This window comes from Mesoplodon bidens (assembly GCF_964165515.1).
Source record: "Mesoplodon bidens genome assembly, chromosome: 19".
Taxonomy (NCBI): Eukaryota; Metazoa; Chordata; class Mammalia; order Artiodactyla; family Ziphiidae; genus Mesoplodon; species Mesoplodon bidens.
In genome coordinates, this window is record NC_138179.1 from 56,623,404 (window position 1) to 56,911,761 (window position 288,358).

General features: G+C 40.6%; 5 protein-coding genes across 19 annotated transcripts in view; 3 read left to right on the plus strand and 2 right to left on the minus strand.

The window, feature by feature from the left end:
* Positions 1 to 24,252: 24,252 nt before the first annotated feature.
* Positions 24,253 to 160,639, minus strand: SPAG9 (sperm associated antigen 9). 5 transcript variants are annotated; one of them, XM_081218298.1, is made up of 30 exons: positions 160,141 to 160,639; positions 115,747 to 115,867; positions 100,216 to 100,286; positions 95,449 to 95,543; positions 88,906 to 89,056; positions 71,671 to 71,878; positions 71,029 to 71,128; positions 66,163 to 66,284; positions 59,463 to 59,520; positions 57,610 to 57,762; positions 57,090 to 57,141; positions 54,941 to 55,071; positions 52,268 to 52,324; positions 50,783 to 50,956; positions 50,108 to 50,237; positions 49,285 to 49,374; positions 48,867 to 49,034; positions 48,256 to 48,427; positions 46,098 to 46,316; positions 45,619 to 45,769; positions 44,092 to 44,217; positions 42,799 to 42,879; positions 42,035 to 42,102; positions 39,956 to 40,104; positions 38,784 to 38,955; positions 36,750 to 36,863; positions 35,356 to 35,394; positions 34,259 to 34,435; positions 30,250 to 30,399; positions 24,253 to 27,900 (listed from the first exon to the last, which is right to left on the minus strand). In XM_081218298.1, the coding sequence occupies exons 1-30, from the start codon at positions 160,441 to 160,443 to the stop codon at positions 27,785 to 27,787; spliced, it is 3,918 nt and encodes a 1,305-aa protein (XP_081074424.1). In that variant the 5' UTR covers positions 160,444 to 160,639; the 3' UTR covers positions 24,253 to 27,784. The 5 variants fall into 5 exon arrangements, with proteins under 5 accessions (XP_081074424.1, XP_081074422.1, XP_081074423.1 ...); XM_081218296.1 differs by having other exon boundaries at positions 45,619 to 45,814; XM_081218297.1 differs by lacking the exon at positions 35,356 to 35,394 and having other exon boundaries at positions 45,619 to 45,814.
* Positions 160,640 to 180,812: 20,173 nt separating this feature from the next.
* On the plus strand, positions 180,813 to 194,056 carry NME1 (NME/NM23 nucleoside diphosphate kinase 1). The gene is made up of 5 exons (XM_081219991.1): positions 180,813 to 180,897; positions 188,649 to 188,778; positions 191,800 to 191,901; positions 192,947 to 193,059; positions 193,754 to 194,056. The coding sequence occupies exons 2-5, from the start codon at positions 188,653 to 188,655 to the stop codon at positions 193,869 to 193,871; spliced, it is 459 nt and encodes a 152-aa protein (XP_081076117.1). The 5' UTR covers positions 180,813 to 180,897; positions 188,649 to 188,652; the 3' UTR covers positions 193,872 to 194,056.
* Positions 194,057 to 195,310: 1,254 nt separating this feature from the next.
* LOC308607764 (nucleoside diphosphate kinase B) lies at positions 195,311 to 198,816 on the plus strand. Its single transcript, XM_081219990.1, has 5 exons — positions 195,311 to 195,432; positions 195,713 to 195,842; positions 196,773 to 196,874; positions 197,668 to 197,780; positions 198,557 to 198,816. The coding sequence occupies exons 2-5, from the start codon at positions 195,717 to 195,719 to the stop codon at positions 198,672 to 198,674; spliced, it is 459 nt and encodes a 152-aa protein (XP_081076116.1). The 5' UTR covers positions 195,311 to 195,432; positions 195,713 to 195,716; the 3' UTR covers positions 198,675 to 198,816.
* A 4,962-nt stretch (positions 198,817 to 203,778) lies between these two features.
* On the minus strand, positions 203,779 to 266,782 carry MBTD1 (mbt domain containing 1). Of its 10 annotated transcripts, none has more exons than XM_081218183.1 (18): positions 266,703 to 266,782; positions 265,748 to 265,811; positions 261,892 to 261,989; positions 243,750 to 243,951; positions 239,235 to 239,374; positions 237,627 to 237,741; positions 236,966 to 237,051; positions 226,234 to 226,351; positions 223,704 to 223,838; positions 223,343 to 223,431; positions 222,899 to 223,133; positions 221,796 to 221,851; positions 221,354 to 221,458; positions 217,121 to 217,268; positions 216,046 to 216,128; positions 215,406 to 215,640; positions 214,835 to 214,912; positions 203,779 to 204,967 (listed from the first exon to the last, which is right to left on the minus strand). In XM_081218183.1, the coding sequence occupies exons 4-18, from the start codon at positions 243,901 to 243,903 to the stop codon at positions 204,849 to 204,851; spliced, it is 1,896 nt and encodes a 631-aa protein (XP_081074309.1). In that variant the 5' UTR covers positions 243,904 to 243,951; positions 261,892 to 261,989; positions 265,748 to 265,811; positions 266,703 to 266,782; the 3' UTR covers positions 203,779 to 204,848. The 10 variants fall into 10 exon arrangements, with proteins under 10 accessions (XP_081074309.1, XP_081074307.1, XP_081074308.1 ...); XM_081218181.1 differs by lacking the exon at positions 266,703 to 266,782 and adding an exon at positions 266,419 to 266,680; XM_081218182.1 differs by lacking the exon at positions 261,892 to 261,989.
* Positions 266,783 to 267,101: 319 nt separating this feature from the next.
* Positions 267,102 to 288,358, plus strand: part of UTP18 (UTP18 small subunit processome component) — a 42,467-nt gene continuing 21,210 nt past the window's right edge. For both annotated transcript variants that reach the window (XM_081218186.1, XM_081218187.1), the window contains exons 1-7: positions 267,102 to 267,529; positions 269,171 to 269,283; positions 272,015 to 272,113; positions 274,131 to 274,198; positions 278,618 to 278,706; positions 280,240 to 280,365; positions 281,184 to 281,358. In XM_081218186.1, coding sequence (XP_081074312.1) covers positions 267,197 to 267,529; positions 269,171 to 269,283; positions 272,015 to 272,113; positions 274,131 to 274,198; positions 278,618 to 278,706; positions 280,240 to 280,365; positions 281,184 to 281,358 — 1,003 coding nt within the window. In that variant the 5' untranslated portion in view covers positions 267,102 to 267,196. The remainder of the gene's footprint in view (positions 267,530 to 269,170; positions 269,284 to 272,014; positions 272,114 to 274,130; positions 274,199 to 278,617; positions 278,707 to 280,239; positions 280,366 to 281,183; positions 281,359 to 288,358) is intronic.

Sequence of the window (288,358 nt, forward strand, 5' to 3'; positions counted from 1 at the left end):
CCTGGGGCCGAATGTGAGACCTCGGCCACTTCTGGAGAAGTGTCCCCTGACTTGACTTCTCCGGGCAAGGCCAGGGCTCCCTGAGGCCCCAGATGCAGAGGGCAGGACGTGTTTCCCAGGCCTAAGACAGGCCCAGTCTGTGTCTGCACAGCACTAATCAGCCAGACAGTGGAGGCATCCGCACCGTCACCAGAGAAGCAAGGAGGCTGCCCGTACACAACGGGGCGTCTCTACAGTGTGCTGCAGACGTCCCCAGGTGGGCGCTGACTCCTCCAGTAAGGTGTTGTCATTCCAAACCAGGAAGCCCTGTGCGGGACTAGCTTGACCAAGTGTCTTTACTTCATTACTTCTTGAGGCCTTCAGTCTGCTCAAGCACATGGAGACTCTTCACAAGGTGCACTGAATGCAGCTTTTACCCAAAATAGGTGACTCGGGAGCCCTTTCCTTCCAGAGCCTCTCAGGGGCTCAGAGCACTACAAACCAACGAGCTAGTGAAGGCGGGAGATGGACGGGAGGCGAAGGCTGCACTGGCACAGTTTGGGGAAACTTCAGAGGAGCGTGATGAGGTACAGGGATGTGTGGGGGCCACGGGGGCCACCTCATCTGTGAGAGTTGAAAACTAGCGGTCCTGACAACGAGGGGCACGTCTGCCAGGGCAGGCACAGGGAGTCAACATTAATCTGTTTCCTCAGAGCTTGACCCCCTGCAAACGCGCATCACAAGCTCACGTACAAGCCTGTACTCACACAGCTGGCGTGCAGGCAGGCGCACAGCACCTCACACGAGCACACCCACTCGTGCACACTCCCACACACCCCCTCACATACATACAAGCAGGCTCACCACACATGAGAAGAAGAGCACACTCCCAGTACACACCCACACAAACCCTCGTGCCCAGGCAAACCCACGGGTGCTCACGCACAAGAAGGCAAGCACACAAAAGACACCAAAGCACAAACAGGGTCACACGCGTCCACACACACGCCAGCACCCACCCACGTACACACACGTGCAGGTGAACACGGATGCCAGCCCGCTGGAGCTGCTCAGGCAGGCGCACACAGAGGACACACCTGCATCTGCACGCTCATGCCCTCATACACATGGTGGCTTTCTTTTTTGTTGTTTGTTTTTTTTTGTGGTACGCGGGCCTCTCACTGTTGCGGCCTCTCCCGTTGCGGAGCACAGGCTCCGGACGTGCAGGCTCAGCGGCCATGGCTCACGGGCCCAGCCGCTCGTGGCATGTGGGATCTTCCCGGACCGGGGCACGAACCCGTGTCCCCTGCATCGGCAGGCGGACCCTCAACCACTGCGCCACCAGGGAAGCCCCACATGGTGGCTTTTAAGGCCATAGCAGGTTCCCTGCTTCTTCTTGCAAGTGGGGCCAGCGGGTGTGGAGTGAAATTGTGGTTTAGAGGGAAGCTGAGGGACTCCTAAAGCACATTTAGCAAAGCAGTTCACAGAGGCATATGTCCTTCGAGTATTTTTATCTTTAGCACTCATATGTCTAGCAGAGTCTGGGTGGCTCAGTATTGCTACCAGGAAGGAGGACAAGTGGCAGATGGCCTCTGGTGCAGAGAAAGGATACCCCTTGCTCCTCATCACCCTCCCCCCACACACACCACAGTGTTCCCTCCCCCAACCGATTGGGTTCCCCAGAAGCCTGCCCAGGCTGCCCCCTTCCCACGAGGAAAACAGCCAGCAGGGCAGACTCTCCAGCCCCCACCCAGATGCCTGGAGAGAGGCTCAGCCAGCCCCGTGCCCCCCGCCTCAGGAGCTCAGGTCTCCAGAGCACTTGGGGCCATAACCATCAGCCTTGGGCCTGGGCTGTGGCTGATTGTGGGAGGCCTCTCCCCAGTTCCCCCAAATGTATGCATGGATGGTGTTTTCCACGACTCCTGAGCTGGCAGAAGGTCTGGGCATATGCCCCAGCCCTCTGGCTGGTTGCAGACAAGCCAGTGGACTTCGAAAGCTATTTAATCCCTGGGTTCTGACACACCCAGTTCACCACCAAGCAGGATCTAGTGCCTACGGATCTGATGTCAGAGGGCGGCCCTGGCACAGCTCCATCCTTCCTGCCCACATGAGCGTGGCGGAGCCGACAGAGAGAAAGAAGAGCCCCAAAGCCTCACCTTGTGAATCACAACCATTTGCTTCACGCTAGGCCTGCAAACATCAGCACCTTCTAAAAAATGATGCTGTGAAAGAATAACAGCAAAAGGAAAAATAATCAGGAGCTATCAAGTGAGGAGAGCAGATAAGCAAAACATTATGACCTTGTGTTTATTTTAAAACAATACTAAATGTATTTAGGCAGAGAAAAAATGGAAAAACTAACAGTAATTATTTCTAGAAATTTATCATTCAACAAATATTTGTTGAGCACCTAGTATTTGTCAGATTGTTTTAGGTGCTGGGGTTATAACAGTGAAGAGACAAAACCCTTAGGGATCTTGGATTCCTGGGAGTTAACAGACAATAACAAACACCTAAGCTCAATATAATTAATTAATTAATATATATATGTTAATATATATATGTTAAACCGTGATGGGTGCAACGGGAAGAGGGCAAAGGAGAAGAGATGTGGGTCACTGGGGAGCTGTAATTTTTAATAGATTTTATTTTTTAGAGCAGTTTTAGATTTATAGAAAAATTAAAATAGTACAGAGAGTTCCCCCAAATCCCTCCCCCTGTACACAGTTTCTCCTGTTATCGACATCTTAGAATGGTGCATTTGTAACGCTTGATTAATGAACCAATATTATTATTAACTAAAGTCTATTGTTTATTCAGATTTCCTTAGTTTATCTAATTTTCATTTTCTGTTCCAAGATCCCATCCAGGGCACTACATTATACTTAGTTGTTTTGTCTCCTTAGTCTCCTCTTGGCTACGAGTTTCTTAGATTTTCTTTGTTTTTTCTTTTGTTTGTTTTTTTTTGCGATACGCGGGCCTCTCACTGCTGTGGCCTCTCCCGTGGCGGAGCACAGGCTCCGGACGCGCAGGCTCAGCGGCCATGGCTCACGGGCCCAGCCGCTCCGTGGCATGTGGGATCCTCCCGGACCGGGGCACGAACCCGTGTCCCCCGCATCGGCAGGCGGACTCTGAACCACTGCGCCACCAGGGAAGCCCAGATTTTCTTTGTTTTTGATGACCTCAACAAAACTATGAAGTCCTGGTCAGGTATATTGTGTTGGAATTTGCCTAATATTTTCTCATGATCAGACTGGGGCTATGGGTTTCCAGGAACAAGATCACAGAGGTAAAGTGCCATTTTCATCACATATCATATCAAGGGTACATATTATCAACATGATTTATGGCTCTTGATGTTGACCCTGTTCACCCGGCTGCAGCAGTGTTTGTCAGGTTTCTCTGCTCTCCCCTCCCCTCTTTCCATACTGACATCTTGGGAAAGAAGTCGCTTGGGAAGGCAGTGAGTGCAGCCCACACTGGAGTGAAAGTCATGCTCCGCTGCCCCCATGTAGGGTGAAGTATCCACGTCAATTATTTGGAATTCTTCCACATGAGCGATCGGTCTCTTCTCTCCCATTTATGAATTTACTCAACACACTTATAATGGACTCACAGATATTTATTCACATTTGGGTTACAAAATCCAATAATACTTCATTTTGTTGTTCAAATTCTTCCAGCTCTTTCACTAGCTCCTGTGGCCCACTGACATGCCCCCATCATTTTTTTTTTTTTTTTTTTTAGCACTTCCTTCCTTACTCTCTGGCACAAGAAGATGCTCCAGGCTTATCTTATGTACTTCCTGCCCCAGTCCTAGAATCAGCCATCTCTCCAAGAAACCCTGGATCCTTTTATTGTAGAATGATACTAGAAACCAAGATCTGGGTACTAGGTATGCTCTGTAATTTTTAATATGATGGTTAATGAAAGCTTCTCAGAGAAGGTAATATGTGAGTGAAGGCCTGAAGAAGGTGAGAACAAACCATAGAAATATTGGGGGAGGATCACTCCAGGAAGAGGAAGACTGCAAGTGCAAAGGCCCTGAGGCAGGCATGTGCATAGTATATGCAAGGAACAAGGAGGCTAGTGTGGCTGCAGCCAGATGTGGGAGAGGTGGGGGAGGTGTAGATAGAATAGAGCTATCACGAAGGGCTGTGGCTTTCCTCAGATTGACAGGGGAGCAGACGGGCAAAATGATCTACTTTGATTTGGGGTTTTTTTTTGACACACCACGCGGCATGAGGGATCTTAGTTCCCGACCAGGGATCGAACCTGTGCCACCTTCAGTGGAAGTGCAGAGTCCTAACCACTGGACGGCCAGGGAGTTCCCCTAAGTTATTTTTGAATAAAATCACTCTGGCTATTATGTCAGGAATAGAATGAAGGGGACAAGCAGGTACCATTGTAGGAATCCAACGAGCAACGCAACGACGTTGGCTTAGATCAGGTTGAAGCAATGGGGGTGGGGTAAGGGGCTGAAATTCCGGCAGAGCTGACACAGCGTTTTCCGCCAGCCTGGATGCTGGGCGAGAGCTGGGGGCCTGATCATCTGGAAGGAGGCCGTTGTGACTAGTCCCATTTCGGGAAGACTGGAGGAGCCCCAGTTTTGGCAGGGTTTCAGGAGCTCACCTTTTGGACACATTAGTTTAAGACGCCCACTGTTCGTCCCGTCTGGAGCTCGGGGGAAGGGTGGGCTGGAGATATGAGATGAGAACAAGACCCAGGCGAGAGCCAGGTCTCCAGCCTCTCAGCCCAGCACTGAGACGCTCATTGATTTTAGCCAGTCGGAGCCTCAAGGCCATGGGCTTAGGCCTGTTTGGGGCCGATGCCACTCAGCCCAAGCTGAACAAAGGACCAGGAGCCACAGCCCTCAGCCATGCAGGGGCGGAGGAGTCCCTCAGCGAAGTGGCCCCAGATCTGGGTGAGGGCTTGGCCAGTTCCCAAAGAACCCTTGGCTTTGCTTTAGACCAGGATTTACCACGCATATCTGGGGCTCAGGGCGTGGAAATGCTCCAAGTGGGGGTGGGCTTTCTCTCCAGCTGGGTGCTCCCCAGGGTGGGACTTGGGAACCACATTTACTTTTTCCTCAGCACCCAGCCTCTGGGCCCCAAGCCAGTCATCAGATCTGCCAAGCGAATGAAGGACATACTCTGGTGGGCAGCATCTCTGGTCTGTGGGCCACAGGTCACTGGAGCCCTGAAACAGGAGGGATAGAGGAAGGGAGGGAAGGCAGTGGAAGAGGGGTGAGGTGAGGGGATGGGAGACGGGGCGAGGGAGGGGGCAGGGGTGGTGGGAGAAGGAGAAGAGAGGGGAGGCCGGCAGCCCTGGGCCTCTCAGGACTCGGAAGCCTGGGGAGGGGGCAACAGCCAGGAGCCCTGCTTGCCTTCTCCCTTTCTCTCACCCACCCTCCTACCCGTCAGCAGATGCTGTGGGCTTCACCCACGGCTGGACACGCAGTCAGACCACCCCTCCCCCGACTGACTGTCTCCACCCTGTCCAGGCCACCACTTTCTCCTATTTGTGCCTCTATAAGAGCTTCCTCCTGCTTTTGCTTCTACAGTCTGTTCTCCTCAGAGCAGCCAGACTCTGCTTCTAAAACAAAAACAAGGTCAGGCCATCCCTTCAAAAACCCTGGAATGGAGAGGCCTCCCCCTGGCTCTGCTCGACCTGCCTCCACCCTCCCGGCTTCCCTCCAGGCCTCTCACACTGGCCTCCCCAGTGACCCTGACACCCCAGGCCGTGCCCGCCTTGGGGCATCTGCACTTGTGGTGGCCTCTGCCCGCCCGACCACTTGCCTCCACTTTCCCACGTGCCTTTCCCCCTCATTCTCTTCAGGTCTCAGTTCAGATGTCACCTCAGGCCTTCCCTGGGCACCCTCTACCACTGCTGCTCACTACCCCCTTACCCAGCTTAGTTTTTCTTAATACTTATCACCGGTTCATATATATATTTAAATTTAAGATTTCCCCCATGAGAACTGTTTTGCCACCACTGTATCCCCAGTACCTGGAACAACTCCCAGACAGGTAGGCCCTTCATAATATTTGTCAAATAAACTAATGGCCATCTCTCACCTCAAGAGTCCCCCAGGGCTGGTGCAGGCCGTCCTCATCAGGTCTGACCACTTGGCTCTCAGAAGTTCTTAGACCTAAGTAGAACCTGCTAAAGATGGGAAGGAAATGCACCAAAACCGCAACAGAGCCAATCACACCCTCCTGCAAATCTGCAATTCCACGTGAGGCTGAAACCTCACACTTTCCCAGAGCCTCCTCCTCCCCTAAGCCTTCCAGCCAGCCAGGCCCCAGAGCCTACAGGTCACCTCCAAAACGTCTCCTCAGCCCCCCTCTTGTCCAGCCCCATTGCCCCCTTGCTCATCAGCTCAAAGCCTCAAAGCTTGCACAGGAATCCAGAGTGGTCTTGCTAACAAGCACATCAGGACTGTTCCCTGCCCCTGCTTAAATTCCTTCTGTGGTCATCAGGATAAAGTCCAAAGTCTGGATGCATCTGCCTCTAGCCCCAACCTCCTCTCCAGCCGCCGCCCCCCGACCCGGGTTCTCCTTCCTTTGAGCTCCTGTGGGGGATCGGCCCCATGGTGCCCTCCCACGCCCCCTCCCCTCCACAGCCCTCTTCTTCAGTGACTGCAGTTAGTGGTGTAACTGTCATCCTGCCTTCCCACTTTGAGTTCTCAGGGCTCTGTCTTGAGTCCTGTTTGCATGGCAAGCTGGCTGACCTGTTTGGAAGTTTGCCAAGAGCGGCTGTGATGGGTGAGGGGGGCGGTGGAGGGGGGGACCGTGGAAGGAGGAGACCAGGACGGGTGCCGAGGCCCCTGGTCTATCCCTTGGCATCACCACTGCTGACCTGGCGTCAGACCCTAGGCTCCGTGGGCAGGACTGGGTCTCTCTGCTCCAGGGCCTGATACAGAAGAGGCTCTTAGGAAACATCCATTAACTGTTTGGCTGAATGGATGACTCCAAGTAGTAGCTTGGAGTGATTTCTTCTTTTCTATGTTTCTGTATTTTCCAATTTTTTAAAATAAGGTACATCCCTCAATATTTAGAATGAAAAACAAAAACTAACCTTGAAAAATCATTCTTATTAAAATGTTGATTAAAAAGTAACACTTCCTGTATCTTCCAAAGCTGAAGAGACGCACATCCCTTGCCCTGCAATCCGTCCTGTGGGCATATACCCAACAGAGATGCGGCCCTGTAGTCACAATAGGTCAAGACTAGAGTGTTCATGGCAGCCGGGAACTGGAACCTACCCAAACACCCACCAACCGTAGAATGGGTGAAAACGTTATGACGGGGTCACTTGGTGTTCAGCTACCAGCCATGAGGACTTAAAAAGACTTAAATAAAACATAATATTGGGCAAAAGAAACTAGAACAGAAGAGCACATGCTGGGCTTCCCTGGTGGCGCAGTGGTTGAGAGTCCGCCTGCCGATGCAGCGGACACGGGTTCGTGCCCCGGTCCGGGAAGATCCCACATCCCGCGGAGCGGCTGGGCCCGTGAGCCATGGCCGCTGATCCTGCGCGTCCGGAGCCTGTGCTCCGCAACGGGAGAGGCCACAACAGTGAGAGGCCCGCGTACCGCAAAAAAAAAAAAAATAATAATAATATAAATAAATAAATAAATAAAATAAAAATAAGAGCACGTGCTGTATGGCTCCATTTCTGGACAGTTAGTGTGTACGGTTTAGAAGCAGGCCTAGGGGTTTAGTTTAACTCTGGGGATAGTAAGTGAAGGTGTCCTGAGGGGGGCTTCTGGGTTCTGGTGAGGTGCTGTTTTTTGATCTGAGTGCTGGTTCCGTAGGCATGCTCAGCTTGCGCAATTTCATCCAGTTGTACGCTTTTGAGCTTTACAATTTTCTGTATGTGTGTTTAACTCCAGAAAAAATGTTAAGGAAAGAAAAGGGCATGCATCCTGGAATGAGTTAAATCCGCCTCTATTTTCTGTCCAAAGGGAGGTAGAGTGCAGGTGTCCAGGGTCCCTGGTGTAGTGGCCTCTCACCGGTGCCTCCAGAGTTCCCCTCCCGTCTCTGAGACACCCAACCCCGAGACTCGGAGATTCTGTTTCCATCAAGCCTAGAGGATGCCCAGAGCTCTGGGGTCAATTCCCACCATCACAATTTAGGACCTAGAAGCAGGGCTCTGGGCGGCTACAGGCTGTCCCTCCCTGGCTGGGTTATTCTGGGCTTCCCTGCCACCAGACACCAGCTGTGAGGCAGGGCTGGGACTGGGGGATGGGGGCAGGGGGCAGGGGGCATGCTTCGTGTGGGAGGGCAGAACACAGCACAGGCCGCCTGGGTCCTTGAGTCCTGTCTGGCAGCCTCGTGGCACCCCTCCATCCCTGTAGGGCAGCCTGGCAGGAGCGGCTGTCACACTTCAGTGCCTCCATCGCAACCCCCATCTCCAGCAGAGGACAGGGAGCAGGGCACCTGCTTCCCTGCACCCAAGGGCAAGGGAAGCCCAGGGACCTCATCTGACCTTGTACTTAGCCCCCAGAGGTCACCACATCGGGGCTCTAGGGGCTCAGGTCGCCACAGTCAGGACGGGGGAGAGCAGTAATCCGTCCTAGCCGAGCGGCAGCCCGCGGAGGGGCGCGGATCCAGCGCTGCCCTCCGCCATGGCCGCCAGTGAGGTTATAAATAAGCACCGCGGGTCGCGTTACCTCCTGACCTCCAGCTGGAGCCCAGCGATCCGCAGCGATTAGCATCTCCTCGCTCGCCGCCCGCTGCGAACAAATACCCCTCTGTGTGCCTCCCGGGCGCCGGGCCTCACCGCTGGGGCCGCAGGAAGCAGGATGTTGGCCCGGAGTCAGGCACCCCAGGATCCCCCCCCCCCACCTCCCCGGCCTGGGTCTGCCCACAGGGGTGCCCCCTTCAAAGCCAGTGGGAAGGAGGCAACACTGGTGACTGGACCCCCTCCTCCCAAACGTTTCTGGAGTCACACAAGACAAACAGCATTCTCCCCAGCAGGGGCCCACCTTCCTAGATAGCAGCCGAAGCTCAGAGGGGGATGTGACTGGTCCGGGGTCACACAGCCATACATGGCAGATCCCCTGCTCCTGGCGGACAGGGAAGCACCCAGATGTCAGACGTCCTAATTTTGAGCCTGAGTAGCCGTTGTAAAAGGAGGCTGGGGATGGGGAGATTGGCTTATTCATTCAACACATGTTTGCTGAGCATTTAGTAGGTGCCAGGCACCGTTCCAGGCAGAAACCCTTACCCTTGTGGAGCAGTAGTCTAGGGGACAGGGTCACTGACTCCCTGGAGCCTGGGGTCTCTTGATGGAGCCATAGTCCAGGCAGCTGCTGAGGGCCTTGAGGCCCAGGGAGGGAGACTGGGTCAGGGAGTGAGAGGGCCAGGCTGAGGGCGCTGTGGGCAGGTGGCCACGGCCAAGTGAGTGTAACATCCCAAAAGCTACGAGGGATTTGTCTCATTAGTGGGCGCCCTCCCCCACAGCATTTCAAATGACCTTGCACCCAGGGCAGAGGGTGAGGTCTCACACAGTGCCCAGTCGCGGTGTTCGTCCTGGGGGAAGCCACAGGACTGGGACTAGTTGAGGAGCTGGCTCTGCCCAGTGCAGAGAGGAACTGAGTCAGGAGGTTTGCAGAGGCCAGCGGTGAGGGAGGGGGCGTTCTGGATGCTTCCTTCCTTTTCTGCCATGCTCGCAGACACTTGGAAGCACTTGCAAGAACTTGGGCTGTGTGACTTCACCATCTCCTTGCCCTCTCTGGGCCACAATTTCCACAGGTAGGAATGAAAGGGTCTGGCTGCCTGGGGTCCTGTTCTAGGGACTCGGAGATGCCCCACTCCGGGTCAGGCTCAGCCTGCGCGCGTTCCCCTTGCCCAGTGAAGCACAGGGCAGAGGCCAGCGGAGGAGTCGGGTGTGGCCAAGTGGCTGTGGGTAGCCAGTGCCGGCCAGCCCCCCACACCGTGTGTGCAGAAGTACCGTGCACACGTTGCCTGTGTGAGCGTGTGGGACATGCTTGCAGCTGCGTGCGTGGGAGTGTGCCTGGTGGGCCGGTGGCTGTATAAAGCACGTGCGCAGAAGGGTGTGTATGTCCTGGTGTGTGGGCATAACTGTTTGCGTGGGGGAGGAGATGGGATAGTGTGTGTGAGAGTGCGGAGTGTGCGGGGTCACTCGTGTTGGTCCAGGTGTGCACACGGAGGGCAGTGTGTGTCTTGGCCGGGCTTAGCTTGAGGCGCAGGATGAAAGCCTGGCGGGCGCTCCCGCGCTCTGCAAACTCCCTCTGCCCACAGGGTCAGCCTGTGGCCGATGGGCCCTGACCAGTCGATGAACTCAGGGTCTGGAAGAGTCAGCAGCTTTTCCAAATGAGATGTCAGCACAGAGGCAGGGGTAGGGGTACAGGCTGGGGAAGGTGGCAATGACTTTGTGACAACTGGCTGCTGGGCAGGGGGTGGGGAGCTGGGCCTGGCTGGAGTGAGGAAACCTGCCCCACTGGCCCCTGTTCGGAGCAAGGCCTGGGGACCCACTCTGGGTGGGAGCAGCAGCCCAGCCCCAGGCTCACACTTCTTGGGGACCCCTTGGTTCCCTTTGTGGGGGGCGTGGTTATGCCAGTTTCTCCCAGGAAGGCAGGGAGGGGGACCCTGGAGCACCGAGCACCCTCCAGGGGCTTTCACAAGCCATCCCATAAGCTTACAGCAACCCCATGAGGTAAGGACTCTTATTCCTCTTTTGCAGATGAGGAAACTGAGGCTCAGAGAGGCAAAGGGATAGAAGTATCTGAAGCCATGCAGCTAGAGTAAGCGGTGGAAGTGGCCTAGAAACGTGGGTCGGTGTGTCTCCCACTCCACCTCACCGTGACACGGGACGGCGGCAGGGGTAGCCCTTCAAACTGCTCCTCTGTGAAGGCCTTGAAGTTTAGGCATTGGACCTTCTCTGAATCCTCAGACCCTCCACGTACTTCTCTACAATTTGGGGGACAGTAGACATCACTCACCATGCAGTGGGGCCACCACAAGTAATCAGAACCCTTTCTCTAAGCACAGGTGAGAGGCTGGGCCCTGTTTTGAGCACAGGGCCTTGGTCCAGGCTGCCTTGACTCACAGGGATCAGGCTTGCACTGCTCCTTTGTGGGGTCAGAGGGGCCCCAAGATCACAGACCCAGGGGTGGGTGTGAGTACCATCTTTGCACCCAGAAGCCGAGATCACCTTTGGGGTGCTGTTTCTTCAGCCATTTACTAGTTTCTCATAATAATAACTGCCCCTGCCTATGCCTTAGAGTTCATAAAGTACTTTCACAAGCATTCTCTCATTTAATCCTCACACCTGCCCTGTGATGAGGAGTTAATATACCCATTTTTTGGAACCAGAAACTGAAGCACAGGAGGTTCTGGGACTAGTCTCAGCTCTCATGGCCAGGAAGTAGCAGCCACCCAGCCTTCCTGACCCCTGCCCAGACCCGCTCCTTCCACAGCAGCAGCCCTTCCCAGAGAAGCGTGGTGATCATCCGACTTCTCCAGAGGCAAGCCTGCCCCACTCCCCGCACTGAGACCAGACAATGTGCTCTTTTCATCTGGGGCTGTGTGAAGACTGGTCCCCATCCTCCCCTCCTGCAAATACTGGGGGCTGGGATGGTGAGGAAGATGTAAAGAAGCAAAAGTGACTGCTGCAGAAGAGAGCTGGAAGTAGGTGCTGGGGAGGGGTCCCCACTGCCCTTGGCATTGGGCCCAGCAGAGGGGTGGCCGGGACCGGCGGTTCCCGGAACATGAGCCCTGTACAGCTGTTGCCATGTTCCCACCTGCTTGTGGCAAAATGAGAAAAGTAAGGACAACATAGTGGGGTTTTCATACAGGTCAACCTGCTCAATCTGAAGGACCGTCCTCTTACCCGAGTTGTGTATTTTCGTGTGCGTGTGTTTGTCTGTGTGTTTAAAAGGACTTTTCCTTTGACATTTCCTTTTAATGTCCTTAACTCAGCAAAATGAAAAACTGGTGACCATGTCAGAATCTAAATTGTTGTTTTGGAAATATTAGTGACCTGAGAAATCCTAAGACTGGGAGCCACTGAGCCAACTCCTAGTTCTTGGTGGGACCTGGCATAGAAGCTGTTTTTTAATTGAGGGATGATATCTGAACAGCTGGAAAAGCCCAGGGGGCAGAAGGGGCTCGGCGGGGTTACTGCCCAGACTCAGCCCCACAGCCCCCGAGCCCAGGTATCCCCAGGAAACCTGAGCGGAAGGCACATTTGAGTGACGCACAGGGAATTCTGAGAAAGGCCTCAGGGCGAGTTCTCCATGCCACACGCCCTCAGCTTCTTCTGTGGTCCAGAGGCAGGCACAAATGTTCCCCTAAACCTCACCCCTGCCTTCCCCAGCCGTCTCAAGGCTGGTTCCAAAATAGCCCAAGCCCTGGAAGAGACGTCATGGGTCAGGCTGGCTGCCTGCCCCTCAGAGAGGGCACATTGGTAATGCCAAGGCCAAATATAGAGGGACCCAGGACACCGATGGGGGACTCCGGGCCTGGGGAGCCGCACCAGCTTCGGGCGCCGAGGCCTGTACCCGCTAAACCCGGGCAGCTGGGAGGCAGTGCCTCCTGGTCTGGCCGAGGCCCAGGGACATGTCCTAACAAGTCCTGACGGGAGCTGGAGGGGGGCCGAGGGGCGCCGGCCTGGGCTGGGTGTGAGCGCGGGGGCACTGCCTCCGTCTGGGGTCTCTCAGCGCTTTTATAGGCGTCATTTCCCACAGGCTGTGCCTGAGATCAGGAGACTCAGGGGACCGAGGAAGTGGGTGCCTCCCAAGTGGGAGCACTCCTGCCCTCCTTTCTTCCCAGCTTCCGAAGGAGACCAAGGCCATAAACCCAGGGGTGGGAGGCAGAGAAGAGGGCAGGCAGCCAGGCCAAACCCCAATAAACTGCTTGGCTCAGTCGAACTGCAAATAATTAGTCCTGATCGCCAAGGTTGCCTCCACCCTCCACTCCCGGGAATTAAAAGTCAAAGGGCAGAGCTGCTGACGCAAATGTCAGGGGAGACGGGTGCTTTGGAACAGCTGGGATCCTGCTTCCCGGTCTCTGCTACCCCAGTGCCCTGGGCACGGCGTCCTCCAGGCCAGGGCCCGAGAGCCCAGAGTCCACGCAGGGAAGGGGGTCCACGGCCTCTCCCTCTTCCCGATTCTAAGGTGAAACATATTTGATTGGAGGTTAATCAGAAATTCCCATGAGGGCTTCCCTGGTGGCGCAGTGGTTGAGAGTCCGCCTGCCGATGCAGGGGACGTGGGTTCGAGCCCCGGTCCGGGAAGATCCCACATGCCGCGGAGCAACTGGGCCCGTGAGCCACAACTACTGAGCCTGCACGTCTGGAGCCTGTGCTCCTCAACAAGAGAGGCCGCGACAGGGAAAGGCCCGCGCACCGCGATGAAGAGTGGTCCCCGCTCGCTGCAACTAGAGAAAACCCTCGCACAGAAACGAAGACCCAACGCAGCCAAAAAGAAAGAAAGAAAGAAAGAAATTCCCATGACATGGCATTGCCGATGCCTGGGGGCCTGGGGAGAAGCAGCGGCTCAGCATCTTGTGAGCCCCTCTCCTTCCCACGCCTAAAAGAGAGGACGAGAACTCCGCCCTCTCTACCGGGGGTGGGGGTCGGCTCCCTAAAACCCGATGTGCGTCCTGCCAGGTCCACCCTCCAGCGGGCAAGCCCTGGGCAGCTGCACCGTGGTCTGTGCACCAGTGGTGACCCCCAGTGGTTAGTGTGGGACTTAAACTTGGGCTACTGCAGACCCAACCCTGAGCCTCAGCCCAGAGCAGTGGCTGGGGAACTCCGGGGTGTGCAAAGTTTAGGGATTTGGTTTTGGTAAGAGGGCTGTTGGCATTTGGAAGTACTTTTGGATGTGCTGATTTTTCCTAATTGAACTGTGGCTGGATCTAGGCCTACAGGTCCCACTGTTGGCGAATCAGCTTCAGCATGTCTAAGAATGCATTCATCTGCTAGCCCTGAAACTGCTCCTCCTCACTTCCCTGTTTCTATTAATAGCATCACCACCCTCCCAGTCCCTCAGGGGCTGAACCTCGAGCCTCCGAGTCATCTTCCACTCCTCCCCGCCCTGGGCTGGGTGCCTGGTCCTGCCCCTCCTCACTCTGCAGGTCACCCTTAGCACCCTTTTCCCTGGTACTCATGGCCGCCGCCCCAGTTAGTCGTCCTATCGCCCGAGCTGTCGCCACCCTCAACAATGCCTCTGGGTCAGACCTGGGTATGTGACTGGTCCTCCACTTACTCGCTGTGTGACCTTGGGCAAGTTACTTACCTTCTCTGAGCTCAGCTTCCTCAGCTGTAAAATGAGGATAATAATTACAGTCCCCACCTCACAAGCATTGCAGAAATTAGATGACAGAATGTACATAAAAGAGCCTATCACATAGGAAATGCTCAATGCATGTGAATTATTAGAAATCATCCATCCAGTCCAACTTCTCCAGTTTAAACAAGTAAACTGAGGTCAGAGGCTGGAATGAGAGCTAATGTCTGGCACTGAGTTCCAAGTGCCTTTACAGCACGCTCCAGTGCAGGGCGAGTGGAAGTTCCTGGAGTCTTGAAGCTCCTCCACCACCACCCCCATCATCATGTTCTAAACCCAGAACCAGAGGCCACCTTCTGAGTTCACTGGACCCACCTGCCTCCTTCAGGGGCAGGTATGCCTGGTAAGAGTTGAGGTCACTCAGCCATAGCAAATATTTTTTGGGATGAGACAACTACAGATCACGTCCAGTGGCTGTGAGTCAGGGCGACCCATCTACAAGGTGCTGAGTGAGGTCCAGCATGTTGACCTGGCCTCCTTGGGGTTGCTGGACATGCAGGGCTGTGGCCATACAGCAGAGGTCAGAGGAGGGCAGGCTCCTACTCTTGCAACCCCGCCCTCACGTCCCTCTGTCGTGGGGGTCTCTCACACCCACCCCACCTCCAGGCCCCTCGGGACTTCGCTTGGGGCTCAGAGGGAGGGCAGGCTGATTCAGCCAGCTTCCCATCTAGGCACAAATGGGCACCTGGCATCCACAGCCTCATTAAAATTGAAGGTGGGACCCTTGTTCTGGGAAGAGATTTTCAAAGGGACTTTTAAATTTTTTAATAAATTTATTTATTTTTGGCTGCGTTGGGTCTTTGTTGCTGCGTGCAGGCTTTCTCTAGTTGCTGCGAGTGGGGGCTACTCTTCGTTGTGGTGCGCGGGCTTCTCACTGCGGTGGCGTCTCTTGTTGTGGAGCACGGGCTCTAGGTGTGCGGGCTTTAGTAGTTACAGCACTCGGGCTCAGTAGTTGTGGCTTGTGGGCTCTAGGGCGTGGGCTCCGTAGTTGTGGCACATGGGCTTAGTCCGCGGCCTGTGGGATCTTCCTGGACCAGGGCTCGAACCCGTGTCCCCTGCATTGGCAGGCGGATTCTTAACCACTGAGCCACCAGGGAAGTCCCTCAAAGGGACTTTTCCCCACAAAGAAGCAGCAGCAAGAAAAGCAGATGACCCAGGTTCAAACGTGGGCCTATCCTAGGGCCCTCGGACACCTACTGTCTAAGACAGTGGCTCTGGAAGAGGGATAGTTTTGTTCCCGAGGACACCTGGCGACGCCTGGAGACAGTTTTGGTTGTTATAACTGGGGAGGGGTGGTGTGCCTGTCCTCCTGGCATTTAGTGGGTAGATATTTAGCAGTCAAGGATGCTGCTAAATATCCCATAATGCACAGCACAGACCACACGACAGAGGATTACCCAGCCCAATGTCAACAGTGCCCAGGTTGAGAAACCCTGGTCTAAGAGCCATCTGTCCAGCAGGGGAAACCTTCGCCTCAGAGCTGCCTTGAAGATTGAGGGAAACAATGCATGTGAAGAACCACGACTGGACCTAGCTCATGCTCCATGTCTGCAAGGGACCTTCGTTTTCTGAGGCCTTTTCTTGGCCTGGGATACCCTCGCTGGTGGGCGGAGGTGGAGTGGGCACACCCCCTCACATGAGAATTGATCTTTCTGAATTGATCTTGGTGTTTCTGCCCCACCCAGCCTGAAGCAGAGTTTCTAGAACAGTCTGGTGCTCACTTGCAAACCCTTTCAACAAACAGAAAGCAGGCTCTGGAGGAGGAGCCCACTGTTTCGGCAGGTGGGTTCCGTAGGGAAAACGGGCACTTGCCTTTCCACCCGTGCCTCTCAGCCCTTGGGCTCATCAAGTCTCCCTGTGACCCACCCATCCACCCCTTTCACTCGAGTCTGTGAGGCAGAGAGAGGGGAGAGGACAGGAGGCAAAAAAACACCTCCTCCAAGCTGTCCTCAGGCCTAGCAGATGCCCAGCAGGGAGGAAGATTTGTTTAGAAGCAGCCCCGCGCAGAGGCTGCTGTGAAGCACAGTCAAGGATCTGGCCAGCCCTCCCTGCCACTCACCTCAGCTGGCACCTGGCTCTCCTTCAGCCTTAACAGCCGAGGGGTCAAGTGTCTTGTCTACAAAAATCGGTCCCAAATAAATCATCACCTTCTCCTCTGCGATGGGACTGATGAACCCCGATCAGAATCCCCACACCCTGGCCCCTGAGCTCTGCTTTGCTGGTCTACCAGCTCAAGCATAATAGATTATCGGATTATAGCCCCGATGGGGGTGGAAGGGTCAGGCCAGTTGATAAAGATGGGACCCTGAGACCCCTTCTGGCACTGCTCATTTGTGGGGTCTGGGGGACCTGGGGGATTAAGATCACACCCTCCTTCTCTGGGTCTCGGGTTTAAGGCACATGTTCAGTGGGGGACACCACCACCTTCCAAACCTCACTGACGGCAGTAGGCCAAGCTGGGGGCGGGTGGGGTTTCTGAGTCTGGAAATCCAGACTCCAGGACAAGCCCAGACACACAGCTGTTCTCAAAAAGGAAGCAGCAGCAGTGGGGGAAGGGCAACAACACACCGAGAAGGGGGGAAAGAGGAGACCCAAGAACTTCCGACTGATTGAGCACAATTAAAAGGGCCTAACGAAAGATCTGTTCTGAGTCTCCAGGTCAGAGCTGCCTCCTGCCACAGGAATCTCCTTCCTGGGGAAACACTGGTTTGTTTCCTTTTCTTTTGGCTGCACTGCTAGGCTTGTGGGATCTTACTTCCTCAACCAGGGATCGAACCTGGGCCCTCATCAGTGAAAGTGCAGAGTCCTAACCACTGGACCCCCAGGGAATTGCCTCTGGGGAAACATTTATGGGCTTCCTGCTCAAGGGGTGATCCCATCATGAAAGTTCTAGGCTCAAGCTGCTCACCAAATGTTCCTTCCAAGGACCCTCATCCCTCTGGCTGTTCCAGCTTCCAGCTTTCCTGTCACTTTTTTTTTTTAAATAAATAAATAAAGTTATTTATTTATTTTTGGCTGTGTTGGGTCTCTGTTGCTGCGCGCAGGCTTTCTGTAGTTGTGGCTACTCTTCGCTGAGGTGCGTGAGCTTCTCATCGTGGTGGCTTCTCTTGTTGTGGAGCACAGGCTCTAGGCACGTGGGCTCAGTAGTTGTGGCTCGTGGGCTCCAGAGCACAGGCTTAGTAGTTGTGGCGCACGGGCTTTGCTGCTCCATGGCATGTGGGATCTTCCCGGGCCAGGCTTGAACCCGTGTCCCCTGCAGTGGCAGGTGGATTCTTAACCACTGTGCCACCAGGGAAGTCCCTTTCCTGTCACTTTCTAATGCCACAAACTTTCTGACATCCTCCCCTCCCAAACCAAGCTTTTCTCCCAAGCTTTTCCCTTCCTCAACTAGCTTTACACTGGGTGCCCCCAGATGGTGGGATCTGGCCTGTAGCTTGGCACAGGTGGCTGGGCAAAGATGGACAAGCTCCGGGTGGTATGTGGATGGTAGGAGCTGTCTGTCTCTCTAACCCCAGGCAGGAAGAGGGGGAGTGAGCGACAGAAACTGTGTATGAGGCCTGTCGGCCCCTCATACCCACCCAAAGGCCCTGGAGCATCCCTGAGCCCTCTCAGGCACTGAACTCCCCAGGCCTGAGGATGGCAAATATCCCTCTTCTCCAGGTGTGTGGCTACTCCCCCGTTCCCGTTTCACCTGTTTTGTGTGTGAGTGCGTGCACGCGATGCGTGTGCACACACACTGACTGGTCTACAGCACTTGAAGGCCAAGGGGGAGGTGGCATGGGTCCTTTGCCCTGTGCCCTCCCTGCCCCATCCAGGGCAGCTGCGATCCCCCCCCCCGCCAACCAGTGTTGGCTGGCCTTACCTCCCTCCTTGGGGCCCTCACCTGCCTCCATTAGTGTAGTAAATATCTCACAACACCCCTTTCCCATCAAGAGGATCCCGACAGATTCTTGCACCGGTGGGGGTGGGGGTGGGGGTGGGGGTGGGGTGGGGGTGGGGGTGGGGGTGGGGAATGAGCCCTAATGTCCACTCTTTGGCTCCTAATGTTTAGAATCATGGGGGCAGAAAGGGATCTTGAACTCACCCAACCCCCTGCCATTTTACAGAATACAAAAATGGGGAGAAAATGACAGCCTAACGCTTGAGGCTACTCGCCGCAGCTTGGGACAGGGGTCTGAGTCCCCTGGCACGAGGCCCAGAGTGTCTGGATGCACTGTAACTCAGCAAGCCCCTCCAAGAGTTACCCGAGTGGTGGTGTGCAGGAGAGGCAGTTGGAGATTTATTCCAGTCACACAGATTCTATCCCTCTAATCCTCACGCCCTCCTCGTTTCCTTTTCAGCAGTGGTTATAAAATCCAGGAAATAAATGTGGATGCATGGCCTATAAAGGGCTGAGTTGGTGCTGTGACCTGCTGAGTTCTGTAACTCCTATTTCTCATCAGCCTGGGATGCAGAAGTTTCTTATTGAAGCAACGCACTAAGCTGATTCCATGCTATTTCTCTTTGCCTTGTTCAGCGGCGGCAGTCGCAGAACTTCCTTTGCAACTTCAAACACCAGAACTAGGCGGCATGGATGCTTCCAAAAATTCCCTTCTTTAATCCTTTGGGCCAACGTTTCTCTCTTACCCATAAAAACCCCTGCTCACCTCAGCAGGGTCCCAGGCTCTAGACCACCTGCCTTCCCCTTGGGTTCCTGGCCTATAGGTTGCCTTGGCTGCGGAGGCTCAGAAACGGTGTTTTCCCTGCCCCTGGTGAACGAAAGGAGTGAGCCATCAGGGCTCTGAGGATCTAGAGAGAGTCCGGTAGAAGGAACACTTCAATCTCTGCTGTTGGCTAACAGCCACTCTGGGCCTCTGCTTGCTTGTTAGTAAAGGGAATCAGTTTACCTTATGTGTACACTTTGACCCCCAGTAGGCACCCTCCTTGATCTGGTCCGGCCTGGTGAGGATGAAGGGGAGGGACGAGGGGCCGGCAGTCTTTGGAAGGCTAAGCCCACCGCAGCGCCACCTTGTGTCCAAAGGGCAGCAGAGCCCAGCCTCTCCACAGCAAGGCCACTTTCCCAAACAAGTTCATTTCCTGTTCCCCCCCCCTTTTCTGCTCTGGGAGGGGGGCTGGTACTGGGAAGCCAAGGATCCTCCCTAATTAAGCACCACTTCTCAGCCTTTCTCTTTTTTCCCCAAGTGATGCCACAAAAGGGCCCTAGTGAGAAACTCTCTGAAGGCTCAGCTGACATTCTAAAGGAGACTTTTGGAGACCTGTTCCCAGGTTCAGGGAGGGAAAGATGGACACCCAAGGGAAGCTCAGGACCCACAGAACTCAAGTGTCTCTCTTCTTAATAAGACATATTCCTTCCATTCATGGGAGTGATACTCTGATGCCTCAGGGACACACTGGTGCACAGGGACAAACCGGTGCATCAAAGCAGTTGGTTTTACCAAGTGGTGTAGGCTACACGAATTCCATTAAGGGTCTGGCTGGGCATGAAGGCTACTAGTCCACACAACTCAAACTGCACATGGCACAGATGAGCCAGCCTCAAAGAATATCACCCTAGAAGAAGCCTTAGAGCTCATCTGAGCCAAGTCCCAACTTTTACAGGTAAGGAAAGCTGAGGGTCCAGGGAGAGCGATGACTTTTGGTGGATCCGTAGCAGGAAAGGCCAGAACCTTTGGTTCTTTAGGTAGGAAGATGTGGCTTTTGAGGTGTTTTCTGGTTCCCATCATATCACACCAGAGTGGGCTTTCAAAGAAAGGGCTGTCACCTTGGCACCCCAGAAACATGGACATAATAGGAGGCAGAAGAGTCTGATAAACCTTCAATTGGGTAAAAGCCCAGGACTGGGTCTCCAAATCAGCCAAGGTCTGCCTTGAGGCATCTGCCCAGTTTCTGCTTATCTCCAGCCAGGCTCCTCCAGGAAGGAAGGATGTTTGAGATGCCTCTTAGAATCAATATTGGAGTCTTTTCTGGTGAAGAACATGCCAAACTTTTGCTCCTAGTTCCTTATTTACAGCCCCAGGCAAACTCTCCAAGATAGAAATGTAGATTTTTCCTACAGAATAAACGCCTGTTTCCACAGAAGCATAGTGGGCCAAAATACAGCAAAAGGCCAGCAGCTGAAAATTCACTCCAGGATTTGTCACTTTGGGCTAGCCAAAGGTAAAGAAAAGTAAGTTTAATGAGAAAGGACAACAGGAAAAGAAATTGAGGCCTCAGTGGGGAAAGGACACAATGTTTGTTTACTGTTGAGTACATCATCTCATTTCATCTTTCCAACAATCCTTTGAACGATGTATCATTACTACAATACTCCTGAGGACCCAAATTCAAGTTTTTGAAAGACTGCTCCACTCTTTTTGGGGATTTCTGTACCTGAGATGGCCCACAAAAATCTTAACAGATGAGGGTTTGTGATCTTCCTCGGGCGGAGTAATGCTAAGCCTCTTAGTTTTGTTTTTTTAAAAAATATTTATTTGTCTATTTATTTGGCTGCACCAAGTCTTAGTTGCAGCACTCGGGATCTTTTAGTTGCGGCATGCGGTCTCTTACTTTCGGCACGCGGGCTCTTAGTTGTGGCATGCAGATCTAGTTCCCTGACCAGGGATCGAACCCGGGCCCCCTGCATTGGGACCGGGGAAGTCTCTCACCGCTGGACCACCAGGGAAGGTCCATAAGCTTCTTAATCATGTAGAGAGCATATGATCCTCCCTGCCACCACACCACACCCTGCTGGGCATCAGATGTTAATATTTTATTTAGTCCTGTATGTCTTCTTTCTACCTGTTTATATGCAGTGACTAGGAGTTTAATTCTTGTCATAAAGCATTATGAGCAACAGATACTGGAAAAATACGTTCTGATGGCATCTAAAAATGTCAAGCTTACCACTGTTTTCATGTTTCAGCATGTCCCTCGGTGTGCCTGCCCAGGAATGAAATGCACTCTTAGATGAAAAAGAGAATATGGATCTCCTCCTGTGTTTAATTTTCATGGAACACTTCTTTCCCTTCAACTGGGGAGCGTCGGGGCAAGAGAGAAAGGCGTTCCCTGAAAGGTCCAATAGACCTGAGGTAACTCTGTTTCCTAACACAGTTCCTTTAGGACAGCCAAGGTCTAGAACACTGATAAAAAGACTGGAAATAAGAATATTCTGTACTACATAAGCACCGAAGACAGTTTTCCCCTTGTTTTTACCACATTACAAAATAGCCAGGCAGACACCATACCGGTATCATTTTTCAGCTAATGCCTCAACGAATGGCCATAATGCTTGACTCCACTTTACCATTTTCGTGTCTACTTTCCTCTCTTACCCTAATCTCCTTGAAGGTGTCTTACTCATCTTCACACACCTGATACGTAGGGACCGCCTGCCAAAGCCTGCTGTTGAGTGCCTAGCGGGGGTAGGTAATGTGCCGACTGCCATCACAAGAACCCTTTGGGATGTTACTCTCCTTTTATAGTAAGGAAACAGAAGAGTTAAGTGACTAGTGAAGGCTCGCAAAATTAGGGAACAGTAGACTCAGGACTGAACCCCAAACCTCCTGATCTGAGATCTAATACTTTTCCCAACACACTTGCAGTAGCCTCTAGCGTGGAGTTAGTCTGGTTATACCTCTGGTTATATGAGGACCCTGGGACTTCACTTATCTCAGCTAGACCTGTTTACCAACGGGCAAGGCCCCTCCTGTGGCTAGGCCTCTGGTTCACCTGAGGACAATAATATACTCCAAAGGGTGGCTCTGTGGATCATCTGTGAATTTATGGAGTAAACACCTTGAGAAAATTATTAGATGTTATGCATATGCGAGCTAGTCATAACAACTAAGAGGTTATAGTATTTTCTATGAAAAAAATAGCCTTACCAAATGAATGGAGATGAAATATTCCCTTTAAGCTTTTAATGTAGCAGTAAGTTCAAAGTACCCTAAACTTCAATTATCCATAAATCAAAGAGGAAAGAGCATTGGGTTGAGTCTGGGGTGAACCTGCTGGCAGGTCACCATGTGCTGGTAATAAATGGCTACTAAGAATGAAGCAGCTTTGTGCTCCTGGAAAACAGATGTTTGTGAATCCAGCTGGGCTGCTTGAGTTCCTCTTAAGCAGCTATTCCCAACAGCAGGATCAGGATCACCAGGGTAACTGTTTTACCAAACACACTAGTAGAATCTGATACTCCTGAGGTGAGAGGAAGAAGGAAATAATTTCATTCTGGAACTAGCTCCTGGGTGATTTTGGCCACACCTCCCTCTCCTGGCCTGGTTGAGAACTACAGCTTTTCTGTGAAGTTGCTGCCCACCCTGAGCCGTGACTTACTGGTCCATTTCTCCCTTGAGGCCTCAAATCAAACCATAACTACTTTCTGTCTGTGGGTGGGAGCCAGTGTTCTGCCTGGACGTAGAAGCAAGGAGCTAAACTGTCTCCTTTTGCACAGTGACGTTCTGATAAATTGGATTTCCACAGTAATCAAATTCCACCTGGACGGGGCAACCCTGGACCTGCAAGCAGGTATGGTTGGTGTCTGTATAGACAACACATCAAGGCAAATTAGAGACAGGGTCACAGAACCAGAAAGGTTAGAGCTAGGATTTTTTTTAAGATCACCTGGATACACCAACCCTCCTTTAACACATGAGAACTAAGGTCCAAAGACGTTAAAGAAGAAGTCCTCAACCTAAGCAACACGTCATGCTTACCTATGACACTTTACAGATGCCTGGGTCCAGACCCCATAAGAGAGTCAATTCAACAGGCCTGGGGTAGTGTCATGCCTCTGTGGGTGGCTGTGGAGTACTGTGTTAAACTGAGTGGCCAAGGGTCACAGTAGGGGCAGGGCCTGCTCAGGACTTACTGCCTTCCTTCCCACCAATACCACTGTCTCTAAAGGAAGTGAGTTGTAAAGCTGAACTGTATTAATTACCAAATATTTAAGGTATTCTGAGAAGTTCCCTAACTACAATACCTTTCCTAACATACTGGCCACTGCTGAAGATGCAGTCCGTGCTTTTGTGGTCACCAGGGCTCTCCTGCCCACACCAAGTGTGGGAGGCCTTGGGGCTGGTGAGGAAGAGCTTGGAGGTTTAGGCAGTATCTTTCCACTAACTTTTGAAAGAGAGTCTCACCACTGGGTGGGACTGAGGGCTACAGTTCCAGGTGAGACTACAGGGCTCCTGTCCTGTTCCCTCAATAAAATTAATATGAACGTTTGCTGTCCTGGGCTGTTACTCTAGTCTCTCACTAGAGACTGGCTGAATCACGGACATGATTAAATGAGGCTCAGAAAAAGCTTCCAGAACAGTGACTTGGCAGGCCCCAAAGGACTAAGGGGCAGTTAGGTTAGGTCCTGTAAAGTAGGAATGAGACAGGCTATTCATTATATTCTAGAGCATGCAACCCCACTGGATAGGTGGCTGTGCCTTCAGCTAGTGAACCGTCCTATCACATGCCAATCAGGACTACTTTTACTATCGTGTGAGAACCCCACCATCTTGTAAACAAAGCACGTGACATTAGACTAAATACCACTGTCCTGAATATGGACTCACACTGTGCTACCACGCGGTCAGTTTTACAATCATCCTTCCTTCCGGAGTCTCTCCCAAGCAAAGGGGTCACAACAAGCACACCATATTATCAACATCTACATTACAGCCTGCCTCTTATTCCTGAGTAATCTGGCAAATGGTAGGCCTTGGTATCATGTGTGGGTTGTTACTCAGCTCGCCCACATTTCTAGAAAGCCCTATTGTCTATTATTCATATGTCACTTAAACACGTGAGCCAAGCGAACATGTTCTTCATGTATTGCTCACTGCTTACCCTCAGCCAGTGCCAAATGGCGACAGTCCTGACCCTTGGAAATGACATGTTTGATGGGAGATGATTATTGGACTTCCAAATATAAATCAAGGTCAGACCCCTAGGAAAGGCAAAAACAAAACAAAACACTCCTCATACATGTTTCATATACATATTTATATATATTTCATGTACAAAGTTACATTCCGAACCCCAGGGATTCCATAATAGAAATAAATACTGAAATAACTACATTGCTAAATGAGCTTTTTGCTCATAGAAATGAAGCATCAGCCTCTAAAGAAACAGCAAGTGGGACCCTCTAGAACCCATTTTTAAGATTATAGAGGCAAGTAAAATTCTGAGTAAAATGTCCTGGACAAAAAACAAATTCAGACCATAAAATGGCTAAAATATATTCAAGTGTTGAGAAACGTATGACAAAATTAATAATAAAAGCTTAATTTTTTTTAAAGAAAAGACAAGACATTTAGTGTTACAAAATAGCATAACCCTGTTAGAAAAGCATTTATGATTTCCACATTTAATTCTCTCTTCTCTTCTCTTCCCTTAGTACAAACTGGGACCAAAACGAGTCCCTTTCTCAACATGATCAATTAAGAAGAGCCCTAAATCTGGTTGAATCCTTTGGTAATGGTCATAATACTCACAAGGAAATAAATATTCAGTTCCACAGCATTTGCAAGACACACGTTCTTTAGGACAGTTAGTATTATGAGACAATTGTTTTGCTTTGTTCTGTCACTAAGGCAACCTATGTTAAAGGGTCCATTCTCACACGTAGGAAGACCTTTACAAGAAATGAACAACACAGAAACTGAGAGAATGTATTTTAACCTTTTCTATGCAAACACGCTTCATGTGAAAAGTTATGTGCTGCATATTTTGTACTCAAAATGTTTTACATTCTCAACAAGCTGCAGCTATTAAGATATTCATTCCTATTTAAAAAATTTAGATCCACACAAATTAGAAAAAAACACTCAAAAGTGAATTCCTAAAGAATATTATCCCTTTGCCTCACAGGGATTTTAACCTGCATCGAGCAGTGAGAATTACGTTGATGTATACGATACTGTCATATTTGTAAATCAGCACTGTTGGAACATCGGCAATTTCACATGGTTCAACATCACACATAACCCAAACGTAACAGAATGAGAAAATTCTCAGGTATTCCTTATTTCTTCCAATAGGGGTAATTTTTTTTACATGGAGAGACCAACCTGAGGTACTCAAGCCTCTTCTTTACCACCAATGTGGTAGCTACAGGCAATTACACCGACCACTCGCTGCTTACAAGAAGCTTACATTTTGGCATCTTCTTTCTAAGGCTACCACCTTGACCAAAGTGAACGCTACAAGAATATAAGCCTATTGTTGGGGAAAAGGTGGAAGTAAAGCAATCTGCAAAAAATATTTAACTGAAATCACAAACATAAAGACAAAAGCTCCTAAAACAAAGTTTACAGACATTTCTGTACTCTCTAGTCCCTGAAGTTAACAGGGCCACAGATAACTGACAGTTTCAGATAAAATAACTACACACCCATATTCCTTAAGTTAAAGCCGGTAAGCTTAAAAACAGCAATAAACAACCATTGTAACATGTTTGCATTTTTCATCTTTAACTCCTGATTTCCTAAATTACAGTCAGTCATAGAAACATGTAAAAGACCGAACAGTACATGGGGTCTGATTCTGGGATGTTTACTTCTTGGGATTAAAATTCCCGAACACTTTGGTGTCTCTTTTTTGTGAATTTATACAACATTCCTCCAAAATATTTAATAATGTGGGGTTTTTTTAAGGTATTGCCAACAATGGCTCAGATTTATAAAATAAAATAAAATATAAAATAAAATAAAAACATAGCTTATAAGCTATGGAAAAGTGACCTAAGTTTTGGTGCCCTGAAAAAAGTGACTAAGTAGCTCAAGTAAAAAAATTATCCTTTTAATACAGCTTTTACCAAAAGAGTTTTTTTTCTCCTAGCCATCTAAAGTGGCCACAATTGTACTGTGTACATAATGTGCTTATAGACACCTGTGGCCAAATGGATCCAAAGGCCTCCTCTGATGCATTAAATCCTGTGTACTTTATAATCTAGCCTAATCATCTATATGCTTAAAACACACTGGTAGTACTTTTTACAAATATCTTTCCATTACAGTTCAGAAAAAGAGTCCTTGGTCCTTAAGGATGCTTAGACAATCTGAGACTTTTGTTGTTTCCTTTTCCTGAAGCAGTCCTTCCGATGACTGGGGGGCCTTTGTCCAATAACTTCATATTTTAAGACAGTGCTTAAACTTATATTTAGTTTTGCTTAACATAATGGATTAAGAAGAATGATAAATCATAAATTTTCAAGAAGTCTGAGAGGGAAAAAAACTGCAGCATAATGGTTTTTTAAAACTTATTAAACAAGAAAATCAATTATACCCAGACTCTGTTTTTTAAACGGGCAATTGTGAGTGAAAAGACTGTAATGTCAACTTTTACTTTAGGCTGTTTTGGCTTTGTCTTCTTCTCCTTCAAAGTCTTCTTCATTGAGGATGGCATTTTAATCTCACAAGGGCACAAAAGCTTAAATACCATTTACATACAGAATATCAAGTACTGGCAGTTGTATAGTTTTATACAGAACAAGAGAAAACACCGTTTCTAATTAAATCTCTCGTTCAGCTCATTAGGCCATTACTCCATCACCACGACAGCTTTACTCTCACTAACTGATAAGAGCAGTCCAAGAACAACTGGTAAACAAGTGAATTTTTTACACGGAAAAAAACTCATCCAACCACGATCATCCACTGATACAAGAAATCCAAGACACAATTTCCTTAAAAAAAAAATCCTCCCATTGCTGAAGTGTATCTTCTAAGCCTTATAAATAATAAACCTTTCAAACATGTCGGTATGAAAATGAGTGAGACTAGTCTCAAAAACAAACAAATAAGCAAACAAAAAAACACAGACTATTCAGAGAAGCAGGCCTCATAAACTTTAGAGCTCTAATAAGTCAGAAACAAGAAACTTTTATTTAAATAGTGTAGTCTTAATTTCTTTAATATAAAACCCCCCCCCCGCAAAATCTGATGAAAACAAAGCTTTATATACCATATAAACAAGATTTGTCAGATTTGAAAGTGAAAGTTAAAGTAATTTACAGTTAGCTTTTAGCCCTCTCGGGACATTTAGATAAATCCTGATAATCTACCTGATATTAGTTTGTGTCAATTTTATAATACACTGGGGAAAACTTTACTATTGTACTTAATGGTACAGTTTCATTTATCAAGTGTTTCCATTAATTCCATTATGAGTGATAGCTAAAAAGTGACCCCATCAAATGAAGTAAGTGACATTAGCTGTGGCAGAGTAAACCACAACTGGATTGCTTTCTAAAATTCACCAGTTTGCAGAAAGTAAACATTCTTTGATTTGTTCATAATATACTGAAATTGCCTATAACACTGGTGCAGTAAAACAGCTAGTTCCTGTACTGTTACAGTAGGACAGATTTTATAGCATAGTTAACAGAAAAAAAATGCTCATATATTATGTGGTGAAACTTATTTTACAAAGAGAGCATTAAATAAAGGGAAAAAGGGAAAATAAACCATGCAGAAGAGATGGCTTCCCCATCGCCACCTGTTTCCTATGGGTTCACTCACTACCATACATCACTTGCCACACTATCAAGTGACTCCTTTCCGCTTTGGTGACAGAAGGTTCGAGTGGAAGATCCTCTCCAAGAAGCTCTGATTCTCCACCTTCATCACCTGGTGGATGAAATGGAGACTCCGGTTAAGCATTTTGAAGATACAGGCTGATGCACATCAGACTCATGGTTAGTCCATGAGCAGCATGCATAGAACTTGTCTGACGCCCATTTCAGAGAACACAGTAAAAGAAATGCCATGCGTCACAATCTTCACTGCCTAACTTCTGAAAAAGACTACTGTGATCGATTTCTCATAGTTAAAATATTACAGGATATGAAAAAGGAAACGGAACAAAAAAAAGATCAAATTCAATTTTTAAAAAGTATACTTACTATTAAAATCAACCTATGCTTTAAGACAAATTCTGCTTTTCAGGCTGGATTACCTAGAGATACTGACAAACCTGGTTAAGCAATTTTATGTTATTTTTAGGAGCCAAAATGGAAGAAATTTTTAGTGGAAATGAAAAGACCACATAAAGATTTTACTGACATACTCTTTAGTATGGTTCAGACTACCATATTGCAATCGAAGAAAAAGTTCCAAAAATCACCCAGCCGAGTGAAGGCCATCTCTCTCTATAAAGGAATTCTGCACCAACAGTCAGTTCACTTTGAAGTGACTCCATTCCTACTGACACCACCATTTCTAAACTTAACATTAAAAGCCCTGCCTTAAATATGTGTCAACAAGCCTTCTGCATCAGAAATTTTAGTTTATACTAATTACATGTGGCACACTGTCATTTATATGACCCTAAATTTTATATTCTTTTTTTTTAACAGAATTAAAACTAAAGTATTAGTCACCAGTCTACGACATTATATTCTCTAAGGCCTTACGTTTAGAAACTTTTTCAATCATTGTGATTTTAGGCCAGTCCAAAAGCTTCCTTTGTTTATAGCAAATAAATAAATTTACATCACAGTGCTTTACAGTTTACAAAGCACTACACTTTCACAAACATCAATTCCCTGTGTTTTCTTTGAAACCTCTCTGGCCATTGCTTCTTAGATCCCTTCATAAGCTCTAATGATTCTTTAAATGGAGGATTAAAACAGGGTTCTATCCTAGAACCTTTTCTTCTGGCCCTTACATATTCTCCTTGGATGAACTCATCAACCCTTGTGACTTTTAGTACCACTGCATGTCAGCAGTCCTCATATTCCTCCCTCCTGAGATATGAAACCCTTATACCCAAAAGCCCGGTGGACATCGTCCACCTAGATAACTCCCAACTTCCACGCACTCCAAGGTCAGCATGTCCAACACAGAACTCCTCATTCCACTCCCTCCAGATCTGCTGCTTCTGTTCTGATAGTCATTAACTCTAAGTAAATGGATCACTACCTCTTCCTTCACATTCTGTTAGTTACCAATTCCCCATCATAGTGCTAGTCTACTCCTACTGTTTCTACCTTACTCATTTATTTTTTCCTAACCCGTTCCCTACCTCTAGTCTTACACCTCTAATCCATTTACACACACATCTAATCATACTGCTCTTCTATTTAAAAGTCCTCCAATAATTTTCCTTTGCTTTAAAGTGCAAACTCCTTAATGAGGTATATAAAGGCCTTCCATAATCAAGCCCCTCCCTCCATTTCTAGATTTATCTCTGGTCAAATTTATATTTGCTTCTACTCCATGCTCCAGTCATTTTTAAGTAGTTGTTCTTCATCTAAGGTGGTTTCACATTTCTAAGCCTTGGTCAAGCTATCTCTTACCTTGGAATGCCAGTCTCCCCAGACGTCCCCATACCATCCCCACCCCAATTCTTCAGACTCATGCTCCTCAGTACTGACTCATCTCAAGCATCATTTCCTGACTTCCTTCTTCCCCTACCCCTAGGAAAAACTGACTACTCCCCATCAGAGCATCTGTAACACTGTAACTTATTAACATGTTTCTATCTCTGTATTGTTCTATAATTTATTGGAGGGAGACTTTGTCTGATTTGTTTTTGTATCTCAAGCTCAAGGCTAACAGGTACACAGTAGATAGTTATTCTTTATAAGGTGAGAAAATGAACAAATGAAATGAATTTGGTTACAAACAACACTTTATGAAGTATTTTTATTTCTCCACTTTGCAGGTGAGGAAACTGAGGTTCTGGGAGGTTGAATGGTTTCCCCAAGGCCTTCTGACTCCATGTGCTCTTCACATATACCTCAACATACGACCAAACCCTGCTATTTTCTAATGCTCCTTCAAATAAACACACCTTGGTATAAAAAGGAAAAAAAAATCATGAAAGTAGGGAAAAAAGAAATATAAAATCATTTTCCAAGTAAAGAGTTCAAAGAAAACCTCTTAGAAATCATGTATCTGAGTTTCTTGCTTACTGTGGGTGAAAATCCACATCATGGAACAGTGGAAACGAAGCCCCCAGAACCAATGACCTACCCATTCGGAAGTCAATGTAGCCCTCTCCTCCACTGATGACAAGCATAGACTTCAAGGGTGTCTGGCTGCCAGGCTCCTGTGCAGATGGCCCTGCTCTGTCAACTGTTAGATCTGTGCCACTGCTGCCGCTTTGTGGGCTGATGACTTGACCTATTTATACAGGAACAGAAGTGAATATTACTTATCAAGCATTGGGGTGGGAGAGACTCATTTTTTCTGAATATTTTCAGAAAGCTGAACAAGGTAAGTACATTCTAATACAGCCAAAGTACTGGGGATGTTAGAAGCCTCTGCATGATCAGAAAACATCTATAAAGGTCATGAAAGCCCAATTTGAAATCCAAGTAAAGCTATTTTGTACCAAAACAGAAATAGGTCCAGAATTCAATATGAAATCTGTATATGGCTCAGCTGGTCTTAGCTGCCTGCTTCAGACTATTATAATCTACATTGTTTTATCTGAGGGGTAGTGGAAAGATCTCTCCCCTGGAAGGGTACATGTGTGTTTATGTAAGAGACTGAGAAAAGTCTTCAACTTCAGCCTTAAGAATTTGGATATTCATAATTAATATTTGAATTGATTTCAAATCCATGGTTTCCTCATATTTAAGAAAAGTACATCTTATTTTTAATTTAGATTATGCAAATAAAATTACTGGGTAATGTGTAATTTGTTCTAACATTTAAGTTCTAATGTAGAATCTTTAAGCATGAAATGATAGAGAGAAACCTTGAAATATCATTCACACTATAACCTCTATGAGTGTGGGGTATTTTTTCTTGCCAGGTCTGCTGTCCTTTGGTCAAACTACACAGACCATGCTTTTAGGTGATAACAGGACAGAGTCCCATGATGTGAAACACTTTATAAACAATTAATTTATGTTGGACATGGATAGGACAGTTTGATTTATTTTCACAGTGCCTCATTCATGCATTATTCAATTATACTCTAGAAGAAATCAAGCCTGCTAGAGATAACTTCTGTTAGCAGACTAGTTAGTTTTGCCACAGAAGCAAGAGCACAGTGGTATGATATTAAGGCCATCCTGAATGGTTTAATCCTTAGGGCCAACTGGCCAACAAACAACAATGTTGCCAATTCCACTTCCAGATTTATACCCAACAGAAAAGTCTCTCCCATATGCACAAGAAGGTCTACTGCAGTATTGTTCTTTAATAGTGGAGGGAAAACAGAGAAAAAGCCTAGAAGTTGATCTACAGGAGAATGGATAAAAGGTAGCATATTTATTCAGATACTAGATTACCACGGTTAAATGAATGAACTAGACCTTTATGCATAAATATTAACAAATCTCAAAAATGAGAAATAAGTTGCAGAATAATATATATGTAACATAAGACTTAAAAATACCAAAAATACTACACATTGTTTATAGATATGTTCCAATGTAGTAAAAATACAAAAACATGGGCAGAAGGATACATTTCAACTTCAGGATAGTGGTTACAGATAGACAGGAAAGGAGGAAGGGAAGGGGATTAGAGAAAATACGAAGGAGACTCAAAGGGGACTCTACGGCATTCTTTTTTTTTTTTTTTTGTGGTACGTGGGCCTCTCACTGTTGTGGCCTCTCCCGCTGCGGAGCACAGGCTCCGGACGCGCAGGCTCAGCGGCCATGGCTCACGGGCCCAGCCGCTCCTCGGCATGTGGGATCTTCCCGGACCGGGGCACGAACCCGCATCCCCTGCATCGGCAGGCGGACCCTCAACCACTGCGCCACCACGGAAGACCCCCTTTTTTTTTTTTTTTTTTAAAAGCAAGAAAAGGAACTTCCCTGGTGGTCCAGTGGTTAAGAATCCATCTTGCAATGCAGGGGATGCTGGTTCGATCCCTGGTCGGGGAACTAAGATCCCACAGGCTGCAGGGCATGCGTCCATGTGCCACAACTACTGAGCCTGCACGTCACAACTACACAGCCTACATGCTCTGAAGACCCTGCGCCACAAATACAGAGCCCCACACAATCTGGAGCCTGCATGCCACAACTAGAGAGCCCGCACGCCACAACTACTGAGAAGCCTGTGCACTGCAACAAGAGCCCGTAGGCCGCAATGAAAGATCCCACGTGCCACAACTAAGACCCAATGCAGCCAAAAAATAAATTAAAAAAAAAATTCCGCTTCTAGAAGTTTATTCTGAGGAAATAACTATACAAAAATATACATGTACATTTCAAGAAGTTCATTACCATGTTGTTAAGAATACTGAATAATTGGTTAGGGTACCATGTGCCAACCCTATACTATATACATTTAATCATTTAATCTTTGGAACATCCTAGGGAAAAATTATAGTGGCTAATTTTATGTGTCAAATGTCTTGGCTCGGGTGCCGAGACATTTGCTCAAACTCTGTGAAGGTATTTTTTAGAAGTAATGAACATTTAAATGAGCGGACTTTGAGTAAAGCAGATTACTCTCCATAATGTGGGTGGGCCAATCAGCTGAAGGCCTTAAGAGAAAAAGATAGGTCCCTCAAGGAGAAGGGAATTCTGCCTCCGGGTTGCCTTTACACTTGAGCTGCAAACATCAGCTCTTTCCCAGGCCTCCAGCCCGCCAGCCTTCTCTGCAGATTTCAGACTTGCCGACCCCCATAATCACATGAACCAATTCCTTAAATTAAATCAATCTCTCTCTCTCCCCCTCTTTGCACTCGCTCGCTCTCTCTCATACACACACACACACACACACACACACACACACACACACACGAACGCACACACTCACGCGCACATACCCTATTGGTTCTGTTCCTCGGCATAACCCTAATACACTGAGATACCACCATGTCCAACATCACACAGTTGGTGTGGCAAAGCCAGATCTGAACTTTGTCTAACTCCTAAACTTGCCTCTTACAGGGAAAAAAAACCCCAGACATAGGTCCTGCTTACAGATGATCAGTAACAGCACTTTAGTATTCTCAAGAGACAGAACATTTTTCACTGGACGTCATCACTGCCACCTTTCATCTGGATGGTGCTTTAGAGTTCCCAAAGCCCTTTCATTAGTCTTTACAACAAATGAGGTTGGCAGAGCAGATATTAATCACATCCACTTAGGAAATAAAGAAATGAGTATCAGAGGTTAAGCAATTTGCTCAAGACAACAAGGCAAGTGGTAAAGGCCCAGACCCCGGGACTCCTGCTGTTTTTTGCCACAGCGCTCAAGGTATCAGAGCACATTTTCCATCCCTTCCTGAATATAGCCTTGATGATAGGGACTTCTTTCTAGAAATCTCCTTTATGAGGCCAAAACCATTTTCGGTATTCTGCAGTGACAAAATAATACCATTGCTTTTCAAAAGTAAAGAAGTCTCCAAATAAAAACCAAGTTTGGGGCTTCCCTGGTGGCGCAGTGGTTGGGAGTCTGCCTGCCGATGCAGGGGACGCGGGTTCGTGCCCCGGTCGGGGAAGATCCCACATGCTGCGGAGTGGCTGGGCCCGTGAGCCATGGCCGCTGGGCCTGCGCGTCCAGAGCTTGTGCTCCGCAATGGGAGAGGCCGCGACAGTGAGAGGCCCGTGTATCACAAAAAAAAAAAAAAAAACCAAGTTTGTTTTTGGGGTAGAGGAGAGATTCCAAAACAGCTTCTATCAAGTATCTCTATAGCACTTTATTCATACCTCCGTTATAGAACATTTCATGTGCTATATTGGAATTATCCGTAATTTCAGTACTTGGTATTAGACTAGGGAGAGGAACCAAGGGACAAGGCAATTACAGTTGGCCCTTGAATAATGCAGGGGTTGGGGCACTGACCCTCTGCGCAGTCAAAAATCTGAGTGAAATTAATAGTCAGCCCTCCATATTCATGGTTCCTCTGTGTCCACAATCTGCATCCAAAGATTCAACCACATGGATCATGTAGGACTGTAGTGTTCACTACTGAAAAAAATCTGTGTACAAGTGGATCAGTGCAGTTCAAATGCACATTGTTCAACAGTCAACTGGACATACAACTTCTCAACAGAAAAATCTAACTCACCTGGGACTGCCACAAAGAATTTCACAGCATCCCTGTGCCCATGGAAGCAAAGCTGTGCATGTGCCATTGAACAATAGGGTATAAATGTCCCTGGTGTCACTTTATCACTGTTTTCATCGCCATATACACGGATGACACTTCCAGGACGATTTCCTGATGCTCCTGAGGTTTTATTTGCTGCAATAGAAAACCAAACACCAAATATTTTCCCCTAGAAAACAGTAATGATGCAAGAGATTACTGGTTAATCCTTATGATATTATCTAAAAGCTACAGCCAGTTGAGATAAAAAAAGGGCAGCAATGCCAACTCAAGACAAAGCTGGAAAAAAAAAGATATACAGCATGCTAGTTATTTTTAAGTTTCTCAGTAAATGGAGTAGGGGATTTTGCCAGTCTAGCAATAGTTAAGTTTACTTTTTAAACATATCTATTAATTAAAAAAAAATCATTTTAGTTAACAAAAGAAAAGATTCCTTAGGTATGTCTGTTTTGTTTTTTAATCCTCATTTTAGAAAACTAACCAGTTATATAGCTTAAAGTAAATAAGTATATTTTTTTAGCAGAAGTTTTGTAGTTTATCTTTTGATTTTTTTCTCCCTTCTGGTAAGAATATCTCCCTTGAGGGGTAGTAAAAAGTTGTGTTTAAAAGGATCCATCCAGTACAATAGAGTAGCTTTTATTTACACCAGACTGATGGTTTGCTGAATTATTTTAGAATGACCAGACTCACAAAACATCCCCATTCCATGGACCAGTAAGTAAATGAAAGAAACATGATTGGTAACAGGAGTAAACAATGTAGATTAATGACAGTTTTCAGAGATGTTTCGTGTTTTTATTGGAGGGAAAACAAAGTCTGAAAGAAAGGTCAGCTGCAACAAAAGATGATAAATAGACTAAGCTGCTGAGCAGTAGCTTGGTGGCCATGTAACAAACATTAAAAAAAACAAAAACAAAAAAACACCTGCTGCAATGCAGTGACTGCAAGTGGATGACATTTAGGAACATTCAAGAGGGTATCTAGAGACGTGAGAACGGCCTCACGGTGGCCATGAGAAGCCAGAAGGAAGAGTGTGGTTCAGGATCTGCACTTACCCCTCAGCCCCAGTAAACGTCCCTGGTGGAGGATTACGGCTAAAGTGAGAAAGGAGGAAAGGGGACATGGAGAGGTGCATGACAGGGAGGAGAAGGATTACTATGAGATGCCACTCTCAGCGCCTTCTATCTGGCAACTCGGGAGCTCAGAGCTCCTAACTACATTAACAAAATCCAACTTGGTGTAATACCAAGAAACACACAAAGTCCTTACCAAAGCCTCTAAAGAATATGTCTGCTCGAAAAGGACAATTTTATTTACGGTGGTTTTGCTTTTCTTAATTATAAAGCAATTTAAGTGAATGAGAACTTACTGGGGAACGTTTTCTAAATGCTAATATTTCCCCTTTTCTTTAAGAAATCCCACACAAGTAACTCTGCTAAAATGGAACTCTCGTCTATAAAGAACTGAAATGAACTCTGGGGATCCTGGAATCTCTTAAGATATAAGAAGTGATCTAAACATGTAGATTTATAAGTAGGTGTAGAAACTACAGCTGGGATTAAGAATTTAGGTTCTTTAAATTGGTGGTCCAGTGGTTAGGGCTCCTTGTCTCCACTGCCAGGGGCACGGGTTCTCTGCCTGGCTGGGGAACTGAGATCCCACAAGCCTCGCGGTGTGGCCAAAAAGAAAGAATTTAGGTTCTTTAAAGGCTCCAGATATACCACCATCCAGTCCTCCTCCTTTCCCCTGAAAATTCTGAGGTGTTTATTTATTGACTTATTTTATGGACTTATGGCACTTTTTTTTCAAATCATTCCCTGCCCATGAATTTTGCAACACAAAAACACTTATTTAATGAATGATCAATGTAATGGAACATAATATGAAAAACACACAATGCACATTTTGTTCACAAAAATAATAATAATGAAGCAAATATAAAAAACATACAATGTACATATTGTTCACATTCTTTTCAAATAGAGGTAGATGGCTTGTCTCCAATGTCAGGAAGGATTTGCTGACCTCCTAAGAAACTTCTCCCACAACTCTTAAGCCAAATGGAATATCCTAAACTAACTGCCACAGAGATATGGAAAACTAGGATATTAGATAGTTAGGTAACGTTTCTGGATACTAGTACAATAAAGCTGAAAGAAATAATGGACAGCAACCATTATTTGAGATGAAATAGGACCATGATTCCTGAAATGAGAAAGAGTTTCTCACAATGAAAAACTTTTAACTGTAAATATTGGTCCTGATATACTTGCTAGAGTCTATAAATTTCATAGAAAAAGTGAAGGAACAATAGTTAGATCTCTGCCATCAGTTTGACTTTCTGAATTACCACAGATTTGCCAATAACTAAACAATTCCTTCTACCTGAATTCCAGACAAGGCTGTTCCCCACAACTCTCCTGTGACAGTTACCTAAAAACGTACTTACTTTCTGTCAATGGGATGGAGATAATGACACCGTTTCCTGTCCCTACCCACAAACGATTGCAAGACACCATAAGAGCTGTGATCCTCACAAAAGAGAAGCCCAGTTTTCCAGTACCTGTATGATGGGAGAGAAAACATTTTATTGAAAAACTAGAGCAGATGATGTTTTAGGTTCCAAGTCCCTAAGAGTAGCTGGACTAATATAGCAGAGAGGAAATGTGACCAGAGCTAGTTGGATGTTTCCTGAAGAAGGTGCACGTCAATCAAGGCGAACTCTCATTTGGCTTTATCATCTATCTGACAACTCATGGTTAATGAAAAAAGAAAACTCTAGAAGTGGCTGGCATTACATTATCATTCAGAAGGAAGATGCTGTGCATCAGGAAATATGATACAGGATTTACTTAAGGAGCTGCAAAACCAAACCAAACCAAACCAAACCAAACCAAACAAAAAAACCTCAACAAAAACAATTTACTAGATTGGGGAAATTTAAATGTCCTTCCATTTTATAAACTGAGAGAGTTCTTGCTTGCCTTAATTTTCTTTGCACAGGTAAGAAACAATCTTTGCTAACAAAACCTATATTCTTTCCTTATTTATATATTTGAGTCTAAAGCAGTTTAGAAATTTTAGGATACCATATGCACGTAATTTAGGGAGAATAAACGCACTTTTTTATTTCAAGGGAATTTTTAAACTGATCTTATTTTCAGGGATTTGAGAGGCAAAATTATGAAACAGATAATACATTTAAGACAAACAGCATCTAGTTACTCTTAAGTTCTACTTACCAGACATGGGAGTGTGATCATAGAATCACAGTGTTAGAAGGAACCTTAACTAGTCCTAGCTAGAGACCTTTAACTTAGGGGCAAAGTATATTCCTGAAATTAGTTTATGTCTATGTGTATATATGGCTGATCCAAGGGAGAGGGCACATCAGGTTTCCTGAGGGCGATGACTCTAAAAAAGTTAAAAACCACTGATGCAGTTCAACCTCTCTTCATAAAGAAACCATCTGTGACATCCCTAACAGTCATACAGCACTGGCCTGGGATGCTAAGGACACTGCAAGGAACAAGGCAAAGGTAGTCCCTGCCCTTCATGAAGATTAAGTTCTGTGGGGGAGAGAGACAGTATGTATGATACTGGTACAACCACAGTAATGACAAGCCCGTGAAGAAAAAGTATAAGAGGTCCTAAATAAAACTGGGAGATCAGGAAAGGTCTCTTCTGGATGTGACACATAAGCTATGCCCTGAAAGCCAAGTAAAAAGGGACTAAGAAAAACTTCTCAGACAGAGGATACAGCACATGTGAGGGCCTTGAAATGGGAAAGAACCTGTTGAGTTTAGCTCCGTGTGGGCAGAACAGAGTGAGCAAGGGGCGCGGCCCAGACCATGTAAGTTCTTCTGATAATGTCACAAAATGTCATCTCACCTAAAGACAAGAATATTCTGAAAGTGGCTGGCATTACATAAGTGGAGGTATGTCACAGTGATATCTGCACACTGGTTACTATGCAGAAAACTGACTGGAGTGGAGATAGGAAGACCAGTTAAGAGGCTCATAGTCGTCTGGGGAGGAAAGAATGGTGACCTGGCCTGTGGGAATAGTGGTGGATACAAAGGTGTAGCTAATTTAAGGGAATTCCCTGGCGGCCCAGTGGTTAGGACTCGGCAGTTTCATTGCCAGGGCCTGGGTTCAATATCTGGCTGGGGAACAAAGATCCCGAAAGCTGCATAGGGTGGTCAAAACAAAACAAAAGACGTAACTGAGTTAAGATATTCTGGGGGAAGACCTGACAGTTCCTGCTGATGGGTTAGATGTGGGGAACAAGAGAGGAGTCAAAAATGATCTCAAGTTTCTGCCAGGAACCACAGGGTAGATGGAGCATTTGCCTGACACTTTCAGTGATAAGAGCTCACCATTCCTGAGGCAACTTACTCACTGGTTCAACCCAGCATTTGAGACCATTTAAAAATAAACCGTTTTCTTTGACTGACAAAGATAAAATGCTTTACAAGCTTACCTAGCATTTTGCTTACATAAGGCTCAATGTCCACATCCTGCAGATGTTGATAAGTGTGTGCATGATAGAGACGGAGTGTGGAATCCAAACGAATGGAGACCCACACACCATCACCCACCCAGGCAAGCTGCCGCACTTGGCTCTCCTTCCTGGGGTGTGCATCAAATGATTTCTAGAAAAGATTGTTCAATCACAATGTTACTTTTATTATGCAGGAGTTCGTGTTTACAAACTGTGCAAATTTGCACAATCATTTGGCCGACTATATATTAAAAGAGGAGCCTAAATATGTTTACTCTTATATACACAATTGCTATCATCCTAGACTGCAGAACGAAATGAAGAACTAAAGGATGTTGGGTTTCAGCACTGTGCAGGACACCAACTTATGGAAGCAAGGCTGACACATCCATTCTGTGTAACAGCGTTCAACAAGAAGATGGAATTTAACCTCAGGATTTTGTATTGTTACCGAGCAATACACAAAATAAGATCCTGTTTATAATTAAACAAAAAGGAACCTACAGTGCTGTATGTGTGTGTATAGATATCCGCATGTAAGGAATACATCTAAAAAATAAACGCCAAATGGAACTTCTAGGGTTGGGAACAGGATTTGGGACAGAACTGGGAGAGAACTTTCATCTTAGAAATTTCCTACTGTTTTTCTTTTCTTAAACAATTAGAATAAATTTATGTGTTGTGGCAAAACTTTTAAGAAAACAATGCTAATGCTAAGAGGTTTTTGTTTTCCCAACCAATTCCCATCGCAATATTATTCCTCAGTCTGTGACACATAGACGGATTTGCCTGGACACACACTGAGTGGTGGGGGAGGCTTGAGAGTACTGCTCTCAGACCACCTCTACATACCTAAACATTTCAAGAACCATGTATTCAAATAATACATGTATGCACCTACGGATACTCAGACACACATTTAGTCATTCATGTGTGAATCCTCCTTCCTTTTTAAAAAACCTCTTCCCCTGCTCATAGTCAAAAGCAGAAGGAGAAGTAAAGTAACACAGAAAGCTGAGAATTCATCCAAAATATCACTGGAGTACCCCAAAACACGCAGATTCAGATAACAATTTCTAAAGAAGAAAATAAGTCTTAGGGTCTTCAGGTAATACAAATTCAGTAAGTACAGAAAACATGGGTTAACTTGCCTCTATTTTCATGGCCTTTGGCTGAACCACATAAATTTTGTTCCTATAGCCACACCAAACTTTGTCATGTACCACAGTCATGCATCGGATGGAATGGTGAGGTCGTCCAAGATCTAACAAGTGATAGTTTGACAAATCCCACTGCCCGTCTTTAAAATAAGAAACAGATGATTAGTTTATGCACACTACCTTTTACTCAATTTTAATTCAAGAAACATTCTATTTGGGTGTGTAATTAAATTTATTGATGAAGCATCCCCCGGATACCATGGATTCAGTGTATATTTACAGAGACTGAATTCTTTTGTTCTATAAACTGCGAAGTTGGAAGAGACCTCAAAGGTCATATGGTTCAACCTGTCACCCAGTACCTGGACCCCCATGCTCTCAACAGCAGTGATGTGATAAATCAGTTATAAGTTACCTGTTTATAATAATATTTTAAGAATTAGAATGGATTTAAGGTTATTTGGGGGATAATACTGCTCTCGCTCACTTGCATTTTGATATATCTTCTTGGGTAGAAGTCAAGGGCAATGCACTGCTAACACTTTAGGAATTATGCATACTCTAATTTTAGTGATGACAGAAATACATACAAATGAGAACCAACCACTGTAAGCTTGCTCTGCTTGAACAATTTCAGTGAAAGAAAACATACTACCTCACAAAGCAGCTGTTCCATTGTAAGAAAGCTATAGTTGTCTTAAAAATATTCCCCATACCTAGCTAAAGTCTGCCTGCCTTCTTGTATGTAACCACGCATTAATCTATAGCTTTGCCTAATGGAAACACAGAATAAATCCAGTCCCACTTCATTGCTACTGCCCTGTCTTCTCCTTTCAAAACCAAGCACACCACAGTTTATGGAACCTTCATCCTAACTCCGCTTTGTCCAGATCCATTTAATGTTGATCTACTAGAGTGGAGCAGGATTATCACCAGCCCTGCTCTGGACTCTAATTTCTATGAGGCTTAGGATGTTAACTCGTATTCAGTTTGATATCACTCTTCAGACATACCTCCTCCATCTACTCTTCTGAACCCAAATGTAGGACTTTACAGGTATCCTTAGTAAATGTATTTTGTTTATCTTGTTCAATATAATTTTGGATTCAGTTTACCAAAATATTTATTATTCCATTTTTTCTAGGTTCTTCTACTCACTAGTTGAGTGACCATGAACAAGTGACTAAAATACTCTGTGCCTCAGTTTCCTCATCTATAAAGTGAGGATGACAATAGAATTTTCTTCTTAAGTTGTTGTGAGGATTAAACTCAGATAGTCTATAAAAGGGCCTGAACAAGGTAAAACGGAGGCCTCTCTTTTTGTTATGGAGTCATTAACCAGTAGTATCTATCTAGCACCTGCGTATCATCTACCTCACATTTCTTGAGGCCCCAAAGGACATGAGACTTTGGGAAAAGCCTTGTGAAAATCTGAATTTAGTGGATCTACGTTTTTATAATATTTCCCTGATCTACCATTCTAGTAGGTAGGAAATGAAATATCACTTTTGTTTGATACATGTACCAAGGAGTTACACGCTCAATTCCCTTAATTTAATTCACTCAAGGCAGTTTTCTGACACCACCACCCTTCTGTGTGCAGATGGTAGAAACACTGGTTTAAAGGGGAAGAATATAAAGAACGTGAACATGAAAATGATAAAACCTTAGCCAATTAAAAATTCTTTTTAAAAACATTCCAAATGTAAGTGGTTGCAAATTATTTTTTAAATGCTGGGCAAAAGAAAACACATCCTCTCACTAAATTTCTCCTAACTGAATAAGTATATGAGTGAAAACCAAATACCTCCATTGCACATTATATGAGGACCATGAGGACTATCTGCTCATTACGGTAAACAGGTTTTCACTGAGGTATACTATTAATGTATGTCTGCAGGCAAGAACTCACATATCCACTGATGTCATACACAGTTAGTATTCAGTTTAAACCTTTATTCTTTCTCCTATTAAGTATCATTTCTTTAAAACATAAGAAGCCAATCTGCTTGAAAGTGCTCTTGCAAAGCAACAAATTAGCACACATGTTATATATTCATAACAACTCACCAACTCCTCTGTGAAAGATTGCAAGGGTACCATCAGCCAGGGCCACTAACACAATTCCTTTCACATGTCTGCAAACAGGAATGGGGATTTTAGAACTCTCCACTTGGGAATACGGAAGACACTGCCTGCTACTGAGCTAGCTCAGAGTTTCTCAGAAGGCCAATCTGTGATGTATTAGGAACTTACACGAGAACCTAAATGAACATCATTCTTTTCTTCACTGAGAAAGTTTGGCTATGAAAATGTCTGCTCAACTAAATAAAAAGCATGTGTGGTGACTCAGTTGTTTCACTTTCTAGCCCCAGTTCCTCCTCTCATCACAGACTACCGACAAAAGGTCCACAGACCAGAGACACACACCCTAAGTAGAACTAACAGAGTCAGCTCTGTGGACCTAACAGACAAACTGACTTTTGATAGTCAACATACAGAAAAGGACTAGTAAAATCAATGCCCCAATCAACATATTCACAAAGTATAAAGAATACTCTAAAACAAATATAAATTAATGGGGTTTAACTGGTTTTCTCCCCCAAAGTACTAAAGAACTCTCAGTATGGTGAGGAATCAACCTGGCAAGTTTTCTCTTAAAGTTCTCCGGTTTACTTCCTAGTTAGAGTTTCAATCTCACTCATAAAGAGGGTTACCAAAAAATATGGATACTGACTTAGTCATGAGGCACATGTTAACTTTAATAGTCTTAGAATCTAGTTTACACCAAAATACATATTTTTGAATGGAAGAATTTCTAAAATAAAACTTACACAATACTGAGAATCGAATCTTTAAGTTTAATAGAATGGAGACATTTCCTCCACTGGGCTACAGATGAATGGACATACAAACTGCAAGAACAAAATCAAGACTGGTAAGGCATAGGGAACATCAAGTAGTTGTTTATATCTAATAATGAACACAAAGTTCTTTCAGAAAGAAAGAAGAGTAACATAAAAATTTTAGGAAAAAACAATAATGAGAGTAAGGGTAGGCCTAAAGCAGAGAAATAAGCTGCTTAAGCAAACAGAAACATACAAAGAATGAAAAGCCAGAACTAACGCATAGTTAGTTAGTTTCAGGTTACCCCATACTTCAGAATCCTTGGCTATAAACCTTTTAAAAAAAATAATCTTACTTTTCTACTATACTGAGCGTTCTGATGACAGAGTGATTTATATCAGGGAGTGGCAAACTAAGGCCCATAGGCCAAATCTAGCCATCTACCTGTCTTAGTACAGTATGCAAACTAAAAATGGTCTTTACATTTTTAAATGGTTGGAAAAAAATCAAAAGGAGAGTATTTCATGACATATGAGACATACGAAATTCAGTGTTCATAAGTTTTATTATTATTGGAACATAGCCACACCAGTTCACTTCAATGCAGTGGCTGCTTTTGCACCACAACAGCATAGTTGAGAAGTTGCTACAAAGATCATATGGCCACGAAACCTAACATATTTCTTATGTGACCCTTCATAGGAAAAGTGTGCCAAACCTTCATTTTGTAGTATGAGACCTTTATGGAAAAGAGGTACTAGTGATCCTGTTTAACCTTAGGAAAAGCACAAGTTCGTAAGACTCCCCACACTACTACAAAGTCCTATAATGTTTGTTATCATCTCCTAAGCTTTCAGACTCTGATTTGTCCTGGTTTTCCTAGAAGTTATGTTTACAACTGGGCCCTCCTGAAGCCAAAGAGATTGTTTAATCCTTGATATTCCCGGAACACACTCTAGCTTATATAAACCTTTTGTTGAGGATCTCCTATTTCTAGATCACCCAGATTTTAAAGTTTTATTTACCTCTTTTTCCAAGAATATTATATAAAAGGAACATCTTGTGACAAACATATGGTTTACCATTCAGAACCAATGCAAGTCAAAGTCCAGTTTATGAAGTAGTTGCAACATAACCTCCAAATTGTATGTATATAAAATTCTTTGCTTTAATAAGCACTTTTTTTTGTATTTGTATGTACCACATTTTAGTTATCTTCTGATTTCAAAAGCAAAAATGAAAGACTAAAGATTTCTAATATTAAAAGAGTTGGTACCTACCAGCCATTCTGAGCTCCAAGCCACATAGTTGGTAAAAGGCTACTCATTTTCTGGGCTTCCTCTCTCATCAGGTCTTGTTCATTTTGTAATACTGATGTTTGATCTTTGTATGCATCTGAGTCATTACTGGAAAAGGTGAGACAAAGGAAAAAAATCTGAATATGTTTAGCTACAGTTTTCAGGGATTGATCATTTCTATATTTTAGTTTACAGTTTAAAAAAAATTAAAAAATCGAACACTAAATTCCAGTAAAGCCAAAGTTAAATGCTTATATTAAATATTTCAAAGAGAGAGAGAGAGAAAAGAGAGAGAGAGAGAGTGAGAGGAAGAAAGAAAGAAAAGAAAAGAACAGAAAGAGGAGAAGAGAGAGAGAGGGAGGGAGGGAGGGAGAAAGTGGGGAAGGAAGGAAGGAAGGAAGACAGGCAAGGCAATGGGGTGCAGGGGGGAGGGAGAGATAAGAAGGAAATGAAAGAAATATAAATACATATATTTCAGCAATTGTACCAGAAGTAACATTAAGATACTAGGAAGCTCAAGGTACAGAGAATGGAGTTAAGACACAGTGATGAAATATAGCAGCGAATATCCAGACTATAGTTAAGGTTCTCCCTTACAGTTATTTCTGTGGGGAGAGAAAGAGGAGAGATAGTTTGCTTAAAAACTACACACACACACACACACACACACACGAGGGTGAATTATAAAGAATTCGCTAAAATAAATTAATAAGCTGAAACATGCTTGTATTCTACCCCAAAACCTTCATTCTTTGGACGGTCAGAGGACATTTAGTAAAAAAAAAAAAAAAAAAGCATAACTGGGATATCAAATTCAAAACAAACAAATCAGTAAGTCCAAAAAGATGACTTTATTCTTAAATTAACAATTAAAGGTTAAGAGACACTTGGTTGCTCTATTCACTAAGAGGAAGAACATTAAATCGTAAAAAGACTCCAGTTTTGACACACTCCCATCAGCTTTCTATACAGCCTAGAGAAGGCAAGAAAGAAAATTAAAGAATTTGCTAAATGGGCCTTCTTTTCAAAGGAAGAGTCTAAAACAAATTGTTTTCTAATAAAATGTTTGACAGAAATCTAAATTAAAAGGTCATTAAAACCCACATGGGAAATTTAAATTTAAATGGCCAATTTCACTGATAGAGTGGGTGTGAGAGTAGGAGAAGGGATTAAAATGGCAGAGAGTTATTAACAGAATAGAAGACAGTGAGTACAACAATTAACAAAAAATCATACCAAAAGAGAAAATGACTGGGAAGATTTTGACTAATATACTTTATAAGCAAGATTTTTTTAAGTTGGAAGGAATAGAGAACAAATGGGGGAAAAATATGTCTAGAGAGAATGCAATGGAAGGAAAAGATGAAGACATAGTTGGAATAAGTAATAACATCTAAATCTGCCACAACAATGTCAAATAGTAGGAATATTTTGACTGCTTGACGTCATTTTGGTTCCTTTTATGTGTGCACTTATCTGGTTTCCTAAATTGTTAACCCATTTGTGTACCTTGACTGATATACTGGTGAGAGGTCTTCTGGGATTTGAACTCCCAAAGGATCTGTAAAAACATGCTCTGTGTACACGCCAGTTTGGGAGATGTCCACGGTATCTTCAGCTGACCCTGCATTGCCTTCTGTAGCTTCAGTTGCTTCTTCTGCTGTTGGAATATTTTCATCAACCTCACTATTTTCTGTTTCCTTTTCTACAAAATAAATAAAACACGCTAACTATCCTAAGTTTGAGCTTTTCTTCCAATCATTTCCCCCCGCACAGACCCCCCTCTATAGAATTCCACTCTACTACTCCCTTTTCCTCCACACTACATAATAAAACTGAGGATCCTTGACTTCATTTAACATTCATCACTGGATCTTCTTTCAAGCTCTTTCATCCTTGTTCCTTTAAGGTCTAAGTTAAGTCCACACTGAGGCATCTGGGACAGGCTCAGACTCTATACAGATGGTATCTGAGGAGGACAGACATACCTGGCGGTTTTTCTGTCACTGGAGACGTTCCGTTGGTACCAGGGCAAGTGGCAGCTGCTGTCACGCCTTCTGTAGAACAACCAACCACCGTGATGCCTCCCAACAGGCTGTCTGTCTCTGCTGAGCTATTGCTTGTCATGCTTCCACATAAAGATGCTTTGTCTACTTGTCCGGATTCTGAAAGTTCCTCTCCTGCGGGGTAGTCTGTTTCTCGTGCTCCTGAAAAACAAGATAAACCTTCGTTTAATAGCTCAGTAAACTCCTATAAATAGCATTTTCTCCATTAAGGCAACAATAGGTTTGAAATGAGAGTGCAGGTGAGACAAAGAGCTATTCAAATACACTGCCAAGATGGTAACTAAATTGTATTTTAACTAATTTAAACTCAATTCACAATTTGAGAAAGTAGCTTAAAAAATTAAGATAATACCTCTATTAACGCAAGCACAAGTAAACCTGAAAATGTCGGAAATGACATTTCTGTTCTTAATATGAGCTCTTAAGCAGCCACCTAATGAAATTAAAAACAATGAAATCTAATTACATCTGACAAGGTAGCAAAAAAATTTTTTTAAATTATCTCTATTACTATTTGAAATATGAACTTCCACCACTATTAAAAATTAATACAGGGCTTCCCTGGTGGCGCAGTGGTTGGGGGTCCGCCTGCTGATGCAGGGGACGCAGGTTCGTGCCCCGGTCCGGGAGGGTCCCGCGTGCTGCGGAGCGGCTGGGCCCTTGGGCCGTGGCCGCTGGGCCTGCGCGTCCAGAGCCTGTGCTCCGCGGCGGGGTAGGCCACAGCAGTGAGAGGCCTGCGTACCACACACACACACACACACACACACAAATTAATACAGGACTTCCCTGGTGGCACAGTGGCTAAGAATCCGCCTGCCAACGCAGGGGACACGGGTTCGATCCCTGGTCTGGGAAGATCCCACGTGCCATGGAGCAGCTAAGTCCGTGCGCCACAACTACTGAGCCTGTGCTCTAGAGCCCGTGAGCCACAACTACTGAGCCCGAGTGCCACAACTACTGAAGCCCGGGTGCCTAGGGTCTGTGCTCCGCAACAAGAGAAGCCCGCGCACCACAACAAAGAGTAGCCCCTGCTTGCCGCCAACTAGAGAAAGCCCACATGCAGCAACGAAGACCCAACGCAGCCATAAATAAACAAACAAACAAACAAATAAATAAAATTAATACAGCCTAGGTGTATACAGTGCCTTAAGATATTAGTAACGCATTTAAAAACTAAGCATTTACCATAAAAAATAAATCTCTTCAGTTCTCTTTATTTAGAAAGCTGTTTTTATTCCTATCACATTAAAAAAAACTTTGTAGGAAAATATACATATATACTACACAAAATTTGCCATTTTAACCATTTTAAGTGTACAATTCAGTGGCATTAATTACATTCACAATGTTGTACAGCCATCACAGCTATGTCCAAAACTTTTCTGTCACCCCATATAGAAAATCTGTTCCGATTAAACAATAACTCTCTGCTCCCTGAGCCCCTACCACTGGTAATCTCTAATTTAATTGTCTTTATGAATTTGCCTAGTCTAGATAGCTCATGGAAGTGGAATCATACAATATTTGTGTCTGAGTTGTTTCCAAGGTTAATCTATGTTTTGGCATGTATCAGTATCTCCTTCCTTTATATGGCTGAATAATATTCCACTGTGTAGATATAACATCAACCTCTTTAATTTTTTTTTTTTTTTTTTTTGGGCTGCACCGCGTGGCATGCAGGATCTTAGTTCCCTGACCAGGGATGGAACCCGTGCCCCCTGCAGTGGAAGCACAGAGTCCTAACCACTGGTTCGCCAGGGAATTCCCTTTAATTATTAAACCAATGTTTTAACATCATATAATATTTAATATAGAACTTCAGAAGGCCTTCCCTTACTATTCAATCTAAATAGCCCCTTGCCCTCTGCCACCCACTCATCTTCTCAAATTTCCATTGTTTTATTTTCTTCACAGTATCTGAAAATATCTTTGTTAGTCATTTGTTTCCAGTTTATTTTTGGTCTTCACCAACTAGAAAATAAACTCCACGAGAGTGGTACATAACTATCTCCAGTAACCAGTCGGTTCCTGCCAGTAAGGAGCTGTGGACGGTGGGAAGAGAGGAGCATGGTACTCTTACCTGGTACACTTGCTATACACAGAACATGAGAGTTGCAAACAGTGAAACTATCTAGGATGTTGCCTGGTTGGACAGCATCAATAATGATAACTTTTGTAGCTGCATGAGTGCTGGTACAGATCCAGACTAGACTGGATAATTCTTCTTGATTTTTTAACTCCTTCTGCTGCTCCTGCATAGGCAAAGGAAGGAAAATGAATGTTTAAAATGAGACGTATGTGTAAATATCCATATGGCTGTGCTACTACAGTAAAGGACAATACTATTTCAAGTTTATTTCCAGATTATTTGGAAGGCTGAAAGTATAACCACCTTTCAACAATAATTAGTAGACTAAGAACTAGCAGTTAAAGCAGATCAGTGTTAAAACTGTTCTATATCTTGACTGTGATGATTGTTACATAGGTGCATACCTTTGTCAAAACTCTTTGAACTGTACCCATTTAGAGCGTACATTTTATTGTATGTAAAATATACTCCAGTAAAACTGATTTAAAAGAGAGAGAGGGGGGATGAGGAGTAAGCAAGGGTGTAGTAACCCCAATTAGAAGTTGGACCCAGAAGTAAGTTTGAGACCAGAAACTGGGTCAAATGTTAGTGCAAGCACTTACCTTAAGTTCCTGATCTAACTTGTCTAAACTGCTCTGAGACGCACTTCGCTGTTCACTGCCCTCTGCATCCAAACCAGCAACATCCTTATAAAAGACACTCGCTCCAACCACAGAGCCACCGTCTCTGGTCTTCCCACCTGACAAACTGACTCCAACAGCACACCACAGCTTTTTTGGGTTAAAAAAAGATCGTATTAAGTCACTTTCTCTCTAAAAATGTTTACAACTTTTCACATTTCTTTAAAAGATCTAATGATTACAAACAGAGGGCTCTAAAAATATTCAAAGTATTCCAGTCTAAAACTACAAAATGAACAATAACCTTGCCCACAAAAGTAGAATTTAAACATTTTTGGTTTTAGGAAAAAATCCACCAAGGTTTTAAGTAATATTACCATTAACTTCAAAATTAATTTACCTTCATTGATGTATCTTTTTCATCTAGAGGTCTGAGATAGACAGGTACAGGTAAATTTTTCATCTTATTTTCCCCTTGTCCATTGGTTACCTAATAATTGGGGAGGGGAGAGAAAGACACACTGGGTAAGCCTCATCAAAAGTGAACTTACAGAACCACTTACAGCACTGCTGTAACATATTTACTCTATGAAGTCAAGTTCAAGTTAACTCTGTCATTCTTATTTGAAAAATAAGCAGAAAATCAAGTGGCAATTAGAGAAAATAAGATGCTGCTTTGGGAGCTCAGAAAAGATACACTAATTCACAGACCTGTTAGTGCACACGTGTGTGTGTGTGTGTGTGTGTGTGTGTGTGTGTGTGTGTGTGTCTGTGTGTCTGTGTGTCTGTGTGTGTCTGTGTGTGTGTGTTAGGGGTAGGGAATATGGTAAAGTTCCTGAAGACCTGAATTGAGTTTTAACTTAACACTTTGAAAGCTCCATGACAAAGGTTTCTTAAAACTTTTAAACAACAGATAGTTCTTTTTTAAACAAAATCTTCAAATATTAAAACAGAATAGGATACCCCAAGTCACATGTACTCAGCCACCTCCTATTGACCCCTCTCCTTCCTCACAGAACTCAGAGACATTTCTCTTGAGCTGAAGGGCTCTAGAAAACCGCCTAAAAACCACTACCCTCAATACTTCTCTAAACGTGTGCCAAATCCATGCCACTTGAAACTGAGCAGGCTTGAGATGTGTAGTTCGAGTCTTTCATGCCCAGGCCTACTCCTCCCCCCTGCATTTCCCATTAGATACTCTTACCATGTTCAGACGTAATTACCTGTTTGTACTTTTGAGGCAGACTCCAGCCAAAGGCCTGCACTCTACCATCTTCCTTCTGAACATGTGCCTTTACCTGACGATACTGTTCTCTCTTCTGTTCTCTGCGTGAGGCTAAACTAGCTTCAGTTCTAAAAGGAAAAGAAATTTCCTTTTTAAATTAAGTGAATATAACAACAGCTTATCTCCCCTCCCCTGCTAAAATAGCATAAATAACAAGAAAAAATTACCTTGTGTCAGGCAGTTTAGAGACACTATATAATTTAATCCTAACACCTCTAAGGTAGGTTATCATACTCATTTTATAGGTAGAGACACTGGGGCTCTGAGAGATTAACTTTCCCAAGTTCATCTACCTAGTGAGGAGCAGGGTCAGGATGGAAAGCCAGTTCCTTCTGACAACAAAGGAAATGATCAAACAACTAGGACAAGGGCTTATACAGGTCTTCAACATTTCTATTAATATTTATCAATGTTGTCAAACTAGCAAAAAGGAGATTTTTAAAAATTTCTCCTCTTTGTGAAAACTAGGAGCAACGTACTTAAAGGCAGCAAGTTATAGGAATAGTTTCTTTATAGATTTATCCAAACACTTATAGCTGATCTGATAAGGGGCAAGAATATTCTGAACTGTTAAGTTATTTAGGGTATAACCTCTAGTCTGAAAAATACTTACTCTTCGCTAAGGAAATCAAAGGCTTTGGACTTATCCCCGGGGAGCTGAGATAAGGTGCTGCTTCTTTTCTTGACGGAAGGAGTAACATGAGAGGTGGGTGCATTGTACTTCAGATTAACCGGTGGTTCAGGCTTCTTAGTAGTGTTACTGGAGGAGCTGAAAAGTCTGCTGAAACTAAAAGGACAGTAAGAGAGGATGTGTGTGTGCAGTGTGCGAATGTATTACGTGCATGGTTAAGAACAATCCATAATTTTCCACAATTCCAGAGACCTTTTACAAGGAAATGAGTTAGAAACCAGCAAAAAGATTTTTTGTAGTTACACACTGCAACCTCAGCAATAACTCACAGCCAAACTCAGACATTCAGGAGAGAGAAACTATTGCCTAGAATGGCGGATCCCTGTTCTTTAATTAGCAACCCTCAAAATGAAAGGAAGGAGCTCTTGAGTACAGGGAACTTCTCGTAATGAAGAAATAAAATAAGACGGTTCCTTTAGCCGGCGAGTGGTTGTTAAACAGCAAGGTTATGGCTGCACGGTTTGAACAGAAGCTTAGTAAGCCACTTCTAAAAATAGTCATAATAAAGTACTAGAACACAGACTACCTTTTTAACATGTACCTTATACATTTTCTTAGTAACTTCAATTTAAATAACTATTTTCACATCCACTCAAAAAAGAGAAAAAAACCTATGTCTATTAAATAGCGGAAAAAATTCATCAAAAAAAGGGCAAGCTTTGCTTCCCTGGTGGCGCAGTGGTTGAGAGTCTGCCTGCCAATGCAGGGGGCACGGGTTCGAGCCCTGGTCTGGGAGGATCCCACATGCCACGGAGCGGCTGGGCCCGTGAGCCACAACTACTGAGCCTGCGCATCTGGAGCCTGTGCTCCGCAACGGGAGAGGCCACGACGGTGAGAGGCCCGCGCACCATGATGAAGAGTGGCCCCCACTTGCCACGACTGGAGAAAGTCCTTGCACAGAAACGAAGACCCAACACAGCCAAAAATAAAAATAAATAAATTTTAAAAAAGGGCAAGCTTTAAGCACAGTAAATGCACAGTACTTCCAGCACAAACACAGTTCAAGTCCAAAACGCACACATACACACACAACTCAAACCCCACAAACACTAAATTTCTAATCTTCACTTTGTAAAGTTCCTTACAATCACACAACCAGTGCAATCAGTAACTTTAATGGGGATCCAGAAAATTATCGACTCTACAAATAATTCCCCATTATTGTATTTAATTTAGTAGAGGATTCCACCAAATGCATAACCAACATGATGCATCTTACGATAGTCTTCAAGAACAGCCTTACCGAGCTGGCATACTACATACCAAAAAGAAAAAGTTCAGTTTAGCTATATACCCTAAATTTAAGAAAGAAAGCAAAAAGAAGGAAATCATCTGTGAAAATAAGTTTTGATTCTAATCTCGTCTCAAAGTGCTATCTAATGTCTTTGTGTGTTTTTAGATACTTACAACTGCCAAATGCTTGACCTTTTTTTTTCCTGCATGGCTGGATTTTCTCTTGATGCACTACAGGGAAAGGGAAAGAAAAGGGGGGGCGGGGGAGAGAGAGATGATTAGTGAGGTAGTCTAGCTTTCTATCTGAAGAACAAGGGACCCAAGAAGTTCATGAAATACATGGAGAAGAGTCAACAATTTCAGCAAACAGTTACTCTGACCTATTGTGTCAGTCAGTCTGTTAAGGCCAATACAACTAATATAAATAAAATTCCATCCCTCCCTCAAAGAGCTCAGACTACTGATAAGAGACAAAATTATTATCTGGGCTGGACAGATAGCCAACAAGCCTGAATGTTAATATTTCAATTTTTTATTGAAGAGATATCCTCCAACTTTCCTTTTTATTAAAATATTGCATTGTGGGCTTCCCTAGTGGCGCAGTGGTTGAGAGTCCGCCTGCCGATGCAGGGAACACGGGTTCGTGCCCCGGTCCGGGAAGATCCCACATGCCGCGGAGCGGCTGGGCCCGTGAGCCATGGCCGCTGAGCCTGCGCGTCCGGAGCCTGTGCTCCGCCACGGGAGAGGCCACAACAGTGAGAGGCCCTTGTACCGCAAAAAGAAAAAACAAAACAAACAAAAAAAAATTGCATTGTAATTCCCTGTGTCTACATAAAGGTACCATTTGTTTTATACTTCCAGCTCTCAAAAATTAGCTTGTAACTTTATTGTTCCGATGGGTCATTTTTCACGGGACTAAAACTTTTCCATTACTGAAAGCTTACCTGCCACCAGGACTTCCCTGGTGGTCCAGTGGTTAAGAATCCGCCTTCCAATGCGAGGGACGAGGATTCAATCCCTGGTCCGGGAACTAAGATCTCACATGCCATGGGGCAACTAAGCCCACACACCACAACTACTGAGCCCGTGCGCTCTGGAGCCCACACGCCACAACTAGAGAGAAGCCCGGGCACCGTAACTAAAGATCCCGACACAGCCAAATAAATAAATAAATATTTTTGAAAAAAGAAAGAAAAGAAAAGAAACTGCATTGATTTGATAATTCGACAAAATTTCAAAAAGAAAAAGAAAGGCACTGCAAATTGACTTAGTAAGGTTGTAAGGATTCTGCTATCAGAGTCCCCTTTTCATTTCTTTTTTTAAGGACTGAATTTAAAACATCTTTTAATTCAATGAAGAAAGTTAAGTTACCATTTTTCTTCACTTGTTGACTACCATTTCACTGCTAGAATTAAAAATAGTAATGAAAAGTGGACCCTGACAATATGCCTCAGTTTTTTAACTATTCACTCATTATTTATTCCATATCCCTTAAAAGCTGGAGTTAAGAACATATTTGTTAGTGTATTAGTTTCTTTGTCCAATGAATAAAGATTAAGATGGTCATCTTCTTCCTTCTTAGCAGCTACAAGGAATTACAACTTTTGCAAACTGTAACTGTGCTATACAAAATGTTTTCACTACTACTACGTAAAGGACATAATCGTAAGGCAGTAAAAGTTGCTGGTTAGACAACATTTTCATACACTTGAAAACAAGGTGCCAGTGTGTGTAGTGTTATTGGTAAATCCAAACCGCAAGATAGGGGCAAATTAGGGGACCACGAGTTTAGACACTTTTCATGGGCTCTTTCTAAAATTAAAATAAGGAATGCTGTTACTGAAGACATGACCATTAGATGGCAGCATGAGGTGAGATTTAAGACCCAACCGACACAGATGTCAATTGAAGGTTGCTTTTTGCATGACTACTCAGAAAGCAGAGGGGAAAAATCAGGAATATTTTACAGGAAGTCACTGAGTAAGACTGATTTCGTTTCCTATGTGGCAAATGACAACTTTGTCTCTTCCTGACATCACTGCAAAAGCAGTGTCAATTTCTACATTCTTTCAAAAAATGACTAAAGAAATTTTCACACATTGAAGTGTGGGGAAGTATTCTGGCTTACACATGATTTAACTCAAATGTTACGCGAACTGAAACAGCCTATTTGTGGCCTATCAAGCATATACTGTACATATGCTTTCATTATTAAAGAAAAGGGTGCACTGACCAGAAGTAAAGAATGTCCGTGTTAAAGATAAAGATGAAATGCCTCCCTTCCTGGGACACCAAGGCTGGTACTCACTCTTTTGCAGATAAGACTCCCTTCCCAGATGTCAAGGCCATACTGACTCACTGTGTACATGCTGATCTGGTTTTTTTGAAACCTTGAAGGAATGTTATCTGTGACTTGTTTGATGTTATTTGTTCTGACAAGGTATAAAACTGTGCTGAAAACCATGCCTCTCCAGAGCAGCTCCTCAGAGATATCCAACAGGCTGTCTCCCAGGCTATAGTCCTCCACTTGGCTCAAATAAAATTCTTTTCTATTCCAATTATAGATTGTTTATTGATTATTTTCATTGACAGACCATCATTTAATTGCCTTTTAGAGGTTGTGGGAATATTCTCCAAGAGGCCTCACTGGCCTAAAAAGGACCCACTTTGATCACATTCTGTTACTAATTGCCAGTGTTTCTTTAGACCTCTCTTAGTAAACAGAAAAAGGGGCTTGGATCACCAAGGCAGGACTCTAGTTCTGAATAAAGAAATGAATATTAGTAAACAATTAGTAACCTAGTAAACAATGAGGAGAAAGACACCAGAGGTACTTCTCATACAAACCGAATCATCTCTGTCCATCGAACAGCTTCCTGAAGCTCCATCAATCTCTCTTTATATTGGTTTCTCTCCATTAGAACTCGGGCCATTTCTACTCTAGTAAACCGCTTCCTTTGGGCTGTGGGAATATCACTCTGTAACGAAAAGAAGACTACAGATCACTCTGGGAGCCTGTATCTGTTTTAGTGTTATCACAGGCTTAAGTAAAATTTTTAAGCTTTTAACATTCCTTAATTTCTAATCTAATGGATAACAAAGAAAAATGGCCTAATAAAACTAAAATCAATAAAGAGATATACTTAATTATTCATGACTGAAAAAAGTAGACAATTTAATTCCTCAATATAAATACAAATATTTGAATATATTATAAAGGAAATACAAAGAATAGTGCAGATTTTGAAGAAAAACAAAAAAGCTGTTATCCCTATAGATTTAATACACTCACCTGGAAATGTTGTTCTCACAACAGTATTTTAAATTCATGTTCTATAACAAATGCTAGTTACTCAGAAAATAGTTACAAGTAAGTTCCTAAAGGGGTTCATTTATCTCAAACTACCAATCTACATACACACTCAAAGCCAGCGAAAAGCATAAAAACTTGTTGGCTAAGCTACCAAGGTACCCAATGTTAGGAGTCACTAAAACACGAAAAGAAATATAACGAGATGGAGACAACTGTATTAACCAGAATTATTATTAGGGAGAATAAGGAATGTGAGCATGGTAAGACCCCAAAGGGGCATGCTCAAGTCAACTTCCTTCTACTGCTGATTTCTAAAGGCTCTTCTGGAGAGGAAGGCTGGGTTAACTGTAGGGCTTTTGTTTTGCTGAGTGCAGTATGCACATTTTGAATCAAAGCTGAAAGGCATGGGACAGTAAGAAAGAGGCTGAGCTTAGCTTATCCCTCAGCAGTCTCCTTCTTTGTCCTCCTGCTGCAGAACTTAACCTCTCCTTTAAAAAAAAGTCAAACAACAAATGATCAAAGGATTTTGAGTTTGCAACACAGCAATCCCACTACTAGGTATATACCCTGAAAAACCAGAAGACTCTCACTATAATGTTCATAACAGCATTGTTGGTGGTAGTAAAAAGCTGAAAATAACCTAAATATTCATTTACAGGAAAACAGATACAGAAATTGTAGTATATTCACAATGGGATATTATAAAGCAGTGAACATGAATGAACTATACCACTATACTACAACGAGGGTAAATATAAAAAACATAATACTGAGAAAAAGAAGCAAGTTGCCAAGGCTAAATACATATAAAACACAAAAACAGTGAAAATTAACCATACCTTGTAAGGATACATGTGTGGTATGATAAAATTATTTTTTTTTCAAGTTAAGAAAATGATAAATACAGCATAGTAGTTTCCTCTAGAGGGAAGAGCATAGGGTATCTTCAATGTTTGATAATGTTCTAGTTCTTAGGTTAAATGGTAGGTTCATAATGTTAACTTATTATAATGTTAATGATAAGTTATTATTCATAACTTACATGTTACATATATTTTTAAATGTATCAAATATTATATAAAAACACAAATAAGAGATCGAAGGGGCACAAAATAATCATTCTGATCAGGACATCCATATATCTCAAGTTTGATACGTGACCGGCAAACACGTGTGATAGGAATGATAACCTAGCTACTGACAGAATAACTAGCATGCTAGTAACATTGGCAAGAAGTTCATATTTATTCTTTTGTATTTATACGTTGACAACCATATGGGCTAACTGCCTAGTATGAAAGTTTCTAGACTTCATCTTTTTATGTTTAACACCATTAAACTATTTTTTATTCTTAAAGCTTTCATATATTTCTAAGTTGAAATTTGAAACAAAACAAAAACAAAAAACTCCAAAATATCCCACCTGGTCCTTGAGCTTGAATAAGCAAACACAAGTCAGAGCACAAAGCCACAGAGGAAAAATGAGCACACTGTGTGTAGCTAGAAAGCTTAGCATCTGGATACTATGTGGGAGCATGATCTATCCTATTCATGATCATAAACACGATTTTAACTTTTTCTTTTCATCTTTATAATGCTATACCCAAAGCTTAATTAACAAGATTTCCCCAAAATACCAAAATATGGTAAGTTAAGAAAACAAGTCCAAAATTATAAACCTACATCATCATCATCTTTTGCTTTTTGCCTTGCATCTTCAGCTTCTGCACGTGCTCTAGTGGGGGGTAAAAAACAAAACATGTTATTTGAGTTGACTTCACCTTTTTAAAGAATAAAGAACAGGTCAAAAATTTTAACTACCACTAAATGATTATTTTTCTTTTTCCAAACAGGGTATCTAGCTGCTTTCATTTAGGGGAACATTATCATAGCACTGTTCTCAGAAAACCAGGCATTAAAGAAAAGGAAAATAATGAATGTTTACAGTTTCCTGATTAGCAATATTTGAACAGTTCTTCTAACTTCCTTCACATCATGACTTGCACAAAAAATTATAATATTCAATAAATGGAAGGGTCTGTTCAGAGCAGAGGCAATCAGCCAAGCACTTAACCCTATCCCAGGCAGCTCTGGGGCCTTCGTGATGAGCACGCTAAAGGTAGCAGTCTCGGGGTTACACCTATAACCTTGGTGGCACACTGGCAAACCTTGTTTGGTTTAGAACAACATAGTGAAAACTTACTTCCTAAGCTCTTCCTCCAATTCTTTGTTCTTCTCCTCTAGCTTCAGCTTGGCTTGTTTCACAGCCTCCAACTCCCCTTGCAGCACGTCTTTCTCACAGGTAAGTTCATCCACTTTTGCGATCAAATCATTCTTCACTACATTCAACGCATTTCTAAGAAACACAATTTCAAGAGCACCATTACAAGTAAATATTCTATCTCACAGCTTATTTCTCTTGTAGACTAAAGTAACTACAATCATAAAGCTAAATAATGACTGAAACCTTCAAAGGTATTCCACCTGATGTTGTCTGTAGATAAAGGTTTAAAAAAAAAACCCACAAAGCAATGGTCTGTTTTCTTATTAAACAAAGAATAAACGGAGGAACTTCCCTGGTGGTCCAGTGGCTAAGACTCCATGCTCCCAATGCAGGGGGCCCAGGTTAGGTCCCTGGTCGGAGAACTAGATCCCACATGCTGCAGCTAAGAGTTCACATGCTGCAACTAAAGATCCTGCATGCTGCAATGAAGATCACGCGTGCCCCAACTAAGACCCAGAGCAGCCAAATAAATAAATAAATAAATAAATAAATATTTTTTTTTTTAAAAAAGAAGAATAAATGGATAAGGCAAGGCAGACCACTAAATTATTAAAAAGTCAGAATTAAATAAAATTAAACTTTTAACAAATAGCATCCAGGACTTCCCTGATGGTGCAGTGGTTAAGAATCCACCTACCAATGCAGGGGACATGGGTTCGATCCCTGGTCTGGGAAGATCCCACATGCCGTGGAGCAACTAAGCCCGTGCGCCACAACTACTGAAGTCTGTGTGCCCCAGAGCCTGCATGCCGCAACTTCTGAGCCCATGCACTGCAACTACTGAAGCTGGCACGCTCTAGGGCCCACGTGCTGCAACTACTGAAGCCTGTGCACCTACAGCCCATGCTCTGCAACAAGAGAAGCCACCCCAGTGAGAAGCCTGCGCACCACAATGAAGAGCAGCCCCCGCTCGCTGCAACTAGAGAAAACCCGCACCCAGCAACAAAGACCCAATGCAGCCGAAAATGAATAAAATAAAGTGGTTAATTAAACAAACAAACAAAAAAACAAATAGCATCCATAAGGGTACCGTCCTTAATAAGTTCTGAAAAGATATTATCTAATCAACAAAGTAAAATTAATCCTTGAATTTACCTTTAATAATTAATAAGAAAGTCTAACCTTGAAAAAAATGAAAAAAAAAATCTAAGATCTAGCTCCTTTTGGGTATCGTGGACATAGGACCTCATTAGAGCTACATTCTGTTTTTGGATATACGCAGATGTTCCAAAGTTACTCTGACACAGCAAATTAACAAAGGGGCCTGATCTGCTTTTCCATGTAACTCAGGACCCACTGCACTAAACAAAACTCCAATGTGTTTGAGGGCCTAAGTAAGACTCCACAAATTGCTACTATGGAGGAGAGTTCTGAAGAGGTGGGCCGCATATAGATAAAAACATTTATGCAGAAATAAAAGAAGCCCCAAGAGGAGAGAGAAGAAAATAGATATCCCAGGGGAGGGAGAAAAAAACCACATAGGACACATCCAGAAGATTAAGAGAAAGGCATGGATACTTGCAGGGTAGAAAGGAGATCAAAATCTGTTTCTGAAAAGAACAGAGTAATGAAACATACCATCAGTGAAATTAGGTCCCGTTAACTATTTGCTCGTGTACGTGTGTATTCATAAGCCCACACACAGAGAAGGGGAAGGGCATGGGGTAGTGAGACTGCATTCGTGCTATGTTAAATTAAAGATGTGCCACTGAATTGGATGAGAAGAAAATTCAGTATCTTTTGTTCCCTGTTAAAATTTTGCATATACTTACTTTGTTTCCAACAGTTGTGTATTTTCCAATATAAGATTCTCAACTTCACGACCCATTCCTATCAAAGAAAAAAGATAAAAACTTTGAAAATAAATTTATTAAAATTATATAAACTTATAATAAGCTATAGTCACAAATTTTATTTTATAAATTTTATCTGCCCTTTAGTAATCTCATTTTGTCTATAATTTCATTTTATGTATCTACTTGTATGTACTTGTATGGATTATAAAATTATAAATAATTATCTACCACAAAACAAAGCTGAAGATTTTCTTAGTCTGTATTTTGCTTCTCATAGATAATATGTCAAAAGAATGAAGACTTTTCTGCCAAATATTCTAAAAAGTAGCAGTATTTAGGGGGGAAAAAGAGTAGCATTAATATGGATCAGAAATCATTTCTAAATCACACCTGTTATTGCAGGCTTTTGCCTAAAAATTAGGTCTTATTAATAGAGAACAGGAAGAAACAAGAAAGACCCCAATGCAGATGAAACCTTACCAAAGAAATTATGGTCTTAAAGCCCATGCATTCCATGTAAAGCAAAAACAAAGAACAAGAAATGTTTTATGTAAGAAACAGAATGAAAACAGATAATTAATCTGTAGTTTTAGACATGATATGAAAAACATCTGAAATCACAATGTCATGATTTAATGCATAATGATGTGCAAAAGACATAAATCAAGGTGATTTCCTTCATTCATAAGGATGTTCTGATATGTTACCAATTCTTTTGCAAAATAAAATTGAATATAATTAGAGTGAAAATCCCAGATCAATAATATAAAGATTTCTTCAAAGTCCCACCTCTGAAATGATAATGCTTAGTGGTCAATTTATACAATCATGCTTAATAATTTAATGAGTATTTTAAGGTAGGCGGTAGGGCATTCAAGCAAGATCCAACGTAGTGATCTTTAGGGAGAAGAAAGCTATTTAGTTTGCTGCTCACAAGAAACTGAAGAAATCAAACAAATAGGGAATATACCTCAAAAAGTTACAACAGAGCAAAGCAAGCACCACAAAAAACCCATCACCCCACTAATATGGGTAAATCACATACAGTGGAAGTAATATTCATAACCCACCTAAAAAAGGAAGTAAATATCTCTAATGAAAACAATGTAAGTTAAAAGAGTTAACATGTCCCTTTATATTAAAAAAGAGGTAATATTTCAAATAACTTAAAGCTAATTTAAAACGCAACTAATCTAGGAATGCTAAAAGTTCAATGCTCACATATGGACTCATATTTTGTCTGTATTATAATTACCTCAAATATTCTTAAAGAAGAAGGTACTTCTGCCATGAAGAATAAATATCAGAAACAGTAGCTTATTTAATCATCTACATATTTCCAAAAGCTGAAAATAAAGACAAACTAAAAGTTTCCAAATTCCAATTTAAAAATGAATTTTGACAAGATATGTTGAAATATTTGCTTTAAACACTAATGTTAACTTTTCAATAAAGCTATAGAGTCAAAAGAAATATGGTTAAGGTTGGGTGAAAAAAGTTTATATAATGACTGTGTTTGCTAAACTCTCAAGCACATAGGGAGATAAGCATAAAAGCTGAAAATATATGCAGGGGGAAAAATAGTTGAGCAGAAAAAAAAGAGAGAAAGCATTAAATGAGAACAGCAGCCAAGACCACCTAGCTTAAAAAGCAGTAATATTAAAGTATTTAAAAGCATACACACCAGAATATTCCCCTGGGTAAGCAGCCCAAGAGAAAAAACGAATGAGAATCTCAATTAGATTGTTTTCAGAAAGCAAGATCTACACTCACTTATTTCAAAATGAGAGAGAGGAGCCAATAAAATTGAAAAGATGTAGAGAAACCAAACACAATAAAGTATAACTATTATAAATAGGAAAAATTTTTGAAATATGTACTCTATGGAAATCATATCCTATAATGTAGTTTCTAGAGTTTACATCTTCCCAATGAGGAGTTCTCCTAAAATCTAGTGTATAAATTTAATATATAACCAATAGGATCGTCCAAAATTTACATTTTGAAACGTATCAATAAAAACTAATAACTAGAAGAAAAACATAACTTGAAGTGGCCCCATTTCGATTCATGACTTCAACTAAGCATAAACTTAGGTCTGACATATTTGGAAACCTTAGCTATTAAAACAAGCAAAAGCAATGCCTGACGGTTTTGAAAACGGACATCTCGTTTGGATTTCAGCACTGATTCTCAAGCTCAGTCCATAGATGGGCTCTGGGTTATCTCTCACTTCCCTGAGAAAGTATGCACAGTTTTATCTATTTCTGTATGTGCATTTTTCCAGAAGTACACTACTCTCTTACAAATTCTCCTGTAAAGGAGTTTTAATTCCCAAAGGTAAAGAAGCATAGGTTTAGAGGTGAAACAAAACTGTTAAAACTATTTAACAATCCATTCACTTAGCTGCTGTGCTATGTGCCAAAGACTCAACAGTGAGCAAAAGATATAGTTGTCTTTGCCACATTGAGCTTATCGTCTAGCCAGGGAGACAGGCACACTAAAAAACTACAATAAAGTATTATGAAGAGTTGCATAATAAACTGCAGTGCTATGGGAATATGTTTCCAGACAACGGAGCTTTAACTAGGGGATCAAGGCAGAACTCCTAGAGGAGGATATTCCATTTAATCAGAGGCAAGAAGGAGATATACAGACAGATACATAGATTTTCTTTTTTTTTTTTTTTTTTTTTTTTTTTTGCGGTACGCGGGCCTCTCACTGCTGTGGCCTCTCCCGTTGCGGAGCACAGGCTCCGGACGCGCAGGCTCAGGGGCCATGGCTTACGGGTCTAGCCGCTCCGCGGCATGTGGGATCTTCCCGGACCGGGGCACGAACCCCTGTCCCCTGCATCGGCAGGCGGACTCTCAACCACTGCGCCACCAGGGAACCCCTAGATTTTCTTTTTTAAGAAAGGAAGCAAACAATCCTTCATGACTGGTTTTGAGGGAAGTGTGAGAGATTTAGGATGGAGAACTGAGTTGATGGTGAGGTTATTCACTGAGTTAGTATATGCTGGTATAAGAACAGCCTTTGGGGACAGGACAATGAAGAAAGATGTTGATGAACTGAACTTTAGGCATATCAACTATAAAGTTCTACAAATCATCTTAAGGCATATCAACTATAAAGTTCTACAAATCATCTTAAAGATGTCTAATGGGCTGTTTGGAAGTAATAGTCTGGGGCTGTAGAAAAAAATCTTGGATGGAGAGAAAGACTTGGGAGCAATTAGCCATGAAAGCCAAGAAACAAGAGCAAATAAGACCTCCCAAACATGGAAGCAAGACTGGGCTAGGAACATCGGAAAAATGGGCGGAGAAAGAGGAACCTGCAAAGAAGACTGAAAAGAAATAGTCAGAGGCAGGAAAGAATGCAGGGAAGTCTGATACCACAGAAACCCAGCAAAGACCGTTTTAAAGACAAATGCTATTTGAGAAGTCATGTGAAATAACTTAGAAGGAACAGCTGGATACAGCAAACAAGAAGTTGTTTCAGGGAAGGTTAGTGTGGGGCAGAATGCCAGATTGTAGTCAGATGAGGTGCAAGTGGAACTGGGGAAATCCTCCCAGTTAAAAGTAGCCACCCTTTCAAGAAGTCTGTTTTGTTCACTGGTGTATTACAAGCATCTAGAATAGTGCCAGGCACATAACAGATGCCTACCTCACCGATATTTCTGCAAAAAAGCACGCCTGGAAATGGGAGAAGAGTAAGTGATAGGGTGGAAAGGTACTAAAGATAGGGAGTCAGAGGAGGGCAGTAGCTTTATTTTAAAATGGAAAAGACGTGAACATGTTTAAATGATAACAGGAAGAAGTTAGTAAAAATAGTGAAGTTGAAAAAATAAAATTTAATCAAGAGAAAGAAAATCTCAAGAGTAGGATATATGAATGTATGATTTCCAAGTTCTAGAACGTGGCCATGGAGGGTAAGTGACTAAAGTGAATAGAGAAAAGGATCATTGGAAATAAAGTCAAGAGATGAGACATCAATCAAGATAAAGGACAAACTGTGGGCGATTATCTCTTTTAAATTATTAAAATCTGAAAAAAGTAATCTAAATACTGACTACATGCATAATGATTTCAAAAACAAGGGAAGAGTTTTACAACAACACAGCAATTAGAAAAATGAATAATGAGTTATAGAAATGGACTATGTACTCAGTTATCAACCAAAGTTCATTTAAGGAACTTTGTGAGAAACAATTTTACTAGTTTAACTATGTTCCACTTAGTGAGTATTACACTGCAATTACTATCGCTGAACTGACCAGAAGAGAAGCCAAGGAAAAACTATGTGCCTTGGAGATGTCATTTAACATCTTTGACCAAAAGTATTCATGTAGGCTTAAGTCACTACACTTAAGGTGATATATTAAAACTTCTAATCTGGAACATTCTAAAGATAAATATATCAATATCTGCAAAAGGGAAAAGACAGTAGTTTACAGTCTATTTCTTTTTTCAAAGTGGAAAGGAAATCAGAATTTTGCTTTTAACCTATTTATTATGCTTCATTTTCTGACTTAAAGAATGGAAGCTTTCGGAAAATACTTGATTTAAAAGACCACAATTATTTCTAAGTACTATGTGGCTTCTTAACTCTACAGGGAAGAAAGTTTGGGGCCAATAACCTCAATAATGGTATTATTCAATACTGGATTATAAGGAAGCAGAGTGTACAAAGAACATTTAAAAAGTACTTCATTCTGGTTAAAATACAAAGGGGAAGCAAGAAGCAATTTTTTTAGATGATGTATATTGATTCTGGTGGTGGTTATACAACTCTATGCATTTGTTAAAACAAAAAATTGAACTTCACTGTATATAAATTTGAATATAAGTTTAAACATTAAAAAATTCTTCTTTCTAACATTTTTTTGCATCTGCCCCTCAATTTTTGCCAGGGAATCAGTTTCTTAAACCAATCAAATCTTTTTTTTTTTTTTTTGCAGTTCGCGGGCCTCTCACTGTTGTGGCCTCTCCCGTTGCGCAGCGCAGGCTCAGCGACCATGGCTCACGGGCCCAGCCGCTCCGCGGCATGTGGGATCTTCCCGGACCAGGGCACAAACCCGTGTCCCCTGCATCGGCAGGCGGACTCTCAACCACTGCGCCACCAGGGAAGCCCCCAGTCAAATCTTAAAAGGAACTTTTCATGCATAATTTAATCTTAACAAAGAGTATAAATTTAAATGTAAAAATGGAGTGCTCCTTAAGAATTAATCTTTTAGCCTTTCTTGAGAAATGCAAGCTCATTCAATTACATCCAACGTTTTACTAAGACTTTAATGGTGGGAGTCTATGTCTAACTCAGTTTTATTTATGTACTTTCAATCTCTCTTACTTTACATAAGACTGTGAGCTCTGTTTAGACAGAACTTGTATTTCCTTCAAAAAATACCTGTCGAGGACATAACTAGTAACCAATAAATTTAACATAAATGAATGCAAGTAACACCTCTCTAGGTTCACAAGAACTGACAAACAGCACCTTTTGAGAACAGTGTAATCTGTACTGAATTTACACTAAGGGATACAAAACATGTTTGGAGACCAGAATCCATCCCAAAGGCATAGATTTTTTTTAATACTATAACATTTTCAATTTCTGTAAGGTCTTAAGTTATAAGAAAGGCACACCAAAGCTAATTGACATGTCATGTAAGGTTTTTTTTTTGGCCGCGCCTCATGGCTTGAGGGATCTTAGTTCCCCGACTAGGGACTGAACCTGTGCCCCTGCAGTGGAAGCACAGAGTCTTAAGCACTGGACATCCAGGGAAGTCCCATTCATGTAATTATTGTTGGACGGAACTTCAGAGATCACCTAGAGCAGAGCGAACCTTTTCTGTAGAGGGCCAGATGGTAAATATGTTAGGCTTTGTAAACCACATAATCTGTTACAGACAACTTAACTCTGCTGTTGTGGGGTAAAAGAAACTATAAACGATCCGTGAAAAATGAGTGTGGCTGTGTGAACTCTATTCGTACACACAGGAGGTGAGCTGGATTTGGCCCATGAGCCGCAGCTTGTCCGACCCTTGAACCCTTGCCCAACTCTTTCTTTTTATACACAAAGAAACTAATGCCCAGAGAGGTTAAGCTATTTGGCAAAGGCCACCAGATAAATAGTAGAAGAGTCAAATGCGTTATCCTTTTCAAACCAGATATTCTTCAACAATACGAACTCTAAAATGATTACATTTCCCAAAGAGCTAAAACAGAATACTCTGTGAAATCTCAGAAAAATCAAGTGTTATAATTTCTTACTTAATTAAGGTCCAGAGGATTTAATGAATGCTATTTAAGACAGGAATTAACTATCCATCAATCCATAAATCTATACTTCTATACATATACCCCATATATATATATATATCACTGTGCTTCTTCTATGTAATACTGTTCTCAGAATATAGCAGGAGTTCAATAAATTGTGTGACATGAATTCAAAATACAAACTAAAATGCAATTCAATTCTAGGCACATCCATAAGTGAAGATATTCTCATTTACAACTTTCATTATCTCAAAGAATACATTCTTATTAATTATGTAAAAGTGCAATAACTCTGCCCCACTGGACAGTTAGAGACATTTTAAAGAAATTTTCAATTAAATCATTTTAAAAATCTATTTTTAATACAGTGTGATACTACTTCAGATAAACTATCATACCTAGTAAATCTGCTCCTTCATCCACATCTCCAATTAGACCTGAACCAGCTGAAGACAGTTCTTCAAAGAGAGACTCTGTATTGCGATCAAAAGCTTTGTTCTCTATGCCTTTGGTGGGAGTGCTAGGCAGAAAAAAACAAAACCAAATCAACAAATATGTCAAAGATGTTTTCAACAGTGCAAAATGCATACAAAAGGCTAAGTTACATAGGAATTTTTTACCTGTAATTTACATTTAATATAAAATATAATTTAAAAGTATTTCTCAAGGGTTTCATAAGAGATTCCCATTAAACTCCACAGAGAGAACTGTTGACGAATATACAGAATGTTTTTGCGATGAGATCCTAGCAAACACAAACAATAAAGGCAGCTAAAAGAGAGCACTACTCTGCATTGTTCAGGCACTGGTCTAAGTCCTTTCACAGACTACCTTATTAAAATCTTCACACCTACTCTACAAAAGATCTGCTGCTATTATCCCAACTTTACAGAATAGGAAACTAAAGAGGTTATGGAATTTGCCAAGATCATCCAGCAAATGAGTCAAAGAGGCAGAACTCAAACCCAGGCAGCCAGGCTTCAGAATCCATGATCTTAACTACCATGGTCCATGTTGTCTGGGTATAAATTAGCATGGCCATTTTATTTTTCTTTTAAGGGCAACTGGGCAATATCAAAATTTAAAATGTAAATACCCACTGACCCAAGAACTTGATGTTAAAAAAATTCCTACAGGGAATTCCCTGGCAGTCCAGTGGTTAGGACTTGGTGCTTTCACTGCAGTGGCTGGGGTTCAGTCCCTGGTTGGGGAACTAAGATCCCTCAAGCTGTGCAGCGTGGCCACAAATAAAAAAAAGAAAATAAAAAATCCTACAAAGCCCCTGTCACAAGAAGGTAATTATGTATGTAAAAGGATGGTCAGAGCAGCAAAAAGTTGGAACAACCCAAGTGATCATTAACAGGGCACAGATGAAATAAGTTATGGATATACCTAAAAGTTTCAACTTTTAACTTTAAAAACATTAAAATACAGCTTTAGAAATGAAAGAAACCCATTATATAATGGTGCTTTTTATAAAGCAAGTTGTAATACAGTATGTATAATATAAGCCCCTTTTGCAGGGGTATGGAGGAGAATGGGGAAATGTACATGTTTGTGCATTAGTGTTGTTACATTAATAGAAAAAAGTCTGCACAGGATTTCCAGTTAAATACGATGGACATAGTCATTTATCACCCAATAATTCAGAAACTCAACTAAAATGACAGTAAAGGAATTTAAAAAGTATACACCCACAAGGACATAGGGAACAGAAAAAGAAACTACAGCAGATGAAATGTGAACAGAATTATATAAGATGGAAAACAGATGGGCAAACAGTAGAAATTGATTTAACAGACCAGACAAAGCTTTAACTTAAGCCATTAGTGTTTAGGAAGGAAGTCAGCATGCTGCCAGAACCCCTGAAAGGCTCAGGAATTGAAGGAACCAAGCAATCTGCAGAGAGAAGCATGCAAGAGGGAACATAAGATAGGGATGTGATGAAAGGCAGCACAAGAAGCTATATGAGACCTAAATCCAACCCTCCAGGACAGTGAGACCTCCCTTCTCCTGGCATTGCTCCCTGAACAATGGAAGCCAAGGTTAAATGTTATAGGCAGAAAACTGGAGAGTCAATGTCATTTACTTAAGTATGAGCAAAACAGCCACAGAGAACCAGACGATCAAAGAAAGCCTCTATCATAAAATTGAGTCCAAAACACTCAGAGTAAAAGGAGACAGTGAATGCAGACAGCAGGAAAAACTTTAAAAATTTTTTTAAATTTTATTTTCATAATAAAGTTACATCCGTAAGAGAACTGTCGGGTGCTATAAAAACTATCCAAGAAAAACAAAAAACTTTTAGAAAAAAAAATTGACGAGGGTTGAAAGAGAAAGTTGAAGAAATCATCCAGAAATTATAACAAAAATAGAAGAGACAGAAAAGAGGGGAAAAAGGGAATTATAAGGGTCAGTCCAGAATGTTCAATATCTACCTAATAAGTGTTCCAGAAAAAGAGAAGAAAAGACAACAAAAGGGAGAAATAAGAGAAAATTTCTCAACTGGGAAATATGAATTTCCAGATTAAAGGACTACTGCAGATACAAAAGAAGATGCCTACATCAACACATCATCATGAATTTTTAAAAAGGAAAAAACAAACAAAACAACAACAAACAGGGATAAAGTAAAGATCCTAAAAGCTTACAGAGAATATATTAAAAAAGCAAGAATCCAAATGGCAACACTCCACTAAACATGACAATGAATTAATGTCCTCACAATTCTGAAGAAAAACTTCTGAAGATTTCCCAACCTGGAATTCTATATCCAGCCAAACTATCATTCCTTTAAATGACATTTATCACATTCAAGTTCTCAAAAAACTTACTTCCAAAACAGCCTTTGCCAGGAAAGCTAGTAAGAATATATTCTGTCAAAACAAAGGCATAAATCAAGAAGCTAGATGTCATGGTATCCAGGAAACAGAAGATGGAACAAAGGAGAGAGATGAAAAGAATTCCCAGCATGAAAATGAGAGCAAATTCCAGGACCAGAGCAAACACAAAAACGTCTACATTGGAGAATGGTAATAGAAGGTTCCAGGAAACTGGTTTTATTTATATTTGGCCATTTTGAGAATGTTTACATTTATGATTTGCAGGGTATCTGTTAGTGAATTAGTGATAGGTATGTAGAAACCTAAGCAAAAGAAACAAACAGAACAAAACCAAAAAAACCCTGAGGCTTTACTAAATTAAAGAAAAATGGAGTTGTAAAAGAAAGGAAATGTAATCATAGCATATTCTGTGGCTAGGCTGTTATTAATATTTATATAATCATAATGATATAAACAATGAATGTTAATTTAACAGAAACTGAGATATAATTATATTGGGAGGCTGAAAGGAAAGATGATGGTTTAAAGAGCTATATCCTTGTCATCTTCCACTATAAAGTCAATAGCTAATATTGCAGCCTTTTTTAAACCAGGACGCCTTATTTGATCCACAGAATATAGAAAATGATTTGAGTGACTATTTGCTCAATTCTCTCAAAGAAAGTATATAGCTAGTACTGTTCTAGATGCACAGGAGTATAAATATTTATTTATTTATTTATTTATTGGCTGCATCGGGTCTTAGTTATGGCACACGGGATCTTTCGTTGCGGTGCATGGGCTTCTCTCTAGCTGCGGTGTTCAGGCTCAGTAGTTGCAGTGCACAGGCTCCAGAGCGTGTGGGCTCTGTAGTTGCAGCATGCAGGCTCTCTAGCTGTGGCGCATGGGCCCAGCCACCCCGAAGCATGTGGGATCCTAGTTCCCTGACCAGGGATTGAACCGGCATGCCCTGCATTGCAAGGCGGGTTCTCAATCACTGGACCACCAGGGAAGTCCCTGCACAGGAGTATAGCTAATTCATTATATACAAGGGGTGCCTCAGGGCATTAGGACTTGATTTTCTCACTGAATCCCAACTGAGAAAGAGAGAGACCAAGGAAGAACAGCGTAAGGATGTGATTTAGATACCTGAAGATAAATACCCAAAGACACCTGAGAAGTGATAGAGATTGCCTCTTGGGAGTGGGAATGAAGGGTCAGTAGGGGTAAGGGCCTACTACTGCCCTTCATGTTTTGTTACAATTTGACCTTAATACTGCCATACATGCTTTAGTCTAATAAAAATGTTTTTGATTTTTAAAAACAGGTTCAGAATGACAAGAGCGCACAACTGTTAGTAAGTAGCTGCATCTCTTAGGTTTAGGAGAGGATGAATAAGAAGCAAATTTCACTGTTTACACTCTGCATTGTTTAATGTCTTAAATAAACAATAAAGAAAAAAATATTTCAATAGAGCACAGCCTTTGAAATCAGAGTCCTAGACTGAATCCCAGCTTGGTAATCTTGGACAAGTTACTGTACAACTCTGAGCTTCCTTATCTGTAGAATGGGGGTGAAGACATCAACCTCACAAGGTTATAATTAAGATAAAATGATATAAAACAATAATGTTAGCTAACATTGATTGAACTGGACACTTTGCCAATGATTTAACATATATTGATTCGTTTACTCCTTACAACCATCTGAAGTATTATCATAATTCTCTTTCATGGATGAGGAAACTTACCTCAGATTCAAATCCAAGTCAGGATTTGAATGCATGTAGTCTTATTCTAGGCTCATGCTTTTTAACCACTACTGCATATAATGTCTAGCAGTGATCAAAAAAATGGCACATATTTTTATAGTCACTGTTAATTAATTAAAAAATAAAATTTATGGAAGAAATTAAAAGGCAGCAGCTCCTGTGTGACATTCTTGAACATCAAGATATTTCAGATGATCTTCATTAAGATGATACATACCATTCTCTTCTAACCTCTAAATAGCCTCCCCATGTAAAATGATACTAAAATGAGACTAATTTCTTCTAGTAATGAGATCATTACAGTTTTGAAGGGAATATATTGTCTTCTTCCTGATTGGGGGAAGGAATAAAGTTTCTTCAAATTATATTTTCCCCACTTGCTGTTATGTTTTTCCCAAGTTCCACAAAGTAAGGAATACTCCTTGGCTGTCTTTTTTCCCCATCCGTCCACATGCTCCTAGTCCCTGATGCTGCAAAGGTAACACTTCACAGAAGATTTAAACTATGTACAATATCCAGCTTCAAGAAAGAGAAAACTGAAATATAATATCAACATTTCTTCAGCAAAACATTTGAATGCATTTTATCTGGTCAGAGACAAGGGGACAACAGTGTGCTTTGGGAGAGGGGAAAGGGAAGGATAAGATGTCCTAATCGGGCTTCTACAGTACCTCGAGCCTTTATATCCACTGAGATCTTTGTCCATATCCAACTCAGGAGTGGATTCAATGATTGCCTGAACTTCTGACTTCTCTTCATTTTCAGCAGAGTCTTAGGAAGGAACAAGATGACAAAAATAATGCATATAACACATACTGCCCCTGTTATGAAAATTGCTTCTATGGTTGTAAATACATCATTTGATCATAAAAAATTTTAAAGAGTTGATTCTAGGAAACACAAGGTTAGATAGACAATATGTCATATATTCAATTAACAGTAAATATGAGCAACTAAAAAATAACCAAAGAAAGTTTTCATTTGTGTTTCTTTGGACACAGTGTAGTGTACACCAGGCCAGAACTCACTGTTTTCCTTGTATTTAAGGGGTGAAATACAGAGAAATTAAAGACAAAGACTAATGACCTAAGGGAGGGAACAGAAAAAGAATGTCCTCCTGCCTTTCAGGCTCTCAACCCCTCAGCCACTGCCCCACCACTTTTCTAAAACTTTATTTAATCATCACATCTTAAAGCTTATTTACAATTGAATACAGTTTTATAAATCTATGGCAGCAACACCCCAAAGATGTCATATCCACATCTGGATTTATTGAATACTGTGTCAGTATGTAAATAACTAGGGTCACTTACCTGTTGATACATTTCTAGTTTCTTGGACTACCTGTACTTCAATATGCTTGCTTCTCTCTGACTTATCTGGTGTATCTGCAACCTTCACAAATCCTTCATTCTCTTCATGTAAGGGCGTATCACTAGGAATGGCTGCCACATCTGAAGCAGCTGTTGATGCTGGAGTGGTAGCTTTAGATCCTCCCTGGCTAACATCAGAAAGTTCATCCTACGGATAAATATAATTAGGGAAAACATTCTGATAAGTAATTTATTTAAAACTATCTTTTAAATGGGTTAAGAAACTTGAAAGAAAATTCTACTAAAGAACAGTAAGTCACTGATTACCAAAGGAAATCAATAAATAATCTCTGCAGATTATTTTCAAGTAATTGGGAAATATTTAAGCAATCATATTTTTCCAGACATACATGAGATCCTTCTAAATAGAAGACCTGAAGATAAAAGTAGAGTGGCAGTATTAGCAATAAAATCATACATTACTGTCATCATCAGAGTTTGTAATGGCAGTCCTAATTTGTAAAATCATTTGATAATAAAGACTTGTTTCCAAACACTTAGAGCATGCACTGTGTGGTAGCTACTCTAAAACAGCAATGGAATAACAAGATTCTTAATCTCAGGATACAGTTTTGTAAACAGTGTTCTTAAAACATCCTGCATCCAGGGAATTCCCTGGTGGTCTAGTGGTTAGGTCTCCGCACTTTTACTGCCAATGGCCCGGGTTCAATCCCTGGTTGGAGAACTAAGATCCTGCAAGCTGCAAGGCGTCACCAAAAAAAGAAAAACAATCCTGCATCCAGATCACTTGAAGTGCTTGTAAAAAGGACAGATTCTAAGTCCAAGCCCAGACGTTAGGCAGTGAGATCAGGTAATCTGCATGTTTAACAAGCAAGCCAGGTCATTTATATATAATCATTAAAATTTGATAACTACTTCTAAGATCCACAGATAGGCTTCAAGAAGTACATGCCCAGACTGAAAATTTATGCAAACATTTATGTACAATGAATTTTTCTAGGAAAAGAATCTACAACTTCTATCAGATTTTCAATGGGGTTTGTGACTCCAAAATAATAAAAAACAGCTGTCCAACAGCTACCAATAATGAGGCAGTTCTTTACAGCAAAGTACCCAGGTCTTAAAGAGAATGTGACAAAATGTTTAGTACTAGTAATGATGATGATGATGATGATTAGGGTGAATTTAGTGAATTTACCAAATGTATAATTTTGGATAAGTTACGTATTCTTCCTATAGCTATGTTTTCTTATCTGTAAAACAGAGATAATGGTACCTAATTCATTGAATTATTCTAAATTTTTCTATATAAAGACTTAGCGGTGTATTCACACATACTAAGTGTTTAAAATGTTGGCTATTTATTACAATTTATAACAATACACTATGCACAACTTTGAAAATTTTGCAATACATGCTTTAGGCCTAAGGAGAAAAAAAGAATATATAAATATATTAAATTGTGCTGTGGTGGGGGATGATTATTAGTGATTTTTATTTCCCTCTTTAAAATTTTATCTTTCTTAACTTTTAAAGAACATAGTTTAAAATACATTATAGCTAAATCAACTATAGTTCAATAAAAATAAAACAAAATACATTATAGCTATAAAAATAATGGAATAGAGTCCAAGCAATTAAAAATAACTAACACTATACCAATCTTACACTGTCTGAGAGATTTAGGTTATTTTAAGTGCTGAAAAGTAAGAGGGTGTTCAAGTTTAAGACTCTCTACAAGTATAAGAAAACATTTTTTGACATATAGTCAACTTACACATGCTATGATGGACAGCAACTACAGTGAAAGTAATCACACTTGGAGAACTTAACCATCACCAAACCTCTTAGTTTTACAACATTAAAATGTTTCATCTCCATTTTCTTCTCTTAATATTTTAATTTACTATAATGCATTTTGATGTATGGCTGAACTAATATAAATCAATTAGCAGATGAGAACAAAGAGCATGCAAAAGAAAATATATTTTCTATGGCAAACATAGAGCTCTTTATCCCTTCAACAGTCCTCCCACCCACACTCTTCATCCCTATCCCAGGCTTTTGGAGGTTTTTCCCCCCTTATTTTTGTTTTTAATAATGAGAAATCTATAAAGTCACAGACTGTGACCTAGCATGTTGTACTCACTAAGAGTCTTGAGTATCTTAGCTCTTCCGGTGGGTTTAAGCTCTAACACGTGGATAAAACCCAAATATTTGCTGAAGACCGTCATCCTAGTAAATTTCTGCTAGTCTCATTTTCTGACAGTTTATATTGTACTTGGACTTTTATAATAGTTGGTCAGCTACTGATTATTTATTGCTCAGCATCATTTTAAGAAACATATATATCCATGACAGATGATCAATTTAGCAAAAACAAATCTCATCTGAGAATCAGAATCTATCAAAAGAAAAATAAAGTGGCATATCCATATTAGCATACAATACTTACTTAAAATGAATTTTCAATGACATAGGAAAATGTTATGTTAAATTAGAAAATATATATATATATATACTTTTAAGGAAATAATCAGAGATGAAGAGAGGATGTCATTTATAACAGCAAAGAACTGAAAACAACTTAAATGCTCCAAAATAGGAAATTAAGAAAATTATAGAACATCCATAAAACAGAATACTATGCAGCAATTTAAAAAACTGTGTTGTAGAAGAATACCTACTGAGATGGAAAATATTCACAATATTCTCCGAAGAGACTGGGGACTAAAACAGTTCTGTATAGTATAATCAACTAAGAATGGCTAGAAAGAGCTATGTCAGGACACTCATGACAATTCTAAAAGTGGTTGCCACTGGGTAGTTTGATAATGAGTGACTTTTGCTTTTACTATGCTCTCGTTAGCACTTCTGAATATATATATTTTAAGTAGAAGAAAATTATAAAATTCAGAATATAAATCTATATATGAAGTATGGTCTCAAAAACAATTTCTATTTATTTGTTTGTATGGCTGCATTGGGTCTTTATCACTTTATTTATTTATTTATGGCTTCTCTTGTTGTGGAGCATGGGCTCTAGGCACGTGGGCTTCAGTAGTTGCAGCACTCAGGCTCAGTAGTTGTGGCACACAGGCTTAGTTGCTCCACAGCATGTGGGATCTTCCTGGACCAGGGCTCGCACCCATGTCCCCTGCATTGGCGGGTGGATTCTTAACCACTGCGCCACCAGGGTAGTCCCTCAAAAACAATTTCTTTAGGTATATAAAGAGACTAGAGATAGTAAGTTTTACTATAACTAGATGAAATTCTTTTCAATTTGAAAGTTTTGAGAAAAGAAAAACATTTATACTATTTATGGGTTGGGACTATCCATTCATTATTGCCTTGTGTTTAAAATAACTTTGATTACAAATATTGCAATATTAACCATATGCTAATAAAATCAGCTGAATTACACAGCCAACTATTTTCTTCTGTGCATCTCAAATACAGAGCTGATATCCAATGGGAAGAAAGACAAATCAAATACATTAATAGTTCAATCCTCCCCTGTTAAAATTAAAAGACAAAATTATTTGACTATTTCCTGGAGCTGGAGGCTGGCACCTAATATAAAAGTATCTGATAAAAATTTCATCAAGCTGGGCTTCCCTGGTGGCGCAGTGGTTGAGAGTCCGCCTGCTGATGCAGGGGACATGGGTCCGTGCCCAGGTCTGGGAAGATGCCACATGCCGCGGAGCCACATGCCATGGCCGCTGAGCCTGCACGTCCAGAGACTGTGCTCCGCAACGGGAGAGGCCACAACAGTGAGAGGCCCGCGTACCGCAAAAAAAAAAAAAAATTTCATCAAGCAAATTAGCTTGTTAGAAGTTGAGTCTGGAAAACTGACAATAATATTTCTGGAGCCAAAGAGGGCTATAGTGAAAACAACTAGAAGTCACCCTGAGTACCACTCTCTTGGTCTTTGTTTTGATGTGTACTCTATTTAACAGAAAAAATAGAAGTGGCATTATTTTGGTTAATCTAACAGCCTGGCTAATTCACATTTATGTTATCATATACATGAATTCCCAAGCTTTAAAAGTTTAAAATATAAAGTACATTTAAAAATTAATATAAAGAGTCCAGGTTCTGATGAAGTATTGATCAACAGCACTTAAACCCATCAAGACTATAGATTCAGAAAGCCCTAGAGAATATCAAGTTCACCTACAATGAGAAAATTATATGCCTTTGAAGCTATTTGAAAAATAACTGGAGGTCGATCTTGACCTTGTCATTTCCACTTATCTCTCAAATAAAAGTCAAGTAGAGAAATTATTTCCTCTTCCTTCATATCACCCTACCCCACAAGGTCTAGCTATTTTTACCTTTAAAAAAATTCTGTAGTAATTTAAAAGTTCACAATATAAACAGCTTGGCAAAAGCCCTCTTCCCCAAAATCATTTGTGGATCTGGGAGTATGAAATAAAGTAACCAGGAGAGAGCTGAACCTAAAACAGGAAAAGGACTCTGACACTTCAGGGGATCTCAAGATTTAGGGCTACAAGGAAGTGGCAAATTAGGATCTGCTTAGAAGATGATATTTTAAAATGCTATCCAAATAACATGAGATTATTGATCTGTAACTCACCTCCCTTTTATACTTTTACCACATAAAAATATTTTACACACATTAAAATAGCTCACAGTGTGGGCTGTACTTCTGACAGCTGGATCCCAGGGATAGACCATGAGAGCTGAAGAGGGAAAAGCTCTGAATTTTAGGGAATAGTTTTCAAAAGACTTATTTCTCCTTGGTCTCCCAGATAGTGGAGACATAAAGCTCCCAAGATTAGCAGGAAAGCAATGAGGTGGGAAGTCTCTGTCATGTGTTTGGCCAAGGGCACAATATTCTTATATTGTATCTCCTATGGAAGAAATTAGAAATTCTGTCACTAACAATGCCTCCAACTAAAGATAGAAGGAAAAAAGACAAACCTAAATATTAGCCGGCTAAAAGATAAAATGTATCACTTTTGGTCAACAATAAGTTCATATGATACCAGGTACAAAATGAGGGAAAATTTTTTACTAGGACCTAAATGGAAACTGGAAGCATTTACACAAATTATTCAACATAAAGTTATAGGGGAGTTGCATGCTGTAGCTTCGCATTCAATCTGTGACTTCTGGAGACTTCTAATTCCTATTTTATGCTGGTCATATGCCAGGTGTACTGTTTTGGCTAATAGTTTTGACTACAAATGCTGCTTTATTTATCTGAAGACCACTGGCCTATCAATTTCAATTGCCTGACGCCATTAAGATATCCTCTTCAATGACACAGGTGGGTGCCAAAAATGGAGACTTACCAGGTGGTCAAGGCTCTTTCTGATAAACGTTACTTGTTTTGTAACCCCATTCCCACTCTTTCAGTCTTTAAGAAACTCTTACATTGTAGGCTTTCACGTCACTGGAAAATGCCCACAAAAACGAGCAACCTGACTTGGAGTTCCAGTGTTCTAACTATAAAGGAATGGCACTCCTGTGCAACAAAACAAAATAACAAGTGCTGGTGAGACGTGAAGAAATTAGGACACTTGTGTACTGTTGGTGGGGTTGTAAAATGGTGCAACTGCTATGAAAACAGTATGGAGTTTCCTCATAAAATTAAAAATAGAACTACCACATGATCCAGCACTACCCCTTCTGGGTATAAAAACCAAAAGATTTGAAAATAGGGATTCAAAGAGATATCTGTATACCCATGTTCACAGCAGCACTATTCATAGTAGCCAAGAGGTAGAAGCGACCCAGATGTCCACTGAGGGATGAAATGGATAAACAAAATGTGGTGTATGTATACAATGGAATATTATTCAGCCTTAAAAAGGAAGGAAATCCTGTCACATGCTACAACATGGATGAACCTTGAGGACATTATGCTAAGTCAAATAAGCCAGTCACAAAAGGACAACTACTACATGATTGCACTTATATGAGGTATCTAAAGTGGTCAAATTCATAGAAACACTAAGTAGAGTGGTAGTTGCCAGGGCTGAGGGGAGAGGGGAAAGGGGAGTTGTTGTTTAATGGGTACAGAGCTTCAGACGTGCAAGACAAAAAAGTTCTAGAGATCTGTTTCACAACAATGTGAATACTGTTAACGCTACTGAACTGTATACTTAAAAATGGTCAAGATAGGGCTTCCCTGGTGGCGCAGTGGTTGAAGAGTCCGCCTGCAGATGCAGGGGACACGGACGGGTTCGTGCCCCAGTCCGGGAAGATCCCACATGCCACGGAGTGGCTGGGCCAGTGAGCCATGGTCGCTGAGCCTGCGCGTCCAGAGCCTGTGCTCCACAATGGGAGAGGCCGCAACAGTGAGAGGCCCGCGTACCGCAAAAAAAAAAAAAAAAAAGATAGTAAATTTTATGTTATACGTTTTTTATCACACAAAAAACAGAACAGGTGTCATTACTTTTAGCTTCACTTGAGATACCATAGTGAAAACAATCTGGTCTTTGTGCTATTTTCCTACTGGTTTTAGATTATCAGGCTAAAAGTCTACAGGCCTTTACAAGATACTTCCAGATGTTCCATTCATCAAGTGCCTCCTGTACCCAGTGCTGTATAGAATACATATGTCATGTGTTATCTGGCATTGCCCCATTACTATTTATGTTCAGGAAGACTATAAAGTAAGTTCACAGCTATAAAAATAGATTATCCCACTAAGGACAACTTAGAAATGTTCCAACACAGTGTTTTCCTAAGTAGCCGCCTGATGTCATCTGAAATAAGCTAAAAAGGGGGCAAGCAACTCTGCTACATAAGTTTGTCTTTAGCTTCAAAGATTTTAAGCCTTATGTAAGTAAAAGACAAAATTAAGAAAGTAACTAGACCAATGGATATCTACTATAACACTTATCACCTTATATTTAATTTCTATGTTTACATTTCTTTCTCCCCAAGTTAAAGTTGTGTCCAAAGCAGTAGTTTTAACACTCTTTTGATTTACAACTCTACACCATAAGAGAATCACAAAATTCTGTGTATACAAGTATTTTATGGAGAGCTTCGTACCTTTAATTTGATTCCTAGAGGAGTCCGTGACCCAAAGAAACGCTGAGAAGCATAATTCTAGACACATTTAGGTGAAATGTCTCGATGTAAATTATACTGTAGATTCAAAAGAATTTAGAGAGGCACGGATGACCTACCTCTGAAGATATTTCTGAAAAAGACACTGTTCCACTGTCATGGACCTGCTGAAGGCCTTACCCTGGTTAACCCTAACCTAGTGGGTAGGAGAAAGTCTTATTTTGTCTTTATATCCCCAGGGCCTAGCATATCAAGCCTGACATGAAGTAGGCTCTCAAAAGATGTTTGCTGAACGAAGCTGAATGGTGCCCTGACTGGGGCTGAACAAATCTGTTTAAATAGGGAGGCAGCCCATGGTAAAATGACATACTAGGCTGTCTCCAGGATACATACAAGTTATGTACATTATGCCCTGAGGAAGGTATTTGTGCAAAGCATACAAGTTTTCTTACCTAGAGCTGGATAAATAGAAATAGGCTGAATTTCCACAGGATTTACTTATTATTTTCTCCTTTATTTCAAAATGCTACTTTAGAGAAGGAGTAAATTATAGATTACAGTAAAGCCCTAGCAACCACTGTAGGAGAAATAATTTTCTTTTTTATTTCGGGGAATAACATCAGCAGTCTTCCAAACTGAGCACTTGATGTCTTGAAAATAGCAGCTGAGAAAGTAACCAAAAGTTAATCACTTTCATTTACTTTCTGCAAAATGTTTTGAAACCCCATTCTCACCTCCTGTTCTATAGCCTTCAGAGGTTCAGGACTACTGCTGACCTGAGAAGAGGGAAAGATTATAAAAGAGAAAAAAAAAATCATGTATTTACTAGGTGTTAGCATATTTCTAAGTATCTTTGGCTTGTGCTACCTCTCAGAATAACAAGATCCATCTCTTTTACCTACTTCGTTAAAATGAGGGTTTAGGGGTTTTGTTTTGTTCTGACTTAAAATCACCTCCTTTAAGCCTCTTTTTTAAGCCATCTCATGACTCAAAAGCCACCTCTTGGGTCTTGTCTTACCTTATACTTTGTCAATAAGCAGTTTATCACTTAACCCTTTTTTCTGTTCACACAGCTGTGTGAAATCTTCCTGAAATTTATCCTAATCATTTTGAGTAATTAACATAATAAATATTCCAGTTTAGCACACTTGGAAACATTAACCACACTCTTCTCCCCCCCCACCCCCCTCATTTCTGAAACTGTTAAGAGAACACTAACAATCGAAGGGTAACCAAGATTCAAGTCCTTTTTCACAAAAACATCTATTTACTCATATTCTTCATTTCTATCTGTACATTTGCCCTCTTTGAGACAAAAGTGTTTTTCTTAAACACAAAGCAACTTCAAGTTTTAAATATTCTTAGTCTGGAAATCCATCAAAGTCTTTTGAAAAGTCTAAAATACAGCTCTCCTAGCTCTCTGTTAATTCCCACAAAAAAAAACCCACAGATGAGCAAGGCATGATTCACTTTTTTTCTTTTTTTTTTAATTGAAATATAATTGACTTATAATACTATACTAGTTTCAGGTGTACTTCATAGTGGTTTGATGTTTTTAGACATTACAAAATGATCACCACAATAAGTCTAAGTACCATCTGTCATCATACACAGTTATTTCAATATTATTGACTATATTCCCTATGCTGTACATTACATTCCTTTGACTTCTTTATTTCATGAATGTAAGTTTGTACCTCTTAATCTTCCTCACCTATTTCACTCATCACCTCATGCCCCCTCCCCTCTGGCAACTACCAATTTGTTCTCTGTACCTATGAGTCTGTTTCTGTTTTGTTATGTCTGTTCGTTTTGTTATGCCTGTTCGTTTTGTTTTTTGAGGTTCCACGTATAAGTGAAATCACATGGTATTTGTCTTTCTCTGTCTGACTTTTTTCACTTAGCATAATACCCTCTAGGTCCATCCATGTTGTCACAAATGGCAAGATTTCATTCTGCTATATAGTTGGATGATATTCCATTTAATATATAGCATGATTCACTTTATACAAACCAGACTGCCTCTCCCTTAATATCTGTTTACATGATCTTCGATTCTGGATTCTCATCTTCAACTCTTCTCAACTATCATTTCATCAAAAGCTAGGTTAAATAACTCTCTAAATAAAAATGAAAAGATTGTGAACATACATTTTAAAATGAAAAACAAAAAGCAAGCTGCAGGAAATACTTAGAGCATAAACCCATTTATCGTTTTGGGGGTTTTTTTTAGATTTTTTTTTTTTTTTTTTTTTTTCTTTTTGCGGTATGTGGGCCTCTCACTGCTGTGGCCTCTCCCGTTGCGGAGCACAGGCTCCGGACGCGCAGGCCCAGCGGCCATGGCTCACGGGCCCAGCCGCTCCGCGGCATATGGGATCCTCCCAGACCGGGGCACGAACCCGTATCCCCTGCATCGGCAGGCGGACTCTCAACCACTGCGCCACCAGGGAGGCCCTAGATTTTTTTTTTTTTTTTTTTTGATGTGGACCATTTTTAAAGTCTTTATTGAATTTGTTACAATATTGCTTCTGGGTGTTTTTGGTTTGGTTTTTTGGCCACAAGGCATGTGGGATCTTAGGTCTCCGAACAAGGATCAAACTGCCATCCGCTGCATTGGAAGGCTAAGTCTTAACCACTGGACTACCAGGGAAGTCCCTAAAACCATTTATCTTACAAAGACATATATGAGTATGTATTATCTATATATATATATATAAAGAAAAGGGTATGAATGATACACCAACTATTCACAATGACTGAGGCAAAGGAATGGAATTTAGAGTTGGACAACTATACACTTTTACTCTAGATTTTCGATATTATTTGATTGTGAAACATTATTAATATGACTTTTAAAAAAATTATTAAGCCTACTTTCTAAAATATTTGGACTCTGAGCTACTTTACAACATTTCTAGCATCTGACATTGTGTGTGACCTGGTAGGCATCAAATTTTTTTAATGCAAAAAGGTTAATTTTTCTTCAACAGGAAATACTTAGAGCTATTTTTCCTATTCAAAGAGCTTGTTAAAACATTAAATATCAATAGTAATAAATACTCATGTGCCAATTACTTCAAAAAAAAGTCACATTAGAAACATAAGCTTTAAATACCATCATTTTTAAATAGTGCTGTTTATTTGGAGTTTTACCATTTTCCATTTTCCACATACACTAGCATCTTGGTCAATAAACAACACAATAAATATGCCAAAAAGAGGAAAAAAATCTCATTGATTAACACCCACTAAGAAAGAATTAATTCTACTGCCTCTTCTCTAAGCAAGAGTTTAAAGGGGGAGAAAGTATGTATCTTATAATTTTATTTGTCAGTTACGCCTCAATAAAAATGAATGGGCAAGTACCAAAATATTAAGAAGAGTAAATCTTAACTCCCTTTTCCCTTCAAACTGCAACTGTCAGCTGTGGATAATTCCTGAAGTTATCTAATGAGGATATATATGAGTGGGAAAGTTTGTAAATAAAAATTGAAGTTATAGAAGAAATTCCTTACCCTCTGTCCCAAGCAAAACCAACCTGAAATATTACAACATATAATCCATTTTTCTTAAAATTCTATTTTTATTTTACCCTACTGTAAACACTAATATAAAAATCCAAAAGGAGGTAATGTATACTATAAACTAATGGAAAAACCCAACATAAGCATCAACGGAAGAAAGGGCCTAGAAGCAATCACATTCCAACCAGTAAGCACATTTAGTGCCTAGATCTTGGTTCCTAAATACCATTCTCCAATAAACAGAACCAAAGCTTCTTGGAGAAGCACTTGATTGCACAGCAGGGGCAGGGAAAATGCAAGAGCCTGGAGCATCTGATGGTGTCAGGAAGGAAGAACTCAAAAGAGCACGGGCATATCGAAAGGGTATAGGATGACTCCTGAAAGAGCTCCTGATGTCCAAGGCTGAAACACTGAGCAATAAAATAAATAGTAATGGGACTTCCCTGGTGGTGCAGTGGTTAAGAATCCGCCTGTCAGTGCAGGGGACACAGGTTCGATCCCTGGTCTGGGAAGATCCCACATGCCAGGGAGAAACTAAGCCTATGCGCCACAACTACTGAGCCTGAACTCTAGAGCCCACGAGCCACAAATACTGAGCCCGTGCACCACAACTACTGAAGCTTGCGCACCTAGAGCCAGTGCTCCACAACAAGAGAAGCCACCGCAATGCGAAGCCCGCACACCGCAAGGACGAGTAGGCCCCGCTCGCCACAACTAGAGAAAGCCCACGTGCAGCAACGAAGACCCAAAGCAGCCTAAATTAACTAATTAATTAATTAATTAATTAATATTAATAGCACTGGATGACCTACAGAACAAAATAATACCTTTGAGTTCAAATATGAAGGAAAGAAGGGAGGGAGTGAGCAGCTCTCCCTCCCCAAAGAATTCCAGTTAATGAATGTAGGATGAAGAAAATAGAAAATAAGCATTACAACACCACAGTAATAATTATTGTAGGTAAGATTCACTGATGCACACTAAAATCAGTAAATGAAAGTTTGAGGAGGAGCAGGATATTGGCACAGTCTCAAAATATATCCACCAAGATATTAATTAAATTATAAACAGAAAGACAGTAACTTTACAGTGAAGAAATCTAACACACACCAGCTGAACCAAGCAATAGAGGTTTACATCACCACTACGGCACTCTACAGTATTCTTGCCAAAAATATATAGCCTCAATCTAATCATAAGAAATCATCAGAGGGCTTCCCTGGTGGCGCAGTGGTTGAGAGTCCGCCTGCCAATGCAGGGGACACGGGTTCGTGCCCCGGTCCAGGAAGATCCCACATGACGTGGAGCGGCTGGGCCCGTGAGCCACGGCCGCTGAGCCTGCACGTCCGGAGCCTGTGCTCCGCAACGGGAGAGGCCACAACAGTGAGAGGCCTGCGTACCGCAAAAAAAAAAAAAAAAAAAGAAAGAAAAAGAAATCATCAGAGAAGCCCAAATTGAGAGACATTTTACGAAATAACTAACCGGTACTCTTTAAGCCTGAAGGTCATGAAAGACAAGGAAAGGCTGAGAAACCGTCAAATGTTAGAAGAGACTGAGGAAACATAACTCAATGCAATGTGGGATCCTGGATTGCAACCTGGAACTGAAAAAGAACAGTAGTGGGAAAATTGGCAAAATCTGAATACAAGTCTGTAGTTCAGCTAATAGTATTGTACCAATGTTAATTTCTTAGTTTTGATAATCTTACCATGGTTAGTTAACATACCAATGTTGGGTGGGTGATGGGTATCTTTCCTTCTGTACTATTTTTGCAACTTTTCTATAAGTCTAAAATGTTTCAAAATGAAAAGTTAAAAACAAAACAAAACAAACCAAGAGCTTTAACGGTTTTGAAATTTAAAACCACACATGCGTTTTACAACAGGATCTTTAATTACAAAAGACACAGGAATAAGGTCTAACTACTACAGAGGTTCAAGCTTGGGAAAACTAAAGAAATAGGAACAATTTAACACAAATGGAGGAGGATGGAAAATTCTTCTAAACAATAATGCTGGCTCTGTTCAGAAATTTTCCATTCTGCATGCTAAGCACGTCCCCTGACGAATGCAGCACACATTGACCACTGGCTTTATATACCAATCCTGCTAACAAGACCTTCTCACAGCAGTTCCACTGAAGTATTTCAAGTCATGTGGTTTCAAAAGCACTCTTTAAAACTTTCACAAGTAGGTATCAATCCAATTGCTTTTTAGCTAAAATTGTTTTTCTCAGTTCTAAAAGTCACATTCTACTAATAACCAACAACCCAGGAGACTCTAAAGGAAAAAATAATACTTTTTCGGAGTATATATACATATGTGTACAATCACACACGTCTTTAGGCATGTGCAGATGCATACACATGCATAGGTGTATATATACATATATATGTGTACATGTGAAACTAGATGGAATCTATGAAATCACTGCCAAAGTGATACTAAGCAAGGTCTAGAAAACAGCATGACAATTTTATGTGTAGGATATTTTAAATGATATTTAAAACACTTTGTTCTCTTTCTATATTTGGGCACAAGGGAGAGATATCTGAACTCTAAACTTGTAAAGCAATGAAGAACTTATACAACATAGCTGGTGAGAATACAAACAGCTACCATCCCTTTGGCAGGCAATTTGGTGACATCTAGCAAAATCTTAAATACATGCTTTAATCCAGCAATCCCACTTATGGGAATTATAAATACAAGTACAAAATTATGTACAAGGTTATTCAATGCAGCATTGCTTGTAATAGCAAAAGGTTAGGAAAAACTGAGACGTCCTGTCAATAAAGTCGATTTTAATGGCAGATGGGATATGTGCCCCCTGTCCCCTGGCCCTTCCTCAGTAATTCTGCTGTATCATCATCATCCTTCACTCCGTTGTTTTCAATTTCTTTTCCTACCGGACTCCTCGTCTAAACACACAAACATCCCAGTCTCGCGCCTTCTGAGAGTCCTTTTCCCTTCACCCTCTGCCAACTGAAAACACCTTTTCACTGTCCTCCCACCACAGCCACCTTTCTTGAGTAATATACACTTTCTATTTCCTCCTTCGTGAATAGAATTCAGTTGGATGAACAACCTTACCTTAACATTTTTACCCATTTCCACCCTAGCATCTTTATAATACATTTTCAACAGAAAATGTCATTTAACATAAGAGGTTCCTTTTTACCAATTTTGCTAGTAGCCCCCCATTAAGAAATTTCTGTTAATGATACAATATAAAATTCCTGTGCTTTCTGCCTTAAACTGATCTCTAAACTCGATTTGAGGACCATCAAAAGGTGTCAGGTGAAGCTTCATGTAAGCTGTGGCATTTAGATTGGCCTTGAAAGAATACTTCTACTGGTGGTAACCTAAGCAGGATACAAATACGTATGTGGGAAAACTATATAGAAAAGCAATTGGATGCACAGGTGTGGAGTTCAGAAAAGGGTTCAAGGTCAGAAATTCAAACTTGTGAACACCGATGGATGGATGGTATTTACAGACATGAAACTTGAGCTACCCACATTAAGTAGAGGAGGGGGCTGAAATTTAAGCCCTAGAGAACTACAACATTTAGAGGTACAAAAGCAGCAATGGAAAAGGACCTGTAAAGAAAACCAGAGAGAGAGGGAGAGGGGGAGATGGGAGACAGAGCGAGAGGGGGAGAGAAAGAGAAAGAGAAAGAGAAAGAAAGAGAAGTATCCTGAGAGCAAAGTGAAGAAAGCATTTCAAGAAGCAGAAAGTGGGCTTTCCCTGGTGGCGCAGTGGTTAAGAATCCGCCTGCCAACGCAGGGTCACAGATTCGAGCCCTGGTCCGGGAGGATCCCACATGCCACGGAACAACTAAGCCTGTGCGCCACAACTACTGAGCCTGCGCTCTAGAGCCCGTGCGCCACAACTACTGAGCCCGCGTGTCACAACTACTGAAGCCCGTGTGCCTAGAGCCCATGCTCCACAACAAGAAAAGCCACCGCACTGAGAAGCCTGTGCACCACAACGAAGAGTAGCCCCTGCTCACCAAAACTAGAGAAAGCCTGCGCGCAGCAACAAAGACCCAACGCAGCCAAAAATAAAATAAAATTTTTTACAAAAGAATGATAAAAAACAATTTAAAAATAAAATTAGAAGAAAACTAAGTTGGAAAGACAAATTTTATTTAAAAAAAGAAGAAGTAGAAAGTATTCAAATGTGTCAAATGCTGCTACAAGGCAAGATGGGAATGAGAATTTTCCATCACACTATTTATTTATTTATTATTTATGGCTGTGTTGGGTCTTCGTTGCTGTGTGCAGGCTTTCTCTAGTTGCGGCGAGCAGGGACTACTCTTTGTGTGGTATGCAGGCTTCTCTTGTTGTGGCTTCTCTTGTTGTGGATCACGGCCTCTAGGCATGTGGGCTTCAGTAGTTGTGGCATGAGGTCTCAGTAGTTGTGGCTCACAGGCTTAGCTGCTCTACAGCATGTGGGATCTTCCTGGACCAGGGATCGAACCCATGTCCCCTGCATTGGCAGGCAGATTCTTAACCACTGTGCCACCAGGGAAGTCCCCATCATACTATTTAGAGAGATGGATATTTGGGGTAACCGTGAAAAAAGGCACATTGGTGCAGTAGGTAGCACTGAAGTCTCAGAGGAATGGGATGAAGAGAAAAAAATACATTCTTCAAACACACCAAAGTCTGTCCCCATCTTGGGGTCTTTACAGATGCTAGTTGGTCGTCCTGAAACACACAGTCCTCTGAACCTTTCCATGCACCTGTACCTCCTTCATTTCAGGGCACAAGTCACCACCTCCAAGAGGCCTTCCTTCACCACTCTAAAATAAGCACTCCTCCTTACTAATTACTCTCTAGCTCCTTACTTAGCTTTTTAAAAATAATACATAACACTACTTGAAATTCCATGGTTTCGTTTGTTTGTTTGTTGATTTCCCCCACAAAAATACAATAAGTAAAGGAATAATACGTACAAATACTTCTTTTTAAGAACAACTTGTATATTTTTCTAGGTGCATCAGTCCTGGCAGATTTTCCAGTACAGCTGTCCCTTGGTATCTACAGGGGATTGTTCCAGGACTCCCTGTGCATACCGAAATCTACAGATGAGCTCAAGTCCCTTATATAAAATGGTATAGTATACCTGAAGATTTCAGGTATACTATATAGGACTGGATTAAATAACAATCTTCTCTTTAAGGTATCTTTTTGGATAGTAGTTAAAATACAGTTACCATATGGTATACATTTTTGATATCCTAGAAGTATCCCTCCTACTTAATTTTGTTTTGGGAAAGGGACACGGCAAGTAGGCGATTGAGAGCTGGGTGTTTTGGAAGATCTATGAAACCAACAGGCAGGCTAAAAAAGTCAGTGTGGCCACAGGGGTAAGAACGAGAAAACTTCCTAGTGGCACCACTGTGGACTGATACTGAGCAGCTGCATAATTACCTTCCAATAAAGTGAGCAAAAAAGAAAGGAGAATGAGAAAAAGGTGAGGTTAGGCCTACTGTTAAAAATACTTTTCAGTGGGAGCAAAGCTATGAAATATTTATTGACTGTTTACTGTTTTGAGCACATTTCAAAGGTCAATGGAATGATTCTAAATGCCTCTACCTACTAGAGCTGAAAAACAGACCATTTATATTATCTTCAAAAGAGTCTTTCTAACATCTAAAACAAATAATTCATTTGACAAACATGTTCTGAGTGACCATTATGTGCTAGACACCTTTTCTAAGTGCTAGGGATACAGCACTAAACAAACCGCATGGATTTGGAGAGAAAGTAAGTAAATAAATGACTTCGTAATCTAGAAGTATCATAAGAGCTATCTATATAAGTACTTAAACCATGATAAGTAATTTGGGGAAAAAGAGACCAGAAAAAGGAGATAAAGACGTAAGGAACTCAACTGTATTCACTGTAGGTGGCCTGTTTGTTTTATGACAGAGTAGATTTTCTAATGTAACAAGGTTCCTTTATAATCAGTGTTCCCTTTATAAATATTGCACTTTATAAGATATACACGATAACTTCAATTATTTTCAATTATTAGTATATCTCCACTCTTAGAATATATTATTATTTATATTTATAAGTTATTTGGTGACAAGATCTTGGTCAAGAACATAATCTATAATGAACTAACACCAGGTCTTTTTAGCTAAACACAATGCACTTTTGGATATTGCTTTATGAAGGTTTTGAAGAAAGTATCTTTTTTTTTTTTTTTTTTTTAAGTGAAGCCCTACTAAATTGTGAAGCTTCCTAACAGTGAACCAAGGATTTCAGGTGGCAATAATTTTCAATTCTAAAAAACATAATTAGGTTCACTGGTCACCCCATCCTAAATTCATATAATATAAATCAGATAGAAATGGCCTAAATCAAATAGAAATGCTTGTCATTAGTATGACAACCAAGATGTAACAACGCTTGACTCTGTTTTCCTATATAACTTGAAAAAGTATAATAAAAAACTAAAACTCTTGGGAAGAGCTCATTTCCAATTTAAAAAAAGCATCTGTTTTATGAACTAAAATGTGTACATACTATTTCATTTTATTATGTTCTGGTTGTCTTGCACTTCAATTTGGATAAGAAAGCTTATAAAACATAAAGTGAAGATTTTCACAGAATAAAGCTTACCTTCAGGCTGGTATGAGAACGTGGTTGACTTAACTCCTGAAATTTCCATTGCTCTGATCCAGGGGTCTCGCCACCTTTCTGAGTGTCAGGCGTAAGCAATCCATCGCCAGCAGGTAATGGGAAAATCCCTAATGATATAGGGCGTTCTTTTCTATTTGGAGAGGGGAGAAAAACTAAGCATTAATTCGTTTTTAATTGTTATTCATCATGACTGTAAGTAATAAGCCTGGGCTGTCACTGCTTCAGAATTATCACTCTTAAATAATTCTGTCTGCCTATCTGAACAAGCAGACTTGCCAAAGAGAAAGGACAGAGTCTCAGAAGCTAAATTAGCCCCAGGGAATCAACTAAGAAAGGTAGTAAAATATAGTTTAGGAAATCTTATTAAGTTACTGATGAGTCCCTTACCCCAACTCCTGCTTCTAGACTTCCCAATTCCTCGTGTTAATCCCTAGATATTTACCATGCCTCTTCAGGGTATCTCTTTTCTGCCTAGAGGAAAATCAATGTATGGTCTAAATCAGGGCTACTGATTAAATGGTAAAAAGAACATGTGGACCAAAAAAATGTTGCCTGCCATTTCAGTAAACAAACAACGTTGTCTGCCATTCAGCCATCAGCCACTGCAGCCAGCCCTGATGGCGGGCCCTGAAGGGAATTCAGGATGGAGAAAAACAGTATACTGACCCTAGATAGTTAAGACACATATCAAAGGAATAATTTCAATGAGCATCCCATACATAGAAAAGTATTAAAATCATTAACTTGAGATGTCTGTCTTTTGTGATTAGCAGAAATCTTTTGATGTTCCACTATATGTTGTTTTTATTTATTTATTTATTTTTCTCAGCAAAAACTCCTATATATCCTGGTTCCTCCCTTTGCCGGTTTGGGACGATTCCTCAGAGCTATCTGAGAGGCTGCCCTGCTGGGCTATAGTCCTTAGTAATGTCTCTGAATAAAACATTAATTCTCAACTTCTGGGTTTTGTGTGTGTGTGTGTGTGTGTGCTTTCAGAGTTTTATCCCCTAAAGTAGGAAAGCTGTATTGTTTTACAGAGCCAATATATGAGACCCTTTCCACCACATTATGTATGAGAAAACAATTGTCAGTTTCTCCAAACAAGGAGGCCAAAAAATTCTATGAAAGACTGTAGAGTTTCCAGTGCTTTGTGGGAAATTCCAGTGAACAAGAGTTTCAATTTTAATAATAGAATTTTAACAAGAAACACATCCTTTGTTAATGCAAAGGACTTTTAGAGGGTAGGAATAAGCCTGGGTCATCCTGGGTCATTAACTCAAATGGAAATTAGCAAGAAATGAGACACTAAAGGTTTGGAGCTTCTAAGAACCATAGTGCTGCTGGTAAAAAATGTAAGTTAGAACAGAAACACTGAAGTTATAAATAAATGTTGGAAAATATTCAGTTTTTCTAAATAAGTCTTTATTCTGTAAGCTTATTTTCATACCAAGAAACTTGAGCCACTTTTGAAATGTGCCCTCACTGAACACAAAGGGTACACTGCTTTCATACCTAATGATAATCAGAAAGGATTAGTACAACTGTCAAACACCTTCTTAAAGATTAGGTGAAGCAAAAGGGTTGTGAGACTGCATTTTATTAAAGTTGTAGGCACAAGGAAATAGAACAGGACTTTTCTCTATCAAGAGTTAATTATAGGGCTTCCCTGGTGGCGCAGTGGTTAAGAATCTGCCTGCCAATGCAGGGGACACGGGTTCGAGCCCTGGTCTGGGAAGATCCCACATGCCGCGGAGCAACTAAGCCCGTGCGCCACAACTACTGAGCCTGCGCATCTGGAGCCTGCGCTCCGCAACAGGAGAGGCCGCGACAGTGAGAGGCCTGCGCACCGCGATGAAGAGTGGCCCCCGCTCGCCGCAACTAGAGAAAGCCCTCGCACAGAAACGAAGACCCAACACAGCCATAAATAAATAAATAAATAAATAATAAATTTATTAAAAAAAAAAAAAAAAAAAAAAGTTAATTATATATAACTTCTTCACACTTGGGGTACTTTTCCTATTTGATTTGGGAGGAAAATTCAAACGCATGTAGGCAGCATAATAAAAGGCTAGATTTTAAAACCAAATCTAAGTTTGTCTCCACGACCTGCCAGAACAACCAAATAACAAAGTAGTCAGCTGTTCTTTATACCAGTTACTCCCAAACGCTGGTTCAGCAAGAAAGTTGTCACAAGTCCACAGCAAAGAGGCGTTATTTATTATACCCTTACTGGATAATACAGAACACATTATACACATACATGCTTCCACATAGCACAGAACCTGTTCTTTCTTGAGAATGATTCACCCCTTTGCCACATCTTTTCTGCTTGATTTTAAAATGCCCTTTAGGGCTTCCCTGGTGGCGTGGTGGTTGAGAGTCTGCCTGCCAATGCAGGGGACGCGGGTTCGAGCCCTGGTCTGGGAAGATCCCGCATGCCGCGGAGCAACTGGGCCCGTGAGCCACAATTACTGAGCCTGCGCGTCTGGAGCCTGTGCTCCGCAACAAGAGGGGCCAAAATAGTGAGAGGCCCGCGCACCGCAATGAGGAGTGGCCCCCGCTTGCCGCAACTAGAGAAAGCCCTCGCACAGAAACGGGGACCCAACACAGCCATAAATAAATTAACTAAAAAATAAAAATAAAAATAAAAATAAATAAATTAAAAAAAAATGCCCTTTATTTCACCAAATGACGGTGACAACGATTGGAAATTTTGGGTGGGGAACGTATTTTGGGAACTGAAAATCTAAGGGTCTAAGAGCTACTAGATTACTTATTTTTTTTAACATATCTTAATGACTTTAGCAAAAAGTGACCAGGAATTTAATAAGATGGAAGTTAATGGAAGGCTCTCTAACCCCAAGTGCAAAGAAAGACAATACAAACTTCATTCGAATTCATCACACTGCCAACAGAAATCAAAATACAGGCCAGTCATGAGAATGATCTTCCTTCATGAATGACAACACAATCATTTTCACACATGTTAAATACTGGAAAATCTGGGGGAAGGAGTCGGCTGTGGGTCCAAGTTTTACTTTCCTACTCCTGTTAAATACTAAATCTACAACCCAAAATATAAGTAGAATTCAAACCTTTGTACTGCTTATATTTATCCTTCAGAAACTGCTTGACAGGGAGGGAATTTTTCTTCAGAGACTGATAGCTGTCAAGAGGGTCAGTGATGCTCTAGGTTACACTGTTCCAACTCTGGAAAAATTGTATTACTACACACATCTTTTCTCTCCTTTTTCTACTGATAAACTACGTAAGACTTGGCAGGGAGGGAGAAGGACATGTAATTATGCACGTTAAGTAGAGTCCTATTTTCAAAAGGAAACCCTGAAAAGTGAACATTAGTCCTGTACTATATTGGTATGCATGTTTGATACTCTATATATTAAACGCTTCAGTAAAACTCACAAAAGAAGCCAAAGAATGAAATACATGTGGGAAAATATCAAGTGGCAGATTTAAACCGCAGGTGTTTCAATAATGCATTACTATCTAGAAACAAAGCTATTATCAGCCATCAGAATCCTTGTTACATATTTTTAAAAACTGCCATATATCCATTTTTAAATTGGTTATTTAAATGTTACCTTATGTGCATAAATAACTTTGCAAATATGTTTTGAAACAGCTTTATTATTCCCATTTAAAACAAATAATAATTAATAAAATCTACTGTACATATTATAAAGAGCAGTAAAAAGATTACATTTGTTCAACACCCACCATGTGGCAAGCACTCAGATGGATGATTTATTTACATTATCTCATTTAATCCTCATAAGGAAATAGGAATTATTTTCCCTGGTTTCAGATTAGGAAAAGTGACACTCAGAGACTTTAGGCACTAGTAATCAGCAGAAATGGGATTCAAAGTCAGGCCTGTTTTGACTTCAAGACCCATGTACTTTCCTTGGAACTACCTATTTCTTGACAATTTAATCTTAATATTAAAGACTGAATATGGAAGACTTTCTTCAATCAGATCAACAGCAACTTTTATGTCAAGGAACTTTTTGAATTTAATCATAAGTTATTTTATGAATAAAACAGCTAGAGCTAAAATAGTTTTGCTAAAAATGTAGTAGATATAAGTGACTATGAAAATTATTTACTTGTTTAATTTACAATATATCTTGCGACTGATTGAATACGAAATAATCATCTCACGTGTTTTTTAAAACGACCCAATGGGGTAAGAACCTCAGAGGAGGAAACTCTGGCACAGAGAGTAAGCACCTTGCCAAAGGCCCCACAGCTCACATGTGGCAGAGCGTTTGTAGCCAGGCAGTCCGACTCCAAACCTCTCACCCACTGCACAGCACTGCATGGCACAGCACAGCACTGCATGGCACAGCACAGCACTGGCATCTTAAATGGAATGGAAACCTAAGCCAGCCCTTTGAGACTAATCTTATTTTAATAGTCTAAATATTCTTGAGTCAACGTATTTTTCAATTTCCTAAAAGCCTATATATACATACATACAAATCCTTTATGTATTAAAAATATACACAAGTGATAAGATTTGCTCCTGATTTTTATAAAATCAGGAAAAAAAAATGACCAAGTACCTAGTTTTAAGACCATAGTTGAAATTTAATTTTTGGACCTTAAACTAATGTTGAACATGAATGGACCATGAATAAAAAAAGAACACAGTGAGGGAATTTACTACTTTAATTCACCTTACTTTAAGTCCACAATTAGGAGTTGAGTTTTAAGTAAACACTTATAAAAAGCTATACACTATGAACCCTCATTTAAAACGATGCACAAAGCAAAAATCTCAACAAATCAGCTAATTTTAGTTTGATGAGTTAGAAAACAAAAGAAACCAAAACATTAAATCTCTAAAATATAGAAGATGGTTCTTAGAGCGTGCAAGTAGAGTGAAGAGCAGAAAAGCTACAGAGATTCATGACTACCCCCACAAGCGGGCATGGATATTTGTCACCCAAGTCTACCAAGAAAAGGCAACATCTGACAAAACAATAGTGAATAGGCTCTGTAAAGCTTTCGTAACTTTGATGTGTAAATAATTGGGGGAAAAAAAGGAATTCCTTGCCCTAAAAGGTTTAAATCCTTTCGCTTTAAAATATACTTAGTTTTAGGAAGAAAATATTTAAGTTGTCAGTTCCCATAAGCTGCTATCAAAAATCGCAACAACTGCAAAAAGGATGCCTGAACCTCCATCAGTCAAAGGATAGTTGGGACAAAATAAACACCTATGGCCTGTGCCTAATCAACTACAAGTCCCACCATAAAAGATTATTTGCTCCTAAATACTCAGATACTAAACGAAGAGACTGTGCAAATTTAGACCCAGTGCTCGACGCCTGCTCTCCCTTTACTCTTTGAACACTGCTTAAAACAAGACCACACTGATCTTGTACTTGTGTATAAGTACAATCTGAAAATCTTTTTCTTAAGTTGGTGCTTTCCAAACACCAAGCCGTATCCCTAAGTGATAGCCCATAAATTACTATAAATAAGAAATGAAATCTCAGCTTCAATCCGTTTTCCATTGTTTCAATCTGCAACAGAAATGGTTACAAAGAAGACCTGTGAAGCTAAAAATTCAAGAAAGACCAACTAAACAGGGACTTCTAAGAGAGACTAAAGTACCTGAGTATCCTTGGTAGGTTCTGCGTCAGAGCTGGCACTCCGGTAGAAATAGAAAAGTGCACAAGCAGCAAAACAGAGAGAGACACTAAGATAGCAGAATTAATGACCACCGCCCCGCCAACAAAGCCAAACACAAACAGCAGCATGCATCCAGGACTCATGGCGCTGTGCTGGCATGGTGAAACACCGGAACCAGGAGGCCTACACGGGGGCCAAAGGGGTATCTTTGTCGTGAGGATCTGTCATTCAGCTGCTGCCACAAAAACAATGCCATCAGCAGCAGCTTTCCACTCCATCCTGCAGCAGCTCCGAAGCGATGACGTCATCCCGCTCTCCCCACCGCATAACCATAGAGCTGCTGCTCCTAGCATTTATGCAGCAATCCAGAGCGACGGCAAGCCTATTAACTGTTTTCCTCTCCACTAAGAGTCCTGGCTGAGCTCATTGGCTACAATGCTTGGAGATCTACATAATTTATTCACACTCCTACATCAAACAGAAGTCTTAGCTAACTAACCCTTTCAAACATGCCTCTCTGTAACAAAAAGGACTTTTAAACCAATTATACAGGAGAAATGAAAATTTTTCATCATTCTCACAAATCAGACAATTTTAAACCTAGTGTAATCTTCATTAAATATCAGAAATCAATCAAAATACCTCGATATGTTGCCATATAGCATGGCTCACAATTTACCTCTTCATTAGTGAAAGCTGTTCTGTTTTTCCATGCTACTCTCTCCTGTAGCATTCCAACTACAGTAGAGAGCTTTTTGAATCAGCTTAACTATTGTTCCAGGATTAAAGAACAGAGAGAAACAGAAACAAACAGATTATTTTATTTCCCTTTTTCCCAAGGCAAAAATGTATTAAAAAGCTTACCTAATTCTACTATGAGCTGTGGACTCTAGTTGATCACCCCCTGAGAGCTGATGAAGTTTTGTTCTTTCTAAGTGTTCCATATAATTATGGATCATCTATTTTGAAGAAAGAAAAGAATACACAAACTTTTAAGACTAATACCTGGAATAAAGACATACTGTTTTAGCAAGGGAAACCTTTTAATATAAATTTCTTATTTATCAGACTACATTCCATGTAAAAGAATATTAAGGATGAAATTTTCTTTTAACGGCAAAGGAATACGCAAATGCTTACATTTAAGGATGCTAGTGTCCGCAAAAGTAGCCAACATCTTGCTTAGCATAGCAAAAAACTTTTTTCAAACCCTGGCCACGCTTTCACTGTTGTGGCCAGGGTTCGATCCCTGGTCGGCGAACTGAGATCCCGCAGTGGCCCAGTGTGGCCAGATAAATAAATAAATATATTTTTTAAAGTATGCTTTTGTTGTGAAAATTTTACTTGGCATGCATACATATACAAAAATTAAGAAGTATGTAAATCAATTTGAAACTGTTATTTACTTCAAATAAACAAAAAGATGAATTCTGATGCATGGATTAAGATGGGTAATTCTATCAAATCAAATATAAAAGAATCAATCAGGCTGTTCCCCAATTAAAACTATCCCAAATAAGAAATGTATCAGACAAGGAAAAATGAATACAGAATCACATGGATATGGCATATGAAAGCATTTTTAAAACTTTTAAATTTAAAATTTTCTCTTTATCACCATTTAAAAAACAGTTTTGCAGAAATACAGTTTTTGTCTTTGTGTCAGTGAGTCAGAAATAATGAGCTGTTTCCTTCTTGTATCAGGGAAAACTTTAAGGGAAAAAATTTAAATGAGACTAGTATAACAAAGTGATGGTTGGGCCAAATAGATACCAATTTAAATTTTCAAAAGATTTTAGAAAATCTAAGTCAAATACTTTTATAATGGAGAGTGATTATATGAATTTGATTCGTTCAAATGGAAGAATCTAAGTTTCTTTAAGCATTCAAATGAATAGAAATCTCCCCTAGACTGCTTTTATAATAATTTATTGATATTTATTCAATATAGACAAATAAAAAGATTAAATAACATTCAAAGATACAGAATCAGTTCTACCCCAAACGTGCATTCTATAGATTGATTCTTGTCTTAAATGAATACGTTAAAAAATTTTTAATTTAGATGTTGAATTCCAAACCTTCTTCAAATGACTGACCCAAGTAACTATTTCTGACATTCCAAAATGGTCGACATAATGAAATTGGTTTCAACCCAATTAAACTAACACTTAATAGGAAAGAACAACAACAACAAAACTGGCAGCTAATATTTATTGAGCACCAACTACAAATCAGCCAGTGCATGTACATTGTTTCAATTAATCCTCACAACAACAATATGATTTTCTAGATAAACTCCAGTTTAAGGAGGCTAAAATAACTTGCCCAACTTGACCAGCTAGTTAATGATTAACTGTGCTCTAACTGTCAGCTAGTTGGCTTTGTGGCCAGAACTCAGGTCCATCTGACTCAGTCATCAGAGTAGTTAAGCATTATAGGACTCATGGTGTATCTGCCCTTTCAGTCAATTCTAGAGGCAGGCAATAAGTTCATTGTCCTTTCTTCCTCACACACACAAGAAAACCCCACATCCTAAAGCATTTCCTGATGTCTGAAATAAAATATGCACTATATTCTATATATGCACAAAAAAGTAGAAACAATAAATTGTACATAAAAATTTAAGTTTTAATTACAGGGCTTCACAGAGTAGCTCTGGTTTTCTTAATAAAAAACTGAGTAGGGGGCAATGCTGCCAGGTAGAAAAGAGAGGTAGAGTAAAATAGGATATGCTTTAGATAACTTACTATTGGGTCCAACAGCCCCATCCCTCCTTATCTCAGAATGGCAACTCTCAATTTTCTCAGGTATGCACATTAATTCACACATATCCAGGAGTCATTTCAGCAACAAGTAGCTGGGGTCATGAAGAAGGGTCCCAAGCACACTGTTTAGAACATCCCAACTCCCCTCCCACTTAGAGAAATCTTCACAGCAGAGGTTGACTGTCAACTTTGGCTAAAACTGAAATGCAAGGCAATAGTTATTAGAAAGGCAAGGCAAAAATAGAGGTTTTGAAGACAAGTGGCATGAATCCTTTTAATTCTGTTGGCCTTGAATCCTTCCATATGCAGCTCAAAACCCTATAAGTATATCCACAAAGCCACTATTCTTAAAGTGGTTGAGATGGCATAAAACAAAGAGGCAAAGAAAATTTTCTAGTGCATTTAACGTCCATGTGTTTCATAACCTAAAAGCATTATTGAAAATTCAGGCAAGGGAATCAGACAGACCCAGGTTCAAATCCAGTCACATACTAGCATGGCATTTGGGACAAATCACTCCATCTTCTCTTTCTAAGCTTCAATCTGTAAAATGGGGGTGGATGATAAGAATTTACTCAGAGGATGAGATCAAAATGCATTTAAACAGTCCCTGATGTAAGACCGGGGTTCAAGGTTTTAGTGATTAATATAAGAGCATGTATATTTCCTCCAATGCCCTCTTCAAGGCATGTCTTCTTTCAAGCAAATTCAGTAATGTGTATAAAATTTTGAAGTTAATTAGAGAACAGTTATTCACATTACAAAAAGAGCCAGAGATTTCCCTTAAGCAGCAAACAATGCTTTTGATAAAAGTGCTTTGAAACAACTTTTTTGTAGCCTATAACAAAGGTTACCTTAGTTGGAAGTAACAGTGGAAAGATTAAGGTTAAATCCTTCAGACTTCCTTTCCCTGAAGGTTTTCAGAATTTACCTTTAAAGGACACCTAGTTCTTTAGCATTGGATAGCTATTTATAATTGCTAATTGAACTGTATTTCTAGTACAGCTGTATAAACACAGAAAAATGTGGGCTAGAATAGAAAAGACCCACATTTTAAAGCAGCCATATCTGTGTTATATAAACCTTCCTTGAGGCAGAACGAAATACAGAGAGCCTATCAGGGCAGAGGATAGAAGCTGCTTACGACTAAGGGTGGGGACCCTATGAAAATGCTACATGTAAGATCTGCCTTGGTTACTAGAGAGACCCAAATCTCTGCCTTGGTATTTCGGATTTTCCTGAGATCTTTTCTTCTTCCTGGGCTGTCCTTCTCTGAAGGAACAGAAATAGAAAAATTATTATATCTTTTCATTTGAAATTAAGATGTCAGGTTGCTTTTTCTGCTGGAACACATCTTCACTTTTGCTAAATACATATTGAGAGAAAATATGAAATTTCACTTTACAATGATTTTTTTTCTAGACTGCATATTTTATACATATTTCAGTTTAACAATCCTCAACTATTACAAAGGTTAAAACTTCAGTGAAAAAACAAAATGACTATTCATTATTCATCACTATCAACTATTTATGGCACATAAACCTATTCCCCCAAACATGCTTATAATTATCAGCATTGATAAGCACTACTAGTACAGGGCATTGTTCAGGCACTGAATTGAATGGTGTGAAAAGAACCAACAACAGACCTTTAACAATCAATTGTTCTTTAACAGTCTTAATATCTACCAAGTACCGTCTTATTAAAATGTGGTTATTTTTTACATACTGAAAAGGCTGCTGTGTAAGCTGTTCCTGTTTTTCAAGAGATCTATAGTTCCAGCCCTCTGTGGCCAATCTTTTCCCTCCACCACTAACTATCAATTCTGTGACACTTCATGCTTAGTGTGTGGTTATGTAAGTTAAAACAGTAATAATCAAGCCTCACATGTCAGGAAGAAATTCCAGCACCTCCCCAAGAAAGTGTTAAGCACACTACTCTCCAAAGCAAATGAAACAGTGCAGTGGGGTTTTACATTCCTTAAAAGCAACAATATAGGTCCCTACCAGAGGCAGGATAAGAGATCACCCAAACTAGTGAAAGGAAAATGGAAGCTGAAGACTGGAACCATCTGTATCATGGGAAAGACTGGACTAGAAAGGGAAAGAGAGCAATTATTTTTTTCAGGTAACAGTGCATGCATCTATGAAAATTCTATTTATTTAGGTATGTGAACCCCAGAATGACCATGATACACAGAAACAATTTTCACATTAAGGAGATAGAAAGAAACAAAGGAAACATATAAAAGGCTGACAGAGAATCATAAAAAGGTTAAAAAACCCTCAAGTACATTTTCTAAATTGCTTTGAAGTGATTATGTGCTAGAGTTGTTCATCCAAAATACTGAAATTTCATGCAGAAAACCTGTTTTAGAGTCATTTTAAGACATTATAATTTGTTTGTTATTTGTTATGAGCTTGATGCAAATAAGTCCTTTATACTGTATAAAGTCCCTACTGAATGTAGAGACTCTGACCAACAATTTACCAATCCATCATTTCCCAACAGGTAACAAAACAAATTATATCTGTTCTCTCACATTAGTATCACGTATACTTTTTATTATGCACACATTAAGTTCTTACTTAACCAGCCAAAGACACAAGTATTGGAACTGCCTTAATAATTACACTACTCTGTGGCACACTAATTCACAACATGAAAAGTTAATGCCAGATAAAGGACATTAAAAGTCAACATTTGGTAACTAAGTGTATGATACATGAAATTTAAAGTCTTCTCAAAATAATCCCCAAGGATTATACTAACTGATTTTCAAAGAGAAATTAAGACACATTTTCTAAGGTTAATTTCTTTATCTCAATATTAGTATGGTAAGAACAACCTAGAAACCCACCTCTGTGTGTCTCTGATGTAATGCATTATATTCCTTCTTCAGTTCTGCTTCTCTTTCTTCAAGTCTGCTAACTGAAATTAAGATACATACACTTAATCAAAACAAAATATAAGAAATTTACTTGAAAATTCTATCTTTAAAACTTGGAATGGGTTATCCATAATCCTTGATAACTTCAGGACTCATTGCTCCATATGAAATTCTTGACAAAGCTAGTGACCTCATTTCGTCATCCTTAATAAAACTTTTGGAGAGGGAATGAACAGAATTTTTTTAAAAACTAAACATCCGATTTCTTCTCCTAATATGTATGTTTATCAGGTCATCCCCATCTAAGTAGGTTTTTAACATGATATAGAATTACCTCTTGGAAAAACACTTTACAAATCTCCTCATAGAAGTTTTAACCTGGGACTATGGTCCAAATCATTGATTTCTAATATTATTCCAGCTCTTTTTCACTACTGAGCAGTATGTGAACATGTCACTATTTATAAGTACTTTCTCTACTTCAGGTCTTAATTTCAGGGACTCATCTTCTTTCATTTAGCTCCCTCTGCTGATGGAGTTTGTGTGAGCCACTACGTGGCTCATGGAGCACAACTTTGATACTTTAAAAAAAAGTTTTAAGATCCTGAGATATAGAATGTCAGAACAGGATTTCACAGGAAAGAATGGTATCAGAGAGGAGTGATTCTGAGAGAAGATGGAATCCAAGCAGGACCACAAAGAAATTACAGTACCCAAGATAGATAGTGAAGACAGTAGAGCAGGCAGGCACTGTTATCACAGAGAAGGGAACACAAAACCATGGAGGTGGCAAGGAAGAGGGGAGACCAGCCAGCCTGGAGGAGCCCATACCGGCTAAGGAGCAGTGGGAGACAGTCTGCTGGGGAGAAGTAAAGCTGGTGCTAAAGGAGCTTGTCAAGATACTCATTTAAGTCTGTCTGAAAGCATGAGAGAGAGCAGTTGTAAATGGTCTCTTGGTATAAGGGTCAGCTAGCTACAAACATGCAAGGCTGTTTGTAAGTGACAGCCAGTGACTGTGTCAGCTGGTTGTAGAAGTAACTACTATGAACTATAACAGCACATGCATGAATGTTTTCATATGCCTAATATTAACACACCAGACACCATATATCACATAACTTGTGCTGCCTGGTAAACTCATTTTTGGTTTGTGTAGCTTTGTTTGAATATATTGAAAATATACCATTAATTAGGAAACCTGTAGCTTTGACTTTTGATTTGTTTCTAATCAAACCTATGTGTTGGCTCATTAAATTTGCAACAGTGAGTAAACACACTACAGTATCCATAGAATCACACTTTATCGTGCCAGGCAAGGCTCGAGGACATGGGCTGCTTATCTTATCTTGTGGCTGAAAGCAATAAAAAGCAAACCTATAAGGCAGCTGTTTTGTGATAACACAAGAGATACTGAAACCATAATAAATTTTAGTGCAGCTTCTGTGATTTTTATTTAAAAACAGGAAATCCAAGTCACTTACCAATTAAGTTAATCTAAAAGCATAATCCTAAAACCACTGAGTGAACCATAAGTATTTTTAATTGCTCATCTGTGTGAATCAAAGTTTTCCTGGTATTATGCAACCAAAACAAAAAATTAGAGGCTGAGACTAAAATAAAATTCCAACTATCATCCATAACCCTCAATTTCAAATTTGTGCTCAACAGTAGAGCCCCATTACTCTTGTCAACTAACTTAGTATAAATTCGTAAGATAAATTTATATCACCATCACCACCACTACTACTAACAGCTAACATTATATAGTACTTGTTATGTAACATGCACTGTCCTACGTACTTTATATTAACTACCTTGAGCCTGACATTAACCTTATGACGACAGTTTAATACATTTCATTTTAGAGATAACACAACTGAAGTGAATAGGGGTTAAGGAACTTGCCCAAATTCACAAAGCTAGTAAATGGCAAAACTACAATTCCTAATGGAAGAGACTAGATCCAGAATCAGCTGTTAATTACCATGGTATTCTGCCTCTCAAGAGATACTCTTAATTTGTTTTATATATTGGAGTCTACTTTAAAATTTCACTTTGGGGAAAAAAAGTATAAAGAGTACTTCTTTATTACTTGAAATAAAAACCCCTCTGTCTGGAAAGAACCTAATCACAGATACTACAAAACTCAAAGATATCAAACTGCCAAGCAAAATATGTACACAACTTTATTAATCATGATGAAATGCATATTAAAACCAAAATGTGGGAATTCCCAGGTGGTCCAATGGTTAGAACTCCGTGCTCTCACTGCCGAGGGCCCAGGTTTGATCCCTGGTCGGGGAACTAAGATCCCATAAGCCAGGCGGCGTGGCAAAAAAACAAACAAACAAAAAAGTAAAAAAAACAAAATGCAACACTACTACATACCTATCAGAATAGCTAAAGTGAAAAACAGTGTTGGTAAGGAACAAGTTCTGGTAAGGAACTTTTATACACTGCTGGTGGGAGTATAAATTGGTACACCCAATTTGAAAACTGGCAAGATTTAATAAAGTTAATATTTGCCAACCCTATGACAAAACAAGTTCATTACTATGAAATATGTCTGTGTCCACCAAAAGGCATTTAAGACAATACTCAAAGCAGCACTATTTGTGCCCCAACCTGGAATCAACCCAAATATCCACCAACAGCAAAATGGATAAATATTCATGTACTGGAATACTATATAATAATGAGAATGAGGAAATTATTGCTGTACACAACATCATGGACAAATCTCACAAACAGGATATTGAGGAAAAGAAGCAGAAGCAAAAGAATACAAAGTTCATATACATACATAACTAATCTAAAACTAATCTAATGTGTTAGAAGTCAGGATAGTGGTTACTTTTGGGGAGGAGTTATGACCTGATGAATTTACTGTGTATACAGCCCAACCCCACCCCAGTCCAAAAATAATGTGTACCCATTCACACAAGCACTTTCTTTGGCTTGAATACTCATCATTCTTTATGTTCTCCAACAACTCCTATAAATTCAACATATAGCACAGGATTTAAACAGACTATTCAGAACCATAACAAATAAGCTGTATTGATTCATCATTAAAATGTATAGGGAGATGAGCAAAAAATGTTACCAGATTGGAGAATTTTAAAAAGAAATAGGGCTTCCCTGGTGGCGCAGTGGTTAAGAATCCGCCTGCCAGTGCAGGGGACATGGGTTCAAGCCCTGGTCTGGGAAGATCCCATATGCCGCGGAGCAACTAAGCCCGTGCGCCACAACTACTGAGCCTGCACTCTACAGCCCACGAGCCACAACTGCTAAGCCCGCATGCTACAACTACTGAAGCCCATGCACCTACAGCCCGTGCTCCACAACAAGAGAAGCCACTGCAACGAGAAGCCTGTGCACCGCAACAAAGAGTAGCTCCCACTCGCCGCAACTAGAGAAAGCCCGCGTGCAGCAACAAAGACCCAATGGAGCCAAAAAATAAATAAATAAATAATTTTTAAAAGAAAAAAAGAAAGAAAAAATGATTGCCATTACTGGAGGATAAATTGGAATTACTCTTTTGAAGGTCACGTTGGTGATATGTATTAAAATAAGCAATGTGTATATCCTTTGACCAATTGTTACTATTCATTTGAAAAGGGCCTAGAACAGGACCTCACACACCTGTGTCTTTCAAATACAACAATTAAAGGTACTGTTAAAATGAATGCAGTATTATCATAAATGCTGACATGGGACGGTGCTTAGAAATTAATGGAAGGATGTTGAATATTACTGCTATATCTGAAATTTAAAAATATAAAACAATGCATAGTATGATGTCACTAGGATGTCTACAAAGTCAAAACGAACTGATTTTCTCTCCCAAACATGCTCTTTCTCATAATCTTCTTACTCAGGCAAAAATCTTGCAACTAGGGCTTCCCTGGTGGTGCAGTGGTTGAGAGTCCGCCTGCCGATGCAGGGGACACGGGTTCGTGCCCTGGTCCAGGAAGATCCCACATGCCACGGAGCGGCTGAGCCCGTGAGCCATGGCCGCTGAGCCTGTGCGTCCGGAGCCTGTGCTCCGCAACGGGAGAGGTCACAACAGTGAGAGGCCCGTGTACTGCAAAAAAAAAAAAAAAAAAAAAAAAAACCACAAGGAGACATCATTTCATACCTGTGAGAATTGACTGTTATCAAAAAGACAAGAAATAACAAGTGTTTGAAACGATGTGGAGAAAAGAGAACCCTTGTATACTGTTGGTGGGAATGTAAATTGGTATAGCCACTATGGAAAACAGTATGGAGGATCCCCAAAAAATAAATAACAGAATTACCATACAATCCAGTAATTCACTTCCAAATATTTATCTCAAGATAATGAAAACACTAATTCCAAAAGGTATATGCACCCTAATGTTCATGGCAGCATTATTTACAGTAGCTAAGATATGGAAGCAACCTAAGTGCCCATCAACAGATGAATGGATAAAGAAGATGTGGCATATATATATATATATATATATATATATATATATATATATATATATATATATATATATATATATATATGAAGTGGAATATTGCTCAGTCATAGAAAGAATGAAATCTTGCCATTTATGACAACATGAATGAACCTGAGGATATTACCCTAAGTGAAAAAGAGAAAGACAAGTACCATATGATCTCACTTATATGTAGGATCTAAAAAACAAAAGAAATATAACAAAACAGAAATAGACTCATAGATACAGAGAACAAACTACTGCTTGCCAGAGGGAAGGGTGGTAGCGGAGGAGTGAAATAAGTGAAGGGGATTAAGAGGTACAAACTTCCAGTTATAAAATAAATAAGTCATGGGGATGTAATTATAACAAAGAGAATAGTCAATAATATTTCAATAAGTTTGTATGGTGACGGACGGTAATGACTTATAGTGGTGATCATTTTGTGATACATAAAATATCAAATCATTATGCTGAACACCTGAAACTAATATATTTTAAGTCAATTATACTTCAAAATTAATGAAATGGTAATAAGCTTCTCTAGCATAAGTATTATATACTTCCATCTTCCTCTTCACTCCAGTACAACTACTTAGTCTACTTACTTGAGGCCCTAAAATAATTTATTTCTCTATCCCATTAAAATTAAATAGGTTTTGGGACTTCCCTGGTGGCAGAGTAGTTAAGAATCTACCTGCCAATGCAGGGCACATGGGTTCGATCCCTGGTCTGGGAAGATCTCACATGCCACGGAGCAACTAAGCCAGTGTGCCACAACTACTAAGCCTGCACTCTAGAGCCCACGAGCCACAACTACTGAGCCTGCACACCACAACTACTGAAGCCCGCACACCCTAGAGCCCATGTGCCGCAACTGCTGAGCCCATGTGCTGCAACTACTGAAGCCCATGTGCCTAGAGCCCATGCTCTGCAATAAGAGAAACCACCGCAATGAGAAGCCCACACACCGCAACAAAGAGTAGCCCCCACTCACTGCAACTAGAGAAAGCCTGTGTGCAGCAACGAAGACCCAACACAGACTCACACACACACACACACACACAAATTAAATAGGTTTTTTCTTTTGTATAGTTACACCCAGGTATATTATACAAATCAAAAAAAGACCACTAACATATTACCAGTTAACTAGTAGACAACCATATTCAAAAGAATATGATTCAAAGATAGTTCAAATATTAAGTTATCTACTTCTCCACTTATGAACTAGTAACTAGACACATCAGGATGCCAATGAGAAACCCAAAGGGTATCTTCCCAAAGTGGATGTTCACTGTATTAAACTCTACAAAACTAGGTAGGCTTTCAGACAGCCAAGGAAGAGTTTGGTTGATTCTAGTTCTGAGACCAGCAGGATAAACAGGCAATTAAAGGGGTCGGGGGTGGCCATAAAATGTAGTATATGCATATAATGGAATATTATTCAGCCTTAAAAAGGAATTAAGTAATGATACACGGATGAACCTTACGTTAAGCGAAAGAAGCCAGTCACAAAAGACCATATATTATATGATTTCATTTATATGAAATTCCAGAACAGGCAAATCCATAGAGACAGAAAGCAGATTAGTGGGTACTAAGGGCTGAGGGAAAGCCAGGAACCATGAGTGCTAACAGGTATGGTGTTTCTTTTTGGAATGATGGTGTTCTAGAATTTGATAGTGATGATGGTTGTACAACTTTATGAATATACTAAAAACCACTGAATTGTATACTCTAAAATGGTGGATTTTCTTGTATGGAAATTACATTTTTTTAAAGGGGCAGGAAGTGTCATTCAAAGTCTATTCCTTAACATAAGCATCGGAAAATTGCATCTCAATTTAACAGTAACCTATTTTTTTAAAGTAAAAGTCAGGAAGTTAAGGGAACAAAAAAGAACATCTCAACACTTAGTAAATGTTTGTTGAATAAATGAATGAATATTCAGTGAAGAGTTTTAAAGCGATAATAAAAATTAAACCAGAGTAACCTTGAAGTTATTAAAAAATCAGATGAGAGTACAAATCATAAATGCTATATTTTCATTAAAGTTTCCTCACCTTCTCTTCCTCAGGTTACTCACAGTAGAAAGAATAGGCATATGGTTGCTAAGCTTTAGTTACATTCCCTCCCTTGCCTCAACACTTGAGCAAAATCATGTATCATCTACTAAGGCTGTTAGGCTAAGGCAAAGACTAGCCGATACTAACCAAAGCAGTTTCTCTTTTTCTTGGGACACATAGCTAGACTACATATCCCAGCCTCTGTAAGTGAGCTTCTAACTGAGTTATATAGCCAATGAAGTAGAAGTGAAAGCTATGTGTGCTACTCCTAGGCCTGGCCCAATAAAAACCTTCCACACAATCCTCCATTCTCTTTCCCCTTCCTCCAACTCAATGTAGGTATGACAAACTTGGAGCAAAGTTGGAAAGGGCCTGTGTCTCCAAAGGAGCCACCCATGTATCAGAAACATCCAATTTAAATTTCACATAGGGAGGGAATTCCCTGGTGGTCCAGTGGTTAGGACTCAGCGTTTTCAGTGTTGTGGCCTGGGTTCAATCCCTGGTTTGGGAAGTAAGATCCTGCAAGCCACGCAGTGCAGCCAATCAATCAATCAATCAATATAAAGAAAGAAAGAAGTTTCACACGAACAAGAAATAACATAACATCTGAATCATTATATATGTCTTTTTTTTTTTTTTTTTTTTTGCCGTACGCGGGCCTCTCACCGTTGTGGCCCCTCCCGCTGCGGAGCACAGGCTCCGGACGCGCAGGATCAGCGGCCATGGCTCACGGGCCCAGCCGCTCCGCGGCATGTGGGACCCTCCCGGACCGGGGCACGAACCCGTGTCCCCTGAATCGGCAGGCGGACTCTCAACCCCTGAGCCACCAGGGAAGCCCTATATATGTCTTTTGCAGCTTGTTTGCTACAGCAACTAGAGTTACCTTAACTCATACATTAGCTTGTAAACACACATTAAAAACCTTTTAAAAGGCATTCTAAATTATCAAAGGCATGTCACTTCGTGGTGCTTAAGAATAGTTTATATCTTTGTTATTCTGGATGATTTTCTGAATGTTGTTTTGGCCATTATTTTCTCCAACCTAACATCTCCAGCAAGTATCTTGACAGAAACTATCTATGACTTCCCACATTTCATGTTTTCTTTATCTCTACTGTGATTCTGAATATTAGCATTATATTTTTAGGTATATGAGTTAACCACCAAGATCATATAAAACAAATTCAGAACCTCTCACTCTTTTCTTAAAATACTTACATCAGTACAACAACACAGTCAATGGACTCAAGTTTTCTCAAGGCCTAAGTCACATGAGATGGTATAGTGTTTAACTGAAAAGTACCTTTAAATGCTGGGAAGAGCTTTATCTTCAAAGTCCTGAATGCCACCCAGTAATCAGTAAGGGGAAAAGAAAAGAGAAGTAGAAGGGAAGGGAAAGTTGGGAAAGAAAGGCCCACCAGGGCAACGATGGTAGACATCCCCCAAAACCTCAAGTATCATAAAGTTAACCTATACGTACACTGTTGTATTATATCTGAAATGTTTAAACAAGAAAGGATCGTTTCTTGTTTAACAGTTCCCATGTGAACCCAAACCTCAAAATGATCTCAGGAAAAATCCTCAAATCATATGATTTTACTCAAACTAGCTACAACCTGAGATTAACTTGAAATAAACAAGATTCTGCTCATCCTTCCTATCCCCAAACAACAGATGATCTGCCAATTTTTTTAAGCTGCTAATATTCTAGGGAGAAAAAAAAATCAAACAAATCAAGGCATTGAAAACAATAAGGGGGTAGGGGGAAAGATAAAAGAAGAATCAAAAGACTACTTCAAAATGTTCCCCTTATAATAGCTACTAATGAAGATACTTCAGCCTCATTTTAAATGCTCTTTCTTTCCATCCAGCTTTCCAAAGAGCAAGAGGATATGATTAAGGCAGGAAGAGCCACTTGCTCTACCTGCTCGAAGTCAGAGCTTACCTCCTTAGATTGATGGCCTTTGCCAAGTTTGGGACACCTTCCATCTCTGCTGTCCTCTGCCCCACCAGACTGCTGATAGGCCTATGGGGGGAAGAAAGAGAAACAGACCTTCTAGAATGCCATATCCGACTCATTATTCGCCTTCTCAAAAGGAATCATCCGTTCTTACTAATCGAGGAAGGCAGCTAATCCAACTGTGACTTGGCCTCAGAAGACTGACATTGGTCTTTCAGAAGCTTTCCTTAAACAATTTAGCATCAAACGCCTCACCAGGTAAGCAAGAATCAAGGGCTCACTTAAGAGCAAATAAATCACAAACACAACCACATCAAAACAGCAATAAAAACCTCTGCTCTGCCAACTAAGTCCTTCACCATGTCCCTAAACTTAAAAAGATTTTTCAGACAGATATTATATGCCACCTAAAGTCTATGTAGGGAGAGTCCATGCTTTCCCTCAGCACATATTCCTACGTATCACCTTCATGGTCAAGAAGTACTGCCTCATGATCAACCAAAAACAACAAATTCATTTTCTCTGATTTAATCTTGTAAATTTACAAAAAAACAACTTGGTATCTTCCTTACTCATTCCTTTATGTTTCAAGAATAACCAAATCACTCATGTTTATTCTGTTCCCTAAGCTAAATCACCATCAATCCTTTAACTCTTACTCATAAAATTAATTTTCCATGAAACCTTTAGTTCTAGATATTAATTATGAACTACAACCTTAAGATTCTCAGTAAACAACAGTAGACTTCAGAAATGAACAGTCCAAATACAGATAATAAAATATAGAACAGGTCTGAAGACCACATAGATATTACCTAATGAAGCAGAAGTAATAAAATGTTAGTGTTTGCATAAATTATCTTGTGCCCAGTTATCAGTTTTCCCTCTCATACACAAGCTCTTTAAAAAAAAAATCCTTGGGCTTCCCTGGTGGCACAGTGGTTAAGAATCTGCCTGCCAATGCAGGAGATACGGGTTCGAGCCCTGGTCCAGGAAGATCCCACATGGCGTGGAGCAACTAAGCCCTGCCCCACAACTACTGAGCCTGCACTCTAGAGCCCGTGAGCCACAACTACTGAGCCCACATGCCACAACTACTGAAGCTCACATGCCTAGAGCCCGTGCTCAGCAACAAAAGAAGCCACCGCAATGAGAAGCCTGCGCACTGCAAGGAAGAGTAGCCCCTGCTCGCAGCAACTAGAGAAAGCCCGCACGCAGCAACAAAGACGCAACGCAGCCAAAAATAAATAAATAAATAAATAAATTTTAAAATCCTTACATAAAGTTTATTAAATATACAGAAATATACAGATATTCTTAATATCGCAAAGATATTAGATTCAAGTTAAATGAACTAAAAAACTTTTTATATAACAAATTTTATTTTTGTAACTTTTTAAAATAAGGAAATATAAATCTGAATCTCCTCAAGCTGCCTTAATAAGTATGCTTTCAACAAAAATATAAATCATCAGTTGTCTACTTTCATCATTCTAAAAATAATGTAGAAAGGGACTGCCTCTTGACAAGATAAAATAAAAATGAATGAAGTAACCTATTACAGTATTATGGAAATTCTGAGAGTATTAACATTCTTTGCCAATTGCAAAGTACAGTAAAGGAGTTAATAAAGCTTTTTATTTGCCTGAAAGTATTTTTTTAAATAACTTAAAAAATAGTGACAGAAAATATTTAGGCCCTCTCAACTATTAACTTTGGTGTGAAGCTATACCTGTTAACTGAAAAAGATTGTTTTTCTTCTGTGTTGTGAAAATTCTCAACTTATCAATCACATCACTAACACAGCCCTTGCTTATAAGTAACTCCCAAATCTGAAGTATGTTTTAAGCCATTTATTCCTTTAAAATTAAAAACATGTTTATGATTATACTACCTTCCCATTATTTTCCATCTAATGATGTGCTAATTCGTTTTTTGTTTTGTTTTTTTTTTTCTTTTTGCGGTACGCGGGCCTCTCACTGCCGTGGCCTCTCCCGTTGCGGAGCACAGGCTCCGGACGCGCAGGCCCAGCGGCCATGGCTCACGAGCGCAGCCGCTCCACGGCATGTGGGATCCTCCCGGACCGGGAAACCCGTGTCCCCCGCATCGGCAGGCGGACTCCCAACTACTGCGCCACCAGGGAAGCCCAGTGTGCTAATTCTTATGACCAAAAAGGAGAGTTTTCCTTCCAATAATGTGTTTCAGGTAAAGGCTTGAAGGTATTTTATTAGACTAAAATCTATACTAAGTTTAAAAAGCAAATGAATGTTATATGGGAGATGGGAAGTGTAGAAAAGTCAGAGTATAAAACTCTAGCACAAATGTCTTCAGGTGTCAAAAATATTTTTCCATTTAACTTATTTGTTTATTTATTTGGCTGCATTGGGTCTTCATTGCTGCTTGCGGGCTTTCTCTAGTTGTAGCAAGCGGGGGCTACTCTTCGTTGCAGTGCTCAGGCTTCTCACTGTGGTGGCTTATCTTGCTGCAGAGCACGGGCTCTAGGCGACGGGCTTCAGTAGTTGTGGCACACGGGCTCAGTAGTTGTGGCTCGGGGGCTCCAGAGCACAGGCTCAGTATTTGTGACACACGGGCTTAGTTGCTCCGTGGCATGTGGCATCTTCCCGGACCAGGGCTCAAACCCGTGTCCCCTGCATTGGCAGGAGGATTCTTAACCACTGAGCCACTAGGGAAGTCCCCATTTAATTTTTAAAAATGGATTTTCATTCAAAGGAAGAAAGGGCAGATTCAGAGATTATTTAAGTAGCTTAAAATCACTGCCATCTAAATCTTGCCATCTTCTCCACAATTCAAGGAAAAGGTCATCTCTTATAAACTCAAGTAGCTTGAGGGCAACAGAATTTTCCCAAGAGAAAATCAAATAAATAATAAATGGTTTTCTACATCAGCTCTGGGTGCTAATATGTTGTAAATAATGATTCAAATTCATAAGTTATGATAAATAATGTGGAATTTGCTACTAATTCTTCCTTCTCCAATTCTGTTCATATAAAAAATGACCAAACACTACTAAATACCAAGAACCACTATAATGTTCATATTCCTTGCCCTACTTCTGTAACTATATCCTAAAAAAATTCCCAAAAGAGGGCAATTTACAGGGGTGAAAAAGTATTCACTGTAATATGATTCACTACACTGGAAAGAATGTCCAACCAACCAACAGAAATTTTTTGAGTTTTTAAAACAATTTGCCTATATTTATTTTTACCAATTCATTCAGTCCTTAATTCCACAAAGGATTTGAGATAGTTTATAAGAACATATCTTAACAATTCACTATATATGTATAAAATGTGGAACAGGAAAAAAACAATTTAAATATGCCACCCAAGTAAGACCCAAACCAGTTGTTATGGTTGTACTTCAAAATTTGTTCTCCGTTCCTGAGTAGCCAAGTTAAAAAAACAAAGTAGCCATTAAATAATTCTCACTAGAGAAAAGGAGAAAGCACACACAGTTCCTCAGGGAAAACAAGAATTGTTAATAGACGGCATAGCTTCTGGATGATGGGTGTTGACACATTTAAAAAATAAAGATTATACAATAAGGAAAATACTTATGATAATGTTAAAGGAAAGATGCAAAATTATATATACACTCTGCAGTGATATAAAAGCACGGTACATATGGAAAAGACGAGACGGTCATACACATAACCTTTTCCCCCACAAAACTATGATTTCTTTGACTGTAATGACCATATCATATTCTTCTGTGCCAAAACCATGCCTAGAGGCTGAATGCTAGGCAGATAGTAGTAGTTTTTTATTTTTAACATATTAAAATGTCTGTATTTACTTAAGATAGTATTTGGCTTACAAGAATAGAAATAATCAGTATATAACAGAAATAATGAATATAAAAAGTATTTTCTGATGAAGAACTCATTGCTGCCACACTATGAATGGCCAGGTTGATTGCTTACACCTTACATAGCTGAAAAGCACTAAAGGCCTCAATCCACAACTTCCTTATTCCACTCCACATATATTTCAGATTCTTCCTTAAGGCTTACAAGATGTTAACTACCAAGAGGTATTATTATTATACCCAGATACGGAACAATATGTGGTCTTTTAAAAATTGCTTTATTTATGTTGGAAAAGCCAAAATAATTCTTATGTAGTTCAAATTTTGAAAAGAGAGCAAACAGAAATCTCCAAAATCAAACATGACCATAAAATTATAACAAATTTTTTATATCATCAAAAATTTAAAACTCATACCACAACAACCTGATAAGATTCCATACTATTAACAGCTGTCAAGTGTGTTCTTTAATTCAGTTCCTATTTCTTGACTTTTTCTTGCTTCTCAAATAGCAAGTAACTACAACCAAAATTCCCCCTTTTAACATAAGAAGTAGTCCCAAAGCAGAACTTGGACTTCCATTGTGGCTACTTTTTAAAAGGGATATGTGCCCTAAAACACATCAATCAGAACTGACAGCCTTTTAAAGTTAAAGACTCTAACATATTTATAAAAGCAAACATGGAAATTGGACAATATTGTTATCATACGGCACTCAAAAAATAGTACTAAACACAAAAAACTGCACGCATCCTTCCTCTCTATGGGTATCATCATCAGTAATTTCTTTGGCCTTAAATGCTTATTTAAATACAGATGTTCAGAACACTAAAAAACACATTTAAAACATTAAAAAAGTTAAAAAAATGTTGGGTTAAAATAAATCTAATAAAAATCACTATACAGTCTTAAAAAACCAAAATTATAATATTAAAGTCCAGATATTCTGTATCCTATTATACAAAAAAAGAATTAATATACTCTGACATACATCCATTTAAATATGTTTTCATCTTTTTAAAAAACATATTCCCAGTCCCATTTTTCCAATAGGATAGGGCACTGATGATACTTAAATATTACCTCCTACCACCACCTTTTTAAAAAATAAAGGGACTTTGAGTCATATTGGAGATCTGGGGAAGGGAAAACTAAGGCCGTAAAATGAAAAAAGTCAAACTATTTCCACCCCCCGCCCAGTTTTTTTCAGATGTTTAAAATGTGGTAAAATAAAGACTCAGAAGAAAATTTTTAGATATATTTAGATTTCATATTATATTCATTTAGAAAAAAACAGAAGAGCGAGGAAAACAATTAGATGGAAAAGAGAAAAAGATTCCAAGGTAGCAAAGAAGAAGGGAGTAAGTTCCAAAGCATAAATGAAAGGAGACTCATTATAGCCTTAGCTCATGGACCAAGAGACTATCAGCTTTGTGCATCTCAATGGTCAATTCTGATTAACCACAGTTTTAAGTTATTTAACTGTTACTTAGACAACAAGATTTATTTCAAAATGGAATCGCAGGGGGAAAAACGAGGATAGCAGACATCCAGGGGGAGAAATTCTTGAAAGAATATTATATTAATAACAAAAATAAAGTTCTCAGATCAAATATAGCTCAAGACCATATCCAATACTTGGTGAGTAATTTACTCATCTCTTCCATAGAGAATTATCAATTATTTTTAAATGACACCTTATTTTTTAAAAAATTATTTTGAATTAAAATAGGAAACATGGTAATCAGTATTTCTGAGGGAGAAATGAGAGAATGGACACCAAAGAACATGACAATTCCAAAAAAGGTAGGTATGACTCACTGGACTGGAAAACGATCTTAATTTTAAAAGCTACTATATCAAGTACAAGGTAATTCTTCCTTTAATATTTTCCTATCATAGAAGCAGATTATTTAGTGCATCAAAAGATTCTAGAAAAGGAGTTCCTTTCTAAGTCAAAAGAAATTTTCCTTATCCAAAACTTGATACTCCTCAGAAGTCAAGAGGTAAACGTACTTGGTACAAGAACGAGGTTGGTTCTGTCACAATTGCACCTTTAGTGTTTTGTTTTGTTCTAAAATACTATAGTCCCTGATATGAAAACGCAATCAAGTTAGGATTCACTGTTAACAAAGGAAGGGTACAGCATTCTAGGTATCTACAAGCCTAAAAGAACAAAGACATGACACATGGCTCATTTTGTCTCACTCCGGTGGCCTTCCATTACCAACTATCCACTAGCTCCCTTCTATGACATCTGCTTAATAGCCATTTGAGTTCTCCTTGAATTCTAGAATGCCTAAACTCCAGATTCCCAGTGATTCTAGGTTTAGCTCTACTGGACTCTTCCAGAGTCCTAAAGGGAGCAGCCAGTTATCATACACACTCTAAGCCTGGTAGTGAAGGTTATCCTTCATGAATGCCTGTCCTTTTACAGCAGGTGTCACTATGTAACCTCCATGGGTGGTGTGGGAAGAGTAACTGCGGGCCATCTAGAAGTTTACAATCCTGGGAGGGAAAACTGGAGAGTGATCTGCCTGAATCAAACATGAAAATATGCCATAAAGTTTCCTTTTTGAATTTTGACTTAATTAGGTCGACTTTCATTAGACAAAAAGGGGAAGAAGTCCTTGGAATTTGGAACAATAACTATATTAGAATCAAGAATATATGAAATTATATTAAAAACAAAATGATTCTGAAAAACGTCGTTCTATTCCCCTCAATGTCCTCAGTTTTCCATAAGAAAGGAATGAAAAAGAATTCAGTAATTTTTTTATACATACTTCAAAGCTAAAGTTTCTCTTACATTTTTAAATTTCAAAGCAACACACGAAACCAATGGAACTTTGTGTAACTGATCAAAATTTGAAGAACTGATTCACATGTGCACACCCCAGAATCCTGCACAATGGATACAGCATAATGTTAACTACTATACAATGTAAGCTACAAACAAAAGCTGAGAGCTAAATTGAAGAAGAGAGTCCTATAGGTGTCTGACTTAGTCATTTCTGCAGACATGGGTACCACATGAAAATGTGAACAAAAAACAATAAACCAAGCTCCCAAGTCTCAGTCTTGAGTGTGGGGTGACAATTCCAAGCATATATCTGTAACCATAGTCAAATGTCAGGATGAGTCATTCCACTCTTTAACATATTTTACTTACTCTGGTCAGCATAGTTTTTGGCCTTGAGTTCAAGTTGTCTTGTTTGAGATTCTAAAGATTCCACTCTGGTCTGTAAATCCTTTTTTTCCTGTTCTTGAGAGTCTTCAAATTCAATGAATTTCTAATAAAGAAGAAAAATACATTATTTTCATTAGATAATGAAAAATTTTTAACATTATAAACCCCTATGTTTCTTGGTATCAAGAATCACAACTAGGCATTAACTACTCAAGAAGATCTCAGAATCATGAACTTAGGTTGATTTTTAGTTTCTCTATAAAAATTAAGGTTTAGAGGACTTCTCTGGTGGTCCACTGGTTGAGACTCCATGCTTCCATTGCAGGGGACACGGGTTCGATCCCTGGACAAGGGAACTAAGATCCCACATGCTGCACAGCACAGACAAGATATTAAAAAAAAAATTAGTAAGGTTTAAAATCTCCAAATATAGAAGGGAAAAGATGACAAAATAATATTTATGAAAGTGTTTCCACTTCATTATAATAGGCATTCCAAAGAAAATACATAGAGATTGGTTCAAGATGGCAGAGTAGAAGGACGTGCTCTCACTCCCTCTTACAAGAACACCAGACTCACAACTGACTGCTGAACAATCATCGACAGGAAGACACTGGAACTCACCAAAAAAGATACCCTACATCCAAAGACAAAGGAGAAGCCACAATGAGACGGTAGGAGGGGCAAAAATCACAATAAAATCAAATCCCATAAATGCTGGGTGGGTGACTCACAAACTGGAGAACACTTACACCACAGAAGTCCACCCACTGGAGTGAAGGTTCTGAGCCTCACGTCAGGCTTCCCAATCTGGGGGTCCAGCAACGGAAGGAGGAACTCCTAGAGAATCAGACTTTGAAGGCTAGAGGGATTTGATTGCAGGACATCGACAGGACTGGGGAAAAGAGAGACTCCACTCTTGGAGGGCACAGACAAAGTAGTGTGCTCGTCAGGACCCAGGGGAAGGAGCATTGACCCCATAGGAGACTGAACCAGACCTACCTGCTAGTGCTGGAGGGTCTCCTGCAAGGCAGGGGGTGGCTGTGTGTCACCGTGAGGACAAGGACACTGGCAGGCAGCAGAAGTTCTGGGAAGTACTTCTTGGCGAGAGCCCTCCCAGAGTCTGCCCTTAGCCCCACCAAAGAGCCCGGGTATGCTCCAGTGTTGGGTCGCCTCAGGCCAAACAACCAACAGGGAGGGAACCCAGCCCCACCCATCAGCAAACAAGTGTATTATTAAAGTTTTACTGAGCTCTTCCCATCAAAGCAACAGCCAGCTCTACCCACCACCACTCCCTCCCATCAGGAAACTTGCACAAGCCTCTTAGATAGCCTCATCCACTAGAGGGCAGACAGCAGAAGCAAGAAGAACTACAATCCTGCAGCCTGTGGAACAAAAACCACATTCACAGAAAGATAGACAAGATGAAAAGGCAGAGGGCTATGTACCAGATGAAGGAACAAGATAAAACCCCAGAAAAACAATTAAATGAAGTGGAGACAGGCAACCTTCTAGAAAAAGAATTCAGAATAATGATAGTGAAGATGATCCAGGACCTTGGAAAATGAATGAAGGCAAAGATCAAGAAGATGCAAGAAATGTTTAACAGGGGCTTCCCTGGTGGCGCAGTGGTTGAGAGTCCGCCTGCTGATGCAGGGGACACAGGTTCGTGCCCCGGTCTGGGAGGATCCCACATGCCGCGGAGCGGCTGGGCCCGTGAGCCATGGCTGCTGAGCCTGCGCGTCTGGAGCCTGTACTCTGCAGCGGGAGAGGCCACAACAATGAGAGGCCTGCGTACCGCAAAAAAAAAAAAAAAAAAAGAAAAAAGAAATGTTTAACAAAGATCTAGAAGAATTAAAGAACAAACAAGCAGAGATGAACAACACAATAACTGAAATGAAAAAGACACTTGAAGGAATCAATAGCAGAATAACTGAGGCAGAAGAACAGATAAGTGACCTGGAAGACAGAATGGTGGAATTCATTGCTGCGGAACAGAAAAAAGAATGAAAAGAAATGAAGACAGCCTAAGAGGCCTCTGGGACATTAAATGCAACAACATTCGCATTATAGGGGTCCCAGAAGGAGAAGAGAGAGAGAAAGGACCCAAGAAAATATTTGAAGAGTTATAGTCGAAAACTTGCCTAACATGGGAAAGGAAATAGCCACCCAGGAAATAGTCCAGGAAGTACAGAGAGACCCGTACAGGATAAACCCAAGGAGAAACACGTCGAGACACATAGTAATCAAGCTGACAAAAATTAAAGACAAAGAAAAATTAATGAAAGCAGCAAGGGAAAAATGACAAATAACATAAAGGGAACTCCCATAAGGTTAACAGCTGATTTCTCAGCAGAAACTCTACAAGCCAGAAGGGAGTGGCATGATATATTTAAAGTGATGAAAGGGAAGAACCTACAACCAAGATTACTCTTTCTGGCAAGGATCTCATTCATATTCGATGGAGAAATCAAAAGCTTTACAGACACGCAATAGTTAAGAGAATTCAGCACCACCAAACCAGCTCTACAACAAATGCTAAAGGAACTTCTCTAAGTGGGAAACACAAGAGAAGAAAAGGACCTACAAAAACACACCCAAAACAATTTAAAAAATGGTCATAGGAACATACATATCGATAATTACCTTAAACGTGAATGGATTAAATGCTCCAACCAAAAGACACAGGCTGGCTGAATGGATACAAAAACAAGACCCATATATATGCTGTCTACAAGAGACCCACTTCAGACCTAGGGACATATTCAGACTGAAACTGAGGGGATGGAAAAAGATATTCCATGCAAATAGAAATCAAAAGAAAGCTGGAGTAGCAATACTCATATCAGATAAAATAGACTTTAAAATAAATGTTACAAGAGACAAGGAAGGACACTACATAATGATCAAGGGATCAATCCAGGAAGAAGGTATAACAATTATAAATATATATGCACCCAACATAGAAGCACCTCAATATATAAGGCAACTGCTAACAGCTCTAAAAGAGGAAATCGACAATAACACAATAATAGTGGCGGACTTTAACACCTCACTAACACGATTGGACAGATCATCCAAACAGAAAATTAATAAGGAAACACAAGCTTTAAATGACACAACAGACCAGATACATTTATTTGATATTTATAGGACATTCCAACCAAAACCAGCAGATTACACTTTCTTCTCAAGTGTGCACGGGACATTCTCCAGGATAGATCATATCTTGGGTCACAAATCAAGTCTCAGTAAATTTAAGAAAATTGAAATCATATCAAGCAGATTTTCTGACCACAACGTTACGAGATTAGAAATGAATTACAGGGAAGAAAACGTAAAAAGGACAAACACATGGAGGCTAAACAATACGTTACTAAATAACCAAGAGATCACTGAAGAAATCAAAGAGGAAATCAAAAAATACCTAGAGACAAATGACAATGAAAACACGATGATCCAAAACCTATGGGATGCAGCAAAAGCAGTTCTAAGAGGGAAGTTTAGAGCTATACAAGCCTACCTCACGAAACAAGAAACATCTCAAATAAACAATCTAACATTACATCTAAAGGAACGAGAGAAAGAAGAACAAACAAAACCCAAAGTTAGCAGAAGGAAAGAAATCATAAAGATCAGAGCAGAAATAAATGAAATAGAAACAAAGAAAACAACAGCAAAGATCAATAAAACTAAAAGCTGGTCCTTTGAGAAGATAAACAAACTTGATAAACCATTAGCCAGACTCATCAAGAAAAAGAGGGAGTGGACTCAAATCAATAAAGTTAGAAATGAAAATGGAGAAGTTACAACGGACACCACAGAAATACAAGCAACCTAAGAGACTACTACAAGCAACGCTATGCCAATAAAATGGACAAAATGGAAGAAATGGACAAATTTTTAGAAAGGTGTAACCTTCCAAGACTGAACCAAGAAGAAGCAGAAAATATGAACGGACCAATCACAAGTAATGAAATTGAAACTGTGATTAAAAATCTCCCAACAAACAAAAGCCCAGGACCAGATGGCTTCACAGGTGAATTCTACCAAACATTTAGAGAAGAGCTAACACTCATCCTTCTCAAACTCTCCCAAAAAATTGCAGAGGAAGGAAAACTTGCAAACTCATTCTATGAGGCCACCATCACCTTGATACCAAAACCAGACAAAGATACTACAAACAAAGAAAATTACAGACCAATATCACTGATGAATATAGATGCAAAAATTCTCAACAAAATACTAGCAAACAGAATCCAACAACACATTAAAAGGATCATACACCATGATCAAGTGGGATTTATCCCAGGGATGCAAGGATTCATCAATATATGCAAATCAATGTGATACACCATATTAACAAATTGAAGAATAAAAACCATATGATCATCTCAATAGATGCAGAAAAAGCTTTCGACAAAATTCAACACCCATTTATGATAAAAACTTTCCAGAAAGTGCGCATAGAGGGAACCTACCTCAACATAATAAAGGCCATATATGACAAACCCACAGCAAACATCATTCTCAATGGTGAAAAACTGAAAGCATTTCCTCTAAGATCAGGAACAAGACAAGGATGTCCACTCTCACCACTATTATTCAACATAGTTTTGGAAGTCCTAGCCATGGCACTCAGAGAAGAAAAAGAAATAAAAGGAATACAAGTTGGAAAACTTGAAGTAAAACTGTCACTGCTTACAGATGACATGATACTATACATAGAGAATCCTAAAGATGCCACCAGAAAACTACTAGAGCTAATCAATGAATTCGGTAGTTTCAGGATACCAAATTAATGCACACAAATCTCTTGCATTCCTATACACTAATGATGAAAAATCTGAAAGAGAAATTAAGGAAACACTCCCATTTACCACTGCAACAAAAAGAATAAAATACCTAGGAATAAACCTACCTAGGCAGACAAAAGACCTGTATGCAGAAAACTATAAGACACTGATGAAAGAAATTAAAGAGGATACCAACAGATGGAGAGATATACCATGTTCTCAGATTGGAATAATCAATACTGTGAAAATGACTATACTACCCAAAGCAATCTACAGAATCCATGCAATCCCTATCAAATTACCAATGGCATTTTTTACAGAACTAGAACAAAAAATCCTAAAGTTTGAAGGGAGACACGAAAGACCCCGAATAGCCAAAGCAGTCTTGAGGGAGAAAAACAGAGCTGGAGGAATCAGACTCCCTGACTTCAGACTATACTACAAAGCTACAGCAATCAAGACAATATGGTACTGGCACAAAAACAGAAATATAGATCAATGGAACAGGATAGAAAGCCCAGAGATAAACCCATGCACCTATGGTCAACTAATCTATGACAAGGAGGCAAGCATATACAATGGAGAAAAGACAGTCTCTTCAATAAGTGGTGCTGGGAAAACTGCACAGCTACATGTAAGAGAATGAAATTAGAACACTCCCTAACACCATACACAAAAATAAACTCAAAATGGATTAAAGACCTAAATGTAAGGCCAGGCACTATAAAACTCTTAGAGGAAAACAAAGGAAGAACACTCTAACATAAATCACAGCAAGATCCTTTTTGACCCACCTCCTAGAGTAATGGAAATAAAAACAAAAATAAACAAATGGGGGCTTCCCTGGTGGCACAGTGGTTGAGAGTCTGCCTGCCGATGCAGGGGACACGGGTTCGTGCCCCGGTCTGGGAAGAGTCCACATGCCGTGGAGCGGCTAGGCCCATGAGCCATGGCCGCTGAGCCTGCGCGTCCGGAGCCTGTGCTCCGCAACGGGAGAGGCCACAACAGTGAGAGGCCCGTGTACCAGAAAAATAAATAAATAAATAAACAAATGGGACCTAATGAAACTTACAAGCTTTTGCAAAGCAAAGGAAACTACAAACAAGATGAAAAGACAACCCTCAGAATGAGAGAAAATATTTGCAAACGAATCAACGGACAAAGGATTAATCTCCAAAATATACAAAGAGCTCATGCAGCTCAATATTAAAAAAACAAACAAACCAATCAAAAAATGGGCAGAAGACCTAAAGAGACATTTCTCCAAAGAGGACATACAGATGGCCAAGAAGCACATGAAAAGCTGCTCAACATCACTAATTATTAGAGAAATGCAAATCAAAACTACAATGAGGTAAGACCTCACACCTGTTAGAATGGGCATCATCAGAAAATCTACAAACAACAAATGCTGGAGAGGGTGTGGAGAAAAGGGAACCCTGCTGCACTGTTGGTGGGAATGTAAATTGGTACAGCCACTATGGAGAACAGTATGGAGGTTCCTTAAAAAACTAAAAATAGAATTACCATATGACCCAGCAATTCCACTACTGGGCATATACCCAGAGAAAACCATAATTCAAAAAGACACATGCACCCCAATGTTCATTGCTGCGCTATTTACAATAGCCAGGTCATGGAAGCAACCTAAATGCCATCGACAGGCGAATGGATAAAGACGATGTGGTACATATATGCAATGGAATATTACTCAGCCATAAAAAGGAACGAAATTGGGTCATTTGTTGAGACATGGATGGATCTAGAGACTGTCATACAGAGTGAAGTAAGTCAGAAAGAGAAAAGCAAATATCGTATATTAACACATATATGTGGAACCTAGAAAAATGGTACAGATGAACCGGTTTGCAGGGCAGAAATAGAGACACAGATATAGAGAACAAAAGTATGGACACCAAGCGGGGAAAGCAGCGGGGGTGGGGTGGGGTGTGTGTGTGATGAATTGGGAGACTGGGATTGACATGTATACACTGAGGTGTATAAAATGGATGACTAATAAGAACCTGCTATATAAAAAAATAAATTAAATTTTTTAAAAAGTGGAATTACTGTGTTAAAAAAAATACATATACCTACTCCAAACATATAAATCCTTTAACTTAACTAGTATACTTACACATTCATCTGAGTTCAATACATAATTTTTTACATAATTTTGTATATAATATGTAAAAGAGAAAACTAAAGGATGGAATATCAATAAATATATTTAAACGATTATTTGATTAATGAACAGTCTTCTAAATTACCTAAACCATGTGCTAGAAATATCTCCACCAAATTTAATTTACTAAAATCATTCTCATCATGGAGAGATTATCAATAAATCGCAGTCTTCATCTTGTTTTGTAAATAGTTTTATCTGCATCATTTGACAACTGATCACTCGCTCCTCCTTAAAACTTTTTTTTCTCCCAATTGGGTTTTTTCCTTGTTTTCCTTCCACTTTGCTGGCTGCTCCTTCTTGGTCTTTGTTTGTTCTTCCTCTTGTCCCCACCTTAACACTGGCAAGCTCAGTCCCTGGACAACTCTTTTTCTTCATTGTTTATTCTTATTCCCTGTGACCTCATCCAGTTTCAAAACTTTAAATACTAAATGAATGCTGACAACCTCCAAATTTCTAGCCCGGCCTCTAGCCCAGACCTGAATTTCAGATTTGTAATGTCCAGTTGCCTTCTGGACAACTCCATCTGAATGTCTAATAAGAACCTTCAACTTAACATGTCAAAGCCTGCTCCTCCTGGTCTTACCTAGCTCATTAAGTTACTGTGGTCAGTTGCTCAGGCCCAAAATTCTACTCTTTCTCTAATACGTGATATCCAATTCAACAGCAAATCTACCTTCTGATCTGACCACTTTTCATCATCTCCATCACCATCCTGGTCTGTGCCACCATCTATTGCCTGGATTAGTGCAGTAGCAATAGCCTCCTAACTGGCCTCCTTACTTCCACCCTTGTACCTCTACAATGCATTTTCCATACAGTAGTTAGGGTGACCCTTTTAAAACATCAGATCAGTGTACTCCTCTGCTTGAAATCCTCTGATTGCTTGCATTCTCCCAAAGTCCTTGCCAGAGACCCCCAGGACGAATACAATCGATCATCCTCTTACTTCTTTGACATCATCTTCTACTACTCTTCCCCCAGATATCCAAGTGGCTTGCTCATCCTCACCTCCTTAACATCTTTGTTCAAATGTCAGCTTCTTACTAAGACTTTTTGTGTCCATCATATTTAAAACTGCAATACCCACTCCCTACTTTCCTTCCTGCTTTTTTTTCTCTTATTGCACTTATCCTCATGTAGCATACTATATATTTTAGGAATTTATCTTATTTATTATCGGCCTTGCCTCTCTAGAATGTAGGTTCCATGAGGGCAGGGATTTCTCTTGCTTGCTGTTGTTATTCCCAGTGGAAAGAATGATGATGGCACATGGCAGGTGCTCAAATATTTGTTAAACAAATGAATGAATACATAAATGAAAAAACTTTCACAGTAAAAAAAAACTAAAACCCATAGAGAAAACTGTATAATTCACAAATAAACTTAGATATCACTAAATACACTCTAGTTTTAATATGAAATTTGTTGTCTATTACCTACTTTATCTGTCCTGAAACTTTTCAATCACTGTAGTGGACACTGTTTTTTGTCTTGTACACGCTGTCTTCCTTTGAGGAACTTCTCCTCAGTTCCTCCTCATGCAAAATCTATTCAGTCCATGCAATTCGATTCGTGAGGACTCCATCTCCCTACGGGTGGGCATATGACCTGAACCAGATTGATCAGAGTCCTCTCTGGGACATTTGCCAGTTTTTAGGAAGAATACTACCTCTCTTCCTCTGGAATCCCAAACTCTTAAGAATCTAGCAGGCTTAAGCTGCAGAGGGACATCCTTTTCAACAGGTGGAAAGAGCATGCCTGAAAACAAAGCCAATGTTAAAGGAAAACAACAAGGGGGGAAAACCCTAATTAAAGATACTATCTGAGTTCCTAGATTCAATATTTCCTGAGGCTGGCATTTCCCAATTGTTTTATTTCTTCAGTGACATAAACCAATAAATTCTATTTTGGGCTTCCCTGGTGGCGCAATGGTTGAGAGTCCCCCTGCCGATGCAGGGGACACGGGTTCGTGCCCCGGTCCGGGAGGATCCCACATGCCACGGAGCGGCTGGGCCCGTGAGCCATGGCCGCTGGGCCTGCACGTCTGGAGCCTGTGCTCTGTAACAGGAGAGGCCACAACAGTGAGAGGCCCGCGTACCGCAAAAAAAGAAAAATAAATTCTATTTTATATAAGCTTGAGTTGGTTTCTATCACAAGAAACTAAAAGCATCCTAATATATTCAGCTACTTTCCCTCAAGAACTATTTTATTTTCTCATTTTATTAGCCAAGATTTTCCTTATCTTTGAAGCTTGAAACCTCCAACATCTGAAACACATCTTAATCATTTGGAGCTCCATAGACTGATTTGGGAATTTGATATATCCATGAACCATGTTTCCCCAGAAGAAATGCCCTCACCCAACCCAAATTCTACCTATTTTTCTCAGAGGCTCAGAGACCCTTTAAGCCCTTCCACAAACCCCACATTTAGCACCCCTGCCCTCTACTTTTCTGTGAAAATATTCCATATTTGTCATTGTTTATTTTTTGTAGAATATTAATCTAAAAATGATTACATAAAGGAGTAAAGGTTATAGTAAATGTAAGAAAAGAGGTAAACTTGACAAATCATTCATTTACTCAAGAAATGACTACTTTAAAAAGGGGAGGGGTGGGATTCCCTGGCGGCCCATGGTTAAGACTCCACGCTACCACTGTAGGGGGCGTGGGTTCGATCCCTGGTCAGAGAACTAAGATCTTGTATGCCACGTGGTGCAGAGGGAAAAAAAGAGAAATAAAGAAACGACTACTTACTACTTAGTATGTGCCAGGCACATGGAATATGACTGTGAGTATCATACTATCCCTGCCTTCCAAGGGTGTTCACTGGCTACAAATTGAATGCAGGCAGATGATACAAAGGTTACACTGAACAGAAAAGCAGCATTATGTAACAGGATGTTGCTGATGAAGTCTGAGTAAGTTATTTCAACATTTTACCTGGGGACAGAAGCAAAGACTAAGAATTAATAAGAAAATGTAATTATTTTTTGGCCTGCTTTGAAAATGATGCTCCCTTGGCTAACGGAACTGCCATATCTGGGCAAATAACCAGAAAGTCTTATTTCAGGCTTGTGTGCTATGGATAAAATGTTGTTTTAAAGAACATACAGCAGATGTTTACCAAGTAACACCTAAAATGCTGTGCTATTAAACTCCTAACAAAACTTTTACCCTTAACAGATTGGTGGTTGCCAGGGGCAGGGAGTGGAGGTAGGGGATATGGGTGAAGGTGATCAAAGGGTACAAACTTCCACTTAAAGTCCTGGTGATATAATGCACAGCATGGTTACTACAGTTAAAAATACTACTGTATTGGGGGGCTTCTCTGGTGGCGCAGTGGTTGAGAGTCCGCCTGCCGATGCAGGGGACACGGGTTCGTGCCCCGGTCCGGGAGGATCCCGCATGCCGCGGAGCGGCTGGGCCCGTGAGCCATGGCCGCTGAGCCTGCGCGTCCGGAGCCTGTGCTCCGCAGCGGGAGAGGCCACAACAGCGAGAGGCCCGCATACCACAAAACAAACCAAAAAAACGACTGTACTGTATATTTGAAGGTTGCTAAGAATAGATTTAAGTTCTCACCACACACACAAAAAAGTATGTGGAGTGATGGCAATGTGTTAACTAACTTTTTGTGGTAATCATTTTGCAACATATACCTTTATCAAATCATTACATTGTACGCTTTAAACTTACACCATATGTCAATTATTTCTCCACAAAGCTAGTAAAAAATCCAACTTTACCACTATCCCGCCTTTTCAGAACTCCTTTCTGAATGATAGAAGAAATATTGTCACAGACACACAGCTTCATTTCTTAGCGACCCAGTTTGGCTGCATAAGGGCATGAATAATCCACAACTATTCAGCAGTCACTATTATATGCTTACTCTTCAAGCCGACCTACACCCAGATGGTTCAAGCTTCCGCTTTTTTCACATTTTATTACTTAAAAGTAAATATCACCTTAAGTAAACAGGGCAAAAAGAAGAGAGATTTTTTTTTTTCCCCAAAATGATGTGACCGTTTTTTGGACCGGCAGGGTTATCTTCAAATGGAAATCTCTTGTTTCTGCAGTTTCCCTTCACAGGAAATGACTGGAAATAATGAAAATATTCCAAAGCAAATACATAATCCCAGGCCTCTCCTTCAAGCAAATTAAAACAGATAAACTTAGAGACTTCAAAATGAACTGTTTCTCTCAAGGGTATGTATGTTTTTTCCTTTCTTATTCTAAACAGTGGATCTTAAGCTTTCTGGAATCATGAACTGCTTTGAGAATCTTATGAATATAGACCTTTCCCCAAGAAAATAAATATACAAAGCAGGGAATTCCCTGGTGGTCCAGTGGTTAAGAATCTGCCTTCCAATGCAGGGGACGCGGGTTCGATCCCTGGTCGGGTCCCACATGCCTCGGGGCAACTAAGCCCGCGCGCTGCAACGAAGACCCTCGCAGCCAAAAATAAATAAATAAATGTGAAGAATTACAAAGTATTAAAAAATATATACGAAGCAAACTATTCATTCAATTTCAGTGCATCTTCAAGCTCTATAAGAAATCAAGAATGGTTTTCCCCATTTATAAAAATTATAAATGTTGACTGATTTTCAAAAATAAGTTTTTAAATTTCTCTCTTGAAAAATCCCATTTTGTTTGTTTGTTTATTTGGAGGAGGTGGGCTGCACCACGCGGCTTGCAGGACCTCAGTTCCCCGACCAGGGAATGAACCCGGGCCACGGCAATGAAAGTGCTGAATCCTAACCACTAGACCACCAGGGAACTCCAGAAAATTCCAATTTTAAATGTGTATTAAATCTTGTTTGGAAATGTAAAGCTGCCGCCTTCATTTAAAATGCTAATCACTATTGCACAACAAAAATAAATATGCCTCAGTTTTGATAAGGTATGTTAATAGATCACGCAGGGCACTGAAAGCCTGGTAGGATAAACACTTCTTTTTTTTAAAAATATTTATTTATTTATTTATTTTATTTATTTTTATTTTTGGCTGCATCAGGTCTTCGTTGCAGCACGCAGGGCGGGATGTTTTAGTTGCAGCGCGAGGGCTCTTCATTGCAGCGCGAGGGCTTCTCTCTAGTTGTGGCGCACGGGTTTTCTTCTCTAGTTGTGGCGTGTGGGCTCTGTAGTTTGTGGCACTCGGGCTCAGTAGTTGTGGAGTGCAGGCCCAGCTGCCCCGCGGCATGTGGGATCTTAGTTCCCCGACCAGGGATCGAACCCGCGTCCCCCGCACCAGAAGGCAGATTCTTCACCACTGGACCACCAGGGAAGTCCTGATAAACACTTCTTAACAGCCTTCAAAGAGTAATCAAGAAAAAGTAACAAATGATTGAAATTATCTAAATTGTCATCCAAGAGACATATCTGACAAACAGGCTAGTTTTTAGCCACTGTTTTGTAAAATATCCCTGAAAACAAAGATAACCTTGGGAACAGACGTTGCTATAGGGTAGGGTAACTCAAAAACACAATACTGATAATAAGTACAAAAAACTTCAGAAGATGACCTGGTTCTATATGGCACTTTGCAATAATGTGAAAGTGAGAAACATAAAAATTTAAGAAAAAGGAAATTCGAATAGAAATAGAGAAGGTGCCATGAAATTCAATCAGCTGCTAAAATAAGACTGTTAGCAGAAAAAGGTTTAGATTCCTGGTCCTAATAGGAGTCCTTTTTCCTGGGTGTGGGTTAGAGGTAGAGCATAAGGGAGGTAATGAGAACTGTTTCTTTTTTCTGTTCCTAACCTTCTCATACTATAGTGAAAATAATCAGGCAATAGCTGGTATGGATTACACTAAGTAGAAAGTTCTCCAACAAGCCTTTCTACTTCTCTTCTACGCTCAGAGACCCTAGGTGGGCTAGTGAGCACATGTGAGTACTGTTGAACCTCTTTGTAATTTTGCAGACTACAAACACGTCTCTTGTTTTAAAGTCTTCTTAACTTACTTTGAAAAACATGTCCGCTTTCTACTCCTGTATTTTCAACTTAACACACAAACTGAGATAATATAAAAATAGGAACATAGCCCATTCTGTCACTTTCTCATCAAAGAAAAATTGTTGTCACAATTAAATAAAACCACACACTTATTTACAGTGACTGTTCTCCAGATGCCGGTAGAAATACAGAATAGGCAGTGAGGTAGTACAAAGATACTTATTACAAACTACTAGGTAATGACATTCATAAGATTTACTCTTAACTTAAATAACATATTAACTAAAAAGTTTTTATCCACCCAACCAGTCCAAGCCCTTACTTCATGATAGCCACCAAAGAAACACAGTAAACAGTTATCAACGTAACATGCTAAGTACTACAATGGAAGCAAGTATAAGGGGCAATAGAAACATAGAGGAATAAGCAACTGAATATGTTTTAAAAAAAGAGAAGCTCTTTCAGCTGACTTTAAAAGAAACAGTTTATCTAACAAAGTGGGGTAAAGACACTCCAGGCAGAGGTAACAGCACATGCAAAGGCATAGAGGCATGAAGATCGGCATGCCCGGCGTGTCCAGGGAGATAAAATTCGGGATTGGAGTTTCAGTAAATGATGTAACGGGTAAACCATTAGCCAAAGAATATGTTGAGGAATCTCTCCTCTGACTCACAAAGGGAATAAGTGGGCAAATAAGATTCCACTTATCCACCCACCCTTTCAACACACAACTTGAGTATTCTAAGGTGCTGAGAATGTAGTAGATTACAAAACAGATCTGCTCCCTATGCTCCATTGCTTGAAATTTGGCAGAAGAAAACAGACATTAAATATGTGTAACTGACGGGAATTCCCTGGTGGCCTAAGTGGTTACGACTCAGCACTTTCACTGCAGGGGGCCCGGGCTCCATCCCTGGTTAGGGAACTAAGATCCCTCAAGCTGTGTGATACAGCCAAAAAAAAAAAAAAAAAAGTAACTGACAAAAGACTGATTTGTGAGATGAGTTAACACAAAAGTTGCCCGCTGAAGTTAATGCTGATGAGGGATGGCTGGTATTTCTGTTACTTTTTTTTTTTTTGCAGCAGCAGCAGCCGTCACAATTTATTTGGTAAATAAATCAAATTAGTACACTATACTATATTACATGTTTCACAATACAGAGAATTGTGTCTTTTCATAGAGTTAAAAGTTGAAAACTGAAAAACACTTTTTTAACTGTTTGTTTTTATTTTCAGAGAGACTTTTTTTTTTGGAGTATAGTTGATTTACAATGTCGTGTTAGTTTAAGGTGTACAGCAAAGTGAATCAGTAATACATATACATATATTCCACTCCTTTTTTAGATTCTTTTTCCATATAGGCCATTACAGAGTATTGAGTAGAGTCTGTTACTTTCTAAGTGACATCAACATGGGATAAGAACACAACCTTGGTTTACAACTCAGTCTCAGGCTCAGGCTTATATATGATGCGATACTTGCCAAGACTTTCTGAAATGAGGAGTTAACATTTCAAACTCTGAATACAAAATGAGACTTTAAAAAACCATAGTTCAAGTTCATACACAATGCAACAACACTGTAATCACATGACACAAGAAATAGTACGAGATATCAGAAAAGTTATACGTATAATGGGAAACTAACTTGATATGACTCAAGGAAGACATTCCTGAGACATTGAAACTGAGATCTGAAGGCTAAAGTTTATAAAGTAAAGAGCAAAAAGTTCATCAAGCTGAAAGAAACCAAGGAAGTACAGAATGGCCAAGCTTAGAGATCTAGGAGAAAGAATGGCCTGAGATGAGGATGGAACGTAGATAAAGAACAAATCATATAGGGCCTTACAGGATACTGGATCACATTAAGGATGTTTAAATCCACTCATACCTTGAAAAGCTCAGTCTGTGAGGATACGGAGAATGGGCTGTGCTGAGAAGGGAACAAGAGTATCTGAAGGGAGACCAAAGGTTATCACAGTAATGAGAGATGATGACGTGCAGTAGCAGTGAGGATGGAGAGATGAGGAAAAACTCAGGATGTTCTGGAGGTAAATAAACAGGATTGGTGACTGAATGAACGTAAAGGAGAAGAGAAAAGGAAGCTCAGGAAAAAGTCTAGTTTCTGATTTGGCCAATGGTGAGGATGGTGGTATCGCTTATCTAGGATAAACAGATGGGGGAGAGGTATGGGTAATATAATAGAACTGATTTTTAATATCAAGGTGAGCTACCTGTGAGGTATTCAAGCACACCATATGGAATATTTATTTGTACAGGTATCTCATTATTAGGAGTGTAACTGGTACAACCCACGTGGAAGTTAGCAACGTGGATCAAAGTCCTTAAAGAATGTATGAAAAGAGTGTTACTTTTATCATACTTTAAGAGCTTTGATATATAACATTATATATAGTGTGATTCTACATTTACAAACTGGAGGAATAAGTAGATAGGCAAAATAAAAGCTTTGGAGGCATATATTAAAATGGCTGTTTAGCAGTGGTGGGATTTAGGATGACTTTATCTTTCTTTAACAGCCTTATCCTTAAGTAATGTAGGGTCTTCCCTGGCAGTCCAGTGGTTAAGACTCTATGCTTTCACTGTGGAGGGTGTGGGGTCAACCCCTGGTCAGGGAACTATGGTCCCGCATGCCACGCATCACAGCCAAAAAAGAAAACAAACAAAAAAAACAAACAAAAAAACTATTTTTAGGCAAAGTAATTAGGATTTTGGAGGCTCTACCCTAGCCAGAGACATTTTAAAGAAGAAAAAAAAAAAGTAAATGAATGCTCATAAGAAGCGTATAAACATTCATAATTGATTTAATGTGACAACTTCTGCCAGAGGCATAACTTTATAAAGATCGTCACCCTCCACTACATTTGGCAAATGGTGGAGGTAGGGCAATATCAAAATCAAGGCAAGTGAGGGGCAGTTTTTCAAATTAGAAAACCGTCCTACCCCTGGAGAATTCTGGTTACTCCCTCCAAAAATAGGAGAGTTTGTTAGATCCCTCAGATATGCTGGTGTAGAGTACACATCTCCCTCCAACCCCTGTGTCTGTCTCTCTCCCTCTCTCAGTTTCTCTCTCAAGCTTTTTTAAAAAAGTGTTGGGAGTGGGATAAGAGCCCGTGAATAGGCTTTTTTAGCATGTGTTATAAATACATCTTCACTGGATACCCTTTCTCCTCTCAATAGCTAATTAGCCAGCAACAAAGTAACTCTAGACAGAACTCTCCTGGGAGCAACTAGACACTGTTTAAAGCAAAACAAAACAAAACAAAACAAAACAAAAAAAGGCAGTAGACAACACACACTCATGTCAGGATCTAAAAAGAACAAGCAAAATGGTTTCAAGTCCAGATGGCTTATAGGGGCTGTTTTGCCCTACTGTTCTGGAGAAAAACAAATACTTTGAAAAGGCAAGCTCCCTAAATTAAAAAAAAAAAAAATCCCTAGACACTGTTGTTTATTGGAGAAAGATGTCAAGAGACAAAAAACAAAAACAAACAAAAACCCATAACCTTTAAAATAGCAACGTTGAATACAGTAGTTCTCTAAAAAACATCACCAAATAAAAGGCTGACTTACTGCTCATAATCCACCCAGATATTATCCACCCCCCATTTACTCTGCAGAGTGGGGGAAGGAAAATATTTCCATTATTTTAAATAATCATTGCTATCAGTTAAGTTCAGTTAAATGTAATTGTTTTTCAATGTAGTATCTTTTAAGAAATAAGAGGATAAACCATATTATTAAACAATGCCCAAGGGATGTGATTCCCCGCCCCCCCAATCCCAAATGTGGAAAAAAATTTCTAATACAAAGGACTCCATTTCTTCAAAACTAAATAACAAGGGGGTAGAAAAGGAGAACAGTTACAGATTAAGAGATGCTTAAGAGGCATCTTAAACCAAGTATAAATATGTGGACCATCTTCTTTCAACCCTAATTGAAACAACCAACTATAAAATTACATTTATGAGACAATTGGGGAAATGTGAACACTCATTAAATATTAGCTATTATTAAGAATAATCATTTATAACTTAAGTATGATAATGTTTGCTTTTTAAAAAAACTCTTTTAGAGATATGCTGGTGTACAGTCTTTGATCTGCTTTAAAATTATGGTGGAGATGCTGAGGGGAACTGGGGAGGGACAGATGAAACAATACTGGCTTGAGACTGATAACTGTTAAAGCTGAGTGATGGATATGTGGGAGTTCATTATACTATTCCCTTCTACTTTAACACTTGGATATTTCCATAATAAAAAGTTTAAAGAAATAACTTGGAACAGAATTACTTGTAGCATTTAAGTTAATGATGAAATTTTGTAGTAAGAGCTTCCTGTCATTAAAAATCAAATAAATATGCATAAAGGGGCATGTACAAGGATATTTGCTGCAGTGTTATTTGTAACAGTTCAAAACTAGAAGATAACTTAAATGTCCATCAATAGATAGTGAACAAGTAAATTATGATAGATCCATGTTATGGAAACCATGTAATTAGAGAATTAGAGTGAGTGTAAGGCTGAAAACAGGGGGAATGACTGGGAGAATAAAAGCACTAGTTAAGTAATGCCCCCAGCAGGTCCCTAGCATCATCCCAGAGCAGCCAGGTGGTCCTCTTTGCCCACCCACACAGAAAATAAGAAGTTTGTTTTCTTAATAAACTCAATAAAAGAGATTCTAGACTAGGGGAGAGATACCAGGCACAGCCAGGTGCCAAATGAAAAGAGAGAAATTAAATGAAAATCTATATGCCAAACAGTAGTACTGACAGTCCCCTTTCAGTTCCTGCTCTCACCCAGGTCTCGTAATAACTAGGTTTATCTACCACTCCACTCCCCCCACCCCAGAGAGATTAATCTTTCCTTGGAAAAACTCAAATGTCTCTGAGAAAACACCATGGGATAATACCGAAATCTGAGTTCCCAAGACACAATAAATTGTGCCTAGGCACACAAAACTTCTGACCATCCTTTTTTAGTGTCTTACTCTTAAAACGTGAAGGGATAATTAAGGGTTATCAGGCATCTGAAGCTCCAACCTGAAAAAGAGAGACCTAATATCAGGAAAAGAAGGCGGTTGGGGGGTGGAGATACACTGAGGAAACAGACAAAGCAGGGAACAAATAAAAGCTATAATTTGTATCCTCAGAGACCAAAGAAAAGTCATTGCATCCATGAAACCACAACAGTATACTATTTTCAAAAGAATTGGCGAAGAGGGGAAAACAAAAACAAGGGAGAGCTCTTAGAAACTACAAAAGCATGAATCGAAGAATCTAGCACTTGGGGGCTTCCCTGGTGGCGCAGTGGTTGAGAATCTGCCTGCCAATGCACAGGACACGGGTTTGATCCCTGGTCCGGGAAGATCCCACGTGCCGCAGAGCAACTAAGCCCGTGCGCCACAACTACTGAGCCTGTGCTCTAGAGCTCGTGAGCCACAACTACTGAGCCCACGTGCTGCAATTACTGAAGCCCGTGTGCCTGGAGCCCATGTTCCACAAGGAGAAGCCCATGCACTGCAATGAAGAGTAGCCCCCGCTCGCCGCAACTAGAGAAAGCCCGCACACATCAGCGAAGGAAGGAAGGAAGGAAGAATCTAGCACTTATCCTGTCTTTCCTGTACACACTATACCTTAGGGTAACCAAACCGTTGATGAGGAGGAAGTTTTCTTTTATAAGAAAATTCAGCTAGGGACTTCCCTGGTCGTCCAGTGGGTAAGACTCTGTGCTCCCAATGCAGGGGCCTGGGTTCTCTCCCTGGTCGGGGAACTAGATCCTGCATGCAGGCCTCAACTAAGAGTTCGCATGCTGCAACTAAGAAGTCTGCATGCTGCATCTGAAAAAAAAGATACCACGTGCCACAACAAAGATCCCACGTGCTGCAACTAAGACCAGGTGCAGCCAAAACAAATAAATAAATATTAAAACAAAAAAGAAAAGAAAATAAAGCTAAAAAATGCTGAATGAATAACTGAGTTATAATAGAACCATTTCCCAATCCTTAATGAAATAACAGGGAATATCCAGTCCCTATGCAGATTCTCCTGGTTGCCTCACAAATGCTTTTTATAGTCAAGATCCAAACAAAGTCCTTAAGTTGCACTTGGATGATATATCTCTTAGGACTCTCTTAGACTACAGATTCCCCAGTCCTTTCCACCCAACGGTCTTAGTAGCCATTGATGATCTTAGAGGGAATACTATAAAACTATTGTAAAGTATAATTTAGATCTATCCAGACACAGGTTGTTGCCAGTTATGAGTAAATGAAACTGACCAGGCAATTCATAGAAAAGGATCACATTAGTGATCTGAGAAAAGCAAATTAAAACAAGAGGTTATTTCACACACATCAGAGTGGCAGCAAAACCCAGAAAGTCTGACAGTACTGAGTGTTGGCAAAAATACAGGAAAATAACTCTTATACACTACTGGTGGGAATATAAATCACTACACCCCTTTTGAAAAGAAATGTGGCCATGTCTTTTTTTTTTGCAGTACGCGGGCCTCTCACTGTTGTGGCCTCTACCGTTGTGGAGCACAGGCTCCGGACACGCAGGCTCAGCGGCCATGGCTTACGGGCCCAGCCTCTCCACGGCATGTGGGATCTTCCCGGACCGGGGCACGAACCCGTGTCCCCTGCGTCGGCAGGCGGACTCTCAACCACTGCGCCACCAGGGAAGCCCCTGGCCATGTCTTTTTAAGTTTACAAATACATATCTTAAAAACTGGCATCTTTATTTCTTCATCAAAGTATACATCTTCAATGCAGCCACTACAGAAAACAGTATGGAGATTACTCAAAAAAAAGAAGAATAGAACTACCATATGACCTAGCTATTCCACTTCTGGGTATTTACCTGAAGGACATGAAAACATTATTTCAAAAGGATAAATGCACCACTGTGTTCATTACAGCATTATTTGCAATAGCTAAGATATGGAAATAACCTAAGTATCCATCAATGGATGAATTGATAAAAAGATGTGGTATACACACACACACACACACACACACACACACACACACACACATATACATACAGTGGAATACTACTCAGCCACAAAAAGAATGAAATCCTGCCATTTGCAACAACATGGATGGATCTTGAGGGTATTATGCGAAGTGAAATAGGTTGGATGGACAAAGACACCATATTTCACTCATGTGTAGGATCTAAAAAATAAAACAAAACAAATGAACAATCAAAATAAAATAAAAACAAACTCATAGATACAAAGAACAGATTAGTGGTTACCACAAGGCAAGGGGATTGTGGGTGGCTGCAATGGGTGAAGCAGGTCAACTGTATGGTGATGGATGGTTATACTTGTGGTGACCACTCTGTAGTATATACAGATGTTGAACTATTAATGCTATATATCTGAAACATTAAAAATAAATAAATAGATTAATAAAGTATATACATTTGAGAAGCTCTTGGGTATGCATTGAATGTTACCACATTCAATGTCTGTAGTACATTATGTAGTAAAATATAGGAAATAACTCAAAACTTTCATCACTTGAAGAACGAACAGTGATATTCACATGATGGAATACATAGCAGTTAAAACAACTAGATACATATGTATGTATCATCATGGATGGATCTAAAAAACATTGAATAAAAAAAGCAAACCGCAGGGCTTCCCTGGTGGCGCAGTGGTTGAGAGTCCACCTGCCAATGCAGGGGACACGGGTTCGTGCCCCGGTCCGGGAAGATCCCACATGCCGCGGAGCGGCTGGGCCCGTGAGCCATGGCCGCTGAGCCTGCACGTCTGGAGCCTGTGCTCCACAACGGTAGAGGGCACAACAGTGAGAGGCCTGCGTACTGCAAAAAAAAAAAAAAAAAAAAGCAAACTGCAAGATTATATGAAAATGTAATAGGATTTAGAAAAAAATATTTATCCCCAAAATAATCCCACAGCAATACTCCACATAGTTTATAGATATACATATATGTAGTGAATGTCTAAAAATAAGAAATAGAAGGACATAAACCAAATTCATGCTGTCACCTTTGTTCTCCTTCCAGTACCACTTCTCTCCCAGAAGGTGACTTTCCCTTTATCTTTAATGTTCTGTATCTTTTACTTAAGATAAATATTTTAAGTAGAAGTAAACTGCTAGTATTTTACCCTTCGTAGTATGTAGATGGTTATTTTTTACATTCATGTATTTAGTCTTCTATTATTTACTTTACTTTTTTTTAATAAAGAATGAAGAAAGGTCCATGGTGGCGGCAGGGAAAAAAATAAATAAAAAGAATGAAGAAGGTCTTACGCTTCTAGTAAGCATATGTTTGAGCTTCTCCTAAGCAATCGTTCTCCATCTTAGGATTGAGGCAGTTATAATCACAAATACCCTGAGAGATTTTTTCCAAATATTACAGGCCAGCACAGCAGCACTTCTTACAACCAGTCTGACATACCTGTGGGGGTGGGGGTAGGAAGGTTTAAAGAACTGATTATTTGGAAACCTTCCCCCAGGTGGTTGGGAGTACTTCCTATTGTAATGAGAAGTCAGGAAGGGTGGCTGAACCCAGGATGGGCCTTGACTTTCAAACTCCCCTTGAGGCCTCAAACCAAGTCCTAACTACCTTTTGCCTACAGGTGGTTATGATCCAACTGCTCAGTGTGGACAAAGAAAGATGTCCAAGATGTCTTATCAGTTAAAAATAAAGTCATGTAGGGACTTCCCTGGTGGTCCAATGGCTAAGACTCCGTGCTCCCAAAGCAGTTGGCCCGGGTTCGATCGCTGGTCAGGGAACTAGATCCCACACGCTGCAACTAAGAGTTCACATGCTGCAACTAAAAGATCCCGCATGCCGCAAGTGAAGATCCTGCACGCGGCAACAAAGATCCCACATGCTGCAACTAAGACCCGGTGCAGGCAAATAAATAAGCGAATATTTTTTAAAAAGTAATAAAATAAAGTCATGTTACAACATACTACATACATTATGATTTCATTAATTTAAAATATACTCATATATGAAAAAGTATCTGAAAGACTGTGTATCACGCCATTAGTAGTAAGCTCTCTAACAGGCACAATTCTAGAAGTATTTCAGTAACGTTTCTGTTTTGTTTTGTTTCTTTTTTTTTATAAGAGCATGTAATATTTTGTCTGTAAACAAGAAAAATAAGTAAATTAAAACAAATAAACCATTAGATGAAATAATAGCCAAACAAGTACCCCATGTGAAGGAATTTTACTCACTGCCTAAAATATCATGCATAATTGTATAAATGTAGTAGAACGCAACCATTTATTCGACATGAGTTCACTATTCTTGCATCTGTGTATTTTATATTCCTTATAGTCCTTGTGACCAATCACCACAGCAAACAGAGAACAATTCATTTTCTACTGTCTTACCCAAAAACACAAGAAGAGAAACTCACTGGCCTAAGACAGAGGCTATCAAGCAGGAATTGATTACCACGCTGATAAAGCTTGAAAAACTGCAGAACAATGAAGTCGGCTACATTGGCCAAGTAATGCTTTACTGACTTTGTTTTACAGTTTTGTGCTTCTATAGGCATGTGATCAATAGTTTACATTTCTGACATTAATTTGCAGATCTTAAAGCTTGACAATGTGGTTTATTTCAAACCTGACTGTTATGAAAATATTCTTCTATTACTAAAAATAATCAAAAAATGTCATCCTGAAAAAAACTAATATTATTGATGAACGTTTAGAAAACGTCTACAAAGAAAAAAATAGTGAATAACCATTTCTTGACAGCTGTTTTTCTATTTTCTTAAACGTTTAATGGGAATTTTCAAAAATGCATTAAAATGGAGAGAAAAATGGTATAAACCCCTGCATACCACCACCGAATTTCAACAATTATCAGCACATGGCAAATCTTCTTGTATCTGTATTCATCCTCTTTTCCCCCAACAAACCGCAACATCATATGATTTCACTATAAATACATCAGTATGTACAGTATTAAAGATACACTTTATTTTTTTTTATTGGAGTATAATTGCTTTACAATGCTGTGTTAGTTTCTGCCACACAGTGAAGTAAATCATGCATATGCATACACACATCCCCTGCCTCTTGGGCCTCCCTCCCCCCCATCCCAACCAACCAGGCCATCATAGAGCACCGAGCTGAGCTCCCTGTGCTATACAGCAGGTTCCCACTAGCTATCTATTTTATACGTGGTAGTGTATTTATGTCAAACCTAATCTCCCAATTCATCCCACACTCCCCTTCCCCCGTGTCCACACATCCGTTCTCTATGTCTACCTTTCTATTCCTGCCCTGAAAATAGTTGCATCTGTACCATTTTTCTAGATTCCACATAAATGCATTAATATACAATATTTGTTTGTCTCTTTCTGACTTACTTCACTCTGTATGACAGTCTCTAGGTCCATCCACATCTCTACAAATGACCCAATTTCATTTCTTTTTATGGCTGAGTAATATTCCTTTATATATACCACATCTTCTTAAACCATTCATCTATCGATGGATATTTAGGCTGTTTCCATTTCCTGGCTATTGTAAATAGCGCTGCAATGAACACTAGGGTACATGTGTCTTTTTGAATTATGGTTTTCTCAGGGTATATGCCCAGTAGTGGGATTGCTGGGTCATATGGTAGTTCTACTTTCAGTTTTTTAAGGAACCTCCATACTGTTCTTCACAGTGGCTGTGTCAATTTACATTCCCACCAACAGTGCAAGAGGGTTCCCTTTTCTCCACAGCTGCTCCAGCATTTATTGTTTGTAGATTTTCTGAAGATGGCCAATCTGACCAGTGTGAGATGATACCTCATTGTAGTTTTGATTTGCATTTCTCTAATAGTTAGTGCTGTTGAGCATCTTTTCATGTGCCTCTTGGCCATCTGTATGTCTTCTTTGCTGAAATGTCTATTTAGGTCTTCCACCCATTTTTTGATTGGGTTGTTTGTTTTTTTGATATTGAGCTGCATGAGCTGTTTGTATATTTTGGAGATTAATCCTTTGTCTGTTGCTTCATTTGCAAATATTTTCTCCCATTCTGTGGGTTGTCTTTTTGTCTTGTTTATGGTTTCCTTTGCTGTACGAAAGCTTGTAAGTTTAATTAGGTCCCATTCACTTATTTCTGTTTTTATTTTCATTACTCTAGGAGATGGGTCAGAAAAGATCTTGCTGTGATTTATGTCAAAGAGTGTTTTTCCTATGTTTTCCTGTAAGAGTTTTATAGTGTCCAGTCTTACATTTAAGTCTTTAATCCATTTTGAGTTTATTTTTGTGCATGGTGTTAGGTAATGTTCTGATTTCATTCTTTTACATGAAGTTGTCCAGTTTTCCCAGCACCATTTATTGAAGAGGCTGTCTTGTCTCCATTGTATATTCTTGCCTCCTTTGTCATAGATTAAGTGACCATAGGTGTGTGGGTTTATCTCTGGGCTTTCTATCCTGTACTACTGATCTATATTTCTGTTTTTGTGCCAGTACCATACTGTCATGATTACTGTAGCTTTGCAGTATAGTCTGAAGTCGGGAAGCCTCATTCCTCCAGCTCTGTCTTTTGTGTTTACATACATACAAATATGAGTTTTTGTTCTAATTCTGTGAAAAATGCCATTGGTAATTTGATAGGGATTGCATTAAACCTGTAGATTGCTTTTGGTAGTATAGTCATTTTCACAATATTGATTCTTCTAATCCAGGAGCATGGGATATCTCGCCATCTGTTTCTGTCATCTTTGATTTCTTTCTTTCCATTCTTTTCAGAGTATAGGTCTTTCACCTCCTTAGGTAGGTTTATTCCTAGGTATTTTATTCTTTTTGTTGCAGTGGTAAATGGAAGTGTTTCCTTAATTTCTCTTTCTCATCTTTTGTTGTTAGTGCATAGGAATGCAAGAGATTTCTGTGCATTAATTTTGTGTTCTGCAACCTTACCAAATTCATTGATTAGTGTTAGTTCTAGTAATTTTCTGGTAGCATCTTTAGGATTTTCTGTGTATAGTATCATGTCATCTGCAAACAGTGACAGTTTTACTTCTTTTCTAATTTGTATTCCTTTTATTTCTTTTTCTTCTCTGATTGCCGTGGCTAGGACTTCCAATACTATGTTGAATAACAGTGGCGAGAGTGGACATCCTTGTCTTGTTCCTGATCTTAGAGGAAATGCTTTCAGTTTTTCACCATTGAGAATGATGTTTGCTGTGGGTTTGTCATATATGGCCTTTATTATGTTGAGGTAGGTTCCCTCTACGCCCACCTTCTGCAGAGTTTTTATCATAAACAGGTGTTGAATTTTGTAAAAAGCTTTTTCTGCATCTATTGAAATGATCATATGGTTTTTATTCTTTAATTTGTTAATATGGTGTATCACACTGATTGTTTTGTGTATATTGAAGAATCCTTGCATCCCTGGGATAAATCCCACTTGATCATGGTATATCATCTTTTTAATGTGTTCTTGGATTCTTTTTGCTAGTATTTTGTTGAAGATTTTTACATCTATGTTCATCAGTGATATTGGTCTGTAATTTTCTTTTTTTGTGATATCTTTGTCTGGTTTCGGTATCAGGGTGATGGTGGCCTCATAGAACGAGTTTGGGAGTGTTCCTCCTTCTGCAATTTTTTGGAAGAGTTTGAGAAGGATAGGTGTTAACTCTTCTCTAAATATTTGATAGAATTTGCCTGTGAAGGCATCTGGTCCTGGACTTTTGTTTGTTGGAAGATTTTTTATTTTTTTAACATTTTTATTGGAGTATAATTGCTTTACAATGGTGTGTTAGTTTCTGCTTTATAACAAAGTGAATCAGCTATACACACACATATGTTCCCATATCTCTTCCCTCTTGCATCTCCCTCCCTCGCACCCTCCCTATCCCACCCCTCTAGGTGGTCACAAGGCACGGAGCCGATCTCCCTGTGCTATGCGGCTGCTTCCCACTAGCTATCTGTTTTACGTTTGGTAGTGTATATATGTCCATGCCACTCTCTCACTTTGTCACAGCTTACCCTTCCCCCTCCCCATATCCTCAAGTCCATTCTCTAGTAGGTCTGTGTCTTTATTCCCAACTTACCCCTAGGTTCTTCATGACATTTTTTTTTTCTTGTTGTAAGATTTTTAATTACAGTTTCAAATTCATTACCTGTGGCTGCTCTTTTTATATTTTCTAATTTTTCCTGGTTCAGTCTTGGGAGAGTTGTACCTTTCCAAGAATTTGTCCTGCTCCCAGTGCAGGGGGCCTGGGTTTGATCCCTGGTCAGGGAACTAGTTCCCGCATGCTGCAACTAAGAGACTGCATGCCACAACTAAACATCCCACGTGCCACAACTAAAGATCCCCTGTGCCACAACTAAAGATCCTGCATGCCGCAACGAAGATCCCACATGCCACAACTAAGACCTGGCACAGCCACATAAATAAATTAATAAATTTAAACAAACAAACTAACTAAAAGAAAGTAAAAAGACAACCCACACAATGGGAGAAAATATTTGTAAATCGTATATCTAGTAAGAGACTTCTATATACACATAATGGAAAATTATTCAGCCTTAAAAAGGAATGAAATTATGATATATGCTACAAGATGGATGAGCTCTAAAAACATGCTAAGTGAAACAGGTCAAACATAAAAGGGCAAATATTATATGATTCCATTTATATGAAGTTCCTAGGATAGTCAAATTCATTCAGACAGAAATAGAATGGTCGTTTCCAGGGGGTAGGAGAAGGAGGAAACTGGAGTTATTGTTTCATGGGTATGGAGCTTCAATTTGGGATGATGAAAAAGTTCTGGAAATGGAGGGTGGTGAAGTTGCATAACAATGTGAATGTACTTAATACCACTTAATTATACACTTAAAAAACTGTTAAAACGGGGGACTTCCCTGTCGGTCCAGGGGTTAAGACTCCACCTTCCAATGCAGGGGGTGCGGGTTCAATCCCTGGTTGGTGACCTAAGATCCCACACGCCTCGGGCCAAAAAGCAAAACATAAAACAGAAGCAATATCGTAACAAACTCAATAAAGACTTTAAAAATGGTTCACATCAAAAACCTTTTAAAAAAACTGTTAAAACGGCAAATTTTTTTACGTATATTTTACCACAATAAAAAACGTTTAAGGAGAAAAAACATGGTGGCAACTGTATAAAGTGAAATTTTCACAGAAGAAAACATCAAGTTAGCCTATTTAAAACAAATGCAGGGACTTCCCTGGTGGTCCAGTAGTTAAGACTCTGAGCTTCCAATTCAGCCTCCGTTCTTGTCACTCACCTCGTAAATACACAAAAGAGTGTGTGTATGTTGTAAAGAACGTATGGATAACTGGTATTTACTACTTAAATATATCAAAAAGTAAATATTATGTTGTGTACTTCTCTGAATACATCACACACTTTCAAGCCTCCCATACTTTGACTCAGTGACACATAACGCAGTTAAATGCCACCCTGTCTCTGTGAAGTGTCCCGCAGGTTGACTTAGGCTTTTAGCATCTTGTACATACAGTACTTGCTAAGCAGAGCAACAGATGAGTGGGTAACTTCTGTCAAATGTTTCCCAAATCAAATCACAGCAAACAAGTACAAGTAGACTATTTTCACAGTAGAACCAAAGACAAACACTGCTCTTTTTAAAAAGTTACATTTCTGGTTTTACAAAAGCCTATCTATTTGATTCCACAATTCTGTGCAACCTGTTTAACTTTTTAAAAGTTATTTGTTTTTGAATAGGCAGCAGTAACCAAAAAATGAGGCAAGGGCAACTAAGTAACTGAAAGAAAATTTAAATTGAGTATCTGATAATTAAAATTAGAAAGTTTATTTATACCATATTAGCCTAGAAGATGCTTTTAATCAATATAGATCTCAATGCCTAAGAAATAAATGTTTACTATTCTTCAGAATAAACTTGTCTTCAAAAATATCAATGTTGTCTTACTAACCATTTTATTTGTCACTATAGGGTACTATTGCTGTATCCTAATTAGAAATGTCTATCAAAAGTTCTAAGTAAAAATTAAAAATTAAGTTTTGGCATTTAACTGTCATTTCTGTGGCAAGTTTATTCAGACAGAAGAAATTATTTCTTAACCAGTAACTTAGAAATAAATATTTGTGGCTAAAATAAATTAAAAAACAATCAGAGCCTTATATCATGTGAGGACACAGTGAGAATACCGCCAGGAAGTGGGTCCTCATCAGATACGGAACCTGCCAGCATGATGACCTTGGACTTCCCAGCTTCCAGAACAGTTGGAAATAAATATTAGTTGTTAAAGCCACTTAAACTATGGTATTTTTGTTATAGCAGGCTGAGCAGACGAAGAGAGAACAGATGTGGTTGACACCACTTCTTCTCCCCTCTTTTTCTCTTGAAAGCAGACTTGATGTCCAGAGTTCTGAAAACTACTTTTTAACCATGAAGTATATTACAAGAGGTCTCAGAGTCTTGGCCTGGACTTTGATGCCAGCACTCCCTATCTCCACATTTCTTGCTGTGAGGGAAAAAAAAAAATAAAAAATCAGACAGGGAATTTCCTGGCAGTCCAGTGGTTAGGACTCTCTGCTTCTACTGCAGGGGACATGGGTTCGATCCCTGGTTGGGGAAGTAAGATCCTACAAGCCGCGTAGCACAGCCAAAAGGAAAAAAAGACAACCAGAGAATCATGGTGCTAACATGACTTTTAAGATCACCTAGGCCAACCTTTGCTAACGCAGAAGTAATCTCTACAACACTCCGACAATAGTTCCAATGATCTTAATATTTCGATTTTTAAAATGCCTGAATATTTCTAGACTATCTACTATGTATAGGACAATGTAGGTAAAGTGTCTGTAATAACTATACTCAGGAGAAGTCACTTTTTCTGTATATGCCTAAGTCAAAGGACTTATTGAAGAACTTTTTGGAAGTTTTATTTAGCATAACTTGGCTCCAACAGTAAGGACACTAACTTGAATGCACAAAAGAGAATTTCAAATAGCTAGGCTTTGCAATTTGACCTTTAGCATACCTATCTACCCACCATCCAACCAACCAGCAAAAATCTAATACCTACTGCATCCCAGTAGTTTAGTGGGGGAATTAAAGCAATAGGTTAGTTAGGTAAAACACTGAAAGTACTATGAGAGGAGAAGGACAGTATGCTGTGGGAAGACATAAAATGGGTACAATCCAAACTTGGGTGCCATAAAAGGCATTCCTGAACTGAAACTTGAAAGATGAATAATGGTAGCCAGGCAATAGAAGAGAAAGAGAGTGCCAAGCTAAGAGGCAGCTTTTAAGAACGCCTGGAGAGAATGCCTTTTGCATAACAAACTCAAGGTGTTCAGTATGGCTCTAAAAGGAAAAGATTGGACTGGTAAAATAAGGAGCAGCCAGATTACAAGGCCCTGTATGTTAGAAGCTTTAGTCATTTCAAGAACTTTAGACAGAGACACTAAAGGCTTTTAAGTGTGGAAATGATCTGCCATTTTGGAGAGATCCAGGTACAGTGTGGTGGACAGTTTATAGGTTGGCAATACGGGAAGCAGACAGATCAGTTATAGGACAGTTTCAGTTGTACAATCATTTATTCAGAAATTTTCAATGGGACTTCGCTGGTGGCGCAGTGGTTAGGAATCCACCTGCCAGTGCAGGGGACACGGGTCCAAGCCCTGGTCTGGGAGGATCCCACATGCCGTGGAGCAACTAAGCAACTAAAAAAGTGAGCAAGAGAGTCAAATGTTGCTCAGAAGTCAAGTGTGAGAACGTGTAAGAGAGAAAATAGAAGAAATGCGTTTATGAGAGTTATTCACTTCTGTGAATTTTCTTATTTGGTTTTTTTTTTTTTTTTTGGCTGCGCCATGCGGCTTGCAGGATTTTAGTTCCCCGACCATGGGTTGAAACTGCGCCTAGCAGTGAAAGCACATAGTTCTAACTACTGGATCACCTTGGAATTCCCATCACTTTTGTGAAATTTTAAGAATATGAGTAGGCTGGGACTTCCCTGGTGGCACAGTGGTTAAGAATCTGCCTGCCAATGCAGGGGACACGGGTTTGATCCCTGGTCCAGGAAGATCCCACATGCCGCAGAGCAACTAACCCTGTGCACCACAACTACTGAGCCTGGACTCTAGAGCCCGTGAGCCACAACTACTGAGCCCACGCGCCGAAACTACTGAGCCCACGCATTGCAACTACTGAAGCCCGCGTGCTCTATGGCCTGTGTAGTGCAACTACTGAGCCTGCATGCTGCAACTACTAAAGCCCGTGTGCCTAGAGCCCGTGCTCCATAACAAGAGAAGCCACCACAATGAGAAGCCCATGCACTGCTACGAAGAGTAGCCCCCGTTCGCCACAACTAGAGAAAGCCCACACGCAGCAACAAAGACCCAACGCAGCCAAAAATAATTTTTTAAAAAATTACCTACAAAAAATGAAATTAAAAAAAAAGAATCCGCCCGCCAATGAAGGAGACATGGGTTCAATCCCTGGTCTGGGAAGATCCCACACGCCGCAGAGCAACTAAGCCCACACGCCATAACTACTGAGCTTGCGCTCTAGAGCCTGCAAGCCACAACTACTGAAGCCCGCGCGCCTAGAGCCTGTGCTCCACAGCAAGAGAAGCCATCGCAATGAGAAGCCCGTGCACCACAACAGAGTAGCTCCTGCTCGCCACAACTAGAGAAAGCCTGCATGCAGCAACAAAGACCCAATGCAGCCAAAAGTAAATAAATAACTAATAAAATAAAAATAAAAATGAAAAAAAAAGAATGAGTAGGAGAAATTCTATTATACCTAAAGTTTCATATCTAAATAATTACTCTTCACATCAAAATAATGAGATGAATTATTTCCTGCATGGACAGCTTCCCTTTTATAAACTTGCTTGTTCCATCTAAAGTGCCTGCCTCTTTACTCTGTATCACCTCACCTTTTTTTTTTTTTTTTTTTTTTTGCGGTACCTTGGGCCTCTCACTGCTGTGGCCTCTCCCATTGCGGAGCACAGGCTCTGGACGCGCAGGCTCAGCGGCCATGGCTCACGGGCCCAGCCGCTCCGCGGCATGTGGGATCCTCCCGGACTGGGGCACAAACCCGTGTCCCCTGCATCGGCAGGCGGACTCTCAACCACTGCGCCACCAGGGAAGCCCATCACCTCACCTTTTTTATTTCCCGTGTAACACCTATTACAATCTGTAATTAACTGGTTTGTTTATTCTTTATTACAATATAAACTCTAAGAAGGCAAGGGCTACCTTACTTGTCTGATCTGTTTGTGGCCACATTCTCAGAGTCTAGAACAGTGCCTGGCTCAATATATATTTGTTCTTTCTGATTTTTCATGTCTCCTGTTTATCTACCTATGGGAACGGGGTAGGAAAGAACTAGAAGATCATGGAGTTTCTGCCCAGCCATTAAAAAAATACCTGCAGGAAAAGCAAGTGAAAATGCATTTTAAAGGACAAGAACAGAATCCAGAATCACAAAAACCCTAGACCCATCCCCTGTGGAGAATCCAATCAGCAGGACCTCAAATTACAAGGCAAACATTCTTCTCAGGCTCTATAAATCCTAGTGGAGCAGGTAAGCAGTCAGAAACAAGGTAAAAAAAGCTACTAGAGAAAACATTAAATGTAGGGTAGTTTCTCAATTTCTGCATCTCTAAATTTCAAAGGGGAAAAATAATCCATGGTATTTTTATACTATAATCTTAAATAAAAATTTTTAACCAATTTTGTTTTATAAATCTCAGATTTAAATTTCTTACAAAAAAGTAGCTAAACTGCAATCATTCCTTCCTTCCAGATGAGTGACATTAGTTCACTATAAAAATCTTAACTTACCTCTATAACTGACATGTACTCTGTTCCTAAACATTAATTCAAATGGAATATCAGATATTAAAAAATGTTCTCCTATGTAAATAAAATTGTGGTTATATGGTACAATGCTTTCATTTTTAGGATAAGTACTTTAAGTACCGAAGGGTGATGTGTCATAACATCTGCAATTTACTTTGAAATGGCTCAGCAATTTAAAAATATGCATATGTATATATATATTTTGTCGTATGTATGTGGTGTGTAGGTAGATAAATAAAAGAACGACTGAATCCAGGTAACAAACATATAGATAAAAAACAAACTTTTCATTTTTCTGTATTTTTGAAAATTTTCCTAATAAAAAGCTGGGGGTGGTTTACTGAAAATGTTTACTGACCTCAAAAATAAAAGGGGGGGAATACCCTGGTGGTGCAGTGGTTAAGAATCCACCTGCCAATGCAAGGGACATGGATTCGATCCCCAGTCCAGGAAGATCCCACATGCCACGGAGCAACTAAGCCCGTACGCCGTAACTACTGAGCCTGAGCTCTAGAGCCCACGAGCCACAACTACTGAGCCCATGCACCACAACTACTGTAGCATATGCACCAGAACTACTGAGCCCACACGCTGCAACTACTGAGGCCTGCCCACTCTAGGGCTGGTGCACCGCAACTACTGAGCCTGTGAGCCACAACTACTGAGCCCACGCACCACAACTACTGAGCCCATGCGCCTAGAGCCCGTACTCCACAACAAGAGAAGCCACCACAATGAGAAGCCCGTGCTCCGCAACGAAGAGTAGGCCCTGCTCACCACAACTAGAGAAAGCCTTCATGCAGCAACGAAGAACCAACGCAGCCACAAAATAAATAATAAATAATAATAATAAAATAAAGTATGGGGCTTCCCTGGTGGCGCAATGGTTGAGAGTCCGCCTGCTGATGCAGGACATGGGTTCGTGCCCCGGTCCGGGAAGATCCCACATGCCACGGAGTGGATGGGCCCGTGAGCCATGGCCACTGAGCCTGCGAGTCCGGAGCCTGTGCTCCACAATGGGAGAGGCCACAACAGTGAGAGGCCTGCGTACCACAAAAAAAAATAATAAAATAAAATAAAATAAAATAAAGTATGTAGCAGAGTACATGATACAGAGCAGGTACTCAAAAATGTTAATTCACCACCTTCCTCTTAAAAAATAAAAATGGTATTTTTAAAGTTCCCAATAATAATTCTAAATCCTCAACTTAGAAACTTCTCTATTGTATTAACATGTAAATTCCCATGGCTCAGTTCAAACGTTTTCAGCAGAACTATGCCAAACTACTAGACATGAAAATTCTTTTTTTCCCCTTGAAATGTACTGTTTATTATTTTTTCTTTTAATTTTTATTGGAGTACAGTTGATTGAAAATGTTGTGCTAGTTTCTGCTGTACAGCAAAGTGAATCAGTTGTACATATACATATATCCACTCTTTTTTAGATTCTTTTCTCATATAGGTCATTAGAGAGAATTTCCTGTGCTACACAGTAAGTCCTTATTAGTTATCTATTTTATATATAGTAGTGTGTATACGCCAATCCCAAACTCCCAATTTATCACTCTCCCCATTTCCCCCCCAGGTAACCATAAGTTTGTTTTCTGCATCCGTGACTCTATTTCTGTTTTGTACATAAGTTCATTTATACCATCTTTTAGATTCCACATTTAAGCAATATCATATATTTGTCTTTGTCTGACTTACTTCACTTAGTATGATAATCTCTAGATCCATCCATGTTGCTGCAAATGGCATTATTTCGTTCTTTTTTTAGGCTAATATTCCACTGAATATATGTACCATATATTCTCTGCCCAGCCCTTTGTTGATGTACATTTAGGTTGCTTCCATGTCTTGGCTATTGTAAACAGTGCTGCAATGAATGTGGGGGTGCATGTATCCTTTCAGATTATGGTCTTCTCCAGATATATGCCCAGGAGTGGGATTGCTAGATCATATGGCAGTTTTATTTTAGTTTTTTAAGGAACCTCCACACCGTTCTCCATTGTGGTTGTACCAATTTATATTCCCACCAACAGTGTAGGAGGGCACCCTGTTCTCCACACCCTCTCCAGCATTTATTGTTTGTCGATTTTTGATGAAGGCCATTCTGACTGCTGTGAGGTGTTACCTCATTGTAGTTTTGATTTGCACTTCTCTGATAATTAGTAATGTTGACTATTTTTTCATGTGTTTTTTGGCCATCTGTACGTCTTCTTTGGAGAACTGTCTATTTAGATCTGTATTTCTTGACTGTGTCGTAGTAACCCTTGTCGGTCACTTTGTTTGCAAGTATTTTCTCCCATTCTGTGGGTTGCCTTTTCGTTTTGTTTATGGTTTCTTTTGCTGCACAGAAGCTTTTAAGTTTAATTAGATCCCATTTGTTTATTTTTGTTTTTATTTTCATTACTCAAGGAGGTGGATCAAAAAAGATATTGCTGTGATTTATGTCAAAGAGTGTTCTGCCTATGTTTTCCTCTAAGAGTTTTATACTGTCCAGCCTTACATTTAGATCTTTGATCCATTTCAAGTTTATTTTTGTGTATGGTGTTAGAGAGTGTTCTAATTTCATATTTTTACATGTAGCCGTCTAGTTTTCCCAGCATCATTTATTGAAGAGACTGCCTTTTCTCTATTGTATATTCTTGCCTCCTTTGTCATAGGTTAATTGACCATAGGTGCATGTGTTTATTTCTAGGCTTTCTATCCTGTTCCATTGATTTATTTTTCTGTTTTTGTGCCAGTACCATACTGTTTTGATTACTGTAGCTTTGTAGTACAGTCTGAAGTCAGGGACCCTGATTCCTCCAGCTCCACTTTTCTTTCTCAGAATTGCTTTGGCTATTCAGGGTCTTTTTTGTTTCCATATACATTTTAGAATTTTTTGTTCTAGTTCTGTGAAATATGCCGTTGGTAATTTGATAGGGATTGCACTGAATCTGCAGATTGCCTTGGGAAATAAAGTCCTTTTGACAATACTGATTCTTCCAACCCAAGAACACAGTATATCCTTCCATCTCTTTGTGTCATCTCTGATTTCTTTCATCAGTGCCTTATAGTTTTCAGAGTAGAGGTCTTTTGTCTCCTTAGGTAGGGTTATTCCTAGGAATTATATTCTTTTTTTTTTTACTTGATATAGGCAGTTTTATTTTAGATTACATGGGCTTCTATTAGAAATGTAAACCAACTGAGTTATCACCATACTACCCCTGGGATTTACTGTCCTGATGTCTAGTCTGATGTTACTAAACCCTACCCTGCAAGGCAGTGGAGGGGGCAGTGGGATGTCTCCACAGGTCTGGTAGGCAAGAGCCTCCCTGCCCAAAACCTGGCCCTTGGGTCTGTGGTTTTGAAGGGACGATCCTATCAGCACACTTAACAAGAGGGATGAATCAAAATACTGCTACTTTAGAAATTCAGACGTGTGATTAAGAGAATGGACATTTAGGCTTTAATGACTAAAGCAGCTACTTGAGAAACCATAGCTTCCTGATGCCTGGACCCATTTTTATCCATACTTTATTTTTCCCTATTCCCATCACATCTGTAGTTACCAAAACCTGTCATTCTTTTTGATGTGATGGTAAATAGGATTGTTTCCCAATCTTAGAGGGAATGATTTCAGCTTTTCACAGTGCAGAATGATGTTAGCTGTGGGTTTGTCATATACAGCCTTTATTATGTTGAAGTAAGTTCCCTCTATTCCCACTTTCTGGAGAGCTTTTATCATGGGTGTTGGGTTTTATCAAAAGCTTTTTCTGCATCAATTAAGATGATCATATGCTTTTTATTCTTCACTTTGTTAATCTGGTATATCACACTGATTGATTTGTGGATACTGAAGAATCCTTGCATCCTTGGCATCAATCTCACTTGATCATGGTGGATGATCCTTTTAATGTATTGTTGAATTTTGCTTTGCTAGTATTTTGTTGAGGACTTCTGCATCTATGTTCATCAGTGATATTGGCCTGTAATTTTTTTTGTGTGTGTGATATCTTCTATGGTTTTGGTATCAGGCTGATGGTGGCCTCATACAATGAGCTTGGGAGTATTCCTTCCTCTGCAATTTTCTGGAAGAGTTTCAGAAGGGTAGGTGTTAACTCTTCCCTAAATGATTGCTAGAATTCCCCTGTGAAGCCATCTGGTCCTGGACTTTTGTTTGTTGGAAGTCTTTTAACCACTGTTTCAATTTCAGTACTTACGCATGGTCTTTGACATTTTCTATTTCTTCCAAGTTCAGTCTTGGAAGGTTGTGCTTTTCTAAGAATTTGTCCATTTCTTCTAGGTTTTCCATTTTATTGGCATGATAGTTGCTTGTTGTAGTCTCTTATGATGCCTTGTATTTCCTTTGTGTCAGTTTTAACTGCTCCTTTTTCATTTCTAATTTTATTGATTTGAGCCCTGTCCCCTTTTTTTCATGATGAGTCTGGCTAAAGGTTTACCAATTTTGTTTATCTTCTCAAAGAACCAGCTTTTAGTTTCATTGACCTTTGCTATTGTTTTCTTTGTCTCTTTCATTTATTTCTGTTCTAAACTTTACGATTTATTTTCTTCTACTAACTTTGGGTTTTGTTTGTTCCTCTTTCTCTAGTTGCTTTAGGTGTAAGGTTAGGTTGTTTATTTGAGATTTTTCTTGTTTCCTCAGGTAAGATTGTACTGCTATCAACTTCCCTCTTAGAACTCCTTTTGCTGTGTCCCAGAGGTTTTGGACCATCATGTTTTCATTATCATTTGTCTGTAGGTATTTTTTTCTTATTTTCTCTTTGATTTCTTCAGTGATCCACTGGTTGCTTAGTAACATATTGCTTAGCCTCCATGTGTTTGTGTTTTTAACAGTTTTTTTCCTGTAATTGATTTTCTTTTCTTCTTTTCTTTTGGCCATGTCATGCGGCATGTGGGATCTTAGTTTCCCCGACCAGGGATGGAACCCGTGCCCCCTGCATTGGAAATGCAGACTCTTAACCACTGGACCACCAGGGAAGTCCCTCCTGTAATTGACTTCTAATCTCATAGCGTGTGGTCAGAAAAGATGCTTGATATAATTTCAATTTTCTTAAATTTACCGAGGCTTGATTTGTGGCCCCAGATGTGATCTATCCTGGAGAACATTGTGTATGCACTTGAGGAGAAAGTGTATTCGGCTGCTAAGTCCATCTGGTCTAATGTGTCATTTAAGGCCTGTGTTTCCTTCTTGATTTTCTGTCTAGATGATCTGTCCATTGATGAGAATGGGGTATTAAAGTCCCCCCTATTATTGTGTTTCTGTCAATTTCTCCTTTTATTGCTGTTAGCATTTGCCTTATATACTGAGGTGCTCCTATGTTGGGTGCATATATATTTACAATTGTTATATCTTATTCTTGGATTGATCCTTTGATTATTACAAAGTGTCCTTCTATGTTTCTTGTAACATTCTTTTTCTTTCTTTCTTTTTTTTTTTTTTTTTGCGGTATGCGGGCCTCTCACTGTTGTGGCCTCTCCCATTGCGGAGCACAGGCTCCGGACGCGCAGGCTCAGCGGCCATGGCTCACGGGCCTAGCCGCTCCATGACATGTGGGATCTTCCCGGACCAGGGCACGAACACATATCCCCTGCATCGGCAGGCGGACTCTCAACCACTGCGCCACCAGGGAAGCCCCAACATTCTTTATTGTGAAGTCTGTTTTGTCTGATATGAATATTCCTACTCCAGCTTTCTTTTAATTTCCATTTGCATGGAATATCTTTTTCCATCCCCTCATTTTCAGGCTGTATGTAGACACCAGAATCCTTAAGTGAATTCCACAGACTTGTACTGAAGCTAATAACAAAATATCACTGGCCAAAACTTCAAAATGTATAGAATTTACACACTTATTTTTTTATATATATATAAATTTATTTAGTTATGGTTGCATTGGGTCTTCATTGCTGTGTGCGGGCTTTCTCTAGTTGCGGCGAGCAGGGGCTACTCTTCGTTGCAGTGCACAGGCTTCTCATTGTGGTGGCTTCCCTTGTTGCAGCATGCCAGCTCTAGGCGTGCAGGCTTCAGTCGTTGTGGCACGTGGGCTCAGTAGTTGTGGCTCGTGGGCTCTAGAGCACGTGCTCAGCAGTTGTGGCACACAGGCTTAGTTGTTCCACAGCATGTGGGATCTCCCCGGACCAGGGATCGAACCCGTGTTCCCTGCACTGACAGTCGGATTCTTAACCACTGCACCACCAGGGAAGCCCTACACACATATATTTCTAAATGTCAGCTTTTTTTTTTTTTTTTTTTTGCGGTACGCGGGCCTCTCACTGTTGTGGCCTCTCCCGTTGCGGAGCACAGGCTCCGGACGCGCAGGCTCAGTGGCCATGGCTCACGGGCCCAGCCGCTCCGTGGCATGTGGGATCTTCCCGGACCGGGGCACGAACCTGTGTCCCCTGCATCGGCAGGCGGACTCTCAACCATTGCGCCACCAGGGAAGCCCTAAATGTCAGCTTTTTGAATAAACACATTGCATACATTTCTAAACTGGGTCTATGCTGATATTTCTTATCTCAACCTAGTAATTTACTTAGGTAACATCTATATTCATTATGAGTGCTGAGCAGGGCAAAAAAAAAAAAAAAGGTGTTTTTAAAATAACTCAACCATTGGTCAAGGGAACAAAAGAACAGGTATTTGGCTACAGTCTAATACTAGCTCTCCTGGGAACCAAAAGGTTCCATGTAATTTAAGTATGCAGTGTGTAGTTAAAGGTAAGCTAAGGAGTCCAAGAAACTTATGTACCAAACATAGGCACCGAATTGGATCAGTGACCTATGGCTTATACCACAGTAATCTAGTAAGTAGTTCTTACTCTACTAATCTATCTTGGTACCTTACCCATTCTGATAGTCTCTTTTGTGATTTTAAATAAGTAAAATATGAATGTCACCATCCCAAGAACACATAATGTATCTCAGTTAGATACTTAAATTCAGAAATCTCTAAAGGTAAAGGGTAAGATCTGTCTTAATAGCTAAACAATGGTTAACTAACTGATTACCATTTCACAAGGTAACACCCCCCCCCACCAATGTACACACATTCCCCTACAGAACAAATACACTGTTCATTTCAGAAAGTGCCTGGAAGTAGGGATTGACTAGACGCAAGGACATATCTACTCTGACTAGGGGCAGTGTGAAGCTTATTTCAAATAGTTCTGCAAGAAAAAACAATGGTATTTTTTAAAATATGAAAATATGTGTTTTAAAATGTACTCATTTTATATACAAAATAATTTGGGCATACAGAGATCAATGAAGCACTAAAGTGTATTTTGAGCATTCTAAAACTTAGAAATTAAGAGGTAACATAACATTCTGAAAAGCTGCTGACCCTTGCTCTAACTGAACCAAGAGAGAAATGAAGTCAGCACCTCAGTCAATCTTTGGACCAAAAATCTTTAATTCCCTGAAGATACCACAAGATACTGGTTTCAAGGAAAATAATATGGTGGCAAATATATAAAGTGAAATTTTCACAAAAGAAAAAATCAAGTTAGCCTATTTAAAACAAATGCTGGGACTTCCCTGGGGTCCAGTGGGTAAGACTCCACGCTCCCAATGAAGGGGGCCACGGTTCAATCCCTGGTCAGGAAACTAAACCCCACATGCATGCTGCAACTAGGAGCCTGCATGCCGCAACTAAAAAAAGATCCTGCATGCTGCAACTAAAGATCCCACAAGCCGCAATGAATATCCCATGTGCCGCGACAAAGACCCAGCACGGCCTAAATAAATGTTAAAAAAAAAAAAAAAAAACACTGAACAGGTGCCACAGAGAGACTTCACTTTTTAAAAGTGTTTGAAAACTTCATGTCAAATGTTAACAACTAATGGACCTACTAACAGATCATCTGTGCATATAAACAAACTTCTTTTCCCCTACTGCTCCACTTAGTTTCCTGAACAGGGATGGAACCCATGACCCCTGAAGTGGCAGCTCAGACTGGTAACCACTGGACCACCAGGGAATCCCCATAATCTACTTAATAGCGAATTAAATTTCCTTTGACACTAGAGTAATAGAATTAAGGCTAAAAATCTGAATAAACATCATAATTACCAATTTAAATAACAACTGTGCTAAAGACACAAAATAAACTTAATGTTGAAGCAAATAGGGAATTTCCACTTTTAACATCCTAAGTCCTCAATAGCCACCATCAACAAATATAAGCTGAAGTATTCAAAATTACTCTTCACTCCTGTCTTGATAAAAAAAAAAAATCATAAAACTAAATTGAGAAGACTTCAAATATTCCTTTTTAAGTGTTTATTAAAGAAGTGAACTTTCATGGTAAATTGTTTTGCAAACAAATCAAAATTAATTTCCTTAACTTTTGATTAAAATATTTTTATGAATCAGTGAGAACTATAACATCAATTTTAAAAAATCAATATCAATGCCTGCTTTCCTGCCCACAAATCTTATCACTCACTCCCATGTTCATAGACTTCCAAAGAAAACAACCTGATTAAAGTCTTAATATAAAACATCCATTTTGTTACATCTTTAAGTGGTGATTCATTGGGGAAAAGTTAATTAGAATATTCTCAGTAATATCTCTCATCTCTGCACTTAATCACCCCAGTCTTCTTCAGACAAAAAGCCACAGAAAAGCAGTCATAAAATCAGATAATCACAACATCTTCTTCCCCGAGAAGATATTCTCTCGTCATATATGCTTCTACCACGCACGGAGGATGGAGAGGGCACACCTTCATGTTTATGTGCCATCTCCCTCTACCCAACCATGCTAAATAAACTCTCGCTTTGAAACTAAATTCCCTATGCATAACTGAATCACTTTGCTGTACATCTGAAACTAACATGACATTGTAAATTCTTTTTTTATTTACTCAAATCATGTCTATTTTAAAAGAATCAGAATTTACACAAACAAAAACATAAAAAACACTAATATATTCTTCCCCAAGAATAACATCTTTCCCCAGATTTTTTTTTTTTTTTTGTCTGCACCACTCAGCTTGTGGGATTAGTTCCCCAACCAGGTGTTGAACCCGGCCTCCAGCAGTGAAAGCACTGAGTCCTAACCACTGGACTGCCAAGGAATTCCCTCTCCAGATTTTTTTTAAATTACTGATTTACAGGTAAATTGTTCATAGATTCCCAAGGCTTACTCTGGATAGAGTAGACAGGAAAAGTCTAACAGAAGTGAAATCTAGGCTGAGCCAAAAGTGAGGAGCTAGCCAGGGTGAAGTTCTGAGGGAAAAGCACTCTAGGCCAAGGAAACAGCATGGGCAAAGGCATCAGACAGGACTTGGTTAAAGAATGGAAAAAATATACATGGCTGGAGCAGGGAGCCCAAAGGGGAGAATGGTGAGAGCTATAAAATGACAGATTTCTTGATTAGCATTTGAAGCTGGTTACAAATCTATCTAAAATCAGCCCTCCTTCAGATTGTTTTTATAGACTCAAAACCATCAGGCTAACTCCACACAACAAATTCAAATAAGCAATTAAAAAGACAGAAGGTATTCAAATTAAGTAGTACCATTATAATAAAGATTAACTTCCTGATTCCTTGTTGAAAATTCCTCCAAGCAAGAGATTAAAGCACTTCACACCTCCTAAAACATCCTCATTATTTACATATCCTCCTCAATTTTCACAAAGGTGCTCAGAATTTACTTAACTTTCTCTGGTGATGGTCAATTTCCATACTTTCAAATATTCTTGCTGTAAATACCCTGAGGCATTTTTGCTGTCATACCAGACTGTTTATGGAAATAGTCTTCGTATTAAAGGCCACAAACACTCAAAGAAAATTAAACACAGAATCATTTTTGCCTATTGGCCTAAGAGAGACTGAATTTCTGAGTACTTGGGTAAAACTTCATTTATGATCTTACATGAAAACTGGTAACAAGATGGTTTTACATTTGTGGTCTGGAAGTTGGCTCATTCAGCATTACATCAGTGTTCTGTATTCTCAGATCATGGCCCTTTGCCCAAAGGTTTCATTATAGAAAATTTATAGACATATTTGAAAAAGCATAAATTACAAAGAAAGTCATTGGATAATCTATTTTTTTGAAGTCATTTACTTAAGAAATTAATATACAATCCAGAGTCTAGCAGCTTAGTTTTATTTTGATTCTGCAACCTGTGGCAGATGGTTTCCTGGGCACGTGCGACCCTGGCATTTTGCCTGTGTTTACATGGACTGACAGGAGTTTAAGGCTGAAAGGAGTAATTTCTTTTATCTGCAGTAACAGGTCATGCTGGGCCTGTTCCTCACCTGTGTGTATACTCGGTTAATTCCACAGTCTTTCCATTTACATCCACACAATGGCAAGGACCTGTCTGAGCATGAAGACATGGCAAGTCATCTCAGGAGTAGTAGTACATAACCTCCGTTCCATAAACAGTTCCGTAAACAGCTAACAAACCAGTGGAAATTTTGATTCCATCCTTAGATTTTCTTTTCCAACCCTTCCTTCCCTATATACTTGGAAATACTCTTGAAATAAAGTCAATTCTGTTTGGCAAATTCAATAGCATTCCTTTGAGACAAATGGATCACAAAATCAGAACTAAAAATCATCATACAGTCAAGCTTAAGAAAAAAAAAAAAAACAAGGACTTCCCTGGTGGCACAGTGGTTAAGAATCCACCTGCCAACGCAGGGGACACGGGTCCGATCCCTGGTCCAGGAAGATCCCACATGCCACGGAACAAATAAGCTCGTGTGCCACTACTACTGAGCCTGTGCTCTAGAGCCCGCAAGCCACAACTACTGAGCCCGTGCACCACAACTACTGAAGCCTGCACACCTAGAGCTCTGCTCTGCAGCAAGAAGCCACCGCAATGATAAGCCCGCGCACCGCAACTAAGACTAGCCCCCACTCGCTGCAACTAGAGAAAGCCTGCACACGCAGCAACAAAGACCCAACGCAGCCAAAAATAAATAAATAAATTTATTTTTAAAAAGAAAGGAAAGAAAAAGAATTATTTGACCTGGTACAAAGGTGTAAGTGACAAAAAGTTTAAATGGTGGTACTACTTAGTCTTAGGAAATGAGCTGCACGTCCTTAAAACTTTTCAAGTATTGGGGCTTCCCTGGTGGCGTGGTGGTTAAGAATCCGCCTGCCAATGTAGGGGACACGGGTTCGAGCCCTGGTCGGGGAAGATCTCACATGCCGCAGAGCAACTAAGCCTGTGTGCCACAACTTGTGAGCCTGCGCACCACAACTAGTGAGCCTGCACTCTATAGAGTCCGCGAGACACAACTACTGAGCCTGCGTGCCACAACTACTGAAGCCCGCGCACCTAGAGCCTGTGCCCCGCAACAAAAGAAGCCACGGCAATGAGAACCCCGCGCACCACAACGAAGAGTAGCCCCCACTCACCACAACTAGGGAAAGCCCTCGTGAAGCAACAAACACCCAACACAGCCAAAAATAAATAAATGTATTTTAAAAAAGAAAAAAAACTTTTCAAGTATTTTTGAAATACAACATGTCGTTCCTTCAATAATTAGGTATTTAGCTTCCTTCAATCACCATATGTTTAACCAGGTTTGCTAGATGCTCAAGAAACAAAGATGAATAGGACACTTCACCTGTATTAGGTAAGTTCCACAGAAATAATGCCTACACATCCTGAAAGCTAAAATCCTCCACTGTCTCAAAAAGTCAAAGACCTATCACTTGCACTCCAGAGCTGCAAAAGGTTCACAGACTCAAGGTTAGGGCACCGAGGTCACACTGCTGAGGCACTAAAGTTAAAAGCTGGCCAAGAGCACCTGTAAACCGTAGTCTTTGAAAAGGCTTGCCAACTGTCACCCACACCTCCTCAACCTGCCCCTCACCCCGTTCCCGTCCTCTTTATAAATAAACAAAGGGTTTTTAAAGGGAACTGTCCAAGGTTACCACCTGACAAGGAAGAAAGCTTTGATGTGGGATACCAATAAAATAAAATTGTATACTCTCCATATTTACAGAGTATTGTTATACAACATCTAACTGTTGACAAAGTGTCAACCAAGGCACTTAAAACATAAAATAAAACCTCTTTCTCAATAGGGTTAAAACGTCAACAAGGAACTGGCCGAAAGAGGGAGATCTCTAACTTCCCAAAGCAGCAACCCCCAGGAAAGGTGCTGGAACCAGCGGAAGTTACATATCCAGGGCAGTAGTGTTTAAATGCGCCCCCCCCACAACGTGGTAAAAGTTTGAACCGCCATCTGACTATCCCACGGTGGTCGGAAACTTCCCTAAACTACAAGAGGCAAGCAGACACCCTAAAATCTCCGCTCTCAGCCAATCTCAGGTGTCCTCAGGCCAGGCTGTGGCTTCCTCCCCGGGCCTTGCTTCCCCCATCTCACTCTCTTCTCCTGGACACTCACTAGCCTGCCTGGGCGTCCAACGCCGGCTGGGGGTGCCGGGACCTCGCGGCCGCCGGGCTCGGTCCGGCTGGCCTCGGCCTCAGGCCTGCCTCCAGGAGGCCGGCGCGTCTCCCATCCTGAGACGGACCGCGACCCCCGGCCCCCGGCCCGCCCTCGGGCCGGGCCCTCGCACTCCCAGCCGGGCCGGCCCTCACCTCCTCGGCGTGCTTGCGCAGCGCCTTCTCTCGCTCGTACTGGGTGATGAGCTGCTCGTTGTCGTCCCGCAGCAGCTCCAGCTCCACCTGGTGCTCCTGGTCCTGCGCGAACACCGAGTCCAGGTTCTCCAGCACGGCCACCACCAGTGGCATCAGCTCCTTGACCACCTCCTCGTCGTAGCGCCCGATGAGCCGCTCGAACTCGCGGTAGATGGAGCCGGCCAGGCCGGACACCCGCTCCGACATCACGGCCCCGGAGCCGCCGGGCTCCTCCTGGTACACCACACCGTCCTCCAGCTCCATGGTGGCGGGCGGCCGGTCCGGGGCGTCGCCGGCTGAGGGGACGACAAGGGCCCGCACGGGACGGGCCGCTGGGGCTGGGGCTGCGGCTGGGCCCGGCTGGGTGGGGGCCCGGGACGGAGGAGGGGAGGGGTGAAGCGAGCGCACTCAGCCCTACCGCCGCTGCACCAACTGCCGGGGCGGCTAAGCCGCGCGCGCCACACGTCACCCGTGGGGCGGGATCCGCGCCGCGTCGGCCTGTAGGGCGGGGCCCCGCGGGAGGCCAGGCGCGGCCGGGGGCGGGACCAATGCGTCACCCTTCGCCGGCGGAGGCGGCGTGGCGTCAACACTCGGCGCCGCGACGTCGTTGCGTAAGCCAATAGGAAAGACTGCGAGAGGAGGGTGGTGAGAAGTGCCCGCCCCTGGCGAACCCCAGTGGAAAGGGAGGGGTTCTGGAAGAGTGACTAGCAGTCCAGAATCGCCAAAATTTTATTACTTTTTACAGCTCACAAAGGGCTTTCACATTTGTTCCTCACCACAAGGATGTTTGGTGCGGTAGACGTTTGGCCTTCGTTTCACAGACAAGGAAACTAGGCCCGGAGAAGTTATGGTTCACTCAAGGTCACGCAGCGAGAACAGGAAGGAGGCTGATCAGGGACTCAAACCAATTGTGATTGAGAATTCCGTACTCAGAGGAGCGGAAAACAGATGGGAAGGGAAAGCAACCTTAACTGGGACAAGGTTTGCCTCAGTGATAAGGTGGTCTTGAATAGGATAGAATTATTTTGGGGTTAAAGACAGTATGGATAGCCTTAAACAGAGGCCGTGCAAAGCATTCTGTAGAAGGGTAAAACGAACGCCACATCCTGTGCTTTGGCAAACACGGGTTTCTCTGCTTCCTCTGGCCAACTTGGGAGAGTGGCATTTCCTGGCTCCAGCCACCCTCCTTTCCTCTAATCTTGAAGCAGGGCAGGCTGATGGGTTGGGGAGTAAGGAGGAAAGAGGTGGAGTCACTGGGGTGATTAAGTCCGATAGTACGTGAGGTCTCAGCCGCCTGCGAGAGAATTATGTGTGGGGAATGACAACACCCAAACCTCAGGCGGGCTGAGTCAAGGATCACTTCCTGGTGCTCTCTTCTAGCTGATACCGAGGGGGGCCCTCTGGGGCTCCTGGGCACAAAACTCTTTCTGTGTCCCCCATTTCTTTGATTACAGGAAACAGGCTTCATTTAGCCTCCAAGATCTTCCCTGAGTTCCAATGGGTAGTTTCAAGCAGCTGTTAATTAGGAAAAGGAGGGGATTCATCAATACAAGAGAGAAACAGTAGTGGAGCCCTGGGGCAAGGTCCTGGTTACCCATCAAGGGATACACACAACAATATCTTTGAGCTGTTTTGCAGATACTGAAACCGCCTCCAGGTGTGAGAAGTTAACGATGGTATGTTGCCCACAAGCATTTAGACCCCAAACCAGTTGGAACCTGAAGGTTGATGATGCTGATTCCTACTTACCTCACCACCAACCCATCAGAAGAATGTCCACGAGCTGATCACGCACTCTTTGAAACATTACTATAAAACTTCTCACTATTGTCTCTAAGTTAGGACACAGTTTTTCCAGGCAGGAGCCCGTTGTGTCCCCCTTTGCCTGGCAAAGTAATAAAACTATCCTTTTCTACTTCACCCAAAACTCTGTCTCCGAGATTTGATTCAGCACCGATGTATAGAGAAGCTGTGCTTTTGGCATCATAGCCTCTGCAAATGGGGCAGAAGACACTCCCAAAAGCCCCTTATCTCTGCAGTAGGTGACTCAGGAGTACTGTGGCCTCAACTCCTCTAAGAATAGGGCCGAGGAAGGCAAGATTTGGATAAAGAAGGGTTCACTGCGGGAATCAGCTACCTCCCAGGATCATAAATACCATGGAGACCCACAAAAGCATTATGGAGGTTGGGCAAGGGCCAAGGTATAAAAAGACAAAAATGAAAATACTAAGCCTTACGAGGTCAGACATGATTGAATTTGTGGCCTGTACTGTCCCCCTTTCTCACCCTCACCCTACAGTCACCTTTATATTGTTTGTGTATATGTCTGGATCTTACTTTCGCCTATCAGCTGGTTAGGTATGTGCCCCAAATGCCCCTTCTTTTCTAAATCTCACATTTGAAAACCAGAAGAGTCTTACTCTGAATCTTTCTTTTCTTTTCTCTTCTCTTCTTTTTTCTCTTCCTGAGGGCGCTTACTTGGGCAATCTACCTATGTATGTACCTCTATTTTCCTAGGAGTCAGAGGAGCAGGAAGACTTAGGCCAAGGCTTTACTTTTTCTTTCCACAGTATTCTCATACACATCAGAAAGTTTAGAGAAAAAATGTCTGTTGACTTTCAGGTCTGAGATTATAATAAAGTCTTCATAGTAAGTATGCTTCTTTAGGTATAAATTCAAGATAGAAATATATGAGATACATATTTATATTGATTTTAGGCTTCTGCTAGCTCAGTGATCACATCTGTTTAAAATAAAATTCTGCCAAATATCCATCAACTCTTAAATAAAATACGGTGTATGCATATAAAGGAATATTTATTATTCAGCAATGAAAAGAAATGTAGTACATACTACAACATGGATGAACCTGGAAAATATACTGAGTAAAAGAAGCCAGTCACAAAGGACCACATATGAAAGATCAATCATTGCCTAGGGTTGGCTGGAGGAACAAGGGAAAATAAGAGTGAATGCTAATGGGCATGGGTTTCTTTTGGGGCTAATGAAAAGGTTCTAAAATTGATTATGGTGATAGATAAACAACTCTGAATATACTAAAAGTCATCAAATTGTACACTTTAAATAGTTGAATTATATGCTATGGGAATTGTATCTCAATGAAGCAGTTATAAACTAAATTTATGGCTATAATGACTTTTAGTAAACCCAATAGAACCACATAACTTAGTGTGATAGAGTGTAAAGATAACAGTTTTTAAATTGGGAACCTTATACCCTTAGTATGGACTTGTCATTTTGAAGAACTTAGGCCAGAAACAAAAAAGGCTAATGGTTACTGAATACCTACTGGGTACCAGTCACTGTGATAAGGACTGTGAGCCTCAACTTCTTCATCTGTATGATGAAGAGGTGTGTTACAGAATCTGTAAAGACTTCTTGCAATTCTTAAATCCTATGATTCTGGTTTGTAGGTGGGAGTGAAAGACGGGAGAGAGGGCCTTGAGACTGAGTCCCTTTAGTCGACTCCTAACATTGTAGGCAGTAATACTACCTCCTATACTCAACCACCTGGATAAATTTCCAGCACCCACCTCTAACCCCACGGGCTGAAATTATTGTTAAAGACTAAGAGTCATTCAGGAAAACAGGTTATGGTGTGGATTTAGAGTAAATGTTTACGGGACTTCCCTGGCAGTCTATTGGTTAAAACTCTACGCTTCCACTGCAGGGGCATGGATTCAAACTCTAGTCAGGGAACTAAGATCCCATATGTGCTGTGCGGCACTGCCAAAAAATAAAATAAAATAAAGTACATGTTTACTTTTGGTTCCTACAAGGAAGGAAATTCCAGTTTAAGAGATTCTTTGGCCTTTGCACAAATAGTGAGGACGCTAATGGGAGCAGCAGAGGGGAGGAGCTGACGAGGGAAGGAAGGGAGGAGTTTCTTCCTAAGCTCAATTACTATAATCACTGGAAGAGCAAAGTTGCTGATCTTGTTTGTCTAGACTTCTGGAACTTTTTTTTTTTTTTTTTTTGCGGTACGCGGGCCTCTCACTGTTGTGGCCTCTCCCATTGTGGGGAACAGGCTCCGGACGCACAGGCCCAGCGGCCACGGCTCACGGGCCCAGCCGCTCCGCGGGATGTGGGATATTCCCAGACCCGGGGAACGAACCCATGTCCCCTGCATCGGCAGGCGGACTCTCAACCACTGCGCCACCAGGGAAGCCCAAGACTTCTGGAACTTTTACAGTTGTTTCTATGTAACTCAACTTCTCTGGTTTCACAAACTACATTTTCCCACATGGGGAGAGTGGGTCACTGGAAGAGGAAGAGAAAAGAGGACTACTAGTGCACAAAACCCTCCATCTATGGCAATGTGAAATAAGTGATTTATCACCCCTTACAAATTAGAACGTGCTCGGTGAGGCAGTCCAACTATGGAATTCAGGGCTCTTGAAAAGTGCCAGAGGACTTTTCTGAGCCCTCAGTTTTTCCTTTCAAAGCCTTTTAAGGTGTCAGGATAAGATGGCTAAATCTGTCCAGGTTGAAGTTGCAAGAAGGCCTATTCCCTTGTAGCACCCTCCCCCACCCTCCAACCCCCCATCCAGAACATCGGACTACCAGAAATGCCTCTAAAATGCGGAGGCTGAACATTTGGCTGAACCAAGAATTCCATTATAGAGTCTGTTTTCGATGCGACCAAGGTCTGTTGGTCATATTTGTGATCAGGTCTATTTTCTCTCCACCTCCTTCTGACCTGGGTTGGTGGAAGGATTGGAAAAGAAGGCCCATCACCCACCTCTCAGTATACTTTTTTAAAAATATTTATTTATTTATTATTTATTTATTTTGGCCACACTGGGTCTTAGTTGTGGCTCGTGGGCTCCTTAGTTACAGCATGTGGGATCTTTAGTTGCAGCATGTGAACTCTTAGTTGCAACATTCCTGTGGGATCTAGTTCTCTGACCAGGGATCAAACCTGGGCCCCCTGCATTGGTAGCGTGGAGTCTTAGCCACTGGACCACCAGGGAAGTCCCTCGGTATACTTTTTATAGCTGAAGTTCACTCTGGGAATAAAAGACATATTTTCAAAATAGTGGGTTAGTTGGATTTTTCCCCCCAATTATAGACAAAATGTATACTCACTATAGAAAATTGGCTAAATACAGAAAAGCACAAAGAAATTTAAAACCACCCAGAAAATCCCATTTCTAAGATATCACATGGTTAATATTCAACAATCTGTAAGGTGATCCAGGAAATCATTGTCCTGTGGGAGAAGAATTGAGTGCAAGGGGACCCTCTTTGTCTGGAGCAAGTAATCATCCAGTGAGACTCACCAGCAAGAAACCTGAATTTTGTTCACCCACCCCATCACCCCTCAGTTGAGTCTCCTAGGTAAACAGATGAGAAAGGTATACATTAGATTTTTAGGAAACATCAGACAAACCCAGAGCCCATTTCCAAAAGAGTCTTTAAACAGATTTCACTGGGGATGACACTACCAATCCATTCTAGTTTAGAAATTAATTTTGACATACATAACAGTCATGCTGAGAAAGGAATGGAGATGAAAAGAAACTGTCTGATTTTTCTGAATTCCCATCAATTTGTGTGTATGATTTGAGGGGAAGGTCTTAATTACCCAAAACATTGCACCTGAAATCCACCATCTTTAAGAACTCAGTGCAATTCAGCCAGCACTTGTTGCCTATTAGATGCTGGTCCTGTGTGAGGCCCAAGCTGAAGGTGGTAGGCCAAGGTCGAGATGAGTCAGGCACAATATTTTCCCCCAAGACAAGCAGTCTAGTGAAGGAGGCAGGTCTGGAAGCATAAGTCTTGTACAAGTGCAACAATCTAAATATGTATAAAGTGCAGTGATAAAGAAGAAAGAATAGTTAACTCTGTTTGGAGGTTATTTAGGTGAAGTTCTCCTGGAAGATTTTGCCAAGGGGAAGGTAATCTCAGCAGAGGATTGGCTTGGGAGTTAACTCACAGATTCAGATAAGCAGAGAAAAATGATTTATTTGTTTTGTCTAAACCTAATCTGGCCTACTTTCTGAAACCTCACTCACAGAATCGACCAAGTTCAAAGGAAAGCTTGGTCTAAAGGGATTATTGAAACAGTAACTTCAGGTCATGTGCAGTCTCTCTTGGATAAGAATGATGAGACTTTTCAGCTAACCTCTCCCCTTACTGGTCCTCCCCTTTAGAGTATTTAGATTATAGGGAAGAAGCATTTCTTCAGCCACTTGATCAAGGTAGATAAAGGTGAATGGGGTCTTTGGATCCAGAAGTGACCTTCGCTCTTTTCTCTGGTCTCTAAGCAATGTTCCTTGCTTGCCTAGTCTCTAGATATCCAGCTGGCCTTCAAAGTTGAAGTTTTGAGGGACTTCCCTGGTGGTCCAGTGGTTAAGAATCTATGTTTCCACTGCAGGGGGCGCAGATTCTCTCCCTGGTCGAGGAACTAAGATCCCACATGCCATGAGGTGAAGCCAAAAAAAAAAAAAAAAAAGGATTGAAGTTTTGAACTACTGGAACTCAGGGTCCATTCTTTTGGCATCACTCCCCATCTAACTTGGCCTTCTTTGACTCTGATGTTACCTGAGACGTCCCTGAGGTCTGGCTATGATGGTAGCCTTCCCTGCAGCCCTCACCTCAGAGCTACCTGCTGCCTACCGCCCATCCCCACCCCAAGTTCCCAGGCCAGATTAAGGAAACTAAACCTCTGGGACTTCCCTGGTGGTTCAGTGATAAAGAGTCTGCCTTGCAATGCAGGCTACGCAGGTTCGATCCCTGATCAGGGAGCTAGGATCCCACACTGCCGCGGGGCAACTGAGCCCACATGCCACAACTACTGAGCTCACATGCCTCAACTAGAGCCCCCCTCCTGCAAACTACAGACCCCACACGCTCTGGAACCTACACACCACAACTACAGAACCCACGCGCCCTGGAGCCCACGCACCACAACTAGAGGGAAGCCCGTGCACTAAAACGAAGAGCCCACATACTGCAATGAAAGATCCTGCATGCCTCAACGAAGATCCTGGGTACTGCAACTAAGATCCGACGCAGCCAAAAATAAATTAAATAAATAAATAAATAAATAATAAAACTAAAAAAAGAAAGAAAGAAAGCTAAACCTCTGAGCTTCCCACCACCCAAGTCCACAACACAGCCAACTTGAGGTACTTGTTCCCTAGGTTGACATGGGGTGGTCTTCAAGGCAGCATCATCCTGAGCCCCAGATAAGAGGAGGGTAGAGCCCTCAATGTTATTTTCATTTATTCAACATTTCTCCTACTCTCTGGGACAAAGCCTGGACTTCCAAAACTGTGGATGCCTGTCTAATAGTTTTATTCTCTATTCCTGTTCTCCTTGCCCCCCTCTTACCAATCTTTCAGTCTGAAATGTGAGGCCTTTTCCCATATATTCTTCCTCCATCTCAACTTCAACTCCAAGTTAAATCTTAATAGTGAGCAGAGGTATTTTCTCTACATTTTGGGAGCCCTGCAGGCTAGGCTACCGATATGTTAAAAAGTGGTGGTGGAGGTAGAGTGCTATGGGTAGGGGTCAAGAACTTTGTCTGGTTTGCCAGACTAATGTCTTGGTGTATGCACTTAAATTGGTCTTACTTACATCTTGCTGTTCGCATTCCATCTGTATCTGCCTAATCTCCCTCCCTGCCTCTCCATCCTTTATGATAAGGCAATGGCAATGGTATGGGTGTGAGAAATATTTTAGAAATCCAGTGGACAGAACTTGGTAGATTTAGAGGATCATAGAAAGGGACCCACAGGTTTCTGGTCTGGGCAAATGGGTAAATGGTGGTATCACCAATCAAGAGAGCTAATTCAGGGGAATTCCCTGGCCGTCCAGTGGTCAGGACACAGAGCTTTCACTGCCAAGGGCCCAGGTTCAATCCCTGGTCAGGAACTAACATCCCACAAGCCGCCTGGTGCAGGCAAAAAAAGAGAGAGAGAGAGAGTTAATTCAAGAAGGAAAGTAGTTTTGTTTTGTTTTGTTTTGTTTTTCCTCGAGAAAGCACGGCCAGGATTTATTAAGTGATAGTACACTCTCAAAGGGAGAGCAGGCAGACTCAGGTGAGTAGCTGTCAGAAAAGTAGCTTTTTAAAATAAAATAAGTTCATTTTGGACATTTTTGGTTTCAGGTGCTTCTGACTGGATCACAAAGAAAGACGGTAGCTGGACAAACCTTTCTAAGTCATTAATTTATGAATGTACTTAAGTCCTGTTTGTGGATAATACTCCCAGGAAGAATTGTTTTATGAAATACATGATCCAATATTCACCCTTTATATTTTGTTTAGTCAACTGTTTTCCACCAAATAGCTAGTTGAAACCAGCAACCCTGAGGGAATGGGGAATTTTATTGAGTAAGGGAAAGAATCCTGAGATAATTTTAGAGTGTGTTATTGCTCCTTAGCAAGGCATATTTGGAAAAAGCAGTTAGATTAAGAAAGAACTTTAGTGTTTTCCTCCTCCAACTTTCCTCCCATTTTACAGCTAGGAGACAAAGGCTGAAAAAGTGAGAAACTTTGAGCAGAAAGCAGAATGAGGGCAAGGGCCACAGGAACGGAGGGTGGGGAATGGAGAGCCCAGAAGGTGAGAAATAATCCCCCAAAACTAAAGAGAAAGACCACCTTAAAACAAGGCAAACTTACTTTACAATTTTTCCCAGGATGGGTCTTGTCCCCATAAGACTTTACTACCTGGAGAGGATGCTGGGAACCTATCCTCAGGTTGCCACATCACCAGGGGGTGGCTGACCAAAGAAACTATTTATATGTAATCACTTTGTAAACTGTAAAGTTCAGTTGCAAATATTGTTAACATCAACCTCTATTCCTCAGAAAAGTACAAAACCCAGCTCTAAGGAAGAGGCCAGTGTACAAGCATTGAACAGGACATGAACAAATGAAAACACAATAACATACTGTTGAATATGTTCTCTATTTAAGGTATACAGCTTATCTGAAATAAAACAGAAAAAGAGGGACTGTTTGGGAACAAGGTGTGGTGTCTGGTTGGAAGGGAAATAACCCACAGTTCCTTTATGACCTTTGTCACTTTTTTCCTCCACATATTCATGTATGAAAATGACTCAGCCCTAACACCAGTGGCTTATTTTTAGTAGGGGCAACAGAGCCAGTTACTAAGCATAGTAACTATTGCCAATTGACAGCTTTACACGTCAGAAACAGGGGACAGATGCTCATTTGTTCATTTCAGTTTGATATGTGTGACTCAAGAGGCACCAGAGAGTCTGCCTCTTTCTAGATATATACTTGTTCTTTCCTTCTGCCACAGTGCTGGAAACTCCCGGTGGGAAAGTCATTCCTTTGGACACAAGATTTCAGCATTTGGAGGTCCCTTAGAGTGAGTGGAGTCCAATTCTCTCATTTTACAATTGAGGAATCATGGCATAGTTACATTTAAAATTATGGCTGTAAAAAAATTATGGCTGTGTTGGAATTAGTATCTAGAGCTCTGGACTCTTAGCTCAGTGACTCATTCGACCTCCCTTTTTTCAAATTCTTAGGTCAAAAGCCAAATAATATCATATGTTTGACATAAGATCATAGGTCTAAAAGAAGAGGACATATCCTGGGCTGATGTAAAGTATATGTTGCGTGTAAGGGAATAACATTCTGTTGTTCACTATCAAATTAGCAGAAATCAAGACTCAGAGGGATGTTTTCTTTAATGCTTTGTAAAAAATATTAAAATTCAAAATCTTAATCATGCATGAAGTAGTAAACAACAGTGACCGAGGAGTACAAGAGGTCTGGAATTAGTTGCTGGGGTTTGAACTGTGCTTCTGCCACTTACTAACTGTGACAACTTGGGCAAGTTACTCTTTGTACCTCAGTTTCCTCAGCTGTAAAATGAGGTTGAGAGAACTTCTCTGGCGGTCCAGTGGTTAAGACTTTGCCTTCCAATGCAGAGGGTGCGGGTTCAATCCCTGGTCAGGGAGCTAAGATCCCACATGCCTCATGGCCAAAAAACCAAAACATAAAACAGAAGCAATATTGTAACAAATTCAATAAAGACTTTAAAAATGGTCCACATAAAATAAAATATTTTTTTAAAATAAATAAAAAATAAAATGAGGGCTTCCCGGGTGGCGCAGTGGTTAAGAGTCCGCCTGCCGATGCAGGGGGCACGGGTTCGTGCCCCAGTCCGGGAAGATCCCACATGCCGCGGAGCGGCTGGGCCCCTGAGCCATGGCCGCTGAGCCTGCGTGTCCAGAGCCTGTGCTCCGCAACGGGAGAGGCCACAGCAGTGAGAGGCCCACGTACCGCAAAAAAAATAAATAAATAAATAAATAAATAAAAATAAAATGAGGTTGAGAATAAGAGGACCCATCTCATAGGGTTATTATGTGGATTCGATGACACAGTAAACATAAAGCACCTGGAATAACGCCCGGCACATAAACGTTCAATACATGTAAGCTAAGATTATTAATCGATATAGAATTTATTAGCAATGAGCCAAGCCCACCTCCCTCTCCTATGGAGATCTCTTCTTACTACAAGTCACTGTTTCAAAAATCACACCTAGCATGTCTGAAGCAGTGTCTCCATTCTCAGAAGGATTTTGCATTTTCTTCTTAAGGTTTATGCAAGATGATATTATCCCTTGAAAACTACAAATGCCAGGTACACTCTGGGGCAAGTGGTCTGCTTGGAAATGGGACTTGAAGTGTGGACATGAGAAGAATGCTTGAAGTAACTGGACATGATTACCCTATTTAAGAGGGCCTCCAAGGAGATTATGGAGCCGTCTTGAAATAGCAGGTCATGTAGGGGGAGGACTAGAGGGCAGCTTATAATCAAGGCTACAAGGAGGTACTTTTTTTCTCAAGATAAGATCTTTATTTATTTATTTTAAAAAAATTTTAAATTTATTATTTTTGGCTGTGTTGGGTCTTTGTTGCTGCACACGGGCTTTCTATAGTTGCAGCGAGAGGGGGCTACCCTTTGTTGCAGTGTGCGGGCTTCTCATTGCGGTGGCTTCTCTTATGAAGCTATTATCAAAGGGATAATAGCGGTGGCTTCTAGAGCCCACGTGCCTAGAGCACGGGCTCTAGGCGCTCAGGCTTCAGTAGTTGTGGTGCACAGGCTCTAGAGAGCAGGCTCGGTAGTTGTGGCACAAGGGCTTAGTTCCTCCGCGGCACGTGGCATCTTCCCAGACCAGGGCTCGAACCTGTGTCCCCTGCGTTGGCAGGTGGATTCTTAATCACTGCGCCACCAGGGAAGCCCAAGATCTTTATTTTAAACGCTTAATAAAGCTAAAATTAAAAAAAAAATTTTTTTTTTTTTAATGAGTGAGAGTTGTCTAAAATAGTCAGGGGGATCTTGGGAAATAGTGGAGTCCCCAGCACTGGAGTTGTTCAAGCCCAGTTTTGGCAGCAAATGGCAAGGATGCAGTCAAGGGAAACACAAGATGGGAGTTGGAATAGGTGAGTTTCAAGATCCTGTTCACTAGATTTGTGATCTTAAAATCATTGGGCAGGGCTTCCCTGGTGGCGCAGTGGTCGAGAGTCCGCCTGCCGATGCAGGGAACGCGGGTTCGTGCTCCGGTCCGGGAGGATCCCACGTGCTGCGGAGCGGCTGGGCCCGTGGGCCATGGCCGCTGGGCCTGCGCATCCGGAGCCTGTGCTCCGCGGCAGGAGAGGCCACAACAGTGAGAGGCCCGCGTACCGCAAAAAAAAAAAAAAAACCTTGCAGGTCTCCATATAACACCTCTATCCTCCCAGTCAAAAGGCCAAACTCAGCAGAGTATCACTTTGTCCAGGATTTGAGGGCTATTACTGAAATACTCCAAAACTTACACCCTGTGGTGCCTAATCCATACACTCTGCTCATAACTATTCCGGGAGACTACGGCTGGTTTTCAGTCCTTGACTTAAAAGATGCTCTTTTTCAGGGGCTTCCCTGGTGGCGCAGTGGTTGAGAGTCCGCCTGCTGATGCAGGGGACACGGGTTCGTACCCCGGTCCAGGAAGATCCCACATGCCGCGGAGCGGCTGGGCCCGTGAGCCATGGCCGCTGAGCCTGCGCGTCCGGAGCCTGTGCTCCGCAACGGGAGAGGCCACAACATTGAGAGGCCCGTGTACCGCTAAAAAAAAAAAAAAAAAAAAAAAAAAAAAAAGATGCTCTTTTTCTGCATTCCTATTGCATTAGAATCACAGCAGCTGTTTACTTTTAAATGGCAGGACCCAGAAACACAGGTAGTCCAACAGTATTGTTGGACCGTCCTGCCTCAAGGACTTAAGAATTCGCCTACCTTGTTTGGGGAGATGTTGGCTGGAGATCTTAGAAACAATACTGGATGAAGGACTCTTGCTCTAATATGTGGACAACTTGCTTATAGTGAGCCCTACATATGACAAATGTCTACAAAATACCATCAGAACCCTGAACTATTTGGCCAGTTTTGGATATAATGTCTCCCAGAAAAAAGCCCAGATATGCAAACAGCAAGTCATGTATATGGGCTTTGTCCTCTCCCAAGGACAGTGGGATCTTTTGCCTGACAGAAAGCAGGCAACTGAGAGGTTTTCTGGGACTGGCAGGGCTCTGTCAGATTTGGATCCAAACTATGGGCTCATAGTAAAACCCCTCTAGGAGGCACTGAAGGGACATGTTCTTGAGCCCCTTACTTGAACTGAAGAGTGCCAAACAGCCTTTGGAACAATAAAAAGGAAGTTAGTCTCAGTCCCGGCTTTGGAACTACTGGACTTTAAGAAACCTTTCAAACTGTATGTACAGGAGAGACAAGGCAGAAGCCTTGGGGTATTAATTCAAACTCTGGGGAATATCCCTCGACCCATTGCCTACTTCTCAAAATGACTGGAACAGATTGTTAAGGGATGGCCCCCTTGCCTTGGAGCTGTAGCAGCTACTTGTGAGGTACTTCAGGAAGCTGAGAAATTTACCCCGGGGCAACCCACCACTGTATGTTCCTCACCGTGTCCTTTCTTTGCTGGAACAGAAAGGGGGCCTGTTTATATTACATGACTGTGTATACATTATACATATGAGATATCTCTACCTCTGAAAAATATTATCAAAACTGAGTTTATAAAGAGTTTTATTCAATTTAAAAGTAAGTGCTTACAAATTAAATATAAAGAAACCAGCCAAAATGACTTTCAGGTTCATGGGTACTGGGAAATATTCAATATTAAGTTGATACCTGGTATTAAAGTTTGTTTGTTGAACTAATTAATATAAACATGTCTTTAGAGTCATTAATATTAAGTATAATACTTTATTGTATCTAGGAATCAAATAAGACCTTATTACATCTGTTGCAAGGAAAATAACTTGATATAATTAAACTTTAAAGTAAATGTAAATGAGATAAGAACTTTTGGGTAAACTCTTTAAAAATAATTATATTTTAGAAATGTCTACTTAAAATTATCTTTCCAGGGCTTCCCTGGTGGTGCAATGGTTAAGAATCTGCCTGCTTGGCTTCCCTGGTGGCTCAGTGGTTGAGAGTCCGCCTGCCGATGCAGGGGACGCGGGCTCGTGCCCCGGTCCGGGAAGATCCCACATGCCGTGGAGCGGCTGGGCCCGTGAGCCATGGCCGCTGACCCTGCGCGTCCGGAACCTGTGCTCCGCAACGGGAAAGGCCACAACAGTGAGAGGCCCGCGTACCACAAAAAAAAAAAAAAAAAGAATCTGCCTGCCAATGCAGGAGACACAGGTTCGAGCCCTGGTCTGGGAAGATCCTACATGCCGCAGAGAAACTAAGCCCGTGCGCCACAACTACTGAGCCTGTGCTCTACAGCCTGCGAGCCACAACTACTGAGCCCGTGTGCCGCAACTACTGAAGACTGCGCGCCTAGAGCCTGTGCTACGCAACAAGAGCAGCCACCGCAATGAGAAGCCTGTGCACCACAAGAGTAGCCCCTGCTAGCCACAACCAGAGAAAGCCTGCATGCAGCAACAGAGACCTAACGCAGCCAAAATAAATAAATTTTTTAAAATGATCTTTCCAGATATTTGGTAACTTTAAGTTCTAGAGTTATGCTAATTTAAGTGATGGAAGTTTATTGAATAGCTAGATAAAATCCCCCCAAAAAACCCAAAGTATGTCTCAGAGATGGTTGGTTTTATGTTTTCATTTTAAAAAATATTTTATTTATTTATTTAGACTGCACTAGGTCTTTGTTGCAGCACGCGGGATCTCTGTTGCAGTATGCGGGATCTTTTTTTAGTTGCAGCATGTGGGCTCATAGTTGCGGCATGTGGGCTTCTTAGTTGCGGCATTTAGACTTCTTAGTTGCAGCATGTGGACTCTTAGTTGTGGCATGCATGTGGGATCTACTTCCCCGATCAGGGATCAAACCCAGGGCCACTGCATTGGGAGTGTGGCATCTTACCCACTGGACCACCCGGGAAGTCCCAGAGCTGGTTGGTTTTATGTTACAGAAATATCCTAGTTTCCTGCTGATTGCATTGTACTCAAATCTTTAACCATGCTATTTTAAGTTTTGTCTTGATGCTTTTACAAAATGAAGATTTTCAAGAAGACTTATAAAAAGGAACTTTTTTTTTTTTAACAAATATAAGTTTCTGATAGCATTTAGGTAATACCACTGGACTGGGTAACATATGACAAAACTAATGGAAAACCTGATTACTTTATCCAGATCAACAGGAATTAATTACATGGGACTGAGTAAACTGATGAATATGATTTGTAACTTTATGACTTTGGGAAATATACTAGCCTTAATCTTTGTTTTCCAGAAAACCTTTTTCTCTTATGCTATGACCTACAAGTTGATAAAGTATACGCTTATAAACAAAGATGAAACATTTACTTTTTTCTCTCTACCTGATCTTGCCAGAATTTGGCTTCTCCAGCTGGCTCTCCTGTGGACTTGATGGTTTATTGTAACTGGATTACATGTTTTAATTTGTTCTTTGTTTCCAAATTGTTTATGCTTTGTGTCTCCCTGCTGCACTATGACTTTGTCAATGTTACTAGCTGCATTACTTATATCCTGTCTATTTTATAAGATTGTTGTCTCTTACAGTACCCAGTGTATAACCAGGCCTCCAACAAAATTGATGATGGCTAAACATCTTGAGGAAATAGATCACATTTATGACTTTTATAGAATAATTGTAATAGTGTGATTCTAAGTATGGGAAGAAGCAATAAGTGAAAACATGTCCTGGATCATAATAGACTAGTAAGACAGCGAGTCCAGAGAATTTTTAATTATCAACAGGGTCGAATCCAGAAACAGCACGTGGAGTGGCATATCAACAGGAATTTTTGCCTGATCTGGGATGAGCCTCAGCACCATGGGACAAAATTTGGTCATGAATTGTCTCCCAAATATTGGTCAAATTCCTGACCAAGAGGAGGATCTGAGAAATGGAATATTTTCTGCCATATCCGTAAACAAAGGATGTCACAGTCATCAGCAACTGCAGCCACCCCCGATGGTGAGCTGGTGAGCTCTGAGGGAACTCAGGAAGGAAAACATACCTGCCATCTAGCAGCCAACAGACTGCAGCCGCCCCCGATGGGAGCCGTCAGGAAGCTCAGGATGTGGGAGCACAGGATGCTGGCCCCTGGCAGCCGAGGTGCAGATCAAAGGAGTGAGGTCAGTGAGCCCAGACGCTGGCATCTTCCTACACATAGAAAAGTGCTAAATTCCTTAACGTGAGACTGTAATTTCCTTATAGCTGGAGAAGGGTGGGTCAATCTACTTCTTTAATCCTGTTCTACTGAAAAACACAGAATCAGGTTCAAAGAACTGAGAGTTGTACTACTTACTAAAAATTCTGAGAATTATTCCCTGCCCAAGGTTGATCATTTCCATTCCATGATCACCCCTCATCCCGCCCCCGCTACACAGCAGGAAGCAGTTAGAGCGGTCATTGCCCCTGATCCTGCAAGACTGCAGAATGGACATTGACAGTGGGGAATTGTAACATGGAAGAACAAATCTGACTCCATGTTGGACCTGTTTCTTCTACTTTGACCCTTGCTTTCCATTGCTTTTGTTCTGTCTATAGCTATAGGCATATATAATGGCCTGCCTTGGGGAACCCTGCTCCTCTGCCTGAATGTTAAACTAAAGTGCCTTTGTTCAGCTCTCAGGGAAACACCCTGACCCTGTCCACCTGTGAATGGGTGCAAAAAAGAAGAAATTAACACATCCCCTCACCATGGCTGGCCAAAACCAGGAGATGTTTTGCAAGACTTATGGCCTTTTTACTTTATTTCCTCAACTCCTCTGCCTCTCTGTTCTATAAAAGAAACTAGCATACACACCCTGAGAAGATGGTACTCTAGGACACTAGTCCACCATCTTCTCAGATGCCTGGCTTTCCAAATAAAGTCTCTGTTCCTTGCCTCAACAGCTCATCTCCTAATTTATTGGCCTGTCATGCCGGTGAGCAGAGTGAGCTTGGACTTGGTAACACTACTACTATAGTCTCAACCAGTTTTTCTGATTCTTTTTAGAAATTGCTAAAATTTTGAAATAATTATAGATTCATGGGAAGTTGCAAAAAAATAGGTATGAGGAAATCCCATGTATCCTTCAGCCATTGCCTCTAATGGTAACATCTTGTATAACTGTAATATAATATCAAAGCCAGGAAATTGACACAGGTATATGTCACAGAATTTATTCAAATCTCATCAGTTTTACATGCACTCATTTTTTTGGCATGCGTATAGTTCTGTGCAACTTTGTCACATGTGTAGATTTGAAACCGAGTGGGGCCCTGTGGGGCTCTCATCATGGAGGCCCTTTTGTCCCCCATTTTTTGTAGGCAAGACTCCAGCCTCCATGACCTTCCCTGAGTTCCAAAGGGCGGATTTGAACAGTTGTTAATTGAGGGAGGAGCAGCCAAGAAACCACCCAAGGCAAGATTAAAGGGATCAGAGAAGTTCCTCAAGATTAGGAGACCAGCTACCTGAGATGAGATTAAAGGAGTACAGGCCCTACACACACCCTGATCTTGTCAGAGACCCCACCCTTGAACCACAGTTATAAAACCTTCATCAAATCCTCTGGGGTTGGAACACATAGTTTTTCGAGGCAGAAGCCCAGCGTGTCTCCCTTTGCCTGGCAAAGCAATACCACTGTCTTTTTCTGCTTCACCCAAAACTCTTGTCTCTGAGATTTGATTCAGCACTATTGTACAGAGAGAGGCTGAGCTTTCAGTAACAGATTCATGTAACGGCCACCAAAATCAAGATACAGAATGATTCCATTACCACAAGACTCTCTTGTGCTACCTTTTTAGGACATACCCATGCCCTCTCCCCAATCACTAACTCCTGGCAACCACCAATCTATTCTCTATCTCTATAATTTTGTTATCTCAAGAATGTTAAAAAAAAAGAGAATGTTATATAAATGCAATAATATAGAAAGTAATTTTTTTGTGATTGGCTTTTTTTAGTCAGCATAATTCTCTTGAGACCTGCCCAAGTTGTTGCATGTATCAGTAGTTTCCTTTTTTTTCTTAATTTTTATTGGGGTATAGTTGTTTTACAATGTTGTGTTAATTTTACATGTACAGCAAAGTGAATCATGGACATATGGGTTGTTTCCAGTTTTGGTCTATTACAAATGCTGCTATTGTTATCCGAAAACTGGGTTTGCCTCTTGGTGGGTGTCAAGCCAAAAGACACAACCAAGCCAAAGAGTGGGAGAAGGAAGACTATTACTTACAGCAAGTAAGGAGAACACCAGGGATCTTTCCCAAAGCAGTATCTCCCCAACAGCAAAACTGTGGAAGTTTTAAGCTAAGGGTACATGCGTATTCATGAAGGGGCTTGAGCAGAGGAGAATTTAGCATAGAATTGGGACAAAGGTTAACAGAGTCCAAGGTTTAGTTGATTGAAGTCATTAGGTTCAGTAAAGGTCAATATTATTATTACTTACGTTCTGACCAGTCTGGGATCTCAGCCTGTAGTTACCGTCCTCCAGCTGGGTGGGGGCCTTAGTTCCTGCAGAATTCAAAGATATGTATTAGATTGTTATGTATGTCCCTTGGATATAGGAAGAACTAGGAGGAATTAAGGGGAGGAATTAGGACTCTTTTATTACTGAGCTATTGTTTCTTGATTGCTTTCCCTTTGTTCCTGCATTTTTTAGTTCCCTTAAATCATTAATTATTGAGACCTCTTTGAGGGCAAGCATTGTGGCCAGGCTTGGATCACAAAGTGGCTTAGGCCAAAAATGGCTTCTCTTAAAGTAAAACAAACAAACAAACAAAAAAACCAAGGTCAGTTCTCTTTCTCTGAGGACCCCCTATCCTATCTACTTACACTATAAACATTTGTGTACAAGTTTTTGTGTGAACAGAACGTAAGTCATTTTCTCTGGGATAAACACCCAAGAGCGCAATTGCTGGGTCATGTGGTAAGCACATGTTTAGTTTTATAAGAAACTGCCAAACTTTTCCAGAGTGGCTGTACCATTTTACATTCCTGCCAGCAATGTATGAGTGGATCCAGTTTCTCCACCTCCTTGAGAGCATTTGGTGTTGTCACTATTTTTTATTTTAGCCATCATCAAAGGTGTGTAGTGATATCTCATTGTGGTTTTAATTTGCATTTCCCTAATGGCTAATGATGCTGAATATCTTTTCATGTGCTTATTTGCCATCTGCATATCATCTTCAGTAAAATATCTTGCCTTTTGCTCATTCTCTAATTGGATTTTTTTTTAACAGTTGAGTTGTGAGAATTCTCTATATAGTCTAGATACAAGGGCTGTGTTGTGTATGTGGTTTGCAAATATTTTCTCCCACCCTGTAGCTTGTTTTTTCATCCTCTTCTCAGGGTCTTCTGAAGAGCCAGAGGTTTTCATTTTGATAAGATCCAGTTTATCAACGTTTTCCTTGTATGAATTGTGCTTATGGTGGCAAGTCTAAAAACTCTGCCTAGCCCTTGGTCCTGAAGATTTTTTACCATGTTTTTTTCCTAAACTTTTTACAGTTTGACTAAAAAAACCCACACAGCCTAAAAGTAGTGAGGTAAGTTTTATTTGATGACCCTACTGATGACTATAGCTTGGGAGACAGTCTCTCAGATAGCTCTGAGGAACTGTTCCAAAGATGTAAGGGAGAAGCCAGGATATATAGTTTTTGCTGAAACAAACAAACAAACATGTTAGTGGAATATCAAAAGATTACTGCTAATCAATTTAGAGAACAGACTTGTGGTTGCCAAGGGGGAGAAGTGTGGGGGAGGGAAGGATTGGGAGTTTGGAATTAGCAGATGCAAACTATTATATATAGGATGGATAAACAACAAGGTCCTATTGTATAGCACAGGGAACTATATTCAATATCCTGTGATAAACCATAATGGAAAAGAATATGAAAAAGAATATTTATATGTATAACTGAATCACTTTGCTGTACAGCAGAAATTAACACAACATTGTAAGTCAACTATACATCAATACATTTAAAAAAAAATTACTGCTAATCACACAAAAAAGCTGCATTGGATAAAAAAAAAATACTCTCATTGAAATTATTCCTTTGATACGCATCTTACCTATCTAGGGCCAGTACCCTGTTTTTCTCCTGATTTCCCTTCAGTGTGCACCATTGGGGAGGCTACAGTGGCTGATGGCTTGATGTCAGGCAACAGTCTTTGTTTACTGAAATGGCAGGCAACATTTTCTTTCTTTTTTTGTCCACATAGTTTTACACTTACAAAACTATAATCCATTTGGAGTGAATTTTCATTTAAAGTGGGAGGTTTAGGTAGAGGTTTTTTTCTTCTTCTTCTTTTGCCTATAGATGTCCCATTGCTCCCGCACATTTGCTGAAAAGGCTCCTGATTCTGCTTTGTATCTTACCCCATCCATTCCTCCTACAGCAGTCAGAATGATTTTTTTAAAAAAATGTGTATCAGATGATATGATGCCCTACTCAAAATCTTCCAATCACTTCCCACCAAAACATAATCTTGCTGCTCTCCAGCCGCAGTTTCTAGCGCTCAGCGCCCACTATAATACTGGCCCTTGGGTAATCACCAGAGTTGCTCCCTCACTTCATGCAGGTCTATTCTATTGCCACCTCCTTTAACCTTTAAAGTAGTTTACTGCTTCAATCTTCCTTCCGCCCTTGCCCTGCTTTTTCTTAACAACATTTGCATACTATGATATATTTCATATTAATTTGCTCATTTATTTATTGTTTGTCCCCATTCCCAACCCCAAAACCAGCTCCAACAAAGTTTACTGCTATACCCCGGACCCTGAAACAATGCCTGCCACACAGAAGGTACTCGATAAAAAATCTGCTTGACGGGCTGGAAAGAATGAGTAAATGTAAAACGAGGGCGACCGTCTACTTTTAGGTCAGGCGCTCGTTCAGACTCAATGAAAAGTGTGAGCGCCACCTCTCGGGAAGCCAACTTGCTCGAGAAAAAAGACAGTCTCAGAATCTTAAGGAAAAAAAAAAAAGATGGCGGTAGCCAGCCAGAAGAGCAGGAAGAAACAGTACCGGAAGTTGAACTTTGGAAATTGCTCCCTAGAATGACACCCGACTGTCAGGAGGAAGCGTAGGCGAGTGGTGTTCTGCAAAATGGGCCCTCCCGCAGCGGATCTGGGCAGAAGCGTTCCGGGCGGGCGGCTGCCGGGAACCAAGAGGGGCGGGGGCGCATTTCCGGTGCCGGTGGCAGCAGAAGGAGTTGAAGCCCAAGTAGCCGGATTGGTGAGAAGGGTTCGGGGTACTGAGAGGAAAGGGAGAGGAAGGGGGTCCGGGGAGGGGGAGGTGAAGAGGTCGGATGAGTTCCGCTCTGAGGTGGCCAGGGTGATGGGGTGGGAGGGAAACGCCTGTCGACAGGTGCAAACCTGTCAGCTGACGTCCCACGCCACGTGGACTCACCTTTGTCCGTGGCTGCTTTTCCCATCAGGACGCGACCGTAGGGGTTGTGCTTATTTGTTTCTGCCTAGTGCAGTGCTGGGCTGTGAATGAATGACAGGTGTGTGTCAGGTGGATGTGGAGGACACTTAACAGGGACTGTTTGTAGCTCTTTAGCTCCGTTTTCTCCTGGGGAATCCATGCTTGTCTCCAACTTTCCCTGGGAGGTCTCCGCCGGTTCTTGGGCTTTGTCTCTTTTTCTTGGAGGTGTAGGGTGATTATCATTTAAGACATTTTCTTTGCTCTTATTGAGTGCTAGGCCCTGTGACTAGGTACCAGGGACAGACACAGAAGTAATCCATCCGTGTATACAGGCGGCAGGCCGGCGGAGAGACAGAAAACAGAAAATTCAGACATATTGTTAAGGTGCTGAAAGAAGCGGTAAACTATAAAGTACAGGAAGATAGAGCCAAGAGGTGGTGCTGTTATCCACAGAGGGATTGACTTTCAAGGTGAAGGGACTCCTTTCTCATCTTGTGGAGACAGAGGAGGTCCTCAGCCCGATCTTTTTCTCTGTAAAAGGAAAAGTCTGAAATGGATACTTTCTAGGCTTCCTTCCAGCATGATGTCGCATATCAGATATTACTCATGGCAATAGTTCTCCCACAGGCCACTGTTTACTGGTTAGTCAGAATATGCATTACATCTCATGATATAGCCTAAGTTGCATAGGGTTGGGAAATCTGGATTTTGGTCCTCATTCGAGTGCTCTAGATCTGTTTCCTCATTTGTAAAAGAAGGGGATTGTAATGAAATAATCTGTAAAACCCCTTCCAGTTCTAATACCATGACTGTGGTGGTAGGTCAAACCATATTTTAGACTGCCCTGTACCAGACATCACTTTCACATTATCACTGTAGTGTCCCTCATCTGGATAACTGAGAGATAGTGTCTTTTTTTTTTTTTTTTTACATCCCCTGCCTTAGTTCTGCCCCAGTATTGGGTACACAGTAGATGCTTATGTTAGTTCAAAAACTGGCTCCTGTACACAGAAGGAAAGGAGAGACTGAAGAAAGGCAGACCACTCCAGATTGGTAGGTAACAGGTGTAGTGAGCAACGGAGCTTGAGGGCTATCTTGGGTGGTTGCAAGATGAGTAGATCTCTGCTCTCGCCCACCAAAGTTTTAAAAGTATACGTAGGGCTTCCCTGGTGGCCCAGTGGTTGAGAGTCCGCCTGCCGATGCAGGGGACACGGGTTCATGCCCCGGTCTGGGAAGATCTCACATGCCGCGGAGCGGCTAGGCCCGTGAGCCATGGCCACTGGGCCTGCGCGTCCGGAGCCTGTGCTCCGCAACGGGAGAGGCCACAGCAGTGAGAGGCCCAAGTACCACAAAAAAAAATAATAATAATAAATAAATAAAATAATAAAAGTATACGTAGAGGCCTTAACTAGATACAGTCACGTGTTCAGTTCAGATGGTCTCAACAACACCTTACTCTCTCAAGGCTGTGTCCTTTGAACAGCCCCTACTGTGGGGACAGTAGGCAGAGTGTACATTCTAAGGACAGGGGTGGGGGTGAGGAGCCTCCAGTTTCTGGGTTCAGCTGGAGGGTCAGCTGATAGTTGTGACCTCCTCCAGTACTCCACCGCTTGTGACTGGCTCTTACAGCCTCACCCCCCTCCTTCTTCAGGGTCAGAAGTGTGCCCTGAGAGGTCAGCAAGGGGTTCTGCCAGCATGGCTCATTTGGCAGCTGTCTGACTGCGGTGGAGGCAGATGCCACAGCAACAGTATAGAGGCACATCCAAGAGAAAACATGGATTAAGATGATTCCCAAAATAAGTAACCGTTTTCTCTATGAAGAGCCCCATAATCTGAACCGTTGATTTCCTACGACCCCTTAGAGGCAGTAATAATGTCCAAGGCGCTTCTGCTTTGGAGGACAGCTTTTCTCATGAAAGATATTTCAGTGATGGGTAAAGACAGGCTTTGCAGGCTGTCATTTAAGACTTGCTGGGTGAAGTTAGTAAGGGCTTCTCTGTATGCTATAATGTCCTCCAGGCCAATGGAGGGGACAAAGATGGTGGCTAAATGATTGTACCAGTAGAAAACGGAACATGCCCATCTGGCCTGGAGGAGAGGGAGGTTGGTGGCTTTAGGAACTTGACCCGGTTGTACATACCATACATATTGGCCGGGGCAGGCAGCGGTGGACTGGGGGCAGGATATGCCAGACCAGGGACCCCACCTTCTCCCCTCTTTCAAAGGTGCGTGTTTCATTCCAGCTATAGCACATTTCAACAGTCCGGCTTGCAGTAGGACAGCAGGATCCCAGTGGGAATTGATTAAGTCTCGCTTACCCAGAGGTGTGAATTCACCCATCCCGGTGAGAAATCCCATTGCAAATTCCAGTAGATAACTCCTTTCCCAGGTATAATGGGGCTTGGTGTTCTCAGCAGCACAGCACACTGATCCACAGTGTGTTTGGGCAGTGGCTGTTTCCCAAGACTTCCTTACTTGTATGGCATTGGGTGTCTTGTCAGGGGTCCCCAGTCTGGCATTTGGGGCCATAGGTTCTACTGGTTGATCATTCAAATGTATCAGAATCTGGGACAGTACTTTAGTCCACCTGGCCAAGGTGGTTTTACCTGTTAGTAATTTAATCTGCTGCTTTACTATTCCATTTTTCCTTTCTGCCAGTCCTCCTGCCTGTGGGTTATAGGGGAGATGGAACTTCCATTTGATGTCATATTCTTTTGCCCAGTCATGACCTTTGAAATAAAACCCCCGATCACTGTCTGTTCAACAAAGGTATCCATGCATGGTCTTAGCTTCTCTAATCCCCTGATAGCGGCAGCCTGGTTTGGGAGGCAACAGGGGACAGCTTGGGTTGGGCCAGATGCAGTGTCCACAAAAAACAGAGCATATTTAGAACCCTCACTAGGAGGGAGGGGGCCAGTATAATCAACTGGCCAATTGCACATCAGTTGGGAGCTCTGGTGGGTGGCTCCAGACTTCTTTGGCAGTTGCCTTGGCTGTTGTTTAGAACACACAGGACATGCTATTACTGCATTAACTGAGTCACTGTATTTCAAAGGCAGTCCAGCATCCTTGGCAATATGTCATCCCCCTGGGCACTTCAGTGTTCCCTCTTCCTATGCACCCAAGTGTCAGTTGCTAGGACTCATTTCTGGCCTAGGGCATCAGCTTCCTGATTGCCAGAGGATGTCAGTGCCTTATGAGCCGGGGTGTGGAAGACATTGAGGAGTGCCTCAGACTCTTGCAGGTGAACCCAAATGTCTTTTTACATATGCAGACCCCAGCAAGGCTTGTTTATGATCATTCACCCCTTGTCTTTCCATTGTCTAAGCCATAGGGTCAATCCCTTTAGAACAGCCCAACTGCCAGTGCAAAGCATTAATGGCCAGGGCTCACCAGCCCTCTGGAGGCTGCAGTTTGCTCCTCTTTCCAGGCATGTGTATACCAGGCATCAGTGGGAATTTCCCGGGCCAGGACATTTGGAGGATCTACATTCTCTACAGGGCCTGGGAGCCCCCACATTTCTAGACAGCGGGCCGGTGGTAGGGTACTCCTCTGCTGCAAATAGACGTGTCATTTACTCAGTGTGGGGGGGGTTGAGCCATGGCAGAGGTGGGTAGATGGAACATATTCTGAACAAACCCTTCAAAGGAAGGGAAGTCCTTACCATGATGTGCTGTTTCTTTGTGAGAGGCTGTACCTGGAGGAATGCTGTGTACACTGCTAGAAGCTGGTACTCTGTGGGGGTGTATTGGGTTTCTGCTCCCTTCCAGGGACCAAAAATCCTAGGGATACTCGCTTTCTGTTGTCTCTCCCACAGTGCCCAACCCAGATCTTCTGGAGTCACAGACACATCTAACTCAAAAGGTAGTCCGGCTTGGGAGATGCCCAGAACTTTAATTTGTTTCACTAATATTTTTGCCATCTGAAAGGCGGCTTGCTGCTCTAATCCCCAGTCCCACGTATGCCCTCTCATTACCAGGTGGTATAAGGGAGGGATGGAGGCACTGTGCCAGATGAGGAATGAAAGTCCTCCCAAACTCCCACATTCCTACCAAGGCTGGCACCTCTTTCACATTCTTAGGGGTTGGATAGGCTTGTACATTATCAATGACAACTTCTGGGACAACTTGAATCTTACCCAAACGAAGGGTGGCCAGAAACGTTACTGAGGTGCCTGGGCCTTGAATTTTTTGTGGGTTCACTGCCCATCCTCTCCGTCACAGATGTTCCAGCAAAGCCTGCAGAGTGTCCTGCAGCAGGGGCAAGTCTTCACATGTGAACATTATATCATCAATGTAATGGGCCCGTTTTACTGAAGTGGGGAAGGGGAACAGGCGCGGGTCTTGGGCTACCATCCCATGACATGTGGTGGGGCTATGCAGGTAGCCGTGAGGAAGTCCTTGAAATGTCCATTACTGCCCCTCTCAACATGAAGGCAAATTGATCTTAGGTATCAGAAACCTATGCTTGTTGAAGTTTTTCCATAAAAGTCCTTGAATATGAAGCACTTTTGCAGGAACAGTTTTGCAAAACCATCAGAGTGCAGCAATGACTATAAATGAAAAGAGACTTTAAAATGGCCATGGTTAAAGATCTGATGAGAGTTCATTATAATACAGTTGAGAAGGGAATTTGATTGTTTTTGTGACATACATTTTAAAATTATAACTAATAACATCATACCAGGACATATCAGATTTTTAGGAATTTCATACAAATATAGCCCAAAGAAAGTTTAACATCACTTCTTTTTTTTAAAATATATATTTATTATTTATTTATTTTATTTTTGGCTGAGTTGGGTCTTCGTTGCTGAGTGCAGGCTTTCTCTGGTTGAGGTGAGCAGGGCCTACTCTTCATTGCGGTGCGCGGGCTTCTCATTGCGGTGGCTTCTCTTGTTGCGGAGCACGGGCTCTAGGCTCGCGGGCTTCAGTAGTTGCAGCACGCAGGCTCAGTAGTTGTGGCTCATGGGCTCTAGAGCGCAGGCTCAGTAGTTGTGGTGCACGGGCTTAGTTGCTCAGCGGCATGTGGGATCTTCCCGGACCAGGGCTCGAACCCGTGTCCCCTGCATTGGCAGGTGGATTTTTAACCACTGTGCCACCAGGGAATTCCCTAACACCCCTTCTTCTTTGACAGTGTTTCCCATATAATTTAATATATCAAATAGTCTAATTAGTTTAATATCTCTCTTTTATAAGGAAGGAGAAGACGTCTTTTGAGATGTTCCAGGGGCCCTCTGGAAAATCCCAAAGTTAGTTCTAGGTCAGCATAACTTTATTTAGAATTAGATTTTGGGGGAGCTTGTCAAAAATACCAAAAGGTTTTAAAACACTAGATTAAATAGGCTCTTAGCTCACTGTGAAACAATACTTAGTTATCTATTTAACTTAAGTGACAAAGACTCCAAAGGCAAATACAGAAAGTTACATAATTGTAAAAAAAACTTAGCTCTTTTAATAGAGAAGATTCAGTTTTCTTAAGTAATTGAAGATGTGATAAAGACAACATGAAGCACAAGAAATTATTTGGATAAAACCACAGAATCTTTTTTTCTGGGCAGGTTACTCAAAAGGTAAAGAAAAACCTCTTACAGTCCTAAGGAACAGACCAATAGTCCAACAAAACCTTGTCCTTTGAGCAGATGAAAGAAAATTGTTTCAGCTTTATATAAGTACACTATTGATATCAAAGCTTATTTTTCTTTAGGCCAACTAAATAGAGCTCTTTTACAAATTAATTTTGACAATACTCTCCGGAGATAGAGAAACATCACCTATATATAACAAATCCATAGACATACGAACATACTGACAGACACAAACAGAGAATCCATAGCTTTCTCTCCAGAACTTTAGCCATGAATCAAGTATCCACTCACATGGCTGAAGCCTTTTACTAATATTTGTGGAGAAGATTTTTAAAATTTGGGACTTCCCTGGTGGTCCAGTAGTTAGGACTCCAGTGCTTCCACTGCAGGGGGAATGGGTTTGATCCCTGGTTGGGGAACCAAGATCCCTCAAGCCACGCAGCGTGGCCAAAAAAAAAAAAAAGTTTGTACTTGCCCTTGGTGAATAATCTTAGGGAAACTGTGGCCTAGATTTTGTGTGGGGGCGCTCCTATAGCAGTCTGTGTTTTCACCACTGCCCCCCCTTTTTCTTTGGTCTGTGAGCAGTGTTTTAGTTATTTCCTGTGGTGTTTACATTTCAAAGACATGGTAAGATTTATAACTTCAAGGAACAGAGAAAGAATGCAAGTTTTCTCTTAAGAGTTTTGGGGTGTATTTCTCTATTATCAGAAGTATAGGGTAATTACTGTTTCAAGTTTTTCTTTGTATTAGGGGTTGGAGAGCATGGGGCCCTTCATCTGTTTCATTGTCAGTCACCACAACATCCTCCCCTTTGTGCTCCTCACTTTCCCAGGGATTCTGTCTCTTCTTAGTGTCCTAATCAGGCTTTGTCACAGCACTTGGACATTAATCTGCAGCAGTTTGTGCTCTCCTAGCTTTGCCATATGACAAGCTAAGATCTCCAATTTATAATCCTGCTCTCTCATCTTGTCTGCCAGCCCCAAAGCTGGCAGAGCAGTGGACACCTGCACGTTCTTCTCTAACTTCAGCTCTTCTTCCAACTGTCTAACTCGAGCTTCAGCCTCTAGTTGTGCATCTGCGGCCAGTGGCCTGCCCTCAGTAGAGGCCAGCCCACTGTGGCAGCCATTCATTTCCCTTCTTTGCTGCTCTGTGTAGTTTCTCTGATAAATGCACTAAAGCAGCCGGTGTTCTTGGGGCATCCTTGTTTTCATGTGGTGGTCCAGAAGTATCAAACATACAGGCCACCCTCCCCACATAGAGGTCGATGTTCAGCTTGGGATTTCCCCCAGGGATGCCTCTTTCCCAAGGCCCATTTCTTCAGTCTCCTGGCTGGCTCACAAATTGTTAGTCCACACACTGGACCCTGTACAGAGAGGACCAGGAGAGACCAAAGAGGTAGAGACCACTCCAGGTTGGAAGGTGGCAGTTTTAACAAGTAAGGGAACATACATATGAGGCTTGTCTTGGCTGGCTGCATTGTACCCACCCACCAGAATCTTAACGTTTATATAGTTTATATAAACTTATATAGTTTAACTGGGTTCAGTCACATGTTCAGTCCAGGTGGTCTCAACAACACCTTACTCTCTCAAGGCTGTGTCCTTGTAAGGGCTCCTACTGTGGGAACAGTGTACAGAGTGTATATTCCAGAGACAGGAAAGGGGTGAGGAGCCTCCGATTGCCTGAGTCCAGATCGAGGGTGAACTGGCAATCATGTCCTCTTGACATGACTTAATAGAAGCTTATTAAATCAAATGAAATAGAAATTATAGGCCCTGCTTTTGGACCCTTCCCCACTCTGGGGTATTAGTTCATAGATGAGGGGACTGAGGAGGAATTAGGTTTTACTAGAGAGTCCTGGAGTTGACGTTGCAGATTTAAACCAGCTTTATGGAGGTAATCCTCTTGAGAAGGATAACGATGTAGGCAGGATAGCCAGTGTTGCTTCATCCCTCCACCTGTCTATCCCCAGGACCATGGCCAGTAGCGAGCGCACCTTCATTGCCATCAAGCCTGATGGAGTCCAGCGCAGCCTTGTGGGAGAGATCATCAAGCGTTTTGAGCAGAAGGGATTCCGCCTTGTTGCCATGAAATTCATGCAGGTAAGCGGACTTCATTCATGCTATTTCTATTATTTCATAGAAATAGGAGAACATTGCAGGTCAGCCTCTCTGTTTCTCCCTTCAGCTCATTTTAGGCGTCTCCATTTAGGGTGAACACAAATGTCCTAAAACCCGGAAACTCCTCAGTGGCATCTCTGCTGAGTCTTGGAGCAAAAAAGTCATTTGCGACTTTCAGAAGTAGCCTCTCTTTCCTCTTGGCAATGCAGGGTTCCACATATTACTGCAGCACTGTGATTTCTGACTCAAAGCCCTGGGCATGTTTGAGCTCCTGATTATGAGCTTCCTGAGCAGATAATTTGAGAGACCCCCCCTCTCCTCCCCACTGTCCCCACCGTTTGAGGCAGGTTGTTTTTCAGCAAGGAAGTCTTTATATCATTGTTTAACACCTGCCTACTGTCTAGCATATATTAGGCACCATCAGGGCCTGTAGGGGAAAGTTGTGATTTTGCCCTTGGGGCGGCCCACCTGAAACAGCAGAGGGCAGACACACTTGCAAGATACCTACAAAACAATATTTCAAAAAATGCAAAGGATTGATTGACTAAGAACCCATCTTCAAACAGACCTGGGAAATAAGAATTTAAATTCTCAAAGCAAATACATTAGGGGATCATCTTTTTTTCCTATTAAGAGTCAACTTTAATGAATGAATCAGAAAAAAAAGAGTGGGGGGGTGGGTCATGCAGCTTGTGGGATCTTAGTTCCCTGACCACGGATCGAACCTGGGCCCTGGCAGTAAAAGCGCCAAGTTCTAACCACTGGGTTGCCAGGGAATTTTAAATTTAGTTTGATTTGCATTTTAGTTCCTGTGTGATGCTTTAGAAAAACTGTGTTAATATAAAAGGGAGAAGACTGATGTTAATGCTGAGGGGAGAGTGTGACAGGATGATTAGAGCCAGGTATTGGACAAGCAGTGCTTTCCAGAGAGTTTGTATATTAAATTAGGTTTTTTTTTTTAATGCAACTTTATTGGAGTATAATTGCTTCACAATACCGTGTTAGTTTCTGTTGCACAACAAAGTGAATCAGCCATATGCATACATACGTCCCCATATGCCCTCCCTCTTGAGCCTCCCTCCCACCCTCCCTATCCCACCCATCTAGGTCATCGAAAAACACTAAGCCCATCTCCCTGTGCTATGCTGCTGCTTCCCACCAGCCAGCTATTTTACATTCGGTCGTGTATACATGTCAGTGCTACTCTGACTTCGCCCCAGCTTCGACCTCCCACCCCATGTCATCAAGTCCATTCTCTATGTCTACCTGTTTATTCCTGCCTTGCAACTAGGTTCATCAGTTTTGAAGGTAAAGTGAAATCAAAGTATTGTTGATTGGATGTTTACCACGTGCTGGGCACATGTGTTTTTTCATCTAGCTTCTTTCACGACAACCCAGAGAGGTACTTATTCCTTTTCCCGTGGTTGTTAGTGATAGGAAGCTGAGGCTTGGAGAAGTTAAGTAATGTGTGGTTAACCAGTCAGTGATGCAGCTGGGATTTTAGCCCAGGTCTCCCTGACCCCTAAGTGCGTACACTTTGTCCTCTACGTTGAGCTTCCCATCAAGGGCATGGACTTGGTGAAGAATGGGAGGAGGGATGGCTGCCATGAGCCTACAGGTTATTTATTTATTTATTTATTTTTTTTCCTTTTTAAAAAAATAGATTTAATTAATTAATTATTTTGGCAGCATTGGGTCTTCATTGCCGTGTGCGGGCTTTCTCTAGTTGCCGCGAGCGGGGGCTGCTCTTCGTTGCGGTGTGAGGGCTTCTCATTGTGGTGGCTTCTCTTGTTGCGGAGCACAGGCTCTAGGCTCACAGGCTTCAGTAGCTGTGGCTCACGGGCTTAGTTGCTCCGCGGCACGTGGGATCTTCCTGGACCGGGGCTCGAACCCGTGTCCCTTGAATTGGCAGGCGGGCTCGTAACCACTGCTCCACCAGGGAAGCCCCTACAGGGTTATTTAAATGTGGAGGGAGGTGAGGGAAGACTTGAGCCCCCTCCCCACTTGCCCCCACCCCCCAAAAAAACCGCCTGTGACCTGTTTTGCAGAGTAAAGATAATCAGAACCAATTAATAGAATTAAAGGAGTGTTCTGGTAAGGGAAGATAATCAGTGTGTTAGGAGACTACCACTGCAAGTCTTCCATTTGGATTGAAAGGGATAGGTCAGGGTGAACGCTAACACGGGGTGATGACGTGGTTGTGTAATTTTACTTTGGCAAGTGACAGACAACCGGGGGCCGAATGGTAGGATGTTCAGGATGTGCTCTTCAACAGCAAATCCCCACACTTGTGTGTATCCCTGAAGTGTGCAGTATGCTGTATGATGCAGTACCACAGACCTGGGAAAGCGAAGGGTCCTCATTAGACCCTTAAAAGCATGTATATGGTGGGGAAGAGGGAACACAGCTGAGTCGAGCTGGCATTGCTAAGCATATAGTTTGCTCTCTACCTAACTTGATTTGTTCCCAGATACCAGCCTTGGATTGTGAAAGATTCTAATTCATTCTTCAGTAAAATTACTTATTACTAGATGTCATGTACTTTTGGGTGGTTTGCACATACCTGTGGTAATTGCATGGTCACCACACTGGGCCTTTATTCTCTGAATAAATATGAAGAGCAATGGCCTGGTTCAGTTTGCTTCTCATCCAATGCTGAGACCACCTCCCGGTAACATTTTAGTTGAGGCTTGCTTGGGCGTGGAAATTTATTGTATTGTTAGTTTTCCTCTGTAAAATACCATGGCTGGATTCAATTCTAATGTCCTGAAATTTTATGCTGATCAGTCAAGGGCAGTAGGGAGAAAACTGGTACAAAGCTGAAGCACTTTTAGTCCCTGTGACTTCTTCCCTTTGGTAAAGTCAAGGGTGAACTGGGTTGTAATAGAACAAGTGAGCTGAGAGCTCACGTTTTAAACAGCAGGATGGGTAAGTGGGAAATAACTAAATTGCTGGTTCTTAGATAGTTTTGGGATCAATTCTCTTCTCTATCCTGTGGGACAGGCTTCTGAAGACCTTCTCAAGGAGCACTATATTGACCTGAAGGACCGTCCATTCTTCGCTGGCCTGGTGGAATACATGCACTCAGGGCCAGTGGTTGCCATGGTGAGTGTAGCATGTGTGGGATGTTGATGTGAATGACTCAGTTGGGAGTGAAGAGTGAATATTGTGATTCTTGCTTCTAATGCCAGGTCCTCATTGATGCAGAGGATTCTGAGGCTAGGGCACTGGACATTTAGGGTATGAGTCAGCTCTCTGGCTCACCAAAGACAAAATACCTTTGCTTGCTGAACTGAAGACTCCTATCTGGGAGAAATCAGGAGAGACATGCCTGATTGTAAGCTCCTGGAGGTGAGGGAGACTGTGTCTTGTTTATTACAGTGATTCTTCTCTTAGTATGTATTGGTTGTCATCTTTGTACCAGGCTCTTTTAGACACTGGGGATACAATCATGAATGAGACAAAATAGGTAACTGTTTTCATAGCTTTCCTCGCCTACATATCCTGAAAAGGGAGGATGGGCAGATAATAAAGAAACCAAAAAACATATATATATCAGCTAATGATTAGTGATATGCACAGAAATGAAATAGGATTATGTGATAGCAAGTGAGCGCTTTAGACTGGGTGGTCAAGGAACGTGATTTTCAAGCTGAGATCTGGATGAGAAGGAGCCGGCCATGTACAAATTCACAGTGAAGAGCATTCTCAACCATGAAAATAGCATGTGCAGAGGACCTGGGGTGGGGGACTTTTGAGGTACAGAAAGATGCTTGGCGTAACTGAAGCCTGGTGGGTGAAAGGGAAGGTTGGATGAGATTAATTCATAGGCACAGGCAGAGGCCAGATTATGTAGGGCTGTCTCAGCCCTGTACTTCCTGAGTGCTGGGAAGCTATGGAGGTTTCTACACTTGGTATTTTAGAAAAGCCACTCTGTGTCAAGAATGGATTGTAGAAAGGCAAGAGGAGGGCAGGGAGACCAATATTCCCAGTGCTGGAACACTTAGATGCCCCATAAATATTTGTTCAATGAATGAATGTCATTTTAAGGGGGGCTTTTTCTTTTTCTTTTTTTTGGGAATTAATAGTTTTCAGATTTTCTGCTGAGATTGGTTTTCTTCCTTGACCATATCTTCGTTTGTCCTTGGAGGTCTGGGAGGGGCTGAATGTTGTGAAGACAGGTCGAGTGATGCTTGGGGAGACCAACCCTGCGGACTCCAAGCCTGGGACCATCCGTGGGGACTTCTGCATCCAAGTTGGCAGGTGAGAGTCGGTGCATTTTACTCTTTTCTAAAATCCAAGTGCCACAAGAATTTGGGTTTCTGAAGCTGAGGGTAGACATGATACCATATACAGAGCAATTTGTAATCAGAGTTTATTGTTTTCCTCCTTTTTTTTTTTGGCAGTACGCGGGCCTCTCACTGTTGTGGCCTCTCCCGTTGCGGAGCACAAGGCTCCGGACGCGCTCAGCGGCCATGGCTCATGGGCCCAGCCGCTCAGCGGCATATGGGATCCTCCCGGACCGGGGCACGAACCCGTGTCCCCTGCACCGGCAGGTGGACTCTCAACCACTGCGCCACCAGGGAAGCCCCTCTCCTCCTTCTTAATTGGTGTTTGGCTTTGCAGGCCCTGTGCCTTTGGTCATCAACATCACTATGGTTGTGCCTTTGTTGTGAGAGTAGAACCTGGTACAATGTGCTTTGCTGGCCAGAGTCCTTCCTGAGGCTCCCACTGCTTGCATCAGTGTTGCTAGGAGGGCTGGATGTGGAGAGGGCATTCTTTATCCTTACATGAATGGCAGTCATGGGTTTTTTTCTTTTGACATGGAGTAACGTATATGGAGCTTTGTTTTTTTCTGCTCCGGTGGCTGTAGGTTTTCTGGCAGTGGAAATGAGGGGAGCTTCTGGGCAGTTTAATCCTCTGACCTTGGTAACGTGGCCGTCTCTTTCCCATCCAGGAACATCATCCATGGCAGTGATTCTGTGGAGAGTGCAGAGAAGGAGATTGGCTTGTGGTTTCACCCTGAGGAACTGGTAAATTACAAGAGCTGTGCTCAGAACTGGATCTACGAGTGACGTGGAAGCAGACCACAGTGCTTGTCCCACCCCAGTTCCCCTCCCTCTCATGGGCAGGGGCCAGGTCATAGCCAATGTAGTTATTTCTGAAAACCTGCTTTTCATCTGAAGGGAAACTCTTGGAGCCATGGATGCTCCCTGTACAGTGTTATGTGCTGTCATCAGATTAAAATGTTTCATCTCAAGGAGGGAGTCATTGAGTAAGGTACTTTGTATTGTTGTATTGCTTTGTGTTCTTTTTTCTTTTTCACGTATTCTGGCTAACCTAAGCTAATAGAGAGTGTAAATACTATGTAAATTATATTGGCCTGAGAGATCACACACACACACACGTTCTTTGCCTGCCCCTCTCTTCCCCCTGCATTCCATCCACTCTTGGCGCTGAGCCAGTCAACAGCTATCTGTCAGGGATCTGCTAGGTTGCCAAGACTGACCTACGCGTTGAAGATCCCCTGGAAATAAAAGATACCCTTCCTGCTCTTGAGAAGCTCGGAGGGATCCAGTGGCTGGGGGAGTGTGAGAAGTTGTAACTACGCCAAAGCAAAAAAGCTATGTGGGTAGTGGGCCTGGATTTCTGGGATGACCTCAAAAGAAGCAGAAGCTATCTTGTAAGTAGTTGTGATTTGTTAGGATATTGATTTGGTTGCTTTAAGAGAGACAAGATGGAAATTGTCATTTACTTAAAAATTCAAACTGGAGATCTGATGTAGATCACTGTGACTCTAGTTAACAATACTATGGATATTTGAAATTTGCTAAGAGGGTAGATCTGTGTTCTCATCACAAGAAAGAGAGAGAGAGAGAGAGAGGGAGGGGAAGGGAGGGAGGGAGGGAAGGAAGGAAGAGAAAGAAAGGTAGATAGAAAGGACAGGAAATGGTAATTGTAGGAAGCCGTTGTTATGTTAATTAGCTTGATTGTGTTAGCTAACCCTTGGATGCCATCCTCCAGGCATCCCCCTCCAGGCAGGGGGACTCATCAAAGCAGGGCCGAAGGTCAGATGGTGTTTGAGGAGGGTGCTGAGGGAGGCTCCTTGCGGGGAGAAGTGAGGTGGACGCGCATTGGGAGGCCGCCAGTTCGGATGAGGGAGGTGGAGGGCTTGAAGCAGGGCTCAAGCAGAGGGGAGGGAAGGGGAAACTGGATTTCACAGGTAGGATAAGGACTTGTGCTAGACGGGGAGGAGAGAAAGCAGCTCTGGGTGCTCGGTGAATGGGGAAAAGCAGATGGTACTGGCCGGGGTACTGACTCAAGACCAGGAGAGGTTTGCGTGCGCGCGTGCGAGGAGGTACTGAAGACAGGAGTTGGGATTGGACGCGCGCAGTTCTACTTCTGGCACATCCAGGTGGGGTAGAAATCACTTCCTGCCCCTGGAGCCCTCGCTGGCTTACTCTGCAAACCCGGGGCGTGGACAGAGACGTCCGGAAGCGTCCGGCCTCGCGGGTTGGGCGGAGGGCCGTCCGGGGTGTGGCTTCCGTCGGCCCCTCCTCCGCGGGCTCCCTGCGGCGGTGGTCGCTCAGCTCTCGGCTCAGGCCCGCATCGCCGCCCGCGCCCGCCCGCTTACCGGTAAGACGGCGGCTCCGATCCCTTCCCCACCTCGGGCCCCCTCGGGCCCGCGGGCCGGGCGCTCCCCCGGGACCCCTGCCGGGTGTCCTCCGCGGGCATCCGGGGACGGCTGAGGGGCGGCGGCCCGGCGCTGGCAGGGCTGAGGCGTCCCGCAGGCCACGTGTCCCGCGGTAGCGGCGGGCGGGCGCGGGAGCCACGTGGCCTCCGGGCCGGGGTCCGGACCCCCTCGAGGCCTGTGTGAACGCGGCCGCGACGCCGTGACCGCACCTGCCGCCCGCAGGACCATGGCCCACGCGGAGCGCACCTTCATCGCCATCAAGCCCGACGGCGTGCAGCGCGGCCTGGTGGGCGAGATCATCAAGCGCTTCGAGCAGAAGGGATTCCGCCTTGTGGCCATGAAGTTCCTTCAGGTGACGCGCCCCGCTCCCCTCCCCCCGCGGCGGCGAGGTTGCGGGTGGTTTTCCTTCCCTGTAGCGTCGATCCGCGTGTCTTTTCCTAGTCGGAGTCCCCCTTGGCTGATTTCGGACCCCCTCTCCCCCACCCAGGGCGCCGCGGGCCCGCTAGACCCTTCCCCGAGGCCCGGGGGGACAGACGCCCTTGGAAGGTTAAGCGGAGGTGACGTGGCTCAGGCTCCGGGGCTGCTTCGTTCCCGCGGCTGCGACGGGCAGTGGGCCGCAGGGGGGCAGCAGGGAGTGGAGGAGGTCTGCGCCCCGGGCCCACGCAGGTCCACCCAGGCACGGGATGGAGGCTGGAATCCTTTTGTGCTTCAGCTTGCAACTCTGAGACGATTGGGGTCTTAGGTGGGGTGTGCCTTACTCTGCCCTTTCTCTGCAGGCTCCCTTTGGCACAGGGCAGTAACTTTATCTTCCACATTAAATTTGGGGTACAGATCTGGACCTTAGGGGATAAGTACCTAAGAACTGAAATTTAAACCAAGCTTTCTCAGTTAACGTCTGAAATGTTTAAAAGGGCATTGGGAATGGGCCAGGGGGTTTGATATGACCTCTGTCTGGCATATTTCCTTTGATTGCAGCCAACACTTAACTCCCTAGCCACCTCTAAGGATTATAACATCCGTCAGGTCATTGACATGAGGGTGTCTTCATGATCAGAACAATCTTTCCGCTAAGATAGCATCAGTTTCATGGTTTGGATAGTTTTTTTTTTTTTTTTTTTTTTTTAATACACACCTTATGAATGTGAGCTAAAATACACACCCAGACTTTTAGAGAACCTACCATGTTACTGGCGGGGGGGCGAGCGGGTTCTGAGGATGGGATGGAGCCATATTTGAGCCTTTCTAGTTTCCTTCCTAATTGGTACCTCCTCTTCAATGCCAGGCCTCTGAGGAACTCCTGAAGCAGCACTACATTGACCTGAAAGACCGCCCATTCTTCCCAGGGCTGGTGAAGTACATGAACTCAGGGCCGGTTGTGGCCATGGTAAGTGCTTGTGGTGGAGGAGAGGGAACCAAGGAAAGTAACGGCTGATAGGTAACTGGGTTTGCTCAGTGTCTTCACGTTCCTTTTTAGACATCTTCTGCAGATACTCCAAATTCCTTGTTTTACAAAGGCAGCCTGCTGGAGTGAGTTAGTTCACATACCAACTGGGAACTTGGGAGGAAAAAGGAAGTGAGAATCAGAACTTAAAAAGAGTCCTCTGTGATCCTGTGCTAGAAATGAACTGGTCTGTTTCTTCCTGTGGCATTAATGTCCAACTGGAAAGAAGTGAATAGACGTAGAGGGTATAATAGGGAGTTACTAAAATTGTTGGGAAAGAAGCCCTACTTCCTGTTCCCTGAGGGTGACCTTTTCTTCTTTCTGCTTTTCCCCTGGAATACATCGTCCCCTTTCATGTCCGTCTTTGCCGTGTCTTTGCTCCAACAGTCTTCTGCGATGCCCTTCCCACTCATCCTGTTCCAGGCTGCTCACTTTTCTTTACCCTTCCACCACTATTTTTTGAGAGTTTGTGGCTGCATAAAGATTCTTCAGTCTTGTTAATCTCTGTCTCAGCCAGAGTGGGAAGTCCTCAAGTTGGGCAGACTTTTTCTCTGTATCCTAGCAATACACTTGGGATGGAGTATGGAGTATTTTAGATCGGCCCCTACTACTGCTGGGGTTGGCTGATAATCATGTCACTGATTGGTCTTACTGATATGTGCTGTTAGAGGTAAATGTTTGTTTTTAATCGTCCTGAATGGCAGAACTGATGAAATTCCTTTTCCCTAATGTCAAGGTCTGGGAGGGCCTGAATGTAGTGAAGACAGGGAGAGTGATGCTTGGGGAGACCAACCCAGCGGATTCTAAGCCGGGCACCATTCGTGGCGACTTCTGCATTCAAGTTGGCAGGTAAGTTCCAAGGGACACTAATGACTTTTCCTCAAAGCCACTTAACTTGGGTTTAAAACAAACATTTTCGGCATATTCCAATTTTAGAAAAATTGGAACGTTTAAAGTAGGTGGTAATTATCATTGGATGAACGCTTTCTTAAATAGTTACTTCTCTAGGCTACTTAAAATTTTAGCCAAGGCATTGCACAAGGGAGCTGCCTGCGGTAGGTCCTTCGTGATAGCAGAAAGTGCGGCGAGTGGGGCAAGGAAGGGGTCTAGCCTTGGCTCTGCCCTTTGTGGTGCTGTGTCCAAGGGTGCATCACTTTTAGCCTTTTTGGTTCCCTCATACAGAATCTCTACAAAACTTTTTATAGTTATGAGACTCAAATGGAATAAAGGGACTGTCAGTAAGTGTGAATGTTTTGATCGGACTTTGCAAATTAGTGTTGTAAGAAAATACAGCAGCAATGGCTGTTGATAATGAATACGTCACATCTAGTTTGGGTTTTGGTCTGGGTATTCCTATGTTTTTCAAAATTTGAGAAGTAATGTTTTGTGGCAATCTTGGGTACAAGCACTGTTTTGAAAATTTAGAAGCATAATAAAGTTGAACCAAGTGATGCTTTTGGCTTAAGTACTTTTATAGTTGCTTTTAAGAGGAGATACTTGGGGATGGTCAGCTGCTTCAAGGAACAACTGGCTGAAAAGGTCTTCAGTGACTGTCCTTTGCTTTATCCATTAAACAGGCTTTTGTACTTTAAAATGTGGTAACTAGAAATTGTTCTCCTTCTTAGGAACATCATTCATGGCAGTGATTCAGTAAAAAGTGCTGAGAAAGAAATCAGCCTGTGGTTTAAGCCTGAAGAACTGGTTGAGTACAAGTCTTGTGCTTTTGACTGGATTTATGAATAAGAGGTGGACGGAGCATCAGTCCCCTCTGGCACCACCTGATGTGTCCCTGGGCACAGCTCTTCATTCCACTAACTTGGAAGCAGTAGGATGGATGTTTCTTTCCTGAAGTATATCTACCAATAATAAAGCCTTTGAAAATGGGGTGCAGCCTCTGGTGATTACTGGTTACTAAGCTGGAAGACGTGACTTGGTTCCCTGGCTATCGTAGTGTTATCTAGAACAAATGAATCCTGCTTGTTATGGAAAAATGATTTAATCCTTCTCAGCACCTGATATACTTCCAGACTCTAGGAGGGAAACCAGTGAGGCTGAAGAGGACAAGTGTGGCACTGGTTACGGATCTGAGGAAACTAATAAGGAAATAATGAAAATAATAAAGATCCCAACCACTTTAGCTGATGTAGAAATGCACATTTCTGTACAAAGAATTTTTTGAAACTTGGTAGAATGAAACATCGACTAGTCAAGTTGTCCAGATTTACATTCTTGTTGGTTGCAAATTGGGCACGTTACGTATGAGGAAATGGAAGCCTAAGGACACCTGTAAGGTGAGAATGATACCATGGCAATGCAGGATTAAATGAAACAATGCATGTAAAGCAGTTAACCTAGTGCCTGGCCCATAGCTGGTACACAAATATTCCCTGCAACCCTACCTCCCTTCTTATTCTCTACCCTGGGATGAGATATTTATCATGCCTACTTCCTGGGCTAGTAGTAAGTGGTTACAAAATCCATATTGCCTGTTAATTTTGCTGGATTGGTACAGTTGTAAAATGATGCCAAAGAGCACCTATCTATCAATATAAATTTTCACTATCATCTGGAGTCTGCCTTAAAAATGAGATTATAGAAACGTGGGTTTATGAATACCTGTTTTCTTAGGAAACTGGTGAAAACTTTTCATGCCACTTCCATATAAAAGACTCAACTTTTTTTTTTTTTGGCCACATGGCTTTGCAGGATCTCAGTTCCCCGCAGGGATTGAACCCGGGCCACAGCAGTGAAAGCCCAGAATCCTAACCACTAGGCCACCAGGGAACGCCCTCAACGTTACGTTTTTTTATGTACATTGCTATACTATAAGACAATGACAAACATCAACAGCTTGGTACAAAAAAGTGTCAGGATTCTAATTTCAAGTCAACGATTGACAAGAAATTTAACATTTTCTAAATTATTTTTTAGTTTCAAATGAATCTCATGTTTATATATGCTACATGCTTTCACTACATTAAATGGCAGTTTATTGAAATTAGATCCTGGGGCAGGCCTGGGGTCTGCATTTTAACGTGGAGGTGCCCACCCTGGATCCACATGCACAGTGGCTAAGGTACCTGTAATCAGCAGCAACAGTTATTATGCATAGGCTTACTCTGTGCCAGGGATGTTCTAAGAACTTCACGTACATGAATTCATTTAATGTTCACAACTCTTAGGAAGTTGGTGCTAGTATCCTATTTTATAATTGAGGAAACTGAGTCAAGTTAGAGAGCTTAACAAGTGAAGGAGTCAAGTTCCAACGCAAGCAGCTGGCTTCAGACTCTGCTCTTGGCCACTGTGCTTTACTACCTTTATATAGTTTTGCAAGTGACATGATAAAGTCATGAGTTTGGAGGGTGATGAAGTCCAATTTGGAGTGGTGAGAGCTGAGAGGGAGGATATGAATGTTAGGACTTAATTTGGTAGAACTGAATGAGGAAGGGTAGACTATGGTGAGGACAAAAGCACTGCCTCTGGAGTGAGGTTGGGTTTTGGACCTGATCCTATACACCAGCTGGGTGTGTGAAAGTGGACAACTAATTCAGAACCTTTTATGCTTTCATAAAACTGTATTTTAAACATATAATAAATGCATTTTTAAAAATGCATTACTTTTTTATATAATTATTTGTTGTTAATAGGCAAGCCCTGCTTTGGCCTGCTTGTGAGGCTTGGAATTCTTAACAGGCCAAAAAGGGATGTTAACCTAGCCTCAGTAAGAGTCTGCAGAAATGAAATAGTTGCTGGTCTCCCCGTCTCACAAGGCTGGATAAACAACACAGTGCTAAAGTTACTTGTTTTGGGGAAACATTTGTTCCTCTTAAAACATGGGCACAAAGCACTTTAGGAAACTAGTTTCCCAAGAGGCGCGTAAGGGTTTAAAGAAGAATGTATATGTCAAAGCTCGGGATAGTAATTGAGGCCAACCTGGGAATTCCAATTTACTAGGGCAACTGTTTTCAAGCCATTTAAGGTAGGAAGCAGGGCAGAAATTAGGTTCTGTTTTTCTTGGAATGTGTTGTATTTTTCTAAAGTGATGAAATTAACTACTAAAGATACCCAATCCATCTCAGTACTATCTAACATCCATAAAACTCTCTACAAACTGCTTCTGCAGTAAAAGTTGGGTAATTTCCCACAGAGTCAGCTGTTGATAAAGGAGGGTGTCTGCGTTCCCTCTTAATGTAAACAGCAATAGCAAGCTGGGATAATTCATTTACATCCTATGAACCGTGTTGCTGAGGTTAATGGAGCTGGGAAAAAAAAAGCCTTCTGGCCATCATGTCAACCCTGAAACACCATGTTCTAACTAAAGTGATTTAATTTCCCCACAAGGGGTCCACACTCCCCTCTCCCGTGGTTTCTGCCTATTCCCTCCAAGTGAGATCCTGGCTCAAATGCAACTATGGCCATATATCCACCCATATTCTCTTCCTCTCGTCAGCCAAGCAGTAAATTCTTCCTCACTTGTGCTGGCTTACCTTATGAGAGTACAGGTTCTGTGAGGGAGGAACTGGTCCGACTTTCCCAGGGGCCTTCGACTGCTTATAGAAGGCACTCAAGGGACTTCCCTGGCCGTCCAATGGTTAAGACTCCGTGCTTCCACTGCAGGGGGTGCAGGTTCGATCCCTGGTTGGGGAACTAGGATCCTGCATGCTGCGTGGCGCGGCCAAATAAATAAATAAATAAATAAATAAAGGCGGCACTCAATATTTTGAATAAAAAAGGAAATCCCTCAAATATCAAAGCATATTAAAGAATTGCTCATATACAACTTAACTTTAACGTTTTATTTTGTGTAAAAAAGGGCAAATTTAGTGAATTATTTTCATCTTGTACACAAAGTTATAATTTTAATGCTTTTCACATCCATGCTGAAAATTTGCAATTTGGTAAAAATGAAAGGAACATAAATTTCTCCAAAGGAATTTTTCACGCCATTATATACACTTTACGAGAAAGTTTCAAACACTTTCTCAATGATCACAAGTTACCAAGAAAATAAAAGATTAAATTTGTACAGATATTGATCTATTTATCAAATACATACAGAAATGATGTAAAAACCTTATGCAGTTTACTTTGACCTCTGTCCTCAAAAGATTTGCCCAGGGACAGATACTTTTTCTTTTGTATAAATGACTGTGGCTTTATTTAAAATATGAAAATCAAAGGAAGAAACCCAGTTTAATCACAGTATTTTTAAAATCCCTTCCCAATAGTAAAGGATCATTACCAAATATATAGCACCATAATACAAATATTGACGGGAGAGGGTATTCACATCACACAAAATTAATAATAATAAAAACAAACAAACACTGAAACCCGTGTTAGTATCCGTAGAATAAGAAGTTGATAACAGCTTTAGCTTTCCTCATACACAGCAAGGAAAAGGTTAAAGAGTTTAAACTACCAAAAATCCCCAAATAATCCTAACAGGAAAAAAACAAAACAAACCCAAGGTCAGCAGTACATTTGAACCGTAGAATAGAATGGGGCTACTGAGTTGTACACTTGGAGTCGTGGCTAAGACATAAATCTCCTCTGCATCAACTCATTTTCTGTTCATCGGCAGCAGGGAGTTAGAGTCTGAACAATGAAGAGGGCTTCAGATTGTGTTTATTCGGTAGGAAGTCCTTACCAACATTTAACGTTGGTCACGGGATTAAGACACGAAACACTTCATAAATAGGTGGGAAATCTGAAAACACTCAGAGCCTGGCTTTGCTGTAGAACTGGAAGCGTATAAAACCTGGCTACAAATGAGCATTTCACAGAACTAATTACCAGGCTCCAAATCAAATCCCTCCTGGTTTATTCAGTTCCCTATAGAGCCCCTAAGCCCAGGGTACTGTTAGAGCACACGATACAACTGGCTTCTTGTGCCCATATCATGCAATCGGAGTCCTGGGTTTAATTCACTAAGCCTGAGAATAAAGATTGTTGTAACCCTTGCTTTTTGGAAGTCTTCCAGGCTTTAAGTTTATAGGAAGATTCTTAAAAGTTAAAGATTTGGGAAGTGTGAGGATGTCACATTTACAGTAGGTCCCTCTCAGTAATGTTGTTTAAGATAAATATCCAGTAATTTAACAGCTGAATTCACATATACCTGACACATGAGAATCAACTTGGCATTGATATGATCTGCATGTATGCCCCTAAAGAGTCAGTATTAAGAAATGTTGACATGCGATTCCATACATTCTTACACTATAAAGTAACAAATTTTACTTCCAGTAGCAACTATAAAACCTTATGATATTAACCCCTCTTGCATAGAATGAGGTAAACCTGTGCATATTACCAATGCTATTATTCCCAAAGTAGAGCAATATTTTAGAAAATAAATTGCTGGTTTTTAATGTTCTATGCATTTTAAAATTCAAACAAAAAAATCTTACCTAAAATGGTCTCCTGGGGCTTTCCATTAACATTTTTTAAAGCATTCCATAGGCTGAAGGACTGTAGAGGTTAATCATTTTGATTAATTTCTAATTAGCCCTACCTATATTCCAGAGGAGATGGTCAATATTACCACTCTGAAGAGGCCAGGCGAAGACCCAGAAGCACTTCTAGAACAGATGCAAGTAATTCCTGAGAGTTTAGTTTATGAACCTCACTGGTAAATGCTAAAGCTCTCTCATTCAGTCACAACTCAGAAAGTCAAAAAATGCAGAGAGCAAACCTTTCACCAATTTACCCTTATATCCTTTTTTCAAAGGAAGCCATGTGAATTTTAAAATAGGGAATGTTCAAAATGGTCCAAATCCGTTATTATTGTTAAAATTAATTCCGAATAGAGTTAAAGACAATTCATACTAATTATATATATATATATATATATATATAATTAGTATGAATTGTCTTTAAATTTTAAGGAAATTAAATTCTCTTTCAAATTAGTTTTCTAACAAATCCAGGATAGTTAAAAGCAGAGCTGGAATGATTTTGAAATCTAAACTTATCTTGGCTTTAAACAACTGTTAATTTGATTCTTCTGGTAATATAGAACATGTGTTTTGGGGTGTGGTTATACCAAGTATTATCTCACAGATGGAGAGAAATGGCAGAGAACTGATGAGAATCCCTTTTGTGGGGTATTTTTTAGTAAGGGAAAATAAAATAAACTTAGGACAATACTGCATTTTCCCCAACCCCTCAACATGTAGACTGAGATCTTGTATATCTTGTCAACCATTCCAGTTTAACACTTTAGTGTTAGGATAATAATTTTACTCATTTTTTAACTAAAAGAGAACATATAAAAGTATCCAGAGTTCTTCCAGTTTTATACAGAACTCCAAAGAAATTTTCACAGAATGAAAAACATTTCTGTACAAATATTTAAAATGGGCTGCAATAAAATGCCAACAAACAGAATTACCCTTCCGTGATCTATGTGGTGATGAGCTCTCCATGGGGCGGGGATGGGGGGATGTTCAGTTGCATATTCTGCAGCAGAGGAAGCTGGAGATGTGACTGGCCTAACTTCCAAAATCCCAAAATCTCCCAACAGGTACCAAAAAGGTTCATTTGTAATGACAGTTCATTTGCATTTACAACTATATCCTTCTTAAATCATTTCTTCAATCCTGCTACCTAAACTTTAATCTTACCAAAAAAGTTAGAATTTCAGTTGTTAACAATGCACATAAATCCAAACTTGGAAAATATTACAAAATTCTTTCAAAAGCTTCAAATACAACACAAAAATTGTCCATCTTTATAAATTGAAAAATTTCCCCCCACAGCTAAAATAGTTTCCCTACCCACTTGAAAAATCTGGAACTGAAATTTTCTATGTTTAGCAAAATGTCCCAGTAGAATAGCCCCGCTGTACAGCTGGATTGATTATAAATCAGTCCTGTGTAAAATTCTTTCCCTCCCGCCCTCAGTTTCTGAGCAACCTCAGGGCTCTTGTTTGATGTAGAAGTTGGCAGAGCCGTTGCTTTCCTGATCAGATGCTCCTTGGAGGAAATTATAATCCTCTCCATCTATCAACTCCTCCTTCAGCTGCAATGTAGTCACTGTAAGAAATAAATGTACAAGATGTTATTAAGTCTTTCTAGAATATTCAGATTGCTTCATGTTCCACCAGCTTCACAGTTAATAAGACTTCTTCATGTCTTCAATAACTCTTAAAACTAACCCCCCCGAAGGAAGAGCATTTAATTAATTTTAATTTTCAAAGTATATTCGTAGTTAAGCAGAGTTCCAAAAAGGAACAATACTGCAAATTGGACACTGCACAAATGGACACTGTCAATGAAATGTTGAAGGTAATAGTGATCACTAATTTGACCAGAATGATTAGGATTTTTCTCATGATTAAGTATGCACTTTTTAAAAAAATTTATTTATTTATTTATTTATGGCTGTGTTGGGTCTTCATTTCTGTGCGAGGGCTTTCTCTAGTTGCGGCGAGCGGGGGCCACTCTTCATCACGGTGCGCAGGCCTCTCACTATCGCGGCCTCTCTTGTTGCGGAGCACAGGCTCCAGACGCGCAGGCTCAGTAATTGTGGCTCACGGGCCCAGCCGTTCCGCGGCATGTGGGATCCTCCCAGACCAGGGCTCGAACCCGTGTCCCCTGCATGGGCAGGCAGACTCTCAACCACTGCGCCACCAGGGAAGCCCCTAAGTATGCACTTTTATGTCAATGTCTACATAAACAGCATATTTCTTGGATAGTTCTGAATAATAAGTAACACAACAAATGACTTTAATGTTATTATCTCCAAGGAGTACCTAAAGACTCCCTTCATAAAAAAGATATAAATCTGATAATATTAAACCTGTATTAAAACTAAAATCAAGAAAAACTGAAGTAATCATTTAAGGTAAAATAAAAATTGACACCAGCAACGTGAAAATCCTTGGTATAAAAAACAGCTAACTTTGGGAATTCCCTGGTGGTCCAGTGGTTAGGACTCTGCACTTTCAATGCTAAGGGCACGGGTTCAATCCGAGATCGGGGAACTAAGACCCTGCAAGCTGTGCAGTGCAGCCAAAAAAGAAAACAAAACCAAAAACAGCTAACATTACCAATGGGATCACTTAACAGTAGTACTACCTGTCTGAGTTCTTATCTGAAGACTTCTTTTTTTTTTTTTTTTTTGCGGTACGCGGGCCTCTCACTGTTGTGGCTTCTCCCGTTGCGGAGCACAGGCTCCAGACGCGCAGGCTCAGTGGCCATGGCTCACGGGCCTAGCCGCTCCGCGGCATGTGGGATCTTCCCGGACCGGGGCATGAACCCATGTCCCCTGCATTGGCAGGTGGACTCTCAACCACTGTGCCACCAGGGAAGCCCTGAAGACTTCTTTTTTAATGAAAACAAACAACAGTATAGGCAATCCTCAATTTATGAACAGGTCATGTTCCAATAGGTCTTTATTTTTATGGACAACTGTTTTTCAGTTTCCAGTATTTTCAGTGGGGTTTAGGTTTCTTGGTAGTCACTGAAGTCAGGCTAGTCATAATTTTTAGTGACAGGAGGGCTCTTCTTACTGCATGGACAAGCAAGAAGAAAAAGAGGAATGTTTTCTTTGCTGGTCCCAGCACTGGTTTTAGGCAAAAGTTTAGGCTGTTTAATTCTGAGATTTTCCTATCTCTTTTTATAAACATCTCTTAAGTTACCTCAACGCAGTTAGCCAGTAATTTCAGACTGCCCTAAATTCTTTCCCTGAAGCCCACCCTCTACTTCCTATAGAACACCTCCCTTCAAAAAAATTACTTTCCTACCTTTTAAATGAAAATGACCTCAGCTAGGTGTTAAACAAACACTAGTCTTAGTAACTGCCAACATCTCAGAGATGTATTCGAGTTTCTTAAAAAGTTACTGTTTAACCAAAATTGAGTTGGTAAAGTTTCAAATAATTTAAAGAACAGGTGACCTTTTATGCTTATATTCTCACTGGAATCTAATCCCATGGTGAGTAATGCTAATTTTCTTCTTCAATTTCTTCAGCACAGAGACCTGTTAAGTCAGAGGTCACAAACTGGGCTTTTCCCTCCCTCACCTCTGCCCTGTGGTTCTTTTAAATTGACTGAATATTCTGAAACAGGAGATTTCATATAAAACCATGAAAAGTAGGGAGACTTGGTAACATAAGACTAGCATTCTTGAAGGGCTATTAACAGTGGGAACCAATGTAGCCTAAGGCCTCCCTCTGCACAACTTGTGACTCTCAGGCTGGCTGCTCAGCCACTGAGTAACCACCTATCTGCTTCCTGCAGGGACTGTCTCCAAAGGAAAGGTGAAATTTTTTTGTTTCTTTTTTTATGACTCTTTTCATAACAATTGGAGTGAGAAGATGAAGATATATATGGAATGTAAATTGGGAACTGCTTATACAGGGGGAAAAAGGTCAATTTATGAGAAGAATTAGGACTCAAAGAGTATTTAGATGAGTAGTAAGCCAACTAAGTTTCATGAAACAATAACACCACGTGGAACAATATTAAACTGGCTACTTTTAAAGTCAAATAGTGATAGAAAAATACTTTGTGTCTTGATTTTAGTTACAAAAGATTAGTTTCAAAAATAATGGTCTTTGACATCTTATCTAATAATTTAAAGAATAATCTTTTGGGGCTTCCCTGGTGGCGCAGTGGTTAAGAATCCGCCTGCCAATGCCTGGGACATGGGTTCGAGCCCAGGTCCAGGAAGATCCCACATGCCGCGGAGCAACTAAGCCCGTACGCCACAGCTACTGAGCCTGTGCTCTAGAGCCTGCAAGCCACAACTACTGAGCCCACGTGACTACAGCCCGTGCTCCACTACAAGAGAAGCCACCGCAATGAGAAGCCCGCGCGCAGCAACAGAGATCCAACACAGCTAAAAATAAATAAAATTTAAAAAAAAGAATAATCTTTTGAAATAATGCTAATTCATTTTATTTTACTTTGGCACTTGTTTTGGTAATGGTGTTAAAAAATTTAATAGCCCAAAGACTGAAAAGTGAATACACTATGCCTACAATAATAGCAAAACACATACCAATCAGACTGCTGAAAGGTAAAGAAACATGACTGTGCTTTACTTTCTTTAAAAAATCCTTTAAAAGATTAGTTAATATGATAAAAATGCTTTTATGGAGGATATCAAACATATAACAGTTACCCTTCAAATCAAACCAACATGCATTGTTAAGGACATTTGAACAATACCATGAAAATAAACACATGGAAAAGGAAAAATCCCAAATTTCATTAAAGGTGCAGTACCCACAATAAAAGGTTGATTAAAACAATATCTTGTTATATGATGATCAGATGGCTAAATGAATGAGAAAAGAATTACTGTGCTTCAAGACCAAACATGTTCCATTCAAACAGATGCTTTTTGTTTTTTTTTAAATGTAAGAAAAGTAAATTGAAATTCTAAAGCATATCCTGAAACTATTTGCACTTATTATTAACAACAAAGTTCTGGATTATGCTTCTACTCATGTTAAAATATGGAAACAATGTTCTTAAAAAAAAGTAACTCAAGATAAAGGTGAAACAGTCACTCAGGTGTGTAATGTTCTAATGCAAAGTTTCAGTGTTTTTGAGGAACCTAAAATAAAGCCTGTCTGGTATCTTCACACTAATCATTTCTCCTTTACAGGCCTTATTCTCAATGAATGATGGATGAAATAAAATAGATCCTGTGGCTGATGTCACTTTCTACACAAATGCATTTTCTTGGTTCTGTTTTTAAAAGGAAGTTATTTTGCTGACTTTAATCACTAACATTTCAGAAGACAATCTAACAGAAATCACATTTTCCTAGTTAGCAGTCCATAAATAATAAATTCTCTCAATAGCTAAACAAATCATAGCTTTCAGAGAGTTAAGACAGCAACGTAGTCCCTACATAGTTTCACCACAGTAAAATCACATTAAATCCCACAAGATGTGCCCCTAGCTCAGAAGACACACACAATAGACACTAGTGGAAAGGGAAGTCACTTAGGAGGCTTTGTGGGTTCCATCCTGTATGCCTACTCCAAGTTCCTGGGTTTTGCCAATCCTGAGAGTCAAGTTCTCTCACAAAACGTGACACACGCCTTCAAAATCAGTCTAATGCTTAAAGAAAATACATCTAAAATGCAATAAAAATTCAAACATATTCAGAGCTCACAATATTATCTATAGTTAATCACTTAGGTTACAGAAAACTTTCATAATAACAAGTACAAAAAGAAAAAAGTTACAAAGACAAGAAAAGAAGTTGAAAGGCTCTTTAGACATTTGAAGGTATTTCCATAAAAGAGCAGGTAAACTTGCATTTGCAGTCCTAATCCATTTCTTATACAAGAGAGGTATAGTAATTTTCTCTAGATATAAAGATATGAGTGATCTTCAGAGAAACAGACTAGGAAGGATCAAGATCACCTAATACACTGTTTAAGAAGGCAAAAACTAAAGAACACATTTTAAAATGGAAAAAAAAAGGCTGATGACAACTTCAGGTGCAAAAATATTAGCAAACAGAGGAATGAGAAGAAAATAGAGCTAGGTACTAAGTCCCATCATGGTTTTCAACATATAAAAGGCATTTTAAAGACTGCAAATTAGATAAAAAATTGTTTAAAAGCAATAGTTAGGATATGGCAGAATATAAGCCAAGGTAGATACAACTTTGGCTTTGGGGCTATTTGATCTGTACTCACGTCTAAGATTCATCATATGCAAGTGAAGCCTCTGACATTCTACGGTAACATGTTTGTTCTTAGCATTTACAAAGGGCAGTCTTCCTTATACTCTACCAGCTTAGCCTAACCAATTCAACTCACATTAAATGTCATTTACTTACTTAATCACTGTACATATATAAACATGAAATTATAGAAATAAATTTCACTCAAATTCAATACCAAAATTATACAGGTGTTACATTTCCAAATTCATGTTATTCAACTAAGATTATGGTAAATGTTACTACCAGAACTAAAATGACACAGGAATACAATACACATCCTGTCTACTGAATGAGACGCTATGGAATGCTATGAACAAAGCCTCATTTTTGGATCTGATTAATCAGATTGCTCCCTTATGGCATACTTCTCCCGCAGGTCAAGTCACGTAGAATTCTGCAATGCAAAATGTTCAACCATTTTAACGAAACCATGAAACAGTACAAGTTGTCTCACAATTCCATAAACTGAAATCACAGCTTTACCCGAATTTGAAGCTCAAAAGTGGCTTGTAACAAAACAAAAATCTGAAATCACATAAACTGAAATCACAGCTTTACCCGAATTTGAAGCTCAAAAGTGGCTTGTAACAAAACAAAAATCTGAAATCACATAAACTGAAATCACAGCTTTACCCGAATTTGAAGCTCAAAAGTGGCTTGTAACAAAACAAAAATCCTTCCCTGATTATTCATTTTAGTGAAGTGACTACCAAAGACTAATGAAAATGAATTTTTTAGTTGAAAGAAAAAGAAAAATTTAATGTCAGCATCTGTCGTGCCAGACCATGCTTCTGTCTCCCACCACCCTAACCCAGACTTTGACCCTCTGCAGTACCTGAGGTGCGGATGTGACCAATTACCTGTTTTGAGGCTGGGACTGAACTCTCGGCTAGTGCGGGGAGGTGGGAAGACCTCCGGGGCTGTCTGTGCTGGAAGGGCTCGATATAGAGGGGGAGTCAACTCTTCGCCACCAGAAAAGCTCCTCTGTACCCTCCCTGTCATGGGCAGGCTCGACAAACTGACAGGCTTCTTCCCAACTGGCATCTTCCTCTCTAAATATCAAGTTAAACTAAAGTAAGCTTTTACTTACATGTGTGGTAAGAAAACTGCATCATAACTAGGAAAGGTTGTGCTGCACAGGATACTTTGAAAAGAAAAACAACTATGCAAGGTTTGTATTTCTGAAAACAAGGTGTGTGTGTGTGTGTGTGTTGGGGAGTGGATGATGGGGGAGATTATTTCTAGTTTCTCAGAGTCTGGTAATCCTGGTTCTTGACTCTAATCAATTTAAAACAAAACAACGCAAAATGAACTACAGAGAGCATCGAGTGTGGAGAATAGCTGGCTAATTACCTTCAAAAAAAGTTTAGTTTGAGGGGGACTGACAATCCAATGGCAGAGAGGGTTCTAAAACCCTACTTGTAGGCATTTCACTGCCCATATAAGCCCAAACACACACTGTCCTTCAGGGAGAAATCAAACAGTTTAATTAATGAATTGTACGAGTGGCAGGATTTTACTGATATGAAATGTGCTCCCCTAACTTTCGGTTTATAATTCACTCTTTTAGAAAACAATTATAATTCTTATTCTGAAAAGCAGTTCTAAAATTTAAATGTTTGTTGCCTGCAAGTTCTTCGGCAATCTAGTTTCTTTTGAAACACCCTTTGGTTACGGTATCATAAGCACACATAAGCTTTCAAAGACTTACACAATGCTTTTACCAACAACAAAAAAATAAGCTTTGTAAATACTGAACAACCAAACATACTGCATTAATGTGATTGAAAGCTGAAGGATACTTACATATCTTTGTGACTATAAATTATATCTGTTTTCTTCCAGAGTTTACAAATGACTCAGGCAAGAGCAATCAGAAATTATCCTTTGCAAAATCAGAACTAAAAGACAAATCTAAGTTAGACAGTATTCTTATGTAAAATGATCTGGAAACCAAGCTCCTGTGCGTACACATTCAACTCTCAACTGCCAAACCAAAATCACTTGCAGCATTCATTTAGACGAAAAAGTCTAATGTACTACACACTTGGAAGTAAAAATGCAAGGAGAATCTCCAACTCTCTACTACTTACAATAGCCCCTGAAGATGGTACAGAAATTAGCGCTGGTTTTCCTGCTCTAGGATTACTAAGCCTTGAGGAAAAAAAGGCTTTTCAGATTGGACAGATCATGTGCACACAACAGTCTATATGATTCCCTCGACAGAACATCACCCTTATTTTTCAGAAGCACTAGTTAATAGTTACCCCTTTGCAGCATGAACACAGCTAATTAAAAAATAGGCTAGAACCCGCGCACCACAATGAAGAGTAGTCCCCTGCTTGCCGCAACTAGAGAAAGCCAATCTACTGTCTAGTTCTGTAAAAAATAAGCCTTACCAAAGAACACACTGATGGATGATTTTAGGTACAAAAAGATCAAAGAGCCATTAAGATGAAACAACAGAGCCAGAATATAATAATCTGTAGACAAACTTAAAAACAAATAAAAGGTTTTGTGGCCTATCTGACTGATATAAATCTGCATGCAATGGATGAGTTAGGTTCCTGGACCCCAACCTCTTTCTTATTTTGGCAAGTAAAGTTGTGTGGAAAAAATTTCTAAGAAATTATTTGCTGAGTAATGTGAAAAAATAAAAGGAACAGTGTCCTTACAATGAAGATTGCTTCTTCATTCACAAAGCACTACAATTCCTTATCCTCAATTCCAAAATACAAAGGTTTTTTTTGGCAAAACTTTGGCAACAAAATCAAACCTCACTTGGTGATACTATTTATAATCTTTATTTGGCCCATTAAATGTAACTGTTTATATATATTTTCCTTCAAAAAATGCTGCAGATGGGGCTCCCCTGGTGGCGCAGTGGTTGAGAGTCCACCTGCCGATGCAGGGGACACGGGTTCGTGCCCTGGTCCGGGAGGATCCCACATGCCGTGGAGCGGCTGGGCCCGAGCCATGGCCGCTGAGCCTGTGCGTCCAGAGCCTGTGCTCCGCAACGGGAGGGACCACAGGAGTGAGAGGCCCGCGTACCGCAAAAAAAAAAAAGAAAAAAAATGCTGCAGAGTCTGCAAGGGGTGTTACATAATATATGCTACACACACTGTACTTCTTTTCTAAAATCCAAAAATTTCGAAATTCCAAAACACATTTGGTCTCTAGGATTTCTAATAAGGGACTGTGAGTCCCTAGTTCTTTTCTTTCTTATGTCCAAAGGACAATTTAAAGGCATTAGAGGGACTTGACTGGTGGCACAGTGGTTAAGAATCCACCTGGCAATGCAGGGGCCATGGGTTCGATCCCTGGTCCAGGAAGATCCCACATGCCGTGTAGCAAGTAAGCCCGTGTGCCACAACTAGTGAGCCTGCGCTCTAGAGCCCGCGAGCCACAACTACTGAGCCCACGTGCCACAACTACTGAAGCCTGTGCGCCTAGAGCCTGTGATCCACAACAAGAGAAGCCACTGCAATGAGAAGCCCGCGCACTGCAACCAAGAGTAGTCCCCTGCTCGCCGCAACTAGAGAAAGCCCGCGCACGGCAATGAAGACCCGACACAGCCAAAAATAAATAAAATAAATAAATTTAAAAAAAAAGGCATTAGAGATGATGTCATAATACTAAGAGTTATTAAAATGTTAAAGAACAAATTATATTTTTAGCTAAATTCATTTCTTCAGCTAATCCAGAAATCTGATAACGTTAAATGTCACTAAAAACTGGGATAGTGATATCACCACTTCATTAATTTCACATTTCTTCCCATGTCCCCAGCCCATTAATTCAAAATAATTAAGTCCCATAAACCATAAACAAATCATGTAGGTGTCACACTGAGGAGGTATGTGAACTGTGTATACAATGCTCAGAAATTCGTCCTAAAAAATGTCATAAAGTCACTAATAAAAAGCATTCTTAAATTCGACACATTGCAAAGAAAATTCTGAAATCTCATAATAATAATAAATAAAAAGTGAAAAGACAAGCCAAAGCAGCCTGTCTTAGAGAAAGCTTAGTGATCACATCTGCTATGGTTAGTCCACTGACATGAAGTTACTACATGACTTCTTGCTAATCAGTTCCAGATAAGTGGGAAATCACTTTGATCTACCTGGTCTGGCAATGTTCTCTAGAGTTCTTTTAGGTGAATATCAAACACGGTAAGCAGCCAGTCAGCAAAATAATTTTTGGTCTGTGGGAGGCTTATGTCCATAATATAAAAGAGAGGGTAAGAGACAGGCCTGATGGTTATCACTATTGTGAGGCTGACTTGGGTTTCATGTGGGGAGGAAACTAAAGCACCACTGCAGTGGTTGCTAGAAGTCTCCACTGAAAAAACAGTTAACATCAACTATAATCAAACGTGTGAAGGTATATTTGATTCTTCACACTATTTCAGTCTCTTGGTTGTTAATGAGACAGATTAGCACTTACTTGAACATATGGCAAGTCAGCTGCAAAAATCTGTTTTAGTTTTAATCCTCTAATATACTTTTTACTTTAAAAAAAATCTTTAAGTAAAAATAATCTTATCTGAGAATGAAATATTCCATGACAGGTTTCATGAAGAGAAAAATCTGTAGTTTTCTATGGGGTGGAGGAGGGAGATTTTAAAAGAATCAGAGCTATCAATATATTTTATATTATTTTGCCTATTAGTATCAGTAATCATTCATTGTAAGGTAAAATATAATATAGACAGAATATTGAAAAAGATTTTCTTAAGCCTGATTGTGTTAGCTATCAACTTGAATTTCTTTTCTTTTTTTTTTTTAACTTCAATTTCTTACAAGTATCATTCTAGAAAGAGAGTTTTGGTTTATAAGAAGGATGGGTTTATTAGTCTCCAAGTCTACTGTAAGCATCAAGCATCTGCTTTTACAGTTTTTTTAATAAAAAATTTAAAAAAAGGATTAATTTTCAGAAGGTTTACATATTACTTCAAGAATCATTCACAGACTCTATTCTTTACCGTATATCAAATATTATGGTAATAATTTTTCCTGTCAATCAAAGGTAAGTGCTTCTCATTATTGAAAAGGTTTGCCTTTGATGGCATACTGCACCTTTAAGCATAATACAGAATGCACAGTTATCAGCTCTCACAAGGGATACCATTTCTGTGCAACAATACCAAGACCCCAGTTGGCTGACAAGTTAGGAAATGTATATAAACACCACGTGGTGACCCACTTTTCTTATGTCCTTTGTATTGCTGGGACTTAGCTTTTTTCTTCTGTTTTGATGAACCTGATTGGCTTTCTCTTGATGCTAAAAAATAAGAGAAAATTGGTATCAAATAATTGCTTACAACTCTAGATACAACTTAGATGAACTATCTTCACCAAAACCATGACGTTTATAAAAGTACACGATGCTTTGAAAATAAGGGTACTTGTTCCTGCAAAACCATGAAGCTCAATACCAGATTCCATTATTTATTCAATAAGCACTTATTATATTATATATCACTAAATTTTAGCCTATAACTTTAAACTCATCAAAGGAAGTCTAGCTTAATTTGGTGAGTGCTCTTAATGTTGTGTTTCTATAGTCATTAAACAACTGACTATTGAGTTCACAATGCCATGGTACACATGGTCTGATTCTGTGATATTGTTGTTGAGTCTTAAGATCTTACCTGGCAACCAATCAGACATAGGTATATTCTTGTCCTGTGAGCTCACAAGATGATTTATGTGAGACAGTCCTCGGAGAATTGCTGATTTTTACAAAAGGACACCTTTTCTGTATACCAACTTACACTGTGATGCTGGAGGCTGTAGTTGATATCCAGTTAATTGACACCACCCTACAGGATAGAGGTCAGGGGATTCACAGTCTACCCACTGATCATATTCTTCTTCCCATCCATCAAAATGTATCCTCAAGAGACGATGAATAATTCGAGTTACTGTGGCTACACATATTAATCGTGGCTCCATGAGATCTACTGCTTCTAATTTCATTCCTACACGAAATCCGTGATTTGGAACATCCTAACATCGAGAAGCAAAATATTAACACTGGTGAAAAGAAGAATGTATAACTCTACTAACACTAAGAAAGACAAAAGAGAAGTAACATAACCAATTAACAACTTAGACCCAAAAAATCCCAAATAATTAATTACTGAAACATAGGAAGGTGAAGCATGTAAGAACTAGTTAGGAAATGTATTCATTCCTATTTTACTCAGATTAAAAGTGAAACAAAGTTTGGAAACAAGCTTCAATACCTATGTAAAGGAAATACGTACATTGTTTTACTAATCTATATTTGTTTATATTAATCTCCACTGAGAAATTCTAACATAAGGCAAAGACATTTTGATCAACAATGATTTGCATTTGTGAAGCATCAAAAAAAATCCACATAAGTATTATGCGATCTTTTAAATTTACCTTATTAAATAGTTTTACTGGTGCTGCAATGGAGCCAGTTTCCCTGAGGTAGTCAAACCATTTAAAAGGAAGTTTTGTGTAACCTGAAAAACACAACTGGTTTAACTAGGAGTTCACCTAAAATTAGTGTAATATTAAAATGTAGATATAAAGTAATTCAGTGCACACTACAATCTCAAGTGCTAATGCTGTACAGGACAACAGTTCCTCCGTTATATGGATATTCTTCTTTTTCTAGGCAGAAACAGGTGCGCCCATTTATTCTAATGCCAAAGTAACTCTCCTCTCCTCAGTGTATAAGAACTATAGACTTTTGCTTTTTAATCCTAGGCTTAGAACAGTCTAATATTTAATATTTTTTCAGTAGTATTTTTCTTTCTTTGTAAGAAAGAACACTGGCTGGGCAAATACTATTTTTATAGTCTTCTGTTTTGGCTTTTCTCCTTCTTAAGAGAAAAATCCAAGGCTCAGATATTGAACCTAGGAAAGTCACTGGTTAAGCCATATGAGCTATTTAAGCGTATGTACTCTTTTAAAAAGTCACATGGTAATCATTTTTATTTTTTAATTTTTTTTGGCCACACCGCTTGGCTTGTGGGATCTTACTTCCCCGACCAGGGATCGAACCAGGGCCTCGGCAGTGAAAACCCCGAGTCCTAACCACTGGACCGCCAGGGAATTATTCCCTCATATGGTAATCTAAAGATGAAAACTTGCTTTCTCTCAAAGGCTAAAGTATCTATTTTTTAAAAAAGTTCATGTATGCAGTAGCTCTTTGAGCCTACATCAACATCTCAACAGGGCTTGAGAATACCAATTCTTACTATAAAATGTACAGATGCTGAGGGAAAATTCTACACCAATGTAATTTATTAAAGCTACCTAGGATACAGTTCTTTATGTTTTCAGAGCACCCCCAGCTCTTGTTATGTACGCATATGTTTATATATACATATACACACATACTATATTTTCATACAGCAAGAAATCTAGGGCTGTGGTATATGTTGTAAACTGGTACCATGTAAAAGGAAAGCTAGGATGAAAACCCAGTGTATATATTAGGAAGAAGTACCTCTGGGTGGAGTAAGTTCAATCATGTTAATTTCACAGAAACCAACAGGGAAAATAGAAGGGGAGGTTGCATGATAACAGAACCAGTCAGATCCATCTGCTGCTTCTGAGCCATCGATCCCAATCATCAGGAATCCATCAGCCAGCACCTTTTAAATTAACAGAATTCCAAGTATTTAAAATTAGGTACCCACAATGTTCACTGCAGCACTATTTACAACAGCCAGGACATGGAAGCAACCTAAATATCCACTGACAGATGAATGGATAAAGAAGTTGTGGCACATATATACAATGGAATATTACTCAGCCATAAAAAGGAACAAAACTGAGTTATTTGTAGTGAGGTGGATGGACCTAGAGTCTGTCATACACAATGAAGTAAGTCAGAGAGAGGAAAACAAATACCGGATGCTAATGCACATATATGGAAAAAAAAAATGGTACTGATGAACCTAGTGGCAGGGCAGGAATAAAGATGCAGACCTAGAGAATGGACTTCAGGACATGGAGGTGGGGGGAAGGGGAAGCTGGGACGAAGTGAGAGAGTAGCAGTGACATATATACACGACCAAATGTAAAATGGATGGCTAGTGGGAGGCTGCTGCATAGCACAGGGAGATCAGCTCGATGCTTTGTGACCACCTAGAGGCGTGGGATAGGGAGGGTGGGAGGCTCAAGAGGGAGGGGATATGGGGATATATGTATACATATAGCTGATTCACTTTGTTGTACAGCAGAAACACACACTGTAAAGCAATTATACTCCAATAAAGATGTAAAAAAAAAATTAGGTACCACTATTATAAAAATGATCCTTTTAGTGACATTCTAAAAGAAAGGAAAATCTATTACATAAAGATCTCTTAAAAGTGAAAAATGTTTATTTAATTACCTTAAATAACTGAAATTATAATGAAAAACATCTGTGTAAGTCCTAGTGTGTACCAGAAATAACAGCATGGTTACACAGAAGTGATTTCAGAGGTCTAGGGAAAACAGTCCCTCTGCCAATGGCCAAGGCTGAGTGCTCTTTTACAATTTAACTATCTAGTCTCAGCTAAGCTTTAAATCTTACTCAGTAATAACTTTATTTCCTTCTGATTTATCACATAGAGAAGTTTTTCTAAACCTTTTCTACCTTCCTCAAGCTCCAGCTTTACCTCTCTCATGCTCTGGATGATCGTGCTCCTCTATCACAGAAACTACGTGAGGGGCCTCACAGTCCATCCTTTGCACCTCAGATTGTTGTAAGTAGTAGTCCTTTCTTTGCCCCTCAAGACAAACTTCTCCATCTTGACCTATTGTCACTGGTACCTTGCTCCTAAAACACCATCTCTTATACTCTAATGTCTCCCAATTCCCATTATATTAAAAATATTTTATTTTCAAACAGTTCACACTTACAGAAAAGATACAAGAATAGTACAATAAATTCCTATATACTCTTCACCCAGAGACTCAATTCAGGTTATATACTATGTAACTCCTTGAAGTCTGACTTCTGTCCTGACCCTACTAAACTGCTAAATTCACCGATGACCTCCTAGCTTGTCAAATCCAGTGCCTTTTTTCCAACACTTCAGCCTCCCTTACAGTATCCCATACCAGTGGACTACTCAATTTTTTGAAACATTTAATCCCATACTCTCATTACATTACCGTCTACTGGTCCATCTTCTCACCTCTGTGTTCATTCCTTCACATTATTTTGGTGGCCACCCTTTCACCTCCAGCTCGTTTCTGATTTTAGCCCTTTTCTTTTGTTTTCATGATGGCATCCACTACACTCTTCAATGGTTGACTTTTATGCCAACAATTTCTCCAGTTTTATCATGAGTTTGTCACCCTCCCAGTGTCTCAGTCCTGCATTTTACCTGCATGCTGAACATATTCTCTGAGAGTTAGTACAGGGCATCAAACCAACAACTTCCTTCTCCTGCTCCTTTCAAAGGCAATCAGTCACTGGGTCCCCATAGCTCTCCCTAAACATTCAGTCCCTTTATCCTGGCCATTAACTAACTCTCTCTCCATTATGTTGTTTGATGTCATTGCTTTCAGCCTTCCTTCATGGACAACTCCTCTCTGGCACAGTTAAACTTTCCTTTGGTATGACCTCTGTTCATTCCAGAAAACTTTACCAACTTATCCTGTTCATAAAGAAAACTCAGACAGCCTGACCAAGCATTAAAGACTGCATAATCTAATTCCACATCATCTTTTTGTCTTTGCCTGCAGGTTCCTTTCTCCTAGTTATTTCTACTAGATTGGATATGTACACTAACTTTCTCTTCAACCTTAACAGCTCTAAGACCTCTGGAAAGGACTATCTCCACTCACATGGGTTCTTTTCTCCCTTTCTAAATACAGCTGACTGGAGGGGTTAGTATTCAACCTTCAGAGGCCCAGGCCAAAGGCTGGGCTCAGTTGTTTAGATTCTCTCTCAGTAATTAGAATGAACAGACACAGAGATAGTAGTCAAGCCATCAGCTGGAGCTGGCACTGAAAGGTTGTGATACAGACAGGGACAGGGACTACCACGTGCAGACTGAGTGAGCAGGACACCAACAGAGAAAGAGTGAAAGAAGAGTGGTGCAGACACAGAGCACGCGTGGAATAAAGAGGCCCCCGAGAGGTGGAGGATAACACTGAGTTTATGCCTTCCCAGGTCTCATCCCTGTGTCCTTGCATGTCTGTGAGCGTGCCCATTGCAACCTTAGAGTGACTTTCCTAGAGCTCACTTGTGCGGGTTTCTGTTCCTTATAAACAAAAAGCCTGGTCCAGAATATTCAAAGCAACTTGTTTGATGTGCACTGTGTGTGAACCACTCTCCATTTCCTAAATGTGACCTGTACTTTCTTTGCACTCTTGATGCGTTTGTGCATATTCACTTTCCATGACACAATTTCCTCCTGCATCTCTGCTTGGCAGAGTTTTTCCCATCCTTCAAGACAAAGTTTTCAAATGTCCTCTCTTCCATAAAGCTTGCCCTGATTCCTCTGAGAAGATGTGACCTCTTCTTTATTTGAATTCCAACAGTACTTGTACCTTTCTTAAATCATAGTTGATCTTGTATGTTAAACTTATTTTCATACATCTTATCTTGTTCTACAAGACTGTAAGCTTCTTAAAGTCCAAACCAAACCTAGCATGGTAAGAATTCATAAAGTATTTTCTGAGTGAAGCTGGGTATTCTACTCGCTGGACACTTTTTTTCCTTTCACATAGAGCATGGTGCTGGTTCCCAAACCTGGCTGATTTTCAGAATTACCGAGAGAACTTTTAATTTTCTTTATTTTTTAAACAAATACAGATATCTGGGCAATAATTCTTGTGATTCTGATTGAGTAGGTCTGGAGTAGGTCATGGAAATCTATGTTTTAAATAGTACCAGGTGGTTTGGATCACTAGTCGGGTGAAGAAGAACAACAAGGTTTGGAGCCTGTCTGGTCCAGCCGTGTGACCTGAACACAAGTGTTTGGGACATGGCAGCCATCACAACTGTTTTTAATTCTTCTGGCTTAAGGCTTAAAAACTGTGTTGAAATGCAAATCACAATTTAGTTACACCTTTACGTAAGCAGATTCTGGATCCATGGTTCTTAACCTTGGTTGTACCTGAGAATCACCTGGGGACTTAAAAAAAAAAAAGAAAAAAACCAATGCTAGGGCCCCAAACCAGACTGATTAAATCAGAATGGGGGTGCGGGGTCGGGGAAGAGGCCTAGTCAATGGTATTTTTTTTGTTCCCCAGGAGATTCTGATGCCTACTGAGAACTGAGAACCACTCTTCTACATCTTTTTATAAAAACAGTTTCAGAAGAGAGGAAAAAAGAGAAAAGAAGTAAAGTACTACTAAAAGGGGAAAAAAAAAGCACACAAAGGAAACGTAGGAAACTGAAGATAAACTTGGCCTTGTTACAAATTCTACGCTGGACAAGCTTTGACCAGGAAGTAAGTTAAATAAATATTCCTCCTCTAACTTAAGGATATACTGCCATAAAATAACAGTAGCAGACTCAAGATAACAATCTTGACAACAAGATATATACAAAGAAAAGCTCCTAAGAGAATTCAAATTCCTTTTGAAATTATTAGTACCATTCTCCCCAGGGAAGATGCAGCTGCACACATGTTATGTCACAATGAACACGTTAGGGGCCTCCTTCTCCTGTTACCTGAAACCTAGTTCCTGTAACTGCATTGTTCCTATACTTTAAAACCTATTCTCTTACCTTTCTAATGGTCGCAACACATATGGTGGAAAGATTTAATGGGTCTATAGCTTCCAATTTCATGCCTTCCTTGAACCATTCCCCACTCTGGTCGACTTCTTTTACCTGAAGAATTACACGAAAGTACATCTACTGTCACAAGTGTCGTCAGTGTAATAACTGTAACGATACCCAGTTGAGAAAGTGTACCAGATGAAAATACCAAGTGTCTTCTCCTACCTACCTAATATTGTAACACAAACTTCCATTAGGGAATAGAGAGAAGTCAGGCAAATAGAATTGAAGAATAATTATAATCAACAGTTGTGACACATATGGATTACAAGGTCTTAATCCTTTTAGGTGAACATATGTAATTACGATTTCCATAATATTAGGAAAAAACCCACAACCCTCTTTCAAACCTAATTTACAAATGAGGGTTCTTATAAAAACTTCTTACCTTAGCAAATAAATGTGGTGGTGTATCAAAATGTCCATCTTGTTTCTTTGTAATATCTACAAGGAAAAGTTACATACTAATCTGTCAGCATTTTTGAGAAGACCAAAAACCACATTTCTTTGAAGGTTTCAAACTCACAAGGTATGTATACTCTAAAACATGGCAAAAATACATGCCTTCTACATTTATGGTGAATAATATTCTTTAAAAATCTTTCTCTCTTTAGAGTACATGTGCTGTTATTCAGCCAATCAGAATGCTGGAAATTCCCTAGGTAGGGAATTACAACTTTAAAAAGTACGTTTTAATGTGTTCAGTATTAAGTCTAACCACATTTAATTTCACTATTTCATCTAAAATTGAATGGAAAGGGAAAGGCTATCTTTAGTTCTTTCAAACAGGCTGGATAAAAAGGTGTAAGAAAACAAATGTAGTTGTGACCAAAAGTGCATTATTATTATTATTATTTTTTGTGGTACGCGGGCCTCTCACTGTTGTGGCCTCTCCCGTTGCCGAGCACAGGCTCTGGACGCGCAGGCTCAGCGGCCATGGCTCACGGGCCCAGCTGCTCCGCGGCATGTGGGATCTTCCCGGACCGGGGCACGAACCCGTGGTCCCCTGCATCGGTGGGCGGACTTTCAACCACTGCGCCACCAGGGAAGCCCCAAAAGTGCATTATTTTTTTTTTTTTTTTTTTTTTTTGCAGTACGCGGGCCTCTCACTGTTGTGGCCTCTCCCGTTGCGGAGCACAGGCTCCTGACGTGCAGGCTCAGCGGCCATGGCTCACGGGCACAGCCGCTCTGTGGCATGTGGGATCTTCCTGGACCGGGGCACGAACCCGTGTCCCCTGCATCGGCAGGCGGACTCTCAACCACTGTGCCACCAGGGAAGCCCGCATTATTTTTTACTTGAGCACAAGTGGAAGGAATATAAAAGAATTGTTAGGACATTAATACCCTGGTGTGAAACTTTCCTATTTAAGGTAGAATAAGCAGCCCCAGCAACTAGTTCTGATCTATGCTATTCTGCAGAGAAAAATGACCAAGTAGTACAATTTAGCCTCAGTGATATTTTCAACAGGAGTTCTCGTGACAGGTGCTTACCAGATCTTTTGAATCGATGGCCTATGCTTCGAGACCAACCGATATGATGGATTAATGGGCTGTGCATATGGCACCAGAAGTCATCTGTTCTATCTTCACTCTCTTCATACACTAGTCTTAATCTTCCTCCAATTACACTTTCAACCACTGCCACTCGTGTTCGACACAAATGCCTCTTGTCAACCACTTCTACTCTCATGCAAGGTTTGAAAGGATACTGCATGCTCTCTGAAACCTTGAAACAAAAGCAGAACTGTTGGGAATTCATGACAAAGGTCTACAAATAATTTTAGTATTGTACTATAAAAATACCGAGCGCGCTTGATAGTTAACATAGGTCATCTGACTCACTAATTGAAACAATTCCTTAAAAAACTTCGAAGTTACTCCATTTTTTAGAGTTCTCATTTGCCACTTCAGTCATTTCTAAGATCCTGTCTTTACCTTTTGTGAGAAATCGGGAGGAAGTGTTTTGGCACCAGTAAGTCGTTTCACTAGAAAAGCTTTCCAGTTTGTATACTTATGCTGAATAGCTAAAACAAAAGAAATAACCAGTTACACTTTAGCAAAGAATAGAATTGCTTCATAAGCTGTTAAAAAAAAAAAAACAAACACATTTCCCTGCAATTAAAGTTCTCAAGAAGAGTAACAAAAATAGGGAAAATAAGCATGTCTTGCTAGCAAATAAGTTACTTGAAACCAAAAAATATTATTTTAATTTCTATGTCACTTTAATGTTACTAAGTGTAAAACTGCATTAAAGTGCAAATACTTACTCTACAGTAAGGGTAAAGAAGCTACTCACTTCTAGGAGGGACAAGAGGTTTTCCACTGGCTGCACACCAACCAACTGGATGGATATCAGAACCACATATATTGCACCAGAAGTCCAGACCAGAGTCATTTTCAAATCCTTCATATCTTAAAAGGGCATTGTAGCCTGAAACCAACAAAGCAATTGCCGCATAATAAGAAAACCAAATGAAATAAAACAGGATACAGCTGCTGGTAGTGGTTGTCAAGTGTCAGTGAGCACCTGAAACAGATTCATGTGCAGGGCTTGTGAACAGACAGATAGCTGGGCCTCACACCCCAGAGCTCCAGATTTAGTAGAGCTTGGGTGAGCCTGAGAATCTGCATTCGTAACAAGTTCCCAGAGCCTGCTGTCACTAATGGCACAGATGAAACTTCGAGGACTATCTGAACAATGTAATTAGTTCAACTGTTTTCAGAGCACGGCTTACTCCTCTCAATATATTTCAACTTGACCCATAGTTTCTTAAATTCTAGAAAAGAAATTCTCAGTGAAAAGAGGGGTGGGAAAGTTCTATTAGAATGTGTAGTTTTGGAAATAAAGAAGACTGTGGTAAGTTAGTATAACCTTGTTAAGTCACAGAAATCCAGTTAAAGTACATTTCAAAGAAACTGCTTTATCCAAGTGATCAGGTGACCAAATTATTTTTGGATAATTTGGATGTGGCTCCCTTAAGAGCCTAAACTTTTCTGTCTTGTTTATTTGGAAATAAGATTTGAAAATGCGAGGTAAAGAAGTTCAATAAACACAAATAAAAGTATGTGAAATCACTTAAAATCTATATGTACTAAACAAATCGGAAGAATTATTTCCTGAAAAGAACAAATAGTATATGATATATATTGTTTATAATTTAATAAACCTTGTATTGATAATAGATTAAGGTTTAATTTAAGGCCTTTAGTGGAATAAAAAAGGCCCAATAAACTTGTATTTCAGGCTGGGAGCTAAGTTCAGTCAGCATTTTCGTGTGTTAATATTTATGATGAAAATTTATAGCATTAAACTTTTAGTTTTAAAATTCAATAATTCACAGAACAACTCATGACTTTGCTAACTGTTGCTGATTCTGGGTTCACCATCAATATCAGGCTCACTTCTAAAATGTCATTAAAGGGGCTTAAAATAAGATATAAGTTGCAATTAGATAAAACAGAAATGTAAAACCAGGTGGAAGATAGAAATAATTCTTGGATATTAAATACACTGATCTTTAGAGCCATTTAAATGCAACTGATTTAAACATCAAGCAAAAAATATATATATACCGCTGTTTTCAATTAAGGTGTAGAGAATAATACAAGCATTTACAGAATGCTTATATAGCTGGGGAAATGTTTCAAGGAAAAGGTGGGAACAGGAACTGGGTTAAATACGGTTAAGTGAGAGAGTGAGAGTGAGTAAAGGCATGGAGGTGACAGAGAACATGCTGTATGAGAGAGGAGGAAAACTAATCTCACAAGAACAGATCATTTATGTTGGGGAACAATAAAAAATCTGGTCAGTGGTGTATGGTGAAACTCATCAATAGCTGTAAATGCTGACCATCCTGATCCTTTAAGGACAAAGAAGCCACTAAAGACAGAAAAATGGAATTGAGATCATTTTTAGGTAAATTAAGTCTATCAGCAGTACATAGGGAGCAATACACAGGGTGTCTGGGGGAGAATGGCTGGAGATAAGCCTAGAAAGAGTAGGAGGAGTAAGATACCTCTTCCAGTAATCTCAGGACAACTTTTATCATCTCAGCGGCTGCTCTCCCTCTGAAGCACTACAGTGTCCTACTGCACCACTCACTAAGCACCTTGTGTTAAAATGTATTCAATATTTAGCAGATGTGGGCTTGCTGAAAAAAACAAATCTTATACGTCCGCATGTCACCTGCCCACGGTGTCTAACACAGCAGACACCTAATGCGTTTACTTCATGAGCAACAACGTAATAAGGGCTGGGGTACTTGGAAGAGGTGGGAATGAAGAAAAAGGTAGTACCCAAAATAGATGAAATTTTCATCACTAGTTTACTTCTCATATTATGGACCATATCACTTTTTTTTAGTACTTCGACTTTTCTGTTACTTTCCAAAGCATCTCCCTCTATCAGGGGTTGGTAAACTATATATGGCCCACAGATCTGGCCTACTGCCTGATGTTTTTTAGTTTGCCATCTAAGAATGGTTTTTACATTTTTAAATAGCTGAAAAAAAATCAGAGGTAAAATAATATTTTATGACACATCACAATAAATAAAGTTTTACTGGAACACAATCATGCCTATTCATTTATGTACTGCTTCGGCCGCCTCTATGCTATGATGGTAGAGTTAAAAGGTTATGACAGAGACTGCATTGCTCACAAAGCTGAAAATATTTACTGTTTGGTCTTTTACAGAAAAAAAATTTGCTAACCTCTGCCCTACATCATACTTATTTGGCAATACTTGAAAATTTACAAATATGCTTTCTTATAAGTTACAAATATAATTGACATTTTTAAAGTAAATTATTACACATGCTTTTCACCTGCTAATTTTACAATCCCAGCAATCCAGAAGACTTTGGTAGGTAGGCTGCAGTCTGTATTGGGAACTTCTACTCTCACATTTTCTGAGATATCACCCCAGCAGGTCCCCATAGGTGCCTGTCATATAAAAATTATTAAATTATCATCTTATTAAATAAAGCCTAAAACACATTCAAATTTAAACACATTCAAAATTAAGCACTACTATCAATCATGGGAACATTAAACTATAAATACCATTTAATTCGTTCATTTTTCTCTAAAAATATAATTGTTATTCCCCGTGTCACAGAATTCTATTTGGAAAAAGCCGATGTCAGGGACAAGCTCAAGATGAAGAGAATTCACATACATTAGAATAGATCCAAGTCGAGTTCAAAATTCAATACTGCCCTAAAACAAGACTTGAGCAGCAATTTTTGTAAAATCCAAATTACAAACTTGATAGGTTTCAAAAGAAAAAGCTGATTTAAGAAATTCATTATTTTTTCATTATTTTTAATATGAACTGAATGAATGTACTTTACCTTAACCTCTAATTTTAAAAGATCTGGTCAAAGAGCAGAAAGAAAGATAATTCCAATCAGCAATGTGGTTTCAGAAACATAGAGAAATGAAACTTAGTTATCTATATTTTCAACTTCAGTTAAATTCATAGAATAGAAATATAGTTTGTTACAACTGACCTGTGGCAAAAGCACCAGATAAAGTTATTAGAAAGGTGGAGTTGAAGAGTTTTTGGAGAATCGTACCATGGTAAATTGTTACATAATTTATTATTTCAAAATTTCTCACACAGGAATTAACATAAACAAAGAGAAAACTTCCAGTGTTAGATCTGGTAATAAATAGCCTCCACACAAATGGTTAAGATGGGGACACAGAAAACCTATTAAATGAATACCATAAAGGGATTTTCCAAAATTTAATGTTTTCAAATTACAATTTCCATTATATTTTAATCCTTAAATTTGAGGCAGTTTACAATTATTTGGAACTTAGCAATGGTTAACTAAACCAAATAAATGAATATAGGAATTTAAATGCTGATAATACCAAACAGTTTCTGCGGTCCTTGATAATCAGCTCCTCGTTAAATACAATTTAGAACCTTGATCACAGAAAAAAGGATTAGGTAAGGTTATAAAAGACCTGATAATATGAACAAATCAGGAAAAGACAAAATAGCTTCAAAGCTAAAAGATGACTAAACAAAGATATCCAAGAGTCACACAAACTAGTCCATCTGAACACTGGGCAAATGTCTTCTATGCAAGGCAGCTCATACTTGGGTGGATGCTAACCCAAGAGGATTAGCTTAAAACAGTACTCAACCCTTATGCTCTCAATAGTTTAAGGAATTTCTGAAGGAGAGGAAGAAAATGTCAAACAACACTGAACGAGGATAAGTCTCGAAACCAAACACAGAATCAACTTATGGCTATTTTTTAAAGTAGCAAGCAATGAATATACTTCAATCATTTGGAGACAGTGGCCTATCTCAACTATTTGTAATTCTGGAAGGATACACATAACTATCTTCCTGAGCTGTGCAAAAAAATAATACATCCATTATGACTACCTCTTTCTGCTTTTTTTAAATTGAAAGAATGGACTCTTCAGGTTCTGCTATCTCCCCCTATATCATTCTAGACTGTAGGGCCATCCCTATTGCCAGCAGATATGATTAGAAAAGGAGAGGCTGGAAAGAAGATAGGTAACAGATTAAGCTACCATATATTAACACAAAGACCACGTGTTAATTTCTGTGAGGATGAACCAATTAGAGCAGACAGATGCAGTGAAATGTATGCATTAAATTAAGGTAGGGTATCCATTCCTCTTTGTTTGGCTGCCAAATCTTGTGGAATAGGCTTTATTTTTCACTGAGAAGGAAGAAGCATGGTTATGCTGACAAGTTGTGTGTTAGGTGGGCACACTGCTAAATGAATTTGGCATATAGGACTGACTCCCTTTTGAGCTAGATGTGACAATGCCATACTGACTTTTTTTTTTTTAAGTCTTAACAACTGTTTGGAGAAAATAACTTCTGGTCACATTTTACTAAAGAGAATGTGTCAATATGCTCACTTAGAAAATAAAGTTAATGCTCACTTTAGTGGGGGATGTTATGTTTTGTTCCCTACAGTCTGGATTGGTATAGGAGAAAGTAGCAGAAAGTGACATTTGTTCTTGCCTGTAAGGTTGTGGTTCTGCTAGGCCCTCTTAAACCAATCCATATGGTTCACTCTAAGAAAAAAAATGAAGAAACAAAAACAAAAACGAGCACCATAGTCATTGCATAGTATGTGCTCAATGTGTTGAAATAATAAAATCATTTCATAGATATATCTGCCCTTTTATTTAAAATGAATATTCTTAAGTGTGGAAGACTAAATGACCCAGGGCTTGAGAGCCATCTTCATCCAAGTCATCTGTCTTCTCTTGCTGGCAGGAGGGATACCTCTGAAAGTCTGGATTGGCATAGCATGAACTAGCAGAACCATAATTTACAGGTAACAACAAATTTACCTTCCAGACTCAGGACGAGAGGTCCACCTCAGGTTCCTCCCAAACCAGGAAGATCTGCTTCACCACTTCCTGCTCCAGGGCCACTCGTGAGGGCTATCTGGGAGCGACTCTCCTTCCCTGCAAGGTACGCTGTCATCAGGTCCTGCAGGACATGGCCAAATCCAAATGTTGAGGGCTCCCCAACACAAATGTATGATAACCTCCACCTGACTGTCTATCTGTAAGAAAGTAATTGGGTGGGATTCTTACTTTTCTGTGCTTTAAGAATATTCCCAGATAGTCCAACAGCTCAGATGGCTAGTATTTAGACTCTCGGAGGGCTGACACACTGTACATGTGATGTTTTATGGGAGAAATACAGATTTCCCTCCATAGAGCTGACAACCTACAACTTTTGATAATCACAATCTTCAGCAGTGACACAGAATTTAAGTGGGCAGAAGTTAGCCTTCAAGTTGCACATAGGTAACTCTTATTGATCCTAATAATGATATGGCAAATATACAAAAAGCCACCATTAAAATTCTTTGACTAATAGGCATTATGATGACCAAAATGAACCTAGTAGAGAAAGATAGACTATTATTTGGCCAAAAAGGGGAGAAAACCTTATAGGAAATTAACTAGAAAGAAATTAGAACTCCTAAGTATTATTTGCTAGAATTGATAGGAAGTAGAAACAGAAAAAATAATTGTTCCCCCTTTCCCCAGAAAGCCCACTCACCTTTCGATTTGATAACACAATCTACTGGGTTGGCCAAACAGTTCATTCAGTTTTCCCGTAAGGCGGCTCTAGTAGCCCTTAGTTGTCTTTAACTTCATTTGAAACAATTTTGTTAGACTGCATGTGACAGCTGTCCTATCAGTGGGCACTTAAAAAAAAAACTTATCAAAACTGGTGAATGTTTGTGTAGCCATTTTAATATTGAAGGTGGAAGAAAAAAAGCAAAATTTTCAGCGCTATCATGCTTTATTATTTCAAGAAAGGTAAAAAAGCAACTAAGATGCAAAAAAAGATTTGTGCAGTGTATGGAGAAGGTGCTGTGACTGATGGAATGTGTCAGTGGTTTGCGAAGTTTTGTGCTGGGGATTTCTTGCTGGATGATGCTCCACAGTCAGGCAGACCAGTTGAAGTTGACAGCAACCAAACTGAGACATTAATTGAGAACAATCAACGCTATACCACGTGGGAGATAGCCAACATACTCAAAATATCCAAATCAAGCACTGAAAATCATTTGCACCAGCTTGGTTATGTTAATCGCTTTGGTGTTTGGGTTCCACGTAAGTTAAGTGAAAAAAACCTTCTTAACTGTATTTCCGCATGGGATTCTCTACTGAAATGTAATGAAAACGTTCCATTTTTAAAACAAATTGTGATGGGTGATGAAAAGTGGATACTGTACAATAATGTGGAATGGAAGAGATCATGGGGCAAGCGAAATGAACCACCACCAACCACACCAAAGGCCGGTCTTCAACATGGTGGGAATGGAAGGGAGTCCTCTATTATGAGCTCCTTACGGAAAGCCAGAAGATTAATTCCAATAAGGACTGCTCCCAATTAGACCAACTGGAAGCAGCACTTTGCATCGGCAAAGCGTCCAGAATTAGTCAACAGAAAATTCATAATCTTCCATCAGGATAATACAACACCATGTGTTTCTTTGATGACCAGGCAAAAACTGTTACAGCTTGGCTGGGAAGTTCTGATTCATCCGCCGCATTCACCAGACACTGCACCTTTGGATTTCTACTTACTTCGGTCTTTACAAAATTCTCTTAATGGAAAAAATTTCAATCCCCTGGAAGACTAAAAGGTACCTGGAACAGTTCTTTGCTCAAAAAGATAAAGCTTTGGGAAGATGGAATTATGAAGCTGCCTGAAAAAATGGCAGAAGGTAGTGGAACAAAAGAGTGAATACGTTGTTCAATAAAGTTCTTGGTGAAAATGAAAAATGTGCATTCTTATTTTTACTTAAAAACTGAAGGAACTTTTTGGCCATCCCAATACTTTTTGGGGTGGTGGTAGCAGGGGGATAGGGAGTACAAGGAAAGTTCAAAAGTAAAATGGGATGTTTGGGGTGAAAGTAAGATTAAGAATGAGGGAATGCTAGTGTATGTAAAAAGAGACAGGAAGCAGTGGTTACTAATTTGGAAGGCATAAAACAGCTCATAATTTAAAAAAAACATATCAAATGAAAATAATCTAGATTATTTAGGCCTTCCTTAAAACAGGTGATTTTTATTATATCAGAGTCCACTGCTTTCCTGCAGAGAATCTATTTTGTGGCAACACTCATAATAGCTCAACTGGATGGAGTACTAACAAGTACCAGAAACTAATTTAAGTTTCATTTCCATTAGAAAGAAGTTTTGCAATCTAGGATGACATACTGAAGATTCTAACTTTAGTTAAAATGGATGTGAAATCACATTTATTTTCAATTTTCAATGGAGTTACGTATGCATGGTTAAGGCTAGGGAAAAAAACAAAGAATAATTTTATTTGAAAGAGATTATTTTAGTAATAAATACAGACCTGAGAAATAAATCATGAGTTTTACTATAAACTACTGTTACCACACATACACAAACAAGGCTTTTGTTTTTGTCCTTAAAATCCAAAAATATACTTGTAATATGTGTTACAAAGAAATATGGATAACCTTATCCCCTTCAAAGTAGCTGGCATACAGGTCTGGTACCAAAGAGAGAATTAGAAAACATCATGTAGGGCTTCCCTGGTGGCGCAGTGGTTGAGAGTCCGCCTGCTGATGCAGGGGACACGGGTTCGTACCCCGGTCCGGGAGGATCCCACATGCCGTGGAGCGGCTGGGCCCGTGAGCCATGGCCGCTGAGCCTGCGCGTCCGGAGCCTGCGCTCCGCAGCGGGAGAGGCCACAACAGTGAGAGGCCCGCGTACCGCAAAAACAAACAAACAAAAAAAACATCATGTAAGCAATACAAGGTGATATCTGTGGAGGAAGGATGAAATAGTATAGTAAACTCAGCTTTGAAGTTATGGCACGCACGTGTGCAAAGGACCTTTTTAAAAAATATCTAACTACAGCTATTTTCAAGGGAGAAGAAAATAGGATGACTACATTTCTGGTTTTGGCAATGACAGTATCAACAAGACACCAGAGTATATAGTCCAGGTGCCAAACAAAAGACATCTGAAGTCTGTAAATACATGACTAAGGGAATATGATTTTAGCTTTTTATGATTCACGTACATTTCATACTAGCACATTTTGGCCTGTGCTGTAACGCTTAGGAAAGACATATTCTACTTGAGTTTTTTTTTTGGCCACACCATGTGGCTTGTGGGATCTCAGTTCTCTGACCAGGGATTGAACCCGGGCCAAGGCAGTGAAAGCCCGGAATTCTAATCAGTAGGCCACCATGCAACTCTCTGTACTTGATTTTATAAGGCAAATAATGGGGAACAGGAGTGCTTCTATTTAAAAGACTATAATATTAAAAAAATTAAGAATGCTTTAAAGCTAAATGTTCTGCATACACAGAACAACTCTCTTGGGTTCAAACATAAATTGTCAATAGGAGAAAATAGTCTGTGAATTTCATTAACGTGGAGTACCTAACTGGCATGTGATACTGCAGTAGTATTTTGGAGACTATTCCACAGTTAGTAAAGATAAGGCTAAAAGCTGCTTTTAGAAGCTGTGAAATAAAAAAATGTTATGTACTAGTCTCTGGCCCTGCTCCTGGCACAGAGGTCTTAACAGCCTTCGTAATTATCTAAGTGATAAGAGTACTAGAGGTATCTTTTGTTTTAATATTTGATCTTTGACCCTAATGCCAAGACACAGACCTCCTAAATCCTTTGGAATTTCTCGGGTCATAAGAGTGTCTTTTGTTCTAATGAGGCAACTCTTTGTGGGCCCCTAGATAGCTTCAGGATGGTAGCTGGTCACCACACAGATCAAACTATGATTAGAAGCTTGGAACTTTCAGCCCCATCACCCATCCTCCAGGAAAGGGAGAGGGGTTAGAGACTGAGTTAATGACCCATTATGCCTATGTGATGAAGCCTCCATAAAAATCCCAATACACAGGATTTGGAGCGCTTCTGGGTTGGTGGATAAGTAAAGGTGCTAGGAGAGTGGTGCACCTCGGAGGGTATGGAAACTCTATGCCCCTTCTCATATACCTTGCCCTACACATCTCTTCATCTGACTGTTCATCTCTTTTATTATATCCTTAATAATGAAACAGTAAACCTAAGTGTTTCCCTGAATTCTGTGAGCCATTCTAGCAAATTATCAAACCCAAGGAAGGAGCATGGGAACTCTGATTTACAGCTATCTGTCAGAAGTAGAGGTGACAATGTGGGATTTGCAACTGGTGTCTGAAGTAGGGGCAGTCTTGTGGAACTGAGTCCGTAAGTGTGGGATCTGATGCTAACTCCAGACAGACAGTGTCAGAATTGAACTAAACTGTAGGGCACCCAAGCTGGTGTCAGAGAAATGCTTGATATGCGGAAACCCACACATCTGGTATCAGCAGCACTGTGTGGTCGAGTTGTGTAAGTAAAGGGGGAGCACAGGAGAGTTTTCCTATAGGGGCTTCATTCAAAACTAGGTTAAAACCCGAACAAATAAGAAGAAAAACTGCGTGAGAAAAAGCAGGTTAAAGCCCAAAGTTGAAAATTTCAATCCAGCTACTGAACAATGCAGCAAGAGTTTCTTCATTTATAATGAGATGGAGTAGGTGGGCTAGATGACTTTTAAGGTAACTTACAGCTTTGTGACCATATAATCCAGGATTAACTTACAATGATATGACCCAACACCTGAAACCAACACAAGACTGTAAATACACTATACGCCAATAAAAATTTTTTTTTAAATGGTATTAACCTAATTCAGTGGTTTCCGACCTCAGAGACTGCCAAAGAAGGGAAAGCCAAGGGTCAGGGGCCAAGGCTCTAGCCATACCACCCTACTCTTGCCAGACCAATCAGTATAACTTCCCCTTATGCTAGCTATGTTTATTAGGGAAAGGGGGAATCGTAATGCTTTAAAAAAAAAAGTCTGAAAACTACCACCTAGATGAAATGAAAGTTGCATCAGATATATGGCAATCATAATATACAGGTTTCTAAGTAGATATATTTAATGACAACTGGGCTCCATTTACACCGATAATTATAAAAAATGTCAAACACTGTTTTAATGGAGTGATTAAGTATAAACCATTATACACAATTACAGCAATATTCAAAGAGAATATTGTCCTATGATATACTTTGCAGAAACTTCCCAGAAATTTAAAGACAGACCATGGAAAAGAGGAATTCTACTGAAATTCTATGGTTTTAAGAACTAATCACTATCATTTTTAAGCGCTGGAAAATATATTTACCTGGGGTCCCTACTGCAGAAGAGGTTGAGTTACCTTAAAGAAGCAAGAAGTTGAAGCTGTGACACCACCCCCACCCCCAAATCCTGGTTCAACCAGAACAGCTGTTTCCATGTACACATTGATTTTTTTTTTTTTCTTTCTTTTGGCGGTGCCAGTGCCTTGCAAGCTGCGTGATCTAAGTTCCCCAACCAGGGATGGAAGCTGGGTCCCAGCAGTGAAATCGCCGAGTGCTAACCACTGGACTGCTAGGGAATTCCCACAGATTGAATGTGTTAAAAAATTATGCTTGAAAAAGGAATCCCCTAGGCTTCCCTGGTGGCGCAGTGGTTGAGAGTCCGCCTGCCGATGCAGGGGACATGGGTTCGTGCCCCGGTCCGGGAAGATCCCACATGCCGTGGAGCAGCTAGGCCTGTGAGCCATGGCCGCTGTGTCTGCACGTCCGGAGCCTGTGCTCCGCAATGGGAGAGGACACAACAGTGAGAGGCCCGCATACCGAAAAAAAAAAAAAAAGAATCCCCTAGGAGCAGGGAAAGGCTCCCAACCTGTGCTCAAGTTGGACACAATGCAGGTATAGAGTGTGGGGGAAGAGGCCCCACAGATGAACCAGTGTTAGAGCAGAAATCAAGTGTTAGAAGATTAGAAGACTGATGATTCAAGGCAGGACCTTGTGCTTGCAGCTGCTCCTGGCAATAGGTTTTCTAAAGCTAAAGTCAGTTATTCTCCTTGGAGAGCCCAAAAACTATCTAAGGGGGAGAACCATGAAGAGTCAACTCTAAAGGACAAAAATCAAGTACAGCACAAAGTCTGACCTCCTAAACCAAATGACTTCAAATAAAAATGCTGGTTAAGGCAACAAAGCAAACTCATTTTGTACTAAAATATACTAAGACATTACCAATATAAAATGTTTCCTATTTGGTAAGGAGAAGGCAGTAAAGGAAGATGAGTGGAGCAGGAAGGCACTGGGTGACAGATACCTTGCTTCTGAACGAGAAACAGGAGGTCCCACAGTATCATTATTAATCATACAGCTAAGGCTAGCTGCTCTATTCTATATGATAGAACACTTTAATCTTAAAAAAGCCAAGTCGAAAAAAATCAGTTTCATTATAATAGAGATTTTCTTGCAAAGAACTTTAACATAGTATTACTATTCAAAGATACGGACATGAAATAAAATATTATATTTTTGGGACTTTGAAACGCTATTTTAAAAAATATCCTGACTACTTATATAAAATAGCTGAACATGGCTTATGATATTAAAACCTAAAAAAACAAAATATTAAAATAAAGATAGGAAAAGAGGGGCTTCCCTGGTGGCGCAGTGCTTGAGGGTCCGCCTGCCGATGCAGTGGACACGGGTTCGTGCCCCGGTCCGGGAAGATCCCACATGCCGTGGAGCGACTGGGCCCGTGAGCCATGGCCGCTGAGCCTGCGCGTCTGGAGCCTGTGCTCCGCAACGGGAGAGGCCACAACAGTGAGAGGCCCGAGTACCGCAAAAAAAAAAAAAAAGATAGGAAAAGAGACAAAGGATACTCAGAAGGAGACAACAGACAAATGTCCCAGGAATCTGGGATGAAAGACTTATTATAACTGAGAACTTAATCTAATTCTTATCTTCTTAGTACCAAAAAGAACTATCTCAAGAGAGGAGAGTTAAAGACTTGCTTTGTAATTCTCATGAAAGCTGCTGCTGCCATGTATTTAATGTATCTCATAAATGTGACACTACTATCAACACTACAGTAAAATATATCAGCTACTGTATACTAAGGTAAAGTATCTAAGATTCCACTTAGGCTGATTCAGATGGTCAGCATGCCACCGACTAAGGGCTTAACACCTGTACTTTTAAGAAAGAAAACTTAGCAAATGAATGAATTTGGCTTTAATTCATATTTCTACCACTGAATTAATATGTTTGGCTTTGATCAACATCCTTTATTGGACACGAATGAATTAAAATTCATTTGGATTTCCACAGCAAGAACTCAAGCTCAGTTTTGTTCACATGCTATTATTTAACAGTAAAGCCCTAAGTTAACAATATGTTAAGTGTACACAAAATTTCATTAACTTTCTAAATTCTCTTTCCTTCTTATACATGGTCAGTAGCAGATAGCACCTTTAAATATAAAATTAAGCTTACAGTAAGGTTAAAAAAAGTATTGAAGAGAACTAATCAGATAACTGAATCAAAAGGAATGAAATCAAAAGGAAAGAATTTATCATTAGATACATTTTAAACCTAACTCTCAATTACTTCAGATGTTCTGTGACACTACTTGTTAAAAAGAACATCTCCCAAACAGATCATTTCAGCCCATGATACTGTATTACTAATAGTTCCTTCTTTGTTTTTGTGATTTTACATTTGAGGCAAAACAAAACTAGAAGATCTTTCCTTTTCTCAATTATTAGGTCAAATCACAAAAATTTAGGTAACATATACAATGCATGGTTTCTATGAGGTTGAACCATATGACTTTGCCAATATACAACAATTTTTGATACACAAAACCAGCAATTTTATATGGTTCAACTTAATACGAAAATTGGATGAGACTAGTGCCTTTCCCCGTTTGAAACAATTTCAACTTGCAATGTCTTTATAGGAACCTTTTACTTATAAAACTTAGAGAAGTTATGTAACTATTCATAGTACAATAATTAATAAAAAAAGAAACATTTCCATTACAACATAAAATAAAGACCTTCTAAGGATAAGATGCTTAAATGCTATTGTGCCTTCAGATTTAAACAATGACTAAGCATTTCAACATAAACTGAGAAATTCCATACTCACATGTTTAAAGCAGGTAACTGGAGCTGCTATAAAGCTATTGCTATTGATGTAGTTACCCCAGCTGAAACCTTCCATGGAGACTGCTACTGAAATAAAATAAATTTAGATATATTACAGTTCTCAAATTTGTAAGAAGGCTATTATTTTAAAATGTGAAATGACGCAAATTTAATTTATCACCTCTAAAGAAAGTTTCTTCTGTAAAGACAGAACTTCTCTAAATAAACATGAACTTTAGCATATATCATATTTGCAAACAAATAGCAGCTTAACTCTTCTATACACAACATATGCTCCTTGGGAAGTGAGGCAAGAGCTCTCCAGTTATAAGAAACAAAGAACAGCGGAGAGCAGATACCTTCAGGATAACAAATGCTGTTCTGATTGCTCTTGTGTTTTATTCCCACGCAGCTGTTACCGTGCACTTCAATGAGATTTCTATCCAGTATCCATCACCTAATAGCACCATAACTTGTGAACACTATTCTATTCTAGAATAATTTACTGAAACCAAAACCACTACTAGGAAGCCCAGTGTCATAATGTGCAAATACAGTATACAAATAGCTTAGTTAACAGAATCCAAAATTCAAATGTTATTAATTAAAACTTGATGAATCAGTACCAAATATTTCACCTCCACTACATTCACCCATATTACCTGATTTAGTCTTTGCTTGATTTTGCAAGGTAGCTTGATACTGAGCATATGCAGCTAGTTTAGCAACTAAAGGTTGTTTCTGAAGAACTTTTGCTTTCTTTGTTGGAGGCTTACCCTAAAACAAGAAGAGTTAAGTAAATAGGATTCTTTCTCATCACCCCACCCCCAAATCTGAAAACTAACTTGATTGCATACTACTCATTCTGCTTAAGTAAACATCGAGGGTTTAGAAAATTATTAAAGCAGAGGAAACATACAAGGAATTTTAACATGAGAAATGTTTTCTGGAGTTCTGCTACAATGTAAATACGTAATATGGGTAGCAGAGCTGGCACAGACTAAAATAGCAATATGCAAATTAATATGTTAATAAAAAATTATATCCCATAAGATGTTAAAATATAGGCTGTGGTGGATAATTCATTCCTTCTTGTACTAGATACAACCAGTGGTTATTCACTCATGCAGGTTGCCAAGCATTGCTATTCATATAAGAAAAGATAATTTAATGTTTAAAGAGCAAGTGACTGAGGTTTATACCTTTAGCGCTAACGCAAAAGATCAATGACAAAATGATCATGGGCCAAATTCAGTGTGACAAACTGCCATCCATTTGGGTACAGACCATTGCTCAGGATCTTTAAGTACTGTCTATCTGAAATATAGAAATACATCTAAGTGATGTATTTCCTTAATCTGGGGAATTTAAATAATCCTTTCAGTGCTATGTAATGATCACAATAAGGTAAAGAAGAATATGAAAAATGTGATCATTCAAATAAAATATATTACAAAAATCAGTTATGTGATGCCTTTAAAAAGTTGTTTATATGCTACAATAGTAATAACTTAGTCAAATGGTCAAATCTCCAGTCATTTTGTAGGCACTGACGTACATTTACAGAAAGATGATTTTCTTTTTGTATTATGAATTTTTCCAAAAAGTTAGTTGGATAACCAAATACACTTGGTCAAGGTATCAAATGGGTTGCAATCAAAAATACAAACCAGGGCTTCCCTGGTGGCGCAGTGGTTGAGAGTCCGCCTGCCGATGTAGGGGACACGGGTTCGTGTCCCGGTCCGGGAAGATCCCACATGCGGCAGAGCGGCTAGGCCTGTGAGCCATGGCGGCTGAGCCTGCGCGTCCGGAGCCTGTGCTCCGCAACGGGAGAGGCCACAACAGTGAGAGGCCCGTGTACCGCAAAAACAAACAAACAAACAAACAAACAAACCAAAGATGATGGAAAAATAAAACCAAAGGGTAAATCATTCCCCCTCCCAACACTGAAAGTTTCTACTTTGATGTTAACTCCAAAGAAAACCAGGGAGAAAAATGGCTTCAATTCATATATATAAAAAGATGTTTATTACATTTATACTTATTTAGAAAAAAGACACAAACAATTCATAGTTTATTTTGGATAGTATGCCTTCTCTATTTATAACAGCTACTCAATTTTATAGAATGAACATATTTCTTAAAAATGTGGGGTATAAAATGATAACTGGCCAATTGGGCAAAGGTAGAGTGCAGTGAATCACAATCAAATGACAGATAAACAGTGAAAGCCATAGAAATAACAGATATAAAGAATAAGGTTTCTGTACCGTTACCTGAAGTCTGGCCAAAATGCTTGCCTTCTTGGAGTTTGACGAGTAACTTCTTGAACATGAAACACTGCAGAAACGCTTTGTTTTAGAGTAAAAAGCATCTCGCACACCAACCATCCCACACATTTCGCAGGTAGCTAATTAACAAAAACATTGGTGTTATGATCATATAATAAAACCAATTTTCATCTAACAGTTTAATAATTTCTCCAATTATCTAAAGGTTTTAATTTAAAAAATTTCTTTAAAGCAGATAGAAAATTTCTTCTATCCGTTACATAAACGATATAAAAACCTAATAAAAGGTAGGGGAAGGACTGGAATGATACCACAGCTACAGGCTCCAGAAAGTCTGACAATAGCTTAAGGTCTGAAAAGGCTTTAAAAAGGGTCAAAAGACACACAAATATAAGTTAGATTCAACTAACATTTCCTTAGTGCTCACCTTGTGCCAGACATTATAAGCTTTGATGTTTGAAAGTATTATAAACAAAAGATTTTAAAAAGTGCAACACAACTGCAGATTAATACAAAGTGCAGCACAGGTCTTTAAAATACTGTAAAGAATGAAACATAAAAATGGCCAACTCAGAAAAATGCTGAAGGCAATATGAGGATTCTCTCAAGTTATATTCAGGAGACGAGAGAAACAGGATAGGTTCAAAGATTGAAGTACGTGCACTATTATTAACTGATAATAGAGGGCAACAAAACTCTAACTGTTGGGTCTTTTTGGTAAATTAGCATAATGGACAATAATTTGAAAGGCAGAATTAGAAGAACAGGGTAATAAGAAGTGAAGCTCCAAAAAGATACATAGGTTGTGGGATTGCTGAATTACACAACAGTTCTATTTTTAAATTTTTGAGGAATCACCATACTGTTTTCAATAATGGCTATACCAATTTACATTACCACCAAGAGTTTATAAGACTTCCCTTTTTCCACATCCTCCTCAACATTTGTTATCTCGTCTTTTTGATACTAGCCATCCTAACAGGTATGAGGTGATATCTCATTGTGGTTTTGATCTTCATTTCCCTGATGATTAGTGATGTTGAGCACATTTTCATGTACTATTGGCCATATGCATGTCTTCTTCGGAAAAATGTCTATTCAGTTCCTTTGTCCATTTTTAAATTGGATTATTTGCCTTTTTGGCTATGGAGTTGTATGGGTCCTTTATATATTTTGGATATTAACCCCTTATCAAATATAAGGTTTACAGATATTTTCTCCCACTCTGTAGGTTGCCTTTTCAATTTACTGTTTCCTTTGCTGAGCAGAACCTCTTTAGTTTAATGTAACCTCACTGCTTATTTTAGCCTTTGTTGCCTGTGCTTTTGGTGTCTTATCCAAGATATCATTGCTAAGACCAATGTCAAGGAGCTTCTTTCTTATGTTTTCTTCCAGGAGTTTTACAGTTTCAGGTCTTACATTTAAGTCTTTAATCCATTTTCAAGTTAATTTTTGTGAGTGGTATAAGATAGGGGTCCAGTTTTTCTTTTGCATGTGGATATCAAATTCCCCAGCACCATTTACTGAAAAGACTATCCTTTCCTCATTGTGTGTTCTTGTTGCCCTTATCAAAAATTAGTTGACTGCAACTCAGTATCTCAAAGAGATATCTGCCCTCCCATGTTCATTGTAGCATTATTAATAATAGCCAAGTTATGGAAACACACTAAATGTCTTTTGATGGATGAGTGGATAAAAAAAAATGTGGTATATATCTATATCTATATCTATATCTAGATAGATATGGTATCCATATATATGGAATATTATTCATTAAATTGGAATATTATTCATTATAATTGAGTATTATTCAGCCATAAAAAGAAGGAAATACTGTCATTTCTGACAACATGGACAAAACTGGAGGGGATTATGCTAAGTGAAATAAGCCAGAAAGAGAAAGACAAATAGTGTACAGTATCACTTATATGTGGAATCTTAAAAAAAGAAAGCCCACTTCATAGAATGGTGGTTGCCAGGGGCGCAAATTTTCAGTTATAAAAAGAATAAGTTGTGAGGATCTAATGTGCAGCACGGTGACTATAGTTAATAACACTACTATACTGTATACTTGGAAGTTGCTGAGAGTGGATCTTGCGCTCACACCATGCGCGCGCGCGCGCGCACACACACACTCAGTTAACTTTGTGAGATGACAGATGTGTTAATTATCTTGATCTTGGAATCATTCCACCGTATCCATGTATATCAAATCACCACATTTGTAGACATTTATACATTTAAACATATACAATTATATTTGTCAATTATTCCTCAGTAAAGTTGGGGGAAAAAAGATAACAGAGCAAACAACTATGTTGTTGAGTGGGTTGAGTGGGTTCAAATCTCCATCTAAACAGTTATAACTGGAGGAACTTACAGGTTAACCAGTAAGTTCTCATAACAAAGGATGAGAAATCATGGAAAAAATGTAAGAAGCCGAGGGTAAGAGATAAACAAAGGGTGTCTAAGGGAAAAAAAGCCTGAATGATTTTCTGTTGTAAAAATTCTAGAACAGATTATTTAAAAGGTTTGTGGATCATCTAGGTAAAAAAAAAAAAAAGCGATCCCAGGGGACAGTATATCTTTGCCAAGAACTGAACATGTCAAACTAGAATTCCCATGACCAGGATGTAAGCTCCACCAGGGAGTTTATTCTATATTGTTCCTATTTGTATCTGTAAAACAGAGTCTGGCACATATAAAGCTCCCTTTTGTGATAAGATTACCAGACTGGTATATCATAACTAAACCACGACAAGATGTATATTAACAGGAGTTAACACATTTGATAAAATCTCTCATGTAGCTTTGTCAGTAAGGATTGAGAAATTCAAGCTAAGTAGAAAACACCTAGGTAGCAAAACTGGTTGGATGACCACACCTAGTGAGTCCTGATAAGTGAAGTTCTTTGATACGATCTGCAGGACTCTGTACCAGGCCCTTCGATGCTACGTTTTAATCAAAAGACTAGAATATAGGGCTTCCCTGGTGGTGCAGTGGTTAAGAGTCCACCTGCCAATTCAGGGGACACGGGTTTGAGCCCTGGTCCGGGAAGATCCCACTTGCCGCAGAGCAACTAAGTCCGTGTGCCACAACTACTAAGCCTGTGCTCTAGAGCCCGTGAACCACAACTACTGAGCCCGAGTGCCACAACTACTGAAGCTCCCGCGCCTAGAGCCCGTGCTCCACAACAAGAGAAGCCACCCAATGAGAAGCCCGCGCACCAAAACAAAGAGTAGCTCCCACTCGCCGCAACTAGAGAAAAGCCCACGCGCAGCAGCAAAGACCCAACACAGCCAAAAAAAAAAAGTACCAATGTCATTAAAGGCCAAAGGAAACGAATTAAAAAAAAAAAAAAGACTAGAATATGACTTACAGGGCATTATTATCAAATCTGCAAATGACGATCAGATGACACTGCATTCAACATTAGATGAAAGAATTAGGAATAAAATATTTCTAAGACCAAAATTTAGTAAGAAAAAGGTTACATGGAGAGTTTTAAAGTCTTAACACCTTGGGTTTAAAAAATCAACTGCAAAAGCGCAAGACTGATTTAAATTGGTCTAGTTCATGTGGTTTCAATTATTTGCAAATTCAGTATTAGTTTTAAAAAAGTTAAAGCAATTTTGGTGGCCTGAATGGAAACACAGTGTCGTAAAAAAAGGAGATAAAAGCTGAACTACCTTCTGTCCTAATCACACAGGGTGACCAACTATTTGCTGAGGTCCTTTTCCAGGATGTGGGACATTTAATCCTAAAACCAGGACAGTCTCAGGCCAGACAAGTTGTCACCCTACTACCACATAATCTGAAGTATTCCCAGAAGAAACTGAGCTGGATACTGATGAATTAAATCACTGATGCTATGAGAAATGACTGAAGCAATTAGGTTTACTTAGTGTGTCCTAGAGACACACTAGAAATAAGTGTTGTAGTGTGATGGGAAGAGATGTCTTTGTTACAGGGATTAGAATCATTCTGTGTACCTTTAAAAATCAAAATTAAGACCAAAAGACAAAAGTTAGAGTAAGGATAATTTTGGTTCAATATAAAGGATATTCTGGTAATTAGAGATACCCTATCGCCAAAGTGTTAAAACAGAAAACTTATAAGGAATCGTTAAAGAGAAGGGAGACTTAACCTTGAAAGTCTCTTTCAACTCTGTAAGTCTATTATCTTACACACTTCCAATTACATAGGGATTTATTATTTAATTATGGAATTTAAGTCCCATTAAGTTTCTCAGTTGCCTTTTGTTTTCATTTTTTTCTACTTGTTTTCTACCAGCAGGTGGTAGGTATGCAAAATAAAGAGATCTAACACAAACCCAGTGATCTTATCTAGAACTACAAGTTTCAGACTGTTTCTTCAAACTGTTCTTTAAAATTCTAAGGGAAATGACAGGAGAAATGGAATCAAAACATACCCTCAAGGTGTGTAACAGGTGAAGGCTGTTCACCTGAGCTGAAGTATATACTCCATACTCACCCATGCCAGATTTACCATCTGGGTATGTGTACACTTGGCCATTGTTTTTGATAATTGGCAGATTAGAAGGTAAAGGAGCAACTTCCTCTTCACTCTCCTCAGAGCTGGAGCTGCTACTCGTGTCCTCACTGCAGCTATCATAACCGTCAAACATCCCGAAAGAGTCTCTTCTTTTCCTTTCGGATCGTGAAGAATGTTCAGTCTTAAAAGTAGAAGAAATCAGTAACACATGACACAGCACTCATGTACACTACCTAAAAGACCTTAGTTCAAATTGTGATAAATGAGATTTAAAAATGAAAATCTAGCCCTGAGAATTATAATTTTATTTTATAATGAAAAGCTAAATGTTTGTGTCAAGTGGAGCCCTCCACTTCCATGAGGCACAAATCTATTAGCTACCATGTTAGCTAAAAGGAGTAACAATAATTATGGAAAAAACACTAAATGGGGATCGGAAGATCATCATGTAATTCAAGTTTTGCCATAAACTAGATATATCACTTCTCTATAAAATGCGATTAGATCAGATGATTTCTTTTTTTAAAACAACTGTGGTGAAATACACATAATACCTATTTCAAAAATTATAGAAGACAGCATTTCTACATGTAACACTATTTCATTTTTTTTTTTCTTTTTTTTTTTTTCTTTTTGCGGTATGCGGGCCTCTCACTGTTGTGGCCTCTCCCGTTGCGGAGCACAGGCTCCGGATGCGCAGGCCCAGCGGCCATGGCTCACGGGCCCAGCCGCTCCGCGGCATATGGGATCCTCCCAGATCGGGGCACGAACCCGTATCCCCTGCATCGGCAGGCGGACTCTCAACCACTGCGCCACCAGGGAGGCCCTATTTCATTTTTTTAACATACATAATTACAAAAAAACCCAATCATCTCCAGCTAAACACTATTTCCTTTTCAAAAGAAAAAGCACAAAGATACTATATATCGTGTTCAGCAAATGCTACTCATATGTTCCTCCAAAAATGTTCCCTCACTCAAGCCACCAAAAAACCCCCAAACTAACACCTACCACCACTCCAACTTTTCCTGAAATCAATTCCAAAACTTCAAGTTCAGTGAGAAGAAAGTTAAAGCAGGAAAAAACAAAGAGAAAAAAGAAACGGAATATTTGAAATGAAAAAAAATCAAACCATCACTAAACATACAGTGAGTTACAAGTAGAGTGAAAACTATCAACCAAAAAATCTTTAGAGTTTGGTACCTATCTTATTCTTTTGCTTCAGTTATAATTTTTTTTGTATCATCTTCCAGCTTATGCACAATTTCTTCTCTGGCTAGTTTAACGTCTTAACGTGACCAATAACAAAGCTGAAATCTGTTGTCCAAAGTTTGACAAGATAAAACCATCCGAATACGTATCTTAGTTTTATTGAATAAACTGTCATTTTCAGATACGCCTGTATTAAACATTTGCTTTGAGATGGGGAACTGATTTTCATTTGTATCAGGTGTAACTATGAAAGCAAGAAAACTAGTCTCTTAATCCACGCAATGGAAATATTATATACTCAAATGAATACTGTCTTTTAAGAAGTCCCCTTGGAAGGCTCTACAAATGTTCTACTAATATTGCCACAACTTCTTTTTTTTTTTTTTTTTTTTTTACTATTCTTCTTTCAGAACTCTCTTTTAGGCCCAATTTAAAAAAGAAAAGCCGACTGAGGTCACTTTAGAATATTCCCCCCACCCCCACTATTGGTTTCCCCAGCCTGATTATTTAGCAGATTTGGTTCTGAATAGCTTTTAGTTATTTCTATAAATTACATGTATCTTCAAAGAATCAAAATCTGCTACCACCAGGAGATTTCAAAAGAATAAAGACTCTGAAGGCAATTCAAAAGGAAAAGTCTAAATATTTGAACTGGTAAGGTGGCAGGGAATAGGATAATGCTTGTTTAGATAAAGTATGGTACTAGCAACACAGAATTCTGAGACCCAGGTTTGTCATTTATTAGCTGTGAACTTGGGCAAGTGATGAGTTTCTTTCTCTTATTCATTCAACATTCAACAACTATTTATCAAGCATCTGTGTGTCTCACAGTAAGAGGTTAAGAGAGATCAGCGGTTCTCATAAGGTTAGAGTCTACCGGTGGGAGAAATCCAAGCAAGACCATGTGACAATAGAGTAATAAGGCAAGTGTAGTCAATTGAGATTCAGTGGTGAGGAAAGACTCTGAGGACCAAAAAGGCAGCCACTTGAATATCTGGTGTTGGAAGGAAAGGGCAAGACAAAGGCTTTTGGGCTGGAACAGACTTGGTGCATTGAAAGGCCAATGTGGCTGGTGTCCAGTGTGAGAGGTGTGGGAGATGAGGCTGGAGGAGGATGCAGTGGCCAGATCACCAGGGCCCTTGAAGGCTACGTTAAAGTTTGATATATTTTCTTCCTGAGGGCAACATAAAGACACTATGGAATATTTATCACAATGCCTGGAATATACATTTAGTAAACACTGGCTAGAACTCTAAATTTTAATAAATTCATACACCTTAACTCAATACAGAGATGATCTTTTACCTCCAGAGTTTTCATATGTTTGTCGTCCACTTTATAGTCAGCTTGGTTAGCAGCTAACATATTTACTGATCCTGAAATGTCAACACAGAATATCTTATTCTGACTCAACTTGTTAGAGAATATAAACTTAAAATTTCAGGGACCCAATGATTACAAACATTTTGGTTTCAGTAAGTATAGGCTGTTAACATTTTTAAAAAAGTATTATGGTCAAATACATTTGGGAAATTTTCCTTACTTCAAAGCCCTCTTCGAACCCTTAAGATGCTGGTGAACATTACAATAATTTAAGAGGTATATATAGTATGCAGTGTTTTCCGAAGCATCTTTTTTTTTTTTTTTTTTTTTTTGGTACATGGGCCTCTCACTGTTGTGGCCTCTCCCATTGTGGAGCACAGGCTCCAGACGCGCAGGCTCAGCGGCCATGGCTCACGGGCCCAGTCACTCCACGGCATGTGGGATCTTCCCGGACCGGGGCACGAACCCGTGTCCCCTGCATCGGCAGGCGGACTCTTAACCACTGCGCCACCAGGGAAGCCCCCAAAGCATCTTTAAGGACTAATGTTCTAGAGAAATGCTCTCTGTATCAGACCAAAACCCCTGAGGGGGCTGCAACTTCAATATAAGTTGTAAAATGGGTGGGAAAAAAACTGACTACATGTAGGGAGTTCCCTGGTGGCCTAAGTGTTAGGATTCCAGGCTTTCACTGCGGTGGCCCGGGTTCAATCCCTGGTCAGGCAATTGAGATCCCACAAGCTGCACAGCTCAGGTACCTACAAAGAAGCCTTTTTGTCCATGCTCTGGGTGGAGAGGCTTCTCTGGGATTTTGTAACCAAAGACCTGAGGTTATAACTTATCCTACCCTATATGGTAGGATTAAAGTGGTTCTAGGATACCAGTGCCCCTTGACACCCAGCAAAAGCAATCCTAAATCATTTCAGGAATAATCACCTACAATTCCGGCCTTTCAGCATTTCCACAGATTTTTATCAAATATCAGTACACAATCAAATATCAAACACACGATAAGCGGTCTACCGCAAGCGTCAGCAGAAACAGATTAGATATCCCAAATAGTTAGGCACTGGAATTGCCAGAGACAGAATATAAAGTAACCATATAAGAACTAAGAAGAAATAAAAAATGTTATTGAAAAATGAACAGAGAATACAAAGCAATCAGAAAGAACCAAATGTAATTTCTGTAAATGAAAAATACAAGTGCTGTAATTAAAAAAAAAACACAAAAAAACCCTAAATGGATTAGACATGCCTAAAAAATAATTGGGGAAATGGAAGAGAAACATTAAGAAAGAACCCAAAACAGCAAAGAACAACAGAAACATAGAAACTAAGAGGTTAAAAGAGAATGTAAAGATCTAATAATAAATGTCAGTAAGAATTCTCAAAGGAGATGGACTTCCCTGGTGGCGCAGTGGTTAAGAATCCACCTGCCAATGCAGGGGACACGGGTTCGAGCCCTGATCTGGGAAGATTCCACACGCCGCAGAGCAACTAAGCCTGTATGCCACAACTACTGACCCTGCGCTCTAGAGCCCGTGAGCCACAACTACTGAGCCTGCATGCCACAACTACTGAAGCCCTCGTGCCTACAGCCCGTGCTCCGCAACAAGAGAAGCCACTGCAAGGAAAAGCCCGCACATGGCAACGAAGAGTAGCCCTTGCTCGCTGCAACTGGAGAAAGCCCACATGCAGCAACGAAGCCCCAACACAGCCAAAAATAAATAATAAATAAATAAATTTATATATATATAAAAAAATTCTCAAAGGAGAGACTATGGAGAATGGAAAAAGGTAAAGCTGAATGAGATACTGGCTGAAAACTTTGAAGAAATAACAAAAACATGAATTCACAGATAGAACTACAATATATGTTAAGCACAACAAAAAGATATCCACATCTAAACAGATCACAGTAAAAGTGCAGGAGACCAGAGAGATTTTAAAAGTAACCAATCACAACAGTGAATCTCACTAGTCAACAAGCCCAATTTAGACACATTTAGTCCCATCAGCTGCTTAGTAACTAACCATTAAATATGAAAAAACAGGCAAGGATTACCAGTCATTTGTGAAAGGCCTCTTAAAAATGTGAAAGACCAGGAACTTCCCTGGTGGTCCAGTGGTTAAGACTCCTCGCTCCCAAGGCAGGGTGCCTGGGTTCGAGCCCTGGTCGATCCCTAGTCGGGGAACTAAGATCCCACATACTGCAACTAAGCACTTGCGCTGCAACTACTGAGCCTGCACACCTCAATGAAGAGTCCATGTGCCGCAATGAAGACCCAGTGCAGCCAAATTAATTAATTAATTTTAAAATTAAAAAAATTAATTAAAAAAATGTGAAAGACCAAAACAAATCTTCAGAAAAAAGAATCTACAGGAAATAGAAGTAATGCAGGGAGCAAAAGAAAACTTCAAAAAAAAATAATTCTTCAGAGAAATATAATAATAGGATGCTATCAGTGAACAAGACACATCTTGGAATTTAAAAAACAGAAGAGGCAAAACAATAAATTAATACATGGATAGTAAAATCAAGGAAATCCTTCAAAAAGCATCTGTGTATGTGTATACATGAGACAAATAGGTAGATAATAAAAGAGAAAAGATAAAAGTTAAATACAGAAGATACAAAATCCAAAGAATAGAGATACGGAAGAAAGAAAACAGATAGGAACAAAGAAAAAAAATACAACAACAACAAGAATTCCAGCATCAAAAGACAGAGTTCCTATACTGAAGGGACCATGCAAGCCCAGCTTAATGACTTACAAAAACGCCAAACTATACTAAGGTACATCCTTACAAAAATTACAGAACTTTGCCATACTAAAAGCTTCAAGAAAAACACTATATCACACAAAAAGAGAAGGGAATTAGGATATCAGTGGGTTTCTCAATGACAAGATTAACAAAAGTAATGCCTTCAAACTTCTAAAGGAAAAAAATTCTTATCAGAAAAGCTATACTCAAAGCTGCAAGTGAAAATCAACTAACTAAAAAACAAACAAACAAAAAGAAGAAAAAAAAGAAAGCAGGGCTTCCCTGGTGGCGCAGTGGTTGAGAATCTGCCTGCCAATACAGGGGACACGGGTTCGAGCCCTGGTCTGGGAAGATCCCACGTGCCGCGGAGCAACTAAGCCCGTGAGCCACAACTACTGAGCCTGCGCGTCTGGAGCTTGTGCTCCGCAACGGGAGAGGCCGCGACAGTGAGAGGCCTGCGCACCGCAATGAAGAGTGCCCCCGCTCGCCGCAACTGGAGAAAGCCGTTGCACAGAAATGAAGACCCAACACAGCCAAAAATAAAATATAAAATAAATAAATTAAAAAAAAGAAAGCAATAGCCGATTAATGAAAAAAATTCTTATCATAAAATCTATACTCAAAGCTCCAAGTGAAAATCAACTAACTGAAAAACAAACCGAAAAAAAAAAATGAAAGCAATAGCCAGTTCTTTGAGAAGATCAATAAAACTGATTAGAGATAAGCAAAAAAGAGAAAAGACAAAATTCCCAGTATCATGGATGAGAGGCAGCATGACTACAGATTCTGGAGATATTAAGAGGAGAGAGCAAGACTATCACCAATAACTTCATGCTAATAAATTTGAGAACTTAGAGGAAATGGACAAATTCTTTGAAAGACATAAAACCAAATCTCACACATAAACATATTACCTGAATAGGTAAATAACTATAATAACCTGAACAGGTAAAGAAACTAAATGTGTAGTTAGAAACCTTCACACAAAGAAAACTCCAGCCCAAAGGGCTTCACTGGAGAATTCTACTGAAGAAATACTACTGATTCTACAACAACTCTTCCAGGAAACTGAAGAGGATGAAAGAGTTTCCAACTCCTTCTATCAGGCCAGCATTACTCTGATCCCCAAACCAGACAAAGCTATTACAAGGAAATTACAGAGCAATATTACTCATGAATATAGGATGCAAACATTTTAAACTAAATTTTAGCAGACTGCATCAAACACTACATAAAAAGAATAATATAGGATGGCCAAGTGGGTTTATCCCAGGAAGGCAAAGCTAATTCAACATTTGAAAATCAATAAATTCATCATATTAATAGACTAAAAAACAGAAGTCATATGATTATCTCAAGAGATACAGAAAAAGCAATTTACAGAATCCGAGACCTATTCCTGATTTTAAAAAACCCCCCAGCCAACTAGGAATAGAAGAGAACTTCCTCACCCAATAAAGAATATTCAGGAAAATCCTAAACTTAGCATGAAATTTAATGGGGACTTCCCTGGCGGTCCAGTGGTTAAGACTCCATGCTTCCACTGCAGGGGGCACGGGTTCGATCCCTGGTCGGGGAAGTAGGATCCTGTATGCTGTGTGGCGCAGCCAAAAAAAAAAAAAAAAAAGAAATTTAATTATGAAAATCTGGATGTTTTCCGATTAAGACTGGGAGTTTATATATTTGCTTTTGCCATTTTAATTCAATATTGTATAGAAATTCTAGCCAGTGCAATTCAAAAAAAGAGTACAGAAATAAAGAAATAAAAGAATCCAGATTGTAAAGAAGTAAATTTAACTAAATCTTTATTCCCAGACATCATGATTGTAGAAAATCTGATGGAATATACAGTAAGTGTTGGGCTAAAAAGTGTTTAGCAAGGATGCAGGACAAAATATCATTACAGAAAAATCAGCTGTATTTCTATATACTAGCAACAAAGCTCCAGAAATTGAAATTTCTGGAGTTCAATTTCTGGAAATAAAAAAATACCACTTACAATAGCATCAAAAAATATGAAATAATTGGGGATAAATCTGGCAAAAGATGTGCAAGACCAATACCATGAAAACTACTAAATGTTCCTGAAAGAGTTAAAAGAAAGATCTAAATAAATGGAAAGATGTATTGTGTTCACGGATTAGAAGAATAAATATTGTTAAAATGCCATTGGAGGATGGAGATAAAAAGGGCGAATGTCAACCTATATTTATTGCCTGAGTTATAAATTTTTTCCATAAAGCGTTATTAAACTTAAATGACTAAATGACTACTCTTTATTATAAGATTATGTCCTCCCTTCTTTAAGAATGGTAATACATGGTTATTTTTGCAAAATATTTCATCTTTACTTACAAATGATTTATAATGTAGTTCCAATAGATTTACAGAAAACTTGAAAATACAGATTTCCCATATTATACCCCAGTTTCCCCTATTAATATCTTAAATTAGTATTGTACATTTGTTAATGAACTAAAATTAACTGTCATTTAACTAAGTCTATATATACTTTATTCAAATTTCCTTCATTTTTACCCTATGTTCTTCTTCTGTTCCAAGATCCCACATTACATTTAGTTGTTAGGTTTACTTAAGTTCCTCTGGGCTGTGAAAATTTCTCAGATATTCCTGGTTTCTGGTGACCTTGACAATTGAGGAGTACTGGTCAGGTATTTTGTTGAACGTCGCTTCTATTGAATTTGTCTCATATCCTCATGATTAGACTGGGGCTACATCCTGTCAACATAACTTATCCCTGTTGATGTTGACCTTGATTACCTGCCAGAATAATTCTTCTTTAATAAATTTATTTATTTATTTATTTATTTATTTATTTATGGCTGTGTTGGGTCTTCATCGCTGCGCGTGGGCCTTCTCTAGTTGTGGTGAGTGGGGTCTACTCTTCGTTGCAGTGTGCGGGCTTCTCATTGCAGTGGCTTCTCTTGTTGTGGAGCATGGGCTCTAGGTGCGCGGGCTTTAGCAGTTGCAGCACTCGGGCTCAGCAGTTGTAGCGCATGGGCTTAGTTGCTCCATGGCACGTTGGATCTTCCCGGACCAGGGATTGAACCTGCGCCCCCTGCATCAGCAGACAGATTCTTAACCACTGCACCATCAGGGAAGTCCCACTTGCCTGAAGATTATTTGGCAGTTTTTCCTACTATAAAATTACTCTTCACCTCTCTCCATACTGTACTCTTTGGAAGGAAGGAACTATTCAAAGCCCACGCTCAAGGAGTGGAGAATTAAGCAACCCCTCTTATTTATTGATTTATTTATTTTATTAATTTTTTTTTTTTTTTGCTGTACGCAGGCCTCTCACTGTTGTGGCCTCTCCCGCTGCGGAGCACAGGCTCCGGACGCGCAGGCTCAGCGGCCATGGCTCACGGGCCCAGCCGCTCCGTGGCATGCGGGATCTTCCCGGACCAGGGCACGAACCCGTGTCCCCTGCATTGACAGGTGGACTCTCAACCCCTGCGCCACCAGGGAAGCCCACCCCCTTTTTTTAAAAAAAATAAATTTATTAAAAAAAATAAAGTAGCACTCTTAAACAAATAAATTAAATAAAGTAGCACTCTTCACCCCATTATTTCTCATTTCAGTATCCTGTTTGTTTCTTTCAGAGAATTTATTATGAATTTGATTTTAAGATTTTTGTGTGTACTTAATTTTTTGCCTATTTTCTCTGAACTGTAAGTATTTCTGTCTTGTTCACAATATTCTCAGAGATCAGCATTGCAGGACTCAAATATTTGTTGTCTCTCAACTCGGGGCAGTGGATATTAGCCCCCTGGTAGATATTTGGCAATATCCCTTAAGAGGACTGGAGGAAAAGAGTCACATTCCTTTGCATTAACATGACAGGAGAGTCCAAAACGTTGTTTAGTGCCACTGGTGAGAAACCCTGATTTAAACTGAGGCTTTATGTTTTTGGTTGTAAGTGACAGAAACCTAATTAAACTGTGGTTCCTAATTTGATGAAGAAACTGAATTTGGTAGGGGGTAAGCAGAAACCAATTTTATTCTCTCATTATTGTCCCTGAATATTTGAGGATCCCTCTCTATTCCTCAGACAAAATCTTAGTCAAAGCCTTTAGCTTTTTTCCCTGGTATTATGATCTCTTTATCATTCATTTCTTAAATTAGCCATCTTACAGTTCTAAGAGCAGAGTTCCTAGTTTAAAAAATCCCAAATAATGGGTATGTTGTCTTCACCTGGGTTAAGTGCATGCCTAGGGGTATTCAACCAGAGGGTCAGGCGCATAAAAGAACAGAGCAGCTCCAAAGACAATTATGTGGATGAATGTAATGAAAATTTCCAAGAGAGAAAAATAGGGGGTCAGGTCAACTCAGCATATCTCTCTCTCTCTCTCTCTCTCTCTCTCTCTCTCTCACACACACACACACACACACACACACACACACACTATTGGTTTAAAGGCTGAGAAAGAAGATTTCTGATGGGCAAGAGGAGGATTTTTTTAGGCATAGAGAACAGCATAGGTGAAAGCACATCAGCAAGAGGCCATTAAGCACCCCCTCTTTGAGCGCGGACTATCTACACAAATTATTTGGAATTCTTTCACATAGATTTCCTCTCCTTTAAAAATTTCCCCTTTTTGGGTTTGCAGTTTTCTCATCATTAGATTCAGACTGTATATTCCCAGTTGAAATACTACATAACTCATGCTACTCAGGGTAGTAAACCCAGATTATATGATGTTCATCTGCCCCTTACTGGTGATGATAAGACTTGGTCTAGCTGTGGGATCTGGTTCTCCACTGGAGTTTTACTGTTTTCCCTCTTTTAATAAGCAACCTATGGAAGACGCTTCAAGACCAATATACTGCTCATCAAAATTTCACTCCAGATTTAGCATCCAATGATTCTTGCCCAATCTTTTACTATGATTTTCCAACCCCAGAATTCCTTCCATATTCATCAGTTGGCATTCTTCTGTCAGGAAGATCCGTCTTTTTTCTCTTATGGGTATTAACTCCTGGATTCCAACTTTTCAATGGTTTGTAATTCCTTATTGTCCTTTGTTATTTGGGGGCTCAAATCATGACAGATTCAGCCAGTGGGAACCCATTCAAGCTGACTCCGGTGTCATTCTGACATGCCCCTATCATGTTTGAACAATTTTTTGCCTTCTGGCATAACAAGACATTCTAGGCTTATCTCACTTTCCTGTCTCAGCTCTGGAATCAACCATTTCTCCAAAGAGCCTTGGTTTCTTTTACTAGGAATGTCAGAAATAAAGATCTAGGTGGTCCATGTGTTCATTGCTACTGGGGTATCTCTTTGCTTCTGGAGCCCTTCAGTGCATGTGAATTGGAATATATATGCACACATGTATGTGACATGTCTTATGTATATACAATGTATTTTCAAAATCATGAGTTCACACTTACACCTCCAATTAGAATCCATCCCCAAAGGGCTTTTCCTTACCTTCCCACATCCGTATTTGTCTCTCTCTTCTTCTATTGAAAACCCTGGCTTTCAACAAAATTAACATTTATTCATTTGCTCCATCCTTTTATATATTTAAATAGTTTCAGAGCATAACACCCATACTGCTACAAAAATGAACTTTGGAGTTCAGAATTTCTTTGTAGTCCCTTCTCCTCAAACTGAGGAACAGAGTACTGAGTTTTAGAGTTACTTGGATTAGCTATGTCTCGCTCCTTCAATTGTCAGTTTGAAATAAGTCGGGTTTGGTTTGCTTTTGGTTTTAGTCTCCCTTGACATCCTTATTGAGTTAATTTCATTTATTGGGACTATCAAAAAAATCACCCTGCTTTCAAATATAAAGAGCTATACAAAAAGCTATAACTTGGAGAAATATTTCCTCCCCTTACCTCGCCACTGTCTCCTGTAGGTGGGTAACCAACTTTATTGCTTTCTGGTTCATCTTTCTTATGTGTGTATGTTTTAAAAAGGTAAACAGGTATATTTATGCTTCCTTATTTCCTCTTCTTTCTTACACAAAAGGCCACATACTAAATTCCTCTGTCCTTTAATTTAGAAATACATCCTGGAAACCACTTCGTTTCAGGGCACAGACATCTTCCTCAATCCTTTTTAAGCTGCACAGTTCTCCACTGTGCACATGTTTATTCAATCAATTTCATTTGGACACTAGTTTTCAATGTTTTGCAATAACAAATATTGCTGCAATGAACATATATACATGTATATATACATATACACATATATGTATATAAATTGTTTGAGGTATAACTTCAGGGTATATTCTCAGAAGTGTGACTGCTGGGTAGAATGGTGAATATATATGTAATTTTGTTAGATATTGCCAAATTCCCCTCCATGGAAATTTTACCATTTTGTATTTGCTCCAGCAATACTGGGAGTTTTTTGTTTGTTTGTTTGTTTTTTGCCATATAATATGCTGGATGAAAATGGTATGTCAGTGTAGTCTTTTTTCCCTTTTTTTTTTTTAAAAAAAAAACCTTTTACTTGGAAATAACTCCAAATTTACAGAAAAGCTGGAAAAATAGTACAAAGAAATCCTGTGCATTCTACTCAGATTCACCAATTACTAAAAAATCGCTCCATTTGTTTTATTCTTCTCTCGAAATATATAGATGTTTTTCTGAACCATTTGAGAGTGAGTTGCATACAATTTTTTTTTTTTTTTTTTGGCAGCAGCATGCAGGATTCTAGTTCCCTGACCAGGGATCAAACCCATGTCCCCTGCAGTGGAAGTGTGGAGTCTTAACCACTGGACCACCAGGGAAGTCCCAGACATGTCTTTTTATTCCAAACTACTTCAGTGTGCATTTCCTGAGAGTATAAACATTCTCTCATCACTATAGCACAGTTATTAGTTTCAGGGAATTTAACATTAATACTTCGCCCTAATTTACCATCCATATTTCAATGGGCCCAATGTCCTTTATAGAATTTCTTCCCTCCAGTCCAGCATCACATGTTGTATTTGTTTCCTTTAATCTAGAAGATTGTTTTCGGAGAATGTAGGCCTACTCTCGTCTTTTTTTTTTAAATAAGCAAGAAATAAGGAAATTTATATTAGTAGTAAGTTACAATATAAGGACAAGCAATATATATATAGAGAGAGAAAGAGAGAGAGAGATAGAGACAGAGACAGAGATAAATGTACATACATCACCAATTTGGGAGACTTTACATCACCAAGTTGGGAGAACAAGCATACAGACAGAAATAAAAGCGCATACATCACCCATTGGGGAAACACCTACATCCAGACCCAAGCAATGCCGGGAAGACCTCTCCTCTTTTTAATGGGATGCTTTTCATTTGGCGTTCATCTGAAGTTTCCTCATTTTCAGGTTATATATCCCCATAATACTACGTAAGTGATATATCCTTCTCAAGGGTATTACATCCAGAGGCACAAGATCCATAACTGCCCCTCAGTGGTGATGTTCATTTTGATCATCCTGCCAAGGTGTTGTCCAGTTTTTCCAGTATACTTACCATATTTCTCCTTGCAACTAATAAGCAATCTTGGGGACACATTTAAAACAAACTAATACAGTTGCTCATTGAAATTCTACCCGCCTCATCCCTAAATTAGGCATCCAATAACTCCTGAAGAACCAAACATTATTATGATGTCTGCAAAATGATTTTCTAGTGCTAGTACTCTCTTACCAGTCAGCAGGAAACTCTCATCATCCCCTTTATATATCTACCTACCTACTCATTATCAGTATGAGTTCACTAACTCCTATTTCCCCGTCCCGCCCCCGTAGTTCATAATTCATTATTGTCTTTAATTATTTGGGGGTTCAAATGATCCCAGATTTGGCTACTAGGATCCCCTTGAACTGACTCCCATGTCATTTTGACATGCCCACATCAATTTCTGAATGATACCTTACTTTCTGGAATATCAAGATATTCTAGGATCATTTTAAACCCTACACTGCTCCAGCTCCTAAATCAACCTTTTCTCCAAGGAGCTCTCATCCTTTTTAGTGGGGATTGGTATTAAAAACCAGTATAGTTCTACAATAAGCCATTTTTGTACCTTTCTGTATGTGTGTGTGGACTTGTCCTTATCTCTTGCCCCTTTTTTAGTGTCTTTAATCTTTTAAATGTTTTTTCAAAACTGTTTGTATTTAGGAATTTACTCTAAATTTACCTGTTATATATGGCAAATTTTGATTTTATGGAGTTTTTTGCCATACAATTAAAAATTTTTTTTAATGTAGTAAAATTTATCAGTGTTTTCTTTCATTGTACCTTGAGTCACAGAAAAATTTCCCTTATACCATGGTATAGAAAAATTCACCCATATTTTGTTATTTGTATAGTTTTTTGATATTTACATCTCTGATCCATTTAGAGTTTATTCTTTTTTTTTTTTTTGTGGTACGTGGGCCTTTCACTGTTGTGGCCTCTCCCGTTGTGGAGCACAGGCTCCGGACGTGCAGGCTCAGCGGCCATGGCTCACGGGCGCAGCCGCTCCGCGGCATGTGGGATCTTCCCGGACCGGGGCACGAACCCGTGTCCCCTGCATCGGCAGGTGGACTCTCAACCACTGCGCCACCAGGGAAGCCCCACTACTTGCATTTTTTATAGCTTCTGATTTACACAGATTGTTGCTGTTATTTGGTTCATATATATAACTCTTGTATCTTTGTTGTGAATTGTGGTTGTAGCATTATAAACTGTCTTCTTTTGTCTAGTTCAATACTTTTTGGTTTGACTTCTACTTTGTTATCAGCATTGCCAACCCTGTTTTCTAATTATTTGTTTGCCAGGTATATCTTTGCTCATTCTTTTACTTTTACTGTTTTAAGGGCCTTTTGTACGTTATAAAGTGGGTTTTGCTTTTCTAAGCCTATTTGAAAATATTTTTAATTGGCGATGCGCCACTATTTCTTGCTGTGTGTGTTGCTTTTGAGAAACCCAATACCATTCTAATTCTCTGGCCCTTGTAAGTCACTTCATCTTTTTACCCTGCAGGCCCTGAGAATTTTTCTGAATCTTTAAAGTTGTATAGCTTTACTAGAATATATCTTGGAGTTTATCTTCTGGTATGAACTTTTCATATATTCAAAATTCGAGATTCAGATCTTTTATTTCCAGGAAGTTTTCTTGATTATGCGTTTAAATGTTATGCTTTTATTCCTCTGCCTTCTTGAGGCACCAATTACATGTGAGACTTTTTGTACCCACCTTTCACTAAAACTGTCATTTTCATTCTCTTGGTTTTCTTGTTTATCTTCTATGTCTTTTATCACATTTGCATTTGACTCTATTGTTTGTTGGGAAACTTGTAACTTAGTCTTCATTTCTGATATGATTTTTTTCCTTCTACTTTCTCAGTTTAATCTAATCTGACTTTACTTCATCCTGTTTTTTGTCCCTCTCTGTTCTGTGTTATATTTCTGAGTGAAGGTATTTTTTTACCCTTATCTCCAAATATGGTTTGAAGACGTTTTATTTCATTTTGAGTATTATTGTGTCAATTTTCTTCTGCCTCATGTTTTTCTTTTTTTGGGGAGAAGGAGAGATATTCATCAGCTGATATGCTTTGATTCACACTGTTTCTTCTCAGAGAGGTTCTGTATGGATGTGATCCATTCTTTTCTATTTCTATTCATTTCATGGTCAGAGTTCCTAGTTAAGGAACATCCTCTTTCTTTTTCTGAAAGATTATTAATTTTTTCCTCTTCCTTCTTTCTCTTTATCCATGATTCCAAGTCTCCATGTCTTCACTCCTTCCCTATGAAGCACTGGTAATTTCAGCTTACCAATTCTGGTATTGCTTGCTTTCAAGCTCTTCTCTGTGGCTGGAACTGTGAACTATCAGATTTCAAACCCGTGTTCAGTATTTTGGAACTTAAGTGATTAATTTCTCTCTTTTGCAAGTGGTATTTTTGTGCTTCATCTAAGCCTTCCACGTCCCTAAACTCTTTCAACAAACCTGTTAAGACTTCCCTTTCCCACTCTTCATATGGGCAGGAGGAGCTCTTGGAATCTGATTTCTCTGCTTATAGGTAATTTGAAGGTTGTGGTAATCTGTTTCTTAATGCTGAAGGCAGGGGTGGTGTGTGATTTATACATGCTTTTTTACTGGTTTATAGGTAGGTGGGTGGGAAAATTGCATCAGGCTTCTGACACTATTCTCCAGACTTCGAAGTTTATACATACATGTTTAAGTAGTATATTAGAATATATTATCTTAGAAATATTGCTTTTGCCATTTTCTGAAACACTTCACCTGTCACACATTAGATTCACTTTTTGTATCACTTGACAGTTTTCCAGAGTAAGTCTTGTTCATTTTCATCTAATTTGGTTTAGAAACACATTTTCTCTACAGAAGTTTATTTGTAAATTCCACAGTAACCTTATGAAATACTTTTGCTACTTATTTGTAAAAAGTCTGTTAAGATTAGTAATACAACTAATATAAGTCATACAACTTAAAGGATGCTTAATATGTGCTAGGGACATTCTAAGCACTTAATATGTAGCAATTCATTTAATCCTTACAAACACTATTACTCTCTTTTTACAGATGAGTAAGCAGAGGTTCAAGTAATTTGCCTAAGGTCATACAGCTAAAATGAACACTAGCAATATGAATCAAGGGAATAATCTTAAATCTATGTTCAATTTTAACCTCCTTTCTCTTTCTTTCTGAATTATGGTTCTATCAGCTAACTTCTGTAAGCACAGAAAACAAATATCAAATAAAACTGTTTCAGGTAATGTGCCATTCTGAACACATTGCTCTTCAAAATAAAACTGAAAAATCATGTTAGGTGACTACTCAAGGCTTTGAATATAAGGTGATGGGATGACTGCAGGTGGTGAAACCTTGCCTAATATTAGGGCATATATGCTAACTCCTCAACTAGCATAGAGGAAGTCAAAATATAATACCTAAAATTCATACATCAGGTAATGGAAGTCTAATATTCAGAATTATAGAGATGGATAGTAGATCAAAAAGATAAAAGAATTAAAAGTAGTTGTCTCAGGACTTCCCTAGCAGTCCAGTGGTTAAGACTCCGTGCTTCCACTGCAGGGGGCATGGATTTGATCCCCGGTCAGGGAACTAAGATCCCACATGCCATGAGGCATGGCCAAAAAAAAAAAAAAAAAGTACTTGTCTCATGAAAGCTGAACTGGGAAGAGAAAAAGAGATTGCTGCAAGGGATCCTTTTTGGGGGTACACTTCTATTATTGTTTACATGGTACTATCAAGTGCATGCATTAGTTCTACAAAAATAAAAGTTAATTTTTATAAAGTATAAACTACCTCTAAAAAATTCAGTAATTGGTAAAAAATTGAGAGACTGATGATATCTGGCACTGGCAAATTTATGTATAGGAGAAAAAGCACTCATATACACTTGGTAGGAAGGCAAATATGTGCCATCTTTTTGGAAGGCAATTTGTATTACTTATGAAAACTTAAAAAAAAATGAGCATGCCTTTGTCCAGGGAATTCCACTTTTAGGAATCTGTCCTTCAGAAATACTCATAGGACACAAGAATTCATGTGGAAGGATATTTCTCACAGCAATAATGTAATAGTGAAAAACTGAAGGCAATCTAACCATCAGTGGGGGGGCGATTTACTACAGGTAAAACACTGAGTGAAAAAAAGTAAATTGCCAAATACGAATAATATGACTCATTTTTTATTAAAAGAAAGAATATATGCGGCTATATGCACAGATTGATATATCTGTGTTTGCTTATGTATGCATTTAGAAAGATCCTGGAAGGAATAGCTAAACTGTTAACAGTGTGAGAATGGAATGGGAGGATAATTTTAAATTTTTCGTATTTTTCATTTTCTTTTTTTTTTAAACAGCAAATATGTAACACTTCTATAATGAAAAATGAAACAAAAAAGGTTTTTAGAGTGACAAAATGTAGGAAGAAGTCATAAATTGCAGTAGAATTTCATTTTCCTACCGTACTGTAACCCTGATAAACATTCCTCCTTATAAAATCTCCAAAGGAATTAAAAAGTATAACCATTAACTTATTTGTATAATCACCCACAGGCTGCAATAAAAGTGCAAACCTCTCCAGGAGAAATTTTACAGAAAATATTTGAGATTCTAAATGCAAGCACATATAAATATGCAACCAAGTACTAATAGCATAATTTCAACATGAATAAACTAATCAAAAGTTAACCAATTCTCCATTATCCACACTAACAGGGTACAGTGACCCATATAATTATCAAAGTTTTATATTTAGTCATGGAATATAAGTTTTCTAGAACCTTAAGTCTGAAAGTTGTACGTGTGAACTGAAAAAGTTCAAAATAAGAATTAACAGATACTCTATGATGACTGGACTCAGTAAGAGCTACTTAGCTCTTGCTGGTTTCTTCCTCATACCACTATCAAGATACAATTCACTGGGCTAAAGAGAAGGGCCTTCGTGCTTTCTAAGCTTACTATTAGGAGAAAAATAAATGGTAAGGATTTGGGATTGTTGGGTCTTTGTTTCCCACAAGTTCAACGTGAAAGAGTAAGTCCATGTCAATGATACAGTCATTGAAACTGAGGGCAATAATATCCTGAATATCCCACCTAGAGAAAGTGAAAAGTACCCAGAGAAGGACAGGAGAGGACAATGTTCTACATAACAATACTCTTAAGATTTAAAGCAACAGTGAGCAAAGGGAAGCTATCTTTGATATATAAAAAATACAAATTTCTCTCTCTTTGGGTTCAAGTCCTGGTTCTATTACTTAGGACTCTGGATGTAACAATTATTTGGGTCTCAGTTTCCCTTTCTTCTAAATAAGGAGAACACCACTTACCACACAGGAAGGATGTTTGAAAAATAAAGTAATTCACATGAATGCGCTTTCAGTTCTTCAGAAGAAAGTTATGAATCCTTAAGTATGAACCTGAAAAGCTAATTAAAAATAAGATGACCTCATCAAAATTAAGTCTGAAATGCAGTAAACGAGAGGGTCTTTGAGATCATTCATTATCAGCTATCAATTCTACTCCAAATAACTGAATTCATATTAAGGCTGGGCTGAAGTGTAAATGTAATTTAAATAATCAAACAAGAGCATTTATAACATTAATGTAGCAAAAGTAAGTTAAATAGGTTATTCAGCATCATCTTGATTTGATATACCTAAAAATACTGATGCAAAATGATGACATTCTCTTGGTGTTTATCTTTTAAAAATATATTTGGAGCTGGTTGCTCAAAAGATACACAATCACTAACAATAAACACTATAGGGTATTAATAATGGAACAATTGAAATAGAGTTAAACACACATGCGCACACGAGGGGGTTATTTCTCTGGTGTATAAAATAATCTGAAACTAGCTAATTAAAGTTTTGAAGTCTAATAGTAAAGTAATAGATGGTATTATCCAACATTTATTGCGCAATATATACAAATCATTACGCTAAGCACCAGAAATACAAAAAAGTGTTAAACTTAATATGCACGTCCTAAAACTAGACTATAAACTACGGCCAAATAGTTGAGACAACAAGAAAGTACTAAATTAATTAATGCGTATTGTACACAACTAGTTCTACAATATAAGTAGGAATTAGATAATACAGTGAAAAGGGAAATAAGAGAAAGGGATTCTGGATAGATATCTTAACATTTTATCATTTATAGCAGCTCACATTTTCTTATACAGTGGTCATCACATCTGACTGGAGGTTTACGGAAACCTTGGGAGGAAGGCATGGCTGATCCCTGGACCTTATTTTAGATGAGGAAAATGAAGCCTGAAGAGATTAGGCAACTTGCGTTAAGATCACAGGTCAGGAGGTGGCAGAGGCAGAGCCTGGCCAGTTTGCCAACTCTGTCCGTAGCTCATTTCTACTACATTACATTTTAAGTTATCAATACTAAAGTGAGAACTAGAAGGGAGCTCAGAAATCTTCTCGTGCAGTATTGCTCTAACCCATCTGATAAAAACCTTTCTGAAGAAGGCTCCACCACAGACGTACTGAATGATAACCCACAAGAGAGAGGTTTTGTATTTTTATAAGATCCCCAAGAGGTGATTGTGGTGATGAGCTAAGCTTGGAAAACACTGTTCTATTATCTGTATGTCCAGTGTGGCAGACATGTGGCTATTTAAATTTACACCTGATTAAATCAGATTGAAAATTGGGTTCCTCGGCCACACTCGTTACCTTTTTTAAGTGCTCAACAGCCACATGTGGCTAGTGGCCACCATACAGATGGCACAGATATAGGACAGTTCCATCACTGCAGAAAGTTCTATTGGATAATGTTAATTCTAGACCAACCTTTCCACTCTAAGGATGAGAAAACTGAGGCACAGAATCTTGTCCAACAAGGCATATGAAGTTATTTAGTGGCAGAATTGAAATGCTAACCTAATCTGCCAGTGTCCCTCATACTGTATCACTTCATCCCCATAAATTTAGGGTTTATTCAAATGAAAATTGTTTTCTTTCCACCCTTCCTTGTGGGTTGCAGTAAAGTAAGAGGAGAAATTTTAAATTTGTGGGAAAAAAATCCTAAAAAAACAAAGGTTTATTTAAAATTCATGACTAAATCAAACAATCTACAATTTTTGTATAAAATTAAAAGTAGCCTTGGACAGTTAAGAATACCCTAGTGTTAGGAGGCATATCTTAGTTTAACTATTATTAACTCCTTCCTCTTTTACCATCCTGATGTTTTTATCTCTCTTTTGGATCTGAAACTCTGAAACTAATGATAATTGGCTTACCTTAACATTATAAATGTGAAAAAGTTAAATCTTACTTAGCAAACATTTTAAAGATGAAAAATTGAGAAACAAAGAGCAACCAAAAGAATAGTGACTTGTCTAATTTTAGGATGTGGTCACTAAAATCACTGAGAACTCATGGCTTTCAGTAATCTAGTGGTTTAGTATTTATAACATTAATAGGTTGTTTTCACTTCTAAGCTATAGTTTAACCTTCCTTTGACTACTATGTTACATTTAAAACAATTTAAATAGTTTTAATTTCTGATGAAACTGAGAGTTTGAAGCCTCTGAGCATCTAAGAAAAGGTTTAGACACTAATTAAATCAACATATAACCAGCCATGAAAACATACAGTAGTGTCTTCTTTAAAAATAAAACCAGTCATTCCTGTCTAGTATGTTTAGAATGCAAACATCTCCAGAGTCAGTCAGCTTAAGTCATGACAGTTCATGTTTAAAGTGAACAGGAACTTGGGAATTTCACGTTAATGAAAACTTTCAAGACAGAATTATGCAGCTCCATTCACTTTTATCAGTATCTAGTATTCATTCCCATGTTAACTTTCAGTGACTAGATTTAGAGAAAATATCACATGTCCAAGTGTGTACAAAATTAAAAACTGGACAGTTAAAAAACATGGTTCAACATAAGATACTTATGAACAGATACTTATTCAAGACAGTTTTTGCCATAATTTGCAAGGCACCCAGAAGTGTGGAGTATGGGGTTCTACATAAGTAGAAGCTACTTGTTATTCAGAGAAGGAGGTGGTGCACAAAAAGACAGCTATTTTCTTTCTAAACACTCATCGGTGTAGAGGTAAACAAACGAAAACAAATACAGTGTAAGCACGTTAGGGCAGAGCAACAGTCTCCAGGTCATAAAAGGGGGAGAGAAAACAATTTCTGTGCTCTAACATGTTAAACGGGGGGCTGGGAGTTTAAAGTAAAATTTACTCTCTGGCTTTTATACTAGATTCATTCCCTCTACATTTTATCTGTTACGGCTTGACTCCCACTTCACCATATTAGGAAGAGGAAAACATGTGCCCCCAAGATTCCTATGCCAATAAAACTTCTCTTGGAAGCAGCATAGCTCACCAAATGAAGGAGAATATTAGAAAAATGCTAAGTGACAATAGTAGAACTGAACTATCTAAACCACCGAGTGATAGCTACTGATGTATACTAATATAAGAAGCATGAAAAATATTGCGAACTCTAGGCAAATATTAAAGTGTTGCAAAAATTTCATATCTCATTAAAAATTGGAAAAGAAAAAGAGAAAGTATTGTGAAGGAGGGGCCCCAAGCAGGAAGCCCAGCTTGAAAGAAAAACGCAGGGCAAAAGGAGGAGGTGGCGGGGAGTGCAGGTCTTCTGATCATTCCTCTATCAGGAGATGCTTCTAACAGCTTCGGTACTATCTCCAAGAGGCAATTTAGGCATCCCTTAGGGAAAGTGATTTAGGCAACAAGAAATGTGCTTTGAGATAGGATGTTGAAATTTCTAACTTTAAAAAGATGCACTAGTGAGAGAAAACAGCCATGAAATTCCCAGATCCTATTTCCCAAACTTCCTGTAGAAAAATATCAACCATTCTCAGACACAGAAGCCAGCACATTTGAACTGACCCAGCGAAGTTTTCAGACGGCCCTCACTATCTCTCAAGCCCTCCTTCCCCCACTTCCCTGGTGTTCTTTCCTGGCACACAAAATATAGGCCAATGAGCAGTGGGTGGGTGAGGAAAATGTGAGAGAAAATTTGAGAAGTAAAAAGGGAATCCACTTAATAAGGACATGAATGAGTCTAAAGAGTCTAATAAGGGTAGGCAAACAACAATCAGAACTGAACGGCAAGGGCTTTCCATGGCAGCAGCGAGCGCTCAGTGTTTGCAGGGGTTTAGGCAGAGGCCAGGCTACCTACCACTTGTCAGAGAGGCTGCACAGGGGACGGCTGCTTTGGGTGACCTCTAATGTCTCTTCCGACTCTGAAATGTTAGGATTCTTATTTCACAAAACAGAACGCAACGGTCATAAAAACCCACCGATTTAGAACCCTTTTAAATAGGCGACGGCTTCCCAATCACCACTCCCACCTCTCTCATCCCACACGTGCCCACCCCGCCCCCTTTCAATTTTTCCACCTCCACGTGCGAAACGCCTCGTGGCACCTGCCCCACAGCGGAGAGGCTTCCCCCGCAAAGCACCAAAACTCTGCCCCCTTGGGAGAAGTGAGGACTCCACTCCCCGCTTCTTGGGCGGCCAAAAAAGGAAGTCTCAAATCCAGCCTTTCTCCCCCAGCCAGAGCTGAAAGGGGACGGGGGACCGGAACGAAGAGAACTTTCTTCTAAAATTTGTCTTCCAAAAAGTAAAGAGGATAGAGAGAACCCTGACGAGTCCGCGGGTGGGGGGAGGGGAACCCCCGAATCGTTTAACGGCCGGTAGGGGGAGGGGGGCTCCGGAGGTGGAGGGGGCGTGGGATGGAGAAGCAGGCCTGGGAGCGGGGTCAGGGGGCTGCAGGGGTTCCTGGCGTCGGGGGGCTGCCGGCGTCCCCCCCACCTGGCACACAAAGCAGCTGCCGCGCTCGGCTCTCACCAGATCCTTTGTGTTTTCCATCAGGGCCTCATGGGTAGGGGTTGTCTGTGCTCCCCGGGCCCGCGGCGCCCCCTCCCGAGCTGGGGGCAGGCGCCTCTCCCCGGGACTACGGCGACTACAGGGGGGCCCCGACTGGGCCCAGACCGGTGTCGGCGGCGTCAGCCCCCGGATTTCCCCCCTTTAACTCGGGTGGCCCCAGGATATCAACAACATTAGCATAGCCCTCCCTCCCCAGCGCGCCTGCGCCGTGACCCGCGCCCCGATTGGCCCACTTCCCTACATACCCTCCGCTCTGTCTTCCAGCGTGGGACCCTCTGCAGGCTCCGTACTCCAAGGGCCGTACCAAGACGAAGGGGTGGAAAAAGCGATTGGGCTCGTGTAAGTCGAGTGGTTAAAAAGTTAGGAAGAAGAGTAGCAGTTTTAGCCTGTCATCTCAGTTTATACCCTGGCTTTCTTGTGCTCCTTTCAATCAGTGGCAGCTGCGAAGTTGTGTTGGAAAAAATTTTCCACTCCAGTCACGCCGCTTCCCCCTCCACTCGGAAGATTGGTTCTCTCGGAGGAACTCCCACACGGGGAGGGGCTCGTGAGAGGATGGGCGTTACACAAGGTGGGGGGGCAGAGAGAGAGAGAGGAGAGAGACAGTGCTGGTCACGTGCTGACAGGGCGGTGCAGCCTCTTTCCGGCCCCCTGCGGCCTCAGCCGCTGCGGAAAGCGAGGGCCTCGGCGCACGCGCAGTGAGGATCCACGTGAGCGCCTGCGTTCCTTCTCAAACCGAAGCATGCCGCCGGAACGGAGGAGCCGAACGAGACCGGACCGGAGAGCCGGAGCGAGACCAGACCGGAAGACCCGAATGAGGCCGGACGACAGAGCCGGAGCGGGGCCGGGCGGGCCGCTCCAAAAGGCTGCTCCTTCATCTCAGCGGAAATCGCCGGCCCGGCCGCGCGCGGCGGCCGCCGTAGTCGCGGCCGAGGAGGAGAGACGGCTCCGGCAGCGGAACCGCCAGACGCTGGAGGAGGACAAGCCGGCCGTGGAGCGGTGCTTGGAGGAGCTGGTCTTCGGCGACGTAGAGGACGACGAGGACGCGCTGCTGCGGCGTCTGCGGGGCCCGCGGGTGAGGGAGGCCGCGCGGCGTGCGGGCTGGGCGCTCGGTGGGCGGTGTGCCTCCGAGGGCGGAGCCTGGGCGACCTGTGGTGCAGGGGAGCGTTCAGGTGGGAGGGAACCGGGAATGCGGGCGCCGAGGGGTGCCAGACTGAAAGTCCCGGGAGGGCGGAGACCGCGCCTTTCTCCGCCCCCCGAGGGAGCCGCTGCGCCTGGTATGCAGCAGGCGCTCAACACATATTCTTTTAGCCAACTAATCGTGAGCATCTTTCGATTAGTGGCAGTGGCTCAGTTCCACTGTCTTCTCCCCAGACTCAGTGTTTCTTCTCTCTTGGTCATTCAATTGCCTGCCTCAATACTTTGCTGTGATTCAGGGGTTCCACTTCGTTTGTGAAATCAGAATTCGTGGGCACAGGCCTGGGAGTCTGTTTTAACAACCACATCGAGTGGTTGATAAGCCAGCTTTTGAGAGTGACCGTGTATTCGTCTATTAAAGTAATATTTGTGAGCCAGTTTGGCACCAGATACTTTTCCTGGCAGTGCAAACCCTGCATGATTGATTGATTATACTTTTTTTGCATGCTTTTTGCTTTCTTTTTTTTTTTTTAATCCTATACCTGTCTTTTCTTTCAATATAGGGAGTCCCAGGCAGTTTCTAGGCACTGGAGGAGAAACAGCAGTGGACGAAAACTAACAAAAATCCCTGCCTTCTTGGAGCTTGGATACTTAGTGGCAGAGGCAGAAGATAAAATTCAAGTTATGTCAGTGAAGTGCTGAAGGAAAAAAAAAATAAAGGCGATCAAGAAAGGGAGATAAGCGTGTGTCGAGGGGGCCTCTGAAATTTTACATAGGGTAGTTAAGCAAAGCCTTACTGAAAATGACTCAGTTTGATAAACTAATGCAGACCTAGCAAGTATCAGTTGATTGCCAGAACCTCATTTGGGGGCTTATGGGAGAGGTTGCGGAATCTAGTTGGGAGATAGAGAAATACTACTGGAAAAATGCTGAACTGTGTGACAGGTTCCCATTCGGGAAAAGAAGCAGTTTAAGTGAGGTGGGGTTTGTTGGGCTTTGAAGGATCATAGGCCAATAATAGAGCAAGTAGAAATCATTTGGGCATTTCTGTCATGTGGTTTTGGGAAAGCTCAAGCTTACTTCAGGTGAAATTCTGTGGTCTAGGTTTAGATTTGTTTGGATAGTATAAAGTTTCTTGAGGAGGTAAGAGGTCAAGAACAGTTAAGAAAAGTGGAGAAGTATGTTTATGAATATGAAATATGACTTAATTATGGCACTCAATCATGTTATTTTATCTTTGGTGTCTGCCTTTGGTCCTGTGATTTCTGTAGTTCTGTGATTTTTCCCTGCTCCTTTATTCATCTGTCAACTTACCTTTTTTACTTGTCTTACTTGGTTTTTTCCTTTCAGCAAGTTGACTCTGACTATTCCATCTTACCTCACGTGTCCAGCGGGTGGTGCCATTCTCTAATCTCCTCATTTTCAATTCGATCTCCAGTGTTTGCTGTGGTAGCATTCTGTCCCATAATTTGATAAGAGGGCCATAAAAGCAAAGCACTTCTACAAGCCACCATTCTGCAAAGTCTGCCACCATGGGGTATGAAAGACTCAGTGCTTGTGGGCCTTTTTTCTTTTCTAGGTTCAAGTACAAGAAGACTCGGGTGACTCTGAACTGGAGAATGAAGCAAAAGATAATTTTCCACCTCAAAAGAAGCCAGTTTGGTTGGACGAAGAAGATGAAGATGAGGAGATGTAGGTTGCCTAATTTTTCTTCTGGAGTCCCTCTGGATTCTTCAAAAGTTACTTTGCAGGTTTTAAGAAAGTTCTCTTTCTGAATATGTGAGTACGTGAAGACTTGAAAAATACTGGAAAGTATAGCAAAGATCATTCACAATCCCGTCACCGAGGGAGAAGCACTGTTAACATGTTGGCGTACATCTCTCCCTCTTTCTTCTGTGCTGTATAGAAAAGCTAAAAGAGAACAGTGTTTGGGGTCAGACCTGAGTTTGTCTTCTAGTTTGGCCAGTTCCTAACTGACCATTGGCAAGTTTGGAACCTACCCTTTCTCATGTGTAAAGTGGAGATAATAGTAACTGTATCAGAAGGCTCTTGAGATTAAATAGTGTATGTAGAGCTCTTAACACAATGCCTGAAATTGAGAAAAGACCAAAAAAAGTTAGCCATCATGTACAATATGTACCTTAAGATGAGAGTGTATTGTATTGCAAGTATTTCTCCCCAATTAAAAAAAAAAACTTTAAAAACATTTTAAAATGGATGTATTATAGTCCAGTATATGATTTAACCATAATTTACATAGCTATCGTTGGATAAATATTTTTCCTTTTAATAGATTGATGTTGATATGAGCATCTTTATGCATAAATCTTTTTCTACTTAAAATTACTTAAGAAAGATTCTTTGAGGTAGATTAACTTAATCAAAGAGCAGACATTTTTAAGGTTCTTGATAAATACTGCCAGGCTGACCCTGAGGTTCTGCCAATTTACCTTTCCATTGAAAGGTGTCCGTTTCACTCCATTTTAAAAGCAGTGATTTCTCTGGACTTCCCTGGTGGTCCAAGTGGTTAAGACTTTGCCTTCCAGTGCAGGGGGTGCGGGTTCGATCCCTGGTTGGGGAGCTAAGATCCCACATGCCTTGCGGCCAAAAACCCATAACATAAAACAGAAGCAATATAGTAACAAATTCAATAAAGACTTTAAAACTGGTCCACATCATTCAGGGCATGCTTCTCAAATGTTGGTGTGCATCAGAATCATATGGGGCATTTTTTTAAAATGCAGATTTCTGGACCTCCCTAGACTTATATTTTGTATTGTGGTTTTGCCTCAGGGCAATTTAAAAAAGATCTAAGCATTTAAAATATATCATCGTTTTTGTAACTCCATTTTTGTTTTCATTCATTTAAAAATTAGAAAGGAATCTTCAAGATATTGAAGTGGTCCAGACCTCCCACAACCTCTTGGAGGCCCTGCAGGGGAGAAAGTGCCCTCCGTGAGAATTACCATCCCCCGCCATGCTCTCGCCTCCAACTTAGTGCGCATGTGCAGTGGTCTAGCGCGGAGCCAGTTCCCCCGTTGCCTCTCTCCCCCAAGGTTGCTAGGTGGTTAGAATTTCCTGTTTTAATCATTCTGGGGCCTCCTGGGAATGACTTTGATATTGGTTAATCTAGTTTAGAGCCCTGTGGTAACTTCAATCCAAGCACACAAACTCAGCTGCAAAACATAAAGATCAAAAAGAGAGCCCTCCCTCCAGCTAAAAAAACAAAACAAAACAAAAACAAAACTGGTCCACATCAAAAAAATCTTAAAAAAAATAAAAGCAATGATTTCTCTTTTTTCAGACATTGTCAGTTTAGGGTGACAGTTTAGGGTAGGAAATATCTAACTTGTGTTGAGAAAACATTTTTTTATTAGTCGTTGGTTTTTCTTAAAAGTGTCTATTATGTCTGCGTATTTGTCTACTGGAGACTTTTGTTTTTTTATTTTTAAAATAAAAATTGTACATAAGGTGTACAACATGATAATTTGCTATATATTTACATGGTGCAGTTATTACTACAGTCACGTGAACTAATTAGCATTTCCATTTCTTCAGATGGTTGCCATTTTTATTTGTGGTGAGAGCCCCTGAAGTCTATTCCCTTAGCTAATTTCCAGTGTACAATACTGTCATTAACTGCAGTCATGCTATGTAACTGCAGCTTTGTACCCTTTGACCAACATCTCCCTGTTTCCTCTACCTTCTCACCCCTGGTAACCATCATTCTGCTCTTCAGATTCCACATATAAGTGAGATTATGCAGTATTTCTCTTTGGTGTCTGTTTTATTTCACTTAGCTTGACATCCTCCAGGGTCATCCATGTTGTTACAAATGGCAGATGAGACTGTTTATTAATGATTTTAGTATATCAGCTCCTTACATATTGAGAATTTCAAACCTTTATATGTCAAGTTTATTGCACATTATCTAGTTTATTGTTTGCCTTTAAGTTTGTTTTAATGTTGTCTGATGCACAGAATATTTTAATATTTATGTAGTGAAGTCTATGACTCTTTTCCTTTTTTTTTTTTTTTTTTGCTGTTGTTTTTAGTAAAAAGTTCTTCAGAGAGAGAGAAATATTTGCCTGTATTTTTCCTTCACAGTATTTTAAGGTTTGGGTTTTGGTTTTTTTGTTTGTTTGTTTTGTTTTTAACTCTGATTTACCTGGAATTTATTTTGATGAATGGCATAAGCTGTGTCTAGATAAGTAATTATGAATTTGAAATAGCTCTTCAAAAGGTAAACTAGATGATCCGATATATTGGAGATTCCTTTTTGTTTCGGGAAGAATGTGCATTGGAGATGTTCCACATCTTATAAATCTTGACCTATGTTGTTTGCTCAAAATACTAAAGGCAGCAACTATTATGTTGATTCTTTAAGTTATTGAAAGCATGCTGTTTTCTGTTTTTTTTATAGGGTTGACATGATGAACAACCGTTTTCGGAAAGATATGATGAAAAATGCCAGTGAAAATAAACTTTCAAAAGATGAGCTTCAAAAGAGACTTAAGGAAGAGTAAGTGTCCTTTTTTATAGGTTTGCCAAGATGTATTTATAACCAGTATTTTATTTTGATTTGCTCAGTCTTTGGCTTCTTGGGTAGTCGGATTTCCATTTTGAATTGGAAGAGCATTGTTCTTGGAAGACATGATTAAGTTTTAGTATGGGGGCCTGAGAAGGAATACAAGTACAAAAAACTTTGGAAAAAACCTGTAATCCCACCATTTGAATATAATCAATGATATATTTTTTTAACATCTTTATTGCAGTATAAATGCTTTACAATGGTGTGTTAGTTTCTGCTGTATAACAAAGTGAATCAGCTATACATACATCCCCACATCTGCTCCCTCTTGCATCTCCCTCCCACCCTCCCTATCCTACCCCTCTAGGTGGACACAAAACACCGAGCTGATCTCCTGTGCTATATGGCTGCTTCCCACTAGCTATCTGTTTTACATTTGGTAGTGTATATATGTCCATGCCAGTCTCTCACTTGGTCCCAGCTTACCCTTCCCCCTCCCCGTGTCCTCAAGTCCATTCTCTGTCTGTGTCTTTATTCCTGTCTTGCCCCTATGTTCTTCAGAACCTTTTTTCTTTTTTTAGATTCCATATATATGTGTTAGCATAGGGTATTTGTTTTTCTCTCTGTGACTTACTTCACTCTGTATGACTGTCTCTAGGTCCATCCACGTCTCTGCAAATGGCACAATTTTGTTCCTTTTTATGTGTATTAGCTATTTTAAAGTCCTTGTGTGCTAATTCTGTCAGGTCTGTCATTTCTGTTTCTGTGGGCTGCTTTTTCTTCTGGTTATGGTTCATGTTTTTCTGCTTCTCTGTATATCTAGTAATTTTGATTGGATTCTGGGCAGTGTGAATGTTGTTCAGTGTCTGGATTTTGTGTTTTGCTTTTAATGTGTGTTGAACTTTGTCTTGGCAGGCAGTTAATTGACTTGGAAATCACTTTGATCCTTTCAGGATTTGTTTTTAGCTTTCTTCTACAGTAGCATTTATTCTAGGCTGGTTTAGCCCCATTATTAAGGTATGACCTTCCTGGGATCTCTCCTGAATGCCCTGAGTGTTCAGTAAGGACCTTTCCTCTGACTGGTTGAACTCAAATGTCTGAGTTTTGGTTCTGTGCAACTTACTAGTAGTTCTTTGCTTGACCTCATGGAGTTTCATTCTATGAGTGTGCAGTTTAGTATTCAGAAGAAGTGTCTGTGGACCTCTGTGCAGATTTCTGGAGCTCTTTCTCTTCCTCTTCTACAGTTGACTGCCCCTCAAATTCCTGCTGTTTCAGCCTCTTTCAAGTCTGATCTTTCTCTCCTTGTCTCTGTGTCAGGGTCTTATAAAAATGCCTTGAGGGGAAAATCCCAGTAATGGCATTGCTCACCTTGTTACTTTTCTTCTCTTAGAGATCATAGTCATATGTTGCCTGTTGTCCAGTTTCTGAAAATAGTTTCACATATTTTGTCCAGTTTTCTAGTTACTTATGGCTAGTGGGCTTAGTTTGGTGGACATGTCTATGATTCTGCATTAAACAGAAAGATTCTTTTTAGGCTTCCAAATACCAGCCCTTCAGAATATAACTGTCATGCTTTTCCTGAAGCTTACCTTTTCCAGGATGAAATGCTGCCATTTTATTCAAAGAATATATGATGAAGTTTTGTTTATTTTACCAATCTGGTGGTTTTCTTTCAGACATGTTGTAGTAGTCTTTTGTGTACTCTGTGTACTATAGCATTGCTTTATAACCACAAAGAGATTTCTATTTCTTTACTTAGTCACCAAATCTGGTGTGTTGATATGTGCAAATAAGACAACTATGTAACTAGATGTAAATAACAACAAATATGTATCCAGGTGGTTTATTACCAATTTAGGACTATCCTGTGTGAGTAGCCCTTCTGTTCTGAAAGATGATAACTTTGGAAGAGATTCTGTTTATGCTCTGACCTATATTCTTGAAATGTATTAAGCTCTATATAAATACAGTGGTCACTACAAAATTTTATTTTTACATTTTTGCTTAGATTCCAGCATGCCATGGGGGGAGTACCTGCCTGGGCAGAAACCAATAAGCGGAAAACATCCTCAGATGGTGAGTGTTGACACCTCTGTTTAAGTTGGTAAATAGATTCCTATTCCTGTTCTGTTACTGTTTGAGGTTTCTCATGAGGCTTGTTAAAACCTGGTGTTTGAAATATGTCTTTTTTTTTTTTTTAATGTCTGGTTTTGAAGTCTACCATTTCTCTGAAGGAAGCTCTTTTATAATAGTGTAAGACGTACTTAGTAGCATATTCTTTACTTGTGGAGACAATAATGGATGGATTTTATGACGTTTTTCCTCAACAGAACTATGACAACATTATGGCATAGATTGAGTAAAAAATAAATAGTAGTGTTATTTCTTGATTCAGAGCCCCTTCCAAAGACATGAGCAGCTGATCTAGCTATCCACTAGGAAATGGAATGTCTTTCTAAGGAGTACATGTCAGGTTAGGCCCAGGTGATTATTCACTTTCTAAAAACCTATTTTTCAACTGCAGATTTTAAGTTTGACTTGTACAAAAACTGTTTTTTGCTGTTTAGATCTTTGAGTTTAGATATTATTTATATGGATGGCTTGGCCGAGATCTGATTTGAGTTCTTGGAGTTACAAATTTTAGACTTGGAATTGACTTCTGAAATCCTTGAGGAACCCTAGAGTATATCCTCCCATTGTAATACAGGAGCTCCTTTCTTAGCATCTTTGGTATCTGATGAATCTCTGTTTGATTATCATCATCACCTCTCCCTCCCTTCTCCCCACCCATGTCAGTCTTCATGGTATTCACGTATAGGGAGCCCTTACAAGGAGACAGTTTTATATAATTCTGTTAGCAAACTCAATCTGTTATTAAGTAGAAACTTATGTTCTGGTTTCCAACCAGATACTTTTAGAGGTTAAAGGACTCTTAGTGATGTAGCCCGACTTTATCTGCTGCAAGAAACTTCTCTACAACATCTGTTAGATGATAATTTAGCCTCTGCTTAAATATTTCAAATAATGTTGTGCTCTTTATTAGACCATTTCTTCCTCTTTTCTTTAAGAACTAATGGTAATTTTTTTACTATTGAAATTTAGCCTCCCTACACTCTGTTGTCCTACCTTTCGAAGAGATATAATCTTATCTCTCTTTCATATAAAACTCTTCTGTTATTTGAGAAATATCTTCCCAGGTTTTTTTTAATATGTTAATCATCTTGTCCTGTCACTGTTTTTTTGTTTTGTTTTGTTTTGTTTTTGGCCGCCCCATGCAGCATGTGGGATCCTAGTTCCCAGACCAGGGATCGAACCCATGCCCACTGCATCGGGAGCATGGAGTCTTAACCACTGGACCACCAGGGAAGTCCCATCCTGTCACTTTTTTTTACATGGCATAATTATAAACCTTGGTCATCAGTGTACCTTCCTGGATGAAATATAATTTTATTATCCATTTTAGAATATTGCATTCATAGAACTACAGCAGTTTAGATATGGATTAGGTATATGTTGACATTGAAGCAGAAAATCTCCCAGATCCCAGTGGCTTAATCCAGTAGAATTTTTTTTTTTCCTGTGAGTACAATTGAGGTGGTGAGAAGGTGATGCTCTACTTAAGGGATCCAAGTTTATAGAGGTTCTGCCATCTTCAGGCTGGCTCTTCCAATGTTGCCCAGGATATTGACCACCAGTTGACTTATAGGAGAAGAGAGAGAACTCACCAAGGGAAATTTTTATTGGCCTGTCCTGGAAGTGGTACGTGATACTTTCATCTACGTTTTATTGGCCAGAACTCAGTCATGAGGCCACACTAACTGCATGCAATATCAGGAAATATAGTTTGTCTTTGTGCCCAGGAGAAAAAGGAAATGAATTAGGTCAACAGTTAGCCAGTCTGTTACTATCTGGGATATCTAAGTGTAATACCTTAATTGTACATATGACAGGAGTAAAGTTCAAAAAGATAGAAGTGACTTGTCCAAGGTACACTTATTGGCGGAGTGGTGACTACAACCCAGCTTCACAGTTATCTCTAACATATTATTTGTTTTTATCCGTAAATACTAGATTATTATTATTTTTTTCTGAATTACCTTCCCCCACCCCCGGCCCACTGGCATGCAAGTTCCCTGACCAGGGATTGAACCTGTGGCCCCTACAGTGGAAGCACGGAGTCTTAACCACTGGACCACCAGGGAAGTCCCTAGGTTGAGTATCTTTAAAAGAGAAGTACTCCCCCCTTTAAACATAGCTATAATGCTATTATCATACACCTTCAGAAATCAATAGTAATTCCTTAATATTATGGAGTTTTATTGTTGCTGTTTTGTCAATTTATTCGCCACCACCGCCACCCCTGCGCCCCCTGCCGCAGTTTTCCAGTTTTTTTAGCTTGCTTTGTATTCTGCTTGGTCTTCATAGGTGCTGTTGAATCTGGCTACATGTCTTTTCTAAGTTTTGGAAATTCTTGCCTGTTATCTCTTCACACATTGTTTTTGTTCCATTCTTTCTTTCCTTCTGGGATACCAATTACACGTATGTTAAAATTTTTTTTAAAAACATTCTGTGTTTTCTGATGAGATTAAGTGCATTCAGGGTGGTATGGCTGTAGACTGTTCTTTTCTGTATTTTCTGTCTTTCTGCTTTCTGTACTTTAGTCTGGATATTTTTTTCTGATCCTTTTTCCAGACCACTAATTCTCTCTTCAGGTAATTTTGATATCCTGTTAACACCATCCACTGGGGTGTTAGTTTTAATTACTCTGTTTTTCAGTTCTAGAATTTCCATTTGGTTCTTTTTTTTAATAGTCTAGTTCTCTGGCTTAATTCTGAGTCTTGCCTTTCATTATCTCTAATATCTTAAACATAAATTTTTCATTTTATTTATTTTTTATTATTATTTTTCTTTCCAATTTTTTTTTTTTTGTGTGGTACGCAGGCCTCTCACTGTTGTGGCCTCTCTCGTTGCAGAGCACAGGCTCTGGACGCACAGGCTCAGTGGCCATGGCTCATGGGCCTAGCCGCTCCATGGCATGTGGGATCCTCCCGGACTGGGGCACAAACCCGCGTCCCCTGCATCGGCAGGTGGACTCTCAACCACTGCGCCACCAGGGAAGCCCTCCTTCCAGTTTTACTGATATATAATTGACATACAGCACTGTATAAGTTTAAGGTGCACAGTATAATGATTTGACTTACATACATCATGAAATGATTACCTCAATAAGTTCAGTGAACATCCATCATCTCATATAGATAAAAATTAAAGAAGTAGAAAAGAAGTATTTTTTCTTGTGGTGAGAAGTCTTAGGATTTACTGTCAACACCTTTCATATATAACATACAGCAGAGTTGTATTTATCACGTTGTACATTATATCCCTAGTACTTATTTATCTTATAACTGGAAGTTTGTACCTTTTGACTGTCTTCATCCAATTCCCGTCACGTTACGCTCCATCTCTGGTAACCACAGACCTGAACTCTTTTTCTTTGAGTTTTATATGTAATATTTAAAAATTTTATGTCTGATAACTTCATTATCTAGATCTCCTGTGAGGATTGTTTGTTTTTCTTTAGGTTTTCAGTTAAGTTACCTTACCTTGTCATTATTTACCTGGTTATATATGTCATTGAGTGGTGGGCATTGTATATGAGAAATAGTATTGATTAACTAGAGATCTAGGACAATGGTATCTTTCTGCAGAGAATTTGTATATTTGTTTTTGGGTAGGTGGTTGGGCAGTGGGCACTAGCAATCCTAGAACATCTTACTCTAGTGAGAGAGTGTGAGGATTCAGTGCCGGGTTTCAGCTCCTGGGAGATTTTCTCGTAATTCTTTGATTTCACCTTTAATTTTATGTATAGCCTTTTGTGGCAACAATCCAGAGCCTCGTGGTTTACCAGACTCCTTAGGAACCTTAGAGGGCTTTTGGTGCTAGTTTTTGCTCTCTTAACCCTACAAGTGTTTTAAACACCCTGCTTAGCTTCTCAGCTTTCTTTACTAGAATCGTCAGTCATCTCCGGGGAAAAGCAGCCCTGTTACCTCTCCTGGAAGTTCTGATACACAGTTTACTGGCGTTGTTCTTCCAGTCAGCTCAAAGTTCTAGTTCTTTTTCCTGTGAGTTGTTAAGCTAGATCTGCTGTTCATCCTGTTGCCCATCTTGCCACTGTTACGAGTTCCTCTTTTTAAATGAAATGCTGACTCCGTTTCACCTTCATTTCATTTCATGTTGTTTTAGTCACTGTAGTGAACGTGTGTCTTTTGTTCCAGAGTCAGGTGTTGATTTTAACCATATACATTGAGGTCTTGTCATCCTTTTCCTCTCCTTCAAATTTATTTTGCTGTTTTACTTTTACCAGTTGCAGCTTAAATAAAACGATTGAGGTTGGGAGACTGGGAGGGGAGTTGAAGTTTGAAATGCAGATGTTTGGGATAGGTAATGGCCATCTCATTGATTCTGAAGATCAGCCTGTGGGTTTGTTTGACTTAGATGAAAGTGAAGAGGATGAAGATGATTTGTTGCAGAGGACTGGGAATTTCATATCAACATCAACCTCTCTTCCTAAAGGAATCTTAAAGGTGAGAATCCGTAAAATTGGGTCAATCCAACTAATTACCTCTGAAATCCAATATACTTCCCAGTTACAAATACATGGATTCTTGTTATCTGTGGGATTAAATGTGCTTGCTGTCATTTTGCCTTGGTAAATATTCATGCTAGGTTTTTTACCTTTTGCAAAAACGAGATGAAATTATGTTCCCAGGAATTTTTTAGGAACGTCACTTGATCCCTCCTTTTGCATCTCCTGTCCCTCTGTTGGCCCAGCCTTGTTCACGCTGCTCTCATCTCTCGCCCGATGCATAGCGACAGCTTCGCGGCTGGACTCTCCACTTCCACTTTCCTTCTTTCTAAGCCGTTCTTCCTATAGTAGCCTGAGGGATCTTCTAAAAAGAAAATAGCACGCCCTGTCACTTTTCATTGCTCTTTGAAAACTTCTGAATTCCTCACCATAGTCTACACTGCCCTTCACAGGATCTGGCCTTTGCCTACGTCTTCAACTTCATCTGATGCCTTTTCCTCTTATTCCTTACTCGTGCCACACAGGCCTTCTTTCTGTTTCTTGCACATGCCAAGTTCTTTCTTGCCCCTGAACCTTTGCTCTTGCTCATCCCTCCATGTGTTCTTTAAGCACTGCCAGTGGCCAACTCATTCTTACGTTTTTTTTTTTTTTTGCGGTACGCGGGCCTCTCACTGTTGTGGCCTCTCCCGCTGCGGAGCACAGGCTCCAGATGCACAGGCTCAGCGGCCATGGCTCACGGGCCCAGCCGCTTCACGGCATGTGGGATCCTCCCGGACCGGGGCACGAACCCTTGTCCCCTGCATCAGCAGGCGGACTCCCAACCACTGCGCCACCAGGGAAGCCCTCATTCTTACTTTTCTGCTTACATGATGCCCTAGAAATGTCTTTCTTCGCCATCTTACCTAAAGTGGCACCTTTCTGCTCACATGATGCCCTAGAAATGTCTTTCCTTGCCATCCTATCTGAAGTGGCTTACTCTAGTTACTGTCTAACTCATCACTGTGTCTCAGTTGTCTATTGTGGTAACCAAGTGCCTACCCAGCACTTGCTTCAGTTAAATATATGTCAAATGAACAGTTCTCTCTTTGATATAATTTTCCCCATTTTAAAATGGTAGCATGCGAATTTAGATGGGGAGGGGGGACCTTATTATGGTAAATTATTAGAGTGATTCTGTCTCTCCCTACCCTGTGCAGATAATTCATTTAGCTCCTCATAGGGTGAATTCACCTCCATTGAAAATGTAGTCACCACAAAAATTTATCTTGAGGGGCTACAAAGAAAACATCATATGATACTGTGTTTTTTATGTAATTGCATTTTTAATGTAGAGGAAGCCCCCGAAAAATGGATTCTTGTATGGTAAAGCACTGTACTAGAGTACTAGTTGGTAGCAGAGCTGTGGTCTTCTGGTTACTCTTCCAATGCACTTTCTTCTGCATTGTAAACTACTTTATAATGTCTTCATGCTTTAAAGAAAATAATGTTAACCCATTCGAATTGATAAAATTTCAGCTTTATTTTTCTGTAGATGAAGCACTGCCAGCATGCTAATGCTGAACGTCCTACTACTGCTCGGATCTCGTCTGTGCAGTTTCATCCTCGTGCACAGGTTGTGATGGTCGCTGGACTAGATAATGCTGTATCGCTATTTCAGGTATGCATTTTTTTTTTTTTTTGCGGTACGCGGGCCTCTCACTGTTGTGGCCTCTCCCATTGCGGAGCACAGGCTCCGGATGCGCAGGCTCAGCGGCCATGGCTCACAGGCCCAGCCGCTCTGCGGCATGTGGGATCTTCCCGGACCAGGGCACGAACCCATATCCCCTGCATCAGCAGGCGGACTCTCAACCACTGCACCACCAGGGAAGCCCTCATTCTTACTTTTCTGCTCACATAACGCCCTAGAAATGTCTTTCCTCGCCATCTTACCTAAAGTGGCACCTTTCTGCTCACATGATGCCCTAGAAATGTCTTTCCAGGGAAAGACACTGCACCACCAGGGAAGCCCCAGGTATGCATTTTTAAATGAAGACTTGTAGGGACTTCCCTGGTGGCGCAGCGGTTAAGAATCTGCCCGCCAGTGCAGGGGACACGGGTTTGATCCCTGGTGCTGGAAGATCCTACATGCCGCAGAGCAGCTAAGCCCATGCACCACAACTACTGAGCCTGTGCTCTAGAGCCCGTGAGCCACAACTACTGAGTCCACGTGCCACAACTACTGAAACCCATGTGCCTAGAGCCCTTGCTCCGCAACAAGAGAAGCCACCACAATGAGAAGCCCGTGCACTGCAATGAAGAGTAGCCCCCACTCGCTGCAACTAGAGAAAGTCCATGCGCAGCAACGAACACCCACCGCAGCCAAAAATAAATAAAATAAATAAATTAAAAAAAAAAGACTTGTAGTGAAAAGTGTTTACAATCAGCATACATGGTCTGTGGAAATAATCAAAAGGAATATTTTGTACTTCCTTATAGGTTGATGGAAAAACAAATCCTAAAATTCAGAGCATCTATTTGGAAAAGTTTCCAATCTTTAAAGCTTGTTTTAGTGCTAATGGAGAAAAGGTTTTAGCCACGAGTACTCACAGCAAGGTTCTTTATGTCTATGATATGCTGGCTGGAAAGCTAATTCCTGTGCATCAAGTAAGAGGTAAGGTTTCTAATGAACATATAGCTGACACACACCTCCCTCCCCCCCAGCCCATAGTTGAGTTTGTTTAACAGTATTTGCAACCATTTTTTTCCTCCCCATAGAATTATTAAAAATAAGGGTTTCTTTGGTTTTACTATTTGGAAAATGTGTTGTTGCGATAACATGTTTGAATGAAAAAAGTGAACTGACTTTTTACTGAGTACCTATGGGAAGAAAATCATAATTTGCAAATATATATTCCCCTAGACCAGAAAAGCAGTTGCAAATACTTGGCTGTAAAATTAGCAGTTGCTGCAGCAGAAAGAACATGAGCCTGGGAGCTAGAAGACCTGGGTTCTACTTCCTTGGACAAATTATTTCACTCCTCTGAGCTGAAATTTGGGTGCTCTCCAGTTCTTCTGCTGTTTGTTATAATACAATTTTGGTTTACATTTAAAGGAAATAAAGCACTGCTTTTGGAATTTGTAATGTATTTTGAAGAATGGACTACTTAAAAAATACATCTTTTTTTATCAGATGAAAATTTCTTTCCTCTGCCTTATCTCTTCTTCTGCATTCTCCTCAAAAATATAATGCCACCTTCATGAATCCTTTGGGAACTAAAGTCCTTGTAATGAAATTGGTTGGGTTAACATTATGAATCTTGGGAGGTGGTGTTGTCATATGCTACAGCTTGCTGGCAGTCTCCCTGTTAAATTGCACATATGTGGGGCTGTAAGGGTTACAGGTTGCTCTGTACAGCCTTTTTTCTGCTAGTGGTTAAAAGTGAGTAAGGCCAACTTTAGAAACATTTATGAAGTTTATTTTCAGTGTTTCCGGTCTTGTCTTTCCTGTGTTCCTGACACTTTCAGTGATCCTTTCCAAGGGGGGTTTTAATTTATCTATTTATGCTTTAAATCAATGCTTCTCAAACATTAATGTGCATATGAATCGCCTGGGGATCTTGTTAAAATGCAGACTCTGATTCTGTTGTTTTGAGGCGGCCTGATTCTGCATTTCTAACAAGTTCTCAGATGCTGCTGATGCTACTGGTCCATGGACTTCCCTTTGAGTTGGAAAACCTTAAACTGTCTCCCCATATTGAAATAGAAAACAACATGTAGTAGTTATTATCCTTAAATGTCATTCCACTAATCAAAAGGAATGTGCTCTGGTCTTTCCTTGCCTTGCATCCTCTTGGGGAAAGCAAACCAGGGGTGGCTGAGATCCAGTAGTTAGTGATATGTACTGTGGATCTGCTGGTATGCCGGGGTGTGTATCTGATCACCGGATTCTTCTAAGACATGGCATTTATCTTTGCCTTTTAATATTTTTCCTTCTCTTTCCTCAATAAGCATAACTTGGTAATAATGATAATTATAATAGTAATGGTAAACCAAATGTATTTCTTCTCGTGGTGTTATGCTATTGAATATAATTCTCAGTCTCGTGATTATAAAACTATCAATAACTCAATTAATTAAGGACAGTAGAACAAGGGGGAAAATTGCTGACAAGTTAGGATGTGCAAGCCTTACGTGTATGTGAGCTCTTGGTTCTTGCAAATGCAAGTCTGAAAAATGAAGAATTCAGAATTGATGCATTCTGAAGAATTCCGCTTTGATGGTTCCTTCCACTAACCTGTCAGGGCTTGTAAAGTGGGGTCCATGGACTCTCAAAATTCAGGGGTCTGTGAAGCTGGATAGGAAAAACATTCCATCTTTATTTTCACTAATCTCTAAATGAAATTTAGCATTTCCTTCGGTTACGAAAGTTTTAAACAACCATTATTTTTTTTTTTTTTTTTTTTTTTTTTTTTTTTTTTGCGGTACGTGGGCCTCTCACTGTTGTGGCCTCTCCCGTTGCGGAGCACAGGCTCCGGATGCACAGGCTCAGCGGCCATGGCTCACGGGCCCAGCTGCTCCGCGGCATATGGGATCCTCCCGGACCGGGGCACGAACCCGTATCCCCTGCATCGGCAGGCGGACTCTCAACCACTGCGCCACCAGGGAGGCCCACAACCATTATTTTGAGAAGGGTATCATACACTTCACCAGACTGGCACACAGAAAGGTTAAGAACCACAGATTACTATTTCAAAGTCCAGAAGCAGTTTCTGTTGCATCATTTAGAAGGACAGTTCTTTTATCTATATCCATCTGTGCCGGGTCTTAGTTGTGGCATGTGGGATCTTTGTTGCAGCATGAGAGATCTTCATTGCGGCGTGCGGGAATCTTTTAGTCGTGGCATGCGGACTCTTAGTCCTGGCACGCGGACTCTTATTTGTGGCACGCGGAATCTAGTTCACTGACCAGGGATCGAACCTGGGCTGCCTGCATTGGGAGCACCGAGTCTTAACCACTGCACCAGCAGGGAAGTCCCTAGAAGGACAGTTCTTTTTTTTTTTTTTTTTTTTTTTAAGATTTATTTATTTAATTTTATTTTTGGCTGCATTGGGTCTTAGTTGTGGCACACGGGATCTTCGTTGAGGCATGTGGGATCTTCTCTTGCGGCGTGCAGTCTTCTCTCTAGTCGTGGCGTGCGGGATTTCTCTCTCTAGTTGTGGTGCGTGGGACATGGGCTCCAGAGCGCGTGGGCTCTGTAGTTTGCAGCATGCAGGCTCTCTAGTTGAGGTGCCCGAGCTCAGTAGTTGCGGTGCGTGGGCTTAGTTGCCCCGAGGCATGTGGGATCTTAGTTCCCTGATCAGGGATCTAACCCCTGTCCCCTGCATTGCAAGGTGGATTCTTTACCACTGGACCGCCAGGGAAGTCCCAGAAGGGCAGTTCTTAAGGCAGCTGTCTTGTTCTAGGAAAACACAAAGAATTTAACCATTTGGGAATCCAGTTAGTTTGTCAGGCAGCCATTTTGATTTATAGGCATATGGTCATTGCTGAGCCTTAGTTTTCTCTTTCTGTAAACTCAAGTGTTCTAAAATATTAAAATAATTTTTTAGAAGATTGTAACTAAGCACCACCTGCCACTTGGTAAATGCTCAGTCATTGGTAACTGCTGTCATTGTTAAGAACAGCATATAATCTATCTGATCACAATCAGTTCACTTCCCATCCTGAGGAATTTGGCTCTATTCTAGTTAAATTGGCCATTCTTTTTCTTATCTATTAGTTGCTCAGCAGTTGACCTAAAAATCTCATTCCTGGGACTTCCTGGCGGTCCAGTGGTTAAGACTCCGTGCTTCCAATGCAGGGGGCGTGGGTTCGATCCCTGGTCTGGGAACGAAGATCCCACATGCTGTGTGGGGTGGCCAAAAAAAAAAAAAAAACAACTCATTCCCTAATCCATAGAAACATTTATACTTGACATCTTTAAAGCTCTGTATCTTCTTTCTCAAGGCCACGTTATAAATTTTGTCTGGCTTCTATTTTGAAAGGTCTAGCTTTTATAAAAAGCAATTGTAATATTGAAATTAGCATTTATTATCACTGTTCCTTTGTGAAGTCAGAAGTAAAATGCTATGTACATATAACTGGTGTACAGTACACTGTAAGCTTTGGGTAAAAATATGGTTATCTTATTTTTCCAATTAATTGATAAAGTAAACTGTTTGTCCTTATTTGTTGGAATTCTAGTACTTCCTTCTTGAAGACAACCCCCTTTCCTGAATTACCCCCAAACAACAGGCTTACTCAGGCCAAAAACATAAGGTCTTTCACTGCAGGCAGAGAGCAGTGGACTGTGTAAAGAGTCCTCTGGCATTTTGCCTCTGTTGCTGCCATCCTGGGTCTGTGTTCACACTGGTCCCACACAGTATGAGGGAAGTTTGTTTACTGTTGCCCTTGTGACACCTGTGCAGTCTGCAGTCTTCCAGGACTGTGGTGGTGCCCAGCTGTAGGCTCCAAGGTGAACACTTTGAGCTCTGTCTTGCATTCCCACTGTGCTCTTAGGATTGGGTCTGGAGGGGTTTCCAGAACTAACCTCCCTTCTCTGCTTCATCATGTAATGATATTTTCCCTATGTTTGGAGCTGTTTCTTTCTGTATGCTGTAGTCAGTATATAATGCTTGCCTAAAATTTGGGATGAATATTACCCGTAGTAGGACTAGAGTCATTGTGAAGAAGATGGTCATCCCTAGCAGAAGTAACCCTAGTGATTGGAAATATGTGTCTGGATTGATTCCAGTCAAGGAAGCTAGGATGTAGTCTCTTGGTGGGTGGGGCTGGAGTGGGAGGCCCAGTTTTGTAGTATTGTGAACCCTCTAGACAAAGACTGTTAGTAGCACAGAGATGGTCTGTGGGACCTTTAACTATCATTTTCCTGTGGGGAAACAAGAACTCTTCACTGGATTTTTCTAAATTCTTTTTTCTGATTAATATTCTAACTTAGCGATATGCTCACATGGTGCAAAAGTCCAGTGCGTACCAGTGAGTGGATGGTGACAATTCTCTTCCGCTCTGTCACCCTGGAAGCGTAGCTAGTTACACTTTTGTATCCTTTCTATTAGGCAACTTGTTAATGGGTAAGTTGGCTCTATAAGCAAGTTAATATCAGAAGGGTCTCCTGCCTAGTCAGTTTGAGCCTTTTAGGGAAAGGAACATGTCCCATTATAAATAAGTAAACTGACATCTGGTCTATATACTTAGCTCATGTGATTTGGTTACATGAGTCTTGAGAAGCTAATCAACTTTTTTTTAACATCTTTATTGGAGTATAATTGCTTTACAATGGCGTGTTAGTTTCTGCTTTATAACAAAGTATTTCAGTTATACATATACATATGTTCCCATATCTCTTCCCTCTTGTGTCTCCCTCCCTCCCACCCTCCCTATCCCACCCCTCTAGGTGGTCACAAACCACCGAGCTGATCTCCCTGTGCTATGCGGCTGATTCCCACTAGCTATTTTATGTTTGGTAGTGTATATATGTCCATGCCACTCTCTCACTTTGTCACAGCTTACCCTTCCCCCTCCCCATATCCTCAAGTCCATTCTCTAGTAGGTCTGTGTCTTTATTCCTGTCTTGCCCCTGGATTCTTCATGTCCTTTTTTGTTTTTTTCCCTTAGATTCCATATATATGTGTTAGCATACGGTATTTGTCTTTCTCTTTCTTACTTACTTCACTCTGTATGACAGACTCTAGGTCCATCCACCTCACTACAAATAACTCAATTTCATTTCTTTTCATGGCTGAGTAATATTCCATTGTATATATGTGCCACATCTTCTTTCTCCATTCATCTCTTGATGGACACTTAGGTTGCTTCCACGTCCTGGCTATTGTAAATAGAGCTGCAGTGAACATTTTGGTACATGACTCTTTTTTTTTTTAATTAATTAATTTTATTTTATTTTATTAATTAATTAATTTATTTTTTGCGGTACGCGGGCCTCTCACTGTTGTGGCCTCTCCCGCTGCGGAGCACAGGCTCTGGATGTGTAGGCTCAGCGGCCATGGTTCATGGGCCCAGCCGCTCCGCGGCATGTGGTATCTTCCCGGACTGGGGCACAAACCCGTGTCCCCTGCATCGGCAGGCAGACTTTCAACCACTGTGCCACCAGGGAAGCCCTAATTTATTTTTTAATATATTTTTTTCATGACTCTTATTGAATTCTGGTTTTCTCAGGGTATATGCCCAGTAGTGGGATTGCTGGATCGTATGGTAGTTCTATTTTTAGTTTCTTAAGGAACCTCCATACTGTTCTCCATAGTGGCTGTATCAATTTACATTCCCACCAACAATGCAAGAGTGTTCCCTTTTCTCCACACCCTCTCCAGCATTTATTGTTTCTAGATTTTTTGATGATGGCCATTCTGACTGGTGTGAGATGATGTCTCATTGTAGTGTTGATTTGCATTTCTCTAATGGTTAATGATGTTGAGCATTCTTTCATGTGTTTGTTGGCAGTCTGTATATCTTCTTCGGAGAAATGTCTATTTAGGTCTTCTGCCCATTGTTGGGTTTGGGTGGTTTCATTGATGTTGAGCTGCATGTAAATTTTGGAGATTAATCCTTTGTCAGTTGCTTCATTTGCAAATATTTTTTACCATTTTGAGGGTTGTCTTTTGGTCTTGTTTATGGTTTCCTTTGCTGTGCAAAAACTTTGAAGTTTCATTAGGTCCCATTTGTTTAGTTTTGTTTTTATTTCCATTGCTCTAGGAGGTGGGTCAAAAAGGATCTTGCTGTGATTTATGTCACAGAGTGTTCTGCCTATGTTTTCCTCTAAGAGTTTGATAGTTTCTGGCCTTACGTTTAGGTCTTTAATCCATTTTGAGTTTATTTTTGTGTACGGTGTTAGGGAGTGTTCTAATTTCATACATTTACACGTACCTGTCCAGTTTTGCCAGTACCACTTATTGAAGAGGTTGTCTTTTCTCCACTGTATATTCTTGCCTCCTTTATCAAAGATAAGGTGACCAGGGCTTCCCTGGTGGCGCAGTGGTTGAGAGCCTGCCTGCCGATGCAGGGGACATGGGTTCGTGCCCCAGTCCAGGAAGATCCCACATGCCGCGGAGCGGCTAGGCCCGTGAGCCATGGCTGCTGAGCCTGCGCATCTGGAGCCTGTGCTTCGCAATGGGAGAGGCCACAGCAGTGAGAGGCCCGTGTACCGCAAAAAAAAAAAAAAAAAAAAGAAAAAAAAAAGATAAGGTGACCATATGTGTGTGGGTTTATCTCTGGGCTTTCTATCCTGTTCCATTGATCTATATTTCTGTTTTTGTGCCAGTACCATTACTGTCTTGATTACTGTAGCTTTGTAGTATAGTCTGAAGTCAGGGAACCTGATTCCTCCAGCTCTGTTTTTTGTTCTCAAGATTGCTTTGGCTATTCGGGGTCTTTTGTGTTTCCATACAAATTGTGATATTTTTTGTTCTAGTTCTGTGAAAAATGCCAGTGGTAGTTTGATAGGGATTGCTTTAAATCTGTAGATTGCTTTGGGTAGAAGAGTCATTTTCACAATGTTGATTCTTCCAGTCCAAGAACATGGTATATCTCTCCATCTATTTGTATCATCTTTAATTTCTTTCATCAGTGCATACAGGTCTTTTGTCTCCTTAGGTAGGTTT

Coding starts and splice junctions, on each gene's coding strand:
- NME1 (XM_081219991.1), top strand. CDS start 188,653: ATGGCCAGTAGCGAGCGCACCTTCATTGCCATCAAGCCTGATGGAGTC. Junction 191,902..192,946: donor CAGGGCCAGTGGTTGCCATG/GTGAGTGTAGCA, acceptor TTGTCCTTGGAG/GTCTGGGAGGGGCTGAATGT. Junction 193,060..193,753: donor TTCTGCATCCAAGTTGGCAG/GTGAGAGTCGGT, acceptor TTTCCCATCCAG/GAACATCATCCATGGCAGTG.
- MBTD1 (XM_081218175.1), bottom strand. CDS start 266,439: ATGGAAAACACAAAGGATCTG. Junction 223,839..226,233: donor TGGGATTGTAAAATTAGCAG/GTGAAAAGCATG, acceptor TGTTGGTTTCAG/GCTACAATGCCCTTTTAAGA. Junction 223,134..223,342: donor CTCCCGATTTCTCACAAAAG/GTAAAGACAGGA, acceptor TTTTGTTTCAAG/GTTTCAGAGAGCATGCAGTA.
- SPAG9 (XM_081218296.1), bottom strand. CDS start 160,443: ATGGAGCTGGAGGACGGTGTGGTGTACCAGGAGGAGCCCGGCGGCTCC. Junction 50,238..50,782: donor TTTGATTTCCTTAGCGAAGA/GTAAGTATTTTT, acceptor TTTTCCTTTTAG/AACTGAAGCTAGTTTAGCCT. Junction 36,864..38,783: donor TTATGTAAGCAAAATGCTAG/GTAAGCTTGTAA, acceptor CCCATCATACAG/GTACTGGAAAACTGGGCTTC.
- LOC308607764 (XM_081219990.1), top strand. CDS start 195,717: ATGGCCCACGCGGAGCGCACCTTCATCGCCATCAAGCCCGACGGCGTG. Junction 195,843..196,772: donor TGGCCATGAAGTTCCTTCAG/GTGACGCGCCCC, acceptor CTTCAATGCCAG/GCCTCTGAGGAACTCCTGAA. Junction 196,875..197,667: donor CAGGGCCGGTTGTGGCCATG/GTAAGTGCTTGT, acceptor CCTAATGTCAAG/GTCTGGGAGGGCCTGAATGT.